This window comes from Lepidochelys kempii, chromosome 6 (genome assembly GCF_965140265.1).
Source record: "Lepidochelys kempii isolate rLepKem1 chromosome 6, rLepKem1.hap2, whole genome shotgun sequence".
Classification (NCBI taxonomy): Eukaryota; Metazoa; Chordata; order Testudines; family Cheloniidae; genus Lepidochelys; species Lepidochelys kempii.
The window spans coordinates 65,665,012-65,893,218 of NC_133261.1; the positions used below are offsets into that span (position 1 = coordinate 65,665,012).

General features: G+C 44.6%; 3 protein-coding genes across 9 annotated transcripts; 2 read left to right on the forward strand and 1 right to left on the reverse strand.

Annotated features, from left to right (window-relative positions):
* The first annotated feature begins 9,824 nt into the window (after window positions 1–9,824).
* GALNT16 (polypeptide N-acetylgalactosaminyltransferase 16) lies at window positions 9,825–135,631 on the forward strand. 2 transcript variants are annotated; one of them, XM_073348460.1, is made up of 16 exons: window positions 9,825–10,217; window positions 80,358–80,533; window positions 87,007–87,105; window positions 94,922–94,989; window positions 98,571–98,636; window positions 99,817–99,938; window positions 102,224–102,311; window positions 104,138–104,222; window positions 105,442–105,545; window positions 111,346–111,472; window positions 112,831–112,923; window positions 115,270–115,353; window positions 116,916–117,057; window positions 119,614–119,730; window positions 131,635–131,774; window positions 131,936–135,631. In XM_073348460.1, exons 1-15 carry the CDS (start codon window positions 10,023–10,025, stop codon window positions 131,770–131,772), a joined length of 1,704 nt encoding a protein of 567 aa, XP_073204561.1. In that variant the 5' UTR covers window positions 9,825–10,022; the 3' UTR covers window positions 131,773–131,774; window positions 131,936–135,631. The 2 variants fall into 2 exon arrangements, with proteins under 2 accessions (XP_073204561.1, XP_073204562.1); XM_073348461.1 differs by having other exon boundaries at window positions 132,025–135,631.
* A 15,120-nt stretch (window positions 135,632–150,751) lies between these two features.
* On the reverse strand, window positions 150,752–160,212 carry ERH (ERH mRNA splicing and mitosis factor). Of its 2 annotated transcripts, XM_073348467.1 has the most exons (5): window positions 159,910–160,212; window positions 157,511–157,598; window positions 155,718–155,838; window positions 152,399–152,544; window positions 150,752–150,842 (listed from the first exon to the last, which is right to left on the reverse strand). In XM_073348467.1, the coding sequence occupies exons 1-4, from the start codon at window positions 160,195–160,197 to the stop codon at window positions 152,442–152,444; spliced, it is 600 nt and encodes a 199-aa protein (XP_073204568.1). In that variant the 5' UTR covers window positions 160,198–160,212; the 3' UTR covers window positions 150,752–150,842; window positions 152,399–152,441. The 2 variants fall into 2 exon arrangements, with proteins under 2 accessions (XP_073204568.1, XP_073204566.1); XM_073348465.1 differs by lacking the exon at window positions 150,752–150,842 and having other exon boundaries at window positions 152,067–152,544.
* Window positions 160,213–160,289: 77 nt separating this feature from the next.
* On the forward strand, window positions 160,290–204,063 carry SLC39A9 (solute carrier family 39 member 9). 5 transcript variants are annotated; one of them, XR_012159428.1, is made up of 8 exons: window positions 160,295–161,136; window positions 173,733–173,841; window positions 183,545–183,736; window positions 186,357–186,425; window positions 188,808–188,893; window positions 194,119–194,253; window positions 198,535–199,055; window positions 203,308–204,063. XR_012159428.1 is itself a non-coding variant. In XM_073348464.1 (7 exons), the coding sequence occupies exons 1-7, from the start codon at window positions 161,041–161,043 to the stop codon at window positions 203,356–203,358; spliced, it is 693 nt and encodes a 230-aa protein (XP_073204565.1). In that variant the 5' UTR covers window positions 160,291–161,040; the 3' UTR covers window positions 203,359–204,063. The 5 variants fall into 5 exon arrangements, 3 of the variants coding, with proteins under 3 accessions (XP_073204564.1, XP_073204565.1, XP_073204563.1); XR_012159429.1 differs by having other exon boundaries at window positions 203,353–204,063; XM_073348464.1 differs by lacking the exon at window positions 198,535–199,055 and having other exon boundaries at window positions 160,291–161,136; window positions 203,353–204,063.
* The last annotated feature ends 24,144 nt before the right edge of the window (window positions 204,064–228,207 follow it).

The following is a 228,207-nucleotide window of genomic DNA, read 5'->3' on the forward strand; positions in this document are numbered from 1 at the left end:
GGAGGAGGGCAGGCGGTTGTAGAGTGGATGCAGTGGCGGTCTGTGCTCTTGTTGCCTTTCCTGCAGCTCCACCAGATGCTTGAGCATGTCCGTTTTCTCCCCCATTAGCCTCAGCACTGCATCCTGCCTCTGCTCTTCACACTCACTTAATGCTTTCCTGGCCTCTGCCACTGAATGCCTCCATGCATTCAGCTGTGCCCTATCACTGCAGGAGGACTGCATGAGCTCGGAAAACATGTCGTCGCGAGTGCGGTTTTTTTCACCTTCTAATCTGCGATAACCTCAGGGACGGAGATAATAGGGGGAGCACAGAAACAGTTGTACCTGTGGGGGGATAAAAAGGGAGAGTAAAATTTAAGATGATACATTTCTGAGAACAAAAGGGAGACTCTTTCACAGTGAATCAAGCAATTCACAGCAGACAGCACACGTGCTTTAGGTACAAGGTCACATTTTGCCTTTTATATTGCGCGCCTACTGGTATGGTGACACATCACACATGGCTGGGCAACAGAATTCAGTTTCCAGACAAGTCAAAAGGTACGCGGGTTTGGCTTCTAACGCCTTCATAACATGTGGGCATGTTTTTAAACTGCAGCGCCCTCCTTTCCCATAGCAAGCAATGCTGATTGGGTTTGCCATTTAAAAGGAGGGGCTGTGGTTTTTGGGTGGATGAGTAGCACAGCCCTCCACCATCCCACCATGTGGCTATTCTCAGGGATAATCCCTTTTAGCCAAGCACAAACAACCCAACATGAACGAGGTCCTTTTACTGTTCCCTTACAAAAATTTGCCTATTTCAAGCAGGTGACCATGAATTATACCACTCTCCTGAGGCTAACACAGAAAGATAAAGACTGAATGTTGCTTGAATGTGACCAAATCCAGGACCATTCGTTGCCATGCTGTGTGCTGCAGTGATTCCAGACTACTTGCTACTGGCTTGGTGTGGTAAAGTGTCCTACCTTGGAGGACGAAATAAGGCAGCCCTCCCCAGAAACCTTCTGCAAAGGCTTTCAGAGTACCTCCAGGAGAGCTTCATGGAGATGTCCCTGGAGGATTCCCGCCCCATCCCCAGACATGTTAACAGATTTTTCCAGAAACTGTACTGGCTGCGAATGCATCCCAGTTCTTCAGGGCAAATCAAACATTAAACACAATTGCTTTTAAACCCTGTACTATAGTTACAAATGTGCACTCACCAAGGTGCCTTCTCCGGCTTCAGGGTCGGGGATCCCGCTTTGGCTCCAGGGTGATGAAAAGGTCCTGGCTGCCAGGGAAAACGGATTCTCCACCTGCCTGCTGCGCATTCTCCTCCTCCTCTTCCTCATCCACAAAATCCTCCTCCCTGTTGCGTGAGGCTCCCCCCTTGCAAGTGTCCACGGACAGTGGTGGGGTAGCGGTAGGATCCCCCCCCCTAGAATGCCATGCAGCTGATCATAAAAGTGGGATGAATGGGGCTCTAACCCAGAGCGACCATTTGCCTCCTTTGTCTTTTGGTAGGCTTGCCTGAGCTCCTTGACTTTCATGTGGCACTGCTGTGTGTCCCTGGTGTAGCCTGTCTGCACCATGCCCTGTGCGATTTTGGCATATATATTAGTATTTCTTTTTTTTGATCGGAGTTCGGCCTGCACAGATTCTTCTCAGCAATCAGATCCAGTGTCTCCTGTTTGCTCCATGCTGGAGCTCGTTTACAATTCTGGGACTGCATGGTCACCTGTGCTGCTGAGCTCGCCATGCTGACCAAACAGGAAATTAAATTCAAAATTTCCCTGGGCTTTTCCTGTGTACCTGGCTAGTGCATCGGAGTTGAAAGTGCTGTCCAGAGCGGTCACATTGGAGCACTCTGGAATAGCTCCCGAAGGCTAATAACATCAAATTATGTCTGCACTATCCCTAATTTGACTCAGCACCGTCGATTTTAGAGCTACTCCCCTTGCCAGGGAGGAGTACAGCAGTCGATTTTAAGAGCGCTTTAGGTCGACGGAATGGGGTTGGTTGCTTATAAAATCTATCTAACCCGGCTAAATTCAACCTAACCTCGTAGTGTAGACCAGGACTTAGGCTCCTACTTCATCCTTAAGAAACAGCCATCAGGGTTTATGGACACTTATTATTTGAGTGCTTAGTGATGTACTAGGTGCTTCACAAACCAGGAAGACACACGGTCCCTCTTGTGTAGTGTTTACAAATTAAACTCACCATGACAGACCAGTGCTCACCATAACTGCACCAAAAAGGAAATAGGAAAAGGACAAAAGTGACAATAAGATCAAATGATTATGCAGCAAGGTTTATATACTTCTTGATCTGATTTTTGTTTTATTATATTCCCTTCCTCTACTTGTTTCTTGCAGGCAGAAGGGAGTTTATAGGAGGGATTTGAATAATAGGAGCCAGTTTGGGATTGTGGGATTAGCTGATGTTTCTAAAATGATTAGTTATCAGTGTCAACAATTGAAATGGCTATTTAGGTTTCGTTAACCTTTAGAGATTAATGGGGCAGTTCACACCTCTCAGAGCTGTTTTTCAGGTTGTCTGCAGATTCAGGATGACACTACTATCTCATTTACACTCCCAAGGATTCTCTTTGCAACTATGAGGCTGGAAACATATGATCTTTAAATGAGAGGTGAGATTCTGGAGCACAGTTCTGCAGCAAGGAGTGAATTGATCGCAAATTCTGTGACCACTGAATCTCAGAATACAAAGGGTCTTGGCTGTAACTCCCATTCAGTGGGAATTATTCAGCTGGTGGTGAGAGCATTATGCCCATGAAGATTAATCACAACTGAGGATATGGTTTCCCAGCTCTATTGTACACAATGAAGCCTGAGACTCTCAACTCGCAATACTGCTATATCCTTCACTGGAGCAGAACTTCATTAAAATACAAGCTCATGGACCCAGATCCTCAAAGGTATTCAGGGTCTAATTCCAATTGATTTCCCTTTGGGCCAGTGAGAGAGGTTGAAAATGACTCTCTAGCCTGGTGATTAGGGCACCCAGGTGGGAGACCCTAGGTCCAATCCTCCTGCTCCATGACTCTATTATTTGTATAGAGTGGAACAGCTTCAAGAGGAGAGACTAAGGACACCCCACAGCAGACTGTCCTATTGCTCGCCTCATCAAGCAGGGGAGAATTGAACCTGGGTTTCCCACAACCTAGGTGAATCTCTAACTATTGGGCTATAAGTTTATAAAAGGAGGGCACCTCCTCTGGCCAGGGTGGGACCTGATTTGGTAGGCAGTTTCTGAGCACACCTGCTGGATCAGGCCCCAGATGAGAGACAGGTGGCCGAATGCCTGTCTCCCCCTGGTTTGTGAATCGCTCTGGGGTTAGGCAGGAGGTAGGTGTCTAGATGCCTAGAGGGAGGCAGCAGTGTGCATGCAGTGCAGAGGGAACTTATATAGAGGGAACTTTCAATAACCTGAAAACTTATTTGCTGAGTGAGTTTAGGCACCTATAGACTTCAGCAGGAGTTTTATGGATCACAGTGGAGCCTAAAGCTGGAAGTGAGGGTCCTAAACTCAGATGTAGGTAGCTGAGTGCCTTTGTGAATCCTAGATTCATTGACTGATAATATCACTCACTGAGCCCTTCAGCGGCTAGCACATCACATCTGCTGCAGGTCCCTGTGCGACAGATATTACAACCCCGTGCAGTATCTTTGGAGAGCACTGTATTAAATCCATGAATGGATTCTGCACAATTGTGTTCTGCTCCATGGGGGACGGTTATCACAGCTCCTCCAGGAACAAAGTGTGTGTGGTGATTACCTGTTGGGATTGTAAATGACTCCAGAGAAGCACCACCCCCCTGGGTGCTTGCATTTGCTGGCTCAGCCTGGGTTTTCCAGAGGCTCAGACAAAGAAAGCATAGGCGGCGAGTTATGTGGGCCCGCGATGTCCGTGCTCCACCAATATTAAGGAAGGTGGGCCTGGCTCCACCAATGTTTGGGCTTATATTTTCAGAGCCGTCCCATCCATAGGACGGACTGGGGCAACTAGGGAACAAAGGTAAGCAGCAGGATACGGACCCTGGACTTCAGGAAAGCAGACTTCGACTCCCTCAGGGAACGGATGGCCAGGATCCCCTGGGGGACTAACTTGAAGGGGAAAGGAGTCCAGGAGAGCTGGCTGTATTTCAAGGAATCCCTGTTGAGGTTACAGGGACAAACCATCCCGATGAGTCGAAAGAATAGTAAATATGGCAGGCGACCAACTTGGCTTAATGGTGAAATCCTAGCGGATCTTAAACATAAAAAAGAAGCTTACAAGAAGTGGAAGGTTGGACATATGACCAGGGAAGAGTATAAAAATATTGCTCGGGCATGTAGGAATGTTATCAGGAGGGCCAAATCGCACCTGGAGCTGCAGCTAGCCAGAGATGTCAAGAGTAACAAGAAGGGTTTCTTCAGGTATGTTGGCAACAAGAAGAAAGCCAAGGAATGTGTGGGCCCCTTACTGAATGAGGGAGGCAACCTAGTGACAGAGGATGTGGAAAAAGCTAATGTACTCAATGCTTTTTTTGCCTCTGTTTTCACTAACAAGGTCAGCTCCCAGACTGCTGCGCTGGGCATCACAAAATGCGGAAGAGATGGCCAGCCCTCTGTGGAGATAGAGGCGGTTAGGGACTATTTAGAAAAGCTGGACGTGCACAAGTCCATGGGGCCGGACGAGTTGCATCCGAGAGTGCTGAAGGAATTGGCGGCTGTGATTGCAGAGCCACTGGCCATTATCTTTGAAAACTCGTGGCGAACGGGGGAAGTCCCGGATGACTGGAAAAAGGCTAATGTAGTGCCAATCTTTAAAAAAGGGAAGAAGGAAGATCCTGGGAACTACAGGCCAGTCAGCCTCACCTCAGTCCCTGGAAAAATCATGGAGCAGGTCCTCAAAGAATCAATCCTGAAGCACTTGCATGAGAGGAAAGTGATCAGGAACAGCCAGCATGGATTCACCAAGGGAAGGTCATGCCTGACTAATCTAATCGCCTTTTATGATGAGATTACTGGTTCTGTGGATGAAGGGAAAGCAGTGGATGTATTGTTTCTTGACTTTAGCAAAGCTTTTGACACGGTCTCCCATAGTATTCTTGTCAGCAAGTTAAGGAAGTATGGGCTGGATGAATGCACCATAAGGTGGGTAGAAAGCTGGCTAAATTGTCGGGCTCAACGGGTAGTGATCAATGGCTCCATGTCTAGTTGGCAGCCGGTATCAAGTGGAGTGCCCCAGGGGTCGGTCCTGGGGCCGGTTTTATTCAATATCTTCATAAATGATCTGGAGGATGGTGTGGATTGCACTCTCAGCAAATTTGCGGATGATACTAAACTGGGAGGAGTGGTAGATACGCTGGAGGGGAGGGATAGGCTACAGAAGGACCTAGACCAATTGGAAGATTGGGCCAAAAGGAATCTGATGAGGTTCAATAAGGATAAGTGCAGGGTCCTGCACTTAGGACGGAAGAACCCAATGCACAGCTACAGACTAGGGACCGAATGGCTAGGCAGCAGTTCTGCAGAAAAGGACCTAGGGGTGACAGTGGACGAGAAGCTGGATATGAGTCAGCAGTGTGCCCTTGTTGCCAAGAAGGCCAATGGCATTTTGGGATGTATAAGTAGGGGCATAGCGAGCAGATCGAGGGACGTGATCGTTCCCCTCTATTCGACATTGGTGAGGCCTCATCTGGAGTACTGTGTCCAGTTTTGGGCCCCACACTTCAAGAAGGATGTGGATAAATTGGAGAGAGTCCAGCGAAGGGCAACAAAAATGATTAGGGGACTGGAACACATGAGTTATGAGGAGAGGCTGAGGGAGCTGGGATTGTTTAGCCTGCAGAAGAGAAGAATGAGGGGGGATTTGATAGCTGCTTTCAACTACCTGAAAGGGGGTTCCAAAGAGGATGGCTCTAGACTGTTCTCAATGGTAGCAGATGACAGAACGAGGAGTAATGGTCTCAAGTTGCAGTGGGGGAGGTTTAGATTGGATATTAGGAAAAACTTTTTCACTAAGAGGGTGGTGAAACACTGGAATGCGTTACCTAGGGAGGTGGTAGAATCTCCTTCCTTAGAGGTTTTTAAGGTCAGGCTTGACAAAGCCCTGGCTGGGATGATTTAACTGGGAATTGGTCCTGCTTTGAGCAGGGGGTTGGACTAGATGACCTTCTGGGGTCCCTTCCAACCCTGATATTCTATGATTCTATGATTCTATGATTCTATGAACTGCCCCAGGCCCTGTGTTTTGGAGGGCCCTGCGCTTCAGGGGGTCCAGGGTGGCCTGGTGCCGGCAGCCCAGCCCACCCCTTCCCCCAAGCCCCTCCCCTGCCCCACCTCTTCTCACCCCTGCTCTGCCCCCTCTCCACCCCCATTCTACCCCTTCCCCCAAACCCTGGCCCTGCCTCTTTCTGGCTTCCACCCCCTCCCCCAAGCCAGCAGAGCGGGGCAGGATGGGCTGGGGCTGGGACCAGGTTGCTCACTGCTGCCAGGGCCAGGTGCCCCGCTACTCCCCCAGGCCACCCTGGACCCCACGTTCCCCAAAGCACAGGGCCCGGGGGAGTTGCCCCGGTCTGTCCTATGGATAGATGGCTCTGCTTGGTCCTGTTCTCAGCACCACCAAAAATTATACAAACCTGGCACCCATGAAAGAAAGAGGTTTTGGTATAAAAAGACTGAATTTGAACGGACTCAGGGCCTCCCTTCTGATTCAGCAAACAGGCAGTGCCTTCTGTCCGGACCCGGGGGAGGGGCAGGTTCTTGGAGAAGGTTTGGAAAGACTTTGGTCTACTAGGGGCCCATAAAACTAGTGAGTGACTATTAGTATGTTTGTTTAAGTCTGTTCTATTTTGGTGGTTTTTTTTCTAGGTTTTTTTTCTGTAATGCTTTTACCTTATGAATAAATGTGCCTATTTAGAAAGAGCTAAGTGGTCACTTGTAACTGCTGGCAATGCACTGGCCATAGTGCATGGAGAGAAAACAACATACAGGCACTGGCCATTAGGTAGACTGACTTGCTGGGGGTATCACAGTGTGAGATAGGGGGCTGTGCAGCCTTTAAACCCCTGGTCAGAAGGGATTGGCACAAGGGTCCCTGCCCAGAGACAGGTGATTGCTTGAGACCTGACTGGGGACTATTGCAGTGGACCACTGAGGGGCAATACACATGTAATTACCCTGAAACTGTGACAGTCCTGGTGGAATCTTCATCTCTTTCGTGTCATTCACTGAAATGATCTATGCTGGAGACTGTCCGGTGAACCTCATGATGTGATCAAGGCAGAGTAATAAATGGGACCTGGGTGTGTTCATTTCAGGTTTTTTATTGCTGCTGCTCTCCTGCCTACAGCTGGAGAGAGTCCCTTTAATAAAAGGAACTCATTAGTAACCAATAATGTGTGCTGGCAACACAATCCGATTTCCAGACTTCGTGCAAAGTGCAGTTGTTTCCAAAGATAACTCTATAGTGATCTCAAACCAGCTGCAGCTTTAGCTGGATGGCCTGAACCCTGCTGTTGGTAATACCATCTCTGGAATGTACAACTCAGTACATTATTGTGCAGTTGTTAATTCTCAATAAAAACAGGTCTAGTTGTCCGTTGTCTTTTCCAGTCTGTAATCACTCACAGCTGTATAAAACAACCAAATTAGAATTCTCTACTCACATACACAGCTGGTAGCATTTTACATTCACTTAGCACAGGTACAGATGGCTATATAAGGCAGTGGAGAGTCAGGCCCAATTTGTGGGATTAAAAAAAAAAACGAATTGGTATTTTAATAACAAGGTACTAGATTTTATTGGCAGATGGCAAATTGACAGATGGCAAACTGCGAGGGCAAACTAGCAAAATATAAGTGATGATACTGGAACTGCATATGGCCTTCATAGATCCTCTCTTGCATATGGAATACAGTTCAGGGTATCTTTCCCAGGCAAAGATTATTGCCATGGAAAGGGTATTAGTGATATTAAGATGATACTGTCAATTCAGGAAGTTGGGTTTATTCTGGGAGGAAAAGAAGAGACATCAGGATGACCTAATGGAAGGTTCTGCGATTATGAAAGAGATGGATAAGGCAGAGAGGTCACCTTATGGAGAGGATCAGAATCAGGAGACGTGAAAGTGATGGATGAGGAGTGTAGATGTACTCTGATGGAGTCATTCAATTTAAGTGATGATCGGCATAAGAAACCAATTACTGGGGATGCTGACTGAAGAATCTAAATTATTTGTTTCTGGGGAGAGGTTAAGCAGTATGCTGGGAAAAAACAGGAAAGTTCAATCAACCTAAATTAAACCAGGGCAGATGTATTGGGTTGGATGGCTTTCTCTGGTTCCAAACATTCCTCCCTGTCAGTGTTGGGGTGGCTGGCCTTTCTCTAGAGATGCTCAAATTCATTAATCCCTCTGAGGAAATAAACATTCCTGTCTCATCTGTGTCTTGAAGAGTTCACTTTACAATCCATAAAGGTTACTCCAGAAGGGCTCAGAGAATGTGGTTATTAATTGGCTGCCAAAGAAGACTATCTAGTACCTTCCACAGAGGCTTAAGAATGTTCTTCCATATTATAAAAACAGTGTGAATAGCACAATCCCTGGTAAGATCCCTTAACTCATTTCTGATCATCAGTCTGCTACCTGAAACTGCAACTGCAGGACCTAGCAATAAGAAAATCTGCCAAAGATGGTCCAGCAATTGATATGCAACAGGGCACAGCAACACCACCCAACGCTTTAGTACACAGACTGAAGAAGAATATTGGATCCAGCTGAAACTGAAAGAGGAATGTAGGAAGGCAGAGTGTAATGGCCCACAGTGGAATCTGACCAGGATGGGAGGACTGAATCCCTACTCTTGCGAAGGGGACAATGGAACTCATAAGACCACAAGTTCTCAAGACCTTGGCTTCACGTCTCACCAGAAAGCCAGCACGTCCAGCCAGCCGTGTAGCATCCCCTATCGTCATGCTGGGCATGTGCTCAGGCAGCTCTGACTCAGAGAGAGGAGTGTGAGTCACTGACAGCACAATTGCTTGCCAAAGGCACGGAGGGCAGAGGCATTCCATCTGTAACCACTGGTCCGCTTCAGGACACTGTAGAAGCCTATTTGACATTAGGTTAGTTCTCTTCTCTTCTTTTCACCTGGACCCACAGGCCACGGGAGACAGAGTCCTCTGCTCCACAGACCCTTCATTTGTGATGGTCCCAGGTAAATGTCTTGATGTATGATTTCAGAGTAACAGCCGTGTTAGTCTGTATTCACAAAAAGAAAAGGAGTACTTGTGGCACCTTAGAGACTAACCAGTTTATCTGAGCATCCGATGAAGTGAGCTGTAGCTCACGAAAGCTCATGCTCAAATAAATTGGTTAGTCTCTAAGGTGCCACAAGTCCTCCTTTTCGTCTTGATGTATGTTTGAAATGGATCCCAGGCACCTTCTCTCCAGCCGATTGTTACCTGTTGTTGTGCAAATCATAGGGTACGCCCTTGTACCCATAAATGCAAAACTACCCCCCCACTCCCACTTCTGCGGTTGATAATTAACCCTTAGCTCTCGTGTCCCCTAAAACACCAGCACTAAAACAAACCCTTATACAGTCCCGCCCACTCCAGGAGCTCCAGAGGGGCCGCTGGGGAGGAGATCATCTGAACTCGGGGTGGAAACGCCCCATTAGCGCGTTGGGTCCATTCCCGCCACGCGAGTCCAGTGCTGGCCTGGCACCGCGCGGGGCTCGGCTCCCGGCGTGCGCCTGATCCCAGCTGTGCGCTGGAGAGTACAGGGCATTAGGACCCTGCGGCTCTCGCTCTCTTTTTCTGCTCCGCAGGACTGAGCCGCGAGAGCAGAGCTAAAACAAACAGCTGTGACGGGGTAAGAGCCGGCCGAACGGGGAGAGGGCGAATCCTGTCACCAGCACCCTCCTCTCCCCCACCTCCCTCACACAGAGCGCGGACCCTTCCCTCGTCTGATCCCTGGGAAACCTCTTCTCCAGGTTATCTGGCTCCCAGGCTCCACTGGGGCTTTCGGGATGAGGCGGATCAGGGCTAATGCCATTGCAATCCTGACGGTAGCCTGGATCCTGGGCACTTTCTATTACTTATGGCAGGACAACAAGCCGCATTCGGCAGCCTCCAGCAGATCCCCTAGCAGCAGCGGCAGGAATGGGCAGAGATCAGCTGCGAGGCTGGAGAGCCACAGGGAAGATGGGACCATCCCCCTCATTGTGAGTGAGACACGCTCGCCGAGCGGGTTACATTTTAATTCTTCAGCAGCGGTTGTTGCGGGGAAATTGCATTGCGCGTCGGTGCTGCTGCCGGGTGAGGTGTTGTGAGGACCATTCATCTAGTTTGTCAGAGATTGGTGGGGGCTGGTGAATGGGGGGGGGCGGGGATACATTAGAGGAGGTGTTAGATGTGCATGGGTTTCTTTCTATTTATTTTAGCATTCTGGCTTGTAACCATGACAGCACTTGCAATTGGGGAGCACTACCCAAAGGCTTGGAGAAATAGGCTAGCGCTGAATGTAAAGTCATGTCCACTGGATGGCCAGGGTCTGTTTCTCTGGCTAGGAGCTGGATTTCCTTTTTGGCTAAGAAAGGGGTAGATGAAACAGCCGTGAAGGCTTGTTGGGTTGTGTTCAAGCTGCGTGTTTTAAATGAGGCCAGAACGATTTGCATTTGCAGAAAACAGTTTCTTAGGTCCTGGGCTCCATGATCCTTGCTCTGGAAGGATTGTGAGGGTCAGGGCCTGGGGGAATAATGTTGCAACACCCACACTGCCATGTGGCCGGTTTGGTGGTCTCAGCTGCATCATCCATTAGTTGTTGTAGGTCCTAATGTGAGAGCACAGCAGAGCGTGCGAGCTTGGAAGTTAAAACTGAATTGAGCCAGAGGAAGCAAGACTCATATTTCGGTTGAGCTCAGAGCGAGACAGGAGGGGTAGGCAGCCCTGGTTTATCCCTGCTTACATCCAAACTGGCTCCCTCCCCCGTTTTATTTCTAATTTGAGGCACTGTATCAAAAAGACCTGTCCTCCACTTTTCCTGGGGATGTCCAGGGGTTTGGCAGGGGGGTCAAATAGAGCTTCTGCTCTCTCTATATTAGGGGAGATGATAACCATTCAGCTCTATCAGGTGGAGAAGGTTTTTCCTCTTTCAGGCTACAAGGTAAAAATAAAAAGCCACTATTTACTGTAAGAAAAATACAAGTAACCAAATAAAAAACTCATTGAGCCCATTCTTACTGGAAACCTGGGCAAGACCACTCAGAAATTGGGAGATGTGTCATTGTTTATGTTTGTCTGCGAATCATCTGGTTGCACAGACATGGAAAGGAACAGAAACAGCCTGGTCTAATAGTTAGAGCAGAAGCCTGGACACCAGGATTCTTGTCTTTTCTTAGTGACTTGCTTTGTAACTTTGGCCAATATCTCAGTTTTTCCATCTGTAAAATAGGGCTGTGTGACCATCACATGGGGGTCATGATGCTTAATTTATTAATGTTTATAAAACACCGTGAGATCCTACAATGAGAGATGCTTTAACAAGTGGGGTGTGTGTGTGTGTGTGTGTGTGTATGAGGGAGAGGGAGAGAGAAAAAAGAGGGGGTGGGGGGAACCCTACAAACACATAAGAACAGCCATACTGGGTCAGACCAAAGATCCATCTAGCCCAGGATCCTGCATTCCGACAGTGGCCAATGCCAGGTGCCTCTGAGGGAATGAACAGAACAGACAATCATCAAGTGATCCATCCCCTGCCACTCACTTCCAGCTTCTGGCAAACAGAGGCTAGGGACACCATCCCTGCCCATCCTGGCTAATAGTTATTGATGGACCTCTCCTCCATGAACTTATCTAGTTCTTTTTTGACCCCTGTTATAGTCCTGGCCTTCACAACATCCTCTGGCAAGGAGTTTCCCTGGTTGACTTCCATGTATTGCCTTACAACCCAGGAACTCTACAGGAAAGGTCATGTGGTGAAGGCATAGGGCTAGGAGTCAGGAGACCTGGGTCTGTTCCTAGCTGGGCCACAGAGATCCCAATTTCTGGTGTGCTCTTGGACAAGTCATTTTGCCTGTTTCATAGTTTCTCCATCTGTAAAATGAGGGAAATCATATGAACTTAGCTACCTCTCTGAGGGGTTGTGTGGCTTCATGCCTTCATGTTTGCAAAGCCCCTTGAAATCCTCAGAGGGAAGATGCTGTAGAAGTGCCAAGTCTTATTATATTACTAATGTGTGGTATGTAAGTGCACATGCTCATACACATACACAAATGGTGTGATGATAAGCTTTAGTCATTTTTGAGTCATTATTATTAAAATATGGCATTACTGGTGGAGTACCATAGACATTGTCATTAAAAAAAAATAGGGATGGGTCAGCCTGACCTGGGCTTCTGTCCCAAGCCCATTAATAGAGCGGGATAATGCCGCTCTCTGCCTCCCCATTCCTCTCTGTAATTGGGGTCAGAGGATTTGCTACCATACTGGTCTATCTACTCCAGATTCTTGTCTCCAGTAATGGCCAATAGGTAATGGGAGAAAGGAAGGTGAAATGTAATGCACTTGACTGACTGTGCAGTGCTGTACATGGAATACTCCTTCCTGACCCCTGCAATGATCAGTTTATACAAGGAAGCAGGAGAATGGAAGCAGTTGGATCTTCTGAGTAACCGCATTTCTCAAATATATTCTATACACAGTGTGCTTTCCAAAATGTTCTGTCTGCTGCTGTGAGAGTCAAGCCAATCAAATGCCGTATTCTTGCTGATGTGACCCCTTGCAGTGGCATTACTGTTGATTTGGCACCACAGTGAGAGAGTAACGGGACTTTACTGTGATGGAATGTGAATAACAAGCAGTCAGCCCCATTTGTAGCAGTCTCATTGGATTGCTAGAGACAGCTCTGGGAGGAGGTGAGGCAGAGAAATAAGCAAGGAGCCAGTCTGGGGTGGGAGGGGGAAGATCTGTGGGCAGAGAAGCTGGAGAGCAGGGTGGTTGACATGCATTCCTGCAGGCTCTGTCCTAGGCACACTTGGCATAGGTTCTGATTTTTCAAGGCATATAAAATGTGCCTTTGTAGTTGCTTTTATGTGGGAACAGAAGCTATTAATATATAGAGAAACAGGTGCTCCTGGGTTTGTAGTGCGGTCAGCTCTGGTCTCCTTAGGAGTTAATTACTTTGCATAATAAACAATGTCAACACTATTTGTTTACTAGGTGTATCTATTGGCTGTTAACTTTTCCAAAGTTCCAGGGTGTTTGGATCTGCAGTTTTGGTTTGGCCCATGATAGAATTGTTAAGGTAAGCCACACAGTTTGGCTCCAGATCCAGATGTATCTCTGGTTTTTGTGGTTGGCATCTGGAGATTTGTTTGGGGCTTGTACTAAGATTCTTTGGAAGCACATTGTTTTGCAGTTTTAAAACCCTCTTTGTACTGATTTTGTCTGCAAATCTCTTCTTTGACCAAGTGAGTCCAGAAGTTCTGCTCTGTGCCATTGCAAATCCCAGGTGAATGACATGTTTAAAAAATGGAAATGCCTTTGGGGGTTTTACAGGACTCTTTTTATCCCCTCTTGAGTTGGAAAATAAAAATCTACAGCTAACTAAATGGAGAATGAGCAGGTAGGAAGGCCACTAAATAACTGCCTGACTTCTGATGGCCAATGTGAGCCTGACTTTCAAACTTGGATGCCTAAAATTTTGAGTCTGCTATGGAAATCTCTATATCAACCCTAATCATTAGCGGGAGGTCAGGTGTTACAGTGATGGGTCTCCAAGAAATACCTGAGATTCGATAATGTTGGACACTCAAATCCCTGTTCTAGGCACAGAAGTTTTAAAAATTTGGCCTCTCTGGGTCAAAAGTCATCCTTGGTTTCATCCCACTGAAATCAACAGATTTAAAAAAATAAATGAAAAGACTGACTAGGTCAGCTTTGGAAATCATCTGCAAAGCTGTGTCCCCTTTTGAAATAAACATGGAGATGAACTAGTAAAAATCTGCTACAGGCCATGTCTACACTACGCAGCTTTTAGCGACACAGCTGTGCGTGCCGCTACACGGTACACAGTGTAGCAGCTGTTTGTCGGTTCTCCGGCCGACAAAAAACTTCCACCCACAACGAGCGGCCAACAGAGCACTGTTCACACAGACGCTTATCATCGACAAAACTTTTCTCTGTCGGGGGGGGGGGGTTAACACCTCTGAACAACAAAAGTTTTCTTTCACTTGCCATTGTAGACCTAGCCATAGTTACAGGCAAAGCTCAACTCCTGTGTGTTTGGCTTTCCAAATTCCCTCTCCAAAGACCACAAAGGATCTGCAAATAGCTGGTGGTTGTTCCTCTAGGATGGGGGAACCAAAATACAGCCCAAGGGCCAAAGGCAAATGCTCAGGGCTGAGTTGCTGTTATTATTTAGTATTAAATACAGCCCACAGAATCCAATGGGGCAAGCTCATTCCCATGCAGTTATCACAAAGCTATGGGCACCACTGTGTAGTGATGAGGCGTGTGTAAACGAAACAGCTGCATGAAGAGGATCATGGCATTCCTAGAGAGGCTGTAGAGGGGGCCCTGCACCAATCCCAAACAGGCTAGCACAGAGTGGTTATTGGGGTAACTGTGGGAATCCATCCTTACCGGATGTCAGTGGTCCAGAAGAGCAGTGGATGATACTGACTCGTAGGCTGAAAGAACAGCAGTGAAAGGAGTGAGGTGCAGCCCTGCTGCCTAGGTACAGGTTGGGGGTAAATTCCAACCCTCCTTGGAGTAACCCACCCACAGCTTGATTAACCCAGACTAGTATGAGGAGGATTAAAAGTTCACCCAAAATATAGTCTCTCTGGCCACTCTTTTTTTAATAAACTGCAGGCTGAGAACAAATCAGAATCTGATGAGCTGAGCCCCAGGACTTGGTTGCTGGTGAATTGAGCCAACAAGCACTCCCTGCTCATCTCTCAAGGAAGGCGCAAATACCACAGTCCTGGGTATTTATTTTTTATGTTTAACAACGTGGTACTTTTTTTAGGAGTAGCCCTGGGGCTCCTGCACGTTGCTCACATGGCTCTCTCTGTTGCAGCGTTTGGGCTTTTCTGAAAAACAGCATTCCAATACATGTGCCCTCCTTTCTCTTTCTCCCCAGTGGGATGTTGTCTTCAGCTCCCCATAGGTCTCCTTTACACAGAAGCTTTAAAATGATCAAAGGGTTCTTGGCAATACTTACACACTGAATTTCAATGGGTTAATCATTCGCCTCTTTTCTTCCATCTCCGTTAGCACAGATGTGATGGACGCTTGCTTCCCTTTCCAAAAGACTGAGAAAGCTGCCCAGTACATTTATTCCATGTAAAATCCGTGGTCCTAAACGTGAGCCCATTGAGGAGAGTAAAGACCCTGTTGTCACGCAGCGAATGCTGCCTGCATGTCAGAAACATGGCTGATGCACAGTTTTGAAAATGGAGCCCCACTGCTGTCTCTCCATGTGGTGGTGGTGATGATGCAAAAGGCATAGTAATAATAGCTCACCTAGACCACTGACTAGAGAATTACTAAAAAGAAAAGGAGGACTTGTGGCACCTTAGAGACTAAATGTGTTAGTCTCTAAGATGCCACAAGTTCTCCTTTTCTTTTTGTGGATACAGACTAACACGGCTGCTACTCTGAAACCAAGAGAATTACTGAAGATTGAGATAGGAAAGACTTGTTGGATGATCTTGTCCAGTGATGCTGGAATGATTTGTATAGGTGCTGAGAGCCTTTGAACCAAATAGTGAACCCTCTATATTATGGAAACCACTTCAAGCCATGGGTGCGGTAGTACCCCTGGTTCCAGCATCTATGATCTTGTCTGTCCTGCAGGGCTGGTAAAGGATTGTTCCCTATGGTTTGTTCTCCCATTCTCTTGTCCTGTCCAGTTTTATACATCCTAAGCAATGTCCCTCACATCCCTTAGGAGACTATTCTACAACTGATAGATCTCACTGTCTAATATTCTGTCTACATTTCCTTCCATAAAATCCCATTACTCTTTGGTGTGGTAGAAAGAGAGCCTGAGACATACGGCTTTGTATCCATTTCCATTTTGTATCAATATCAATTTTGACCAGCCTAAATAATACATCTCCCCTGTTGGTGTTTGTTAACAAAACCTTTATCCTTCTTTCCTTCCATCTGAAGATTTCAAAATACTCTGCAAAGATTAGTGGATTAAGCTTCACCACCCACTGTGAGATAGGGAACAGTATTATCCCCATTTTACAGATGGGGAAAGTGAGGCATAGAGGTTAAGTGACTTGCCTGAGGTCACATAGTGAGTCGGTGGCAGAGTTGGGTAAAGGACACAGATCTTCTTATTCCCAGTCCTGCGTTTTAGCTGTAAGACCATTCTCTCTGCTCTCCCCTTTACTATCCTCTTACACCCTTCAGATCCTGATAGATTTAACTGTAATTTAGCCACGCTACCGATAATCAGTTTTATTTATTTTTAACACATTATTGGGGAAATAGAGTGTGTGTATTTGCATTTTAAAAAGCTCCCTGCTAGATCTGATACTCTCAAACTCATTACACTTCACACATCTGAATCAGCTGTTTCCAGCTCCTGAGCTCCCTGACAGTCCTGTGAAATGGTTATGTCCCCCTCTTCCCACTTGCTGCTGTCAAAACCAGATATGATATTTCACTCACAACTGAGATAAACTGCATCTTTCATGGTTCAATAGCTGATCTCTTTTATTCTGCAGAGGTTTCTATCCCACTGGGCTCCCTAGGGTTGTGTGCCTGCCTGGAGGCAGTTCTTGTCAGTTTCAGTGCTGTAGCTATGGGAATACAGGTGGCTTCCAAATAAATAAATAAAATAACTGCAAGAGAAAGAACTCCCTGTAGTGGCACTTTGCCATACTCATGATATACAGGTTTTATTTCACGTCCTGCTGTGCTGCTAAGGAGGTAGAACCTAATAATTAAAGATATATCACAGCTCATAAAAGCGTCCTCTTGAGCTGGGGGAAATCTGGTTTCTGTAGAATTTTACTCTTCCTAGCTAATTTGTGACTGACCGTCCCATAGTCAATAATTTGCCTTGGTGTTCCAGTTTAAGAATTTAACCAAGTTTCTTCTTCTACCCCTCTGGGTCGATACAAATTGATTTTCATCTGTACATGATCATAAAGTGGCAGTCCCCGCTAGACTGTTTGATCTCTTAAAGGCTGCTCATTGAATTTGTATTTTTGTATAAGATGTGCTCTACAAAGTAGGTGATCAGACTCTGGATTCGGAGAGAGTCCAAAGCAGTTCAGGCTTTTGGGCAAACCTTTGAACGCCTCATAATATTCAGTGTATTGTGAACTATTGATGTTTCTCTTAAAATGACTTTTTCCCCCACAGGAAATGATTTCTCCTCCTGCATCACTAAAGGAAAGAGGAATGTTGCAGAGTTCTTGGGCTCTTCCTCGTGCTAGAATGCAGGACTGTCTTGCAGGAGGAGTTGTTCGGCTAGTACCTGCATACCTTCACAGATTCTGCATTCTAGAACCTGGCCTGCTTTGATGGAGACCTATAGTTCGGATCTCAAATTCTTCCCTTCTTATAGCTGGTTCACCAGAAGGCATAGGACTTTATGAGAACCATCCCTAGAGTCCAAATCCTGGGTGAACGTAAACTGATCTGTCCATACTGTTGCTAACACTGTTGCCCACAGTTCTGCTAGTGTCCTTCACAGAATTCCTGTATCATCTGGATATGAAGAAGGGGATTCTTCCCTGGATACCAGTAGGATCAAAAGAGCATTTTCCCTTTCTTTGGGTTTACTCCGGTAGTATAGCTGAGGATAAGTGTGTGTAAACAGAGTTTACCGACTTCTTGTTTGGGGAATATGGTATTTACCACAGCCAAGTCTGGAGTGCCAAAAAATTTATTAATCTTCACCCACTTTTTTTTTTTTTTAAACCTCTACACTGCTGGTCTATCCTGTTTAATACTTGGTTGGGAGACCCCTCTGGAAAAGCAAAATGCTAATGGGAAACCCTCATGGAAAATCCAGATGCCACATGAAGTTGTGTTGGTGATTAAGTAGGTTTTGCTCTTCCCTTGCATACTGGATGGGGCCAATGTCCCAGCGCGGGAAGAGGTATTGTGCTGCTGATGGAGGTACTGTCACGTTCTGGGGTGCAATCCAGACACGTGAGAGGTTGTATCACCACCTGCCCTATAGCCCTGAATGTCTCCAAATGCTGTGCTGCCAAAGCTCTCTTGTCTGGACGCTTCCAGCTAGCAAACAAGCCTGCACTGAGTGCCGGTGAGTTAAGCAGCCCTGGTTCAGTGCTCTGACCCCAGCAGCCTGCCTACAATACCACAGTCCCACTCTGGTAACACCTGGCAAAATGGACCCCACTGCCCCCCTGTGACAAAGTTCCTCCTCTACCTTGGTGCGTCTTGTGCTTATTGGCGGATTTGCTCGCCTTGGAGCTTCACGGCAGCCCTCAGCTTGGCCGTTTTCGTGAACCCACAGTCCAGTTTGACTCATCCTGCGTCTGACCAAGAGTTGGGAGGTTTGGGGGGAACCCGGGCCCGCCCTCTACTCCGGGTTCCAGCCCAGGGCCCTGTGGAATGCAGCTGTCTACAGTGCCTCCTGGAACAGCTGTGCGACAGCTACAACTCACTGGGCTACTTCCCCATGGCCTCCTCCCAACACCTTTATTCTCACCATAGGACCTTCCTCCTGGTGTCTGATAATGCTTGTACTCCTCAGTCCTCCAACAGTCCACGTTCTCACTCTCAGCTCCTAGCATCTCTTGCTCCCAGCTCCTTCCACATGCACCACAAACTGAAGTGAGCTCCTTTTTAAACCCAGGTGCCCTGATTAGCCTGCCTTAATTGATTCTAGCAGCTTCTTGATTGGCTGCAGGTGTTCTAATCAGCCTGTTTGTCTTAATTGTCTGCAGAAGGTTCCTGATTGTTCTGGAATCTTTCCTCTTACCTTACCCAGGGAAAAGGGACCTACTTAACCTGGGGCTAATATATCTGCCTTCTATTACTCTACTGTAGCCATCTGGCCCGACCCTGTCACACCCCCAATACTAAATTTTCCCAAATCCATGTGCTCTGCAGTGTCCAGCCCTCTCCTAGAACACTCAGAGGAATAATAAGGTCCGTTTGCACCTTTAAAGAGACAAAGTTGGGGATTGGCCCTGCTTTAAGCAGGGTGTTGGACTAGATGAGCTCCTGAGGTCCCTTCCAACTCTGATATTCTATGATTCTAAAAGAACATCACAGCTTATTAAATTAACTGGGGTAAATAAACCCTTCCCTTCAAGTACAGCACTGACTTGGTTTATTGTAAAACAAACAAACAAACAAACAAAAGGACATAGGATAAGTGATACCAAGTAGAAGAACTAAAGTTAGAAAGGATTACAAACAGATAAAATCAAATACACTTTCTAATGGCTAAGACCTGACTTAAACAAGCTATAGTCTTTGTTCAAGGTAGTTTCCTTACCAGTCTTCCATTCCCAGAACTTTGTCTCCCTTGGCTGAAGGACCCATTTTTATAAGCTTGCAGAGCTCAGTCCAGTGATGTTGGTGAGATGTGAAAATGTGTCCCTGAGCAGGGCTAGTCATTAATGTTTTTATGGCATCTTTTGCAAGAGTAGAGGTACTAGAAATTTCTGCAGAACACTAAATCTATCTGTGTAATTAAATTCTCCTTGTGTTTTCAACTGCATAAAATATACTACATTTTCTGTCCTGCAGATCTATAAGTGTTGCATTTCATCCCAAAGGTAGTTGGCTTCTTTTCAGAGGTGGTTGAAAATTGTTTACCTCATGGGAAGGCCCATGAAGTCTGTGGTTTATTGTAGGCAGATATTCACTCCAGGGGACAAGGCCTCTAACACTTAAGGTTTGTTGTATATATTCCTGTTGCGGCAAGGCCCACAATGCTTGTGGTTGCTGCTGTCCTTTGGATGTTTCTCACAAACCACAGGTGAGTGGGCTATGCCAGCTCCGTAGAATAAGAATGGTTGATAAATGCGTCTCTGGGAGTGTTACTGCACAAGAAAGATTCTGTAAGAGTTTGACAGCTTTATATTTTATTTACAGTGCTTACATTTTGGAACTGTGGAAATGCTATTTGCCTAAATGGCAGCAAATGATTTCATATTTAATTTGTTCCAGTGGTATACATGGGGCTTAAAAAATTAAAGTAAAATAAACAAAACAAACCCATCACAAAAATGTAAAAAATCCTGTCAGCTGTGTCTGAGGGCTTCCCTCAGTAACTTAATTCTGAATTCAAGTGGCTAGGTGGTTCTACAAATATTCTGTTCTTGAAAAGCGTGCTGCTCTGCCTGTGGCATGATTTTTTGGTGAGGCCAAAGGTGAGGTGCTTCTTAAATTAATCCCACATTCTACTTATTATTTATATTTTAGCAGTGTCTAGGAGCATGAGCCAAGGACCAGGACCCCTTCATGCTAAGTGCTGTATGAACACAGAACAGAAAGATAATCCCTGCTCTGACCCTTTCCACCTAAGTTGGTGGGAGCATATGGGGTAGGGAACACATCCTTTACTTGCTCCAAAGTTTAGGTAGCTTGTGCTTCAATAATACACAGCCACTTCCCAAGTGAGGCTCTCCCGATGGTCTTTGCCTCAGTCTGCAAAATGGCCCCCATCAGAGATCATAGTACTAAAACCTGGTAATACACCTGCACACATGGAGTCAGGGAGCTTTCCAGTTTGCCTTACAATCCTGATTGGATGGAGCATAGGCGAAGGGGAGGATTCCCAAATCCTTGGCTCTTTTAAAGGAGCCTGCAATAGCGTAGTCATTACATGTAATACTGTAATACCAGATCTGCTTGCAGGCACTGCAAAGTGAAGCCTGGATCCTGTCTCTTGATGCTCACTTGAGGAGAATATGAACTGCCATATGCCTGAAGATGAAGTCAGGACAGGAAAAAAAAATCACTCTTTCCATTTTAACTGAGCTGTATTATGGTTGTCAGTGTTGAGGAGCTTTCCAGCTCTGAAATATGACTTAATTATCCTTGCTGGCAAAACACAGCCCAGCAGAAAGGGAGTAAAAGAAACAGAGTCAATTGTGTTGAGGATGAAAAAATATTCTGGCCATTTGCTTACTGTTCTTATTTTTGTCTGTGTCTTTCTCTATGGAACTGAGCTGCCGTATCAGATAGGAAGTAAATTCAGTGGTTGGAACTAGCATCTACCCTCATAATGGATAAAATAACTTTCTAAAGGAGAGGCTGACTCGGCCTGTTTCTGTTTGTCCTGGGAACTGCTGCAAAACACCTTCACAGCATAGGAGCCTCTCTAGATCCCATCTTCTAAGAAGTTCTACATGTCCCAGGGTCTAGTTGGTTCTAACTTGGTAATCCTTTCCCTCTTCTCTGGCTGGCTTTATTCTCTTGCACTTCCCTTCCTTTCACTGCTTCAAACAAATCTTCCATTGTTTTTCTCCTTCCTCCTCGTTGGCTTTCATGCCATGAAGTGTGATAAGGTGTGAATTGATCATTCTTAACCTGTACCTCAGTTAGGTAGAAATGCAGGATGGTTTTGTGGTTAAGGCACGGGACTGGGAATCAGGAGACCTTGCTTCTGTTCTTGGTTGAAGTGCAGACTCGGACTGTGACAATGGGTAATGCCTCAATTTTCCCATCTGTAAAATGGAGCTGTTGTGAGGCTTAGTTCATGAATGTTTTTTAAGTGCTTTGAGATCTTCAGGTGAAAGGAGCTTTACAGGGCTGGCTAATAGGTGAACCTGTGTTGGATGGCATGAGAGTGGCTCAGCTGTATGTGCTGTCATCTTAGATGCTGTTTGTCTGAGCATTTCCAGTGCATGCTCCAGCAAGGTTAGAGCTGGTCAGCATTTTTCCAGCAGAATGTTTTTGCATTGGAAAATGCTGTTTCATTGAAATCAAAACTTTCCTTGGGAACATGTTTATTTTGACTAAATTTCCTTTTGAAAAACAAGAGCTGGAAAAGTATTTTGATATAACTGAAACATTTCAACCTTCTCAGAATGGAACATTTTGATTTTTTGTTTAGAAATTACTTTTTGTTTCAATATTTATTTTATATGATAAATTGTAATTTAAAAAGAGACAAAGTCAGAAAGCAATGTTTCAGTTTTCTCAAAATGGAACATTGCGATTGACCTGAAATGAATTGTTTTCAAAAAAATTTATTTCATGAGAATTTTTTTTTGTTCTGATTTGAATGAAAACAGATTTTGAAATGCTGGAATTTCCTGTTGAACAGAAATTCCAGATTTCGAGCAGCTCTTATCAGGTTATTGGTGTGTTCGCATCCCAAACTACTACATCATCTAGTATGATTGTTGTAAGCCTGAGCGACCATAATACTGAAAGCGCTGCAAATCAGAATGGAGGTGCACTAGTAAAGCTGGGGGTGGGGGCGGCAGATGGTGTCTCAGCAGCAGAATAGCAGAGGCTGCTGCAGGTCAGGAATGAAGTGCTTTGACAGAGCTGTGTGAAAAGCCAAGGACTGCATTCAAGAGGGCTGACAGTTGAGGATTGACTGGTAAAGCTTACACACTGCCTGCTGGTCTCTACCATTCACTACTATAGATCACACTTTCACTTTTGTGAGCACCTTTTTTGTTTTTGGGTTTGTTTTTTTTTTTTTTAATCCAGAAAAGGAAAAGAGGGATTAGAGCCTGGCCATTCCCCACTGATGCTCACGAGGCCAGATTGTGCTTGTCGTTGTATGCCGTTATTTAGACAGTGAGATGTGTGTGTGTGCTCACGTATGTGTATACATAAAAATGAGAGAGAGAGGTCTTCAGGGCCCCATTCATGCAGAGAAATTGCCCATGGTGTGAAATGTGGTTTCAGAGCATGGGCAATTTTCCAGTGCCGATTGAACCTAGTCGTTTGATAGGCAGCTGTGTGTTCCTTTTGGAATTGCCTTCTCTTGACTGCTTATAGAGGGGTCCTTTCTGCTCTTTTGAATTGGGTAATGCAAATCTGGCAGATGTGTCTGTTTCTTAGCTACGTCCTACTTTCTGACTTGAAAGAAAAGAGGAGAGGGCTCGCTGTCTGCAGAGAAATGGTTCTAGTCAACCTGAAGAGGCAATGTTAGACTTTCCTGGTGTGTTGTGGAGGGGCTCTTGGTTATAAGATTTGACTCTCTGGATACTTGGCCTCCAAAAAGTCTCTGAGCTCTTTGGGTTAAAGCCGTACTTTCTCATTTAATTATATGAGGGCCAATAGTGACCACTCTGTTAGAGCTGCCTGAAATTTTCCATTACCAGCCCCTTGTTTTCAATCTCTTATAACTTCCCAAATTTGTCACCTTTTGAGCTGAACGTTTCCAGTCTTGTCTCTCTGTGCAGGTGACTAAATTTTTTATAATAATAATAATAATAAATAAGTTAATAATAAAACAAACGTTATTTTGGGGCACTGGGAAAATGGGGGAATATATTTTCCTCACTATTAAAGCAATACAAATTAAACCTTTTTTTGAACAGGCCTTTTGTCGAAACAGCTGTGGGTTGAAGCTTGGCCGGGGAAAGAGCTCTTATTGAGGAGAGGTGATATTGAGTGTTCCCATAAAAGTTCTTTTTGATAGACTCAGTTATGAATCATTGAAAATTGCACTTTGTCCATGTGCAGAATGTTCTGAATGGAGTTTTCTCACTCACCTCAAAGTGCCTGGCTAACTTAAGTGAATGGTGAAAAATCTAGTGAATGGCACAATGAATGCAGTAAGGCTTGTGCATTTCGTAAAGAGACGAGTGCATGGCTCCTAAGGCTTAGCTTACAGGAGAGGGGCTCTCTGGAAAGTGAATGGGATGGGGTGTTCCAGCCAACTAATTCCATATAATAGAGTTTCTTTTTTACATCTATTTTTCTTAAGAAATTTCATTAGAGAATTGTAAAGATGGTAAAGCACTCCAATTAGGAACGTTGAAGTTATATGTGTAACCTTGTCTAACCCATGGCATACCTATATAGCACAACAACATGGTAATTAATTACATGATCACATACTATTTCTCAAACAATATAATACAGGCTTTTATATTGTCTTAGAGTACGTCTTTGCTGCAGAGTTAATTCAAGTTATCTGCATTTGAGTTACGTCTCTTACAGTAGCCTAGCTTGCATCAGAGTGGCCACACTGAAATAACACTTGAGTTGCCAGGGCTGCCCTGGTGCTGCACTCACTTGTGTGGCAGGCAGTAGCACTTTGAGGGCCATATCCCATGGTTCTTTGCGCTGCAGTAAACTGATCTGCTTGAGGAATTCTTTCCAAGTGCATTATGGGAGAAGCTGCTTGTCTTTTCTGGGAACATGGGGGGAATTGTGGGAAGGCACTGGTGCATTAGCAGCACTCCCGGGGCGCTAGTCTGTGTCCACCCTGCAGTGCAGTTGTTTTAGCATCTGCTGAGTTGTGTTAACTGAAGCTTTAGGCTATACCCCCCCTGTACAAGCCACCAGACTTGAGTTAAGGGTTTTTGTGTGTGGATGGGACTCAAGTTTGGGGCAACAATCAAATTATAACTTGAGTTAACTTTGCAAAAAACAATCTCCTGGATGCACGTGTGTTGCATCTGACAGTACTGTGTATGCTAGAGATAGTCCATTTAAAGTAATTGTAAATGAAAATAACCAATAAACCATATTTACACTACATACTACAGATTAAACACAACCACATAGAGTAGTAGTGAAAACTTGCTGGTCTACTTAGGTCACCTAAGCTTGTCATTAAACTAGTTTTGTAGCTAACTTCCTCGTGCTCCAAACTGCATCCAAAGAGAGCTGCGCAGTGAGCCGAAAAGGAAACCTGTAGGCTGGAATGAGTGGCTGTGCTTGGGGCGTGCCTGCTGGGAGATAGCTCTGCTGAGACGGCTTCCTCCTTTTCCCCTCCGGTAAAGTCATCAATGCAGCAGGTGTTAAGAGCTCTCCACCATAGAACTTGCTGGGACAACATGCTGAGTGGACATCTTTTGAGGCATAGGATATCCCTGGACTCCTTTCGATGAATCCTCTTACCATTTTGAATCTTTGTGTCTTAGTTAATGGGGATTTAGTCCTCTCAATTTGTCCCAACTCATCTCCGTTTCCTCCTTTTCTTGTTAAAGAGTTATACTGTCATATTAAGCTTTAAAGGGGATTGGATTGTTGTATATCTTTCCTCTCTTCTAAATGTCTGCTAGGAGACCTTATGAATTAGGGGCAGGAATGGATAAAAAGATGACATCACTGTCTCCTGAAGGAAAAGAGGGCAATTAGATTCTCTAACCTTGTCTTCTCCTTTACATTCTCCTTGCAGCTACTGCATTGGATACTCTTTGAGCTGCTAACCAGTGACAACACCATGTCAAATTTCCTATAAGTCATCCTCCGCAATTACATTACACAGAGGGAGGGATTCCTTGCAGTCAGCTGGGGGAGAATTCTTCAGCACAGGCACTGCATGGGGCTACTTTAGGCGGCCCAGTGCAAACCACCTCACCAGCCTCCAGGGTAAAAATGTGCTAGGGACATGACTGTGTGTTGGAATGGCTTTCCCAAACTGCATGCTCTTACAGAGATTCTGGGGTGCAGATCTTCCCATAAGAGTCTGACATAATGTAGAGTAGCCACCCCATGTGTGTCAATCTGACCCCTCACCAGCCCAGACTCCAGAGGGCACAAAGGTAACCTAAACCACCCTTGTGCCTTCCATCTCCCGGGCTTCTCTCATGCGTGCTGCAACTCCTAGAGACACAGCACGCAATCTTACTTAGTGTTTATAGCGCAGTTTCTTCCATTTGGTTCAGTGGAATTTTAACATTGAATCATTTCATTTAAAATGAAGAGATTTTAATTAAAAAGAAAATCTGTGGCAGAATCTTCACCCGCATTGGAAAACAGAATTCCAGGACTGCAGGATGACAGTTAAAAAACTCCCTAAATAGTGTAACAGCAAAATTGAGCTCTTGGTACATAATGCTACCATGTGCAATCTTCATTTATTAGGTGCACCAGCACATCCTGAAACTGCGTCTTGTGACAGATTAAGTGTTTGGAATCCACATTACATCATCATATCTTGCTCTCCTGTAATACCTCAGAATTCCGCCAAATTATGTCTCTCTCTGCTATGCCTAACTCTCCAAAGTGGCGTAGAGCTTTTGTTGTGGCTTTTATAATTCTCTGTAACAAGGACAGAATTATGAAGCGTGGAAGCGGAAGGGTATTTTGAAATATCAGAGCAAAAGATTCACATCTTTCCAGACCTGACGAAGGCAGCTGAGTCTCAGTGGAAAAGATTTTTAAATTTTGGATCAGAATTTTCTTTTATCTAAAGGTATCAATTGTTTAGTATTTTTCTTCCAGGTAAACTCCAGGTCATCATCACTGGAAACGTTAGTAGCATATAAAAAAAGTTTGGATTGATGGTGTGAAAAATAAATCTTAGAAATAAAAATGACAAAATAGGCGATCTGTAAGCAAATGTGTATATATATATATATTCATATTTCCCACATACTTGTGTGGCTTATTTGTGTATAGTCTTCATGTTCAGTTGTGTTTTTTGTGTATCTGGGAATCTCACTTGGATCCCTTTTTAATAGAGATATTTTTAAGCATCGAGACTGGGGACCCCCTTGTACTAGGCGCTGTATGTGCAAAAGAGAGCCTCTGCGCCCCCACCCCCGCCCACCAATTTACAATCTACATGGACAAAGCAGACAAAGAGTAGGGGAAAGGAAGTATTCATCTCCTCACCTTACAGATGAGGAGCTGAGGTTAAGTGGCTTGCCTGGGTTCGCACTGGAATTCAGTGCTGTTGCAGAACCAGCAACAGGACTCAACTTGCCTGAGGCTCAGTCCAGTGCCTGGATTGCAAAGCCATCCTTCCTTTCTAAGGTCATGGTTAGGCTAGGAAAATAGGTCATGCTTCAAAACATGTTATCTAATATGTTTTAATTAACATTTTAAAATACTTCCTGTTCAAGAGGAATCTCCATGGGCCTGCTACCATTGGAATCTGTTCCATTTGTGCTGGAACAGACCAGAAAATCTGTATGCCATTGGCCTACAAGTATTATCTCAGGCATCCGTGGTTGTGGCATGGCTTACTGAAGGAGAATGTGAATGTCAGCTTCTCTACAATGCCAAAGGGAATGTTTTATGCACATTGTTGCATGGACAAATTTCTATCTGAAAGGTCACTTGGCCACTAATCAGAAAGCAATAGTTTATGTGTCAAAAATTTGAAAATAGGGGGCTGTTATCACGTTAGCTGGAACTAATTGGCATTTAACAGAGCATTAAACCAGGAACCTAAGGGTATGTCTACACAGCAAGTAGACACCTGCGGCTGGCCCATGCCAGCTGACTTGAGCTGGAGTTGTGGGACTGTTTCACTGCAGTGTAGACACCTGGCCTTGGGCTGGAGCCTGAGCTCTAGGACCCTCCCACACATCACAGAGTCCTAGAGCCTGGAGCCCAGCCTGAGCCCAGATGACATACAGCAATGGAACAGCCCCGCAGCCCAACCCTGCAAGCCTGAGTCAGCTGGCATGGGCCAGCCGCCGGTGTCTACTTGCTGTGTAGACATACTCTTACTGTCTCAGGATGTATCAGTTGAAGTTCAATCTGTAATTTTATTGTTACCTGATCATGGTAGATTATTATTGGCACTGTGCAGTGGTTAGTGGAGGAATAATTCCAGAAGGCAATAAGTTTTAGGCGCTTCAGTATTTGCTTATTGCTAACATAATGATGCTTTGCACTTACATATTTGCATGAAGATCTCAGAAAATGCTTTACAAAGATGGTAAATATCATTCTATTTTATAGTTGAGAAACCAGGGGCACAGAAAGGTTAAGGACCTGATTTACAAAGGTGACAAGCACTCGCAGATGCCATTGATTTCACTTTGACATCTGTCATGCAAATCATTTGATTGACATCTCTCAGCTGGAATTTAGGCATACTTTTGATTATCCATAGTTCTATGAAAAACTTCTTTAACTTGCTGGCAAGAATACTATGGGAAACTGTGTCAAAAGCTTTGCTAAAGTCAAGGAATAACACATCCACTGCTTTCCCCTCATCCACAGAGCCAGTTATCTCGACATAGAAGGCAAATAGATTAGTCAGGCATGACTGTCCCTTGGTGAATCCATGCTGATTGTTCCTGGTCACTTTCCTCTCCTCTAAGTGTTTCAGAATTGATTCTTTGAGGACCTGCTCTATGATTTTTCCAGGGACTGAGGTGAGGCTGACTGGCCTGTAGTTGCCCGGATCCTCCTCCTTCCCTTTTTTAAAGATGGGCACTACATTAGCCTTTTTCCAGTCATCCGGGACCTCCCCCGATAGCCATGAGTTGGCAGCCGGTATCAAGCGGAGTGCCCCAAGGGTTGGTCCTCAGGCCGGTTTTGTTCAATATCTTCAATAATGATCTGGAGGATGGTGTGGATTGCACCCGCAGCAAGTTTGCAGATGACACTAAACTGGGGGGAGGAGTGGTAGATACACTGGAGGGTAGGGATAGGATACAGAGGGACCTAGACAAATTAGAGGATTGGGCCAAAAGAAATCTGATGAGGTTGAACAAGGACAAGTGCAGAGTCCTGCACTTAGGACGGAAGAATCCAATGCACCGCTACAGACTAGGGACCGAATGGCTAGGCAGCAGTTGTGAAGAAAAGGACCTAGGGGTTACAGTGGACAAGAAGCTGGATATGAGTCAACAGTGTGCCCTTGTTACCAAGAAGGCCAATGGCATTTTGGGCTGTATAAGTAGGGGCATTGCCAGCAGATCGAGGGATGTGATCGTTCCCCTCTATTTGACATTGGTAAGGTCTCATCTGGAGTACTGTGTCCAGTTTTGGGCCCCACACTACAAGAAGAATGTGGAAAAATTGGAAAGCATCCAGCGGAGGACAACAAAAATGATTAGGGGACCCAGAACACATGACTTATGAGGAGAGGCTGAGGGAGCTGGGATTGTTTAGCCTGCAGAAGAGAAGAATGAGGGGGGATTTGATAGCTGCTTTCAACTACCTGAAGGGGGGTTCCAAAGAGGATGGATCTAGACTATTCTCAGTGGTTGAAGATGACAGAACAAGGAGTAATGGTCTCAAGTTGCAGTGTGGGAGGTTTAGGTTGGATATTAGGAAAAACTTTTTCACTAGGAGGGTGGTGAAACACTGGAATGCGTTACCTGGGGAGGTGGTGGAATCTCCTTCCTTTGAAGTTTTTAAGGTCAGGTTTGACAAAGCCCTGGCTGGGATGATTTAGTTGAGGATTGGTCCTGCTTTGAGCAGGGGGTTGGACTAGATGACCTCCTGAGGTCCCTTCCAACCCTGATATTCTATGATTCTATGAGATAATATATCCCACATGCGGCATGAAGGATTTCAGTGTTTCATATAAACCGATGCCATTTTTCCAGATTTGATGGCTTTTGGATCTGGCATTCCAAATCCATTGCCTCTACTGTATGTGTTACAAGGTGAAAGTTCTTCACTCTTGACTGGAACAAGATGAGCAATAGTAAGTCATTTCAGGTATGTTTCACTGGCATCTACATAAAAAGACAAAGGTGTCAATGAGAGGCTTATTTACATAAATGTACGACCGTATTTATCTTTGAGCCAGTTTCCAGATTAGAGTAAAATCCTTCAGGTGAGACATATGCCATTTGCACTGAGTTTTTAATTAGAAAAAATGCAGCATAAACACAGTTCTTTCTCTCTCTCTCTCTTTAATATGGTGTGGGATAGGGATTTTGTATATCAGCAGAAGTGTGTATTTCATCCTGTTGTTGTTGTTATTTATTACTTAGCTGTATAGTGGCAGAGCCTAGGGGCCCCAGTCAGGGATAGGGGCTCCAAGTGATCTCTCTGTGCTGACACACACATAATTTTTCATTATTTAATGAATGTACTCAATAGCTGTCTTTGAGTTGGGACAGTTCCACGAGACTGTTCTTTGTTGAGAAGATTTTTAAAATTTGCACATTGAAAAACTTCTTGATCCCAAAAGTTAAAAATGTAAACTGTGGGGAGAAGTGGGATCTTAACAACAACTCTTTAATAAAACAGATTTGCCCCTTCCCCAAGCCTTGCCCAAGGGGGGGAAAATACACTACCAAAGGAAAATCTTCCTCAAATTTAGTAGTTTAGGTTTGGTGCTAAGGTACCTACCAAATTTAATTGTATTGGACAATGGCTTTCAGTATTATGACACCCTAAACACAGAGCTGTTCACCAGAGTTTAAAAAGTCCAATTTCTTTTAGCACTTTATAGCAAAAGAAGAAGAAGAAGGAAAGAGATTAAATGTAGCTTACTGGACTCATCTAGTTGAAATCTAGTGCACAGCACTGAGCAGTAATTTATTAGACTTCTAATTTGAAAAGTTATTACCATTTTAAAGAGTCATGTAATAATGGCTCACTGACGCCAGGGAACTTAAAACAGGACTCTACATGGCTACAGGAGCTGTCGGGTGAGATTGTCAGAAGCACTCAGCATTGGCCTAACTCTGCTCCCATTGAAGTCAGTGGGAGTGCTATCCCTGACATCAGTGGGAGCAGTTAAACCAAAGGAGAGCACATTTGCAAATCCTACCCTTAAGTGCTTATATTTATTATTTTAGTGGATGTTTTTAGCCCTTTCCCTTGCAGAGACAGACATCAAAGTATAAACCAATTGCTAAGCAGACTTGCCAAGGGTCAAAAGAGAATTTTTCTAACAAAATTGGATCAGACAAGCTGAGTTTATTAAGACATTTTCAAAAATAAAAAGTTACCACATTTAAACACTGCTAAGATTTATTTTTCCCCTGATCTTAGCTGAGAGAGTTTGGGATGTGCCTGGATATGCCTCCCTGCTGTTCAGTGTCCCCTTCACCCCACCCTGCACCCAAGATGACCTGCTAGCCCCAGTGGCCCCATTCTTTGGGCTTCTTAAGGTGTTCACTTTCTAGGTGACTCTTAAGAGATGTATGTGGTGGTAGGACTGGTTAGAACACATAGGCAGGGCCATCCTTATCCATACGCAAAGTATGCAGCTGTGTAGGGCACCAGGAAATTTGGGGCATCAAGTTTCCTGGTGCCCTGCACAGCTGTGAGTTGCTCCAGCCTTTGCTCTGCCTCTTCCCCATGGCCCCCACCCCTTCCCCGCCTCTTCCTGCCCCTGATCCACCCCAGACCCACCCCCACTCCCCTGAGGACTACAGCAGGGCTGGGCCTGCACTCACCGGCGGCGGGAAGTGCAGCGACCTGGCCCCAGCTGCGCTGCCGGTGAGTGCTGGGGGGTGGTTCCCCCTTGTCCCCCAAACCAGCCTCCACCCTGCGGAGGTCTGGGGCCAGCTCCCCCACTCTAGGGGAGGCCTGCCCCCCCCACACCCCATGGGGGGCCTGCATAGGGCCCCAGAATAGCTAGAGACGACCCTGCACATAGGTTAGGAGAGCAGCAGAAAAGAGGAACATGAATGGTGTCAGCAGAACAAAGGGCAATGGAAAAGAGAGGAAGCGGTGTGCACCAGAGCGAGGGGAAATGGAGAAGGGTAGCCTGGGGGACAGCAGAATGGGAGGCATTTCTCCCCTTCTACGGCCCTTAAGAGGCTCATTTGCACCCCAAACAGCTACCGCCTGCAAGCTTTGGAATGCTTGTTGGAGTCTTACAACTATTCTGCAAGCCTTTGTTGGCTTGTCAGGGGCCTTAACCCTGCCCCTGGAGCCTTGTGGACAAACTCAAGATAGGGGTGCTGGATGCAGAAGGGGTGGTATACAAGAAGTACAAAGATCGTTGTGGGAGTAGTGGACAAACGGTGTTTCAATGCTGGCTTTGTTGGTGGAGTGAATATGGGGACAAATCCCTTTGGCCTTGAGTCCTGTGAGCTGGACTGGGGCCATCACCAGAGTTAATTATTATCAACCTGTGCTTGTGTGCTAGGGAATGGATACGTGATACATATTACTAATGGAGAGGGAGAGACGACCTCTCCCTTACAGTGACAGAATGTTTCACCATATGCTTTAATTCAAGTTGAAGTAGTAATTGAAAAGTATATCCTAAGAGGAGTTTTTCCTCTCTTATGTTGGGATTAAAGGCTTGAGAGCAATTTTCTCTTACCTAAGAAAAAAGTTAAGAGAGGGTAAAAGTCCCTTCTCCACCAGTCTTGATATTCAGTAGGTCTTGGCTTTCAGGTCTTGGGAAGATAACTTTGAGCACAAGTTATTCAGCTCCAGTGGATAAGTAATTGTTACCTGTTTGATTTGAGAATATCTCTTCAGCTCTTTATTCCCCAAGAGAGTGGCTCTATTACAACTTATACCACTTGGAGAAATGAAATGGGAATTCCCCATAACTCTTGTTCTCAGAAGATGTGTAGTTATACCAACGCTGCATTCAGCCACCTGCCTTCCCAAGAGAGGAGTGGATTGTCGTGTGGTTTTTACATCGCTTGAAAAGGAACTGCCATTTGGGTTCTGGTGCATTCTCTCTCTGCTCTGGAGTGGCCTACGTGTGGCTTTGGCTGCGGGTTCTAATTTTGTAGCTTACAAGTCAAGGGGCATGGACATAGGATTGTGGTGGATCTAGACATACCTTGTGAGGACAGGAGATACAGGTCAATAATTAGAAGTAAATAGGAACTTATTTATACTGAATAGTCATTTGTTATGAGGCAGGGGGGCACCACAATTTCTTTTTAATTATAGGACATTAAAGGACAAGGCTGTCCTTAGAAAACTGGACAAGCCAAGCCTCTCATATCTTAAAGTTAGAGTGTATCAATTAATTAAAACAAATCTGCATGGGTTTTATATTTGCAGGGTCTCTTGTGCTGAAGGACCCAGGTGAATCTGAAGAGGGATGCTGCACAAAGCTGTATCCTGGCCCTTCCCACAACTGAGAGTGGAATGAGAGTTCTGATTGTTAATCAGCATTGCCTCTCCAGTTAAGGGGAGAGAGCTGCAGCTCTGATGTCAGCCTTGTTCAACGTCCCTGATAATGTTCTCCAAAGTTCTGGTCAAGGTCCTCTAGCTAAGAGAAGAGCGGGAGGACTCTGATATCTGTAACATCAGAAGGAAGAATAGTTTTAAAAAAAGTTAAGGCAACTGTGTGGTGAAAAAGAAGCAAAAAACCAGCACTGTTGTTTTTGCTTCACATTGAGAATTAGCCAGTTCTACAAGGTTGCCTGTGGATACTGGTTGGGGTGGTCATGCTTCTGGAAGACGTGACATGTCAGGACTTACGGGAGAAGCTGGCTTTGACAAGCACCCACTTTGGACACCCCTGCCTGCCTGGTCTGTATGTGGTGTGCCCTGCTTTCCCTGCCACTGGGTACTCCCAGGTGGAGATATCTGATTGGGGACCTATTGCCCCAGATTAATTCCTCTCATTCCAGTCAAATCCAGCCACTATGCTGGCTCCGAGCATTGCCTTGGTTTGTGGAGGGGAAGAGTCTATATCTTGCCCAGCCCCATGAGAGTGCCCGGCAAAGGATGAATTTAAATTGCTAAGAAGTAAAGGGACGAGAAGGGATCTCTTGCCTCTTGGTTTAAAATTTCTTTCCTTGGTATAGGTGAATGCTTTGTTCTGGGAAGAGGTGGAATTGGGGTGTGTAATGTGCACAGGTAGATGGTGGGATGATGTTTCACGGCTTCCCGTGACAGAACATATCAGTCATTTGGGGATTGGTTCTAGTACATTGGTTTTTCCTCGCTGAGGAAAGCTCTTAAAGCCACAGCTCTGGTGGGTGATGAAAGACCCTCATAAGCTTGTTTTTCTAAAAGACATTATCAATTTTAAGATTTGAAACTGCTCTGGAATGGTAATTGTCCTGAGATAGGTTTTCACTCAGTGTCAGGTGGAGCCAATAGGCTGCTTTTCAGCTTCAGGATCTCAGTTCAGTTCCAAATGCTGAATGGATAGCCTTGGATGAAATGACCTTGTTGCTTGAACAGCTACCATGAAGACTCACAGTCCCATACCACAGCCTTCAGTGTGCAGTGGGCAGGGTGCAAATAGAGGAGTGCCATTTATGACAAACAGGGCAATCTCCTGGATGAACCTTATTGAATTAAGTTTAATATCTTTGGAGTCTATTGTATTAAATGAATGGTTTACATAACCTTGTGGGTCAGGAAATTATGTATTTTAGTTTAGTAAATTGGTAAATACAGCTCCTCCAGGAACTGAGAACAGAGTGAGGTGATTAGTCAAAGTCACCCACATTGTAACATCTCCAGGGAAGCACCACCTCATGGAGAAATTCACATAAACTTGTTCAAACTGGATTCTACAGGGACCAACAGACCCAGAAAGCATTTTTGAATCAATAGCCTGGCGGTAAACTGACTGATGGCCTCCTTTCTGATCCAGCAAATAGACAGGACCGTTAGTCCAGGGAGGGCACCAATCTTTAGGGACGGGTTGGAAGGACTTTGGCCTGCTGAGGCCCCATAGGACTATGTGCTTGTTCTTGTTCTGAGCAAAAAGTGTTACAAATTTGAAACCACAAGAAAACCTCTGTGTGGGGTTTGAAGGCCTGCTGACCTGCCAGAGCCCATGGTGGAGTTGGGATGATCTCTGGTAAGCTCATTAGCATGCATGTTCTCTTATAGTTTTTAATATGTTTTCTCTGTATTGCTTTTACCTTAAGATTAAAATGTGCTTGCTTAGAAAGAGTTGTGTGGTAGATTAACTATGATGTTTACACTGTTAACCATCTCTGAAGAGAAGGCAAAAGAAGCCTACTTAGGCAGCCTGTCTTGGCTAGTATATCACAATGAAGGCAGAGATCTGTTCATCCTGGAAATACCCTGCTCAGAAGGGAGAGAGATGCAGGTCTCCATCCTTGAGAGGCAAAGGCTGGGGAGCCGGAAGCCTGAAGTGGGTGCCCTTGCTGGGCCATCGAAAGGGAAATACCCATGTAGTTGCCCTGTAGTGCGACACCAGTCATGAGCATCAGAGATGGAGAAGACTGAATGGCCACAGGTTCTTCTACCCTGACCTCAGTTGCAACTCTACTGTATATGTCTCTACTGCTCACCAAGGAACACAGCCAGGCAGAACTCTGAGTTTAGCTGGTGCTGCAATGCTTAGGAAGGTTGTAGGCAGGGCCTGTCCAGCACTTTCCTACCCTATCTTCACTGTCACTGTTGCATGTGGCACAGTTCTCTCTGGGTGGTGCATGGAGGCTTCAGCTGCAGGGGAAGGGGTGAAGCTCAGAGTACAAAGCAGAGGAACATTATAGCATCACCACCATAGCAGGAGGCTTAATTAGTGGTGTTTCCCTCAGGACAACATTTATACCTCTTTTAACTTAGGTCTGAGTTGGTAGTAGGGTTGCTAGGCGTCTGGTCTTCGACTGGAATGCCCAGTCAGAAAGGGACCCTGGTGGCTCCAGTCAGCACTGTCGTTAAAAGGGAGTGCAGCGGAGCTAAGGCAGACTCCCTGCCTTCCCTGGCTCTGCGAGGCTCCTGGAAGCAGCCAGCATGTCCCTGTGGCCCCTAGGCACAGGGGCGATCGGGGAAGCTCTGCATGCTATCCCTGCCCTGAGCGTCGGTTCTGCAGCTCCCATTGGCTGGGAACCTCAGCCAATGGGATCTGTGGGGGTGGTGCCTGCAGGCGCAGAGTTGCCTGGCTGCCCCTGCGCCTAGGAGCTGGGCTGCACATGCCGGTTGCTTCCAGAAGCCTTAGCACCCCAACCTCCTACCCCAGCCCTGAGCTCCCTCCTGCACCCAAAACCACTCATCTCCTGCCCCACACCCCTAACAGGAGTCCACATCCCCTCCTGCACCCCAACCCTCAGCCCAGAGCCACCTTCTGAACCCTGAACCCCTCATTTCTGGCCCCACCCAGGAGCCCATATTCCCAGCCGGAGCCCTCACCCCCTCTTGCATGTCAACCCCCTGCCCCAGCCCAGTGAAAGTGAATGAGGGTGGGGGAGAGCGAACAATGGAGGGAGGGGGGATGGAGTGAGTGGGGCCTCGGGGAAGGGGCGGGATAGGGGTTGGGGCAAAGGTGTTCGGTTTTGTGCAATTAGAATAAAAGTTTTGTAAATGCGGCCACCAGGGGCTTTTCTTGCAGACACAGCCTTCTTGGTGGTGATTGTGGAGGGGAGGGCAAAGCAGCGTCCCCTCCCCCAGGGCCACCAGCAGGTTGGGCCCTGCCCCCTGTGGAGCTAGCTTGTGTGAGTTCCCCATCTTCCTGGGGGCGATGGGGCTCAGGCTTCCTGCTTCAGCCCTGGGATGGCGGGTGGCATGCTCCCACTGTGCGGTGGCAGGCTCTGAGCTTTGGGCTCCAGTACCGGCCCTGGGTTTACCACCTCCCTCGTCGCCGCTGGCCCCTGCTGCCTCCCTAGCCACTTCCCCATCCAAGGCTTAATTTGTCCCCTGGCTTGCTAGGAATGAGTAAGTCTGCTGAGAAAAGTGACATTTGTATGTTTGCTGTGAAAAGTGATATTAACAAACATACAAATGTCACTTTTCATAGAAGCAGACTTACTAGCTAGCAAGTCTGAAAAGAAAATGCAACCAAAAAAGCAAAAGAAAAAAATAACAAAAAAAGACAAGAACACGCAAAGCACCTGAATTGTGTTTCTATTCTGTTTAGGTCCAGTAAAGAAATAGAGACTGCTGTATGTTATTTTTATTATTGAGTCTGCAAAAAAACCCTACATAAATAAATTACTTTGATGTGGACATATATATGTGCATGTTTATTTGTCTTTCCCAAAGTTAATTAAGTATTTTAGGAAAAATTGTCATACCGGCCACCAGCAAGAGTTCCTGGCTGCACTCTGAGGCCATCAACGGTTTGTTCTTGGTGAGAACCCTGACTAGCCTAACCTCTAAAGAGCAAAGGACTTGCCTACATAAAAGACTTCACCCAGTTCATCTCTTGTGTCTTTTTCTTACCTATCTCGGGGTGGAATCATGCGATACTTCTACTCCTAGACCGGGACATGGCTATGGCACCAGGTGTATACCAGCCGCTTATCACCCTGCAAGTCTAACTGGGTTTCACACACCTGCATTTCTTCCCTTCAGTGGCCTGTGACCAGTGATATACTGACCAACAGCCTTATTCAAACAAATAATGTTTTCATTTAGCAGTTGGAACAAAGCATTGGAGAAAAAAGGATTTTAAAACAATAAACACCCTTCCCCCCCCCCCATTTAGTCTCATCTAAACTTATACTTCACTACAAACAAAGCTAGATGGGCTGTCCTGTTAGGTTACAAGAAGTGCAGAACAGAACCAACTTTTATTTGCAGTGCTCTAGCCATGTTGATCCCAGGATGGTAGAAAGACAAGGTAGGGGAGGTAATATCTTTTATTGGACCAACTTCTGTTGGTGGAAGACACAAACTTTTGAGCCATGGAAAAAGTGAGTGACTCTAGAGCCAGGTGGTTGGGTCTCTCCCCTCAGACATACGAGATTGAAGTCCATGCTCCAGTGACTAGTTTTTTATAAAAAGTGGAATGGCTTCAACAAGAGGGACTGAGAGAGCCTCTTTCCAGGGAATCTCATAGCCCAGTTCTTAGGGCACTCACCTGCACTGTGGAAGACACAAGTTCAGAGCCCTTCTCGACCTGACAGGGGAGGGGGCCGAGGGAGAGTGAAACCCCACTTTCCACATACCAGGTGCATGCTCTAACCACTGGGCTCAAAGATCTAAGCATGGCTGCTTCTCCTCTGCCTGTCCTGTGAAGGGCATGTAAATTCTTTTCCAAAAAATTTGCCCAAAACTATTTGACAAATTTGTGTCAAATCTGCAGATAGTTCTGGGTTGACCAAAACTACATTTTTTAGGGGGAGAAATAAACTCTTTTTCAGAAGGCTGGGAGAACGGTAAGTAGGCCTCATCTACCTCCCCAAGCCCCATGTTGAATGCAGCTCCATGGCATGCAGAGGGGCTGCTCTCAGAGACCTCTGTGTTTGGGGAATCAGGACCAGGATTTGGCCTGGGACGTGCCAAACAGGCACATAGATTTAAAGAAGGGAAGGGTGCTGGGGAAGGAAGAGTGATTGTGCCTGGGGGATGGAGTTCCTGTTTAATACACTTTCTACCTTCAGCTTTGGCTCACCCCCTTCTTGTTTTGGGTCACCTAGTGCATCACGCAGGGCCAACGCAGGGTTGTTCTCTAGTGCTATTTCCAATCTAGAATCCTATGTCTCAGGCAATGGAGCTTCCTTCAAGAGATTATCCCACAGTCCAGTGAATTTCACTGTCAGGAACATTTTCCTGAGCTTTAGCCAAAATCGTCCTTTGCTCCATTTAATGTCATTAATTTGAGAATGCTCTTCTGTGTTGACGAGCAGGAGACTCAACAGGAGCAAACTGAACTGTTTGTTGGTTTGCTAACCTTCCCCAGTGCTGCTGCTTGGATAAATGAGGTGTCTTTGGTTTCCGTCGCTCACACGAGCACGCAGCTGTTGACCAAAACTGGGCTGGGTGTGAGATGTGAGAAGGAAAAGAATTGAATGAAAAGTTGGAATAGCAGTGTATTTAGAGAGAGAGAGAAGTTGGTTAAAATAAAGAGAATAGCAGGAAGATTTGCTATTGAATAAGTTTATACTTTGTTAGTGCTTTCCATCTGAAGATCTCAAAGGGCGCAATTTAAGGAAACCTCTCCTTTCAGGGCGGCATGTGCTGAGGTGTGTTCCGGAATGGGGCCAAAGTGCTGAGCAAACATTAATGATTTAAGCCCTCACACCCTAGCCTCAGGGGCAGGTCAATATTCCTGCTCCTAGAGGTGGAGAAAATTGTCCAAGGTGAAATTAGGAATGCTGTAGCAGAACTGGGAATGCAGCTCAGATCTGCCTTCTAGTTCTGTACCTATGCAACAAGACCATCCTTCCTGTAACAAAGGGCTCCTTTCTGACTGGAATTTGAAGTGCCTTCTTGACTTCTTTGGGTGAACCATGTGGCATCTTCGAGCCTTTTAACCCTCAGCTATGAGGAAAAGGTTTAAGAAGCCCTGTTGGCACCATGTCAGCAGAACGTGTATCTTCTAGGAACCCCGTGGCTATGTTGGTAAAGTTATTAGCTTTAGTGAGGCCTGAAATGTGAAGCTCGTAGTAGAAACAAACTCAGTGGGTTACGCTGGTGAAGCATGCATCTTCCATAAGGCCTCAAATATGGTTTTGCTTACACAGAGTGTGCCCTCAGAACCACAGCTGAGGCTTTAGGGAAGTTACAAATTGTGGTATTTTAACCTGCCCAGCTTGTAATCCACATGACTGCTAGTGATAAAATAAAGACCTCACTGTAATTTATAAGTATAATTAATTTGGCTAACTTTGTTATGTGATCACAACAAATGATTTTTCTTCACTTTAATAAAATCTAAGGAAATTCCCAGACAAAAAACTTGAAGGTAGTTATGTTTAAGAATATATTGCCCTTTACAGCAACAACATATTATGTTTAACACCCTCCACCGCAAAAAGCGTTAGAAACGCAGGAAATTCGTATATAAACTCACACCAACCATACACGCTAAAAAGCTTAGAGGAAACTTAGATTACAGTATATATTGTTATATTACACTGCTGTTTTAACGGCAATCACTTCCTGGATCCTTTCATCTGCTTCCCCATATGTATTTAAATAAAACAAGAAATTTATTTGTAATCTTGTTCTCCAAGTGATGATTCACAGAGACCTGGTTTCACTGCTGGAGTGTTGCTGCTGTACTGAGTGATACATATAACAGATTAAAAACACTGCCGGTCAAAGGGCTGCTTCCTCCTTAGCTACAGAGAGGACATAGCTACTGACATAACTAATGAAATGGGATTGGTTTGAGTGGTGTGGGCTATGTGCCATACAACTTGTTTTCCATTAAAAGCTGCTGTCATTCTGTCTCATCACCTGTTTAAAATAGGTCTTTGGCCAGAATGTTCTTGCTGGGATCTGACAGACAGGGTAATAGGTGTGCTGGTGTGTGCTTTTGTGATAAGGATAATTGTCTACTCGGAACCTGACTGAGCCCAACAACCCCTCCACACTGGCCACTGGATGATGACAGCTTTGGCTCAGTATCACCTTGGAGCCAGTTTTGAACTTGCTGTCTAGTGTGTAAGGCATTATAGCCCATTGTCAGTCCCCTTCCCCCCCTTCTCCTCCCCAGCCTATCTTTTAAATCTATCTGTTTCAGAATCTGTGGAGTGCTGACAGTGTAGAGCGGACTCAGTCCTGAAAAAGGTGACATAGCTGGCAGACCTGCCCTGCAATACTGAACCCCAGAATGTTGCTGCACCTGGCAGAGAAGCCCCCTGTAATTCTGGGAGGGGGAGTCCCTAGAATGTTGATGAACCTGGGAGGGGTAACCTCCCACATCTTCCAAAACATGGGCAGTAGAATAAAGGGCTGTCTGTTCAGTATTTTGGTCTTTAAAAAAAAAAAATTGATAAGGCTTCCAAATGGCTTGACAGGGAACTTGGTGCCCAGGTATGCAGCGATAGCACTGTTTGGGGTCCTATGATCTTTACCTTAGTTTCCAAATATACCTTCCCAAAGATTCGTAGACTTTAAGGCCAGAAGAGACCATAATGATCATCTAGTCTGACTTCCTGCACATCCAGGCCACAGAACCTTACCCACCCACTCCTGTAATAGGCCCATAATCTCTGGCTGAGTTACTGAAGTCCTCACATCCTGATTTAAAGACTTTAAGTTACAGAGAATCCATTATTTACTCTAGTTTAAACCAGTAAGTAACCTGTGCCCCATGCTGCAGAGGAAGGTGAAAACCCCAGGGTCTCTCCCAATGTGACCTGGGGGAGAAATTCCTTCCCAACCCCCAAAATAGTAATCAGTTGGACCCTGAGCATGTCAGCAAGACCCACCAGCCGGACACCTGGGAAAGAATTCTCTGTAGTAACTCAGAGCCCTCCCCATCTAGTGTCATGTCTCTGGCCATTGGGGATATTTACTACAATGCCTACAATGGTACGTGGCCCATCTCATCATACCATCTCTGTGATGGGTTGCCCCCCCTTTTGGGGTGCCACCTGCTGTACTGGGGTACCACTGAGCCTGCCTGTTCCTCCAGCCTGGGCTCTCTCACCCTGTCCTGCTAATCAGGCCCTCAAGCCTCCTCTAGCATACACACAGGTAGGGACACACCCAGCTGCAGAAAGACACAGACACTGAAATCAGTACTGCATGGGAAGGCTTTCCGCTAAGGAATTGCCCAGCACTCAAGTGCACTCCCCCTCTGGAGAGTAAACCCAAAATTGTATTGTCTTGCGCTGCACAGAGAACTGTACAGCATAAGCTAATTGAAATTTGCCCTCTCCCTCAGTGTGGAGAGAGATACGCACAACTTTTTTTGCTGCTCCCAGTTATGAATGACACAAACTGGGTTTAAAACAAAACAAGTTTATTAAGTACAAGAAGTAGCTTTTAAGTGATTATAAGGGATAGCCAACAGATCAAAGCAGATTACCTTAGTAAATAAACAAAAAACGCAAATTGAGCTTAACTGCCCACACTAGATAGGTAGGATATACATTAGCAAATTCTCACCCTGAGTGATAAACAAGCTGGCAGACTCTTAAGGCACAGGTTGCCTTGGCTTTCCCAGGTTTTCATACACAGGCTAAAGACCCTTCTAGCCTGGGACCATCACTTCCCACAGTTCAATCCTTGTCCTTCAGGTGTTTTCAGGTGTGTTGTTGCAGGGAGAGTGAGGTCCCATCATGATGTCATAGTCCCCCTTTTATATCTTCTTCCCACTTGCTGGAAAGTTCTTTTGCTGTGACCTTGGTCAAACAGTTCCCACTGTATAGTGCTATCTCTGAGAGGTTTCTATTGTACACAGTTCCTGGGGTAATCCTGTGTTTGTGTGAATTTCCTCAATAAGCCATTAACATTGTTTGGCCTTTTTACTGTTGTACCTGAAAGGCTGCTTGTGGGTGTTTTCAGCCTCACAACATGTTTCAGTAACACATACACAGCCAAACTTCATAAAGTCACACACAACAATAACACATACTATCCAACGAGATATTAATGTATAGCAGATCAAGACTTTTAGAATGATACTTCACAAGACATACTTTGTACAAAATATATCCTAGTTACATGACAGTGGTGAATACTGGGGTGTCAGGGTGTCACAATCTCCTCTATAAATTTATCAAGCTCAGTCTTAAAACAAGTTAGGTTTTTTGCCCCCACTGCTCCCCTTGGAAGGCTGATCCAGAACTTCACTTCTCTGATGGTCAGAAACCTACATTTAATTTCAAGCCTAAACTTGCTGCTGGTCAGTTTATATCCATTTGTTCTTGTGTCAACATTGGCACTTAACTATAAATAATTCCTCTTTCTCCCTGGCATTTATCCCTCTGATGTATTTATAGAGAGCAATCAGATCTCCCCTCAGCCTTTGTTTGGTTAGGCTAAACAAGCCAACCTCCTTGAGCTGGGTCTGGTAAGGTAGGTTTTCCATTCCTCTGATCAGCCAGTAGCCTGTTCTCTCCGCCTGTTCCAGTTTGAATTCATCTTTCTTAAACGTGGCAGAACAGAACTGTACACAGTACTCCAGATGAAGTGTGACCAGTACTTTTGTATAAGGGTAATAACACTTCCTTATCTCCACTGGAAATACCTCCCCTGATGCAACCTAGGATTGCATTAGCCTTTTTCTCAGCCGCATCACCTTGGCAGATCATAGGCTTTATCTACACTAGAGAGTTTACAGCAGCACAGCTGTATTCATGCAGGTGCAGTGCTGTAAGATATCTACTGTAGCCGCTGTATGCTGATGGGAGAGAGCTCTCCCATCAACATAATTAAGCCACCCCCAACGAGCTTTGTCCACCGACATAGCGCTGTCCACACTGGCACTTATGTCGGTGTAACTTATGTCACTAAGTGTAACTTATGTCACTAAGTGACATACGGTATACCAACGTAAGTGGTAGTGTAGACATATCCTTATTCATCCTGTAACAGACCACAAGCACCATCCCAGTGGAGCCCCTGTAACCTTTCTTCCACAAAATGATTTTGACCCAAATAATTCTGTTTTATCCATTCCATCACTTCTAATTTCTTTGCAGTCTACTTCATCATTAACATGCAATGCTACTCCACCACCTTTACCTTTTATTTCTGTCTTTCCTGAACAGCACATACCATTCAGTACCTGTACTCCAGTCATGACTACTATTTCACTATGTTTCTGCTCTCCCTATAATATCTTGTTTCACTTTCTGCACCAGTTCGTCCTTTTTGTTACCCAGGTTCCTTGTATTGGTGTATAGACATCTTAGTTGTTTCTGTTCGGCTTTGCCCAGATTTCTCACTCAATTAGGTACAATCATTCTACGTCCGGTATCGCCTACCTGACTGTTAATGTCACTGGTATTAGCCTTGTCTTTCCTCTTGATGCCCATTCGCCTACCCTCTGTTGTTCCTTTCTCTATTGCTGTTTCCTCTTACTTGATTTTCCTTCTGCTCAGTGTTAGAATCAGATATGGAGATTACATAAGCATCTCCCAACCATCTCCCCCGAATTCCTAGTTTAAAGCTTTTTAAATCAGTTGTGGCCATCTCCATCCCAGAAGTCTATTTCCCTTCCTACTCAAGTGGAGTCCATCTCATGAGAACAGTCCTCTGTCTGTGAATACCTCCCAGTTGTCAAACATCCCAAAGCTCTCCTTTACCTGAGCCATCTGTTGATAATCATAATCTTGTCTCCCCTTTGTTCTTCTCCTCTAGGGACAGGTAGAATTCCACTGAAGATCACTTGAGCCTCCATTTCTTTATTGGTCTTCTCCAGCCTGGCATAGTCTCCCTTGATGCATTCCAGTGGGAATCTAGCTGTATTATTTGTTCCCACATGAAGGACACTCATTGGATTCTTTCCAGCTTCCATTAGGATCCTGTTCAGCCTTGAGTCCACATCCCGTATCTTAGTTCCCGGTAGACAGCACAGAACCCTTCTGTTCTCTGAATCTGCTCTCGTGACAGGCCTGTCTGTTGTTCTTAGTAGGGAGTCTGCAATCACGCAGACCTGCCTCTTCCTGGTGTTGGTGCGATTCTCCAGCTTTCCCTTTCTGTTCTTTCTGGCTGCAATTCCTCTTGTCTTTTGTTCTCACTGGCAATCTTGCAATTCATCCTCTATCCTCCTGGGGCTCCAAACTCTGGTGATCTCCATTGACACTTTTGCTCTTCTTGTAAGACTAGCTGCTCTTCTCTTCTTCCTTGCCCTCCCACCTTCCATCACTCCTGCCTCTCCCTTTCCTTTTCCAACTCAGCAAACGTTCCTCAGTTCTTTTTCTCCTTTGCTAGTCAGTCTTTTCCTCTGCCTGGTTCTTGTAGTCACATGCTTCCACTGGCCACTTTCCTCACCTGCCAGTCTACCCTCACAATTCTCCAGCCAAGCTTGCATCTGTGAGTCTTGAGTTTTCCCTTCCACCTCCTCTCGCCTTCCCTCCATTATCTGCTCGACTCCCCTTTGAAACTCAACCATAGTTTCTACCCGCGTCTCCAAACCTCGGATCTTCTCTTCCGTCAGCTCTAGCAGGCCTCACGTCATACACACAAAGGACTTTTCAGGACCCACGCCAGGATAATGTTTGTGCCACAGCGTCCACAATCAGTCATCTTCATTGTCTCTTCCATTCCTTGGGTCACTACTGTGGCTGCCTCTGTAGGTGTCCTCGCCTTCCCGCCTAAGCTCCTGTCAAGGAGAGAGAAAAAACACACACACACAAAACAGAAACACAGAACCCCACATAGCCCCTCCTCTAAACTCTCCTTACAAACGCCCACTCAAACTCCCCTGTTCCCATCTCTGTTTACTGGTTCCTTGGGTTGCCAGTTCTGGTCGGATGTATTCCTGGAGGTTTCATCACATGACATAATATTTAATTGAATATTAATCTTTAATTCCTGGAGACCCCAGGACAATCCTGGAGGGTTGGCAACCCTACCAGTGGTTCCTGTGCCACTGCTCCCAGGGACCTTCTTGTCTTGCCCCGAAGGAAGTCCCCAATTTCTCAACCACGCTCTCGCAGTGCCTGTCTGTCTGGTGGTGCAGCAGGTACGCATACAGCAGCTTGACTCTCAGATATTATTGTTCAGGGGTCATTTTCCTTTTGAATGAAGCTCTGTAGACCTTCACAAGAGGCCTGTCTTTTCCCCATAGCCCTGCCTGTGAATGCTATTTCATCTATTGACAAAAAAATAGCTGATGTGGAGGAGGATGTTGACTCATTTCTAACCCCTGGCTGGCAGTCAACACCATCCTGGAAATATTTACCTTACCAGCCATCGGAACTCCCCTGGCTATTCTGAAGAAATAGATCTCTGCATAAAGCTACTGGAAGGAGTGTTTTCTGCTTCCTTCAGTTCACTTGCTGGTGCTGAGAGCATAGGGGGTCCACCACTCTGGGTGAAAGAAGCTGCAGTGCATCATGTTTTTTAGGACCCGCAAAGTGGGGAGAATTTCCCTTGGGTCTGGGGGGTTTGAAGGTGTGGTGTCTGCTGGGGATGGGCAAGGTTACAGCCACATACTCTACACATGTATTTGTCCATGAGGGCCTTGTTGAGTTGTTTGCATTTTCTAATACAGCCACTGGCGTAACAATACTGGGTTATATATGCAGGTCCCAAACTATTCTGAGGCAGTGCTCTGTGCTGACCGTGCTGGCAGGAGTTCGCAATGACTGACCAGGGTCTCCCAACTCATGCAGCTGTTAAATAGCATAAGTGCGCTTTCACTACTAGGTCCCTTGGGAGACTGCACTAGTAGGGACCAAACTGTCATGGCTTCTTTCTTTCTTTCTTTCTTTCTTTCTTTCCTTTTCTTTTCTTTTCTTTTCTTTTCTTTTCTTTTCTTTTCTTTTCTTTTCTTTTTCTCCTGTTAAACTGACCACATGTTACAATCACCTCCTTTTCCAGAACTTGCAAGCCAGACCCCATTTTCAGGCTTCGGTCTAGCATCCTTCCAGTCCAGCTTGCCCAGTAATTATGCATTTTGATGGGTATAAAACATGTTTATCCTGTAGGTTTGTACAAAACTCAATTAACAATACAGCAAATCTAAAATTGGGCCAATGCCAGTTAGAGGGCTCCTAACTAATTTTGGACATTGCCATATGGTGATATGACATCCTAGTGCTGTCTTCCTGATACAAGAGAGAGACTGAGGAAGAGAAGATGTTTTCTAGGGAACAAGGAGTCAGACTCCTGGGTTCTATTCCTAACTTGGCTGCGAATTAACCTTTTGGCCTTTGCAAGTCACTTAGGACCTGATTTTTAAAGGTGCAGAGCCCCTACAGCTCCCATTGACTTCACCTGGAATTGTGGGTGCTCAGCACTTCTGAAAATCAAGCCCTTAACCAATCTGTTTCTCAGTGACCAACTCTGCAAAGTGGGGATAACAACCATGACCTACCTCAGAGAAGGCACCACTGATCAAAACTTGTAAAGCATTTTAAAATGTGGGGATTAAAGGTGGCTACAGATGGGCATATTTTTGGTTGTTATTATTCGTGGACTATGATAGAGGGACAGATGCAGCACCTCAGCATGTGAGATTTTGTTTGTTGTTTCAGCTCTCCAGGGTAATGAGTCTGCTTGAGCTAGCTAGCAATTTGCCCAACATCCGCCATCAAGTTTCAAGGCTTCTTGGGTGGGAACTGTATAAATGAGGTTAATGGTTGTGATATAAAATTGCTATTACATTGCCTTCTCCACAGTGCATGGACTGTGTCCATTCAGGTCACCACACTTTGGGAATCTCAAATGCAGCTGTTTTTATGAGCAGTCCATTGTGCTGTGCAAATACAGTTTTGCTGAGGAAGATCTCTTGTTGCCTCTGAAGAGAAAAATGTGGTCCAAGCACAGCACTGGGAACCAGGAAATTAGGGCTGGGGTTTTAAAAATGTAATTTCCTAGTTTTCTTTTAAAGAAAATACAAATGCTATCATGTGTCAGCTGGGTCATCAGCAAGGTTTGAGCCCTAGGCCTTCAGCACTGCGGTACAAACCTCTACCACTTGCACTTAAAGACTGACTATGTTAGGGAGCAGCAGAAGTAGCTATTATTCTCTGTGAGTGAGGCATGACAGTAGTGGGGGAGAGGTAATGGATGCAGGAGTAGCCCCATTTTACAGAGAGTATATGTAACATTGGCCCATACTAGACAGTTATTTTCTGTTCTATCCTTTGAGTTAGTTGTTAGCTTGTGACTTTGAGAACATCTTGCTGGCATCTTCTTCTGGCCCATTGAATTGAAGGGTGTTTTGGGAAAGAGGTGGGTTTTGGAGTGCAATGAATATGGTAATGGTTTGGCTCTATCTGATCTCTTTTTCAGGGAGACTTCTAGGGCCTTGGTTCGGTTGTTGGGGCAGTTCTACTGAGGGGTCCCTCAAGTCTGAACCTGATCTCTGTTAGCTGTAATGTGCTAGATGCCCATAGCTTACATAGCAGTTCCAGAAGACCTCTGCCTTGAGATAGCATGGATCTGTCCTATTAAGTGCTTTGTAGATCATTCACTATTAGATGCACTTCAAGGTTCTGTAACTGAAGAGCCAGTGAAAGTTGTGGAGACCCATGTGACATGCCTTTTCTGGCTGGTCCTGCTTGGGAGAGAGGCTGCTAATAGGTGTACTAGCTGCAACCTTGTGATCTTCCCCTGTAGTCCTCGGATGAGTGACTTGCAATAGCACAGTGGGGAGGTGATGGACACATGAACCACGGTAGTCAGATACTCGTCAGAGAGTAAGAGGTGGAGTGCTTTTGCTAACTGTAGATGGGAGAAGTGCTTCTGATGAGGGTGAGATAGTGAAGTTTGCCACCTCCTCAAAGCATTCCTCTCTTCCATTTAATATCCCTTCATGCTTTCCCAGATTTAGCATGAGCCAGGAGTTCTTTATCCAGGTGTCAGTTTCCTTCATGCAATGGCATAGCTCTGGCTGCACTGTAAGAGAATCTAGATAACCCCCACCCCAGGTGGTTATCGCTATGGTAACTAAGCACCTAAAAAAGAACACCAAGCTCTGCATCATCTGCAGACTGCTGGCTTTGCAGCCCAGGCCCTAGCAATTGCACATTGATGTGAAATAATATCAGCAACAGGACTGGGTGTGAGGGGAGGAGCTGCTAGCCATCATGACTCTTTGGGATCTCTCTGTAGGAATGAGCGTCACCAGTTTAACCATTACCATTGACTCCTAGAAAGTCTTGTAGGTGGATCAGCAGCTTCTCCTGCTTGATGGTGTCAAAAACAGCTGAAAAATATCAAGCAGTGTGGGAAGTGTTTTCCTTCTGTCAGTCACTGTGGCGAGACCCTATGTTACAGCTAGCAACATCCTTTTAGTGCTCTACTCTGGCCTGAAGCCAGGCCAGGAAGGGTTTTAAGATATTAATAAAAGTTTGCTACCACCGTGTCAGTAATCATGCCCAGGATTGTGAGATTTGAGACTGAATTCTACTTAATAAGATTGCTTGGCCTGAGCAGTTGTGGGTGTGGATGGAGGAGACTGTGGCTTATTGTGTTAATGTTTTAATAGAACGGGGATCACATTTTTAAAGGCAGTTGGTAGAATGCCTACTCGAGGGAGGCACAGTTGATCTTTGTCAGCATTTGCCAAGGCATCTCCTGCTGGTTTTGATTAGCCAGGGAAGGCATGAGTACTGTTTGCATGTGGTGTGTCTTCTTCAGCTTCCAGCACCTCTATCAGTGGGACTGTGCCAAGTTCCAACAAGGTGGGCAGTGTGAGTCCAGTGGGAGAAGAGCTCCTAGCAGCCGGAGGTGAGAGGTGATGAGGTCTGTGGGTGATATTTCAAAGTACTTCAGACTGTCCAAAGGATCACTGCATTCATCACTGAAATGCAGGCATCTCTGGAGTGGAGTAGGGCAGTTGTGTTCAAGAGCCCATGGCAACAGTGCATAACACTGTTGGAGAGGACGTGAAGAATTCCACATCCAATGAAACTGCAGTGGTGTCTGGGAAGCAAAATGTAATTACTGAGGTAGGAATTGAGTTGGGAACCTGACACTACCAGAAAGGAGGGACGCTGTCCTGGAAAGGGCTGCCATTGCAAAAGAGGAAAGAACTAGCGATTATTAACAAAGTTGGTGCCATTTTCAAATGCTATCCTGTGAAAGGATTTATGTTTCTCTGAAACATTTCCTCTTGGGATGATTCTGACAGGAGCACAACTGTGTGTGTGTGTTGTGTAAATGACACTGTCTCTCCTTTGAGTGCCAAGAGTTCTGTGGCCTGATAGATCTGGGATTGCCTCTAGGGACCCAGTGGCAGGGTGATTCTTCCTCATTACAACTTCTGGCATCTAAATAAGTTGAAGATTCCCAGTCAGATGCCACTTGGGGATTTGATTTGGATATATTGGCTCTCCACTGCTTTCTGTTGTATTTTGCAGGAGATAGGAAGAATCCATGATAGGAGAACTCTATAGGGAATACAGTCTCATGGCGGAGGGAACATGTTGGCATGTAACTGCATGTGATCATAACGCATGGACATAAGGGGAATGAATTAAGGTTGCATGGAGGGTCTGAATTCTGGCCTTTCCTTACTTCTGAGTGCTCAACTCTGCAACCTAAATAACATTATTGGGGGGATTGTATGTAATTATACATTGATTGACAAGACCCTCAGCATCCCTACTCTCTGACTGGGAGAGCTCCAAGACTCCTGATTGGGCTACAGCCCCTATTTAATCCAGAGGAGAAAACAAGAAGTTCTTTGTACAACTGGATTTCACCTTGATCTGGTGTTTACCTGGTCCTGCCTTCTGATCCTGACCTCTTGGTATGCTGACTTAGCCTGACTCTTGGTAACTGCTTCCTGGTTTCTGTCCTCTGATTCCTTTGCCTGAACCTGACTTCCTGGTGTCCTGGCTTGCTTGACTCTAGGTAACTGATTCTTGATCCCTGTCCTCTGGTTTATCTCTTGTTTTTGATCTCCTGGCATTCTAACCCGGCCTGATTCCAGGTGATTGGATCCTGGATTCTGGACCCTGGTCTTGTGCCTCATGCAAACTCTTAGGCTAGGCAGCCCATGGTCTGGTCCTGACAGCATTACATGAAATTCACCCCACCACATTGAAAATGTAATCCTGAATGGGGCATTCCAACAGGAACTTAGTATGCCACTCCTTATTAGCTTGTGACATTGGGTGAAACCCACTGCATTGCTTGGGCCTCTGGTTGTTGTTTTTCCTGAAGGATCCTAGAACACTTTACTTTCGGACAGAGACATCCCTTAGTGGAGGATCTACGAATGGAGAGTCTCTATGTCCTAGTAAAGAGGAGAGGATGGAAGATGATAAAATACAGGTAGGATTTGATGAGAAACAGTCAAATGAAAAAAAGTCTCATTCAATTACATCATGTAATGGGAGACAGCTAAAAAGTAACAAGTTTTTAACGTGCTTATATACCAATGCTAGAAGTCTAAATAACAAAATGGGTGAACTAGAGTACCTCGTATTAAATGAGGATATTGATATAATAGGCATCTGTGGAGGGGTTTGGCCAGGGCTCGTCCCTCTCTGGGGCGGCGGGAAACCACACTGCCTCACTACTTCCTTCCAGTTGTTGACGGGGAATTAGCCTGGCTGCGGGAATTTCTTGCTGCAGCAGTAGTAGAGGCAAACACAGACAGTTATTCGTGCCTGGCCTGTGGTCGGCGAGCAATAGTGAGTCAAGGGCTCAGGCCGGGGCTGAGCAAAGAGTTATGTAATTAGCAGGCCCAGGCCCGAGCCCTGGCTCCGTGCAGGGCAGCAGAGGGTCAATGGTTCAGGTCCTCAGGCAGGGGCTGACCAAAGGCAGGTAAACAACAAGCCCAGGCCCTCAGCTCAGAGGGGCCTGGGAGAGCGGGAGACTGCCACCCACAAGCTGGGTGGCAGGGGGGATGCAGGCCCTCCCACTCCACTGCATCCCAGCCCGGGGCCCTAGCAGCGGCAGAAGGCCTACTGCTGAGTCAGTGTGGATACTGGTCGCAACACACTGACATAGGTTCTGGCAGTGCTGCAGCCAGACTAGGGTCAGCTGCCCCTGGGCTACTTCTGAACTCCCCCTCTGGAGGTACCTGGGTCTGGACGGTGCCCTCCGGTGGGGTCAAACACCATGGGGTCCTCTGGGTAACTGGTGAGGGGCAGGCTGGGCAGCTCCTCCAGGTTTTGGTCAGCGTCAGTCATCAGCAGGTCAGGCCAGATCTCGGGTCCACCGTAGGTTGCCAGGGTCTCCCAACTGGGAGCTAGGCCAGAGGCATCTGGCCTCTCCAGCGGCTGCCTCCCGAGTGAACTCTGGGATCGGGCTTTTATATTTCCTGTCCTGTGCCTTGACCTCTGGGGGGTGCGTGAGGGACTTGCTAGCTCCACCCACTTTGGTGTCGGTGGCTTGTCCCTCTCCAGGGCAGTGGGGAACCACACTGCCTCGCTACAGCATCACAGAAACTTTGTGAAATGAGGATAATCAATGGGACACAGTAATACCAGGGTACAAAATATATCAAAAGGACAGAACAGGTTGTGTTTGTGGGGGAGTTGGTGGGGGAGTGGCACTATATGTGAAAGAAAGCGTAGAATCAAATGAAGTAAAAATCTTAAATGAACCAAACTGTACCATAGAATCTCTATGGATAGTAATTCCATACTCGAATAATAAGAATATAGCAGTAGGCATATATTACCAACCACCTGACCAGGAAGGTGATAGTCATTGTGAAATGCTCAGGGAGATTAGAGAAGCTATTAAAATTAAAAAATCAATAATAATGGGGAATTTCAATATCCCCATATTGACTGGGTACATGTCACCACAGGATGGGATGCAGAGATAAAGTTTCTTGACACCTTAAATGACTGCTTCTTGGAACAGCTGGTCCTGGAACCCACAAGAGGAGAGGCAATTCTTGATTTAGTCCTAAGTGGAGCACAGGATCAGATCCAAGAGGGGAATATAGCTGGACCAGGTAATAGTGACCATAATATAATTAAATTTAACATCCCTGTGGCAGCACAGTGGTCCAACACTGTAGCATTTAATTTCAGCAAGGGGAACTACACAAAAGTGAGGAGGCTCGTTAAACAGAAATTAAAAGGTACAGCACCAAAAGTAAAATCCCTGGAAGCTGCATGGAAACTTTTTAAAGACACTGTAATAGAGGTTCAACTTAAATGTATACCCCAAATTAAAAAACATGGTAAGAGAACCAAAAAAACATGGCTAAACAACAAAGTAAGGAAGCTGTGAGAGGCAAAAAAGCATCCTTTAAAAAGTGGAAGTTAAATCCTAGTGAGGAAAATAGAAAGGAGCATAAACTCTGGCAAACGAAGTGTAAAAATATATTTAGGAAGGCCAAAAAATAATTTGAAGAACAGTTAGCCAAAGACTCAAAAAATAATAGCAAATTTTTTTTTAAGTACATCAGAAGCAGGAAGCCTGCTAACAACCAGTGGGCCCTGGCTCATCGAGATGCTAAAAGAGCACTCAAGGACGATAAGGCCATTGCGGAGAAACTAAATGAATTCTTTGCATTGGTCTTCACAGTTGAGGATGTGAGGGAGATTCCCAAATCTGAGCCATTCTTTTAGGTGACAAATCTGAAGAACTGTCCCAGATAAGGTGTCATTAGAGGAGGTTTTGGAACAAATTGATAAACTAAATGGTAATAAGTCACCAGGACCAGATGGTATTCACCCAAGAGTTCTGAAGAAACTCAAATGTGAAATTGCAGGACTACTAACTGTAGTCTGTAACCTATCATTTAAATCAGCTTCACCAATCTACTAGAATTCTTTGAGGGGGTCAACAAGCATGTGGACAAGGGGGATCCAGTGGATATAGTGTACTTAGATTTTCAGAAAGCCTTTGACAAGGTCCTTCACCAAAGGCTCTGAAGCAAACTAAGCAGTCATGGGATAAGAGGGAAGGTCCTCTCATGGATCGGTAACTGGTTAAAAGGTAGGAAAAACAAAGGGTAGGAATAAATTATCAGTTTTCAGAATGGAGAGAGGTAAATTGTGGTGTCCCTCAGGGGGCAGTACTGGGCACAGTCCTATTCAACATATTCATAAATGATTTGGAAAAAGGGGTAAACAGTGAGGTGGCAACATTTGCAGATTATACAAAACTACTCAAGATAGTTAAGAACTATGCAGACTGTGATGAGTTACAAAGGGACGTTATGAAACTGTGGGACTGGGCAACAAAATGGCAGATTAAATTCAGTGTTGATAAATGCAAAGTAATGCACATTGGAAAACATATTCCCAACTATACATATAAAATGATGGGATCTAAATGTTACTACTCAAGAAAGAAATCTTGCAGTCATTGTGGATAGTTCTCTGAAAACATCCACTCAATGTGCAGCGGCAGTCAAAAAAGTGAACAGAATGTTGGGAATCATTAGGAAAGGGATAGATAATAAGACAGAAAATATCATATTGTCTCGAAATAAATCCATGGTACAACCACATCTTGAATACTGTGTGCAGATGTGGTCACTCCATCTCAAAAAAGATATACTGGAATTGGAAAAGGTTCAGGAAAGGGCTACAAAAATGATTAGAGGTATGAAATGTCTGCCATAATCAGGAGAGATTAATAAGACTGGGAATTTTCAGCCTGGAAAAGAGACAACTAAGGGGGAATATGATTGAGGTCTATAAATTCATAATGGGTGTGGAGAAAGTAAATAAGGAAGTGTTATTTACTCTGTCTCATAACACAAGAACTAGGCGTCACCAAATGAAATTAATAGGCAGCAGGTTTAAAACAAACAAAAGGAAGTATTTTTCACACAACGCACAGTCAACCTATGGAACTCCTTGCCAGAGGATGCTGTGAAGGCCAAGACTATAACAGGGTTCAAAAAAGAACTAGATAAGTTCATGGAGGATAGGTCCATCAATGGCTATTAGCCAGGGTGGGCAGCGATGATGTCCCTAGCCTCTGTTTGCCAGAAGCTGCGAATGGCGACAAGGAAGATTACCTGTTCTGTTCATTCCCTCTGGGGCACCTGTCACTGGCCACTGTTGGAAGACAGGATACTGGGCCAGATGGACCTTTGGTCTGACCCAGTATGGTCGTTCTTATGTTCTTACAAACTACTGACTGGATCCTGAGAAGTACACTTAGGCATTGGAGGTGTGCCACATCTTCAGGATCAGGCCTAAAATATACAAGAATCATTGTGGCAGCTATTTTAATGTTATGTTAATGTGGTACAGTAACTCTTTGTTTTGTTTTAGTTTCTTAAGAAAATCCCTTCGGATGCAGTCTTGTCCCATTGACCTCAGTGGGAGTTTTGCCTTTAAGCCAAGACTTCACCCTTAATCTGCAACATAATTCAATTTTACATTGTATTCATGTGAGTAAAAACAAGGTCTGTGTTTTTTGCCCCATTCAACTCCATCTGAGGAGATGGAACAAAAGAATGCAATGAGCCAACTTCATCCTGGAGAGGACCCCACTGAATTCTGTGGAGTTCTAGCCGGGATGAATTTTTCATTTCCTTCTTGGGATTTTCGAGGAGTCATGAAGGCCCCCTATGTTGGATTTAGGCTTCAAACCCCTGCTCTGACCCTCCCAACACCAGTCACTTTCGAGGGCTGGTCAGTCTCCTCAGTGAAATAAGAGTGTTTTAAAAAATATCCTGACAAACTCACCAAAGAAGGAAAAACCCTGTTCATCAGCAGCAGAATTTGCTGGATAATGCAGCCTTCACACACACACACACACCCTTCCCCTTCCCTCTTGGGAGATCAGAATTTGGAGTTGCAGCCTCAAATAACTGGACTAAGTTACCCATCTTGAAACAAGCATTCATGTTGTTTGATTTTAATAAATGAACAATCTTTTATTTGAGGAAGCCACTGCAGAGCAAAATGAATGGAAACGGTCGCTGCTTAGTGGTGTTGTCTGCTGTTTTAGATTGTGGGTCCTGCATTAAATAGTATGGTGACAGGCATGTTAGAAATGCTTCTAGACTATAGTGTTTGTATTGTACTGAAGGCGGCTGCAGTAAAACAGTAAAATTACTGTCCTCCTGGGACCCTTATGAAAATGTGGTTTGTACAGGAATTCATTAGCTACACTAGTAAACAACATTTTAAGTCCATTTCCTTTGATGCCCAAAACTCAGGGCTCCCAAACTTAGCATGATCAAAACCCTCACTGACAGCTAGCCAGGAGCCCAAGGGCTGCCTGCATCTACAGTACTGACGGCCCCAACCTTTCAAACTTCATGATGGGTCAGGCCCTGTCGGGGTGAGGGGGGATGGGGGGGAAGGGGCTGGTTGAGTGCTCTGGGCTGATAGTGCCACCTAATGGTGATGCTCCAGGATATAATGCCTAAGGTGAGAGTCCAAGGACTGTTTTGCCTAGCCGCATATCACAGGGGTAGTGTGTCACCCACTGCTGAAAGAGGGGAGGGGAACCCAGATCCACCCTACTCCACTAGGTTCTGACCCAGGGCCATTCAAAACAGTGGACCCTGACAGAGGGTTCAAGTCCTGATCCCACCAAGCATGTTCCATGGGTCACTTCCTACCCTCGTTCCAGTCCCTCTGGCGTCATGCCAGGGTTGGACGTGGGGTCCCTTTTGTGTTCCCTCTGAGTTGTCTCCAGAGTCTTCTCTGTTGGCAACAGCGAGTCGTTCTTGTGGTCGACTGGCTTCCTACAACGCAGCTAGGAGGCTCAACCCCAGCAGCTTGGAGTCATGGTGGCTTCCCAGCAGGAGGCTGCCGCACACAAGTGCTCTCCTCCTCAGTCCACCCAGACTGAGCTGAGCTGCTCCCTTTTGAATGCTCCCTCCACCAGGAGCATGCCCAGCAGGGGTGAGGGCTGTGTGGCCTCTTGGGCCCAGAGCAGTCCATTAATCCTCACCTCTCCAGTGTGGGATTGGTTCACCCTGGCACAGGCCCCCAAAACCATTGGCTTCAAAATAATGAGATTTTTAAAATAATAAATTTGGGATCTTTATATTTGTCTTCTATTTTTTTTTTAATCTTTAGCTTTCACCTTTCCCAGCTTTATTCTACAACACAGAGGGCTAGAAACTTACTTTTTTAAAAAGAAAGCTGATATTCTCACATAATCTTAAAAAGAAAAGGAGTACTTGTGGTACCTTAGGTTTCAGAGTAGCAGCCGTGTTAGTCTGTATTCGCAAAAAGAAAAGGAGTGCTTGTGGCACCTTAGAGACTAACCAATTTATTTGAGCATGAGCTTTCGTGAGCTACAGCTCACTTCATCGGTTGCAATTTATTTGAGCATAAGCTTTCGTGAGCTACAGCTCACTTCATCGGATGCATCCGATGAAGTAGCTCACGAAAGCTTATGCTCAAATAAATTTGTTAGTCTCTAAAGTGCCACAAGTACTCCTTTTCTTTTTGCGAATACAGACTAACACGGCTGCTACTCTGAAACCTGTCACATAATCTTGTGAAGTTTTAAGAAAGACACCAAATATTGCAAGACTCGCAGTTAAAATTGCAAGAGGTGACAACACTGTGACTTGTGTATACTCAAGTAGATTGCTCAAGTAAAACTCCTCATGTTGAATGGGGGTTAATAAATTAATAGATTTTTAAGACTGAAAGAGGCCATTCTGATCATCTAGGACAGTGGTTCTCAACCTGCAGCCCGTGGGCCGCCTGCAGCCCAATCAGCATACAGCTGCGGCCCATGTGACATCCTCAGGGCCAAATCGGTAGTATATATAATGTGTGGATGTCACCCACATAACACACAGAGAACTGCATATGTGCCCACAGTGGTAAATAGGTTGAGAACCGTTGATCTAGTCTGATCTTCTACATACCACTGACCACAGAATTCCTCCAATGATAGCTTGTGGCTCTACAGTTCTTAACATGCAGTGTTCCCTCTTGAGCTGAGATGATTGTAGAATTCAATTACCCATATTTTGGTCACACCAAAATGTCTCAGAACTCTGCCAAATTCTTGAGTTTGCTGTTAACAGCAACTCAATAGTTCTACCCAGACAATGGGTTTAGGAAAGTACCAACTCTTTCTTAGTTGACAGTGATTAAAATGCGGAACAGGAATGCAGTTATGGGCCTTTGTTAATAGTGCAACTGAAATCTGGTGTGGCAAAGGCCTGAATAGCATAACAGGTTTTGGGTTTTTTTTTTAATCTTTGACAGGCATATATGAGCCCATTGCTCTGCTTCTTATTGGTATGCACCATCCTTGATTAAATTTGCAATGGGGTTGGGTGGATTTAATGCCATTGCAAATGGAGACCCAGGCAAGCACAGAACGCAGCACTGAGGGTCTTGTCAGTTCAAATTGATTGCCTGGAATTGAAGCAGCAGAGTAAGTGAAAAATTCAATCAACTCCATTGAATTTCATTTGGCTTCTAAACAAAATGCCAACGGCCTGATATTCTCAAATCTCTGCTGACAAATGGACAATGAGCTTTTCACCAGTGGGAAAATATGCTGCATGTTACACACCTAAGCGCATGTGAGATAATGCATGTCAGAGCACATATGGAAAGCCTTGCACCAGAGTGTTCATTGTGTAATAAATCCATGGCTGCGTATGCACAGTCACTATGGTCATCAGGATAAATAGCATCTACGCAGCACTGAGGATAAAACCCAGGGCTTTTGGCTCCCAGAATGCAGGCATTTACCACTTGTGTTAAAGGATAGCCAAGGGCTTGTCTTCACTAGAAAATCAGAACACAACTTTGAGGAGTTACAAGGGTTTTTTTCAGTATAGACCAGGACAAGTTGTGTTTACCATTGTCAGCTTCTTGTGCATAAACCTGTGGTCCAAGCAGGATTGACCCATAGCCAGCTGACATGATGTTAAAAATCCCCTTGCTCTGTCTACACTTACTGCCAAAGTTGTGTTTAACATCATGTTAGTTAACATGACTTCTCCAGGTCATGTTCTAACATGACCTAATTTTCTAGTGAAGACAATCCCATTGTTGGCAGTAGTGGCAGATTGGCCTGTGGGCCAGCCTCTAGAGCAGGGGTGGCCAACCTGAGCCTGAGAAGGAGCCAGAATTTACCAATGTACATTTTTGCCAAAGAGTCACAGTAATATGTCAGCAGACCCCCGTCAGCTCCCCACCCCCCTGCTCCCAATGCCTCCTGTCCACCGGCAGCCCCGTCGATCAGCGCCTCCCCTTTCCTCCCCATGCCTCCTGATCAGCTGTTTCATGGCTGCAAGAGGCTGGGGGGGAGAGGGGGGACGGGGCAGGGCAGGGGAGCAAGGGCATGGCAGGCTTGGCAGGGGGCAGGAAGGGGTGGAGTTGGGTCAGAGCGGGGGGTTGAGCAGTGAGCACCCCCTGGCACATTGGAAAGTTGGCACCTATAGCTCCAGCCCCGGAGTCGGTGCCTATACAAGGAGCCGCATATTAACTTCTGAAGAGCCGCACATGGCTCCGGGGCCACAGGTTGGCCACCCCTGTGCTAGAGAAACAACTGTGATCTCTCTCACTGAGCCAGGACATAACAGTGGCTCCTGGAAGTTGGTGGCCACTGTTCCCCATGCTCAGGGCATGTCATATTGCGTGCTGCATAGAGGGGTCAGAGGGATTATCTGTGGTGGGCCAGTATTTCTCTGGTGGCCCCAGCAATTAATTAAAAGGGGTGGGGGAGTAGTCTCTAGCCCTTATGATTTTGAATGTAACCTGATGCTGCTCTCTCTGACTGAATTTATAAGACCCTCAGACAGAAACAAAGCAATAAGAGCCAAATTGTGGTCCCACTGAAATTAGGATTGCCAGGCGTCTGGTTTTCAACCAGAACGCCCAGTCGAAAAGGGACCCTGGCGGCTCCAATCAGCACTGCTGATTGGGACACTAAAAGTCCAGTTGGTGACGCAGCAGGGTTAAGGCAGGCTCCCTGCCTGCCCTGGCTCCGCATGGTTCCCAGAAGCGGCGGCATGCCCCCCTCCGGCTCCTAGGCACAGGGTCAGCTAGGGGGCTCTGTGCGCTGCCCCCGCCCCGAGTGCCGGCTCCACAGCTCCCATTGGCCGAGAACTCTGGTCACTAGAGCTACAGGGGCAATGCCTATAGATGGGGCAGGGCGCGGAGCCAGAGGGACATGCTGGCCACTTCTGGGAACTGCTTGAGGTAAATGCCATCCAGAGCCCACATCCCGTACCTCCTCCCACACCCCAACCCCTTGCCTCAGCCCAGAGCCCCCTCCAACACCCAAACTCCCTCCCAGAGCCTGTACCCTGCACCCCCTGCTGCACCTTAACGCCCTGCCCGAGCCTGAAGCTCCCTCCCGCACTCTGAACCCCTCGGCCCCACCCTCCAGCCCGTAGCCCCCTCCTATGCCCCAAACCCCACATCCCCGTCCTCACCCCAGAGCCCGCACCCCCATCCCAAGCCCTTACCCCCTCCTGCACCCCTGCCCCAGCCTGGTGAAAATGAGTGAGTAAGCGAGGGTGGGGGAGAGCGAGCGACGGAGGGAGGGGGATGAAGTGAGCAGGGGCATGGCCTTGGAGAAGGGGTGAGGCTTCAGGGCAGGCAGAGGGCGGGGCAAGGGTGTTCGATTTTCTGCAGTCAGAAAGTTCACAACCCTAACTAAAATCTATGGCAAAACTCCCTGATTTCAGTGGGAGCAGTCCGGTCCCTAAGGGTATGTCCACACTGCAGTCAGGGGTGTGTAACTGCAGCATGTATCTGAGATAAACATAATCTAGCTAGCTGGTGTGCCAATAGCTGTGAAACAATGTCACAGGCTTCAGTGTGGGCTGTACAAGCCCTCCTGGAACCCTCTGTAGTTCTTCGGGCAGCTTGCCTGCACCGAAGTCCGGGCTGCCATGGTTTTACTGCCATTGCTATGTTAGTTAAAACTGATGAGGCTTGGGTATGCCTACCTGTAATGCAATTGCATGCCCCTTCCCAACTGCAGTGCAGACATATCTGAAGAGAGACATGAGTTGGCCTGCCCTGTCCCCCTGCCAAGCACGTGCACGCATCTCTGAGAGGTGTGATCAACGTTGTGAACTCTTGCTGTGTTACTAAAAAGAAAAGGAGGACTTGTGGCACCTTAGAGACTAACAAATTTATTTGAGCATAAGCTTTCGTGAGCTACAGCTCACTTCATCGTCTTTCAATATTGAGTGTTTTTCTTAAGGCCTCGGCTGCTGGAGACAAGTAATCAAGGGAATATCTCAGCTTACTTTTCTAACATCACAGTTTCTAGCCCTCACAGTTGCAGAGAAAAACTTCAAAATGTGACCCCAGCGCACCCTAAAGGAACAGAAAGAAAGCTCCATACTTATTCATTTTAAATCTCATTTTTGAACACTTGGGGTTGACCTGGCCTGTTCACCTCAACTGGTGTTAACTTAACCCTATGCGGATAATTGTAAATGCCTATATGGTTAACTATTTCACTGCTGATTACGTTAGGATGAAGTATCCAGCTACTCTGGGACTAGAGACAGATAGTTAGCAGAAAAGCAACACAATATTTTTTTTCAATTACTCCCTGGGATTCACAGTCTAGGAGACCTCACCAGAGAGCTTTCGTGGACCTGTAGTATGAAGAATGCTTTGGGACATTTTTTTTTCTGAATTAAAATAAAATCATAAAATATCTTTAAAACATGAACATATGTTTGGTTTTTTACTGCACTTCCACTGCAGTCCTAGGACAACGTGATGTGGCTATTAAATTGCAGCTAGTGCATTTGCAATGCTATAGATATGTTACATTCCCTAACTTGGCCTATTTTATCCATTTGAATTTCAGTGCAAAAAGAAACCAGAGGCTAAGCTTTGTCTCTCTTCTTGACTCAAGGATGCATGCAAAACCTACTCTGATTTCAGTGACTGCGGCCAGGTCTACCCTACAAACTACATCGGTATAACAATGTTGCTCAGGGGTGTGAAAAATCCACACCCCTGAGTGACGCAGCTATACTGACATAACCCCCAGTGTACACAGTGCTAAGTCGATGGGAGGGCGTCTCTCGTCAACATAGCTACTGCCTCTCACAGAGGTGGCACAACTGTGCCGGTGCAACATTTAAATGTAGACCTGCACAGAGGTGTGCTTATTTCCCTCTAGGAGGCTGTCCCCTGCTACACCCGTCTCTAGTCAGTCAGTCATTCAGACTGACTTTTACCCTCGGCTGCCAGAAGAGTACAAGTTACCCTGAATGATCCTGCAGCCTGGCAGGTCTGAAGTAGCTTCCACCTTATCTGTGAACCAATACCTCTGGGGACAGCTGTCACTCTAGACAGTCATGATTCAAGCCATTTGAGTTCAAAGGGACTAGGTTAGTAAAACAGCAAGGGAGATACATACATACACTGTGTCTATGCAGGCAGTGTGGGTGGGGATGTGAACATACATCTTTCATGACTGATACTTTTAACTGTTGTCTGCAGTGTTGTTGCAGCTGGATTGGTCCCAGGATATTAGAGTAACAAGGTGGGTGAGGTAATATCTTTTATTGGACCAACTTCTGTGGGTGAGAGAGACAAGCTTTGAGCTCAAAAGCTTCTCTCTCTCACCCACAGAAGTTGGTCCAATAAAAGATATTACCTCACCCACCTTGTCTTTCTGTCCTAGCCCTCATTCATGGGAGTTGCCTTATTGACTTCAGTGGGACTACAGACATGATCATGCAGTCCTCATTCAGGTGGCAATAGTGGACCAAATCCTACCACCCTTATTTAGCTCCTTACTCAGGCAAAACTCTGGCTTGGATGGGGCTGCAGGATTTTGTCCATGATGTACATTTTGAAATGGGAGCACCCAAATCTGGGTTGAGGAGCTCAGGTCCAGCATATGGGCACTTAATGGCCATTTAAGTGTCAAACATTTGGAAAACCTCTCCCCTGCTTACAAATTCATTTTGAAAGAACCCACCCTGTCTGGTAAAACCATGTGGATGTCTCATATTTAAAAACGAGATGCACATTCTGTGTGTGTATGTAAAACATACAAGATTGATAGATTATCCCAGAAATAACTTCCCTTTCTATGTGGCCTTTTGTTCCAAGGGACCCAACACCACTTTACAGATTTTATATATGGAATACAGATAAACATTAAATAAAACATCTCTATACCATAAAACACATTAGTACGTCACAAGTGCTGGCAGTGTAGTTAGACTTTGATAAAAGGTTCTCCATGTGATGCTTAACAGATGTCTGAACTCAGACAGTTCTCTGGCTAAAACCTTCATCTTTGAAGCTTGTACTCAGTTTGTTCCCACCAAGATCTCATTTTGATGGTGCTGGCAGGGGTCTTGCTGAAAGTTTTGTTCTGTGTCCAGTGTGGATGGTCTAATCCCTTAGTTATTCCATGTGTGCACTTTCACCTCAGTCTTGCCTTGCTGTGGCTAGCTGTCATCAAGGAAATATACAGTCTAGAGAGGTGTCCTCAGACACTGGCTCTGTGGATGAGGGGAAAGCAGTGGACGTGTTGTTCTTTGACTTTAGCAAAGCTTTTGACATGGTCTCCTACAGTATTCTTGCCAGTAAATTAAAGAAGTATGGGCTGGATGAATGGACTATAAGGTGGATAGAAAGTTGGCTAGATTGTCGGGCTCAACGGGTGGTGATCAATGGCTCCATGTCTAGTTGGCAGCCGGTATCAAGTGGAGTGCCCCAAGGGTCGGTCCTCAGGCCGGTTTTGTTCAGTATCTTCATAAATGATCCGGAGGATGGTGTGGATTGCACCCTCAGCAAGTTTGCAGATGACACTAAACTGGGAGGAGAGGTAGATACGTTGGAGGGTAGGGATAGGATACAGAGGGACCTAGACAAATTAGAGGATTGGGCCAAAAGAAATCTGATGAGGTTGAACAAGGACAAGTGCAGAGTCCTGCACTTAGGACGGAAGAATCCCATGCACCGCTACAGACTAGGGACCAAATGGCTAGGCAGCAGTTGTGCAGAAAAGGACCTAGGGGTTACAGTGGACGAGAAGCTGGATATGAGTCAGCGGTGTGTCCTTGTTGCCAAGAAGGCCAATGGCATTTTGAGCTGTATAAGTAGGGGCATTGCCAGCAGATCGAGGGACGTGATCGTTCCCTTCTATTCGACATTGGTGAGGCCTCATCTGGAGTACTGTGTCCAGTTTTGGGCCCCGCACTACAAGAAGGATGTGGAAAAATTGGAAAATGTTCAGCGGAGGGCAACAAAAATGATTAGGGGACTGGAACACATGACTTATGAGGAGAGGCTGAGGGAACTGGGATTGTTTAGTCTGCGGAAGAGAAGAATGAGGGGGAACTTGATAGCTGCTTTCAACTACCTGAAAGGGTGTTCCAAAGAGAATGGATCTAGACTGTTCTCAGTGGTAGCAGATGACAGAACAAGGAGTAATGGTCTCAAGTTGCAGTGCGGGAGGTTTAGGTTGGATATTAGGAAAAACTTTTTCACTAGGAGGGTGGTGAAACACTGGAATGCGTTACCTGGGGAGGTGGTGGAATCTCCTTCCTTTCAAGTTTTTAAGGTCAGGCTTGACAAAGCCCTGGCTGGGATGATTTAGTTGGGTCCTTCTTTGAGCAGGGGGTTGGACTAGATGACCTCCTGAAGTCCCTTCCAATCCTGATATTCTATGATTCTATGACTCTATGAAACAGGAGTGAATTCAGATAAAAACAAAAGAAAAACCATGACACATGCTTCCTTTTCATGTTGTTACTCAGCATTTTTGAAGAATCACCCCCGCTCTGTTTTTCAGTGTCTTTCCATGTTTCTATTTTTTCCCCACTAGATAGTTTTTTTAAAAAAACCTTTAAACTATAAGAAATGAATAGGAATGGCAACCTTTGTATAGGAGCAAGAATTTACCCAAACCAAAAGCGCTTATCCCCATCAGTATGTTCAAAATCAAATATGTATGAACTATATTTGTGTGTGTGTATATATGAAATACACATGCACTTTTTACATAATTAAATTAAAAACTCAAACATTGGAGTATATACAACAACATGTCAATGTGTGCATTGGAGATAGGTGCAAAGACTGAAACAGATCTTAGGCAGTCACTTAACCTCACCTGGCCCCTGAACCTGTGAGGTTCTGAGCATTCTCATTTCCCACAGAAGACATTTGTAGGTAAAGGCACTAAACTATCTTGCAAGTTCTAGCCCTTGCTTACCACCCAGGCCGAGGTGGTGATTAAGCAGCTAATGACATAAGATAGCAATGGGTAATAATGATGTTAATAATGTTAGAGTCTGTATCATTGAGCAGTAAAGCATGGCATAGACAGTACAGTGTGTCTACTGCATGTAAGACTCCCTTCTGATCTTATACAACTTCAGCTGGTGTAACTTACAAACTGAGGAGCTAGAAGAGCAAGGTTGTAACAGGAAAATCAGATAACGGGAGGATGGAAGAGAGCCAGCCCTGTTTTATTTTCTTCTGACTCTTCGGAGTGCAAGCCAAACGATTCTTAAAAGGTGACTTGATCATGGGTGACCTATAGGGTGACCAGACAGCAAGTGTGAAAAATCGGGGGAGGGGGTGGGGGAGACTATATCAGAAAAAGACCCAAAAATCGGGACGGTCCCTATAAAATTGGAACATCTGGCCACCCTAATGGTCTATAAGTATCTAGATGGGGAGAAGTTTTCTGATAGTAGAGACCACTTTAATCAAGCAAAGATATAACAAAATCCAGTGGCTGGGAGTTGAAGCTAGACAAATTTAAACTGGAGATAACAGATTTTTAAGAGTGAGGGTAATTAACCATTGGAACAATTTACCTAGGGACGTGGTGGATAATCAATCACTTAGAATCATAGAATATCAGGGTTGGAAGGGACCTCAGGAGGTCGTTTAGTCCAACCCCCTGCTCAAAGCAGGACCAATCCCCAATTTTTGCCCCAGATCCCTAAATGGCCCCCTTAAGGATTGAACTCACAATCCTGGGTTTAAGCAGGCTAATGCTCAAACCACTGAGCTATCCCTCCACTCTTGAAGTCTTTAAATCAAGACTGGATGTTTTTCTAAAAGATAACTTCCAGTTGAACTAGGACATATGGGCTGCATGCAGGAATCATTGACTGGTGAAAGTCTGTGATCTGTGGGAATCAGACTGGATCATGAGAGTCCCTTCTGTCCTTAAAAATCTGTGAAACTTGTGACTCCCTTGCACCCACTTGTGGGCATAGACTGCCTCACATATCACCTCTCAATCTGGTCCTTTAGTTTTAGTCCTGTGCATGAGGCCTTGGAATTAAGGTTGAATATTAACTGCATTTCCTGATTTTGAGTGCATGCTTTCCCTCTACCTGAATGCTGTATTGACCTTAGGGGTGAAATCCTGGCTCTACTGAAGTCAAGGGGAGTTGTGTCACTGACTGTAGTGGAGCCAGGATTTTACTCTAGACTTGTGCGTGTGCAATTTTCTTGACTTGTTTTTCTTTTCTATATAAAAAAACATGTAACATATTACTGTCACACTGTCGGGATGGCTCAGAACCATGAGTGCCAGCCTCAGGGCAGACTGTCAAAAAAGCAGAGCTGAGACTGCAAACTGGTTGGTTTCAGAGTAACAGCCGTTTTAGTCTGTATTTGCAAAAAGAAAAGGAGGACTTGTGGCACCTTAGAGACTAACCAATTTATTTGAGCATCCGATGAAGTGAGCTGTAGCTCACGAAAGCTTATGCTCAAATAAATTGGTTAGTCTCTAAGGTGCCACGAGTCCTCCTTTTCTTTTTGCAAACTGATTGTGTTCTGTAATTAGATTTAACCAACCTAGTAGCAAGTGTGAACTCTTAAAGCACTATAACAGTCTTACCATGGAGCCACAGACAGTCCCCTTGGGCTCTCCAGTCTATCTTGCCACCCAGGCAAGCTGGACTTAGTGATAGATGGTTGATTTACACCAAAAATCACAATAATAATCAGGGCACTCCCAATCCCAAAGGACTAGTCGTTTACCCCAGGTCAATTTGCACCTTAGATTTTACTGCAAAGACAATGCGTGTAGCCAATCCTATAGTAAACTACCTAAAGATTTATGAACTAAGAAAAGAAATGAGAGAGTTATTACAAGGCTAAAGCGGGCAAGCATATATATACAAATGAGTTACAGTCTGTGGTTTCAAAAGGTGACAGAGTTGTAGTAATCTGTCAGCTGTGAATGTCTTTTAGGGCTAAAAGACAGGTTGACCCTAGGGATCTCTACTTCGGTTTCATAGCTCCGGCCCTGGGAGAGTCCAAACAGTAAAAGAGGTGAAACATTTTCTTATCAGCTATTTTTATTTCCTTCTTCCAGAATTCAAGCTGATGGCATGAGCCCCTTTGCAGCATCCTCTTCATGGGTGTGAGGTGGGCAATTTAAAAAGTCTTTGTATTGTGATGTCCCACAATGGCCCATTTAGTTTTGATGGGCCTTCTTGATGGTAGGAGATATTCTTCCTGACTGGATTTGCAGCTTCAGAGCAAACATTTTTACAGTTACAAAGCAAAACTTAAATATGACCTTATAGCATGTGAGAAAGATATGAGATTAATGCATGCAGCAGCTTACACGCATTTCATAACGTCTAAACACATTGTTATAAGTCCAATACTCATCTTAACCATACTAAGACACAAGTGAAACAGACTGGTTTCCAGTAATGAATTTGTCAGTGCTCAGCAGAGGCCTAAAGCCTTGGCAAGAGCTGGCATCTGGTCTGCTGGCCTCACACCTCTGGCACCAATTTAAGTGACCTGAAGGATGGCCAAAGGGCAATTGCGTCCAGAAGGGACTAGACTCTGGGGTGCCTGTGTCACGTCCTGCATTTTCTTTGCCACATCCTCTACAAATTGGGCTGGGAGAGGGAACGGTGCAGGTGCCAGTCTGACATTCTGCGCCCCAGCAGAATCCGCCAGGGCCCAGCTCTGCCTGTTCTAGCCCTGCTTTGCTGTATTCTCTGTGTAAGGGTGCAAAGAGACGTGTGCACATGCGCCAAAGAGAGAAATGAAAAAGCATAACCCCTCCCCACAATGTGGTGTGCAGTGCTGGCAGTTTGCAAAAATCGAATGCAAGTTTAAACAGCTGGCACTCTTCACAACCATTCTCTGCTCCTATGCCTGCTGCACCATGCAGATAATCATTTACAAGAAACTGCTAGCAGGGAGCCTGTAGCCTTAGCTGAACAGCTGGCTGTCCTCTTGGTCACCATAGCAACATCTGTCTAAGTGAGGTTGGCAAGCTCTCTCGTCTGAGGTAATTTATTAAATCAAGTAGTTTGTCAGGGTTGCAAAGCCGGGGGATGTTTGGAAGGATTATTATTTCTGATTTTGTTTGTGTGTATGTGTTCATTTGTAGGGGAAGGATGTAAGGTAGGCCTGTTCCTTTCTTCCTGGCAAACCGTGTTTATTGGGGCAGACGCAGAGCAAATCCATTTCATGTTCTCTGGTCCAGCAGACCTGCTGCAAGCATGACAATGAGCTTGGGAAGAAAAACCAGCTTTCATTTGTTAGCTTGGACAAATATAGGGTTGATAACTTTCTATTTGCAGAAAACCAAACACCCTTGTGCTGCCCCCTGCCCCGCCCCTTCTCCGAGGATCCACCCCACCCCTTCTCCAAGGCCCCGCCCCCACTCACTCACGCTCCCATCCCTCCATTCCTCGCTCTCCCCCATCCTCGCTCACTTGCTTATTTTCACTGGGCTGAGGCAGGGGGTTGGAGTGCGAGGGGGCTGAGGGCTCCAACTGGGGGTGCGGGCTCTGGGGTGGCACCAGAGATGAGGGGTTGGGAGTGTAAGAGGGGGCTCTGGGCTGGGAGTGTGTGGGAGGGGGTACAGGCTCTGGGCTGGGGTGTGGGCTCCGGAATGGGGCCAGAAATGAGGGGTTCAGAGTGCAGGAGGGGGTATTGTCTATGGGCTGGGGATGCAGGCTCTGGAGGGGGGCCAGGGATAAGGAGTTTGGGGTGCACAAGGGGGCTTAGGGCTGGGGCAGGGGGTTGCGGTGCGGGAGGGGGTGTGGGGTGCAGGCTCAAGGAGGGAGTTTGGGTGCAGGAGGGATCTTAGGGCAGGGGTTTGGGATTGGGATTGGGCTAAGGATTCAGTATCTGGGCGGCACTTACCTTAGGCAGCTCCTGGAAAGCTGTTGGCATTTCCCTCTGTCTCCTAGGCTCAGGGGGAGCCAGGCAGCTCTGCGCGCTGCCCCTGTTTGCAGGCACTGCCCCTGCAGCTCCCATTGGCCAGGAACTACGGCCAATGGGAGCTGCGGAGCCGGCGCTGGGGTGGGGAGCAGCGCTCAGAGCCTCCATCACCACCCCTAAGCCTAGGAGCCAGAGTGAGATGCTGGCAGCTTTCTGGGAGCTGTGCGGAGCCGGGCAGGCTCCCTGTCTGCCATGCTGCAGGTGGCCAACCAAACTTTTTACGGCCCAATCAGCAGTGCTGACCGGAGCCGCCAGGGTCCCTTTTCAACCGGGCATTTCGGTCCAAAACTGGACACCTGGCAACCCTAGACAAATGCCTACCAGGAGGACGGCTAAGAATTCCAAAGGATATATTCTGTCAGAAGTGCTCACTAGAATCAGTGAACTGAACGGAACGGAACTGAAGTGTTCGGGGCGGGGGGGAGCAGGGCATTGGTGTGGGGAGACAAAGCAGCAAGGTGATTAGAACATTGTACACTTAAAGTCCGAAATCTTACCAACTACCAGGACTAGACTATCTATACACCGTTAAAAAAAACGGGGTTCCCAGGTTTCTGGTTGTGCTTGGCACTATTCGTTTCTAACTCTGTATCTGCGATGGTTCAGATAATTGTACCTTACAGTGGCCTCTTGGGTCAAGCAAAAATACGGTCTGTTTTCCATAGAAGCTAGGATGCTTTCAGCAACCTTAACAGCCAGCATCATTCACCGACTGCTCTTCCAGTACTGGCTGGAACCAGGAAGGGGAAAGTCCATGCAAAAATAAGAAATGATGAAGGGGGAAGGGAATATTATACACATTTTTCTAATCTCAAAGTTCAATATTTGAATTCATTTGGAGGTTTGGGTCAGATCTGACTTTATCCAAATTACTTTGCTAATCCCTAGTTTAGACACTCAGATTTCAAGCACCTTGTGATCTGTACTGCTATTCTCTAGCACGTTTCCTTTGTCACAGAGAATGTTCTACCCATCAGTCAGAAGAAGCTGCTCCCCTTCTATTGCCATGCATCCCATTAATGGTTCCAGACTTGTGGCCATGGATACAGGTCTTTGGATAGAGACAGACCTTTAGGGTATTTCACAAGCGTTGGCTGCACGGTCAGTTTGCTAACAAACTTAAATTTGTACATAAGTGCACATATTGTGCCCCTTAAACATCAATATAAATGCACTCAACGCCAATATGTGTTCATACTGACTTCTTCCTTGAGCAACAAATAGAAATTTCTGGTTGCTTGAATTCACAGCTCTCATCAACCAGCTTTACAGGAAGTAGACAGACTGTCACGTAGAGAAGAATGGGGCCTCAAAAAATTGTGAACAGAAAGTGCCCACAGCCTCCCAAGAACAACAAAATAGCAGGGTCTGGGCTATTGCCCTTAATCTTTGTGGATTCATGAATAAAACAGAACAAAATTTGAGGGCAGTTGCAGGCCACATTTTTGGGCCTCAGTGAGCTCTAGTGAACTATCTAATTAATCCTCACATTGTGGCATGCTGGGAGTGGATGTGTCATTACACAAAGTAAAACTATTCCCCCCCTCCCTTCCTCACACATTCTTATCAACTGCAGGAAATGATCCACCTTGATTATCACTACAAAAGGTCCCCCCCCCCCCCCCCAGCTCTCCTGCTGGTAATAGCTTACCTTACCTGATCACTTGTTACAGTGTGTATGGTAACACCCATTGTTTCATGTTCTCTGTGTATATAAATCTCCCCCCTGTATTTTCCACTGCATGCATCTGATGAAGTGAGCTGTAGCTCACAAAAGCTTATGCTCAAATAAATTTGTTAGTCTCTAAGGTGCCACAAGTACTCCTTTTCTTTCTGCAGATACAGACTAACATGGCTACTACTCTGAAATGCTGGATTGGGTTATCCCTAAACCATCCCTAACTGGGTATGTCTACACTGGAGCTGGGGGTGTAAATTCCAGCTAGAGGTGACATACCCGTGCTTATTGAATGAACATGCTACAAATAGAAGTGGGAGGGAGGAGCTGCCATGAGTACAGTCCCCTCAGAGACCATAGGTACGTACTCACAGTGGCTAGCCCCTCCCATGGCTTGCACCACAACAGCTACAATCCTGTTTTTAGCACATTAACGCGATCATAGCTAGTGTGTATGTCTCCTCAAGTTGGAATTTACATCTTCCAGCTCTAGTGTCTTTCTGGCATACCTAGGAAGTCTTGTTTCAGAGTAGCAGCCGTGTTAGTCTGTATTCGCAGAAAGAAAAGGAGTACTTGTGGCACCTTAGAGACTAACCAATTTATTTGAGCATGAGCTTTCGTGAGCTACAGCTCACTTCATTGGAAGTCTTGTCACTTGAATCAATGCAGGTATTGCCTCCGAGCTTGTGTGTCTTTTGAATTCACAACGATACCTGTGGTGATACGTGCTGTAGTAAAACATCTACATTCCAGGGACACTGTTTGACAAATCAGTTTCTCTTCATTTTGGATCGTGCTTTATTCGCTTTGCTGTGCCTGTCTACTGCACTTTGGTCACAGGGTATTCAGGTTTATGAAGATCCTGCAGTCTTGGAGAGTCTCATCCATCATTTTGTAAGCCAGTGCTCTGGGTGTGTTTTGGTAGAGTTTCCCAAGAGAAACATTTCAGGATATATATTAACACCGCCTCAGTTCTGAGGAAGCTTCAGTTGTCAGAGATCAGGAGAACTGGGTAAAATAAGAACCAACCGGAACCTTCACCTAGTGCTGAAATCCAAGCCAAACCCTTAATGAGGGTCTGAAAAGATCAGAGAACTTTTTTTTGACAAAAATGATAAGTTATAGTTTCACCTGCCTGTACACTGCATGGACAGGATCAGAAGTGATGACCCACAGCAAGGGGTGACTGGTCAGGACTCAGGTATGTTGGCAAAGCTGTAATGGATGGCTCAGGACTGGAATAGCACTAGGTGCTGAGAGCAGAACTATTGGTAAAGAGGTTGTGGTAAGTATGTAGTGCACATGCCTGCTTTATTTCTGCTCCAGCACTGTAACAGGGTCAACGGTAAAAAAAAAAAAAAAAAAAAGTTTGCAAACAAGGTATCAGGAAGGAGTAGTCTTATCAAATGCCAACAACTGCATAAGCAATGGGTACTGAGTTTCCTTCCCTGCTGTGGAAGTGACTCTCTTAGGAGAGGATGTTGGTGCAGGAAGCTGGATGGAATGGGGAGTCTTGCAATGTTGCCCATGTTGTAACTGTAATAAATGAGATTTCAAGGTCCAATCCTGCTTCCAATGGAAGCTTTGCCATTGACTTCAGCAGCTGGAGGCTCAGGTGTTTTTGGGTATGTCTATACTGCACACTAAGCTTGGGCTCAGGCTCAGGTTCAAGCCCAAGCCTCCCTTCCAACCACACAGAAATTAGTCCGACTCAGGCCCGTGGACCCTGGTAGGGGGCTGGGTCAGATCCCATGTCTGTGACATGGGTCAGAGTCCAGGCCCTCTGCAGTGTGAAAGCAGCTCAAGTCTGGGTTGTCAGACTTGGGCCTGGAGAGTCCGCCAACACTATCCCACACTCCCCTGGGACTGGGATACCCATTAGATTACAAAGCTTGTCACTTGCTTCCCAGGAACCGGAAGCAATCTCCTGATTAAAAACAGCTGCTCCGCGATTAACCCTTTATTGCCACACAGACTGCTCAATAGAAACAACAAACATAGTCAATGCTAACTATTATCTGTGGCCAGCAACAAGGCGAAGTCCTGCCTCAGGTGCACTGCTAGCTGACCAGGTAACCCAGCTGGATTCTGGTTAACCTCTGGCATGAGGCAAGCAAGGCATTGGACTGCAGCAAGAGCGTGAGAAATGAGCATGCGTATAAAAATGATATCCAAGTGACTGGCAGCGTTGAGGATTGACCAGACAGCCAAACAATGCCAACAGCAGATCACACAGTAGAAGACAGACTACTGGAAAATCAAGGATGCTAATGGCATCTCTGGGAACTCCCTATCTTTCAGCCACTTCTGAGGAATTTGACTGGGCAATGGGAATGGCACCAAGCACTGTGCCCCACATGATGCATGACCCTCTGCTGAGTGACGATGGTGATCTTTTATTCCTCCTATCACTGGCACCACCAGAGGAGAGCTAGGCGCTGGATGAGGCCAGTAACAGAAGAGGCTGTGTGGCTGGAATAGGTACTGCATAGCCTGGATATGTACTGTGAGGACCTTTTTGGGCACGGCCCTGGGGAGCAGCCCACTGCAAAACTGGCATCAGAATCAGCACTGGAGCTGGAGTTGAAGGCTGGTAAGTTTCAACCACTATGCTTGTTTTTATTAATGGATGAATGAGAGAGATTTCCAGTTTATGGACCTATTTAATTTTTAATACAAACCAGGATTTTGGTGCACTTCTGTTCAGGGCAGGACCCATGTCATTCTCCTATCTCCCTTCACCCCCTACTGCCACATGGGATTCAAAACGGACACCACAGAAAGATGAAATTATACAGGCAGTTATCATGACATTTTTACTAGTTACTTGCAGATTGGTTTATGTATGGGTTGGTATGCCACAACTCATTGCCTCACAAACCTCTCCCATGTAATACAGTGCACCGTACCATTCTGCCACACGCTCACTGTTCCCAACTCCCTGTTGAGACAGGCAGCGACAGAGGCTGCACAGCATGAGGGGAGATTGGCAGACAGATTCACGGAGCATGACTGCCAGTTGAGGACGAACAACAGAGCTCAGCAGCAGGAGCTGTTCAAGCACTTACTGCGGGAGGTGGCTACCAGACTGCAGGCTCCAGTGCAACCAGTATCTCCTTCTCCAGATCCATGGCCCAAGTCCCCTTAGCACTATTGCACCCTGCAGAGCGTCCATCTTTTGGGTAATTCAGGGGGTGGATGGGCCATGTCACAGGAAAACAGTGGGTCATGGAACGGACAAGTGCATCCTGTACACTCATCCATTCCCATCCAAGTGTGCCTACACGCACAAAACGTGCCAGAAAGGACAAAGAAATCATGGTCCTTTGACTGTTTTTAAACAAATTTTGTTTCACTATTCCAACCAAACCAGCTGCCATTATGATATGCAGTGCAGCATCCTGTACATACCCATGAGAAATAAAATCTTGGATTTGCACAGAAGGCAACCATAAAAATGCTTATTGTGTGTAATGGTAAAAGTGGCACAAATGTTAATGAAGGTCATCGGATACCCAATGTCAAGTTTCATAATAAAAATTGACAATCTGTGGTCACAGTAATCCACCAACTGTGAATGGCAGTACATTGCTAATATGGACAGAATGCATAACATGGAAGTTTTTATGGAATTCATCATGACACACAATACCTACACATGTATAAGAAATACCACAAACACACACACACCTCAGATACCATTTCATTCCCTCTCATGGATAGGGCCATGCATACCCATTATGTAGGCACACAAAACATCCCCGATTTCCATTGCATGCCAGGAAATCAGGACTGGCACCAGTCTTGACAGGCACACTGTCTGGCTAGGTGTACCAGTTCAGAAATCCAGCAGTGTCCTGAATCCATTCCTGGCAAAAAGAGTCCCCCTTCTCCTCACAAGCAGTGTGTAGGGTGCAGCAAGCCACAATAATGCAGACTGTGTGACACTGGCATCCAAACGGTTTGGAAGGCAGTGCCAACAGGATTTAATCGGCCAAATGCACATTCCACCACCACCCTACAGCTACTGAGTGTGTAGCTGAACCTTCTTTTGCCTGATCTTCTGAACTCAGGGTGTGGTTTCATAATGGTGGGGATAGTGACTCCATTTATAACCAAGTCATTTGGTGGGAATAATGTCCCAGCTTCTCCATGAAGGTAAAATACCCATTTCTGGAACACACTGGCATCATGCACCCTGCCGGTGCCTCCAACGTGAGGGTCCATGAATCTGTCCCTGTGGTCAACCAGGGCCTGCATAATGATGGAGTAGCACCCTTTGTGGTTTATGTGCTCCTTGTAGCGGGCAGACTATGGGCACATGAGTCCCATTAGTGGCCCCAGTGCAGTTTGGAAAGCTCAGTCTCAAAAAGCCAGCAATTATTTCAGGAATGTTTGTAAAACCTGCCCACAATTGGTAAATCTCAGTCCTGATCACCTCACAAATTTCTGCCAACAACAATCCCACAGCTGATTTGCTAGCTCCAAACTTGTTAGCCACAGACCTGTAGCTGTCTGGGACAACCAGCTTCCAGATGGCTCTCATCGACCTGCTTCTGGGTGGACATAGCTTGCCTCATGTGAGTATCCTGACACGGGAGGGTAGTGACAAGCTGATCACAAACCTCCAGGAACATCCGCTTCTTCATGCGAAAGTTCTGACCATGCTATTGGTCATCCCAGGGCCGCATGATGCTGTGATCCCTCCAGTTTGTGCTGGTGGCCCTGCTCTAGAAGTGCTGGTCGACAGAGAGGGAAATCTGCAGCTAAGGCTACAACAGGCATGAGCAGCACCACCTGGTTCACAGCCGGTATGTCAGTATCCCCCTCCAGAGGTGCCTTTGGCAGTTCAAAGACTGCTGCCAAAATGTTCACCAGCATGTTGCAGATGCTCCGCCTGTGTCCTGAAGTAGGACTGAGAGCATGAGGTGGAGCTGTTCTTCCAGCAGGGCGGGATCCATGTTGACTCTGGCTGCAGGGAGTGTGTGACACAAAATGGCTCAGCTGGATGTGATTGTGGTCAAACATCACCCAAACTTCTTTCAACAAGCTCCCGCGGGCAAGTTCTCTGACGACTCACTGTGGAGGGCTTGCAGCAGAGGGCCCCAAGAATCTTGGGATAAGATAGTAAATGCCCACAGATGCTGGAGTTCTGATTCAGGTCTGCAGAGTACAGTATGGACATACCAGCGCAGGTGCAAGGCCTGAGTTTCCACTGCAGTGCGGATGCTCGTAAATACAAGTTCACAAACCTGGGCACCGCAGACTCGGACTGTGTGTGCAGTGCAGACGTACTCTCAGTCTCCAGAGCTGACAATTATCAGCATTAAATTGACTTAAAAATGTTTATAATGAAAACAGAGTAGGCAGAGAGCCTGTCCATTTCCAAGCCAAGATAAGATCTGGGAAGGGGACACCTGAACCTTCCACTTTGCACACCTTCTCTACGTGATAATGTGTGGGTGAACCTTGATAGGTATGATATGAAGGGCATCTGAAACAATGTAAAATATTATGCAAACAATATTGGAACCTCAAGGTTTTGGTTCAGTGTTCAGTTTAAGTTCTGGGTGAAGGACGAAGACAGATTTCATTATATTTCAATAGGTTTTCCTGGCCTTACTAATTTAGGATCTGCTTCTGTTCCTACTGAAATTAATGGGAGATGAGAACTCCTATTTATTTTCCTAGAAGTTTTGGTTGTGCAAAGAAAATATAATCAGACTCTTAATGTTACATATGGGATAAAAAGATACTGACTGAGGATGAAAAACTAGAAACAATTTTGGCTAAAAAACATTCCAAACGTTTTTATTTATACAACAGATTTAAAAAGTAATAATGTGAGACAAACTCTAGATGACTTACTTGTAGCCATTTATCCTTAAATTAAATGGCTCTGAAAGGGTTGTTACCACTGGCAGAACCATGTGCATTGTTCATGCATCTATAACGCTAGAGAATGAAAGCAGTTGTTACTCTGCCAGGGCATGGAAGTGCAAGACTAACTATTGGAGGGACACTGAGTGATTGCAGAACATTTAAAGAGACATGCTCAAATAGCTTGTTCCTGGAATTTAAGCTGTGTTTTTGGGGAGTATGTCAGTTTTACCAAACCTAATAGGAATGGAAATTTAAAAAGAAAAAAGTTTCTAAGTTTTTTATGACTAGTGAAAATTTCCCTTCCAGTGAAAGTGAAATTCAAGAGTAAGAGGTTAGTGTTTGAGAACCAGGAAGTGAAACTGACTGTATACATCTCTAATATTTTTTTGAATCACACTACGCTCTTGGAATCAATTATATCTTTTGGCAATGAGTTCCACCAGTTAACTATGCTTTGTATTGAAAAATATTTCCTTTTATTGATAAGTGTGTTGCCTTTCAATTTTATCAAACATCCCCTTGCTCTTGTAGTATGAGAGAGGGTAAGCTGAGCACCTGACTGATCTTCACTATAGCATTCATTGTTTTCTGGACCTTTATTTTGTTCCCTCTTCTATTCATCTCCTTTCCAAACTAAACAATCTTAATCCTTTTAACTTTTCCTCAACCCTGTAATAATTTTTGTCATCCACCGCTGAAAGTTTTCTGTTGCTGCTATATCCTTTTGGAGATTGGTTTGACAAAACTTACACTCTCACCATGAAAATACTTATATAATGGCATTGCAGTAGTTTCAGTATTCTCTGTCTCTCTCTTCATATATCATAGAATATCAGGGTTGGAAGGGACCTAAGGAGGTCCACCCCCTACTCAAAGCAGGACCAATCCCCAAATAAATCATCCCAGCCAGGGCTTTGTCAAGCCTGACCTAGAAAACCTCTAAGGAAAAAGATTCCACCACCTCCCTAGGTAATCCATTCCAGTGCTTCACCACCCTCCTTGTGAAAAAGTTTTTCCTAACATCCAACTGTAATAGAGCCAGACTCACCCGGCGGCACCTCCTGCTGGTTGTCCTTGGGAATTAGCTTGTCAGCCTCTGGAGCGCCCTCTGCTGTCTGGTGATCTGCTTTACCGCCAGCCCCAGTCCCTCCCAGGACCCAGTGCCTCCTCCCACTTGGGTGCTGCCCCCTGGCAGTAAACCCCAACACTCCCTGAGGGTCTATCGTCCCCAGGGAACCCCCACCAACTACCCCCACCTCGCCTCAGTCTTGGCTACTGCCAGTCATCGCTTAGTCCCGCTCCCCGGGGCAGCCTGCAGTATATCAGCCACTCATCACAGATGAGGGGGTTTGGACCTGCTGCCTCTGTCTGCCCCCTTGCAACACCAGTACCTAATAGGCCCTAATCTAGGCCTTGCAGCCTGGGGTTTTCAGGCCAGAGCTCCCCGGCCTTTCCCCCTCAGCCCTGCTCCAATCTAGGTACTCCCTCAGGTCTCTGCAGCCAGGTCCTTCCCTCTCTGAATGCAGGGAGAGACTGGCTAAGCTTCAGCCTAGCAGCCCCTTTTTGGCCCAGCTGCGGCCTGATTGGGCCATGGCCCAGCTGCGGTCATTTCCCCAATCAGCCTAGCTTTTCTTGCCCTCAGCCCTAGCTCTCTCCCAGGGCGGGTTTTTAAGCCCCACAGGGCAGGAGCGGATAACCACCCCACTACACAACCTAAACCTCCCCCACTGCAATTTGAGACTGTTACTCCTTGTTCTGTCATCTGGTGCCACTGAGAACAGTCTAGATCCATCCTCTTTGGAACCCCCTTCAGGTAGTTGAAAGCAGCTATCAAATCCCCCCTCATTCTTCTCTTCTGCAGACTAAACAATTCCAGTTCCCTCAGCCTCTCCTCATAAGTCATGTGTTCAGGGTCCCCTAATCATTTTTGTTGTCCTCCGCTGGACGCTTTCCAATTTTCCCACATCCTTCTTGTAGTGTGGGGTCCAAAACTGGTCACAGTACTCCAGATGAGGCCTCACCAATGTCGAATAGAGGGGAATGATCACGTCTCTCGATCTGCTGGCAATGCTCCTACTTATACAGCCCAAATTGCCGTTGGCCTTCTTGGCAACAAGGGCACACTGTTGACTCATATCCAGCTTCTCGTCCACTGTAACCCCTAGGTCCTTTTCTGCACAACTGCTGCCTAGCCATTCGGTCCCTAGTCTGTAGCGGTGCATGGGATTCTTCCTCCTAAGTGCAGGACTCTGCACTTGTCCTTGTTCAACCTCATCAGATTTCTTTTGGCTCAATCCTCTAATTTGTCTAGGTCCCTCTGTATCCTATCCCTACCCTCCAGTGTATCTACCACTCCTCCCAGTTTAGTGTCATCTGCAAACTTGCTGAGGGTGCAATCCACGCCATCCTCCAGATCGTTAATGAAGATATTGAACAAAACCGACCCAGGACCGACCCTTGGAGCACTCCACTTGATACCGGCTGCCAACTAGATATGGAGCCATTGATCAGTGGCTGTTGAGCCCGACGATCTAGCCAGCTTTCTATCCACCTTATGTCCATTCATCCAGCCCATACTTCTTTAACTTGCTGGCAAGAATACTGTGGGAGACCGTGTCAAAAGCTTTGCTAAAGTCAAGGAATAACACATCCACTGCTTTCCCCTCATCTACATAGCCATTTATCTCGTCATAGAAGGCTATTAGGTTTGTCAGGCATGACTTGCCCTTGGTGAATCCATGCTGACTGTTCCTGATCACTTTCCTCTCCTCTAAGTGCTTCAGAATTTATTACTAGAGGACCTGCACCATGATTCCTTGACGACCTGCTCCATATATTCCAATACGTTGCTTGCTGTTTTCCCACCTCTGCACATCAAGTGCAGGGTTTCCTTGATCTGTCCATGGGGATGTTCAGGTACTTACTCTGAGTGGTTATAGTCAATTTAGAATCCATTAGTGTTCATGAGTAATTCAGTTCCATTCCAGGGTTTATTACCTTGTACTTGTCCACATTGAATTTCATTTGTCTTCATGTTGCCCAGTTATCTAGCTCTTTTAGGTCTCTCTGAAGTCTTGGGGTTGCCTCCTTTTGGAAATGGCAGGAAATTTGGCACCCTAAATCTTCAGAATCCTCCAGGATCTGCAGAGGTTTTAGGTCTCTGCATTGCTTCCCATCCCACCTGTATGACAGCACAACTCCTGCAATAGCTGTGCTACTAGGGACTACTCCTAGGCCATTGCCCTCAGGCACCCTCTAAAGGGGAGTCCCATTGCAGAAGCAGAAACCTGATCAAGACTAACACTGAGGAAATCAGAATTAATGTAGACAGGGGATCCCAGTATCCCTGGATCGCCCACCTCTGTGGGGTTAGGAGAAGGTGGGAATGATGCCATAGAATCCACCCATGTTTTCCCACAGAGCTGGGATCCTACAGATTTCAATCGCTTCTTCACACGGAAGTAGAGGAAATTATTTGGCCATTATATCCAGCTGTGCATGGCTTGGCTTGTGCCATCAGATTCTGCTGCTGTATATAATTTGTTCTGGTTTTTAAACTCCTAATGTTGCACAGACACCAATAGTCCCTTTGTGTTTTTAAGCAAATAGTTTACCACTGTTTTTTCTCTTCAACCAAAACCTCTGTCTGCTCCAATGTATTTCAGTGGGGGTTGAAGCTGTGTCCTTGTCTTGTTCCACTCCCAGTGTCTGTATTACTAGTTGTCAAATGTCGGCATTACGCTGTGTTGGACATGTAATTGTGTAATCTACATTCTGGGGAAAGCAAGCTAATACCTAAGATTGCTAACTAAGGTAGACAGAGGAGGTGAAATCTGTACCCATTCCATGAACAGAATTCAGGTGCAGGGCTGCCATGCTGGCACCTGAAGCCCAGCATTAAATTCACTCCATGTGAATGTGGGAGCCGTTATTGACAACTGGCTCATCAATGGCTTTTCTCAACCACTTTAACAAATATTTTTCTTTGACCCTATCGCCTGGAACCTGCTGGCAAAACCACATCTCCTCTGAGCTGGGAGAGCGTTCAGGCAAATGGAGTCTAGCCCACTCTGTGTTATAGGTGCTAACCATGATTTGGCCCTGTCTACACTGGCAGCCAAACTATTTTCAGCCCAAGTGGGAAGTGGGATATGATGCTGACATGTCAACTCTGAGTCATAGTGTTGACAGGACTTCTGTTCTGGTTCTTACACGGCCCTCATGACCATTGTATCTGTGCATCTGCCAGAGTGCAGTGGGGGTTTGTGCACTTGGAGATGAGTCCCAGCTCGAGGAGACATACTTGTGTGAGCTCTGATCAAGCCAGCATGCTAAAAACAAAATGTAGCTGCAGCAGTGCGACTGGTGGGAGGCTAGCTGCCCTGAGTATGTACACGTCTGAAATGCTTGGCACATACTCAGGGTGGTTAGCCTCTCCAGCTGGTTGTGCTACGCTCTGCTTTTTTGTGTGCTAGCTGGATGAGAGCCAGCGCAGGTCTGTCTCCTCACGCTGGGAATCACACCACCAGCTCCAAGTATAGAAAAGCCCTCAGTGACGTGGCTGTGTGTGCGATTGTGCATCACGCTGAATTTACTTTTGACATGTTAGTACGCCTCTCTCCCATGTGCTCTGACACTTGTGTCTGTTCTAGGTGACCAGAGTCCCACAAGCAGAGAAGAGCAGCCTGAGGGGTTTGGATGAAAAGGCTTACCTGTCCTCCAAGCTGCTGAAGGCCGGAGAAGACCCATACCGACAACATGCTTTTAACCAGATGGAGAGCGACAAACTCAGCAGTGACCGGCCCATTCGGGACACCAGGCATTACAGGTACCACACTACCCTTGTTCAAAGCCAGGGCCACCTTCTTGTGCTGAGGCCTCTCGGTTCCCGTTACCCCTGCCATCCCTGTGTTGTTATGCCCCCTGTTAGTGAAGAACAGATTGTGTGCATTGGCAGGGTCTCCCTTTCACCTAGCTTTCTGTTTCTCCAACAGGATCTTGTGGGTCTTGAATGAACACACACAGACTCCTGCTATTCCAGCCCTGCACCACCCCCCATTGCCGTGCTGTGCCAATAGCCTTAACCCAGACCTAGAGCTCCGTCTTGTTATTTCAGCCCTGCATAGACCTGCCATGGCGACTCAAACCGCCCAGCCTGCACCTGTCCTTCTTGCCTCCTTCCACAGATTTCCCAGTGAACATCCATCCCGACCTGCAACACACTCTGTTAGTGCAGACCTGCACTTCTTCCCGAACACGCCTCGCCTCTCAGGCCCTAACCGTCTCTGGCCTGTAGTGTTCTGGAGCAGTGAGAGCCAGTGTTTCCACACTGTGTGGTGGGTTTGGGATGTATGCAGATGCGGTTCAGATGAGACCAACACGTTTATTTACTACTCACACCAGACATTTTTTATACATTTTGCAAAACACCCACACTCTTGGCTTTTTTCACGGTGGGGAAATTCATTCTGCTGACTAACACCCTCCTTAAGCCATTAATATCTTCACTGTCTTAAACTGTTATACATTTGGGTGAAAGGTACTACAGAAATAGAAGATCATTGTAACACAGGGCTTTGATGATGTATGTTTGATGATGGCAGGTGTGGTGTAAGGGCCTGAACAGAAACAGACCCACTCTACTCACTTCTGAAATGAACCTTTGGGGTGGAATGCAGACGCTGCCTGACACTGCACAGCAATATAGGGCAAGAAGGGAAACTGCACAGGGAATGTGTGGAGCCAAGGAGTAATTACCTAAACTGGAATCAGCACTCCAGGGTTAACAGCCACAGCCTTACAGTTGGCACGGTTGGACCTATAGTGACTGCAGGTGGTCAGGATCTTGGCTACATACCTCCTCTGAAAGATGGCTCCTCCAGCAGCACAGAGCTCTGCTCCAAGCACCATGCTAGGGACTGGTTCCTTCATGACCCAAAGGCAACAGTGCCACATATGGAATTAACAACACACCACTTCCTGCTGGGTAGAACTGCTGTTCTCTGATAATCAGCTATTGTGCTCTGTCAGAGAAATGGGTGCAGTTCACTGGTGAATTATTATTTATCTATTTTGATTGCTGTAGCACCCAACATGTAGTAAGTGCCTCTAAAACAGAGGAAGACAGTCTTTGGGCTTAACAGCAAAAAGTCTAAGGGCTTGGCTACACTTGCGAGTTACAGCGCAATAAAGGAGCCCCAGGCGCACTAGCTGACTACCCGTCCACACTGGCAAGGCACGTAGAGCGCTCTGACTTCGCGGCTACAGCGCTGCTGGTACTCCACCTCGGTGAGTGGAATAACGTTTGCTGTGTCCCCACTGGTGCGCCGCAGTGCCAGTGTGGATGAGGTGTTGCTTTACTGCGCTCTGATCGGCCTCCGGAAACGTCCCATAATCCCCTTAATACAGTGGCCACTCTTTTCATTGTTGTGAAATTGGCTGCAGGAATGCAGAAATGCCGTTTCAAAGCTCCATTTCGGAGAAGCCGGCTGCTTATCAGCTCCGAGAAAAAGCAAACATTTACTGTTTGCTTTGAGTGAGTGAGAGAGAGGAAGGGGGTCCGAACTTACAAGACAGCACACTGACACATTTTCAGCACCCCAAAAACCCACTGTCTCTCCCTCCACATACACATAACACACTCCCTGTCACACTCCACCCCACCCCACCCCACCCTCATTTGAAAAGCACATTGCAGTCACTTGCATGCTGGGATAGCTGCCCATAATGCACCGCTCCCAATGCCGCTGCAAATGTGGCCATGCCAGTGCGCTGTCAGCTGTCAGTGTGGACAGATTGCAGCGCTTTCCCTACTGCACTCTACGAAGGCTGGTTTAACTCACAGCGCTCTACATCTGCAAGTGTAGCCATGCCCTAAGGAAGAGAATACACAGTGATTTCTGTAAACCTAAGGCCAGATCCAAGGCCCCTTCTTCATCCACTTTGTGCTGCTCTCACGGAGAGCTGCAGGGCAGCTGGGGATTCCTCTTGCAGAGGAGAATCCCTGGGGCTAGGTCCACACTGCAGGTGGGAGCTGCAGCTCAGCTCGAGCTAGTACCTAAATATAGCAGGGTGGATATTGTAGCACAGCTGGCAGCTTGGGCTAGCCACCCGACCGGCCCCCTGGGTCCAAGCTTGGGCGACTAGCCCAAGCTATCACCTGTGTCACCACTTCCACACTGCTATTTTTAGGCACTACCTTGAGTTGAGCTAGTGCAAGTCTGTTTACCTAAGCTGGGAACCGCAACTCCCAGCTGCAATATAGACACATCCCGACTGGCATCAAGTCAGTGTAGGTGGCTGGCCCTCCCCTCCAGTGCAGTGGTTATTCTGGAGGCATGTTGGGGCAGAATGGGGCATGTCAGGTTACACTGTGCTGTGGCACTGCTAGGCTAATGGAACACCCCCTGAAAGTCATTTCAGATTATACAAGTTAGAAAATCCCTGAGGCTGCTCTTGCTTGTGCCAGGAGAGGAACTGGCCCCTGGCTGCCTTAAAGGTCACAGGTCAAAAGGCCACCTATGACTCTCCTCTTTTCTCAGGCACAGAAGTAGAGCTGAGACATGCCTGAACTTGTGGCCCATAGTTAGTTCATACAGTTTTTCAATCACTTTGGGATCCTTTGGATAAAAGAGACTAATATTATTCTACCCTTTCTACCCTACAAAGAGAGGCCGAACCTTTTTATATCAGCTTCTTCCTCCCCTGATGTGACTCTGAAATTTGCTGAGGAGCTGGGAACCCCTTTCCAAATAAGCATAGACAAATCTCTGTACTTGCCCACATCTTGTCACCTTAATAGTCCTTAAAAAAACAACCCACCCAGTTATTTTAAAGCAATAATAAATACAGTATGTCTCCTGCCTGGTCACAAGTCTTCCACTTTGTCTTGATCAGGGCTTCTTTATATGCCTGAAAATTGCAGTAATAAGCCACTGTCCCAGTAGTAACACTCTGTAAGGAACAAAATAGTCAGCACTTAGAATAGTTGTAAACAATGGCAATAAATGTGCGGGGAAAGAATGGCAACAGTTTAAGTAATAGTCATAAAACAATGGTAATAAATGCTGTAATGAACATAGAGCTAATAAGTCATGGGAAGAAGTCAGTTATTTCCCCTAGGTCCTGGGGTGGATTCAGTCTAAATGTGGCCTTGATTAGCCAAAAATGTCAGGCCCCAATCCTAAGGGTGGGAATTTGATCTGAAATGTGAGAGTCTGAACTGGCCGATGTTTGTCATTGCCACAAACTTGGGTGGCGGGGCTATGGAGGAGCAGATCAGCCCAAATCTGTCATTCCCAGAACATGGCAGAGGCTGGAGCTAGAATTCGTGGGCTCATGCTGGATGGGTGGGGTGGATCCCACAGTCTTTGCTCGTGTAGCAAAGAAAATTCAAAGTCTTGGATGGAGGATATAGTGCCCTGACCTAATGGTTTTATGAAATCTTGATACATTACCTCATAGAGGAAGGTCTGGGAGAGTAGCCTATTGCTACTAAATTAGCAGTGGCCGGGAATACTGTGGCTGCAGCATTCTCAGACCCGGAAGGAAGGAGGAGCACCCCATTTCACTTAACAGAGACTCCTCTGGCTTGATGAGCTTTGAAAAAATGGTTGTTGCAAGGGCCTTTATGAAGAGGGAAGTTGCGTGGGGGGAATCCATAAGGCTTTGATAAACCACCCCCTCCAGAAGGGAAGAGCTCATGTAGAGTACATTATTGTTGCTTTGCATTAGCAGTGCTGTTGGTATATAATTCAGATTTTCAGGTTCCCTTCTTTTCTCATCTCAACGTTTTATTTGTAACTACTATAAATAGCCACACATTCCACATCAGAACACCAAACTGGAATTCTGGCACAAACCGAGCTGAGTTCAAAGGTTACAAGCAAAACATACATGGTGAGCTGCAGGAGAAAACAGATTCTTGGAGTCATGGGAATGAATCCTTGTTCTCCTGGGGTGTAAGAAATCCTGGCACAAGTTCACCCTAGGCTAAATCTTGGCTCTTAGTCAGTGAATAGATTTGTGTGCTTGTCATGCAAGTAAAGTAAGACGAGAGAGTGTTTTTCATTCAAAGAAATTTAAACCTCCTCATCCCCTAGCATTTTTTTGTGGTTTCAGATTTTATGCTGGCTTCTAGTGATACAAATTCAAATTTTGATACAACCTTCCATTTGGCAACACTGTAATATCTTGATCCTGATATTTTCCTGGTAGTGTAGGGGAATCATTTTCCATTGCCAAGCAGAGATGTTGGTGGTTGAAAGAGAAGCCATTGCCCATGGGCAGATCTTTAACAAATAATGACAGTGCTTTCCCTTCTCTAGGGCCTGGCATCCAAGGATCTCAAAGTGCTTTACAAACCCCAACCATTGAAACCTCCCAACTATGCTGTATAGATACTGTGACGTACCAGGGTACAATCCAGACTAATGAGTAGCTGTGTCACCCCTACCCTCTAACCTGGGGTGCCCTTTACAATGCTTTGCTGCTGTAGCCTCTAGCCTGGACTGCTCACAAACAACCTCCAGCCTGCAAGTCACTCCCAGCAATGTCTGTGTGTGTGCTGCAGCCAGCCAGCCACATCTTGGCATTTACCAGCCTAGGTTATAGTGCAAGGTGACCCCAACACACTCCAGGTCCTAGATTTTCCCCCAGAAGTGTATGTCCTGTACTACCCAGCCCAGCCCTCTCCTGGACAATACAAATTTATCTATAGTCTGTTATTTCTTTAATAGAAATAATATGCACATAACTTGAAACCCCCAATGGAGTTTCCCAATCACTTCAGTTTAAACACACTGCATTAGATAAAACAATAAAACAAGTTTATTAACTACAAAGAGATACATTTTAAGTGAGTACAAGTAATGAGGTATAAAAATCAGAAATGTTTACAAGAAAATAAAGTTAAAACACTACTGGTGCCTAGCTTAAAAGCTATTTCAGATTCAAGCAGTTTCTCAGCATATGCTTTCAGCAGTCTTACTGATCAAACTTCATAGGTCAGGACCCCTTCTCTCATAGTTCAACGAATGCTTCCTTTGTTGCTTCTGGTGCTGTGAATGTGATGGGCAGGGAAAGAGAGGGAGGGTGCCTTGGGATGTTTGTCCTTTTAGTGTCAGTCCTCCTTTTGAAAAATATTTCCAGCTAGGTACCAGGAGAAAAAAGGTCTATATGGCAGGATGTTCCCTGCTGCTTTTTTCTCACCTGTTTGAGCTTCCTTTATCTCCCCTTCCTGCTTGATGACTGTTTACTGCTTAAATCAAATTACGCAGAGCACACATTCCTTTGTGTGAGACAGATCAATTTTCCAACCAGAGGCTTGGTCTACACTATAGAGTTAGGTCGACGTAAGGCAGCTTACATTGACCTAACTCTGTAAGCGTTTACAGTAAAATGCAGCTCCCACTAGAGTAACTGACCCACTAAACCGCCTTAATAACTCCACCTCCGTGAGAGGCATAGCACTTAGGTCGATGTAGTTAGGTCAAGGCAGTATCAGTGTAGACACTGGATTGCTTCCATCGACCGTTGCGGCCTTTCAGATGCCATTCCACAATGCCCAACCAGACAGTTAAATTGGTGCAAGCATTCCTGGTGAGGACGTGCACTGCTGACACAAGGAGCCTAGTATGGACATGCAAAAGAGATTTAATGACTGCAATGGCTGTACGTCGACATAACTTAGGTCCACTTAATTTTGTAGTGTAGACTGGTCCTCAGTTTGGAACATGTGTTAATAACACCATACAGTGGAATCTTATAACTTCAAAAAAAGTATTGCCACACATATTTTATCAGGACAATAATGAACAGCGAATTATGAGTTTTCAAATGATACCTTACATGACCTATTTTGTACAAAGATGATTACAATAGTGTGTAGCGTGTGGATGCAGGGGTACATTCTGTCACAGATACTTATTGTCCCTGTTCTACACAGGGATAAACAGACTTTATTCAACTCGCTGAATATCACACAGCAAGTTAGTGGCAAATCCAGTAGTCATGAGACCCAGTCCCTTGCTTGAACCACTAGACCTCATTCACTCCTAGTATTGTCGGTCAGACTGCAGTACTGTCAGTGTCTTTTTCTTTTTAGTAGTGACTGAACTTTTATCCTGTTGTCCTTCTTAACCCCATTGAGCTCAGCAGAGGGTCCCATGGTAGGCAGGCAGTGTGGTGGTTGCAACCCCTGCGCCACACTCGGCTGTTTTTCTTTGGGAAATTCCAGGCATCTCTCGCAAAGGGCTGCTGTGTATTGTATCTGGTTTGAATGTTTGCCCTCCCATGTTTCAGATGTGCCTCTGTGCACTATGATGCAGACCTGCCAGCAACCAGCATCATCATCACCTTTCACAACGAGGCTCGCTCCACCCTGCTCCGCACAGTGAAGAGGTAGGTACCGGTGGGAGAAACGGCTCTTAAACCACAGGAAATTGGTTGCTGGTCCTGGATCTGAGATGGCTCCTGGCAGTAAAGAGCAGGGCGGAAAAGTCCCCAAATGCAATGCCCCCCCCCCCAGGTGGTTTTTGATCTGACCATGAGCTCAGCAACCGGCAAGAGGCCAGGAGGTTGGCCAGGTGTACGTGTCTGCAAGGGTCATGCAGGGAACTGTGTGTTTCAGGGGGGCAGTTAGACAGGGAGTTTGAGGGAATTGTTAGCAGCAGGGAGGAGGCTGTTTGGGTTAGGCCCACAAACACTTTCAAGGGGCATCCAGGCAGGGAGTGTGAGGGAAGCTGAAGGGAAAACAGACTATTGGAGGTGCTTTCAGGAGGGAGATAAAGAAGTTGCGGGGGGGGGGCAGTCTCAGAGAAGAATCAGCAGCTAGGTCCTAGCCGGGTCATATATTGTAGTAGTGGTTTACACTGGGATGCAGCAGGAGTCTATTTCATGGGAGGAGGGCGGTGCACAGACGGCATGTCCGAGTGTTTGGAGTGAAAGGTGATGGCATTGAAGTCTGATGGAGACTAGGCCCCTCTCACCTGATACAACACTTGGAATCGCTCACTGATGGAATAGCACTCGAGTCCATGGCAAACCCCTGGCTAGGCTTGTGTGCACAGCCCCTGCCAACCAGAAGCACCCCAGTCCAACAATATATGTGGCTCTCTCCCCTTAGTCACAGTGGTAGCCAAAAACAAACAGGTGCATCAGGTGGGGTGGCTCTGAGTGTGGGAGTAGCCCCAAGCAGGTGGGAGCATGAAAATATCTGCTGCTATTCATACAGCAAAGAAATATTTCCACCAGCTCCTTTCCTTCCCCAAATCCCTTTCTCTGCTGCAGAGCCCAGACAGGTTTTCTGCCTTTATTTTTCCAGAGACTGTGTCCTCTGCCGTCTCTGAGATACCAAATACTCACTCAAAAGCTCCCTGAAGCAGGCAACCAGCCCAGGGAAAAGCCTCCCTCTCCTGTGGAGACTGGCCGAAGAGAAAGAACAGCTCAGCTGGAAGGTTCAGCTAAGGGTACCTGTAGCACGAATGCAGCATTCATTGGCACTCATTCTCTCACTGAGTCCCAAGGGCTTGCAGAAGTTTGCTTTGTGAATAAATAACAGACTCTTTCAAGTGTGCCGGAGCTGGACTCATGGATAGAAGGCTGGCTTTCTAAGTCTCTTCCCAGTTTGGGGCCACCTGCTTTCCAGAGGTCTGAATGTGCCAGGCTGGGCATGAGCTATTGCTGTGTGTATAATTGCTGCTGAGTTCGCCTACCCAGGCAGTGCACCCACCACTGTGTCATTACGGTAAAGCACTTTGGGATATATCAAGTATGAAAGGGACTCTTCTAGTCTATTTATCACTTGTTGTGAGTCTGCAGAGGACCACAGTGATATTAAGCAAGAGGAAGCATAAAATTGTATCAGCTACTTTTTTTTTATGGCATCTGGTCAGGCTTCCAGAACAGCTTTAGATTTAAAATTGCAGCAGGTGTGTGGGGCCCAGGATGACAATTAGAGCTTGATTGGTTAGATAACTAATCAAAATTAACCATGCAAGGAGCACCTGTTGAAAGTTCTATGTAATTACATGGTTATAACAGAGTACTTATTTTTTCCCAAACAGAACTTAAGGGATTTTAGTTGCACTTTGGGGATGATGAATGAGGAATTGGGAATGAAGAAGAATAACTGATGAAAATAAATGACAATAAGGACATTTTTAAAAGCAGCCATTGGGTTGGGTACCAAACTTGCCATTTTGGGCCTGATTTTCAGAGGTGCTGAGAACTTGCACTTACAGTTGACATTCATGGGAGCTGTGGATGCTCAAAACCTCTGAAAATAGGGCCCAGATATATCAAGTTGGGCATCCAAAATGGTGGCTGCTTTTTAAAATTTCAGCTATGCACTAGCTAGTTTTAAGAAGAACTACACAAGGGTGGTACCACTAATTCGGCTGAGCCTGTGTGAGACGGGTGGGAGCTCTCCTGTAGACAAGGTCCCACAGCCAGATGCATTTGTACCACATGGGTTTAAATTGTCTACACAGGGGATCCCATCAGGGCTAACGCAGATTCATGTGAATCGGTGGCACTGTTGGAAGGAATTTTTTCCTAAAGTTCCCTAGCATAGGGAAGACTGTTGTGTGCATGGCCTTGTGATTTGTTTAGCCGGCAAATGCTGCTGGTTCAAGGCATACAACATGTTTAGGCCACAAGGATTTGTTTTTAGCTTAGAGGTAGCTGAGGAGGAAGATACAAAGTCTGATGCTTGGATAAAGAGACCAAACAAGAGACTAAATGAGAGAGGGAATGCAGAAAAGAATTAGAAATAGCCTGGATGCCAGCAGCTATTACAGTGGCATCTTAAACAACTTGCCTGCTGGCATCCTTTGATGTGCAGGAGATATCTGTGCTGGTCTGCTTGACATCTGTTGCTTTGCAGGAGACAGTTGTCACTCATGAACTGTTTTCTCACTTGACATGCCCTACTCTGCAGGAGATGGCTATCATTCATGGACTGCTTGCCTGCTTGGTATCTCTGCCTTGCTTGTCATTAAGTGAAATTACCAGTTTCTGCCATGCTGGCCGCTCTCACTGACACAATGAGGCCTTATATAGAGGGAAGACAACAGCTGTGTTGTCTATATTTTATTTATTGATTTTTAGGGTGTGTGGATACCATTTGTCTGTGAATACAAATGTATGGGTGTACATTTGCTGTGTAAGATAACAGGGCTGTCAGTAGTTCAGTGCCCAATCTAAGTGATTGTGTAAATTCTGGTGGAAACAATGCTGTAGAATACAAACGTATTTTGTGCAGCACCTTTCATACAAGCTGCATCCCAATATGCTTTGGCAAATTCAATAAATAAGGGCAGATAAAGAGAGAAATTCAGAGTAAAAGAAGAAAGGGATGTATTTTCTGGTGAGATTTGAAATGAAATGGAGAGTCTGTGAGCCAGAGAGAGATACAAAGGAGGATTATATAGATGGTCAGATCTGCAGAGGAGAAGACTCTCACGTCAGCATTGCTGATACATCCATGATGAGGCAGCAAGAGGACACTGGTGCTGAATAAACAGAGGGAGCAATGAGAGGAGTAGAGAGACAAGAAATGCATTGGAGGGGGGAGAACAGACTGAAGTTGGTCCATGTTTCGGACACAAGGAAATTTAGAACTGGATTTTGGAATAGTAGTAATGTTTAGCTCTTTTATAGCACCTTAAGAACGTAAGAACGGCCATACTGGGTCAGACCAAAGGTCTGTCAAGCCCAGCATCCCGTCCCCGGCCAGCGGCAGGTGTCCCAAAGGGAATGAACATGGATCAAGTGATCCATGCTCTGTCACCCAATCCCAGCTTCTGGCAAACAGAAGCTAGGGACACCATTCCTGCCCATGCTGGCTAATAGCCATTGATGGACCTATCTTCCATGAATCTATCTAGCCCCCTTTTGAACTTTACATCTGAATTAACATTAACTAATTTTCATGGCACTCTTGTGAGGAAGAGACATATTATTCCCTGTTATCTACACTGGGGAAATATTGGAAGTGTTATAATCCCCATTTTGGAGATGGAGAAAATTATACACAGAGAAGTTAAGTGTCTTGCTGGAGGTCACACAATAGGTTAGTTGCAGAACTAAAATTAGAACTCAGGAATTCCTGACTCCCAGCCCTATTTGCAGGCCACTAGACCATAGTACCTCTAATGAGGAAATCAGTGGAAGTGTTGATGAAAAGGGTGTGATGTGTTTGTTTCCTTTTGCACGTGTTGGAGTCTGGAGATCTGGAACTTGTGGACAAAAGTGTTGTGGAAGTTGTAGTCATATAGGTGAGAGGAGGAGAATGCAAAGACAAGGATTTCAGAAGAGGTGGGATAAGGGAATACGCAGGCAACACTGTAGAGGAGGCAGGAAAATTTAGATGATAGGTGGGGTTAGACCAGTCTTGTTAAATATTTTCTCTAACAAAGTGGTAAACTGCCTGGGGCTGGTTCTCCACTGCCTTTCGGCTTGTGGTCACTGACACCTACGAAGAGAAGGTACAAAATGGAACCGTTTTGATTTGGGTGCATTTTACACTCACTTTACACAGCTGTGAATTACTACACAAAGCACAAGGTAGTCCTGTACATGAAACTTGCAAATGACAGTGATGTGGGAGAAGTTGCAATCATCAGAGAAAACAGAAAAGTAATGCTATGGGACCCAGAGAGGGCTGAGATGTGAACCAGATGTAGCAAATGATATCTGGCTCGCAAAAATGCAGGCTGAGACATCTAGGGAAATACAAGCTGAAACCCAAATATTCATGGGCGGTCATGTGGAAACATAACTCTGAAATAGAGTGGGGTGAGATAGTGAACAGCAAAGCGGTTATGTGTTTGCAGGGTGAGATAGCAGTAAAAAAAACACAGCAACATTAGGCTCTGTTAGCCTAGATGTGGTGGTTTTTAAATAATAATCTCACGCTCCTCTCCTCTTTATGGCCCTGATCCGGCAAGGTACTTGAGAAGGTGCTTAATTTTAAGCACATGAGTAGTCCCATTGAAGACTGGGAGTTTGTTTCCTGCTTAGGGGGCATTATGGAAGAAGGCCTGAGTGGGCAGAGGAAGCAAAGCGGTTGGTGAGGCCCGCATTGTTGACAGAGAAAAGCAGGTAAAGGGAGACATAAGGAACGATGTAGATCCAATTGGAGCTGCGCAGGGGCTTGAAGGTGAGGATGAGAAGTTTGAACTGGCTGTGGGGAGTAACGAGGTGCTAGGGGAGGGATTTGAAGAGGCGAGGGAGATGGTTGGATTGACAGGTGAGGAAGATAATTTTAGCAGTTGCATTTTGGACAGATGGGAGGGACTTGGGAAAGCCAGAGAGTTCTCTACACCTCCCTACCAGAAAGATATTGACAAGTTAGAAAGTGATCAAAGAACTGCAAAAATCATTATTTGCGCTTGAGAGAATGGCTTATGAGGACAGATTAAAAGAACTTTGGTAAATTCGTACATCTGAACTGAACAATGATGACTAACTCTGATCCCCAAGCATGGTAGAGCCCCTCATTCCTCCATCTGCAGAGGGTTGGCGACTCTCCCTAGGACAATGGGGCCTGACTGCCTTGTGCACAGTGCTCATCTAGTGGCTGGATGGGGTCCTGGTCCATGACTGCATCTCCTATGTGCGATGACAATACAAATAATAAATAATAACAACTACCACCCATGGAATATTATAATATATAACAGGACCAACAAAGAAAGATAAACAACACTTTATTTCCAGAAAGGATGGATAAACTAAAAGAAGGGCAAGGGAACAGGCAAAGGAGACAAGGATATCAAATAAACAAGTAACTAATCAATCCTGCAACACTGAAATCCCACAAACTAAGGGAATCTTTGGAGCGAGCTCTCCAAATTCTCCCCACAGCTTTATTTGGGTGCTGGAGTCAGAGCTCAGAGTGAGGGGTTAGTGTCAGTGACATAGCTACAATGGTGCAAGTGGTGCAGTCGCACCAGGGCCCACGAGGTTCTGGAGGCCCAACCAGGCAGACTGTTGCTCCAGCACTGCACCAGGCACGTGGGGTTGCAACGCCACTTGCTTAAATTTGGCCCCACCTTCCCTCCAGCACTGCTCAAGTTTAGTCAGGACAGGGGTTGGCCGGGCCAAATTCAAGTGAGTGATGTTGCCACTCGACAATGGGGTCACAGAGCCACTCAGGTGTGATCCGGCTGCGTCTCTATCATGATACTCCAAACCTGAGTAATGTTATGGCCCCGTGTGCCTGGTCACATCATTACTCATCACTCAACTTTGACCCGCACTGTGTGAATGCTGGGCGGGTGATGGGAGCCAGCATTGCTGCTGAGTGGCCAGGTTTGGGAGGAGCTGCCCTTGCCCAGGATGGGAACAGAGTGCTGAGTCAGCAGGGGTGCCAGTGAGTGGCCAGGAAGATCCTAGGGGTGGTGGGTGAGGGGCAGAGGCAAGTGGTTGAGGGAGTGTTGGGGGTGGGTGAAATTAAGAATGGGAACATTTTGGCTGAATATCAGGAAAAGCTGAGTGACAGTTAAACTTATAGGGCTGTGGAACTGTCTCACCCAAGTGATGTGACGGAAGTCCCGTCATGTGGGAATTTGGATATACAGTACATTGGGCAAAGCACTAGAAAATGTACTGCCGGCCGCAGTCCTGCCCAGGTCACTGTACGACCGAATAACTAACCCTCAGCAGGGCTCTTTACCTCTTATAGGTATGGAAGGAGAGAGGCAGTGCGGGATGCGCAGTATCACAGGTACTGGGCTGATTGCACCTCCAACCCCTCCTAACCTTGTTGAGTGCATCTCTCCCCGTCCCAGACCTCTAGCCATCACCTACCTCTGAGTGGAATCGTGATTCTTGCATTCTCAGACTGGGCCCTGGGTTGCAGCCCCCTGATATCAACTGTGATTACTTCAGCAGGTCTGACTTGTGTCCAGACCCAGCAATTCTCCTCCCTTCTCTGGAGCAATGGCAATGGTAATCAGTGACCAAACAGATTCCTTAAAGCAAAGTATTAGCTGTTTAGAACTAAAGCATTTCAGAGGAAAAGAGATTTTAAAGCAATAAAACTAAGCTTATTTTCCCTAAGGCTTACTGGTCCCTGGATGTGGGGAGCCCTGTGTCAGCCTGTCTCCCTAGACAGCTGTTGACAAGTGACTCCCTCTTCTCTCCCTGAGAAGCGCTACTTATCTCTTGCCCTGTAAAAAGAAAAGGAGTACTTGTGGCACCTTAGAGACTAACCAATTTATTTGAGCATAAGCTTTCGTGAGCTACAGCTCACTTCATGGGATGCATACTGTGGAAAGTACAGAAGATCTTTTTACACACACAAACCATGAAAAAATGGGTGTTTACCACTACAAAAGGTTTTCTCTCCCCCCACTCCACTCTCCTGCCTGGTAATAGCTTGTCTAAAGTGATCACTCTCCTTACAATGTGTATGATAATCAAGGTGGGCCATTTCCATTACAAATCCAGGTTTGTGCTGGAAATGGCCCACCTTGATTATCATACACATTGTAAGGAGAGTGATCACTTTAGATAAGCTATTACCAGCAGGAGAGTGGGGTGGGGGGAGAGAAAACCTTTTGTAGTGGTAAACACCCATTTTTTCATGCTTTGTGTGTATAAAAAGATATTCTATACTTTCCACAGTATGCATCCGATGAAGTGAGCTGTAGCCCACGAAAGCTTATGCTCAAATAAATTGGTTAGTCTCTAAGGTGCCACAAGTACTCCTTTTCTTTTTGCGAATACAGACTAACATGGCTGTTACTCTGAAATCTTGCCCTGTAGTTTTTCAGGTGTATGTTGGGGTGTCTTTATCTAAATCTATTGTGTTTCTTTGTGGTTTGCTGTTCCCACAGCCCCCTGTTAAGTTAGATCAATAAAGTCATACAAGAAATTCTAATAACCCACCATCTTCTACAGTAAGTTTACCTCACTGAACAGGTCATGGACAGTATTCATATCATTATCACATATCAGTATTCCCAAAATAAATAAAAATACAGCTTCTTGTCCATCACACCCAGGTTTAGGGTGACCAGACAGCAAGGGTGAAAAATCAGGATGGAGGTGGTGAGTAATAGCTGCCTATCTAAGACAAAGCCCTGAATACTGGGACTGTCTCTGTAAAATTGGGACATCTGGTCCCCCTACTCCGGTTACAAACAGTCAAGCAAAAGCGTTTGTTTAATAATGATGAGGTCCTTCTTTCCTTCTTGGATTCCTGCAGTGTTATGAACCGCACCCCTGCCAATCTCATTCAGGAGATCATTTTAGTGGATGACTTCAGCTCAGATCGTAAGTATCAATCCTCCCTCTCTTTCTTTTGCTTTTCTCTCTGATTTTCTCCTTCACTCACTCTGTTCTCTTTCCCTCCCTCTCAAAGATTCTCTCTCTTGCTCACTTGCCAGTTGGCGAAAGAAGAAAGAAGAAGGAAAGGAGAGAGGCTTTTCTGCACCTAGTTTAGCTTTCACCCATGGCAAAGAGGCCGTGTTTTCCTCTTTCCTGTTCTCCTTGTGTGAGGTTGGTAGTTCTGGCCAGGTTGCCAGAGTACCCAGTCTGGTCCCATTAACCACCTTTTTATGTGGTGTTTAGCCCAAATATGGTGAGTGGTGTAGGCCAGTAGTGTCTGATTATATGGGTTAAAGCAGTGGTTCTCAACCTGTTTATTATTGTGGGCCGCATATGCCCAGCACCCCAGCCCACACCCAGAGACCCCTCCACAGAGTGGGGCCAGGAGCGTACTCCGCTGCAGGGCTGAGTGGAAGGGCAGCCCCAGACCCCGCCATCGCACAGGGCAGCCTGGCAACCCGGACCCAGCATGCAGGCCCTTCGGCCTTTAGCACACAGCTAGGCCGCAGCTATGTGCTAACTGGGCCACATGCGACCCGCGGGCAGCAGGTTGAGAACCACTGTGTTAGAGAGAGAGACCACAGAGAACTGTTGCAAACTCTCATGTTCTACAGACAGACTGGCTTTTGCCCTAGGCCCGGGCTGGGATCGTCATGTAGCTAGGGCATCCCTGGAAGTAGTTCTGGGTGAGATTTTGCTTCAAGAGGCACCCGACTTCCTCCAGCAACCTGGTGCCAAGCAGGAGTGTATGCTGCATGATCCTGGCTAGCTCCACAGACTAGTGGCTGTGCCGTGACTCCGCCATGCCACCTTTTGGGTAATTCATTCCCCTAAAGGCACTAGGAGATAGTAATCTATGCACTCCCCTGAGCACAGTGCTTGCATTTGTTCCTGGCTGTTGTATAATGGGGTTGGGGTACAAGGGGCTTCCACAATGGCCCAGGACAATCTAGCACCATGTTTATTATAATAATTAATTACATCTTCAGACTATTATTAGTTTTTTACAGCATTTTGTAATGAATGTCTGCAGTGCCCCTGTGAGTTAAGGAAGTGATACTGGCTGCATTTTACATATAAATAGCTTTGCCCAAAATTTTCAAAAAGCGGCCACTGAGTTTGGGTGCCTGAGTTCCTGGGTGCCAGCTTGAGACTCCAAGAGCCTGATTTTGAGAAGTGCTGAGCACCCACAACTCCAGTGGGAGGCAATGGGAGCTGTGGGGCTCAGCACTTCTGAAAAGCAGGTCCTAAGTGTCTCAAGTTGAGCACCTGACAATTCAAACCCAGACTCCGTTGCCACTTTTGCAAATGTTGGCCTTGAGCAGCTTGAGGCCAGTTTTTCAAAAGAGCTCAGCCAGAAACTCCCATTTAGGCCTCTAAATAAATGGCAAGATTATCAAAAGTATCCATCTCCCAGATGTTCCCATTATTCTCAGCGGTAGCTCTAGGGTGTTGAGCACTTCTGCAAATCTGGCCCTTGGCGCCTCGGTTTCCCCAAGGACACACAGAGGTTAGGGTCAGAACTAGGACGTGGATTTCTGGGCCCTCTCTTCTTACATTCCTGGCGGGTGAATAACCTGAAAAGAGATTCTTGCATTCACCTGAAATGGACCTGTCCAGTGCTGGGACACAGTCTTCCCTTGTGACATCCAGCAATATCTCAATAGTTCTTTACTGAAGAGCTTCTGCCACTACATTTGAATGATACAGCAGCTGCCAAGCTGCCCACAGAAAAGCAATATTTCAGATTTGTGTCCTTGAAAATGGAAAAAGAGATGCCAAGAGAAGCACTTTGGCTGGTGGCCTTAGCGTCTCTCTCTAGAGCACTGAGGCTGTGGGAGGATGATGGCAAGCAAAGGGCTCTGCAAGATGTAGAAAAGTGCATGGGATAAAAGAGCTGCTTGTGGGGGGAGGGAGGTGGAGAGGGCTCAAGGAAAATGGGCTTGTGATGGAAACTTTTGCCCCAGTGATATCTGTTAGAGCAGGACTTGCCAAAGTGTGGCCTGTGGTCCAAATGTATCCCACAGAGTTCTAGAGCAGTGGTTCCCTAACTTTAACAACCTGTGAACCCCTTTCAATAAAATGTCAAGTCTCACGTACCCCATCCTAAAAAGGAATATTTCCAGGGATTTTCTCCTTTACCTGAGTATAAATTATAAAAGCAGTGATCTTGGAAATATAAAATTGGTTTTTATGACATGCTTGTACACTCTATTTATTATTAATTATTATTTATGATTACAGTATTTTTATTACATTATGAAAATGGCAACACGCTTCCAAGATCTCACTTTCATAGCTTGTTTCACTTTGAATGAGCCTGTAATAAGCCAAGGTTCCTATGTTTCATCAAGGAGTATCAGATGTGAAACAGCAGGAAGGTATTTAAGAAGTCAACTCAAAGAGTTCCTCCTACACAAGCCTTCAGGTCTTGAGCAGTCCAGGCAAACAACGCACTTTACAACAAAGCTTAAACTTGTTTTTCATAATAATTTTAAAAACAATACTAGCTGCCTATTTAATTTTAAAAACAGCAAAAAATATCCACCTCCATTTCCATTCCTTATAAGGAGTCTTGAAGTTTAAATCTCCTGAGTATGATAGATATGCTTGCTTTGATCTGCTTAGCTCTTGGAAGTCCAGGGCCTCCAGGCTGCTGGCCCTGTGCTGCCCAGGGTCCCTATGGACAGCTCTGTTCGCCATTAGGGAGTTTTTTCCCAAGAACCCCCTGTAACATTTCGCAACCTCCCAGGGGTTCATGAACCCCAGTTTGGGAACCACTGTTCTAGAGGGAGCCCTGTGCCTTATCTCCTCTTTCATGTGGAGATGTGGCCTTCTGAGCCTACATGGCCCAGCATGCATTGCTCCACTGTGAGCTGAGCAGAAGGTCCCTCTTACCAAATGCAGTCTGGGATGGTTCTATAATGTACTTCATTTAATGCAAATTAGGTGTGATGTGGGCTCCCAGCAAGTTACCAGTCAGACATCCCTGCATTAGACAGTGGAAAAGTGTCCCCAAGAAAGATGGTTGAATCACTATGGCTTGGATTAATTAAAACTAAGCTGAAAACTATCCCAGAGAACAGATTGTAGGGAACAACCTTGCATGATCTCGTGGGTGGAGGAAATGCACTAGATCACCTAATAGAATAGGTCTCTTTCCTCCTTAGCTTCTTGGATTCTCTGCACTTGCTCCCTGATGTCCCTCAGTTTCTCCTGCTCTCAATTCTACAACCTACAGCATATGCCCCTTTGTTCTTCTGCAGTGCTGATCTCGAGCTGGCTGCAGCCTCAGCCTTTCAGCGCATCTGGGGAGCTTTGGCTCAGCTGCCAGGGAGGAGGACTGTCAAGTGAGATCTCTTGGGTACACTTTAGACAATGGGATTAAGGTATCAGGTTGATTAAAGTGATATTAAGTGAAAGCAGCACTTTCCCTGCATGGAGACACATGAGAGCAGTTAATTGGAGCGCTCCACGGAAGCCAAATAATTCATGCATTTGTGCCAAATGTTTTCTCCTTTCCTAAGCTGAGGACTGCCAGCTCCTTACCAAGATCCCAAAGATCAAGTGTCTACGCAACAGTCGGCGAGAAGGTGAGTGTGGAAAACTTTGCAGGTACCATCTGCTCACAAAGTCACCCCTTCTGCCCTCCACTCCCCTAGATGGTATTTCTCATGGTTACAATTCATACTTGCAATACAGGTGAAGCTTTTATTTCCCAATCTGGAGGCTTTGGCAGAGCGAACCTGGGTTATCAATCCTCATGCTTCAGGGCATTTGTTGTTATTTTAAATATTTACGTTATAGTAGTGCCCACAGTCCCCAGTCAGGATCAGGACCCCATTGTGCTAGAAACATATAGGTAGACATGGTTCCTGACCTGAGAGAAGAAGACAATCAAATATACATTATATATACACACACACACACAGTTGGGGAAAGCTAATATTTCATATATATAATACACCTACAAAACGAAATGTTGACTTTCCCTAGCTGTCCTAACAGCTGTCCTTCCGCGCAGCCATTTTGTGCTGTCTGATTTCTTATAGCCAGCACAGCACAAGTGGATCTTGAGAAGGGATTTGAAGGAGGTGAGGGTAGCGGCCTTACATGGCATCCCAAGCATCAGGGGGTGGTGTGGAAGATGGAGAAGCATTTGTGGGAGAGACTGGCATCATAAAAGAGAAGAGTGAAAAGCAGTGAGGGGCCCTGAAAGTCAGGACAAGAAGCTGGAGCTCAGTACACTGGAAGGGGTGAGGGAGCTAGGTGAGAGATTGAGAGATGGGGGTGACTGAGCAGAGTGATAGGCAAGGAAAGTGATTGTAGCAGCTGTGTTTTGCAGGGAATTGAGGGCAGTGATGTGAGTGTCAGGGAAGCTGATGAGGAGGAGGTTCCAGTAATCAAGAGTGGAGGTTTAGTGGTGTAGACAGAAAAAAAAGAAAAAAAAAGCCCATGCTCCCTAGCATGTCTCCTACTCCTGTGGTGTCATGGACCTGGCTAGGGCAGCTCTATGCCATCTGGGGAGGCCCCTCTGGTAGGGGTACGTTTATGACCCATTTACACTGTTAGAGCAGTGTAAAGGGTCCAGCTTGCCCTGGAGAATCAGGCTCCCTGCACCAGTATAAATGGCTACACAAGGTGCAAGGTAGTGGAGAATTTTTATTTTTTCTAAGTTGTAGAAGTTCAGGGCTTTCCCTCCCTTATCTCACCTTTCTTTTACTCTCTGGCCTTTCCACTTCCTTCCCCTCCTCTGCCTGTTCCTCCTTTTAGGGCTGATTCGTTCTCGAGTGCGAGGGGCCGAGGTGGCAACGGCTGAGATTCTCACCTTCCTGGACAGTCACTGTGAGGTGAACAGCGAGTGGCTGCAGCCGATGCTTCAGAGAGTGAAAGAGGTGAGACCCCTTCCCCATGTCATCTTTCTCTCTCCACACAACTCCTGCCAGGATTTAGCTTCTTTTTTCCTGGCCCTGCCAGGCAGCTGACAGACAGCACCGTACACACTGTGAGCTTCAGCATCGAGGGCAAGCACCCAAATGCCTCCTTGTCCAACTCAGATGTTTTTAAGAGGAGTACGGAGCCTAAAATATTCCGTGCAACTGGCACCTGCTGTGTATTACCAGGACTCTTACCGTAGGGCCCCAGCACTTTCCTGTTGTGGGGGCGGGGATGTTCATAGATGGCAGGGGAGATGTGTGAAAATCCTTGTGCTGCTGACTGCTACTTTAACCTTCCTGGATACCTCTTCCACGTCCCCTCACATGTAGACAACACACACAACCTCTGCACGGACTACTGCTCCCTTTCCACAACCCCCTTCCATCTGTTGAACCTCTCCCCTTCCCACCCCCCAAACCCTCCTGCCATTAACACCCTCTGCAACAAGCACCGGGCCCACAAAACCACTTCCCAACACAAAGTGCCCCCAGGGACTTTCTTTCTGAGGTTCACTGGAGAAAGGATTAATCCCAGGGCAGATAGAGTGGAATATCAGACAGCAACGTTGGCAGCTCTCGCCCTGAATTCACCATGGGGTCGAAGGGAGGATGTGACAATGCTACAGTGAACCTGCAGGGAAAGAGCAGGGGGGGTGCAGAGGGGGACTGATCTCTCTGCCACCTGCAAGTGCCGCATTCTCCATCTCTGAAGAAAGGAGCCCATGAGGTAATGGGGTCCAGGAGAGGAGTGGGAGGCACTTGCGCTGCTGTACATTTCATATGTCTGCTCAGTTTAGTATCAAGGGGAGGAAGAAGGTGAAACCTTAGAACTTCTTTTTAAGCCTGCTCAATAAATCCTCCATCTCAGTAGCCCGATATAAATGTCTACTTTACTTCTGCTCGTAAAGTCAAGCTTCTGGCAGGAGCTGCAGCAGCAGCTCAGTGATGGTGTCTCTGCAGCTGGGTCTGAGTGGTTGCTAGCAGGGATGGATCTGAGCTGCAAAGTTTTTGGACCCTGATCCAACCTTTTTAGAGTTCTGGGCTGGCCTGAGCTCAGATTTTGGTTCAGCCCATTATAGATATAGGGCTCAGTTGCCACGTTCAGATCTAGGTCCAGGTTCAGATTCCAAACTTGCCCCAAATTTTGTAGTTGTTTCGGTCCGGGGGTTTGGTTCACACCTATCTCTAGCTGTGAGGAGGCTGGAATATCAGGCCACCTGGATAGATGGTAGCAGAGCACAGACCATAGAAGGGATGAACTCTGACACGGCTGTTGACAGCGCTCTTGCACGGGCAGAATTAACTCATGCCTGTCCTGTCGCTGTCGATGAAAAATCAAACAGCACACCCAGGCTCAAGGCCTGAATACAGGCCACAGCAGAAGGAACTTGTTCTGAGAATAAGTGGCTGTGTGATCAGAAGGCAAGAGGTAGTAGTGACAGATGGATGGCTAGGTACCTCTAGCATTACCGACTCTCTCAATTTTATCGTGAGTGTAGAGATAGCAGGTGTTTTTCTTAAAGCCTCTGCTCCTGGAGTCAAGAATCTCAGCTTTTTTTTAATATAAAGTAAATTTCTAGCACCCATTGTTGCAGAGAATAGCTTGAAAATGTGACTGGAGTGCTCCCTGAAGGTTCAAAAACCAGAAGGCAAATAAAAAGCACCCAATATTTCTTTCTTTATTTTAAAAATCTCATGATTTCCAAGCCTGTCTCATTATTCTCAGGGACTAGTCAATCATCATGAGTAAATACTGTCCCCACCTTTGTGGTTTATTAGTTGGCTATGTGGTTGTTTTGGGTTGGTAATGAGCATTTTTTTATTGTATTGGCCTTTTTGTTTAAAAACATCGAAGGAATGCTGGATACTGATTCCTGCCTGTGTGACAGAGATATTAACCTTTGAAACTGGGACCCATGTCATGTGATTGGGGCCAGAAAATAAAGAGCTATCACTTACCAGTGCTCCTGTGTGCTAAACCCATATTACAAGAGGGCCCTTAGTTCCATTCCCCGTGTCATAGATATAAAGTTGAGCTGACAGTTTCCCTATCTGTAGACATGTGCAGCAGCCATGGATTCGTTACCCAGCTGCCACACAGGAGGTAATGAAGGGTTGCAATGTAATATGCTGATTTATTTTTCCCTGTTGCTCTGTACATAGCCTCTTGTCTCTGATATCCTATTCTTTTGCCAGCCCCCCAAGAGAGGCCTGATTGTTCTCCCACTCTTCTGTTCTTACAGGATTATACCCGAGTGGTGAGTCCAATCATCGATGTGATCAGCCTGGATAATTTTGCCTACCTGGCAGCCTCAGCCGATCTGAGGGGAGGTGGGTAAGGCTAATGGCTGGGATAAGTTAGACCTGGGGGGGAGGTAGGCCAGGACCAGATAGTGAGTGGCAGCAGTAACAGTGCTCTGCTCTTTCTGACCTATGTGTTTTACTCCTTGGAATGACCAGCTCCAGTGGAGAAGAGGCCATGGAGCAACTTGGGGGTATCCAGAGAGGCTCTCCCCTCACTCTGTGTAACTAGCCCTGCATGTGGATGCTTCAGACACAAGACAGTAGTTTTTTAGGACTAAAGATGGCTCTCTAGGAAAGATCTGCAGGCAGATTGCAGGCCAGGCAGGTATTCAGGAGATGTGCCAGAGTCTGACCCTTACAATGCTCCAGACCAGAATTCCCAGCTCCCAGTGACACCCACAGGGCACCCAACCCAGCCCCTCCTGCTATTGCTGAGCCCTCCAGTAACCCTGCAGATGAGCGATCAGAATGCACCCTGCTTGTTCTCCAAAACTCACCACACACACACCTGCCCATCCCAAAGCATGCAGGCCAACCCCCCTCGCAACCACTAACATCACCCATCACCTGATGGATAAATGATGCAAACAATCCCTCACCAGCTCATTAGCTCTCCTTCTACTCAGCAGTGCCTAAACCCACCAATAGGTCCCTCAGGTTAGTCCCCTAACCCAACCCCATTCCCTGCTGCACCCTCTGCCTGCCTGCACCCTCTCCATGATTCCCCCAGACAAATGCCACCATCAGCTGTTGAAACCCACTGATATCGCAGATAGACTCCTGACAGCTGCAGAGCCCTCCAGCCAGCGCACTGTGCTAAGCAGACATTAGAGCTTCCTTCTATCTCTTGAAGAGCATCCCAAGGTCACTCCTCCCAGCCGCCAAACCCTCCCACAGTAGCCCCTGAAAAACAGTCTCAACTCTCTTCCTAGCTGCAAAACCCTTCCACTACCATCCCTCCAACGTCATCTGGCTCAACTCTCTCTCCCTTTCAACAGTGAATCCCACCTGCCAACACCTCCTCTCACCACCTTCCCTGCCTTTAGAACCCACCCAATTTGTGGGTGTCGATTACCTGGCAGCATTTTCAGGATTACACTGAGCTCAATTCAGAAACGTGGGGCAACTCAACAAGTGATAGACTTGGGAAAACCAATGACAATGCACTGGGGCCTTTGTTCCCAGAAATACACCGTCATCCCACCAAGAGTGCTGATTAAAACCTCATAACTTTGTCAGCCAAAGAGGCATAAGACACACTGACCAGACTGCACCAGCCTTGATTATCACCTCTACCCTGACAACACACTCAAGAAGCTCTGGAAAGTAGTTGAGCACAGCCAAGTATTGCTAAGGGAGGGGAGAGCCTGGAGGGACTCCAAATGGTACAGCAATATGTTTACATTTTGATGCAATGTAGAAGGCTCTTGCTACTTTGGGGCACGTGTGGGGTCACCTTGGGACTTCTGCTCACTTGGGTCACTGGTGGCCTCATGCATTTGCAGGTCCAGTGTGCCCCGCTGCCTCCTGCTGGTTGATGTGCAGGATAGTACTTGCAAATCTGGTATGGCACCTGCCACAGGTAGATGGGGCTGAGGGGGGCAAAACAGGCACCCTCTCAACACCACCATACAACGAAGGTGTGGGTCTGTTTCCAAGGCTAGTGGAAACCTGTGTATGCAAAACAATCACCAGGACCATCAAAAAAAAAAAAAAAAAAAAGGTGGTTTGCAGCATCCTGATAGTTTAGTTTGTTGTCCCCTAATGCCCTTGCTGCAGATTTCCTGAGTATTCTAGTAGCTGGCATTGTACTCTTACTCTATTGGCATCCCTAGTGTTTCTTTTCTTCTCAGGGTTTGACTGGAGCCTTCACTTTAAGTGGGAGCAGATCCCTATAGAGCAGAAGATGTCCAGAACGGACCCAACCCAGTCCATAAGGTACCAGTCTGTGTTGGGCTTGTGTTGCCCTCTCTTTGAATGCCATTGTTAAGACTTCATCTTTGCATCAGGAGTGCACAAGAACTTTCCTTGTGAGGACAAGATACCATCACCGTTGCTGCAGATGCTGTGCGAGGCATTTGTCCTGTGAGATGTTTGAAGCAGTCATGTGACACGGGTGAAAGCTGTAATTTATCAATTCGCTACTCCCTGAACAATGTAAGAAGTAGTGATTTTAAGTTAAACACATTTACAGACTGTTGCAGTCAGTTCAATCTGTCTACTTATGTGGCCCCTATCACTCTAGTATCTGAGTGCCTCACAAATTCATGAATTTATCCTCTTGACAGCTTGTGAGGTCTGGTTGTGCTATTATCCCCTCTTATGGATACAGAATTATGGCACAGAGGCTGAATGACTTGCCCAAGGTCGCACAGGAAGTCAATGGCAGAGTCGGGAACGAAACCCAGTCCAAGGGCTTAACTACAGAATCATCCTTCTTTCCCAGCTTTGAATGTTCAAGTTTTTGACTGAGATAGGGGTGAGGCACATAATGGCTTCTCTGTTGACCGGTGTAGTCACTAGGTGGTTCATTACTGTGTACAGAGCGTTGAGAAAACTAAAGTGTGAAAAATGCTGACAAAACCCCCAAATTCTTGTCTATTTAGACGGCAAGGTTCTTTAACTATAGCACATAGGAATTGGAAAGCATCCAATAAATAGTTTGTGAGCCCTGTAGTGGTCCTCACTGTCTCTCATGTTTCTGAAACCATCAGAACCCTGACAGAACAGCAGTGGATATATGTAGCTGAGCCTTAGTAACAGTCCAGCAGTTGTTTGGACCCCACTGTGCCCATGTGGTTCCTTCATATTGAGTATGTTGTGCAAAGAGCAAAAGACACAACACAAACCTTCTAGTGATAGAATCTAACATGGGGAGGAAGGCGGGTGAAAGCACAAGACTTGCAGCCAGGAGATTTGTGTTGTATTCCCACCTCTGCTGCAATCTCATCATGTGATTGAGGTGCGGAACTATGTCTGGCCAAATTTTCCCCATCTGTAAAATGGAGATAAGGATAATGGGGGTGGTGCATGTTTACGAGGCTTAATTAATGAATGTTTCTAAAGTGCCTTGTGATCTTCAGATGACAGATCCTGTGCAAGGACAAATTATTATTATTGTTTTGTTATGTATTTGCCCTTTCTTCCTTCTCTCCAGAACACCTGTCATAGCGGGAGGCATCTTTGTGATCGATAAGTCCTGGTTTAACCATTTGGGAAAATATGACACTCAGATGGACATCTGGGGAGGAGAGAATTTTGGTGAGTGGTGAAATTAGTCATTGCCCTCTCTTTCCCCCTACCATCTTCCTCCTCACACAGAAAGTGACGCCAGGAAATCTTTGTCAGACAAAATATGCTTTCCTGTGGGCATTTCATGTAATTAATATAATACTTGCATATAGATGGGACGCATTTCCAATCCACAAAAACACCCCACTCCAAAGATCTGTGTATCAATGTAAGGTTCTAGACATCAGACAACCACAGTGTCAGTCAGATCTATATTACTGGCTCATGTGTATATCAAAGATATAAGCTCTTCAAGGTAGGGACCATCTTTTTGTTGTATATGTGCACAGCACCTAACAAGACAGGTCATGATCTTTGAGTGGGGCCTTCTAGGTGCTACAGAAATACACATAAATAACAATTACATCTGTGGTACTTAACATCAGATCTTCGGGAGAGATTCTCTTTTCTGTCCCACTCCACAAGTCTTCAAGTGGAACATCACCACCATTCAACCTTTCTATATACATCCCTTCTTCCCCTAGTAAAGGTGAGTTCTTATCCCATGACAATTGCTTTGAAATGTAGTGTTCCTAGTATGTCAGGCCTCTTTGGGAGTGAAAGCTGGTACAGATACTCATAATGAAGACTCTTAAACTGGGACCAAGATCTAAAACCCTCTGAGGAATATCTCCCCAGGTACTGTTATTTCACATAGCAAAGCACTGAAATCTGTTTCCCCAATACTACCAAAGGTGACAATTGGAGTCATCTCTTTCTCCCAAACGAGATGATGCCATGTGCTGTAGAATCATCACATGTAGATGTAAGCAGTGTCAGGATGAGCTCCACCCTGACATCTGGTGGTGAGGTGTGGCAAGTTGTGGAAAAGAACTTCAGGGGCCGATCTCATTTGCATAGGCACACCCACCACGCCTAGAATGAGACCATAGCTGCCCAAATGGTCACTTTGGCTGCTGTGGGATCCCCAGTGTCTCTGTTATTGGGGCAGGAAGAATAAATTGTTATTACCCTGATTATGGGAACTGTGCTTGGAACTGTACTTGGCCTTTTGTTACGATGGAGGGATTCACCATCATCTAAGTAGCACTCGCTAGGCAAGGGTCATGGGTTCCAAAACTGTGTGAATGAAGAGAGGCTGGGGACAAGTATTAATACTTGGTGGCATGGGCCCCTTGGTGAGGGCCTTACATGCTGATTGCACTTCCTCCTCTCTCCACTGTGGAATATCAGAGCTAATTTTGATTTCATTAGAAGTCTAGTTATAGGCTGCTGAGCTCACTTTGGGCTGACAGTGCACTAGCACTGGGGCTCCCCTACTACAAGCTGAATTCACCTAAGAGCTGAAATCACTGAGTGTTGTGTTAAGCAGTGGGGGAGCCTGAAGATATATTGTGGAGCAGTTTGCGGGACGGCTGGTGAAGCAGTTCGACATGGAGCAGTGTGTGGATGGCAGGAGCTGCTTGTGGGCCGTGGAGCTGAGTGAAGGAGTTCGTGGGGCGGCTGGCGGAGCGGAGCGCAGCTGAGCGAAGGAGTTCGTGGGGCGGCTGGCGGAGCGGAGTGCAGCTGCGCGAAGGAGTTTTGTGGGGCGGCTGGCGGAGCGGAGCGGAGCGCCGCTATGGAGCTATGGGGCGGTCAGCTTCAGATCACATAAGGTGCCTCTTACCCCCGTCCCATTTCCACCCAGGTTGGGAGGTAAAGCTCCGCCGATAAACTTTCGAACTCTGGGGCTGCCCTGACCAGGGACAGAGACTTTTGGGGCATTGGACTTTTGGGGTTGCTGGACTCAAGAACCAAAGGGAAAAGGGCATGCCCCAATTTGCCTGGGGTGGGGTTGCTTTTGCTCATGGGTTGTGTTATGAATCCGGTTGGTGGTGTTTCCCCAACATAATGCCACATTGTTTCTCTCTGTTATTAAAAGACTTTTGCTACACTCAGACTATGTGCTTGCGAGAGGGGAAGTATTGCCTCTTGGAGGCGCCCAGCGGGGGTGGTATATATTTGTCCCAGGTCACTGGGTGGGGGCTCGAGCCGGTTTGCATTGTGTTATTGGAATGGAACCCCTAGATATTGAACCCGGCCCTTGTTGCTGCCAACTCTGACGGGCAGAAGGGTTACATAAGTGAGGGTTAGAGACAGCAAGAGAACTGAAAAGAGGAGCACAGAGAAATCAAGTATTTGGGACTCGATTAAAATGAATTGCTGGTGAGGGAGAGTGGAATTAAAATAACTAATTTATTTGTCTTTCCTGTTAACTGAAATGAATCTGTATATATCTCTTTCTGTATTTCAATACCTCATGTTGTAATAAAACTACTCCCTCTGGCCTGACTCTCTGGAATTATAAAGTGATTTTGCTCACTATTTGAGCAGTTCCAAACATGGCCTGTCTGCAGTACATATTTCTTGGGATTACCTAAGGAGTTCAGAAGAGTACTTTCCATTAGGCGGAGAGAACCCTCTCTAAGACACATAGGAAATGATGATCTGTCAGAATTCAGACATGTGGCAGTAGGAGGATCATTAAGAATGTGATAAAGCTGCCACAAATTTATTCTGTTTGCATTATTAATTAAATTGCAGATAAATTCCATTCAAAAGAATAATGCATCCCGTGCTTTCGGCTTCTGAAAGGATAAACTAGGAACAGGGAAAACAAAGTTGCGAGGTGGAGTCTTTGTTGTAAAGATCTGATGTCGGGTTACTCAATGTGATATTTCTTCAGATTTCTGTAAACCTCTGTTGGTGCCCATCTCATCAATTAAAATACAATATAAAGCTCATTCCACCTTGACACATAAATTATATATCTATTAGATAATAGGAGGATAATAAAATAGAAAATGGTAATGGATATTTTTCATTTTTGTTTTGTTTATTGAAAACCAGGTTTTTGGTATATGACAAATCTTGATGTTTTTTTATAAAATTTATATTAAAAATGCCACATTTTTTCATGAAAAACAAAATATTTTACGGACCAACCATTTTTTGTGGATTTTTTTTTAAAGGCCATTTTTTGACAAATTTCTTGTTTGAAAATTTCTCCCAGCTCTACTTGTGAGTGAGCAGGGTGAAAAAGGAGGCAGAGTGTGGGAGGCAAATGTATATCCAAAGGGATATGGTAAAAGGATGCTTCACTACACACTCCCCTACAGAATCTTGCTCCAGCTAGGAGACAGGAGTAACTTGGTCCCTAGATGCAAGCACTCCAAGCACGTTTTCATGACAGCGAGATATATTAGGTATGTGGGGTGTGTGATTCCCAGCTTGAGGACACATACCCATGCTAGCTCTGATCAAGCTAATAGAGTGTAGCCATGGCAACATGAGCAGTGGGAGGGATTAGCCATGCTCAGTACATACACATCCAAGACTATAGGCATATACTTGGGGCTGCTAGCCACTCACGCAGTTGCAGCTACATTATTTTTAGCACACTACGTCGATCAAAGTTAGCGTGGGTATGTCTCCCGAAGCTAGGCATCACACTCTCCTCTCTAAGTGTAATTGTACCCTTAGTTGGTAAAAGTCTCTTAGGGGAAGTGGAGAAACTCACAGTGCTTGAGTCATCTAAAACTGCAAAGCACTTGGAAACATCCAGTACATAACAATCCAACATATGCCCCAGGAGATGGGCTAAATCACCTAGTAGATCTTCTCCATCTCCAATTTCTATTCCATATCTGAAGGAAAGAAGTCAGAATAAAATGATGTATTGTTGTGTGAACTGCATCATCTTTTTGTCCTTTTCACCTGCCTTCAAGGATCCTGCTGCTTTACGGATATGGAATAGATACGCTCTCTCTCTCTGGATGTGCATGTGTGTGCGCATGGCCGTTTGTGTCCTTCCACGTCCACCGAAAATCAAGACCTGTCTTGAAACCCATACATCAGGTTAACTGAACAAACTGGCTTCAGGATTTCACAATGGATATATTTGATATAGTTATTAGGATGCAACCTGGCCCAGAATGAGTCAGAACCTAGTTCCAGGAGTGAAAAAGCCAGTTGGACACAATGCCAAAAGAAATGTATAGCTTGGCTTTTTTCAAAGACCTTCCCTGCCTATGAGGTTGGGGAGCTTTCTTCTGCTGTTGTCTCTCAACTGATCCCTGTTGGGCACAGACTGTCTGGGATGTGTGAGAGGAATCAAAAGATAGCAGTGAAAATGTGACTTACTAACATTTTCTCCTTTATTCAGAGGCAGAAGTAGAAGCCATTTTAAAAACAAATAACCCACTCACGTTAAACAATCCTGCCCACTCCTTCCAAAGGAGCTGGACTGGCAACCTGGGGGTGGGAGGCCTGAAGTATGGTAGCCATGGGGCCTGCATGGCAGATTTCAGGCTGAAAGGATTTTTTTTTAACTTAATGTTGTATCTCCTGCCCCATGGCCTGAGGAAGACCCCAGGCGAGTAAAATTTTTGAAGGAGAATCTATATGACCTGAAGTCTGTGGAGGGCCCCATTGTTGTAGGGAATCTTATGCAATTCTTTCCAACTCCTTAGTTGATTTTTTTGCCTACTACCCTTCCTCTTTTGTTGCTTTCACCTCCACATTGAGTGCAAGTGGGGAACCCATCCAGTCTGGCACAGTGATTCAACCTGGGGGGGAGACAGACAACCCATAATCCTTAACAAGGGCCTGTCTCTTCTGTGATGCAATGAGCTTCTGCACATCAAAGTCCCCGTGTTCCTACAATTCTTTAACAAAATGTTGAATTTGACTTCTGGATCGGTTGGGTTTCTGTCAGCAATGTGTGTGTGTGTGTGTTTCTCTCAAATAAACCGGACGGAATTCTGCTCTTGCGAGAGGTAACTGTGAGCTGCGGCCCAGTGTTTTCACTCCTCTACCATTTTTGGCAGAGCCAGGTGGGTTGGGAGCGTTATAATGAGACGGTGTGAGACAACTGAAGCATTAATGTGAGATGTACTGCAACTGCTGGGATTCCAGGGGCCAGGAGAGAGAAGGGAAGGGGAGATACAGTGTTTAGATGGGCAGTGGTGGCCAACTTTGCCATGGCAAGGGGCCACAAGCACCTGAGCTAAGCAGATATATTTAATTGGATATACATAAACCTGATCAGCTGGGTCATTGCCCTGAAATTAGAGGGAGAGAGCAACCCTGGCCCACACTTGGCAGCTGTGTACGATATGCTCTGTTTCGAAACTGTACTTGAGTGATTTCAGTGGGGGCGTGGCAAAGGGAACAGGACTCCAGGCATGGACCGCTTAAGTAAACCAAAGGACCTCCCTGACTCCTCTTCTCTCTGTCATTTCCTATTCTCTCACACCTGTCCACCTTTTTCCTCAATCTGTTCCTTTTCTCCCATGCACCTACTCTTCCCTATAGACTTGGCACCCATTCTGACTTCTTCAGGGGTGTCTATTTTCCTGGGGCAGCCCCATCTCTTGTAGACAGGGCTCGTGGGCCACTGAAGTCCAGTGTCATGTCAGCAATATCTGTTGCCAGAAGCCATTCTAAGTGTCTGACAGCCAAAAGGCCCAGGATAAATGAGTAGGTCTCTTGCTAAAGGGATGGTCTCAGAGAGAGGAGAGGGACGTGAGGAAGGTTGGGAAGTCTAAGAAGGATCAACTCAATTTTAACAAAGAGAGACATGTTTTCTCTCCATCAATTCGTCCCTTCTGGTTTTGCCGGGAACTGTGTCTATGGCATCTATGCAGGGAAAGGAGGCAAAGCCATTCAGGTGCCGGGTATGAGGCGGCTTTTTCTGGCCGGTATTCTTGGAAGTTTTACTTGTATTGCTTGTCTGGCTGTACCTTCTGATGCTTGGGATCTCTTCCAGAGCTCTCCTTCCGCGTGTGGATGTGTGGTGGCAGCTTGGAGATTGTTCCCTGCAGTCGAGTCGGCCATGTGTTCAGGAAACGCCACCCCTATGACTTTCCAGAGGGCAATGCACTGACCTATATCAAGTAGGTGTTGGGATATCGCAATGGCAGGTGGATCATCTTGATATTTAGCATGTCTAAATAATCCTATATCTTTCTTTCCCCCTTTCCCTTTTTTTTTTTTTGCCTGGGGATTCAGGGAGGATGGCACGTGATTGAACATTTAACAAGATTCAACCTGAAGCCTCCTGCCTAGGCAAAGAAATGGTGCAGGTGCCCACTGCATAAAGCATATCCCCTTACTCTGGAATGCTAACCCAGAAGGACATATCCTTTGTGTCCCTTGGAATTCCAGTCCTGGGTATTCCTTGCCCCGTCCATCTCCTTCCTTCCATCTGAACCTGCCACAGGACTCAGGAGTTCTTTGTCACATTTTTTGTTACTGATTAGGAGATAGCACATGAGAGTTGCAGGTCCAGATGTACTACAGAGATGTATCTGCTGTGAAAAGAGCCAAATGGGCAGCTTCCATTGTAGCAGAGAAGGGAAGAGAATAAAAATGAGAGAAGTTGGTAGACCTGTTGGGAGGGAGAAAGAGGTTGTTACAAAAAAGCAAAGGGTGATATTGATCTGTGACTAGTCACAAAGGGCACATCTAGTCAGGGACAAAAGTGAATTAAGCTAAAGTGAACTACAGCCACCTCACTTCTGAATGAGCGTGTCCACATAGGCTTAATGCACTTTAACACTCTTTAACTTCACAACACCTTTAGACTTGGTCTGTGCTTAAAATTTAGGTCAGTATAGCTACATCAGTCAGAGGTGTGAAAAATCCACACCCATGACCAATATAGCTATGCTGACCTAACCTCCAGGGTAGGCACAACTAGAGAAACAGAAGAATGCTTCCGTCAACTTAGCTACCATTGCTTGGGGAGATGGATTACCTACAGTGATGGAAAAACCCCTTCCGTCACTGTAGGTTGCATCTACACTGTGAGTTTATGCTGGCATAGCTGTGGCGATGAGTTAACTTTCCCAAGACCTGGTCTACACTTAAAAGTTAGGTTAATATAGCCATGTTGGTCAGGGATATGAAAAATCCACACCACTGACCGATGCAGCTATACCAACCTAACCCCCAGTGTAGGTGCAGCTGTGTGGACAGAAGCGTTTTTCCATTGACAAAGCTACTGTCATTTGGGAAGGTAGTGTTCCTACACAGCCAGAAAAACCCCTTCCATCATCTTGGGCTGCATCTAGGCTGCACTGGCTGAGCTATGGTGCCATAGCTATGTCAGTATAATCTCCACAGTGTAGACATACCCTGAGTGTCTCCATGAGTACATTCCTAAGTTGCCAATGTTCCTTTATCTCCAGCTCCTGGGGGAGCTGCCACAAGCTACTAGCACTCAGCATAGCTTCTCCTTGCCTACCTGCAGGAACACCAAACGCACAGCAGAGGTATGGATGGATGAGTACAAACAGTACTACTACGAGGCCCGGCCATCTGCCATCGGGAAATCATTTGGAAGGTAAGCAGTCCCTGAGCCTGGCTAGCAGCCTTCCTGCTAATCAGCTTGTTCACTGGAAATGGCTTTCGCACTTTCACTGGGAGAGGGTAGGGAAAGGCTAAGGGCAAAGATGCCCTGCCCAGCGCTATCTCAGAACCACAGTTCATATGGCTGGTTAACGAGATTTACTTTTAATTTACTTTATTTTAAATGGCAGCATATGTCCTTCCTCCCCTGCAGTGCCCTACTTAACTTGCTCTAGAATACAAGGCCAGAGGGACCCTTAATGAAATTAAAAGGCAACACATTAAGTGGATAGAAGAAAATATGGTTTTTTACATAGCAGGTAACCAGTCTATGGAGGTCTGAGTTGAGCAGGTAACTGATCAGACATTCCTGTGCTTACGCTGCATCCAGAGCCAATGGGACTGGCTTTTATTGGTATGAATGGCCATTAGGCATTAGAGTTAGACAGGCTGTCTGCCCCACAAAAAGGTTCACATAGGTGTGGGGTAGAGGGGAAGTTGCATCAAGAACAGTGAACTTCCCAAAGAAATTTAAAAACCTAAAGCATATTTATTAACTAGGAGAGTACCCTGAAACCAAACATACCTCTGTGTATGTATCAGTTTATGGACAGCACATGGATATTACTGCATTGGCTTAAGAGATCCACGTTTGTGGTTGTCTCTCAGACACATGTACGTTCAATACTGATGTATCTCCAATATGCACTGAGCTCTGTAGATGCAATATGATGTAAGTGCCACTCTGTGTTTTACATCATGTTTTATTTCTCATGAATTAATAAATTATCTTTTTGAAATGTCTTTGCCTGCCGAATGTTTATCCATCTCTGGTCTGCCCTGAGTGCAGCCCTTGGGCCAGAGCCCAAAAACAGTTCCAATCCCCGTCCCTCTGCTCCCTGTCTGTTTGTGATGGAGAGCTCTCTGTTACACAGAGTACTTGAGCCCCTCTGAGCCCAAAGCTTACAGCGCCATTCATGCAGATCTCCTTATGGCTTCAGTAGCAGCTTTGTGTGAATAAAAGCTGAGTCAGGGCTGCAGGATTTGGCCCTTGGTAATTACATAATGTATAGTAATGGCTCTGTAAAGCTAACATGAAATGTACTTTTAGAAGGCTTATGTCACTGGTTAAAGGGACACCATCAAGGTTAATTGGGCCCTAAATGTGACCTGCTTCCCCACCAGTTACATCAGTTTATAAGATCTATGTAGTTCTTTATAAGGTATGGGCTGTATTATGGCTGATCCCAGTTGGGTCCCTGAGGATGGCAGGAGAAAGAGGATGCATAAAAACAGACTCTTTCCCTTCCACTCACCACACCCACAGAGGGTGAGTATGCTAATGAGGGGGAACCACTAACTCTGCCAGCAGCATCGCACGCCCCACGGAAGGAATGTTTGACTGGACTGGATGTGGGGCCAAAGCCCCGTTCCCCCTGATTCCTGCACACCAGCTAGAGCCAAGAGAATCGTCTGTGGAGGAGAGTGCACTGAACAGCTTTAATACAGGGCTATGGAGTGCAGCAGCAGAGGACAGTCCCTTGCTTCCCCCCCAGCCATATGGAGACATTATGCCCCCAGTGCTTTGTGCCTTCTCCACTACTCATGCACTATAGCTGCTCATCTACCCCATGCCAATAGCGCACCCTGGTCTGTAACAGCCATCATTTAACCCTTGATGTATTCTTTCCTTTAGAACAAAAGCTTCACGTCTCCTCTTCCAGGGAAAACAAAATCAGTGCCAAATGCCAGCTCCCGAGCTACTGGACGCTGATGAGCCAGTGCGTGCAGCACAGCCATAAGGAGCCCTAGAGTGACAATGCAGTTGTTTTTTTAAGTGACCATTTACATTTAAAGTTTCCAAGGAGTCACTGTGAACACAGGAAAAAATCAATTACAAAAATGATTAAACACACCCTTGATCATTGGGAGTGACCTGTTTAGCTTCCCAAGCCAGTCTGGGAACCAGCCGTTGTCTGCGTCTCTCTTCCAATAGAGCCCGAAAGGGACATACAACAGTGAAGACACCTTCTCAGCTCTCCAGTGGTGCCACTGTACTGTGCTGTTTTTCCCTGAGCTAGAGGAAGTGCAAGAAATTGCCAGAGTGTGTGTTCGTTTCTTCAGTCCCCTCCCACATCAGGAGGCCTCTGCACTCGCCCCTCCTTGTCTCTCACTTACTTCAATGTCCCTGCTCTGCCCCCATCACATTGGCCAGCAGGCCAAGGGCAAGGGGGCAACGTTATACAGCTTCACACATCCCGAAAACTAGTCCTGCCCTCCCTGCTACCCCTCATCATCTCCATTCACTGTAGCATTCTGAACAACATGCTTTTGTTTCCAGTATTGCAGACCGCATGGAGCAACGCAGGAAACTAAACTGTAAATCCTTCCAGTGGTACCTGGAGAATGTCTACCCAGAGCTCAAGTGAGTTAATCCTCAACTCTTAGAAAGCTGGAAACCAACTCTCTGAAAGGATGCAGGATCTAGGCCAGGGAGGAAAGCATTAGCCTCAGAATTGAGGAAGATCTGTGGCAGCTGGGAAGTAGGAAATCAGGACTCTCATGTTCAGAGTAAATCCTGCTCACCCCTCTCTTTTTGGCGAGAAACCCTCCTTGATTTCCTGGCCTGCACTTCCTCTTGACCCACCACCAGTTCCTGCTTGGACATTTGAGCTGGGACCTGGGAACAGGGAGGTGGAAAAGGATCTCTACAAGGGAAGTGGGGAGAGGTGGCAGCCAGGAGGCGGGCAGGTGGAAAGAGTACATTTTTGGGAGAGGGAAGGAGTGGCAAGGGCAGGTGTTTTCTTGGGATAGAGAGCTCTATTAGGAGACCTTCAGGAAGCCAGGTGGGGCAGCACCCATTGTTCATAGGGAGAGAGGACATGCAGTCCAAGGAAATCAGGATGTGTGTTGATGGGAGAAGAGCTGCAGACTAACATGCTCTGGAGCTCTGGAGAAGAGCTCCAGACTCTGGAGATGAGTCTGTTAAGATCTTAACGCTCTGTTGTGTGAATACCTGTTTCTGAATTTCGGGTGCCTCAGGGATCTGAAATAAAGTGGCTTGTTAAGGTATGGTTTGTATACATGCTTATGGCATTGCTGGAAGTGTGGAGTACAGCTCCCTCTAATCTAAGGCTCCAGCATTTTTGCTGCCCACTGTACTGAAGTCCAGGGCCAGATTAACCATTAGACCTAAGACTAGGGCCTCTGACTCTGGAGTCACAGTGACATAATCATATAGAGCCTGGAGCTCCCAAGGAACAAACTACATGGAATTGGGTCTGCCGCAGGACTTAGATGGGAGATTTTCAAGGAAAATCCCAGATTCTGTAGCAACTGGTCTTTGTGAACTGGTAACTGGCACTCTTCCTTCTGAGTCAGTACTGAACCAGTGCCCTAGCCCCGTGTTAGTGAGCAGCCATGTCTACACTAGGGCTGTGTTATTAGAACATGTTAGCTAACACAATCTAAGAACACCCCTTTAAATCCTAGTCTAGACAAAGCCTAAGACTCATTAGGGTTAAATGATGGTGGTTAAAAAGTTGATAGCCGTCTGGAGCCCTGTCCACACTAGCGGAGTGCTAGTTGTTACCACAGTGGAGATGAACTGATGGTAGCAATGGGGAAATTTGGGGCAGGGGAGGCTAGCATAGACATAGCTTTTTGCTGGAGGTGCTGTCTTTCAGAGGAGATGCAACCCTGAAGTCCTAACTCGTTGGGGATATTAAGGATCCCCCAGCACTTTTTGAAAGTAAGGGATACTAATACAGAGTTCTGGCCAAATCCTAACTCACATTCTGCCTCCTCGAATTCCCACAGACATTTCTATTGGGTATAATATTCTTCATTTGCTGGCCCCAACTATTGTGCGGTGTAACTGCATGCTGTATTCCACTCGAGAGGTGGACGCTCGATATAAATGCATACAGTGTATTGAGACATTTCTGGCTATAAGGTGCCATGCAACTGTTGTTATTTTTCTCCCAGGGTTCCTGAAAAGGAGCTGGTTCCTGGGATTATCAGACAAGGAGGACAGTGCCTGGAGTCTTGGGGCCAGGACACAGCAGGAAATTCTGTGGCTGGTGTGGGAGGCTGCAAAGGGACAGTGAGCAATCCCCCTGTCAGCCAGGTGAGGCAGGCTTGAATTTGGCTCTTTACTCCTGCTTGCTGCTTTTTAGCAGCTTTGACACAGTGGTACTGGGAGGATAAATGTTTAGGAAAGGTGTGTGTGTGTGATCTTTGGAATATCTGAGACCCTCGGCAGTGTGTCCTGACAGACAACAGTAGCCACTTCTGCACAGCCTTATAATAAGTTACAGTCTTTCTGCTGTAGGGGGTGGACAACATGCGAGTCAGAGTTTGACAATATGGCCCACAATCAAACCGCTCAGATTAAGCTGAAGCATTGCATGCTGGGACTTGTGTTCTCCACTGGCCACATTTCTGTTTCCAAGCTGGGGTGGCCTCAGGCGTCTCCATTTTATGCAAACTTGATGTGGGCTTTGGGCTTCGTGGCAAATTGTAACCATGGCCTTCAGTTTGACAAAGTTTGGGTGCTCCTGATCTACTGTATTAGATATTGATTCAGTGAGATGGACATTAATGAACATATACAGATTCACAGGCAATGCTCCATTAACCCTTGAGTGCTACAGTGAGCACTCAGGAGTTGAGCTACTTCTCATTCTCTCTGCCTATCTCATCCTTATAGTGTGAATTACCATAGTATCCAGGCACTGAAATACAGTAAAGAAGGGACACATTATTCCTGCTAAAGGTGAGCTGCACTAGGGTTCATGCATTATACTGGAGTATTTGGCCTGAGTCCATGGGAGCATACAGACACCACTTTCTGAGCACAATACAAACATTCACAGGATTTTGAAGTGGTTAATATACTCTTAACTGGCACAGATGCTGGTGGAAATTGAAATCTTTGCTATAATTACTGGAAGAATATATTTAAATACTTATTCAGGAAAGAAAGTCTGCACTTAAATAAAAATGTTGAAAGTACTTTTTAAAACAGTATTTGTAAGGGGCAGTGTCTGGTTAAAAAGCAGTTTTTAAAGAAACCTCATTTCTTTATGTTACTAATAAGACTGAACATAAATAAAACGTAAATAATTTTCCAATGCTAGCAATTGCAGCTCTGCTACCAAGTGGCATGCTACCAGAGCCATCATAGATTCTCCCCCCACTACCCCAGAATCTGTGTGGATCTGCAGGGTGTGCTTTGCAGCCCCACAGCTTATTCCATGGAAGGGGACAAACCAAAAAAAAAAGGACTTTTCCAAAAGCTACATTCTGGATCAAATTTGACCCAACACTGTCCTCTTTAAATAAAATCATACCAAAGTGCAATCCTAATCTGAGAAGTGATTTAGTAAAACAGCATTCTGGGTTATGAGAAAAAGATGTGTGGGTTGTTTCCTAGCTGCCAGCCCTGCAAACTCCACCTGGGGTCTGAAAGTCATGCACGTCACCACATGTAACGGAGATTCTCTAAGCCAGAATCTGTCCTTGATGGATTTGCTCAGGTGTAATTTGAGGGGAGAATTTGGCTCTGCAGTTGGAGTTTAGCTAATAACTCTGTTGATGATGGGTGAGCCAGAATAGAACTCAGGTCCTGCTCCTGAAGTTGTGTTGGCTCCACAGAGCTAACAAAATGTAAGACATAGGGGGAGAGAATACTTGTCACTAAAAGTCAGCAAATAATACTTAGAGGGAAAAGATCTGTTAAGTAAGAAGATGCCATTTTTACAGTGGCTTTTCTGAATAAAGCCACACTTTATGGTAAGCAGCCAGGACCCCAGCTGCTGTAAATTGGCATAGTCCCTGTTACTTCAATGGGGGACTACATTACACCAGCCCAAGATTTTCTCATTTGACAGCCTTGCTACAGCAGGGAAGCAGCCTAAGTGAACAAAGGGTCCCAGTAAGCTATTTCATGCCAGCAAATGCTCATTCACATCTGTTATCTGTTGGGAACAAGTTTGCAGCCAGCATCCAACATGCCATTTAATCAGACTCACTGTGCCATTTCACTATTGTTTAAAGTCACTGAAATGTATTGCATTCGGTCCCTCTGCTGGGCCACTGTCCCAGTGAATAATAACCTTAATACTTGATGGGATGGGTGTCTGTCAAGTGGCATGATGGATCAATGCAATGGCTTATTTTCTATGGATGTGTGTGTGCTGTATGGAAGCGTGTGGGTTTAAATGTATGTGTTTTGCCTAATTTGATAAACTGTCTGTTATCCACATTGGACAATTGCTGTTGACTCCTGGGAGAAGTAGGCAGTGCATTTGCCTATTATGTAAAATAATCAGAAACTGTTGCCCATTACCTCAATTAGGAGACAGGGTCTTAGCTGCTTTGCAGGCCAGTAGAACCCTGGTTACGTAAGGGTGCTGTGCAGGGAGACACTTGGAACCCAAGGATAATCTGACTATTGGAAGCCAGCTGGACAGGTTTTGAAGTTCACATGTCAGGGTTCCCCAAACCTGAACACAGACTTCAAAGCCTGGTGCCAGACCTGCCCAGGACCTGCCAGCTCAGTCCATGGGAGTCTCTTCTCTGGTAAGGACTGAGAGAGGACTACAGGATTTGGCTCATTTTTCTGTTATATCATTGCTACCATAATGATGGAATCTGTATCTTTTTGTTTTCTCCTCCAAAGGAGTGGGTCTTCAGTGACCCTTTAATTAGACAACAAGACAAGTGTCTCTCCATCACCTCCTTCTCCACCGGATCTCAGATCACACTGGAAGCATGCAATCAGAAAGACGGCAGACAGGTACTGTACCGCCTTCATAATGCTGTCACTGTCCTATGTTGGTATTAGTGTTGCCTAAAGACAAAGAATTGGCACTGGCAAGGTGACCATATAAACTAAAAGGTCTCTTCCATCTCTAGATTCTAGGATTCATCCCCCACATGTACATCTCTTGTCTTTCATAAACTCTGATGTGACCCTTCCCGTTACTAGGGATGGGATACAGATCACATTGCTCTGAGATACCCAAGGGAAGTGGTGAATGCGTCGTCATTTACTTATTTAGAAATATGTAAAATGTGCTTATCACTCAAAGCTGACCTCGCCTCTTGGGGTGGGGAGACAGGTGCCTCACACAGCCAGGACCAAATTGGGTTTGAGGCCTGAGTTGTTAACTGGAATGGACAAAGCACAAGAGGGGAACGATCCTGCACTTCTAGAAAATGAATGGGACTTACTAGGGCTCTTCTATTCCTGACTTCTGTGCTTCCCTCAGCAGCAAGGGAGAACAAGCATTGCATCATCCAAGGCTGTGCTGGCATCTTTGCTAAGGTACCTATTGCCTTGGTAGCTCAGAGGCATGAAGCTGCATAGCCTATGACCAGTCCACAGCACCATCTGCTGTAAAGTACTACACGTGTCGAATTTAGCCCTTGCCAAAAGGAAAGTGATTTTAAAAGCATTCAGCCAGGCCCATCTATGGGAAATTCAGCCAGGCCCATCTATGGGAACCAGGAGCATAGATGTCTCCAGAGCGTTGGTTAATGCAGGAGTCTCTCGAAGAGCGGTCACTGTGAATATGCTGGGACAACTCTCACTGTCAAAATTAACCCTGCAAGGATAACCCAAGAGGGCTGTACTTTCCTGGGTCTTTCCCCCTCTGGGCGACCACATGTATCCCGAGCTGCATAATTAGGTCACTCAGCTCTCTGTAAGTGCCTTCCTGAGTCCTCCTCCCAGTCGCAGAGAGGATCCTTGCAGCTGCCAAGATCATCAACTGCCCCCTCCTCCAGGGAGGGGAGAACCGGGGGAGCAGTGGGGCCTAGCACCCTAACAATGGCAATATTGTGGGGGCTGATCTATGTTTCCCTCCCCACAGTATTTCCGCTGTACCTAGGGAGAGTGCAAGACAGGGCAGCCCAGGCCTTGCTCCTCCTCCAGCTCACCCCCCTCTCCTTGGCTCCAGGAAGAGGGGACTGGAGCTGGGCTGGGTGAAGAACAGCAGCAGGGTGGAGCTGCATCATTTCGGGGCGGTGGGGTATGGGGGAAGGCTGTTTCCACACCAGGGTTAAATCTGGGGCAAGGAGCAGGATGTCAGGTGTTCGTGGTGCCCGGGATGAGGCAGCAGGGACCGTTCTGCCACAGCCACCCTAACCACCTGCTTCCTCTGCCACGTGTCTCCGAGGCCAAGATGAGTGCCTGCCCTGCCACCCTCCCCCACCCCTGCAGCTGCCTTTGAACCACTCATCTGCAGCTGCGAAGCCCAGATCCTGAGAAGTCCAAATCTCTTCCTCCCCATTCACCATAGCCCTGTGCTGAGGGCACTAACAGAGAACATGTTCCTTGAGGCTCACCCTCAGACACCTTCAGTGGTGTACATCTCCCTGTTCCTACCATCTTCTCCCAAGACATTATTTGTATTGTCTAGGACCATCCCCATCAACTCTAGAGAGCAACTGAGTTCTCTTGCTTTGCTCCTTCCCCTCTCACAAAGTACCTCAATTCTCTTTCCTCTACTCTGCCCCTCCCACCTCTCCCCACTTACAGGGGGTCAGAGTGCCGCTGCTGAGCCTGGGGCCACAGAGCCCACCCCCAGCTCTCCTCCTTGTTTGGATGGCAGGACACTTGATGCCCAAGTTGCACCCTTCTTGTCCTGGACTTCTGGACAACAGGATTTTTCCCAGCCTTCTGGGAACTATATTTGAACCTAGTGGTGGCCAATATAATGCATACCTTTCAATACAGCCCCCAGCCTTGAGTATGTTAGCGGACATGGGAGTGCAGTAGAGTGACTTTGCTCAGTGCATCTTTCCCATCTCATTCTGCTCTTTAGTGCTTACAGCACTGAAAAGTTATCAGGTAGCTGACAGCTGGAAACTGAGTTAGGAACAGGGTGACCAGATGTCCCGATTTTATAGGGACAGTCCCGACTTTTGGGTCTTTTTCTTATATAGCCTCCTGTTACCCCCCATCCCCTGTCCCGATTTTTCACACTTGCTGTCTGGTCACCCGAGTTAGGAAGGCGTGGAGAGAAGCCCACTCTGCCATATCTCTGTTCCCAGACACTCTCCTTGTTAGCCCAGACTTTCGCTCACACATGAATCACCTGGTAGCTGCCAGCTTCAGTTTCCACTTGATCTGGGAGCTGGGAGAGACAGTTCCAGTCCCCAAAATGAAGTTGAGGCATTGTCTCAAATGGAAAAGGGGGAGCGTGCGGATGGGCAGAGAGGGTGTGGGGAAGGGAGGATCCTGCTAGTTAAAGATCAACATCAATATTAATAGCAGTGGTTGCCAGACCTATGGGTGTGGTTACACAATACCCTTTGTCATCCCAGGACATGCAGCCAGCTTGGACACTGCTAGTAGAGAGAGCTCCAGCTGCAAGAATCCTGATCTGGAATATGAATCCCCAAAAATTCAGAGCTGTTTGGATCTAGGGTTTACCATTAGCCCAATATATAGAGATGGGCCCAGATTCAAAATCTAGATCCAGGGTTGGATTCAGGCCCATGTATCCCATCCCCTCCCCCACAAAATTCAGGAGTGTTTGGAACTCGAGTTTTGGTTCATCCCCATATTTAATTATTTGAAGCATTTAAACAAAATCCTTGTTAACAGACTGTCAGCAAAATCATCTGCTGGGTCAAGCCCTTGATTTGAGTCCAGCTTATCCACATAAGGTAATGGAAAGCAATGACTCACATCCTTAGCAGACTGGCTCCAAAGTTTGTGTTCGCATCTTTGTAATGAGACCACTATAAAACTGTCACATCAACACTCTGTAACTCACTCCAACGGCACAGTGAATCCACGGGTGTTCGTGTGCACTGATTTTTCACTTCTGGGGAGAGGAGCCCATGTGCCTCTCTGCCGCAGAGAGGACGCTTGCCCTGCAGGGCTAGGGAAGCAGGCAGAGGTGGCAGAAGCTCGCTTTGAATGGGGGAGGGGGGGGGGTAGCCTGAAGTTTGGGACAGAGTATGCACTGAGGAGCCTGTGGTCAAGGTGCAGATAGAGCTTGGGCAGTGGCAAGTGCTCTGGCAGCTGCAGAAAGTCAGAACAGAAAGGTGAGCAACTGTTTCATTCAGTAGCCAAGCCAGAGTAGACTGTGTCACAACACTGGGAGCCTTGCTCTGTTACTGAAAGACAGTTTGATTTGACTGGTTTCAGAGTAGCAGCCGTGTTAGTCTGTATCCACAAAAAGAACAGGAGTACTTGTGACACCTTAGAGACTAACAAATGTATTTGAGCATAAGCTTTCGTGGGCTAAAACCCACCTCATCGGATGCATGCAGTGGATTTGATTTGATGTTCAGAAAGAGAATAAAGGCTTGCAAGCTGTGGGCCAGTCGGATCATTCAAAGACTGTTGTTTTTGCCAGAAAGGCAAGCAACAGTTTAACTTGCGAGCCACATCAAAATAGGCTTTGTAAAAACAAATTACTGAGTCAGAATAAGTCCATGTACATATATGCAGGAAAGCACTTGATGGAGAGATCAGAGAATGACCCAAGTCTAAAAGCATTCCAGCCCCATCAGGCTATTCTGTACTGGGCTAAAGGAGACCAGGAACAACATATATTTGGCAAAGCCATGATCACTGAACAGGAACAGCTGGTTGCTGGCAGCACTAATGGAGAGCTAGCCAAGTGCTATTCTTTATGATCAGAACTAGATTTCAAACCAGATGGACATTATCCATAATGATATTTAGATGTTAGCATTTCTACTTGAATGTCAGATAAATTATTACATAGTCTCAGACTGGTGGTGGACGTGGCATTTTAATTTGTAATAAAGTGAGGACAAATATAAGACCAAGTGAGAGTCAGACACTAAAAACAAGAGAATAGAATTGAGAAAACCTGGCATAATATTCCAAGACAGAACAAAGAGAAATCCCATTAGACAAAAGTATTTCATTGTAATTTACCTGAGAGAATGAGACCCCAGCCTGAAAATTAGGACAGTCGCGTTTTTTGAGGGACGACCAAATCTGAAGCCATAGCTGTCTGCCTTTTTCCCCAGCTTGCTGCTCAATGATGCATATTATCTGAGATAAAGACAAATGGAACTATGTGCAGACAATCAAAAAACAGAGTGAAAACCTTACAGTTTTGTAGGTGTCTGAGCCAGCGTCTTGACAGTAATAGCCAAGTAAAATGTTCCTTCAGTATACCACAGCTTGAAAGCAATTTTCAGGAGACATGAGATTTTCTCAGCTCCGATTTCCTTTTCGTTTCAGTTTTGTGAATTTCAGAGCTCACAGGGAGAGTGACAGCACTTGTTAGATTCTGGCCTAGTGCTCCAACTGCCATACAAGCTTTCCTATCAAACACCTCTGTTTACGCACAATCTTCTGTGAAAGATCTCCTCTGATTCCAGTCCTAGGCTCCCTGCAGCTCTGCAAATGCACCTCAGTCATGACCTGCAGTACCCTCTATCTCAGAGCTGGCTCATGGGCAGCCGTGCTTAGAAGTCAGAGCCAGAGCCCACAGTCATAAGATAGGAGTCAAAAGTCAGCCGAGTCAGGACACCGGAAGGTCAGAAGCAGGAGATAAACTAGAAGTCAGGAGCCACAAGTCAGATGCCAGGAAATCCAAGCTAGCGGAGCAGAAGCAGATGGTAGCAGGAGTGGGTAGTACGAGACTCACAGACCAGAGGGGAGCCCAGTTGTTCAGACAGCTTCCTGTTCTTGCTGCGGGCTTAAGTAGGGCCAGCAGGCCAATCTGTCACTCTGGGACTCTGCCAATCGGGCGTCAGGGGTGGACCCTCACACTGGGACTGGGCTTCCGGGGTCTCAGGTAAGCTGCTGCCAGGTAGATGGTTGGAGCATGGCTGCTTCCATGAACCTTGCAGACCCAGGTATGAGGCCTGTGGGTCATAACACCCGGCTATTCCAATTATCAGCTTCACCTACTGTACCTCAGTCCTGTGTCTGGTCTACACCTAAACCCTAAGTTAACCTAGCTTTGCCACTCAGGGATGTGAACAATTCAGTCCCCTAAGAGCTGAAGTCAAGCTGACCTAAGCCCCAGTGTAGACACTACTAGGTCAATACCTGTGCTGCTGTAGTGTTTCTAGTGTAAACATACCCCTAATATATAACACCCTGCTGTTCTACTCTTACTTCTTACCTGACTCGGCTGCTGCCAGTAGCTTCCTAGGTTTACTGAGCTATTTTTAGTCACTTGCAAAAATTCCAGACCCGCTAAGACCCATGATTTGCCTGTAAAATTATTTGGACTGACAGAAGTTAAAAACCAACTTGTGCTCACACTGAAAAATTATAGTACTGTTATACCTTGGGCTATATTTTACACTATCAGAGTGGAAGGACTGAATGACTTTTCCTTCAATATTATAGTAATAATATTTGCAAGACAAGGTGGATGAGGTAATAGCTTTTATTAGACCCACTTCTGTTTGTGAAAGAGACAAGCTTTTGAGCTCTGTGTGGCTCAAAAGCTTGTCTCTCTCAACATCAGAAGTGGGTCTCATAAAAGATACTATCTCACCCACCTTGTGTCTCTAATATCCTGGGGGGACCTATTTAGCTACAACACTGCAAAGAGTAATGATATTTGGCACTTACAGCACCTTCATTCATATATTGCAAAGCACTTTAGTGCACAGTAGGGCTAGTGGGACAGTTTCAAAATTTTGATGAGATTTTGATGGGTAAAAAAAGAGATAAAATATTTGTGAAAATCATGACATGTTGTCCAACCAGTTCTAGGGGGTAATCTGTATTATCTCCTTTTGACAGAAAGAGAGGCAGAGGTACAGAGAGATTCAGACCAAAACTTTTTGAAAGCTTGGCAAGCCCAAAGAGTCATTTCAGAACTGGTAACCCAAAATCTTGAGCTGGCACAAAGTGTATTTTCACTCCATGCATCTGAAGAAGTGGGTTTTTTATGCACGGAAGCTTATGTCCAAATAAATGTTAGTCTTTAAGGTGCCACCGGACTCCTTGTTGTTTTTGTGGATCTACCCCTTGATATTTGAAAGTATGTGTTGTTTCCTCTTAGCCTCAATCTCTCATTACATGTCTCTTTGCTTCAACAGGGAGTTCTTTGGGACGGGCTGCACCTTCCTGTCTGGCTGGAAAGTGCCTAGTACGTTGTGGTTGTACCATAAATAAATAATAGTAATAACATGGGTTTGAGAGCTCCACCAGGATTCTCTGCCATTCATTTACTCAGAGATGGCTGATTTCAGCAGCTACATTGAATGGAGCGCTCCAGACTGTTGGGATTTTCCTGTCTCCCTCTTCTCAGTCAAGCAGATGGCCCAGTTAGGACACAAGGTTTGAGTGCTCAGTAGGCTGACAGCCTGGGGATCTGAAGAGGATGTTTGGCCTGACTGCCTGATTGATGCAAGAAAAGGGGGACAGCCTGTCAGGCTGGCTTGAAAGGTCTGGAGCAATTGCAGACGCACCATATTCAGGGAGCAAATATCCCTAGAGAAGCTGTCAGACTTGCCTCCCCTTTTAGATTAATGTTAGAACTCTATAGGCCTTGGGTCATTCATGGGTAACTGACCCAGTGAACAGTTTTTAGGTTGCCACATATTGCAGGTATTAGGCTCCCAGCCACATTCAGTGAAAATCCAGTGGTTAAAGTTTATATCAACTCGCTAACACAGCATTTCATTACGGCACTATTTATAATTCCTACCGCAACAGTGTCCGGGTGGCTCCTCATTGTCTTCTTGCTTATCTATACACTGATTATTATTCTCGCATGACAGAGCAATTGTGCAATGTAGGGTCTTCTCCGCTCAGTCCAGTTAGACCTGAAACAGCCTGGACGTGATTTTACAAATATTAATCCTCAGCTTGCCACTGTTACCAGCTCTGACTGAGGGGTCTCCTGCTGGGGGACTGGCCTTTGCTTCACTGGGAAGAAGTCAACATGATCAGGGAGGGTGCTAGGAGGGCCAGAAATATGGTGGGGGTGGAATTATAACCCTTCCTGAAGCACAAAATGGAGCTTACAGTGCCATCAACACCTGCTGCCTCCTAGGACCCAAAATCCACGTTCCAGGTTAGGCTGGCTATCACCTGGCAGAGGCCCACTGTGTAGAGAGCCAGGGAGGAAGTAAACCACAGAAAGCAGACACCATCATGAAGGACTGGGAGAAGGGTACACCTGCTCCTGGGAATCCCCAAGAGCACATATTGTGCCTGCCCTCATTTCGGTAATACCTCTGCATGTGAAGGCCTTCTCTCCACCTTGCATCTCCCCTGTGGATGCCTTTCCTCGTATGTGCTATGGCTTCCTGTATTAGCAATTGCTGCTGTGAAGGAGAAGGCTGCAGTTTACCATGCCTTGAATATTAGAGATCTGTGACCATGGCAATTAGCAAGGGACATTTTCCTTCCTCTTCCACCCAGGAGAAACCTGGCCCCATCGGAGATTCTGTGTCATGTGATTTCTCCAGATTAGAGATCCACTGATCTGTGAGCCTCTGTGCGCTGAGCAGATGCCAGCCACTCCGTCTTCAGCAATGGCCTGCAGCAACAGCAGCAGCAGGAGGACACACAGTGAGCGTTCAGCACCACACATTTCTTCCTGCTAATAAACTACACCAAACAAATGAACTTCTCAGTTAATTGCACAACCTGAAAACCCAGCAGTTGTTTCAGAGTCATCCTGAATCTCTCAGTGCAGTAGAAAGTGGTAGGTCAGTTGTGGGGGGAGGAAGTACAGGCGTGGGATTTGGCTGTAGGAATTTTATGCAGGTAGCAGTTTGTGTGTTGACAGTTATAAGCGGAAGTTGTTGGTTCTTTTCCCTAGATGACGTAAAAACAGTGGTTTTGATCTCATTAATTTTGCCCCATACAGGCCTGGAGTTTTTATGCCCCCCTCCTCCCCTCATATTCAGGAGGAAGCAGTAAAGTGGCTAGAGACTCACTAGGCTTCACTTAAAATCTCTTATCTGATCACTCGAGGCCCCACAAGAATTATAAGAACAATCACAGGCTGTGGAGTTTGAGTGGGCTGCCCAGCTGTGGCCTGATCGCTTTTTGGCTGAGCCAAACCTGAATGGCACTGCTGCCCCATGCAACAGGTCACAATGCCACTCACTCAAATTTGGCTTGACCACCCCTCCATCTGATGGACGAGCAGCTGGGCCAAACCTGAGTGGTGCAATGCCACCCATTCAAATTTGGAGGATGTATGTTTAGGGGCTCATGAACCTCAGGGTTTAGGCTGCTGGTAGGGAAAGAGGGCGCCTGAGAGGGGAAGAGGAGGGTCAGGCACAGGGACAAATCTATCCCCCCCACCCCGGCACACTTTAAATGGTGCTCTACAGCCCCTGAGAACAACCTTGTGTTGGGGCAGCGCAGTTGGGCGTGATATCTCGGATAGATAGATGAGTAAAGGTACAGGGAGAGGGTGAAAACTGAGTGTTTGGGGGGAATCTCAAAAACCTTCACAGGAAACTACATGCAGCCTCAGGCTGTGGTCTTCCCAACTCTCATCCACCAAGCACCATTTGGCCTGGTTAGCACTTGGAGGGGAGCCTCCTATGTATACATAGGAACACCTGTGTATTGTGGGAAGCGATGCTGATGACTCAGTAGAAAGCACTCTTCCCTAGGCCCTGTCTATGCTGGGTGAAAATGCAGGTGCAGCCCGTCCCAAAGAACTCACTGTTGAAGCAAAGAGGCAAGTAATGAGAGATTGGGGCTAAGAGGAAACAACACATACTTTCAAGTATCAAGGGGTAGATCCACAAAAACAACAAGGAGTCTGGTGGCACCTTAAAGACTAACATTTATTTGGACATAAGCTTCCATGCGTAAAAAACCTGCTTCTTCAGATGCATGGAGTGAAAATTACAGATGCAGGCATTATTATACTGACACGCGAAGAGAAGGGAGTTACCTCACAAGTGGAGAGCCAGTGCTGACAGGGTCAATGCAATCAGGGTGGATGTAGTTCACTCCCAATAATTGCTGAGGAGGTGTCCATTCCAGGAGAGGCAAAATTGCTTTTGTAGTGAGCCAGCCACTCCCAGTCTCTATTCAAGCCCAAATTAATGGTGTTAAATTTGCAAATGAATTTTAGTTTTGCAGTTTCTCTTTAAAGTCTATTCCTGAAGTTTTTTTGTTCAAGTATGTATGGCTACTTTTAAATCTGTTACAGAATGTCCAGGGAGATTGAAGTGTTCTCCTACTGGCTTTTGTATGTTACCATTCCTGATGTCTGATTTGTGTCCATTTATTCTTTTACATAGAGACTGTCCGGTTTGGCCAATGTACATGGCAGAGGGGCATTGCTGGCACATGATGGCATATATCACATTGGTAGATGTGCAGGTGAATGAGTCCCTGATGGTGTGGCTGATGTGGCTGGGTCCTCTGATGGTGTCGCTAGAGTAGATATGGGGACAGAGTAGGCAATGAGGTTTGTTACAGGGAGGTTCCTGGGTTAGTGTTTCTGTGGTGTGGTGTGTAGTTGCTGGTGAGTATTTGCTTCAGGTTGAGGAGCTGTCTGTAAGCGAGGACTGGCCTGCCTCCCAAGGTCTCTGAGAGTGAGGGATCATTTTCCAGGATAGGTTGATGAGGTGCTATAACAAATTTAAAAGTAGCCATACTTGAACAAAAACCTTCAGAAACAGACTTCAAAGAGAAACTGCAGAACTAAAATTCATTTGCAAATTTAACACCATTAATTTGGGCTTGAATAGAGACTGGGAGTGGCTGGCTCACTACAAAAGCAACTTTGCCTCTCCTGGAATGGACACCTCCTCAGCAATTATTGGGAGTGAACTACATCCTCCCTGATTGCATTGGCCCTGTCAGCACTGGTTCTCCACTTGTGAGGTAACTCCCTTCTCGTCGCGTGTCAGTATAATAATGCCTGCATCTGTAATTTTTACTCCATGCATCTGAAGAAGTGGGTTTTTTACCCACAAAAGCTTATGCCCAAATAAATCTGTTAGCCTTTAAGGTGCCACCGGACTCCTAATACATACTTTGACCTTTCAGTGTAAGCATCACAACCACAGTGGGCCACCAAGAGAATTCTTTGTGGGTGGAGACCTTGCGGATGAGCCCAGGAACGTTGCTCCATGCATGGCAGAAGGCATAGAGGCATTTATTGAGATGCTGACAACGTGGCAGTCAGGGTGGAAATGCTGGCAGAGTGGAGGAATGCTGGGGCAGCATGAAGTGAGATCAGCTTGGATAAGTAGGGAGGGGCAGAGTTATAAAGAGCTTTCTAGGTGGTGATAAAAAGTTTGAATTTGATGTGCTAGCGGGTAAGGAGCCAGTGGTGGGCTTTAAAGAGGGCAGTGACATGATCAGATCAATGGGCAAGCAGATGATGACTTGCTGTGGCATTTTATATGGAGTGGAGAAAGGCAAAGTAGGCTTTGGGGAAGGCAGAGACAGAGATGTTGCTGTAACTAAGATGAGATATAATGAAGGCCTGGATCAGAGATTTAGCTGTGTGAATGGAAAGAAAATGATGGGTCTTGTCGGTACCGAGGAGGAGGAAGCAACATGATTTGGACGTAACCCAGATGCAAGGGAAAGGGAGCAGCCAAAAATACCCCAGGTCATAGGCGGGAGTCAGAGGGAGGGTGGTGATGTTGCAACAGTGACAGAGGAGGTAGAAGTGGACAGAGTTTGGGAAAGAAGATAAGGAATCTGGCTTCTCCCATGTTAAATTCAAGCCGACAAAATCTTCCAGAGGAGATGTGGGATGGGATGGAAGGGGCCTGGCTAGGACTGGAGAGATAGATTTGTGAATTGTCTTCAGAAATTAGACAGAGGAAAGAAAGGTTCTTACTTTGAAGTGACAGTTTGACTTTAAGGCAGCTCCATTGGCTTTTAAAGCCCTTAATGGAAAAGGGACTTGGCTATATCTGAGACTTCTTCCTTGAGCTGCTGCTTCATGGCAATCTGCATTGTTCGGACCCGACTCACCTTTCAGCTTTCCCCATCCTGCATTGGCTCAGCAAGGTGAAGGGCTGTTTGCAGAGGTGGTTCTGAGGGTGTGGAATTCCTGCCCTTGCTGCCTCTGCCTGGGCCTGTCCTTCCCCATGGCACTAAACAGTGATAGAACAAACACTCCCCTGCAAAACAAAGTATTCAAATGTAGGGCCAGGTTGCAGCCAGCCCCCTTTTAATACCACTTTGGCTTTCTAATATCATAGTTGGTTTTATATGGTATGTTTTATGCCATTGTAATTATTATGTGTGCCAGATTCTGCTGTGTTACAGCAGTGTAACCTCAGAGCAGCCCTAGTTTACACTAAGGTAAGCGTGAGCAGGATTTGGCCTGCACCCTGCAGCAGAGGGATTCTCCGTGGGCCAGCAGGTGCCTAGAGATGCAGATAAGGAAATTAGGAACATAACCCGCTTAGGTTCCCTTGAAAATCCCACTAGGTGTCTATGTGCATCGTTAGGCTCCTAAATACCCGTGAAAACCTGTCCCTATAAGTACAGGTGAACTCCTATCAGCCAAACCCTGATTATGGAAAATACAGAGGATCCCAGATTTTGGAAAAGTCACCACAAACCAGAATTCCAATTTCCTGAAGTTCCACTATGTCCCCCCGCCAATTGTTCCAAACCCTGCCTCCTGTTTCAAGCTGGGAGGAGCAGCCTCCATGGTGAAAGTAGGGGGAGCCTTTCATCTCACTACATTGTTTCTTCTTTCTCCTCCCTTCTTCCCACCCCTTCTCTCAGAAATGGAAGATGAAAGGCAGTTTCATTCAGCACTTTGTCAGCGGCCTCTGTCTGGAAAACCAGTCCAGCAGGGTGGTGACCAACCCATGCCAATCGGATAGATCCGGCCAACAGTGGGAGCTGCTACAAGCCACATGATGGTAGCCCGGAAACTTCTCTCTTTCTTTTTGCATGAGACTTGGGGAATGGAAGGGGTTAGGGTGGGGAGTAAAGGTTTATTATTTCTAACGCTAATGTTTCGATTGTGATCATCAGCAAGTCACCATTTCAGCTGAACATTCACTGCTTTTGAACTTTTAAGGAAGAAGTTAGGGGAGGGGGGATAAGAAGTGGCACTGAAATTGATCCATCTGTTTCTTCTTTGCGGTGACTGACATCCTCATACAACAGCAATCAAAGGTAAGAGAGGGCACAACCCAATAGCCGAATAGAGCTCGGAGCAACAAGTACTGAGTAACAGCTCTCTCCTTTCTTTGCATTGAACTTTATGATTTTCAGTCCTGTGGATTCCATGTAACCAGTGGTCTTGACAATGCTTCTACAAACTCTTGGTGGCTCCTGGGCTCCACTGACTTTCCTCTATAACATCTTGTGTTATTTGTGTGTGTTGTCTCGAACTGCTGCAATGAGGTTGCTTTGTGGGAAATGCAACATAACTAATGCATGGGTTGGGAGATGGGCAGTGGATCTGAGGGGCAGGGACTGTGTTGGGACAGGGCCTAGCACACTGGGGCATCATTCTTGGTTGGTCAGTCTGCAGACACTGCCATTGTACACATAATTTGTAGTATGGATGGAGAATGGGCCGAGGAGGGGTAATGGATGCAGGGGGGGAAGGTTTGTATTTGTGCAGTGTTCCACTGGATCATGTCAATGTCATTCCTTCCAGAGTTTCTTTTTACAGCTTCCCATTTCCTATGGGAAATAGCCATGATGGTCAGGAAGGCTTCTGTGGTGAGATCTTAGAGAGGCCAAATACCATTGCTGTAGGTGGTAATCCAAACCCAACTCTCATTAACCAGTCAGATTGGTGTGCTTCATATGACGGAGTCCTAGAATAGGATGCAAGCTTATTATGAAATGCCAGTATCTGTATAACAGCCCCTGCTCTTGTACCCTACACCCAGGGAACCGGAGAAATAGCCAGGCTTTAGTTTGTGCATTTCCTTCCTCCCCCAGTGTTACTCTGCTATGAGTTGACCTGACATTCAGAAAATGACTGGCTAAATTCTGGGATATAGGAGGTTGCTGGAGGTTACTCTGAGACTGATAGATCTGATGCTACAACCGCTAGGAAATGTCCATTAAGCCCCACCCCGAAGGCATTCCACGGCACTGCACTGACAGCGTGTGTTGGTGTATTCGGTGATGACAGGCCAAGCAATGTGGAGGGAGCCAATATCGCTCCCTTCTGCCTTTCCTCAGCTGGGATGCACTAACACAGAGAGAGTGCAATCCCCTGGGTAATTACTGTGTTCTAACTGGGGGTTATGCCAAAGGAGCGCAGTGAAATAGCAAAGAGTGTGTGTGTGTGGGTGCGCGCGCTGTCCATGTGAATACAGCCCGGGGTAGCAGCTCTCCTTTTACTAACCTTCACCCTCTCTCAAAGACAGGCAGCTAAAAGGTTTGAGGATTTTGCTGCTCTTCTTTCATTAGCTCTTCCCAGCCGAGAAGACCAGCTTTTCCCTCCAAAGGGTTAGTACTCACCCACCCACCTTCCCTTTTCTGAACCCACTCCCCATTCCATTAGTGCTCACACTAAGGCATTTCCTTGTGTTCTCTCTCACTTCTAAATGGGGATGCATACAGTCCAAGTGTTTGGTCACTCGCACCCCAACCCTTTTTGTTTTCATCCATGCATAGGTGGAGAGGGAGGGCAAGAATTCACCCTGCTGCTGTTGGCACAAAGGGGCTCTGATCACCAGAATCTGCCATTCCTAACCCTTCACTACCAGACAGACAAGGTGTGCCCGTAAAGGCCTCCAGTTCTTCTTTTACTTAAATGAATATGGTGTGGAAAGGCCTGGTACTGAGAATACTTGTGTATCCCAAGTTGTGAAGGCGTTAGCAGAGCTGAGCCTTTCTCTTTTTCATCCAGGAGACCAAAGGTCTCCTAAAGAAATAGCATCAGGATACAAATCCATACATTAAGAACTATCAGTCTGTGCTACATACCTGAAGTTATAAAAATAGGGGAAACGCTAAAAATCTAGTGAATTTTCCTTACTTATGCTGTTTGCTTTCTGTAAATAGAACAGCCAGTTTCACTTTCTGTTTCTAGTTAGTATCCCTTTTTGTTTTCTGGGAGCCCTCCAGTTGTGTGTCAGGTTTGAGTTTCCAGAGTTGCAGGAGGTGGTTTACATCTGGAAAAAAGCCAAAATTGTTTTAATTGACAAGCCTATTAAACCCTTTGTATTGCTGTTGGATTTTGTAATCCCCACAACCACCACTAGAACAGGGCAAATATAGCAAAACAATGAGCGTATTTCTTTAAATTCTAAACAGCTGTTTGCTTTGACCATATCTGTGTCTTCTTTTTAATTCTCTATTCACAAATGATTTAGTTGCACACTGGAGAATAGTAGCTCTTTGTACCTGTATCTGCATGTGAATAAGATTGCTGATATGAAAACAAGAGGATTCATCATTTGCTATTATTCTTCTGTTTAAAAAAAAAAAGTTTGTCATCCAGACAGGTGGCAGAATCCGTACCTGAGCAGTAGACAAAGCAGCAGGAGTCTGAACGTTTGGGTTCTTTTCTGGCTCTGCCAAAGTGTGTGACTTTGAGCAAGTCACTTAACCTCTCTACACTTCAGTTTCCCTATTTTAAAAATGGGGAAGAAATACAGAACCTATTTCATATGGGTGCCATGTGAATTAATTCATTAGTGTTCATAAAGTGCTTTAAGATTTTCAGATGACAGGTGCTCTAGAGGTGCAAAGTATTTATCCTTTATTAGCTCTTGTTTTGTTTTTCCAGCATATTGAAAACTGGAAGTCCTTGCTGGTTCAGGATAACATTCACTGGCTGATATTTCATTTCAGTGTAGCTAGTCATCTTAGTAATGTCCTTGGATGAATCTGATGAGTGATCTGCGTAGCGAATGAAAACTCAGGCGGCCATTCCCCACTCCCAGTTGGGGCAAGTTCCATTTGGTGCAGCACTACCTGTATGGGAGGAGGGAGTGCTGGGCAGAGTCCAGGGGTACTGCTGCCTTCTCCTCCTGTGTCCTGCAGAGATGCTTCAGTGCCATGCAAGTGCACATCAGAAGGATGAAGAAGAGCAAGGGCAAGGTCTTAGAGACAGAGAAAGAGAGAATGAATACAGGGAAAAAGAGGAAGAGCTAGGCATGTTCTTAGGATTTATGGGGCCCTATGCAGTATTATTAAACTGGTGCCCCTATGCTCCACTGAAGGAGGGCCCCAGCTGGCTCCAGTGTGACCCCAGTGTGTCGAGGGGGCACAGCCACCACCCCCACATATGGACCCCCAGAATCTCCCCCGCCCCTAGCCACTCCTGGCTCACCTTGAGCATTTTGACAGAAAGTACCAAGCAGTAACACCACCAACAATAATACAAGTGTGTGTGTGTGTGTGAGAGAGAGAGAGAGAGAACTAGTGCATGTGAGAGAGACAGAGAACCTGTGTGCGTGTGAGAGCGCGACTGTGTGTGGGGGAGTGCGAGACTGTGTGTGTGTGACAATCTGTATTGGGGGACTGTGACTGGTGAGAGGCAGAGTGCACGTGGGTGTGAGAGCCAGCCTGTGTGTGTGTTAGGGAAGTGTGAGAGACAGTGACCGCACTGTCACTTGAAGCCTCCCCCGCTCTCTCTCTCCCGCTCAGCCACCCGCCGCTGATTCCCGTGGAAGTTTCGCTCCCCGGCCCGGCCCCCACCGGAGAGCGAGCCGCGCAGGCAGGCGGGGTCCAGGGAGGGACTCCGCTCTGGGAGAGCCGGAAGCGGGAGCCCTCAGCCAAGCGGCTGAGAAGCAAGCGAGGGAGGGGGCGGGGAGAAGCCCGCCGGCTCAGCGCGGGGGGGGGGGGGGGGGCGGAGAAGAGAGGATACCAGCCGCGGCCCGCGAGGGGAATGGTGCTGCACGCAGCCGCGTGTGCCTAAGGGCGGCGCTGGGGCGAGGCAGCATCGGGAGAGGGGGCGGAGAGAACAGAGGGAGAGGAAATGAGAGCAAGGGGGAGAGGAAAACTGAAAGAGCGAGCGAACGTGGGACAGCCAGGCCCTCGGGAAAAAAGATAAAGTCCTTCGCATCCCAGCCACAGGCAGGAGGCGCTGCTTCAGGCAGTGGGGAGCAGGGAAGTCACTTACCTGGCTGACAAAACTAAAAGGAAGAAAGATTGAGAGGAAGTGGCTGGTAATTTCTTTGTGTGTTCAAATGCTTGTAGACTGCAGCTTTTTGTCAAAATATTGCCTAAGGAGACCCCCTGCGCTTCCCTATTTTCCCACCCTGCAGGTTAATATTCCTTGCTAGCAACTTATTCGTACCCCTGAGCGACCTAAGTTATGCCAACATAAGTGTTAGTTGCATCCGATGAAGTGAGCTGTAGCTCACGAAAGCTCATGCTCAAATAAATTGGTTAGTCTCTAAGGTGCCACAAGTCCTCCTTTTCTTTTTGCGAGTACAGACTAACACGGCTGCTACTCTGATAAGTGTTAGTGTGTCCATAGCCTTCCGCGTGAGACAGGGAGAGAAGCGCTGTCTTACTTGCGGTTCCCTTTTAAGAATTTGTCTGGTATCTCCACTGGGGGCTAAAGCCAGCTCTAACTCCACCTCCTCAAACAAAACAATTGTGGAGGGTTTCTCTTTGTGAGGAGACCCTCTGAAGAAACGTTGCTGCTGGCTCTGGCTCCTGAGCCCTGTATGTATGGAGTCTCCACGTTCTGAATCTTCCAAGGTTGCTGTTTGACTAAAGGTCAGACCTGGTTCAAGAGCTTCATTCACCAATAAATATTCCATGCAAAATCAACCCCAAGTGATTTCCTCATTGCCTGCGCTGGGTGTCAGGCCCAGAAGTACCTGCAGCACTGCATGCTAACAGAAGGCTGAATTCCAAAACATAACTCCCTCACACATCTTTGGTGATTTACATTACAATCAATCAATAGTTTGCAGATCTCCTGTTTGATTGTCATGATCCTTGATAAGGAACCAGCACAGAGTGCTACTTCTTTCCATTTCAGACAAACCAACCACCTTCCCAAAGCAGTTGAGGACTCGTCTAAATCGGTTATAAATGTATTTCCTCATAGATCTTACGTGAGGGATGTGATCATCACCCTTTCCACACAGGGTGCTGCTTCTGCTAGTCCAATTCCATTAGTGCCATATCTTGAAGCCCTTTCTCAGTCAAAGCTCCCACTGACTTCAGTGGGAGCTTTGGCTGGTAAAAACCTCACGGTTTGCCCCTCACTTTGTAAAAACAAACAATCAGAACAAGTAGTGACTGGTTGTTGTTTTGCCTATTGACTTTGGACATACATCTAGACTATGAGGAAGAGCTTTCAGATTAATAGAAGAGAATGTCCTTAAGAAAGCGCTTATTAAATCAGATCATCCAGTGTAATTTCATGTGCAGTGTGCCAGGTGATTTAGAGTTTATTTAACAGGAGCTAAAACTACAGCTGTACAGAAATCAATTTCAAAGAGTTTATTTTCTTTCACTTGGTTAAAAAGTTTTCTTTGCCAAATGTAGTTTATGTGAAACACAGGTTGTTTTTCCTTTTTTTTCAACAAAGCATGTGCCAGAACTTGTCTATTTAAATGCCTGGAATAAAATCCACTTTGAAAAAAGCGTTCAGACTCTTTATTTTCTTTGCTTTCCGTGAAGCAGGGGTTCCTTCTCTGCTCCCCTTGCCGTTTAGCTACGTTGTGGCACTTGTAACTGCTCCTCCGCAGATGCATCCCAGAATCCTTTGCCCGGAGTCCCAGGGCACTTCAAAAGAAACACTGCGGGAGTTGACTTAGCGATTTATAGGGTGCTCCTGGCAACTAAAGAGAACTAATCACAAATAGCATAGCAAGTCCCTTTTAACAGGCTAGGAAGAAGAGCATCCTTTCTTTCCTGCAGCACAGAAGTAGTTGTGGAGAGCAGTTAACATTAAGCTACTACATCAGCAAAAAATCTTCCATGAACAGTATTTTCACAGAGCCTCTCCTCCTTAGACTGTCTCCCCTTGCCACCCAGATCCTCTCACCTAAAGCTGCGAGCCTGTCCCTTACCAGGCCATCCTTCTGCCCCTGGCTTGGGGGAGAGGAGACATGACTTACCCCTGTGGAGCTGCTTAGAGACATACATTAGGTGCTCAGGCCTTTTCATGCAGTTTGATTCCCCAGTTTCTTCCAGAAGTAATTCTACAGGATTCCTCTTGCCACCACCAGCTTCCCTGAATGGCTCAGCCAGAGCTTCCATTTTGAAATTTTGGGTTTAGAATCAGGGCTTAATCATGGCTGCCTGTTGCTACACCTGGGTGGCTCTGGCCCTGTGCCAATGGTGGCCACTCCAGGAAGTGACTGCCTGAAAGGGGGAACTGGTTTCAAGCTTCCCTGGAACTTAATAGAAGTGAGAAGACTCAGCAGTCCCTCCTCAGGCTGGTAGGTATCATATCTTGTATTTGATGTTACATGGGTGTGCTGAACAGCAAATGAAGGTGTTTTGAAATGCAGTGGGAACTCCAGGTCTTGGCTGGGCTGCAGGATATTAGCCCAACTTCTCTACATGTGTACTGAGATTTGCAAGCTCCTTAGAACCTAGGAAGCTGAGCAAACATTCACTGAGCCTGAAGGCTTTTAAAAGGCCCTATCCAAGGAAACAGGCACGGCTTTCCCAAGGGCCAAACTGGCTGCATCTGACCTGGGGAATGTGGGAGGATGATTCCCTCCTCCTTGTAGAGACGGGTTAGGCATATAGAACAGTGTAGCACAGGCACTGCTTGCAAAGGAGTATTACTCCTGTACCAGCTTCCCTGCCTGGGGGGAGGGCAGGGCTCAGCTCGGCTCTGCTCCATTTCACTGTTGGTCCCTTAGGGATGTTATAGCAGTGACCCCAGTTTGAACAAAGTCATGCTGGGGCTGGGCAGGCTGAGAATCAAGGGGCTGTACCTGGTTCCCTGGCAGCCTCCACCCTACTGCTGCACTAAGTGGAGTCTAGGCACAGGAGAGACTCAAGCTCATTGTCACTTTTCTGACAAATTAATCCATAGGCGTCTGTATCTCACCACTAAGTAAGCAGTGTGGCCAAAACAGCTGAGAAACTTAAGAGTGAGGTAACCTCCTTCATACACTGGAAATCACTCTGGGAAATGATCAAAGTAGCACTTGGTAACCTGCAAAGCTTTGGGTCAGAACTGTCCCTTCTTTGAATGGCATCTGTGATTTCTGGTTGGGATATGCTTGGTACTGTGTAATGCAAAAAGGCAGAATAAACTCAACTCCATCAATATCCTTCTGTTCAGTCACCATAGGAGAAAAGACAACAAAATAATCCACGCGGGGGAGGGGGGAACTATTTTTTAATAATGATTTCAATGGATACCAACTACTATGGTTAACATTTCCATGGAAACCAGCACAAAACACTTACTGCCATCTGACACTGAGCTAAGCCAGTATAAATACAGACTGTATCCACTTGCACATGAGCTGACCTGGGCATAAAGGGATCCTCTCATAAAATTAACAAAAATGAGTGACCAGGGCATAATTTTTCCTCCAATCTAAAATCACATACGCACAAACCCCTCTTACCTTTTTGATGCCTCCAGTCCTATGACTTTGTCTCCACTTGCTCTTCCCCAGGCCTTTTTTCCCCACCACCACTCACAGACTGGTTTCTCCAGCCACCAGGATTCCCTCAGGTCCCCACACCCTTCTCACCAGGCTCCTGAGTCTTTTCGAACCTCAGTTTGGCAGCAGGATCTCAGTGAGGGCTCTCTTTCTAAATGCCCAAGGCTTTCTTCCACCTCACTTTGACTGCTGGCTGGGCCATGATTTCTCTTGTTCTTAGCACTGTTTTGTGCTCTCACAACCTTTGTTCCAACCTCCTGATATTCTCAGTCTTCAGATCAGCTGCTGGCACATTGGTTCATTTGTCCTTGGTGCTGCCTTAGGCTACCACAGGTGTCTCTCCAGCCTCATGAGTCTCTCCTGACTTTTACACAGGATTTCCTTAGTCCTACTTCTCTCTTCTATCTGTCCCACTCATCTGTTCCTTCAATAGCTGGGTTACCATAATTGGTCATCTTATAAACCAACCCTACTTGCAATGAATGATTTACACTGATAGATTTATGCTCACATTTTAATATTGAGGAACCCTCTTAAGTTTCAAGGACATAGGACAATTGCATAAGAAATTCAGAGGACCAGATAACTTGTATCACAGTGCTTGATCTTTTGCAAGATTATTGCTCAAATACAAGATAAAGTGTTTCCTATCTAGTCTTGACTCCAGGTGCACGACAGGCAGTTAGGCACCCTGCTGTATACACAAGCATTTACTGTTGCATTTGGCTGAAATGAAAAAAGGTGGGAAATGTCAACGTGAATAGCTCTGACATTATCCAAATGAAACGTTTTGATTTTTCAGGCTAGATTCATAAGGGGATTAAGGTGCCCTTCACAAAACAGAGGAGGCAGTGATGGTAGTGCACCTCCCTCCCCACCCTTAAGAGAACAGACCAGTGGTTAGACCTCTCACCTGGGGTGTGGAGACTCAAATTCCAATTCGGGAGCAGATACTGGAACCCGGGTCTCCTCCCCTCTCACCTGAGTGCTCGAACCACTTGGCTACTCTGGAGAAGGGGGTCGCCACCATCTCCTCCTCTCTGCCTAGTCATTCTAGCTCTGCTTTTCCTTTGCTTTTGTCAAGAAGGTTTAAAATGCCAAAAATAAAACGTCTCATTTTGCGATGGGAAAAAAATATTTTGGTTTGACCTGAAACAAAAACTTTCTGACTTTTTTGATTAGCCAAAAATTTTAAAAAATCGGTTTTGGCTCCACCTGAACGCTAGGCTAACAGAAAAATCAGTTATTCACCCAGCTGTCGTGTGTATGTACACACACTCATCCATACAAACTCCCATCTACACAGCCTGGGAAAAATTCTACTCACTTGCTTTTGATAATTATAGATTATCATGGAAAAGGGCAGGCATGTAAATCTTATTCCTGGCAATTTTCTTGGCAATTTTGTACAGCTATATAGGTGCACACAGAGTCCACACTGAAAGATCACTGTGCTACGGCAGAATCTGTCATAGAAATGAAACACCACCTAGCATATGGCTTGCATTGTTCAAATAGTAAACAGAGAAGCAGCTTATGCAACCATCACAATGGTGTCTGAGTGCCTTAGAACCAGCAATAAACAGAAGAGGTACCAACCAGCAGAGAGAGATTTACATTTATTATTTGCTGTAGTGGCTGGGACCCCACTGTGCTAGGCGCTGTGCAAACTGAACAAAAAGACAGGCTCTGCCCCAAAGAGCTCACAATCTAAGTATAAGACAAGAGACAACAGATCAAAAATACATTTATTTCTATGGTATGAATCACTTTGTGAGGCTCTGAAACAAAGCAATGGTCAAGTGAGTGCGTCCAAGTCATTTTTATATAGTGCTCAAGACCTTTGTCTTCTCTCACATTGGAAAGACTGCACCTTGACTAGCACGGCACCCCCTAACACCAGGCTGGGACACAAGAGCTTCCCCTACTGAATAGCCAGTACCACTTCTTGGAGCACATGGGGTTTGCCTTGGAAGTCTCCCATCCGAGTACTGGTTTGTGCAATCTGAGAGGATTAGTCCAGAAATATTAATGGCTGAAAAGGATGTTAAAAATTTGACAGCTGTAGCTGTGTACAAAACCATACTGAACTGTTTACCTAATGCATAGAATTACAAAGCGTGAGAATTCAAGTTGGTTCTTTCAGAGCCCCTCTCAAATAACTTAAAGTGTTTAATGCAGGAATTTTTAGCTTGTTTAAACACACTATTCCATGGTTTTGTTTGTTTACTTTAAATGTAGTGGCTGTATGTTATAACACCATTGACAAAGACAACCCAACTATGTCCTTCTAATTATCCCAAGTTAAAGGGTCTTCTCTCTTTTCTGTCTAGGGAGACAAAAGCAATGTTCAAGGAGACCCATTTATTACCAGAGCATTTTTCAAGGCAAGGAGTTGCTGGAAGCTTTTTCCCTCCTAAGCAATCTAAATGCTAAATAGATCTTTAAAATAATTACTTTACATAAGACAAGGAGTCATTTTCCCCTGCAAAACACCTGATGCTCATTAGCAACATTTAATGTATCACACATCACCTCTGTGTAAACGAAACTTTCTTGGCTTGGGTTTGCCAGGCATCTGTGAAATTCTGAACCTTTCTTGAAATGCTAGGAAAGCCACTTAGGCACCAACCATTACTCGTCAAAGAAAGACTGGTTGCAAATGTTCATTTCCTCCAAATTGTCTTGCATTTTGTCTCCCAGCCCTGTTTTTATTCATCAAAGTTAATTATTTTTAGTGAAAGATGCCAGATTGACTTGGAGCCCAGTTCATCATGGTGCCAGAGATGAACTCAATACAAGGGGGTAGATCTCCCCTTTCATAGGCCAGTATAGACATAGGATTGGGCACCGGGGGCTGCCTGTGGCCCCCATGGGCCATTGTGGCTGCCAGGAATAGCCAGAGTGAAGCAATACTTTGATCACGTCTCCTTTCCTCAGGAATGCCTCTAACACACTCCCTGTAGGTGGGACTACTGTGGAATTGAGTAGAGCTGTTATTCTGGCTTGATCCCAGCCAGGCAGCCCCCTATATCAGGGAACATCCCCAGGAGATGGCTCTGCTGGCTGTGCCATGAGATCACAGGGCAATCACGATTCAGGCCCCCTGATGTAATAATGGAATACATTAGTAGGGAAAAGGGCTCTCTGAGGAATTTACGAATCTTGTCCTGTAAAACAGGCATGGCACAAGTGGCACCAATGCAAAGTTCCTCATGCGGCCCTGCAAGTTACCCCAGACCTGATCCAACAGTGGGAGGGTAATTTGATGTCTGTGCTAAGATGACCAAGAATTATGTCAGTTAGCCCTGGTGGCACCTGTTCATTAGGAACAAGGACTAAAACTTCCACCAAACAGGTTATCAGCCTATACCAGATTTGAACTGGATACCTAAAGGTAAAAGAATCTCTGTTCTGTTATCAACCCCTCCAGCTCTGCAGTGCCACTTCCAAATAGGAGGAGAATTCCTTCCACTGTAGGCTCTCTATATAAAACAAAATCTTACTGTCAAACCCCACATCCACACAACCTTTCTGTTTACATGTCAGCAACTCAAAATGCTTCTCTAAACAGAAAGAACTGGTGTGGTGTGAAGAACAGTCTGTGACTGACATTGCAACACCTCATCAAAAATTAGAGCTGCAATTGCCCTAGATCTTCTCCTTGTGCATATTTGTACAGTAGGTGACTAGTCTCATCCTTTTGCAGATTGTAACATTCATCAGCGCTTGTAATCAGTCCTCCTCAGGTGCACTCAGAATCCCTTAAACATGTTCTCTGAGTGTTTCCAGGGACACCACAGAGAATAAATTTGTTGGCTTAAGGAGCACTTCTCAGGAAGACCAGGTTGTAAGTGGCTGAGACAGTTGCTCCAGCAGAAGAGCAGAGACAAGGAATGTGAATGAGAGAGTGAACTTCCAATCACGGCTACTACTGATGACCTACATGGCTGGGGAATATGATCCCAGGTTCAGGACCACAGCTGTACATAAATTATAGTAAGGACCCCTTAGGGACACACTATGTTGCAATAAATAAATACCCACACCCTTTTCAATAATTGGACATAAAACTTAGAGGAAAACATTTACACTGACCTGTGCATTACCCGAATAACCCATACTGGGGTGAATTCACAACTCGTGTAAGATTTTGATGGAGCTTTGCCACTACTCATAACATGGAGGACCAGTTTTTTTCAAAGGGATCACACAATTCTGCCTCCAGTTGTACGAATGCAGCTTTGCACACACAAAGTCTCATGCACACATTTTTAAAGCATAAGTATTTACACACTCAACTGACAGAATTTACATGTGCAAAACCCATCACGTGCATGTACCATCATGCTCAAAGTGCACAGGCAGGTGTTTATGTACAAAATTATCCAATATACAAGCAAAGGGCAGATGATAATGATTTCCAGAAGTTCCATCCCAATATGTATATCTTAAAGCCCCTGCATGCAGCACACTGAAGTTCAGTTGTGGTAGCCTGGAAGTAGAAATCACCAAAACGTCACTAAACTGAAGAGGATTTTCATTCCTTTGTTTACACCTGGGACTAAAACTGCCCTGGGTGGATCAAAAATAGAGTCTTGACTGCTCCTGCTAAAAGGTAATGCTTTGCACTCCTGGACCATCTTGTGTCTAACGATCATGCCTCCCCCCGCCCCCAGTGACATAAAATATTATTTTTATCCCCTCCCATGGATAGGAAAACTGAAAAACAGAGTTTGTGACTTGCCTGAGGTCACATAGCATGTCTGTGGCAGAACTGGGAATAGAACCTAGATCATTTGGCTTCAAGTCATATCACTAGCTATGCTCCCTCCATATATCTTCATGTACAACTCCTCAAAGTTTATTTAGTTGAGTAAAGTGTGCTTGACTATCTGGGTTGGGGGTGTAAAGCATTGAAGGCAAAGTAGTTGTGGTTTTCATCCCAGTCTAGATACTCTGTGAGATGGCTGAAGCTTTTATCTGAATCGAGTTCATGGGACACTTTCGTTATTTTGCATTTACATAACTGTGTTTGTAATGCTATCTGTAACCTTCAAACGAGTTCAGAATCTCCACATAATATTGTCTCAATAATAAAAGTGAGTATAAAACCTGAAAGACCAACGCTGCTCACATGGGGGTGGGTTGGGGCTACTGGAGAAAGATGTAGGAGGATGGAGTTGGTACTGACAAAAACAACCCAAAATGTATTTGTGTGTGGGAGGGGGCATATTCAGGGCTTCTTTCACAGGCCAGGGCCCATGTCAGCTGATCTGTTAAATTGTGTCTTAATCTACCCCTAGTTCTAGCAGTATAAAGAAAGGGAAACAGCAGTAGAGGTGCAATGTGTTTCCTAGCAATGAGCAAATGATCAGAGAGATACAGAAAGCTGGAAATCTTTAAAAGGTTTTAAGATGCAGATCAATTTTCTCTGTGCTTTCACTTCTAAGTGGGCAAGATGCATATCTCTGGGTCTTGCCATTCATTACATGGACCCAGATGATGTTTCCATAACAGAGTTTAAATTCCCTAGACATAGGAGTCAAAATATTCGCAACAAGCAACTGCCAAAGCCTAGCCAATGCCAGCTGGACAGTACCTGAGAGAGTGCAAGTATTAAACTTCAAAGAGCCATGAATTCCTTTTAATTAATTGCCTTTAGTTTTCTGTCCAGCAAACTAAGAGCTGCCACATTAATAGCCCAGACACTTTAAAAACCACTTAATGCCACTTATTTGTGGTACCACTTACAGTACTATTAAAGACTCTTGGAGGGAGGGAGGGATTATTTTTTGTCTTTCTCCGGCCTATTAGTAAATGCTACTTTGATCTCTAACGGCACCTGCTCAATTAGTGATCACATTGGCCCCAATGGTCCCTTCCACCACCTGATGCAGAAAGAAATCAAACCAGTGGAAAAACTATGAGAAAAATGTACAGAGAAAAGGCAGCTACATCATGTGCAATAATTCTGCTTTACTCTCATCAAATCTATCTATGCACTTTATTGCCTCTGTGAAACATCTGTGGAAGCCATCAGTGTAGTGAAAAATGGAGGCAGGTCCAGGGAGCGTTGGGCAGGAAAAGTCACTTTAAGCGCTATGTCCCCACCTCAGTGGCTCATGTGAAGTAACAAGGATTAGTTAATGCTACTCAGGCCTGGTGGTGGCCTGCTAATCAACAGCAATGATGCCATTGTGTGTGTGATAGGAATTGAACCGAACCCAAAGAAAAGTCCTGGGTGCTTAGAGTTTGGGGCAAGGTTTCTTGGCCATCCCTATTTCCTCCCTGCTTGCACTGCAGAGCTCAGTGCACATAGCAGCCACACACACGGGGAAGTGCTGTTTGTTCGTTCTCCAGGTGTTTTTGCTTTGGACAGAAACATAAGGACCATGGCAATAGAATAGCAGGTTTACTTCAGATTATGCGGATAGTGCAGGAGGTGGGATGACAGGACTGACTAGCATATGTACAAAGTTCATATTGCTAGGTAAACTCCCGCTGATGCTCTAGCAATGAGCTGGGCTAAGAAGCAAAGCTTGTTGTATTTGTATGTGTCGGACTCAATCTGAGCACGATTAAAAAGAAGAAAGAGAGCTATAAAGTGAAGCAGTGCCCAAAACTCAGCCCGCTAACCTGGTCACACAAGCATAATTCAGATTACAGTAATAAGAGCACTAATTGCTGATGTCCCATGTTTCCTTGTAACATCTCCAGATGGGCCTTTAATTAACTTCAGTGATTTTCAAATATAGTGCAGGTGAAATGATTAACAGATCATAATAAAAGCTGTCACTCATCATATGCAAAACCAAACATTTCCACTCAGGACAAGTGATGAATCCACTTCTTTGGTGTTCGATCAAACATCAGCTATTGCTATTCATCCAGTGCTAAATAAAATTACAGCAGACAAGACAGTGTGTGAAAAAAACTTTATAGGACTAGTAGCAATGCTTTAAAAGCAGTTTCTATTTCAAGTGATCATTCTTAGGCTAGCTGTAGGAAGTAAAAATATGTATTTTACAAAGATGCACCGAGGTCAATATTTTAATATCTTGCTTAAAGTTAGGCATCTGAATAAGTGGATTTTCCAAGGGGCTAAGCACCCACAGTTCCCACTGCTACTAGTCTCAGCAGAAGTGTACATGCTCTTGCATTAGTTAATGACACCGCAGGAAAAGATCCTGCGAAAACAGCAAGATTGAGAAACCAGATATCTTTATGCTTCCACCATTCTACTGGGTCAGCAAACCCCATGGGCTCCAACAGATACAAGGATGGCTCCATAATGGTTGAGGAAACCGGAACCTGAAATTACATTTGTATCCCAGCAACCACTGCCTTTCATTGTCGATCAGAGTTTTCTTGATGGGCTGTTGGATTGCATTTATTTGTCCAGCAAGGCTCTGAGTGTGATTGCATTGCAGAGATTTGTGCTGGACCTGAAATATTATAATTTAATGTGGATTATAAGAAAGGCCCTTCATTTTTGTTTTGTTTAAAATGTCTAGGGAATTTCAGTGAAAAATGAAATAGATGAAAATTGGTGCAAAAAATTAACCAGAATTTTGGGGTAAATATTGGGGGGAGGATAAAAAAAAGAGGGGGAAAAAAGTTTACTACTGTGGTTTATTTATTTAACTGTATTTAGCTGCCTAATACATATCACCACTAGATGGCAGCCAAACATATTGAGATACTGTAACAAATAATTTAATATAGTTTGCTGTTGAATTTAAATTGAACTCACACACACTGCATGCCCCCTATGAGTTTATGAAACATTATTTCTAAGCCCCCTTACAAATAAAACTTTTCTTTTCTAATATACCAACAGTAATCTGTTGACTTGATATAAGGCGCTTCACTGTTAATTCCGGAAGTCCTAGGTAGCATAGGCCCCAAACTTTGGGTGAAAAGCAGTAACAGCTACTAGCTTGCACAAAACCAAGGAAATTTTTGGTAAAAATCAGTAATATCTGAAAACAAAGGGCCTTGATTATAAATAACTGATATACTTTATTCTAATTCAAAATGGCTGAAGACAGAAGTATTAATTTTTTCTGGTTTCAGTGTAATTTTGCTTGTCAGAAGTTTCCATGTTTAAATGCATGTTCAGTGTCCACACTGCTAGTAGCGTCATAGAAATGGTCTCTGTGTAGGTCTAGTTAATGAGGTGATGCAAGTGCTGTTTATAAAACTGGGTTGTGCTTTTTCTGCTTCCTTGTGATGTATAAAGAAGGTTGGAAAGCTATTTAATTTTTCTGCTTGGTTGGTTTGTTTTTTTTTAAACATTAGAACTGTCAGGTATGGTCCACCATGGGGTTGCTGGAGTTTTCCTTGAGGTGCACGTATTATAAGCTCTCTCCTTTGAAGATGTAATGTTGAATCTTTAACAAAGGCTTCCTTTCTCCAAACGTTAGGCATTGGAGTTACAAGTAAAGCAGACTGGCAACAACTCCCTTCTCCTCAGTTGCTCTGCTTTCAGTCTCTTGATACTTGTGATGGCAATTTCACAACCTCTTCACTTACTATATTCTTCCACGATATTCCAGATTTAAATTTTTTATTTCCATCTTTCTTTATCCCTCATAAAGCACTACAAAGGGGACAAACCCAATTTTGTTTCCTTTGCAGGTCACCTTTACCTCTTCAAAAGACTTGGTATGCTGCCTACCTCTGCACTACTACAATGTGAAGGGGGAAGCTAGGTGGCATTTAACTCTTCAGAATAAGACACTCAAAGCCTGTGGTATATGGTAACTTGAGTTCTATGTTGAATGACCTGGTTTATGGGCAGGCTTAGGGCTTTCTGCAGGCGGCAAAATTTGGAACGATGGCAATGATGTAGCTAAAGTGGCTGACAATATTCTGTCCCCTTCTCAATGGATTGCTGATTAATTAAAGCATCATTAATACAACACAATCTATCACTTCTTGGGCACCCTGTAAAGCATCTGAAGCAGCCATACCAGTACATGCTTATTCTTGGATGTTTACTTTCCTGTTACTGTAATTAACAATATACTGTAGAAAATGTGATTAACATTGATTTGTATTGAAATCAAATGATTTTAAAAGTAGTTTTGTCAAATAAGCAGAAAAATCAATTGCAAGATAGTTGAATTGAATACAAATCAAATTTGTCCCATCTTGATAAAATTTGTGAGATATGCAACAGTGATCTTTAAGGTTATGGTTGCTACAGTCAAACATTAAAGATACTGCCCACTGAAAGCTAATTAATGAAGCAAAATCCAGGACTACGGTACTTATTCCTTTTTGAAGCTTGAGACAGTGAGAGAAACCTTGAGGCAGCACACCTGAATGAGGACATAACATTAGAGGTAACAAGTTGTGCTTTTTCCAGATCTCAGACTAGCAATTCAGGCAAGGCAAAATTACTGGCTGTGCTTTGAAAGGCGCTTGGAAATACAGAAGTTCCTCTGCAACAGTGGCTCTCAAACTTTTTTTTACTGGTGACTCCTTTCACATAGCAACCCTCTGAGTGTGATTCCCCCCCTTATACATTAAAAACACTTTCTTATATATTTAACACCATTATAAATGCTGGAGGCAAAGCGGGATTTGGGGTGGAGGTTGACACCTCGCGACCCCTGAGGGGTTCTGACCCCCAGCTCTACAACTTTAGTTAAGCATGCAGTACTATGACAAAATGAGTTTTTGGAATAATGTAGCTGGAAAAAGCAGACAAGACTAGAGAGCCCATGCGAGGAAGACACTGACAAGGAACAAATATGATTTCTGGAGATCAATCAGGAGAACATGTTAAATTTAGACAAACATGCAAGAGCAACGTTTACTAATTATGGTGACCAATCCTCTCAGTGCACTTTCTTAGTCAGATGATGCTGTAGCCTCTGCAGCAGGACTGATGACAATACTTGTAACAGTTCCTGATCTGCAAAATGTCTACTCGGTTTGATACAAAAACCTGAGCTGAATTTTCCACAAAAACATGATGTAAACTACATGAATCAAGAGGGTATTGCATGGTGGCAGGAGATGGGAGACTGCATCACAGTTTACGTTCTTCACTTAAACAGAGTATGGTAAGAATATTGATATCAGAAGTTAAGGTATTACCTGCTAGAAAGCGTTAATGAATTATTTGATGCATCTCCCTAGAGGATCTTCCCATTAGTAGTACAGATAGGGTGTTAGCTGGCAGTTTAGTCTGCTCTGGGCATTGACACCTCAACCCATGCAGTGTAGCAGTGGAGTTCTTCCACCCCCATCAAGTACACAACTACAGTGGTATGGTCTGAACTGATCCAAAATATTGTTGCTATGGGGAAAAGAACTACGAGCTGCAGAACAACTTCCCAATGATGTTAGGTGTATGGGAGAAAAAACAAAGTGGCTTTTTTGCAAATTGTACTTCGAATACATGAATTTTCTAGAGCTGAAAATTGTCAGAATAAATAAATGAAAGGAGGCTTGGGCTGGAGAGTTCAGCGACCCACTGGAGAGGAGTGGCAGAATACACAGCACCTGAGCTTCCTGCATCTCCAAGAACCTAGAGCCCTTATTTCTCCCATCATAGCCTTGAAGCAGCAATCAGTTTTATGTAGTTGGAAGAAGGCTTTCTCGATAATCCTTTTAGCCATTCATAGCAGAAGATGTAGCAGTAGTTTTTCAACTCCAAAGGTGTTCTCCAGTCAGCTGTACAGCTAAGCAGTTAGTGTTAATAGGCCAAAGATTTAAAATGCTTTGTTTTGTGAACAGCTGATTGTAGGAGGCAGCTCTGAGATTACATGGAGAATACTATTTCGATATCATAATAGTATAAAACTTGCTATTTGGCTTCTCAAGCCAGCAGCCAAAAGTTTGTTTCAGGAGCAAGGGACTCACAAGAGAATCTTAGATCAGTCAGAGAAAGCTGGGACTTGGGGGAGAATTCACGCCTGTTCTGCAGCCACTTTGCTACCTATAGTGGCTCAACGGCCCCCAGGGAATTCTCCTGGCACCAAGGGGTCTCTGGCTCTGCATCCCCCTGTTCCCACAGGAGTCCTTGGCTCAGAGGATGTTCTAGAGTAGAAATGGTCATGGACTTGTTACAGCAGCCGTAGCCAGCATCTGAGCCCAAACCAGCCCCAGCAAACCCAGGATCTGGGAGGCACAAACCACCTCCCATTGTCTGGCTCTGCACCAGCACAGGGATGAATCTAGACTCAAGAGAGCAAGAATGCAGAGAAGAGCAGAGAAGGTATTATTTTATTATTTATTTTTATCTTTGTATCGGACTCCTCATGCTGAAGAAGCCATAGTCTTTGGAAACGATAGGGAAAAAAAAGTTGTGTGCAAATTAACTTTATTTAGTTCCTCTGGTGAGCAATCATTCTTTAGCTACCATAGTTAAGCCCCAATGTGTCTTCTCAAAGTGACCTGCAAAAGGAAAAAGGGCTTTTTTTTTTTTGCACTTATTTATTATGTATAAAGGCCTACAAGGTTTTCCTTCCAACTTTTTCACATTAGAAATTCAAGTCCTGTCTATGCTGGAAGAAATTACTTCAAAACTAGTGCAATGTTGCCCTCATAAGAGCAAAGACTGAAAGCTAAACAAATGAGGGGAAGGGATTTTTAGTCACTATTTAGCAAAAATGCCTTTTCTCTAAAATGTTACAGACCCAACACCTTCACCCCTTCAGCTGAAGTGGTAGAGCTCCCAATGGAGCAACAAGATGAAGGAAGACCAGACTTGACATTCCTGATTATTCTAAGTTTACAGAAAACTGTAGGGAAAAAAAAACCACCTTAAAAAAAGGTTTCAGGCCCTTTACCCATAAAGTAGCAAGAAAGGACAAGCCCTATTTAAAAAAAATCCTCTGCAATCACCTTAAAGAAAGCTACATTCTATGCAGCATCCCTGAAAGACAGTCTTCCAAAACACAATGTGTCGCAGAACTTTTAAAATACATTTTTGGGGCCTCAAAAGGACACTTATCCCTCTAACTAAATTAGTATACTGAGCAGAATGTTCAAGCACTGTTTGTTTCCTCGATAGTTTACTTTGTTTATAAATACATTAAACCTTTCAACAGATAAAGGTGAGCCCCACTCATGGCAATCAGACCCCTCAATATTAAAGAACTGCCAGTTCTAGTATAAATGTAAGAGTGCTTCAGGCAACACCACTATAAACATGATGTTCTTTGTCACCACATGACCCATTAAGTATTTAAGAATTTTAGTTGTCCTTTTAAATTGTGCGTTACTTTAACCAGCATACACTCCTTCCAGACTGTTCAGTCCTACGTGTTTCAAAGATTTTTTTCTTGCATACCACATAGCTTTATACTAACAAACCTTTTCCTTTTATACTCCAAGTGGAAAGATTTTCACCAGCAATAAGTATAAATCCTGGGCGCTCTATCAAAGCCATAAGCACTCAGTCCAAGAGACCCATCAACTTTGTTTACAGACCTTGTTGTTTTGCAGCACTTAGGAAAAAGTTTGCTCATATGAAGCTATACACTATGCAACAGAAAATCTTTCAGAGTTCAGTCCACGTACTCCTTCCAATCCCTGTTATACAGCACACTGACCAGTAGGATTTAAATTACTCTAAAGTGCTTTACAAGTCAGATAAGAAGTCCAGTACACATAAGATTTAACTAAAGAGCATTCATTTTATTTTCCACTAAGTCTTTTGTCTCAATGACATAACTAATAGTTGGACATCCTGCAGAAGGGCACATACAGTGAATCTGGTGAAGCATATGAACAGCCCTAGGGGGTTGAACAAAAGTAGGATTATTAGCTAACCAGAAAGAAAGTTAAATCCCTGCCAAAGATGTTACATTTTCTTCTTCATTTACACTAAAAAGAGGGTTTCAAACTGAACAAAATCCTTGCATCTCTAACAATACATTCAGTCCTGACTAGTTTAACAAGATGACAACAGGATGACTATAATACAAAACTTCTACTACTGTACACACCTGTTGTCCAGCCCTCCCCAAGCCCCATAATGAGGCTGCCCCATTATTTGCTTGCTTGCTGAGCCTGCCTGCGGAGGAGGACGTAGATCTTCTCCTTTATCCAGTCTTTATTGTAGGGTTGGTATGTCTGAGTGTCAGCACGGTAACTAGGGAAAGAAAAAAACGGTTAATGTAACATTGCTTTGTCCTTTGGTTTTACATTTCAGAAGAGGCTTAACAACTGTTTGTAAAGCTCACAAAGTGTGTGAGATAGCAAAGTAATTATCCATGTTTTACAGACAGATAGCTGAAGCCTAATCATGCTTCCATTTGACTGAGTGGGAATTTTAGCTGAAGTAACCTTGATCAAGTTACACAGCAAATCAGTTGAAAAGCATGGAACAGAACCCAGATGTTTCAAGCACCAGTAACTACTAGATCACATTCTCTCTCTTTTACATTAAAATTCAGGAAAATGATTTTCCTCCATCTACAGAAAGTAGAAAGTGAAGAGAGAAAGCCTTTAAAAAGTGTTTAACACCTCAGAATTTGAGAATTGTACACAAGTCATGAAACATTTTTAAAAAATCAAAATGCTGGTCCTCCTTGAATTTAAGAAACAGCAGGCAAGGTATTAATTTTCAAACATTAAATAAGTGAGAAATTTGGAATTTAAGACCACAGATTTTCTACTTGTGCTTATAATCTTTAAAGAAGTTTTTTTTAAACCAAAGATCTTCAAGTCATGTGAGGCTTTATAGAGCTCTTAAGTGTTTTCTTCATTCTCCCTAACAAAAGATCAAAGCCAAGAGAATAAGGAAGCAGCTCCAGCCAGCAACCCATTCACATATCATCTGGCAATGAGAGTCTAGATCCCAGAACAAGCACGCTCCCCAAAAAAGAAGGCTGCGATCTAAGTTCTCACACATTCATTCTCTCTTTACAAGTCAGGGATTACAAATTTATTTGAGCTCATTTACTGTATAAAGTAACACAAAGTTCATCACCAAGCTCTTGACAGACCCAGGAAACATTATATTAAAACACTGCCTCCACTGCTGCCAGTCCTAGCTACTTATAGCAAAAGCAACTCAGCAAGCTGATGCATGAAGGGAGGTATCTGTGTAGATGCAGTACTAAGATTTCTCCCTTCATGCCCAGTTTTAATACTTAAATCTGGGATGTGCCTTTTAAAATATACAGTGCCTGACCTGGATACTCCAAGAAAGTGTGGTGTAACAGGATTAACAGAACATCTCTGAACACAATCCTTTCTACCCACGTGACAAGGACAAGAAAGGGATCATTAGCATTTAGCCGTGGATGAGCCAAAAATTAAGATCTGTAATGCCATTTGATTCAGTCCAAGATACTTTAGAGGTTTTACGGAACAAACAGAAAAAAAAAAATCTCACCAAAGACCTTTAAAAACCCAGCAAGACTGTGACAAGTGTTTCATTATCTCTATGCAATTGTAATAGATACATTCAGGATAAGTTACTAGGTTTTTACTAATTCTCAGAGCACTAAATGTATCTTTAAGAATCAGTAATTAAAGCTGCATTGAAAGATCTGGTATCAAGCAGCATAGGGATTTGTGTAGTCAAACTGTGCACAGTACATTACATGCTAAGTATGCCATCTGGTGGGAAACTATAAGCTAAAACAGAATTTGGCTCAAACACACTTTGGCCTTACTAGGTTTGACTAGGCTCCTGATTTAAAAAACATAACATTGTATTAGAAAACAGAGGCTCCTTTTTAAAAACAAGGATCATATCATTAATCTGTCAGAGGGGAAAACAAAATATAGCATGATTGGTCAACCCTGCACCACCCCAATACTGCTGTAGCTGGGGATCAGGCACAGCAGGGGGAGAACTCAAGGACAAGATAAAACTTCCAAAACTAGTATTAAGTGATCTTTTCATCCTTCTCGTCAATGACTTTGGCTGATGAATCTGAAGGGGTAAGGAATCCAAAGCCTGCAGGCTCTTTTCTGACTTCTCAAAATAATACGTCATAAAAACAAGTAATTGTATGAGAGAGGTAGGCACCTATTAAAAATAGCTTCCCTGTGGCTGGATCAAGTTTTATAGAAGACTTACAGACCTGCACACATACTACACTCCGTAACTTCCTACAGTAGTTATCCAATGCTTTGACAATCCTTTTACAGTTAACTTCTACTCTGATTATGAAGAGCAGTTGCGCCCATGTCAGTTGAATAAACAGAAAAAGGTAGTTTAACTGAATGTTAGACTTCTTGTCTTATTCTACAAAATTTAAGGATGCAAGTCAAAAAGTAGCTGAATATTTATGGTATGAAAACCAGCTGTTAATTGCCAGAAGTGCTGAGATTTAAATTGCATTTTCCAGAGCAGAACAGTAGGGGAAATGGGTCTAGTCACCCACAGGTGAGGAAAGCATGCGGAACTTACAATGCCATCTTGAGCTGCCCTCATCTTTTATATACAGAGGAGAACCCTGGAGACTGCAGGTGAGATTCTCTAGGTGACTTAAGACCACAACTGTTACTGAGAATCAATGGGACTTGTGTTCTTAAGTCCCTTAAGTAATTTTTTTTTAATATCCCACCCCGCATTTCTAACGTGCAATGCTCTGTCTTGATCCAGGTCAATTGACTACAGCGTACTCCACTTTAGGAAAGTTAGGTGCAGCCTGTAGGCTCCCTAGCACATTGCCAATATGGTCCTCAGTAGAGTAAGATTTACCAACACTGTGGCCTCTTCAGAAACAAACCATGCTAGACAAGCTTTAGTAGCATTCGGAACTCCAGTACAAAGTTTTCTTATGAAGTTTTTGTTAAATGAGGGATCAAGCACTAGTTCTGGGCAGTTTATAATGCAATTTGTAATCTTACTGAAATGTGTTCGGGTACAAATACCTGAACTGTTATAAGCATTATTGTGGATAAAATCTGAAATGGAACTGTCAACTTCAAAGCTATGTGTACTTACTCTCAGACAAATGTTATGTCCCAGTGCAACTCTTGCTAAGGGTGATATGGAATGCCAGTCTGTTTTATGGAACACTGCTGCCTCACCAACACAGCTAGTTACACTTCACAGAATATAAAGAGCATTTTAAACGGAAATGACACACATTTCTGGTAAGCAACTGATAGGTACAGGTGAGAATGGAAAATATTATAATATTGTCAAGTATTATATCACTGATTTTGTACACAGGCTTAAGTGATTCCTTGTTACTTTTAAAACCGCTGTTTTCCCAAAATGGGAGGGAAGCCATCCCTTCATCTGCAAAATAGGATGGGTGTTTTGAAGTACTACCTTCCATACAGCAGAATAGTACTTACACAAGACAACTGAGGTCTGCCAGGTCATCAATAAAATCAAACAACTGGCTGATGTCATATGTAATGGATGGGCTGTTGGGATTCATTCTCTTCAGATGTTCTTCATACATTTTACAAACTCCTGCAGAGAGATAAGAATTTTCAGTACCATCAATAATGGCATTAAAAGGCTAGTGGTTTCAGTTTGCCATAAGTTCCTTCTGGTATTAAAGTTATAGGCAACAATAAAGTTTATAGAAGCACATTTGGAATGGGAACATGCAGATGCTATAGAATTGTTTTAAAAGACAATACCACTCAGCTTTAATATTTTTTCAATTTTACAATGTTGACTAGTTCTCCTAATTGTTTGTACAGCACCCAGAACACACTGATGTGGGAAATGGGTCGCTATTATTTACACCTTTTTAAGGTATCACAGTTAAGGAAGTACTGTCAAATAGTTCAAGAACATATCTTATGAAGTAGTGAAAAGTGTCTTCTGGATTTTAATTCTACACTTAGTTCAAGGCATAATTTTACAAAAATGTACAATATACTTGTTTTTTTACTGAGTACACAGGTCAAATATTTAGAATTATCTCATTGCTGGTTCTAAAGCAGCAAAGTTGACAAATCCTAGCAACAGAGCTGTACACTTGCCTGCTGTGCAACAGGATCAGACATCAAACAAGGAAGTAAATATTCTCAAATGGAGCAATGGACTTTCATACATAACAGGCAGAAAGTCACTTTTCCAAATGTAAAGAGATCAGATTACAGCAGGGGTGAAAATATGATTATTGCACTTTCTAAAAAACCCACAAGAGTTCAATATTTTATACATTAATTTAAGATTCCTCTAAGCAGCAAATCAACATTTCCCATCTTGGAAGAAAAAGTCTTTTAGAATTTTTTTTTGGTGAGCAAAGAATTATCTAGCTGAGGAAAACTTTAATGCTGTTGGTACAATAAGATAATTCTTGATGTTAGAGTATAAGAACTAACGTGATATACCAATTTTTTTAAATGTTAACCCAGTCAACTCTTCTTTATATTGTGCTAAAGTGTAATGCTAAATTAAACACCCAAATTGCTTCATGTGTGGTTATGCAGTCTGAACAGTCAGGTTCTATGTCTCACAGAGCCTGGTCCTGAAGTGCTGAACACTCATTCTATTGACTTGAATGAGAGATGAGTGTGCTTAGCACCTCAGATAATGATGCCACCAGTGAATCCATATAAAATCAGCCGAATTTACAAATAAAACATTTTCTTCCATCTAGCCTGCAAACCAGTGTGTGTCTGAAAGTCAAACTGGTTTCTTTCTGGCTCACATACTCCTAGTAGCAGAGTTTGTAATTAGTATTTATTCAGTTGATTATGTGCAAAACAATGGGATCTAGATTACCGCTCATAGCAGTATTTGCTTTGTAGGGATTAGTAGTTAGAAAATTGGGATCTGATCCTGCAATGAGATGCACACAGGCAGACCACTTGCACAGTGCACATCTCATTGCAGTTTCAGGGCCTTAGTCAGTAAAGTCAGAATAGAACACTGAATAAATACAGGAAGAAGATTTGTGAAGCAACGAAGAGTCTTTTTGAAATAACTCTTTCGCCCCTTGCAGGAAACTGTTACACCTATAGGGCACTTTTTGCTAAGTTATTTTTATACCTTTTTAATTTAAGGAAACGTGTTCAGAATGGATTCTCTCAGCAGGTGAAAGTTTGGAAAAAATAATCAAACTAAACTGGCCTTAACAAGAAGAGATTGTCTAAAGCATCTTCATCCCAGAGGCAGCAATGCTTACCTTCCATGCACTCATTCACCGATTCATAGTCAGCATATGTTCTCCCTTCTGGCCTCTTAGTAGGCTGAACAAGCAAAATTGTGTGAGACTGCACAAAAACAAGACAGTGACTCAGACTTAAAAATACTCATTAAATACACAAAGACTAAACTGAAGTTTAGAAGACCAACCCATAAGACACAAATTCAGCTGTATTTCTAGTAATCAGATCTTATATACTTGTAACATATAAATCTTACTGTCTAAAGGAGAATCAGAGTAAGAGTCTTAAAATCACTTTGCATTTCTTTCTAAAAAAATCCTATGAGGCCTATAGTACAGAAAACAAATGTCACATTATACCATGAATTAGAAACTGAAAAGAGGACTGCCTCGTGGCACTGTTTTGGCCAGCAATTTTTTCTTCCAATCACAGTTGAGACTTGTCAATGTACACACGTGCTTCTCTCTGAGATAAGCATCTTGTATTATTTCACACTCAAATGCACTGACTGCATTCAAGAAATAGTATGCAAGGCCCAGGCTGTTCCATTGTAAATACAACACCAGCGTAACAAAAGAAATGAGAATTTAAAAAAACCTACTATATTGGAGATTATATTGATTTGCTTATTCCATTGTAAATGCTGACAGTTACTGGTTTTGTTTTAATACCCTAAATGATGGAAAACCAGGGTGGAATCAAACTTTCATTTCACTAACATTAAAAATCTCACCTCAAGGTGAAAAGCCAGCACATGAAACATGAGACTGAGTATTCACCATCAGTTACAAGTGAACACAAAGTTCCACAATTATAGTCTGCAGTTAGCTATTCAAGGATGAATGCATTTTAATTTCTAGGACCTTCTAGCTCCTTGCACCTTTCTCCAAAGCACCTGATACTGTCCACTCTAAACACGGTACTGGACAAGATGGAACTTTCATCTGATCTGTTATAGCAAGTCCTACTATGTTCCTGTCAGGACTTTTAAAAATGGCTTTAATTACCACCTTTTAATTACCAAGCAAAACATGTTTAACATAGTGCAGAAAGCCAAAGTACTAAGGCTCAGACATCAGCATCTACTCAGTACGCACGCAGAAAGGCTTCTACCAACTATAGATTAGCTCTCAGCACATGACTAAGATGCTGCACCCATAGTGAACAGTGGACATCGGGGAAGCAGGAGATAGAAAGAGGGCAGGGCCAGAGCACTGATATAAGTACAATCAAGTGAATGCAGATGGTATGTAGCAGGCTTTTAAGTTACTCCTACTGCCAGCCAGAAGTAGTAGTTTGCTTGAATTGGCTCAAGAACTTCACTTAAATGAATGTCATAGTAGCATTAGCCCTTACAGAAGTGCTTCAAATATATCCTCCTCCTCCTCCTCACCGGCAGCTGTTAGCTACCAAAGCACTAATCAGTAGGCTTCCTTCAGTGTAGTTCACTTTCACATGAAAGTAACAAAACACTAGGATTATCATCTCTTTTTGCATTTCACTCAGTTTAACCAGTGAAGCAGTACAGATCAATTTCACTTTCTTTTCCTAACATATAAAGAGGGCTCTGGGTTCCAAGTGCTACAAGAAAACATTTGAATAAAAAAAAAAGCTGTTTAATGGCATTATGTTCCACAAAGTCAAGGTAGCGGCTCTTTGAATAAGAGTTTATATTGATTAAAAAGTGACCTGCAAAGGATTTTTTAAAAATTGGACTTGACTCTCCCCACGTGTGATGTATACAAGCCTTTCACTCCCTTTGGGGATTTCATTTACACTAGTTCTCCTGTCATCGCAGACTTTTCCAGCCTACAACAAACCTCGAATTTCTGGTGTATAAACAAACGGAAAACGCATCGTGAGAAAACCCGCCTGGGCCCACGTGTGCAGCACAGAGAGCCAGACAAAGCCACAAGCCCAGCCACGGCGCGTGCAGCTCGGTCACCCTAAGGCTAAAACCCCTGCCCCAGGGGCCAGCTGCCTGGGCAGACACGTGCTGGGGCTGTGGGTGAGGAATCTACCCGCGTGGATAAACACGGGCCTTCGCCCCTCCCTGCGCAAGGAGCAGCCGAGGGCTGGAGATGTCCGCTGGGGAATCAGGGCCCCTCCTCCACCGCGGATGGGAAGAAAACTGCCGCCCCCGGGTGCCGCGTGAGGGTCCCCGTGATCTTGCCCCGCGCGAGCCAGACTCGCCCCCGCCCCTCCCCCCGCGGAGCTCGTGCGGTCGGGAAGAGGCGGGGTCTGTATCCCGCTCGGTCCCCAGCCCTGGAGCGGGGGGCGGGAGGAGACACGCGGCTGGGGACTCCGCCAGGCCGCAGCGCTACGTCGCCCTCAGCAGACCCATTCCCGCCACCACTACGTCGCGGCCCGACCGACCCAGTTCCTCCCCGCACCCCGGGATCCCCCCCCTCCTCACCATGGCGACTCGTTCTCCACAGCCCCGCTGACTGTGACGGTCCCGAACTAACAGTTCCCAACGGTCACCCGCAATCCCCTGCGCTAACCGGAAACACTCCACCAACCGCCAACCAGCCCTTAGTTCCCGACCATAGACATCACGGGGCCAGACCAGAGCGCCTCCAGGGCGAGAGAGGAACTCTCGCGAGAATATCACAAGGCAAAGCGTCACCGGCGTTGCGTATGCCGGAAGGGGCACAATGGCGCCGTTCTTTGAGACTTTAGTAGTCATCTTTGAAAGGGGCATCGTGTCCTATCAGAGGCTTTGTGCCTCTCGCCCCTTCCAAGATGGTCCCTTAGCGATTATTTGTCCGCCATCTTGGAATCAGGCGGGAAGTGGCGGCAGAAAGTGAGTCACGTGAGAAAGCCCCTCCGTTCCAGCCCCCCCCGCTGAGGGGAGGCTCAGGCGGCTAACCCGGAAGCTGCTCGCGGGAAGGGGAAGTGTCTGACTGCGGAGCTGCCACTTGGCCTCCATGGCAGCCGCGGGGGACGCCGGGCGCAGAGGGGAGCCGGAAGCCTGAGGGACTGAGCTCCCCGCGGAACCGCTCCGCGCCCGCCTCCGCCAATCCGCTGAGACCAGGGGCCAGCAGGGGAAGGCGAAGGCGTTGCCGGCGTCTCCCTGCGGCCGGTAGGAAGGGCCGGGCTCCCTCCCCGCTGAGTCTCGGGGCGAGCGGCCTTTCTGTTGCCCCTGGGGCTGGCGTCGTCTGTGAGCGGGGTGGGCCCTTCTCTCACCCGGGCGAAAAGGTGCCCCCTGCCCCCGGGCTGTGGGAGAGAAAGGGCCTTTCCGCTCCCCCAGGGGTGGCCTAATCCCCTGGGGCCCTTGAGAGGGGAGGCGGCGAGAGGGAGAGAATCGTGGGATCCCAGCTGCTGTTGACAGATCCAGGGATCAGGGCCAGGAAAGCCGGGTGTCTCTCTCACACACTTAAGCTCTTGGGGGAGGGAGGGAGTTTGTGGCACCACCGGGGAAGAGGCGCCTCTGACCTTCATGACTCTGCTGGAGCCGCAACACCTGAACAAGTTGAAAAACTACATGTACTAAAAGCTGGAAAAGTTGAATTTCACTTTAAGCGAGTGGACAAAAAGCAACAACATGGATGATTTCATGTCCATCAGTTTGCTGTCTCTGGCTATGCTGGTTGGCTGTTATGTGGCAGGGATTATCCCCTTGGCAGTTAATTTTTCAGAGGTAAGCAGGTTCCACCAGACTGTCCATCCCTTGTCATGCAAGAATCTTGGGAATGAGAGAGACAGACACTTATCAACTCGTCTAGCTCGTCCCCTTGGGGCTACTGCTGGCTTGTTACCAGTGACAGTTTAAATTAGGGAGATTTCAAAAGAAACATTAAGTGAAATATTAAATCTCATTCAACAGTACAGAATCTCTGATGAATGTAAAATGTATTTTAAATTGCTTTAAAATGAATCCTACAATTAATTTGGAACTGCAGATCTGAACCTCTCATTGCCAAAGTAGAACAAAGACTCTGCATGACTAGGAGGGAGGTGGCAGAAGCTTGATGTTTCTTTTTCAAAATGGTTTTAGATTATAAACTCTTGAAGGCAGTGACTGGTTTTTACTATGTCTGCATAGTGTCTGGGTAAGGCTTCTAAAAACACTAGTACAAATAATAAGAGAAATTCTCTACAAAACTCAATGTTTCCCTCTTTAATTTTCCACAATAATATTCCAGAACCTTCATCATGGTTGCTCTCCCTGTGCCAAAAGAAAATTGGGTTTGATTACTTCTAGAGTTCACAAAAATCTTCTGAGCATTATGTAATCTATTTTGATACTTATATGGTCCACATTACTGAAGTATTTGAGGAAGATGGGGTGATTTAATAACCCACTGTTCTCTCACCTCTTATGAGCTGAATCTCATATCTTCACAGTTCTCCATTGTTCAACAGTGACCCCACCTCTCCCAGTCCCCCAAATAGTTTGTTTTTTATATTGGGGTAGCACCCAGAACCCCCAGTTAGGACTGGGGCCCCATTGTCTTAAGTGTTTTACAAACAATAAAAGTTCCTGCCACAAAGAGTTTATGATATAAGTATAATATAGTGTTAGGAGCCTTATCCTTGATAAGGCACATTAAGTACACAACGTTGATTGGGGGGTTTACATGAATGAAGACTGTCATAGAGACATTAAGATGAAGGAGTATCTTCTGGAGGAGAGAGAGAAACTTCTTTTATTAAATAAAACACACGTTAGGCACTAACGGATTTCTTCCCATAATTAAATGTTTAATGCTTGGCTCTGAGTTCCCTTTTTGCTTTAGATATGATGTATATCAGTGGCATTACACTTTTTTTATTTGTGATTGTAATAATGGAATGAGTAAACGAAAGGGGGAGTTTAGAAGTGAATGTGATATTGAAAGTTTGTAGAGAAAATGTCTTAATAGGAATTATGGCCAGCTCATAGTCTCATTAGCAAGGTAGCATCTTATGTATTAGCAGTAATGGTTTAACTAGTAAATCCTTTCCTCATTTTTCTTCCTTTGCTTGTTACAAGAATTTGGCCTTTCTGGAATATTCACTAACCTGGTGTGCAAAAATATTGAGTTTATTTCCCTTTGTTCAAGGTTTAATTCCAAACTGTAATCCTGGGGTTCTAAACTAGATTAGTTTAGGGGTGAAATTACCTTTGCTTAGAATGTTGTGAGATGTGGGTGCAGACAGTCTCAAAAGAAGGTTCCAAAGTCTGTATAACTACAGATTTTTAGTGAAGCAGTTTGTTTAAGGGATGGTTTAGTGAATTGTTGACTGAAAATCTGTTTACCTAATTAATTTTCAAATAAGGACAAGTCAGTTTAGACCCAAATTCTTTTTAACTTGACTGACATGAAGACACTCTTGTGACTGCAAGAAAACTGTGGATTTTATGGTTCTCTTGTTCTGTGCATATTTTACAGTAACTCCTCGCTAAAAGTCGTCCTGGTTAAGGTTGTTATGTTGCTGATCAGTTAGGGAACATGCTCGTTTAAAGTTGCACAATGCTTCCTTATAACATTGTTTGGCAGCCGCCTACTTTGTCCACTGCTTTCAGGAACAACAGCCCGTTGCAGCTAGCTGGTGGGGGCTTGGAACAAGGTTAGATCGGCAGCCCCCCCATCCGCTACCCTAAGTTCCCTGTGCAGCAGCCGCCCAGAAGGCTTCCAATTGCCCGCAGTTCAGCCCTCCCCCCGCTGCCATGTGCTGCTCCTGCCCTCTGCCTTGGAGCTGCTCCTCGGAGCCTCCTGCTTGCTGTGCAGGGGAGGAGGGAAGGGGGGGGGCTAATGTCAGGGTGTCCCCCTCTCCCCTACTCCTGCCCCCTGCTTACCCTTTCTCCATATAGAGCAGGGTGGGGATAGGACAGAGCTCAGGACAGGGAGAGGGAGAGACCAAGACTGCAGTTGCTGTCTCAACTTCCTGATCTTTTTAAAGGCAATGTACTTAGAGTTTGGTCGGCATACTTAAAGGGGCAATGCACATCTCTCTCTCTCTCTCCTACACACAGGGTGTGTGTCTCTCTGTCTGCCACGCTGTCTCCCCTCCCTCCATTTGTGCTGCCTTGTGGAGTGTGAGGCTACATTAACAACGAGTTAACCCCTTGAGGGCTCAGCCAAATGCTAGTTCATCATTTAGCAGTAAGGCATTCCCTGGGAAATATCCCACCCTCTTCCACCCTCTAACTTCACCACCTCAACCAAGCTTCACAATCATCATTGCTGGGTACAGTATTAAATTGTTTATTTAAAACTTATACTTGGTGTGTGTAGGTCAGGTCTCCGCTACTGGTGCTATAGCTCTCCTACTGTAGCACCATAGTGTAGACCCTTCCTACAGCAATGGAAAGGTTTTTTCTGTTGTAGGTAATCCACCACCCTCGGTGGTGGTAGGGTAGGTCCACAGAAGCAGTCTGCTGTCAAACTAGCCATGCATCCACACTAGTGTTTGGGTTGGCATAACTATGTGATTACCCCCTGAGGGAGCGACGTAGCTATGCCTGTCAGAATTTTAAGTGTAGGCTAGGCCTCAGAAACATGTTTAAGCTAAATTATATAAGTTACTCTTAAAATGAAATGTGTGTCCACACGGTGGTTTCCATTAGTTTATCTAAACCGGTGTACATTTGTGTGTGTAGGTAAGACCCTAATGTGGCTAATCTAATGATTCTGATTGCAACATGTTTGCGTTGTGAGGTGTCACTATACATTATTAATTTTCATGAAATTACTTGTTCTCTGGTATTTTTTTTTCACTTTGACCTCTGACTAGCTGATGATTATATTTTAAACAAATAAGTTGTTAGTTTCATCACGAACTAGCACTTGGCCTTGTTATGTATCAAATTAGGATGATGGTGACTGCTTTTTCACTGCAGTTTGCTAATTGTTTAAGAAAAACTAAACTTTTGCAGTGACATCTTTGTAGTTGTGTAGAGAGTAGAATACCTTTTTATAATCCGTTGCAATTTTTATTTAATCCTTCTAGTCAGACTTTCAGATCAGTATAAGGGCCATGGTAAATTTTTTGAAGAAGTGTCATAAAACAGTTGGGGTCATTCTGCATTTATGCATCTCCTGATCACACTTCTTTTTTTTCTTTTTTTTTAAAATCAAGCTGACATAAACTGTGTTCTGGTGCTTTTGAGAGCTCCTTTGTTATTTTTGACTATTACAGTGCCATAATTCAAGCTTTCCTTTAAATAAACCCTTTTAATGATTTTCATGACTTCTCTTTAAACCTACCTTGGGGATTGAATCCCTTCTGTAATGTGAAATTTTAGATGCTTGCAAAACAGGAATTTCACTACTTACTCCAGTTTTAATCCTTTACTAGAATTCATATTCATTTTTTTAATGTGAAAAGTTTAAGCCCTGGCAAGGTTTTAGGTTTTTTTACATGGGTCCATCTATAGTAATTTTCACTTGTGCCATTTTTTTAAAATTAAGTCCATTTGTCTGATGGTATGTTGCTGGAGAGGGGTCTTTAAAGCAGAGTTGTACTCAGGAAAGTGTAGTTAGGACAACTTCTTGCACATAAGAATGGCTATATTGGGGTGGACCAATGGTCCATCTAGTCCTCTAGCCTGTCTTCTGACAGTGGCCAATGCCAGGTGCTTCAGAGGGAATAAACAGAACAGGTAATCATCAAGTGATCCATCCCATCGTCCACTCCCAGCTTCTGACAAACAGAGGTTAGGGGTATGTCTACACTACAAAATTAGGCTGATATTATAGAAGTCGATTCTTAGAAATTGATTTTATACAGTCGATTGTGTATGTCCACACTAAGCCGGCAGAGTGCGTCCTCACTACCGTGGCAAGCATCGACTTATGGAGCAGTGCACTGTGAATAGCTATCCCACAGTTCCCGCAGTCTCCGCTGCCCATTAGAATTCTGGGTTAAACTCCCAATGCCTGATGGGGCAAAAACATTCACGGGTGGTTTTGGGTACATGTCGTCAGTCACCCCTCCCTCTGTGAAAGCAACGGCAGACAATCGTTTCGTGCCTTTTTTCTGTGTGGATGCCATACTGCTTTCAGCAGATGGTGCAGTAGGACTGCTAATCGTCGTCATCCACTGCAAGTCTGCTCTGCTGCTGTTGTCTCAATAGCGAATTTCTCCATGTTGTCTGTCATGGGCTCCCGGGTACGTGTGTTCTTCCTCAGGAAACGTGCGCAGTGCTAACTGTCGTCCTCCACCACTTCTGCTGTAACTCCACCTTGCAGGTCCTCTCGTCGTTCTCTATAAATACCTATTCTCATGTCATCCATTGTCAGGCACTGCTTCCATTGCAACTCTGCTCTCCTGCAGACGCCATACCATGGCAAGCATGGAACCCGCACAGATCACCACGGCAGTTATGAGCAGTGTAAACACCTTGCGCATTATCCTGCAGTATGTGCAGAACCAGAACCTGCAAAAGCGGGCAAGGAGGTGATGGCAGCATGGTGACGAGAGTGATGAGGACATGGACACAGACTTCTCTCAAAGTATGGGCCCCAGCAATTTGGACATCCTGGTGGCAATGGAGCAGGCTCGTGCCATGGAATGCTGATTCTGGGCCTGGGAAACAAGCACAGACTGGTGGGACCGCATAGAGTTGCAGGTCTGGGATGATTCCCAGTGGCTGTGAAACTTTCGCATGTGTAAGGGCATTTTCATGGAACTTTGTGACTTGCTTTCCCCTGCCCTGAAGTGCAAGAATACCAAGATTAGAGCAGTGCTCATAGTGCACAAGCGAGTGGCAATAAAAAAGCCCTGTGGAAGCTTGCAACGCCAGACAGCTACCGGTCAGTCGGGAATCAATTTGGAGTGAGCAAATCTACTGTGGGGGCTGTTATGATCCAAGTAGGCAGCGCAATCACTGAGCTGCTGCTATCAAGGGTAGTGACTCTGGGAAATGTGCAGGTTATAGTGGATGGCTTTGTTGCAATAGGATTCCCTAACTGTTGGGGGGGCGATAGACGGAACACATATCCCTATGTTGGGACTGGAGCACCTTGGCAGCCAATACGTAAACCGCAAGGGGTACTTTTCAGTGGTGCTGCAGGCACTGGTGGATCACCGACATCAACGTGGGATGGCCAGGAAAGGTACATGACGCTTGCATCTTCAGGAACTCTGGTCTGTTTGAACAGCTGCAGGAAGGGACTTACTTTCCAGACCAGAAAATAATTGTTGGGGATGTTGAAATGCCTATAGTTATCCTTGAGGACCCAGCCTGCCCCTTAATGCCCTGGCTCATGAAGCCATACACAGGCAGCCTGGACAGTAGTCAGGAGCTGTTCAACTATAGGCTGAGCAAGTGCAGAATGGTGGTAGAATGTGCATTGGACATTTAAAAGCGCACTGGCACAGTTTACTGACTCGGTTAAACCTCAGTGAAACCAATATTCCCACTGTTGTTATTGCTTGCTGTGCGCTCCACAATATCTGAGAGAGTAAGGGGGAGACGTTTATGGCGGGGTGGGAGGTTGAGGCAAATTGCCTGACCTCTGATTATGTGCAGCCAGACATCAGGGTGATTAGAAGAGCACAGGAGGGCACGCTGTACATCAGAGTAGCTTTGAAAAACCGTTTCATGACTGATCAGGCTACGTGTGACAGTTTTGTTTGTTTTCCTTGATGAAAACTCACCCCCTTGGTTCACTCTACTTCCCTGTAAGCTAACCGCCCTCCCCAGTTCCATCACCACTTGCAGAGGCAATAAAGTCATTGTTGCTTCACATTCATGCATTCTTTATTAATTCATCACACAAATAGGGGGATAACTGCCAAGGTAGCCTGGGAGGGGTGGGGGAGGAGGGAAGCACCGGGTGGGGTGGTGGATGAGGAGAGGAGGGAAGGACAAGGCCAGGGCCACATTGCACTTCAAAACTTATTGAATGTCAGCTTTCTGTTGCTTGGGCAATCCTCTGGGGTGGAGTGGTTGGGGGCCCGGAGCGGGGGGCCCCCCACCGCGTTCTTGAGTGTCTGGGTGAGGAGGCTGTGGAACTTGGGGAGAAGGACGGGCGGTTACACAGGGGTTGCAGCTGTGGTCTGTGCTTTTGCTGCCTTTCCTGCAGCTCTACCAGATGCTGAAGCATATCAGTTTGATCCCCAAGTAGCCTCAGCATTGCATCCTGCCTCCTCTCATCACGCTGCCGCAACCTCTCATCTTGCTCGTCCCTCCTGTCCTCTCATTCATTTTCTGTTTCCTGGACTCTGCCATTGTTTGCCTCCACGCATTCTTTCAGTGCGGGAGGACTGCATGAGCTCAGAGAACATTTCATCGTGAGTGCATTTTTTTTCGCCTTCTTATCTGCACTAGCCTCTGGGACAGAGCGTTGAAATATTTGCAACTGCTGGAGGAAAAAAGGGGAGAGCAGTATTTAAATAGACACAGTTTAGAGAACAATGAGTAGACTCTTTCACGGTGAACCAAGCTGTTAATATTACATAGCACATGTGCTTTTGGTACAAGGTCGCATTTTGCCTCTTACATTGAGGGCCTGCTGGTTTGGTGTGAGAGATCACACACGCAGGGCTGGGCAACAGAATTCGGCTTCCAGGCAGCCATTGTAAACCACAGTCTTTCAGCTTCTTCAACCTCCATAACATGTGGGAATGGTTTCAAACAGCAGCGCCGTCCTTTCCCATACCAAGCACCTCTCCCTACCGCGTGACTAATATCAGGGAAGATCCCTGCCAGCCAAACACAAACAGCTCAGCGTGAACGGGCCCCCCCTCCACCGTTTGGCTAAAAGCAGGGAGGATTTCTTTTCAGCCACAGGCAAACAGCCCAGCAGGAAAGGCCACCTCTGAATGTCCCCTTAATAATGTCCCTGGCGGATTTCCGCTCCATTCCCAGACATGTTAACAGACTTTTCCAGTAGCTGTACTGGCCGCGAATGCATCCCAAGTCTTCAGGGCAAATTAATCATTAAACACGCTTGTTATTAAAACATGTATTATATTTACAAAGGTACACTCACCAGAGGTGCCTTCTCCGGCTTCATGGTCCGGGAGCCCGCCTTGGGAGGGTATTGGCTCCAGGGTGATAAACAGTTCCTGGCTGTCGGGGAGAACGATTTCTCCACTTGCCTGTTGTGTGCTGTCCTCCTCGTCCCGTAAATTCTCATCCCTGTTGCGTGAGACTACCATCTTGGAGATTTTTTTCAAATATATTGGCATTTCGTCTTTTGAAATGGAGTTCTGATAGCGCGGATTCATCTCCCCTTACAGTGATCAGATCCAGTACCTCCCGTTCGGTCCATGCTGGAGCTCTTTTGCGATTCTGGGACTGCATGGTCACCTCTGCTGATGAGCTCGCCACGCTGGGCAAACAGGAAATGAAATTCAAAAGTTCCCAGTGCTTCTCCTGTGTATCTAGCCAGTGCATCTGAGTTGAAAGTGCTGTCCAGAGCGGTCACAATGGAGCACTCTGGGATAGCTCCCGGAGGCCAGTACTGTTGAATTGCTTCCACACTACCCCAAATTTGACCCAGCAATGTCAACTTCAGCGCTAATCCCCTCGTCGGGCAGGAGTACAAAAATCTATTTTAAGAGCCCTTTAAGTCAACAAAAATGGCTTCTTCGTGTGGACAGGTGCAGGGTTAAATCGATCTAACGCTGCTAAATTTGACCTAAACTCATAGTGTAGACCAGGGCTAGGGCACACTCGGAACATACTGTTGCATCCCCGACTATCCTGGCTAATAGCTATTGATGGATCTATGTTCCATGAACTTATCTAGTTCTTTTTTTGAACCCGACTATTGTTTTGGCCTTCACAATATCGTCTGGCAATGAGTTCCACAGGTTGACTGTGCACTGTGTGAAGAAGTACTTCCTTTTGTTTGTTTTTAAACCTGTTGCCTATTAATTTCATTGGATGACCCCTGGTTTTTGTGTTACATGAAGGAGTAAATAACATTTCCTTATTCACTTTCTCCATACCAGTAAAGATTTTATAGACCTCTATATTCCCTCTCAGTCATCTTTTCCAAGATGAAAACTTTATTAATTCCAATCTTATTAATCTCTCTTCATACGGAAGCTGTTCCATACCCCTAATCATTTTTGTTGCCCTTCTCTGTACCTTTTCCATTTCTAAGGTATCTTTTTTTTGAGATGGGGCAATCAGATTTGCACACAGTATTCAAGATATGGGCTTACCATGGATGTATGTAGAGGCATTATGATATTTACTGTCTTCTTATCTATCCCTTTCCTAAAATGGTTCCTAACATTGTTAGCTTTTTTGGCTGCCACTGCACTCCCTACATATCTGAGTTATGTACATTTGTTTTTGTTACTGTTACCACTGCTATTCAGCACCAGTATCATCTATAGGTGAACAAGCTATATTGCATATTGGTTCATTCACCAGCAGCAGTCCTACAACCTAGGTGTCATTTTCATCTCCATCCTCTCTAAACCTGCACATGTAGGCAGCATTCAAATCCTGCCTTATCTCCCTCTATAAAATCTCTAAAATCCTACCCTTTTCTCTCTGCCCATGCTGCTAAAACTTCCATCCAAACCCTCTTCATCTGCTGCCTTGGCTATAGAACCCACCTTCTCTCTGGCTTTCCTGATAACCATTTTGCTCCCCTCAGCTCCATTTAAAATGCAGCTGCTAATCTTCCTGGGTCGTCATTCTGTTCATGTGGCTCCCCTCTCTGAAATCACCTACTGGTTTCCCTCTTTGCTGCCACATCAAATATTGACTTCTGATTCTTAGTCTTACCCTTCACAATTTAACACAGCTGAATTGATCCTCTCTTGATTTGTGTGGTGTCCATTTTACTGTCAGTGTCCGCCTTGGTTATCCTTTTGTCCACTCCTCCCATGAAGACTTTTGGGCTTTTTTTTTTTTTTTTTAAGTATGCTGTCACTCATGCATTGAGTACATTCTGAATTGGTTCGTAAAGACACTATTCTGTCCTCATTCAAATATGTCATCAGGACTTCTCTTTAGCACAGTGTCTGGGGAAGCTGCTAGCTATGTTGCTCATAAGCTAGGTAGATGGTCAGTAGGTACCTCTGAGATGTCTTCTCCCCCACCCCCTTTTTTTAAATATAACTGTCAGCTATTTAGCTGTGTCTGGGTTATCTAATAACTATTTCCCTTGTCTGCTTTCTCCATTCCTTCTGGTTGCCTCACTTGTTGCATCTCTTGTCATTTAGATTGGAAGTTTTTTGGTATTAGGACCATTTTTTTACACTTTGTACTGTGGTTAGCACAAGATGTGAAACGCATTTGGAGATGAGGAGGGCAAATCCCCTTATACAGCTATGATCAATGGGCAGAGAGAAATTCAGGGCTATATATTCCTAATAATTCAGAGCAGAATGCCCACTCTTGTCAATGGGAGGTTTGCACAGGGTTCAAAGGGAGCATGTGGCCTTCATGTAGTAACTCAACATATTATTTATTAGCTGTTTAGTGCCTTGTTACATTAATCACGCATTGAGGCAGTATGCTCCCTTTTAGGCCTGCTGCTATTCCTGATTTGTTTCTTTTCCTTTCTTATCCTCCATCCTCTCTTTCTCTCCCTCTTCCTTGTTTTTGTGAGTCTTCTCTGTTTTTTCCTGTACATTTCCTTGCTGATAGCAACCTTCAGTTGCCTCCAGCATGGGGCTTTCAATCCCAGCTCCTTCCCAGTCCATCTATTAAAATGATCAGCAATTAACAGTTAATGTTGACATTGAAATGTCATGATTGGGGTGTAGAGTTGACACTCTAGATTAATAGAGAACAGAGGATTTCCCCCTACATTGTTGTTTCAAACTGGATTCAGGCAGATATCACTTTCAGTTACACTCTGTTTATGTTTAGAAAGTTATCTCTGCATCCATGAAGTCTAGAAATTTCCTTTGTTTTTTAAATGAAAGCTGAGTTTCTGCACAGTCTGGATATATCCTGCAGGCTTTATAAATACACCTTGCTGGCCAGGTGTATATTTGACACCCTGGTCTATTACAGTTGGGCTCCTGATTCTGATCAGGGTTTTTAGGTGCTACCATAATTCAAAAAATAAGTTATAAAGGGTATTTTTTACTCTGTTTCTATAATCTAGCCTCATTAAAGAGCAATAGTCAACAAGTTGTACACTGTATTAATAGTACATTATTATTTTTTGGTTTTAACATTGCAGAGTAGGTTTTGGCTTCATAGGGCAAAAATTTGGATTTTTACAATGGACAAAAATAAGGAGTATCATTTGTAGGCGGACACCTCAAAAATGGCCTTGCTTGAATGGCTCTGAAAGTATAAACCTGAATCTGTCAAAATTGGGCTGCTGATCCTTCAAATTTGATCCTTCAAAACTCATACATGCATAAACAGTATTCACCTCAGTGGATCTGGCAGCCGAGGTTTAGCGTAATCTTCATTATCAAGTAAAATAGTCCTTTCTACTGCAGGTATTTCCCATTTCATTGCTTGTCAGCTGCCCTTATTTATCAAAGAAGAGGACATCTTTCATTTTCATTTCCTGCTCAAAATTGTCTGAGTTAGAGATGCTGACAGTACACATTGCTATTCCAACTCTTTATTAACCTTTAAGAATGTAAAGTTATGAAATTCAGTTTCTGGAATGAAAATATATATCGTAAAGTTTTGTGGATCATTTTTTCCCTACTCTTTTATAATTTTTTTTATACTGCTTTGGAATCTATCAGGCATACATGAAAAGCAGCTAACTTTTTCTAAATCCATATAAATTAGAAGGGATCGCAATCTATTCATCTGTTACCACTCTCTTGGGGAACTGTACTGTAGACTAATAGACCTCACTTTTGTGGGGGGAAGGGAGGGAATCCTAAATGATTGGCAGATTTTAACGCTTTGTGTTTTTCTGACAGGGTAGATTGATATCAATCACTGCTTTTACTCATGATTTAAATCAGCAAGCAGGAAATTTTGATTTAATCAATAATAATAAATTTTAATCGTGATGTGCATTTGTACTTTTTATGATTTTTCTAAAAAAGGTGATTCTTATTGTTTGGTAACCATTAAAACACATTAGTTTGCAACTAAATATAACCTTTACACTAAATTTGGTCCTCTCTTTTGCTAACCAGGAGGATACAGTATATCTCTGCACATGTATTTAACCAATTATATAGCTGAACATACATTTATTCAGATTTTTAATGTTTATATTTTTATTGCATTAGAAAACAGTGAATGTTACATTTCTTCTTTACTAGATGATTAAATTTTTGCTTCTGATTTGTGTCAATCTGCATTTGGATGGAAATTGGAATTCAGTTAAAATTCACAAACGGCATTTTAATTGTTTTTATTAAATAAAACTACTGTAAATATGATGCATACATAAAGTTTATCAAAATGTTTTGTATTTAAAACTAACTGATTTATTAAACTATATTATCTGTATTTAGTGAATTGAACTTATTATTTCTGGTCATCACATCCTTCAAGATTTTAGAACTAGTAGGTCTCACCCTCTTGCACCTCATTTGTATTCACAAGCTTCCTTGCTTTTCAACTCCCAGTTATGTTCTTAACATTGAATTAATTAGTCATCGAACTGAGCTAGTTGAATAAACTGAAATGAAGAAAATACTCTCTCTGTACCTGCAGAAGAGGATAGTTCTGTCAAAAGTTGGTTTAACACTTCAACAGACTGGTTCCAGGTGCTTAGCCAATGACTTCAACCAGTTCAGTGGTTTTACTTTCTTTAATACTTCAGCAGCAAATGTACTTCTTGAATATTTTTTATTTAATCTAAATTATTTTAATAGATTATGGTAAAATTAGGCCTTTATGTCAGCTATCGTAATTTCAAATAGGTTTAGTTTTAAAGAGAAAAATGTATTTAAATAAAATAATCCAATTATATATTTTTTTAAAAAGCATTGTCTTCTATCCACCCTACTTTGTCATTCAAAGTAACAAATCTTATGAAGCACTGAGTTGTTGAGCAGAACTGCATGAAGTAAGTTTACTCCAGCGTAAAGTAAGTAGTGTGTGTTAAATAGTGTTTGGCAGTGTATGCAGAAAAAGCTCAGAAGTGAGTCTGTGGATGACAAATCTCACTTAACACTGGATTAAAGTAATCTCTAAAACATTGCAAGGGAAACATGCATTGCATCCATCCTACCTTGATCTGTGGATCAGGAGCTATAATTTCTCATGCTACTGGTCTTTTCAACACTCTTGAGCAAAAATATTGATCCCAAATGTTAAAGTTCTTGGTTTTTGTTGGGGAATAGGAGAGGTTTTTTTTCATTACTAAAGAGTGTTACTTGTTTTATGCTTCCTTGCAGGAAAGGTTAAAGCTGGTGACAGTTCTGGGTGCTGGGCTCCTCTGCGGAACTGCCTTGGCGGTAATTGTGCCTGAAGGAGTACATGCACTTTATGAAGACATTTTGGAGGGTGAGAAAAAAACCAGCCTGATATATGTCCTTGTGCAAGACAGTTGATAAGCCAGAAAGGCACAAGTAGAGTTTCTTACTCTGAGAATAATTAAAGTTGATCTCTTGCTTAAACCTCAAACAATGGACATAATGGACAAAAGGAATTGCCTTTGAAAAAGATTTAATTTGTGTTTATAAGCTGCTGCTTTCTGTGGTTTAGGTCCCTTTTGGTTATTGCAGTCACTATCAGTGGTGTTTTATAGATCTCCATATATTTTTATCTTGCAAAAGAGTCTCACTCCCTTGTAGCTGAAGAACTTTCTAAGCTCAGTTGGCCTCAAACAATTTTGCTAATTAGTTTAACAGGCCAAAATTGCTTGAGGCCTACTGATTTTTTTTAAGTGAAAGTACATGTCTTTAGAGAGACATAGGCTTAGGGTATCCTTGAAGCCCAAAAGTCTTGGATAACTGTACCAGTTATACCATCCCTTAGTTATATCAGGTAATGCCCATCATCTCTCATTCGAGTGCATTCTAATCCTCATTGGAGCTTGAGGTGCTTTTACAGTTGTATGACACAGGTTTTGAGTAGATTTAAGATCAGTAATTCAGTCAAAGGTGGGTGGCAGCAGCGCACTGGATCCTAATACAAAGAAATGTCAACATGTGGAAGATGGGACTCTAGAGGACTTTTCAAACATGTTTGAAGTACCAGTTCTGCTACTGCATATCAGTGGGTGAGAACTATATGATACCATAGTAAGGTGTTTTTTTGTTTTTCTTGATATCTCTGTGCTTTCCTCTTACATGTTTTGGAGAAGAATATATTTTTTATTTTTACCATTTGCACTTATTTAACCTACTTTATAGTCTGTGTGTTTTAGGCTTGTCTAGTGCCTTTCATGTAACTTAAAATTATTCGTATTTAATAAACATAGAATCTTGCAATAACATTAACTATTTATTCATGTGTTCATACACTTTCCAATCTGTATGTTTGTTGTAGCATCTCACTATACTGCACTTCAGTTGAGGGTTTGTGATCCATTCCATTTTAATCTTAAGAGGGCAACACATTATTTCTCTTGTTATGATTAGCAGCAGATAACGTTATTGGGAGCACTTATATTTTTCTCATTAAATTTTTGGTCGGTTTATTGCCAAGGCTTGACACCTTCAGTGAGCCGAGCTGACCCATTAAACTATCAAGTAAATCAGAGGCATTTGAAAAATTCTGTCTCTTCCTATTTACACAGCAGTTCATGCATATTGTCCATCCATATTGAAGTAAAATACATAACTGGGAAACTTACAGTATGCATTAATGCTATCTTAAACTAAATTTCTAACATGAAATGCCCTGCACAAAGCCAATCTAGCCATAAAGAAATTATTTAAGTAACATTAAGAGTTATTTTTTTCAGATACAGTGATTTCAGCCCAGAATTTAGGTCCCTTCAGTGTTGCTCAGGTTACAAATCAAATCTTGATCCTTTGTCTCCCTTTTTAGGGCAAATAGAAGAGAACTAGAACTAATAAATCAAGGAAAAATGAGTTAATCCTAATATTACTGCAGAAACTGTGTGTATTACGTGTGAAGATAAAGTTGTAGAGAGCTGCACCCACTTACATAGACTCAGCCATGAAGGTCGTTATAAAAGATAGAGTCCACTTACAAAAGTAAGGCATTCAGAATTAAGCATAAGAATCTGATCTGGCTTGTTTTCCTTCACTCATTAAGTCTGAAAGGTCAGCTAAGAAGATTTTTAGTCTTAGCTCTAAATTTATTTGATTCTACTTTCACATATGCAGCCATGTTTAACTAAGTTTGAATCTGATTTTTGCATGACAGAGACTGCATGTATCTAGAAGGATATTTGTATCTGTCATTGAGACACAGAAATTATTCACTGATGCCTCTTGCTCACTATGCTAACATAACAAATTGATTAATACAGCAATGTTCACTCTAGGCTGTGCAGTGATAGGCTATTAGTACAACCTTGGGTATGTTGTGAGGCACAAGATCAGTGGCCTTGTACCATCAACTGTTGGAGAAGTGCAGTCAGTAGCCTATTAATGCACGCTCTGGAGTGGTCTATGATCGTCTGGCTTATTAGCTTGACCCACCCCCAAAACTGCTTTTATGTAATGTGTACCACCGCTATTTTTTTTTAAAAGTTCCTATTAGAAGAAAAGAATAAAGAAAAGATGTGCTGCTCCAGGTCCCAATGCATCAGGTGTTCTTTCTCCCCTGTGTTTTAAAAGCAGAATTGTTTTTAGACATAATGGTTTATAGGGATTCTCTTTTTAGTGGGGTGGTCCAAACTGTGAGTTGGTATATCACTGGAAAGGCCTGACTGGTGCAATCATAACATGGCTGTAGACCAGGGGTGGGCAAACTTTTTGGCCCAAGAGCCACATCAGATTTGTGAAACTGTATGGAGGGCCGGGTAGGGAAGGCTGTGCCTCCCCAAACAACTTGGCCCCTGCCCCCTATCCCCCGCCTCCCACTTCCCGCCCCCTGAGTGCCCTTCCGCAGAACTCCCCACCCATCCAACCCCCTCTGCTCCTTGTCCCCTGACCACCCCCTCCTGGGACCACTGCCCCAATTGCCCCCTGAGAGACCCCACCCCCATCCAACCCTCCCTGTCCCCTGACTGCCTCAACCCCTATCCACACTCCTGCCCCCAGAGAGGCCCCCCGGGACCACACCCTCCATCCAACCCCCCTTGGACCCTGTCCCCTCACTGCCCCGACCCCTATCCACAGCCCTGCCCCCTTGACAGGCACCCCCCTGGGACTCTCATGCCTATCCAATGCCCCCTGTTTCCTGTCTCCTGACTGCCCCACCCTGAACCTCCACCCCATCCAAATCCCCCCCCCCCCCCAGCCCTGTTACCATGCTGCTCAGAGCAGCAGGAGCTCGCAGCCCCACTAGAGCCAGCTTTGCCACCCCGGAGGAGCAGCGGGCCAGAGCGCTCGCAGCGCGCTGAGGCTGCGGGGGATGGAGGACCGCGCGGGAGCAGGAGCTCAGGGGCTGGGCAGGATGGTCCCGCGGGCCAGATGTGGCCCACGGACCACAGTTCGCCCACCTCTGCTGTAGACAGTCAGTATTCCCAAGCGTACTCTGCTGTAGTGTGTCTGCAGAGTGATTAGGTATTGTGAGCATTCCCCGCCAACCCACGGAACTATTACTCACAAATCTTACAGATTTTATTAAGTAAAGATGAACTATAAAGCTTTTTTCTTCATAAAGTCTGTGATCCCAAGCAAAAAACAGAACATATATTTAAACTTCAAAACTTTTCAAATACATCTTAAAACAAAATTGATTTTCTCTTTAAGAGGTCTGTTTCTGTGGCAATGGAGTTGATTTACTAATCTAAACAGAACAGGGAATGTTTTCTTGAATTGAACATTGTAGCTCACCTTTTTTTGAGAAGGTTCATGCACACAAACTGATCTGGGCTAGATATAAAAAAAACACATGCTGATTGACAGTGTATTTTCCGAATTTTTATTTTTGACTTTAAATAGCAAAGTAAAGTACAAGAAAAACAGCCTATAAAAATCATTTCTGTTTATACAGCTAAAAGGGAAAAAAATGCAGAAAATAAACCTTGATAAAACGAAACATTGGCTTATATTGTTCCCTTGGAATTGTGTGTGATTATATTTTAAAAAAATTAAATGTAGAGGAGGGCTATCAATTGATCGCAGTTAACTCAAGTGATTGATGCAAAACAAATTAACTAGATTTTAAAAAGTTACAATTAATCAGTTTTAGTCAAACTGTAAAACAATAATAGAATACCAATTTAAATTTATTATAAATATTTTTGGATGTTTTTCTACATTTTCAAATATGTTGATTTCATTTACAACACAATATAATATGTACAGTGCTTACTTGTTTATTACAAATATTTACACTGTAAAAAGATAAACAAAAGAAATAGTATTTTTCAGTTCACCTCATACAAGTATTATAGTACAATCTCTTTATCATGAAAGTGCAATTAAAAATGTAGAATTTTTTTTTCTCATAACTGCACTCAAAAACAAAACAATATAAAACTTTAGAGCCTACAAGTCCTTGTTCAGTCAATCGCTAAGACAAACAAGTTTGTTTACATTCACCTGCGATAATGCTGCCCTCTTCTTCTTTACAATGTCACCTGAAAGTGAGAACAGGAGTTCTCATGTCACTATTGTAGCCAGCGTTGCAAGGAATTTACGTGCCAGATATGCAAAACATTTGTATGCCCCTTTTTGCTTTGACTTTTTAAAAAAATTTTTACAGTGCAAATATTTGTAATCAAAAATAATATCAAGTGAGCACTGTACTCTTTGTATTCTGTGTTGTACTTAAAATCAGCATATTTGAAAATGTATAAAAACATCCAAAATATTTTATAATAAAATTAAATTAGTATTCTATTATTGTTTAACAGTGAAATTAAAGCTGCGATTAATCATGATTATTTTTTAAAACTTGCGATTAATTGCGATTATTTTTTTAAAATAATTTGACAGCCCTAATTAAATGGAATATACTCTTTCAGGGAACCTTTTCTAAAATACCACACAAAGAATTAAAGGGGGAGGAGAGGAAGAGTGAGAGGAAAAGAAGGGGCAGAAAAGACTGAAGAGGAGGAGAGGATAGGTGAAAATAAAGTGCATTGTTACAGATTTTGGCATTTGTCTTTGAAAAAAGTCCAAGGAAAATAAGTGATACAAGTCCATTTCTGTAAATTGATCCATTCTAAGATCCGTAGAAGGAGCAAAAAGAAGATTCAAAGCTTTTTCAATGACATTCTTTCAGCCAGTGCAGAGTCCTTTAAAGAAAGATCTGTTAACACTGTTTTCTTAGAGAGGAGGAGAGAGAGTGTGAACACAGCTGACTCATTATTTAAACCAAGTACATACAGCATGAATGCAGGTGCTATACAGAGGAGGTAAGAGAGCCTAGTTCTCTCCAAAATGGAGAAACAGTGGTTCAAATATCATCTGGTGTAAATCAGCATAGTTGTGTCTATTGGTCAGTTATGTCAGTATCAGAAAATTCATGATGTTGCTGTGAAGAGCTGGGATTTCCAATTTTTATTTAAAGTGGCTAGAATGGAGCAGGCAATTGGACTGACTGGGATTAAAAACTGTATAACTAGACAGTATGCATACAAATAAAACAATCTAATAATATCAGTGAATAGTATGGGACAGCGTGGGGCACGGGTCACTTGCTGGAGGATTCTCTGCACCTTGAGGTCTTTAAACCATGATTTGAGGACTTCAGTAGCTCAGACATAGGTAAGAGATTTATTGCAGGAGTGGGTGGGTGAGATTCTGTGGCCTGCGTTCTGCAGGAGATCAGACTAGATGATCATAATGGTCCCTTCTGACCTTAGTCTATGAGGTCAGTGCACAGTTAAAATAGTATGTAACTAACTTTTCGTGTTTGATCTCAAGGGCTGAAAAATGAGCATACAACACATCATGATGTGTCTAGTTTTTATTAATGAATCAATGCACCTGTTTGAACAGCTAGTTTCACTGTATGCTACCCAGAAGTAACCACATTCTGCTTGACTCTTATCTAGTCATCCTTGTCTTTCCACTGAAAAATTAGTGAAACACTTGATAAAGACTTCATTTGTGTCTTGAAGTGTCCTAAAGGGACACTAATTCTTGGCCATGCTGATGGCAGTAATATCATTTGGCCTAAAATTGGTAAATCTAATGAGTTAATCTTTGTGCAACAAATGTATCACATCTGTGTTTATCTAAGCCCCCAAAACTCCTCCAAATGCAGCATTTTCTTTTCATAACAGTCCTTGGGCCATAATTTCAGTATAGAACATTGTGCACTTGGATGCCAAATCGAAGATGACCTTCACAAAATGAGACTTTGTTAGAGTGAGATGGGATTTTGGAGTTAGTTTCCAAGAATTTTGGACAATTTTAAAGGAAAACTCTCAACTTCAATTAACTTAAAGTTTATTAAAAAATAAACCAGAAAACTAAAGGATACTACATCTATCCCTGAGGCCCCCCGGTAAGTGTTGTGGTTTACAGATGCTTTTTTGCTATATATTTTTCTCTCCTCTGTTGCTGTATGTAAAGCCCAGTAAATAGGAAATTGACAAACTGAACATATAGAGGAAACAAACAAATATATTGCTTTCTCAGCTTTTCAGTTAAGTAATGGTGGTAGCAGACCCATTCACCATCTGTAGCCAAAATTTCTTCAACGCTTATTGATTGTGTCAAAGCCAGGTCCGTTTTGCTATTGAGAGAGAAATTCCAATGCTCTGATCAAATAATCCGCTCTGATTAATATCCCTATTGCTGTTAATTTCTATGTGCTGTCTAGCAGGCCTAAAATTTAATTCTTTTGCTTTTGTCTTCTATCTAAAACTTATTGAAGTGCTAAATTAAGAAATGGACTGTGTTCTCTTCTCTTTATTCCAGTTGAATGTTCATACCTTTGACTATTTTTAAAGATACACAGTCAGGTTATATTTGGCCCTAATGAAGCTTTTGTAAAAGCCTGAGAGTCTTACAAAACCAAAGCAAATAAAATGTTTTCCTTACATCTTTTAAAATTCCAGTGGAAAGTTTGCTTAATCAATACACTTTCCACTGCAGTGTTCCAACACAAACTTTGCTGTCTTGTGCTAGTGTATAAGTACCAGAAAGTTAAACATAGTCTGTTTTCCCTTAAAGTTGGTTTGTATTTTGTTTTTGGGTTATTGTTTGAAGGTCTTCCAGAAGCAGTGCTTTTAAGGAAGATTGAAAGAAGAAAAGGAGTTTTAGTGGCATGAAAAATCAAGGAGACAGTTCCAAGCTTAGGGAACAGCATAAGAGAAGACACAAAGACAAGACAGAGATTCATACAAGTGTAATGCCTGAGCAGTGCAAAGGGACCAGATGGAGATATAGGAAGAGTGGAAAAAACAGCAATAAGCTGGACAGTGTCCCTTTAACTGCAAATTAAAGGATCTGTACACAGGGTATAACTGAACATTTGCACATAGTGTCCCACTCCCTCCCCCTGAAGTGATCTGTTGAAAGGTCCATTTAATTCATAGAAAGAGTAGCAGTGAGACATCATTATGTTTTGCTCAGGTTGTCCCAGATGTCTCCAACGGTGGCTGCTGTCCTCAAGAGGCATTAGTATTTAATTAAGCCAGAAGACCTCATAATAGAAAACAATATTCAATATTATTCAATAGTTTGAACCAAAAAAAAACCCACCCAGACTTACCCAATGATTTCATCATCCACAGCTAACTGTTTCTTCAGGAGGCTGTAGAACGTCTTGTGTGCCACAGACACCTCTTTGTTCAAAGTCACCATGCATACATTTTGCAGGGCATTGAAGCGTTGCAAAATGCTTCATTTAAATTCATTTTAAAACAAATCCCCCCTAAGAATTTTCATGAAAATATGGAGTCGCCCTTCTGAATATACATTATGTATTCTGGGGAAAAAAACCTTACAAAATAATTATAATAATGTTAAGAGACAAAGGTTGGATTCAGCACAATATCCTACTTAGCACTTCTGTTGCACCTTTTCCTATGAGGATCTTGAAGTGCTTTACAAATTCTAAGTAAACCTAGCAAACACACTCAGAATTAGTATCCCTGTTTTGTGATGGAGGCATCAAGTTCTATCTAGGGGACTGGGAGTCAGGACTATATCTCAGAGCTTCTGACTCAGTCACTGATTTGGCAAGATAGCAAAACAGGTGCAGCTATCTATAAAGTACTTTTTAGAGATTCAGGTGACCTGTGCTATGGAAGTGTACAGTGTTTTTATAGATGAGTTAGCTGAGGTGCAAAGAGGTTAAATGACATGCCCGAGGTCACGTTGTAGTCAGGAACAAAACCCAAAACTTCTGACCCCCCAGAACTTTGCTCAAACTAATCACCATGCTTCGATTATTGTTTTTTTCCCACCTAAACAACGAAAGGGCAGCTGAGATGACTAGGGTCATATTATCAAGAAACTGAAACAGCTTCATTTTTGTGAATATACTTGGGGATATTAAGTATGGTTAAATGCATGTTTTAGTAAAGTCTGACTTCCATACTTTGGGCTATATTATAACTTCAAATGTTTTGACGGGGTCGTTGGGGTGCAACCTGGATTTTGGGACCACTGTGCCCTTCAAACCCACCAACCTGGGCTGCTTCTCACACTCAAGTTGAGGTCATGCTCTGGTAAGCACTGCACTTATACAGACATCCACAGGCGGGGACACATCCAACTGTGTTACACAAATGATCTCCCAGCCACTCATGAACTATCAATAGGGAGGCTCCAGCCAATTCCCCTGAGCTCCCCAGCTTTGCACCCCAGAACTAAATTGTCTTGCACTGGGGAACAGAGGGAAAATTACTTTTGTAGTGCGAATGAGGCCAATTCAATCATAATTTTCCCTCTGTTGATATTCACCCTTTCTTGTCAACTGTTGGGAATGGGCCACATCCACCCTGATTGAATTGGCCTCGTTAGCAATGACCCCCCACCTGGTAAGGCAACTCCTATCTTTTCATGTGCTGTATATTTATACCTGCCTACTGTATTTTTCACTCCATGCATCTGATGAAGTGGGTCTTAGCCCACGAAAGCTTGTACCCAAATAAATTTGTTAGTCTCTCTGGTGCCCAAAGGACTCCTCGTTGTTTTTGCAGTGAGAGGTGTTTCTCATTATCAATAAGCTATGAAATATTTTAAAATAATGGGTTTTTAACTTAGCTCCTGTATTTCTGCTATTGCATCTGGAGAGCCCAGTGTAAACCCCATTATTTAAAAATATTTCAGAATGAAATGAGACTGGTGAGGTTCTGTTTTAGTTTCCCTTTCTGGTTCTCATGTACCAGCTGAATGTTCTTCTATTATCTCTGTCCCTTTCCTGCTCCTCAGGAAACTGTCTTCATTGAAATTTGCACAAAATAAAGAGAGCTTTTCTATTCATACTAGGCTTTTCTAAAACATTTGTAATCGCAAAACCAAAAACTTATAACCTAACAGGACAGTACCATCAATTTTATCCCGTCTTGGTGTACTCTGTTGTTTGTGCACAAGTATCACTGATGTCAACTCGGTTCTGGGAGTAATTGAGTTAACTCCTGCCTCGGTGGGGACTGATGCTTGGAGTTTGGTTTGGTTAGTCTCATTATAAAGCTTTTTCTTTTTTCAAATTTCATTAAAACTGTTAGTGAACAAATAACATAAATGTGTTTTATGGGATGTTACAAGGACATGTCCTTCACCGTGTGTTGTTCTATTTAAAAGTAGGTCAAATATATGGCCTAAAAGTGCTTGTGTCCCTTTAAACCTTAATAGAGTTGGCAACCTATGATTTTAAAAAGTAATACAGCAATTCTTATAAATATAATGATTGTATTCAAATGTTGCATTTAGGTAACATAGAGCCTCCTTGCTTATTGAGGATTCACTCCTCCCCCTCCTTGCACTAAGATATTAAGGAAGGGGATGAGCAAGTATACGAATTCTGCCAGTGTTGGTCCCCAAAGAGGGATAATCTAGGACATTAAAAACAAAACAAAAAATTCTAAATCTATTTTTCTTTCCCGCTTTATATTATTAAGTTCAGGTATGAAGAAAGCTCTCAGTGAAGGAGTAGAAAATATTAGAACATCACCTTTGGGATCCTCACTTCTAATCAACCTGTTTATCTGCTTTAGGGAAGCACCATCAGGCCAGTGAGACTCAAAATGTGATTGAATCTGAGAAAGCAGCAGAAATAACAGCTGAGCATGAGCATGGTCATGACCATTCAAAATTACATGCGTACATTGGTGTTTCCCTTGTCCTTGGTTTTGTCTTCATGCTTTTGGTGGACCAGATAGGCAGCTCCCACGTGCACTCTACAGATGGTAAGTAAAGCCTCTCCTGCCAGACTGGCACTTGCCTTGGAGCCATTGCAGCAACTAGAATGAATGAACAAAGTGTATTTTCAGAATATGATTATTTATTATGTATTTTTAATACAGTAGTGCCCAGTCAGGATGAGGGCTCTATTTAACTAGTTGTATTCTACAAACATAAAGGTAAGCATGGTCTGTTACGTGAAATAATAAAGCAGTGTTACTGTCAATGCTGGAAGCCAGCGTAATGTGAACATTTGCTTCATAATGCTCAAGTGTGTGCTCATGCTGACAGAGAAAGTCTACTTAGAAATAATAGATGATCAACAGCTTTGTGTGTTAAGGCTTTAAGCAGTGTAGGTTTTAATATATGACAAATAGATTAGTCCACCAACATAGCATAGCAAAACTGAAGAGCCAGAGCCTTAACTTCATTAGCTACTTTATTGTCTTGCTTTGAATTAAACATTTCAGAGAACAAAATATTGGCTTAGTTCAGGCTGTAAATTTTCATGGAAGAAAGGCCTCCCCTGTGATCTGCACAGACTGACTGTTGGAACCACATGGAGTCCTGTTGACCTCAGTAGACTTCACATGGGCCACAAAGCATAAGAGCTATGGTGACTTTCACTGGTAATTTTCCTAGGTAGTTTCCCTGTAAGTGCATGCTGGTTTTCTGTGTACAGCGGAACAAAATGTAGGTAATCTTTCCTGAAAACTAAATCATTAAATATTTGGTTTTTTATGTGAAATTTTATTCCCCAATAAAAACCTTTTGAATAAAATGTGGCTCAAAATACTGTTGAAATGACCGTTCTATCACACTTCACTTACATCCTTATTTCTTGTCAGTGTTCAGCAATGTGCTTATGTTTAGATTTTGTTAATGTAAATATTTTATACTTTTTATCACACTCTCACTTTTCTAGCTTTCCCCTCCTCTACACATAGGCTTCTCACCTTGATTAAAAGTCTTCCCTACAGATGCTCTGTGTACTGACTCTGTTAGCTTATAAGCTTAGCTTCTCAAATGGAGGCTTGGCAAATAGGTTAGCAAGAAACTCAGTTGACCAACTTGTATTGAAATCCTTGTTTTCTATATTTTACAACGCTTTTTTTTCTCTTTCCTGGTTAGGAGAAAATGGGATACCTTGTGTCTTTGACCTATTAAGATGCACAGACTCAAAAACTGAACAATATAGGGAACAATTTTTCTGAGCCTTTGCTTTATCTCCCACATGAAATATAACCGAGTAACTGCAAGTGTTGCCAGAATAGTTAGGGATTTATAAAATGCCTTTTCCTGATTTGAACCAGTGGTATTCATTATCCATTAATGTTATCTCAGTTGACTAGATTTTCTGTTCCCTTAAAATAGGATAGCTATAGAGGTTAGAATGGAGTATAACCTTTAAATGTGATCATCTGTTTGGGTTTGGTGGATAGTCCAGAACTAAGGACATAGGTTTAAATTAAGAGGAATTAAATGATAGAAGAACTTGAAGGGATATTGTAGCTCTGTTGGTCCCAGGGCTTTAGAGAGACAAGATGGGTTAGATAATATCTTCTGGTGAAAGACAAGCTTTAGAAAACGTCTACTTTCACAACAGAAGTTGGTCCAATAAAATATATTACCTCATCCACTTTGTCTCTTGAACTTGAGTGTGAATAGATGGAATAGGCTTCCAGTTGAGGTAGCAGAGTCAAGTAGCAATATAGTTAAAGTTGTCTGACCACTTGAAATTTAAAGGATCAGATATTTTTATATTTTTTCCCAGTGGCCTGTCAACTACTGTTACAATTTTCACTGATTAATTCCCCTTCTGTTGGATTTATAGGAGTGTTGGTTTTTTTTATTTCTCCAGAAAAAGTTAGTTTACAAATAGATGGTGAGGTAAAAGTAGATATCAAACAATTATGGACATGAATGGCCCATCATCTGCCTTCAATCCTAAGCAGTTATGCATGATGTTCACTTTCTACATTAAAGAGTACGGGAGGATTCTGCCATCTGCTTCAGTCTGTATGACCGCATATAGGGTTCATAAACAGCCCACAAGGAGCCAGCAGGGAGTTGTCCATAGTCCAGTCACTGCCATAGGTGGCCCTTCCTATCAGCCCCAGCTCAGGGGGCATAGTGGGAGGGAGCAGGCCTGGATAGCACATAATAATGTGGGCATTCTGTACTGCATCAGACTGTGGAATAGCCCAGAGGCAGTATTTGGGAGGCTGATGTAAACTAGAGCAAATCTTGGCTGCTCTTATTTAGGCTGGGAGATGCACTAGCCCTTGGAGTAGCCCAGAATCCTGAGTACAAAGGTGGCTTAAAGCTACCTTTCTGTGCTGAGTTGGGGAAGGTAAAGAATCTCAAATGATAGTTTCGTTTCAGAAGGATGAGGGAAAATGACTGTTCCATATCCCTGTCAATGTCCCCTTAAATTCTGAAGGATAGTATACAATGTCTTGACTAGTTTGCCTGGGAAACCTATGGTAATTGCTTAACTGTTTAAAAATGGGTCACAGCTGAGAAATTATGCCTTGGTGTTTGTAATGTTTTCTTCCAGCATGATACATACGCTTGTTAATATCTTATATTGACTAATGCTTAATTTCCTGATGATTATTTCAGACCCAGAAGCGGCAAGGTCAGGCAATTCCAAAATCACTACTACACTAGGACTAGTGGTCCATGCTGCAGGTAGGCTGAATAACTATAAGATCTGTAAGCGGCAATCTTCTGTCACTGTCTTTTTTCCTGTCTAGCTTAAATAAAGCTTTTGAATTTTAAATTGCAATAATTACTGTATATTCACCAAAATAGCTAGCTCTGTGGGCATTTTTTTATGTATTTAGAAGCACATTTTCTATCTTTTCCTAAGTAAGCTAACTGAACATGGTTTAAAAATGGTTTGAAAAAAATCCACACAAGGACTGGGATATATGTCTAGATATGAGCCAGATAAGAAGGATTTAGGGAGGTTTTTAGAATTTTTAATCACAGTAAACCTGATTTTTAACTTTGTAGGAGAGAAACTACTCTAGATGCTAAGAAACAACATAGAGAATTTTTTAAATGTATAAATAGTTGGGGTTAAGTGTTAGCAATGCAAAATAACACTTCATCCAAAAATTTTAAGGGGCAGGGGACACCAATTTGTCTATTATAACTGCAGCTGTAACAGTATTATAGTATGTTTAATCAGTCATTTAGGATCTGGTGAGTCCCCATTTGATATATTTAGTAAATTACTTTTACTGTAAAATGAAGGATATTTTGAAAGCTTTGAATTTTTTGCATCTTCTGTTTCATTTTAAAACAAAAGCAGAGTGATTGGCTTGATTAAATCCGAATATGAAAATAGTATTTTGCCTCCCGAAAATGTCCCTGGGCGTCTTAATTAGATACAATATTTTTCTTCATTTCTTTTCCTGAAGACTTGTGGTGCATTGTTAACTATCTGCCGCTCCAACTCCAGTGGTGGCTGCTGATCAGTGATGGATGAAGCAATACATACAAATATTTGTTATGTCATACATATGGAGTTGAAATCTTTTGTAATGAATTATTTATTCATTTATTTGGATTTTAATTGTGCACAATGGGTTAGGCATCGTAAACACATTTAATAAAAAAGATACTTCTTGTTCCAGGGATTTTACCACTTAAATGCAAGTTAGATTTAGCTATTTGTGTATATTGAACCTTTGGCTGCCTCATCTTCAGTCTGCCCACTAATCTGTCTCCGCTGGGACCGCTTCTAAAATTCCAAACCTCTGAGAAACTTTCAAAGAGCAGCCACTTGGCGAGGAGTGGGAAGAAAGGTGTAATTTTATGGGGGGAAAAAAATCCATATTTGGTGGAGAGGAATTACTTGCATGCAGGATGGGCAATATTCAGTGCTGGACCAGTGACTGATTCTAGGTCCAATATTTTGCAGACCACGGGGGTTAGAAAATGGTGCATTTAACCACTGGAAATGTAGGTATGTTCTCCTACAACAAACAATGAAATGGCAACACTTAATTCTACTCCTGGTAGGTTGGAAGATATTGGTCATCATTAGTTTTTCTCTATATAAATGTATATCTTAAGTAACTTCTAGAAGTTTCTAAAATGTATTGGTTAATACTTTTCCCCCTTTCTTTCCAAGATCTTTACAGTTTGGATTCATGGTCATAAGATAAGCCATTTTTACAGATGGGAGTGGGAGATGTTGTGAAAAATAGTATCAATTTTAAAGTTCTCTAAAACTTCTTTAAAGCAGTTTTTCCTTTAAAAATCTGTTCTATAAACAAAATATGTCTGTTTCATATAAGTGTTACGGTTTTGATTCACACTCATTTGGGATGATCTTCCTTTTAACTCCTTCATTACTTTATTATTTATATATAATTTGTTTAGCTTAAATGCTCATGAAGTAATCCTCTACACTTCAGTGTGTGGGTGAGGGGGTGTGGATGTGTGTGAGAGAAGTAAATGCATACATATACACACAATGTTTTCAGATCTACATGATAAAACGCACTGTGTAAATGTACATCATAAAACTGATTTTAACCAAAAAGTGTTGTTTCATTAATGCATGTGTTTTATATAAAAAGAGAGAAGTTTTTTATGAACATCCAGTTAACTGATTTGTATGTTTTTCTTTTGATTTTTACCCAGTAAAAGATTTCAAAATTCCAAAAGTAATTACAGGTTTACAAAGAATTCTAGTTAAGATTAAAACTGATTTTCAGCTTTAAGTTTAGATAGGAAACACATTCCGTAACTTTGGAAATTAGTTACTAAAACTCTGTTCCCTGAATTATTCCAGTTTTATATTAGGACATACCAAAGACTGAGCCGACTCAGTGTGAAATCCTTCTGGTATTGAAGTCAGTGGCAAAACTCCCATTGGCTTCACTAGGACTAGGATTTTGCCCTCAAACCTCAGAGTGGCTTTGTAAGTAAGGGGAATTATTTTTAAAGCAATATACAATTTTATATTGGTAGCCAATGGAAAAATGAGTAAACCCTGTGATGTGTATGAATAATCCATGAACTCTTATGCATTCTTTTGGCTTTCTACCCATTAAGCTGATGGTGTTGCATTGGGGGCAGCAGCTTCTACTTCCCAGACCAGTGTCCAGTTAATAGTGTTTGTTGCAATTATGTTACACAAGGTAAGTCCTGATCATAAAATCATACTTTTTTTTTTTTTTAAATAAAGAAAAGTCCGTTTCTACTGCATATAGGAGGAGTTAATTATTTGGGTCTCTTGCTTGAGTTAACCTCAGTATATGGAGCTGCAGTGAAGTGATCAGGTGGTAATATAAAATAAGGGATTGGAGAACACAAGTATAATATTGGGGTGGCTATGGGTATCAAAGGAAGCTACACCTCCACCCCGATATAACGCTGTCCTCCGGAGCCAAGAAATCTTACTGCTTTATAGGTGAAACCTCATTATATCGAACTTGTTTTGATCCACTGGAGCGCGCAGCCCTCCCACCCCCCGGAGCACTGCTTTACCGCGTTATATCCGAATTTGTGTTATATCGGGTCCCGTCATATCGGGGTAGAGGTGTATATCCAGTCAGTCTGAGTTGAGGAGGATGAATTTCAGCTGTTCATTGACAAACCCAACCCCCTGCTGCCCAAACAACTGACTGTGACCTACAAAAATGGGGCAGAGAGAGAAAGGAGAACAGTATATTTCCTGGAGGAAATGTAGCAGCCACACAGGGCTGTTGAAGGTAGAGAGGGCAAATAAAGGTTTTAGCCTTGGGACTCTAAGGCTAGTCTACCCTACCACGCTACATAGGCCCAGCTGCACTGATGCAGCTGTGCCGCTGCAGCATGTCTGGTGAAGATGCTCTTTGCTGATGATAGAGTGCTCTCCTGTTGGCATAATTACTCCACCTCAACGAGAGGCGAAAGCTATGTCAGCAGGAGAGTGTCTCCCACCAACATAGCGCAGTGTGGACACCGCTTTAATTCGATGTAACTTGCATGGCTTTTTCACACCCCTAAGCAGCTTAAATTACATTGACTTAAGCGGTAGTGTAGACCAGTCCCTAAGGATACTTGAAGTAGCCCTGGGGATATGGCAAGGGGTACTTATGTATGTTATGTTAAAGTATGGAAAACTGTTTCCTCCTGCTAGGATTCATTTCTATTTGTATGTGTGGTTCTCAGCACTGTGGGAACAATATATACATATTACTCCTGGGGAAATGCTGTGCACAATATTTTAAAATTCTGCATATTTTATTTGTCAAAATAACAAATCATGCTATTTTCAATTATATTGGAAATTTATTTCAAAATACCTGTCAGCAAGTGTGTCTGTAACAATACAGACAACAAGAAAGATCCAGAAAATGTTTTTTGACAAATAGATTCCTTATTAGGCGTATTAGCACATCTATATGACTTCACAGAACAGATGGCCATAATATTTCCATGTATGTCAAGCACAAAAGACTTTAATTATATGGCTACACAGCAAACAAAAACCCACGGCTGGCCCAAGCTGGCCAGCTCGGGCTCATGGAGCTCAGGTTGTGGGGCTGTTTAATTGTTGTGCAGACTTCTGGGCTCAGACTAGAGCCGGAGCTCTGGGACCCTTCCATTGGGTTGCCAGGTGTCCAGTTTTCGACCACAACACCCAGAAAAGGGACCCTGGTGACTCCAGTCAGCACCACTGACCAGCCCGTTAAAAGTCTGGTTGGTGGTACAGCAGGGTAGGCAGGCTCCCTGCCTGGCTCCCAGGAAGAGGCTGGCATGTCCTTCCAGCTCCTAGACCAAGGGGCGGCCACGTGGACTCCGCGTGCAGGCCCCGCCCTGAGTGCCAGCTCTGCAGCTCCTATTGGCCAGGAACTGCGGCCAATGGGAGCTGTGGGGGCAGCGCCTAAGGGCAGGGGCGGTGTCTACAGGCAGGTGCAGCACACCTAGGAGCCGGAGGGACATGCTGGCCACTTCCCGGGAGCCGCCTGAGGTCAGTGCCACCCAGAGCCTTCATGCCAAAACCTCTCCCACACTCCGAACCCCTCGGCCCCAGCCCGGAGCCCTGTCCCACACCCAAACTCCCTCTTGGAGCCCAGGGCCCCACCTGCACCCAAACTCTCTCCTGGAGCCCACACCCCACTTTCCTGCCCCAGCCCGGAGCCTCCTCCCTTACACAGAACCCCTCATTTCTGGCCCCACCCTGGAGCCCACACCCCCAGCCCAGAGCACATCTCAACCCCCTGCCCCACCCCAAAGCCCCCTCCCACACTCCAAACCCCTCAGCCCTAGCCTCAAGCCCACTCCTGCACCCCAAATACCTCATCCCTGGCCCCACCCCAGAGCCTGCACCCCTTACCGTCCCAGCCCCCGTCCCAGCCCAGTGAAAATGAGTGAGTGAGTGAGGGTGGGGGAGAGCAAGCAACGGGGGAAGGGGAGATAGAGTGAGGGGCGTGGCCTCAGAAGGGGCCGGGCCTTGGGTCAGGGAGCAGGGCAAGGAGTTGCGTTTTCTGCTATTAGAAAGTTGACAGCTTTACCCTCCCACCCTGCAGGGTCCTAGCACCTGCGCTCTAGGCCCAGCCCAGAAGTCTACACTGCAGTGAAACAGCCCCACCCTGCCCAAGACCCGTGAGCCCAAGTTGGTTGTCTTTGCTCTGTGAACATACCCTAAAGGGCAGTACATCCTTAGGAGTGAGGTTAGGCCATGATTTGGCACAGCACTTAAATATGTCCATAAAGTTCAGCGCCTGAGTATCCCCAGTGAAACTAATGCTTTGCCAGATAGGGGCCTTAGTGAGTGGCATAGTTAAGTAGTACTCAGCATGTCACCATATAGTCACTGGACTAGAATTGAAATTGTTGTAGACACTGTGTTAGACGGGCAGTGGGTGTGAAGGCTCCAGCATGGCAGTGGCGAACGCAGGTCACTGGCTACATGGAGGTGGGGGATCCTGCTGCCCTTGCCCCCTCCCTGGGACACGGATGCAGTGGTGAGGCTGCACCTCACCCTGACACAGCACAAGGGCCAGGCCTGCCACAGAAACACCATGTGGCCCTCCCCCCTCCATGTCAGCACACCATGATAGTGAGCGAGAGGGACAGTCTCTCTCACACACGCTGAGCCCTGGTGTGGGGCAAGCAGGCTCCGTGCAGCAGGATCCAAGTGTGGAAGGGTTTAGTGTGGGAGGATCCAGGTGTGAGGTGTCTGAATGGGACAGTGCAGGTGGGGGTGGGGTCCGGGTACGAGGGAGATCTAGATTCACAGGGACTCCTTTGGGGGGTTCCGGGTGCAGGAGGAATTGGACTCTGCCTGGGGATGGGGGGAGGGGCTCCAGGTGAAAGTGGTTGGGATTCAGTAATGGGAGTCTGGGTGACACAGGGATAGGGCTTGGCCGGGAGGTCTGGGTGTAGGGGGCATGGGGCTTGGTAAGGTGGGGGTCGAGGTGCAGCTGGTTGCGGCTTAGTGGGGTGGGGGTCTGGGTGCTGGGGATTTGGCGGAATGGTTCAGGTGCAGGGGGAGTGGGGCTTGGCAGGATAGGGGGTTGAGTGCAGGGAGCTCAGGGTTGATGTAAGTGCAGGTGTGGGGGTCAGGATGCAGAGGGGTGGGGTTCGGTGGGGCATCTGTACTTGTAGGAGGTCCTGGGCACACCATGATAGCAAGCAAGAGGGACAGAGTCTTGCATGCATGCCCAGCCTTGCCCCCCAAGGCGGTGATTTATGTCTCCCTGGCTGTTCCTAATGCCCAAATCAGACACACCTGCTCGGGACTGCTGCCTGGAAGGGGCACATGAATCAATTATTCTGCAGGGGACATTAATTCTGTGCAGAATTCTCCCAGGAGTAACGTATTAAGAGGTCTGCAGTCATTTTGCGTCATTAAAGGATAACAGGTTGATAGGGTTACAGCATCACAGACATCTGAAGCAAAATTGAATTCAGTTCCTTTGTACTGTAATAAGTGTTTTGATATGTCTTCTGCCAATAAAGAAGACACACCAAACTCCAAAGTTGGGGCAGTAGCCTTTCAATTTCCCATTAATACTAAAGTAAACATGTATTTGTTCAGTCCTTATTTGTACATGGTATGGAAAAGATTTATTGGATCTAGTTTTCAAATACCTCAAGCACACAGTTGCACACCTAATTTGTATGTGCAATTATTGCACCCTACTGCCATTCACAGTAATTAGTCATGCATTTTGTTCAGCTCTTTTGCCTGTGTAGATGCATGCCTAAAGTGTTTGGAAAATCAGGTCTGCTGTGTTTGCACTTTTCACTTGTATAATAACTGATATACATGGTAACCATGTTCTGGGATGATAACGTTGAGGCCAAAGGCCATGGTGTTTTGTAGGTCAGGATCTGGTTATTTCCAAGTAAAGGGGAAGTGCACACTTATTATTCTGACATTTTAAATGATTATTAACAATATTTTAAAAGTGTACAGTAAATATTTTTAAATGAAAGAAGAAAATTTTTTTAAAAGTGGGTTGTCAATGAGATGCTGAAAGAATTTTTAAAGAATTTAATTTTTTTCTCTTCCTTACCCCTTCCACAATTACTGCTACTTTTTCCCCCACCTATCTCCTTTCCCCACCTATATTTCACTTCCTACAGATCAGCAAGCTTCTCCTGTAGGCAGCTGCAATATATTTTAGTTCACATTGTGTTTCAAAACTAAATTGGGATTGTCCCGATGTAACCACAAAACTGATAGTTCTTGTGGCTTGTACAGAAGGGACTGGATTGATGGGAGAAGGGAAGAAATGTCTGGTCTTGCTTCCACTGAAGTCAGTAGCAAAGCTCTCATTGATTTTAGTTGGATCAGAATTAGGCCTGAAGGAGGGAAATAAATCAAAAAGATTGGTAATCTTTTACTGACCGTTTGACAGACCCTTTTTCTTTGCTTTGATGGCATTTCTTCTCTCATGTAAATGCTGGAATTTTTCCTGCCTTAGTTGAAGAAAAGTCACTCAAGAGGCAAATCTGTTTCTTGCAAGTAACCTAAAAATTCTGATTACAAAAGTTGATCAGAACAAATTTTGATCACCAAAGCTTTTAGTCAGAACAAAAGGGTTAAAGTTACCCATGAAATCTGTACAGTAATGAAAATCCTGGCATTCAATAATAATACGTGGATTCATATGCTGTATTGTTACTATGAAATAACCATCCAGTGATTATGCAAATAAGATAGCCAGAACCAAAAAGAATGCAGAGAGTGGCATAACTGTTCTAGGTCAGTAACTGGAGACTTGCACTCTGATTGGGAATATTCCACTTCAGTATAGTTAGTAGGAATAATACATATTTACCACACCTTTTTTTTTGTCTTTGGACATCTTAAATTACAGGGAATCCTAGCCAAGAAAATATTGCACTGACCATTGTTCTTTTGCAGGCACCAGCTGCCTTTGGCCTGGTTTCCTTTCTAATGCATGCTGGGCTGGAACGGAATCGAATCAGAAAGCACTTGCTGGTCTTTGCATTGGCAGCACCTGTTTTGTCAATGGTGACGTACTTAGGGCTAAGCAAGGTAAATGTTTGGGATTTAATTTTGCCGGGAGCTTAGCAATTGGATTTGGGGGGGCATGGAACTCCTTACTGGGTTTGTAGAACACATAGCTCCAAACTGCTTCACCCACCGCCAATACGTTTTTCCATACTATCCGCTGTAGCTGGGACATTCCCGCCTTATGGTTGCAAGTTTATGAACAAAATTCTCAAAAAAGGATGCTTCTGTTTGTTTTAACTAAACAAAAAACACTTTTCCACAATTCTGTGGCAGTTGAATCTGTCATACAATTGTGCTGGGGAATCTAAGCTTTCATTTTAAGAAGCTAAATTGCTTTGTAAGTTTCACTTTAAGAAACTAACCTGACAAATACAAATGGATGCATTGTTGACCTCCTGAGTCTGCAAGCAGATATGCTGAAACAGTAGCTCTGACATGTGGAAATGTGTCTCCATTCATCTTGAAGGGATTTTACTGCTGAAACATGAGAATTTAAATCTTAACGTTAACGGTTACAGTGCTGATAATTTTAGTGGAAACATTTAGTTGTTGTGCGTATCCATCCATACTGGATTCAGTGGAAGATATTGGGACAGTGGTGTGGCTGTCACTGTCAAGGGGTCGGGAGTTCAAGCCCCAGCTCCTTGAGGGACAAACTGTTACCTCTAGGAAGAGGGAAAGAAGAGATGCATCCCCTCCTTGGTGCCCAAAGCCTGAAACAGCTCCTGGGAGCTCAAACTCAAGTCATCTCCCTTTCCGTCTATGATGACAAAGGCCCCAAATGCTGCCCAAAGCTTCCAGCTTTCCCCTTTGACAACTTCTTACATTGTCAATACAAAAATCTGCAGCACATCAAAACTGTAGTTGAAGCATACAATATACAGTATTTAATATTAAAATATAATGTCACAAAGGACACTGTACTTCTAATAAGGTAAAAAAAAATCTCATGTTTTGAACATACACTGTAAATTTTGCAGCATTATCAAGTATCACTTAATTCAGCATTGGCGTGCCATTCAAAGTTGAGGCCTTGCTGCAGAACTTGGGTCCAGATCATGACAGAATCCCTGGGACTTTGCTAATGCTTCACATTTACATGGTGCTTTTCATCCGAGACAATCCATGTCCTTTAAAAACGTACGTCATTAAGTCTTACAACTGTCCTGTAAATCAAGCATAGGAAAACAGAAGCTCGGGCTGAGTTGCTGGTAAAGCCAGGAACAGGAAAACTAGAAATCGCAACTCCCAAGTGTGCTGGTACGACTATTAGACAACTTGCCCACCCATAAGGTTTGGATTCTTGACTATAGCAGTCCAAACATTCAAAGTGATCTGTACCTAAACATTTCTAAAAACATTTAATATTTATTTACATAATGAAGTCCTGATTGTTGAGTTGTGTATATGCAGGATGTACTGTGTGTGTATTGTGGACTCTGATTGAGACAGACCAGGTGTTCCCTTGAAAAATCAAGTTTTTCCAAGGCAAACAGACTTACAGCAATAAATGATGCACTGTTAGTGACCATACATCCTCCCCAAGGAAAACCTCTACATCTGCCTCGAATGAACACCCAATAAGATACTCATTAGGCTAAGCCTCATTTGTTCATCTTAACTAGTTTGTAGTAAATATATTTAAATGTACTAGTGCAGTGGCTCTCAACCTTTCCAGACTACTGTACCCCTTTCAGGAGTCTGATTTGTCTTGTGTACCCCCAAGTTTCATCTCACTTACTTGCTTATAAAATCAGACATAAAAATACAAAACTGTCACAGTGCACTATTACTGAAAAATATCTTACTTTCTTATTTTTACCATATAATTATAAAATAAATCAATTGAAATATAAACTGAAGCTTTCAGTGTATAGTATATAGAGCAGTATAAACAAGTCATTGTATGAAATTTTAGTTTGTACTGACTTTGCTCGTGTTTTTATGTCGCCTGTTGTTTAAACTAGGCAAATATCTAGATGAGTTGATGTACCCCCCTGGAAGACCTCTGTGTACCCCCAGGGGTATGCCTACCCCTGGTTGAGAACCACTGCACTAGTGTACACATGTGTAACGCAGTCTTTATATATGTGCCTGTTAACTTATCTGTAGAACGTAGGATGTGGGAGGCTGATTTGGGTAGTGTATTGTATTGTCTTCAGAGATCTGTCACCGAGCCCAGTCTAAGATATAGCTCAATATGCAGGGCCTAAATGGAGACTCAAAATGCACCAAGTGTAGAAACTTCAGCAAAGTTCTTAGCGCTATAGATATTTCAGAACTTCCATCCTCCAGTTGTTCAGTATAGTTGATATAATGACCTAAGAAACTGGCCTAATACAGAGCCTGACACTTCTTGCAGTGAGTAAAAAGGTAAAGACTATGCAATTTGGATTTGAAGTCTCTGTTGTGATGTGAAGGAAACACTTGGTGATCCAATCTCTGGCTAAAATAGAAGGGTTAGGATGCATAAATCTGTTCCCTAATCCAGTGTTAAAATTGTAACAAGAACTAATCAGAAATCAAGGGATAAAAATGGTAGTGCTATCTGTATGTGAGATGTGAAAAGAAACTGTCCTGTTCTGTGCATACCACAAAGTGACACTCCTATTTAGGATTATATGCTATTTCTCACCAAGATTTTTTTTCTAAGCGTTTGGTATATTTTTCTGTCATGTCATGCCTATTCAGGTCCATTCAGAACACTGTGACATGCCTTCTTGCCTGTATGTGTGCCATCATCTCCAATTCTTAAAGGTCTCCTCTTGTTCCCCTTCCACTACAGTTTGCTCTCCTCAGGTTCAAGAGCTCCTTCTCTTTTCAATCTTTGCTCTTTCAGTTTTGATCATCCCTCCTGTGTCAGGTGCTGAATTTTAGACTCTTTCTCTCTCTCTCTAAAATAGCCTTTTTGCCTTATTGATTTCCCATCTCTTTGTAAAAAGCACAGCTCAAAACCCCCTCATCTAGGCTATCTACAACCAGTGAGCTGTCAATTAGGTCACTGCACATGTGCTTATCACACCTGTCCCAATCTGAATGTTCCTGTCTACTGCCACCGTTCTGTAACAAATCCACTGCTGTAAATTGCATAGATGATGTGCTATGAAATTGTATAAAAGGATTCTAGAATAAAGGACAGGGAGAGACTTTGAGTAAATAGCCTGGGAGACACGCTAGAAAGGAACTATGCTAGCTGCAACACCATTTACACAGTAGATGGTGAGAGGTTTGATGGGTTTGTTAATAAAAAACACAGATGAAGGATCTTTGTTGATGGGTCATTGGTTTTAGGCAGGCTCAGAGCTGAGTTTTGAGCAGCATTTTAGAAGAATGGGGGATTGGGAAGGCAGAAATAATTATGGAGCTAGTGCAGTTGCAGATGCAAAGAATCAACCTCTGCTTGCCAATGTTGGCTTCCTCTCCTATGTCAGAGGGATAGGTTGAGAATATACCAGGAAATAAGATCACAGAGATAAATGGGAGCTTGACCAAAGAAGGACTTTAAAAATGAATGGATAAATTTTGCATTTTATTATCTATGGTGTAGTGTGATCCTAATCCCAGTGTGGCAGAACCTCTTCTATAAATGGAGAGACATACTAAAATAAAATGAACAGAAGGATTCTTGATCCTTCTTAACATGTTAGATACAGCCTATGTATGTAATAATTTTGTATAGAACCACTGGAAAGTGCACAGTGCTCGCTGTGCTTACAATTTAAATACAGCTGGGTGGCATCTATGCCCTGAAATCTGATCTCATTGAAATGAGTAGTGAAACTCCCATTGACACAGTGGGAAAAGAACCAGGCCTTTAAAGACTTGAGGTCATCCTGAAATCTAGTCATTTAAAAAAAAAATTAACTTCAGTGTGTGAGTGCCAAATTTTGCGGTTTTACAATTTAATTTTCCCATTTTAAAAAGTATATTTTGCTCCTCTTTTGCTGTGTGGAAGACTCTCACAAACAGGGGTAACTAACTATACAAGAGAAACAGTTCAGTTTACTATACACACAGTACTGCCAAATGCACAAAGTAAACAAAGTGGGGGGAAAAATATTTAATTCCTCTAATCTTTGTCAATGATTATAATATCAGATGCTACTTGAAAGTATAAGTCGTTAAAACATTTTCAGACGCAAGTGTGGTATCTTTTTTAAAGAAAGATTGTCATTTTGAAAGAATGATTGTTGACTAAATCATAATAAAGCTGGAATGTTAAGGCCTTTTATTTGTTGAATCTGTTGTAGTTTGGATTCATTTTCACACACACCCCCACCCCCGCTTTTTTCTCTTTCACAGAGCAGCAAAGAAGCCCTTTCAGAAGTCAATGCTACTGGAGTTGCCATGCTTTTCTCTGCTGGGACTTTTCTGTATGTTGCCACAGTGCACGTCCTCCCAGAGGTAGGAGGAATGGGGCATAGCCACAAACCTGAATCAACAGGTGGGAAAGGACTCAGCCGCCTGGAGGTGGCAGCCCTGGTCCTAGGCTGCCTTATTCCTCTAGTTTTGTCCATCGGGCACCAGCACTGAAGGTTCAAAGTCACTGTTCTCCTCCTTGATCTGGTGTGAGCAGTAAATGTCAGCTGCTCTTTTCATCGTTGTCTCTCTTACCCCATCATCCACCTCATCTGCGCTGTGGAGTTCAGAGGGAAGCTTGATTCCAACATGAGGAATTCTGGAAAAGCTTTTAGTGTAGCAAAATGTACTTTGGCAGCCGGACATAAATTTTGTGTAATTTTCTTTTCTGAAGACATTTGATATTTTAATTTTGATTTCTGGCCCCTATTCTCAGGGAAGATGGACTTTGAATTTTAAGAAAGGTGAGTGGGGAAGAATTTAATGGCTCGTCATGAAATTGCAATCACCAAAGTATCTGTAACTCAGCATTCACAGCTGAGAATAAAACAATGGATGGATGCCTTTTAATATGTGGAAATCTTCTTACCAGTAGAATAGGGAAATCTCCCCTACAGTTTTTTTATGTTGTCCTGACATGTGTGACTGATCCTTGTAATATCAGTGCCACAAGCCTTGCTGTAAGGATGTAGTACTCAAAATTCTAGGTAATGCACTTGTTGCAAAAGACACTAACTGTTGATTGGAAGAAACATTATTGGACAAAGATTAGAGGAAGTCTAGGATGAGAATTCAGCTAGTTTAGTAAGTGGAGATGACTTTTACATTGCATTCCCTAGATTAACACAAAGGAACCAAGGAAGTCCTAGAAACAAGGAAATATTCTGTTTTTACTTAGTTTATGTAATGGCTTGTTACGTTATTTAACAAAAAACAAAAACAAAGGCAGCACACTTTGGAAGCAAATCTCCCATCATGTCCGTAAAGAGTAGCAACCAAAATTGTAGAGACATTTAGGAATGTAGCACCAGGGCTGCACTGCTACTATCCTTGAGAGAGAAATACACAGTGTCTTTTTAAATCAAACTGTTCAGGGCTTTGACTGGAGATCTGATGGAAATGGATTTTGAGGGACCAGAGAACTGTACTAGCTCATTTACAAAGGGCTGAAACTAGTGGTCTGGTTTTCCTTTCTTTCATTAAATAAAAAATATTAAGGTTAACAAAACAAGATCTCTGGTTAAATACTCATACTCTGTGCATGTTGGTAGGTCCACGGTGTGTCTAAACTAGTTAACTGCTCTGCTAAATCTTCATACCAACAAGTAAGAAGCATTTTGTTTTTTGTCAAAACTTATTAAAATCATACCTTTCTCCTTTGGGAATCTTGCAATCCACCACCTCTTGATTATGGTTGGTTGTACTGATGCTACTCTGGGATTCAGTGCCGTTGCAGCTGGATGATAAAAGATTCTCTCCTTATCAAGACATGCCTTCTCTTGTCAGGCAATGTTTTTGTTTAATTATGCAAGAAATGGTACATTTTAATAACTGTAATGCATACAAATTCAGAATGAAAACACAACTCTTGTTTTACAAAAATTTCTTTTATGCTACATCCATTTTAAGCCGTAGTCTGAATCTATCTGCACTTCTTAAATATAATATTGCCAACATGTTGTTTTTGTTTTTAGTCATTTTCATTGTTTGAAACAAATCTTCAAAGCTTGAAAACACTGCTTTCTTAAGGAACTTATTGTCTCCTTGTGAAAGAGAGAGCCCCTTTCTTCCCTCGCCATCTGTTTCTTATGGTACACAGGCCATCATGGCTCTGACTTCATTACATCCTCATCTTCTAGCTCAGCAGTGGGTATCAGCATGGCTCTTGGAACAGGATTTGTTAGTTTAATTAGCGATCACTCTGTTCAGTGGCTTTGTAGCAGCACAAAAACAGTAATCCACAATCAGATTTTAACAGTGGTGACTGCTTTTTTGTTTTTTACCATTAGAAAGGTGGATTTGAAAATCAGTGCAGAATTATTAGAATGTAGAAGACCTTCCCACAAGACTAATTATTTTAAGGTAGATAAAATATTGACCTAATATTGTCTACATGACACTAGACTTTTAAAAAGCTATTGTGTTCTGAAAAGCAACAGCAAAAATAGCACCACCTAACTAACTAGATCTATTCCCTCTATGTATTTAGTCATGCCTAGTTTCTCAAGAGACAAATACAAATCTATTTTTACTCCCGTTAGCTCTGAAAAGCCAACACAGCTCAGCTAGAGAGCTGGATTCTGTTCTCTGTGTACCACCACAATTGTGTAACTGTTTGCAATTGACAAACCTGTGTAAATCCACTGAAGGCAGTGATGGTGCACAAGTGTCACTGAGGGCATAATTGGGCCTGTAGAACCTTTTTGACAGGTGGTAGTGACAGGCAACGTATAAAGAATCCTGCACTTAGACCTCTTGGTAAATTTGCAGGGCTGGCAGTTATGAAAAAACACCAATTCTGTTTGTAAACTGAGCAAATCTGATCTGTAATCATTGGCAGACAATTAAACTAGACCCTCCCTGGTGACACTTCTGCGGTTACATTTTGGGGTAGAACCACACTTTACGTTTACTTCCATTTTTCCCCAGCACGTTCTTACCGTTATCTTTCAACATCTGTGTTCAGCTTCAGCCATCATTTTATTTCATGTCACGTCACTGTAATGGTCAGAAACCTATATATCCACTGTAGGTAGGAGTATCATTTACCATCTTTTCCTGCCAGTGTGCAATATTCAGCCAGAACCTTTCTCTATGGACCATTTTTTATTGAGGAGGAGACATTTGACCAAATTTCTCTCCCCTGCTGACATAGCTTCTGGCAGGTTTACCATAGTGATAATCATCTTCCTGTTGGCATTGCTAAGAGGGTTTTATCAGACTTCTTGCCACAGACACGTCATAAGATCAAGTCTCCAACTTCTGGGGCAATTGCCAGTGATGATAATGCTCAGTTTAGTATTGTGTAAACTAAGCTTGTGAGGCCAGAGCATTAAGCATTATTGGCCAAGATAGAACAGTGCAAGAGTCTGAAAAGGGTTCACAGGTTAAAATATCTACAAACAAAAGGGGACAGAAGGCCCAGTAATGTGCAATTTTCACTTTGCAGTTTGACTAAGTGGCATAAGTTTTATGTTTTTTCCTGTCCGCTTTGAACGAACTTCTTTGTTTTGGCTGCCTTAATGGTATATATCCGTTGAACTGTTTAAACTTTACGTGGCTGAGACTGCCCCAGTTACCAAGGGAATTGGGGGTTATCAGAGAGATGCATATTGTAGCAGAAGGTAAAGTTTCGTTCTTCGAGTGCTTGTTCATGTCCCTTCCAATCAGGTGTACGATGGCCACGGGGGTTGTAGCGAGCTGCAGGCACTGCTGGCAGCGGCACCACTGACAGACACGCCAGCACTGCTGTTGCCCCCTACAGCTCCGGCACTGACCCTCCTGGCAGCGGCACCGCCGACAGTGACAACTTCGATTCCACTGGTGTCGACCATATCGGCACCACCGGAACCAGCAACTTCAGCACCGCCTGCCTCGGCACCGATATTTCCTCCTTCAGCGGTTCCGGCACCGCGGGCTGTGGAATACCGCATGCCGCAAGACCCACGGGGCGCTGAAGGGAGTGAGCAGGGTCCGCTGCCAGGCTGCTCCTCCTTATCGTCCCTGGATGAGGTGGTCGCAGGACGTCGACGTCCCCAGCTCTGGAAGATAACAGGGCACTCCAGCAGCTCTTACACCATGCTGCCCAGACCTTGGGTACACAGCCAGAAGAGGTGGTGGAGGAATCAGACCCAGTCGTTGAAGCAGGGGTCTGCCACAGCGTTTTGGTCGTCTCTACGATAGTCTTTATTAAAGACAAGGCGACACTAGAGGGACCAGAGGGTGCCAAGGCAGGTGCTGAATGGCTGGTTCCGGCAGTGCCAATATCAACGCCAGTGGAATCGAAGCTGTAGCTGTCAGCAGTGCCGTTGACAGGAGGGTCGGTGCCAGCGCTTCTGTCAGCGGTGCCACTTCCAGTGATGCCAGTGCGGCCTGCAGCTCATTACAACCCCGTGGCCATTGTGTGCCTGATTGGAATGGACATGAATAACCCATCTCAAAGAACAACAGTTACGAGAAGGTAACTGTTTTTTGCCTCAGGTGACCAAATCTATCCTGATCGTAGTTCCTCAGCAAATTATTTTCTTTCAGCATAGGATTTCAGTTAAATATGAGTTGGGGTGAAAACATCTCTGATCATACCTCCATCCTCCCTCTTTATCTGCCACGATAAAATCAATTATCACATGTAGTCTGGGCCATCTCTTGTCCGTTTCCATTCCTAAGGAAAATTAGTTGCAAATCAATTCTTCATTACTCTTCCATTTTTGTCTGTAATGTCCATCTTATATAGGCTTTCAGTTGTGATGGGATGGAAAATAGGTACACCCAGACAACGCTGTAACTGATTGGCTTGCATTTTTCCCTTCTTTTTCCAAATCCCACCCCCAAACCAGAACTCTCCACATCAGCTAATTTATCAGTTCCTGATGGTTAAGTTGATACTAAGAATCAATTAAGATTACATCTGTGTTAGTTCCAATGGGTTCAGCTATTTCACTGACTCTTCTGATATCATTTTTGTTCCTCGTAATAGAAGCAAAATATTTTTTTCAGTACCTGATGACAACTGAGATACAGGAGCCTCATTTATATTTACAGATGTGAGAATGGCAGGGCAGTCACACCAGGATAAGGATGTTTTGATGGCTGCTCCATATATTAGAAGTTGGCCAGGAATTAAGCACGAGAACCTAGTGACTACATCTGAGCTTCAAAGAGCACTCCTGCATGGAATATCTTAAAACCTTAACATTATCCAAGAGACCCAGAAGAACAACAGAATTTGTTCAGGAACTAATGTAGAGGCTGGTGATTGTTTTATAGGATTCCTTGGCAGTGGCTGACTTGTGCCCTTATTGTCAACTATACTCAGAAGAACATGGAGAGGCTATGGAATAACTATGTTGCTGTTGGCCTCTTCTACGTCGTCTCCTTGATCATCCTCAGGAAATCTGGAAGGAGGAGTTTGGTTGCTTTTGTCTGTGGTGTTGTGGGGAACCTGTCCAGTGAATTTCAGATTCAAACTTTTAAAAATATCACCTTTTCTCATTTTCCTTTGGTTACATCTTCCAGCAACTCAGGCTTTCTAGGGAATAAAATTGCCTGGTTACTGTAGTTGAAGTGACTTTGCATACTGAGCTGTAATTTTAATGTCTTTTCAAAACCATTTGTACACATGAAATCATTCCATGAATGGCTGCCTTATAATTTTTTGTTTTTTCCCACTTTAATTGTGAATGGTTTAAAAAAATGTTGTTGGTTTTTTGATTTGTTTTATTATATTAAATTTTTATTAGGTGCAGTGCTTAAGAGTTGGCTTCTCATTTATCATATGAGGTTTTGTTAGCGAGCACGTGAAGAGCAGTGGCACTTCAAGGTAGTGCTGCTGAAGACTAGTGCATTTTATTTTTATGTACAGTAGAACCTCGGAGTTACGAACACCAGCGTTACGAACTGACTAGTCAACCACACACCTCATTTGGAACTGGAAATACACAATTAGGCAGCAGCAGAGACCAAAAAAAAAAAAAAAGCAAATACAGTACAGTGCTGTGGTAAACATAAACTACTAAAAAAATAAAGGGAAAGTTTTTAAAAGAAGATTTGACAAGGTAAGAAAACTGTTTCGGTGTTTTTCATTTAAATTAAGATGGTTAAAAACAGCATTTTTCTTCTGCATAGAAAAGTTTCAAAGCTGTATTGAGTCAATGTTCAGTTGTAAAACCATAACGTTTTGTTCAGTGTTACAGACATTTCAGAGTTACACACAACCTCCATTCCCAGTGTTCATAATTCTGAGGTTCTATTGTATAGGCATTTCTGTGGGCTCGTAGCCATAATGTCAGAGTACCCACAAAAATTAAAGCTACAAGGGAAAGCTGGTGAGAGAGGGACTGTCATGTTATGTTGGTATGAATGATTTTATATAAAGATGTAAGCAAGGGCAGAATTTGACTGACTTAACGGGAGTTTGTTGCCAGTGTCCCCCTCCCTCCCCCTAAACTTTAGGAGCTGGGACATGGGGAAGGGGTGAGTTGTGTTACTGGGGCAGCCCCAGAGAGCGTCTTCACCCAAGATTGCCACTAGCCAGAAAGAAGTTGGGATTACAGTGAGGGGAATGAGAGTGGGTGTCAGGAGCAGTATTGCCAACCACAAGTATTCAATAGTCATGAATTAGACACCTCTGAAACCATGACTGACTTAAATATTCAAGGCACATTGGCTTTTGCCTGTTTCTGATTTTTTGAGCCTTGAGGGGGAAATAGCCAGCCCCCAACTTGCGTGTGAGCATTTCAGATTTAAAAACTCAACAATAAATGCGCAAACAAAATGTGAGCCCCTCTGCTGGATTTTGAACGGGACTGTACTTAGCCTCTCCTCACCTTTGGGCTGTGGAGAAGCTGCAGTTCTAATCTTCTCCATCTCTCTGTGTACACCACACTTGGCTGCAGACTAGTTTTCCATCTATCTTCCACGTGCTCTTACCCCCAGCACGCATGCCTTCACAGCACCTCCGTTTCCCTCTGTGGCTCCTGGCAGCAAAGAAAGGTGCCATCTTCCCTGGCGTCATTCCCACTAGCAACAATGGAAGGCAGTGGCCATCTCTGCTAAGGGCAGCCTAAACGTCCTCTTTTCAATACAGTAGGGAAATGGGGGCCCTCTTAAATGAGGGCAGATTGTGACCTTTTGAAAGAGAGTTCTTCCTGAGTTTCTCTTGAAAAGAATATATTTGCTGACACACATTTTCAGTTATAAAGGCTAATGGAAAATAACCTGTGGACCTACATCCAAGAGGTTGTCAGAAATTTGAGGACGTGTGAGAGAAGTTTTGACATGGTTTTTGAGCAAAAAGGTACAAAAAAGAGGATTTACCAGGACATACTTCTTACAGATTTGCAGATTTAATGGGAGATCATCAGAAAATTCAGTCCTTTCTCAGATTGTATGCCATGAACTTGGGGGAGGAGACACTATATTCGTCATACAAAACAGGTTGAATCGTTGCTTTAAGTGAAAAACTTAGTGCCACCTTAACTGTGTAGTCACAACCAATACCTCCAGGCTAACAACTTGTTTTTACCAGACTTCAGTTTGGGGCCAGATTTGACCTGAGTGACCCTTTGAAAAGGTAATAAAATTAAGATGAAATGTTTGTATGCTGTGTACAACTAATCTGTATGATGTTAATATTTGTTTTACAGTACCCTGAGTGGGTTAGCCTCAAGAGATTTTCCCTGTGCTGAAGAATTTACAATCTGCAGCCTGCAATTTGTAGTGCAGGATCCATACATGAGGACCCTTACATCTGTGCAACATCCCATAGAAGTCTAAGGGACTTTGTGCATAAGGTCAGAAGGTCCACAGGATCCAAATAAAGACATGACTTTCTATTACTGAGGCAACATTTCAGTTTTTTCCAGAGTTGTACATGGATATATATAGATATATATATATATATATAAATTTTTATATAGCATTCATTATAAGCCAGAGAGATCCTTCAGTCCTTATGGCTCTTCCCCACCAGAGGGGTGATATTATATTATTCCTGCTGCCAACAATGTACAGTCCCCCCTTCACAATCTTTGTTCTGCTGCTATTCTCCTCTTGTTGCTCAAGCTGAGACTTGAGATATGTGTGTTGCACAGTAGCTGCTCCAGCGCCCATAGCAAAGAATCTGTCAGCATTTCTTTTTGAAAAGTGAAACCTATCCCTGAAGAGATTTTATGATGTTTGTTCTGCATGTTATTTATTTATTGGTTTTTAGTACATCACCCATTGTGGCAGCTCTGTAACAGTTAAAACCCACAAACATAAGTCTCCATCTTAACAGTCTGCTGTTGTGCTTAAAAGTCCCATGTAAACGAATACACTTTGGATTGTTCCTTAAAGCTCATCGCACTTGGTTCTGATAGTTGGAGAGATAATGGAGTGAGTTCCACCAGCGAGGGATCCTCAACCGAAAATATGCCATTGCTGGCCTCAGACAGTAAAATTCACCATGAAGAACAACCCAGTAGATCTTAACTGCTGTAATGCAACCAAGTTAGGTGCCCTCTTAGGTAGCTGACTCCTAGACTATTAAGGATTAAAAGAGCCTAGTCAGTACCTTGAATTGAACCTAGAAACATCGGAGTCCACGTCTAAGGTAACTGCACTTAACATGCCTTGCAGTGATACAGATTAGGAGTATTGTACGGAGATCAGTGTTAAGAGAGGACAGGGCTGCATTCGCTTGGCCTGATGATAGGAGTCACTGCCAACTTGAATCACATCCTATAGAGTCAAACTTGGTAAGCTTTTTTTAAAAAGTGCTCAAGGGGTGAGTTTTTTTGGCTTACTTCACTGGTTTTACAAGCCCCTTTTCTATTGCATGCACCTAGCCGCCATTGGGATAGGTGTGATATAAATACATATATTTCCAGAAGAACTGGGGGGAAATTAAGCTCTTGTAGGAGGTTCAGGCGTAGCCTCCATTGTGAAAATGCCTTGAAAGCACCTCCCATTATTTGCATTCCCAAAGCAAAGCATCTGCTCTTCAAAATTATTTTCATGGATCGGGTTAAAAAAAAAATTCCTGGGCAGAGACAGTTTAGCAGTAACTAGACAAAAGCGGGATTTCTTTCCTCCCATCTCCCCTTCGGTTCAATCGCTGCACACAGCCTTCTCTGAGATCCTGTAACTTCAAAACTTACCGTACTTATAAAACCATTTTCCGGTCCCCGCTCTCCGCAAGCAATAAACCCATGATGCTCTGAACTAATTGTTTGAGGTGGTTGACTTTTCTGCTAGTTCAGCTTAAAATTTAAAGCTGACTTATTCAGTTAATAAAATAGTATTTCTCCATGCACACTTAAGTAAAATAATGTATGTTAATAATTTATCGCTATTGTATGCTCACCAGTGGGAGATCCAAGGTACATTACTGATTTTTGCAAATTAGCTAGTGAACAAATAGAAAGGGAACTCCAGGCTAAACGCTTGACAAAATGTACTTTATTCTTTTAATTAACAATTGTAGCTCAGCTTTAATTATTTATGATGCTTCATCATATAGTAGTAAATGTACTGTTAGTGTATTTTGTAAAAATGTCTGAGGAATGCAAGACTTAACCACTTGTTGAAATCCTACAGAGAGTTGAGCAAGAAGAGACCACCTTTTGGTTACAATAGTTACCACTCACAAGTTAACATTCACTACCCCATCATAGTTTAACTTACTGCAGTATTTTCTATAAATACAAAGTAAATGTTACATTTGTTTTAGGGGCAATCACTGTACAAGGTGTGTGTATTCATTGACAGTTGTATTTTTATCAACGTTTTTTCAGATGCTGTTAGGGCATGTGCACAACAGGAAGAATGAGCTGAGCTGTTAGTTTGTGTCAAACTAAATCATATTACTGATGTGTGCAAGTCTTAACAAAATATCCCTCCAGCCAGAAGTACAGCATATTCTACCTTCTTTTCAGAGCATTTTCTCTGTTGCCTAAGGTGTCTAGACATTAACTATCAGCTATATTAGAAGGCATAATAAAAAAATGCCTTTTGCCTAAGGCTTGCAGGGGCTACATAAACAATAAAAAGTGAGCTAACAATGGCTAAAATCTAAAATATACAGAATTTAAACCTAAAAAGCCAAACAATGTGAAATAAGGGAGAAGTGTTAAGATATACAGTATGTGTTTTGCACAGTATGTTAATCCAGTGACTCAAGTGATTATATCAGTGTGAACACAGTCTAAATTGGAGTCCAGGGAGCTCCTGTGATTTGCCTACTGGAATCTGGGGACAGTAAAAGGACATACTGTCACAATTAATGTGCTAGCCTACACCATTGCCACTAGTCTGGTTTGGAGTTGACTTGAGAGCACCATTCCCAGGCTGGTGGAAGTGACTGGCGAATAGCTAATGTTGTGTCTGTGTTTAAGAAAGGGGAAGACAGTGATTTGGGCAATTGCAGGCCTGTTAGTCTGACCTCAGGAGTATGTAAGGATTTAAAACAATTTGTGAAGGAAAGAATAATTAAATTCATGGAGGTAAGTGGTAGAGGAATGTAATGCAACATGGATTTACCAAAGGTACATCATGCCAGTGTAACCTGATTTCCTTCTTTAAGAAAATAGCTGATTTTTTTAATCTTAGATAAAAGAAATTCAGTAGATCTAATGTGCTTGGACTTCAGGAAAACAGTTTACACGGTACCCCACATGGTACTAGGGAAATTATTCGTTACCTTAGGGAAGATGGAGATCAGTACAAGAATTGTAAGGTGATTAAGGAACTGGCTAAAGGGGAGAAGGCAATGGGTTGTGCTGAAAGGTGAATTATTAGACTGGAAAGGGGGTTACTAATGGAGTTCCTCAAGGATCAGTCTTGGGACGAATCTCATTCAGTATTTTTATTAATTATATTGGCACACAACATAGGAATGTGCTAATGAAATGTGCTGATGGTACAAAGTTGGGTGGCATCGTCAATGCAGAGGAAGATCAGAATATTACACAGAAAAATCTGGATGCCCCTGAAGACGGGAGTGAGAAATGGGATGAAATTCAGTAGTACACAGTGCAAGGTCATGCACTTAGGCGCTAATAAGAATTTCTGCTACAAGCTGGGGTCTCATCAGTTGGAAGCAACGGAGGAGGGGAGAGACCTGGGTGTGCAGATTTATCACAGGATGACTATAAGCCACCAATGTGAGGTGGCTGTGAAAAAGGCAAATACATCCTACGATTGCATCAGGTGAGGCATTTCCAATAGAGAGAGAGAAGTATTAATGCCATTGGGCAAGGCACTGGTAAGACATCATTTGGAATATTCTGTACAGTTCCAATCACCCACGTTCAAAAAAGATGGATTTAAATTGTAACAGATGCAGGGAAGAGCTACTAAAATGATCAGGGGACTGGAAGGCCTATCTTTTGAGAGGAGACTAAAGGAGCTTGGCTTGTTTAGCCTAGCCAAAAGAAGGCTGAGAAGGGATATGATTGCTCTTTATAAATACATTGGGGGGGGAGGGGTAAATACCAGGGAGGGTGAAGAGCTTTTAAACTAAAGGACAATGTTGGCATAAGAACAAATGGATAAAAATTTGCCATGAACAAATTCAGGCTAGAAATTACAAAATACCTTCTAACCATCAGAGGGGTGAGGTTCTAGAACAGCCTCCTAATAGGAGATGTGGGACCAAACAACTTAATTAGTTTCAAGAGAGAGCTGGACATATTTGAATGCAATTATATGACAGGATTGCTTGTGATGGTAGGGGGCAGGGCTTCCAAGCTCGCCCCGTGTTCATGTCTTATGTTTGTAAAGCTTATGTGTCAAGGTTTCAGCCAGCCAGGGATTTTTCCTCAACCAGTACGTTGTTTGTTTGTTTTTTCTTTAAATCTCCTTCCCCTGAAGCATCAGGGATGGCCACGGCTGGAGTTGGGACAGTGGGTGGGGAGGGCCAATGCTCCAAGGTGACACCGAGTATTCTCTGTCTCTCAGGTACTTGGCTGACTGGTTCTTGCTCACAAGCTCATAGTCTAACATCACCATATGTGGGGTTAGGAAGGAATTCCCCCCAGGTCAGATCAGCAGAGACCTTAGGGAATTTTCGCCTTTCTCTGTAGTGTGCAGGAGCAGGTCACTTGTTGGGATTATCTGGGTATATTACTATCATTTTCCTGCCATTACGGGGGCCGCAACTGCTGGTGCCCCTCAAGCTTTCCTATTCTGTGCCTCTGGTACAGAATAAATGACTCTCCTGTGAGCTATATAACTTTAGTCTAATTTTGGTTGCTGGGTTTGGTGTGTGGGTGGCGCTGGTGTCCTGTGATACACATGAAGACAGACCAGATATAGTGCAGCAGTTCTCAAGTTGTGGGTAGGGACCTCAAAGTGGGTCGCTACCCTCTTTTAATGTGTTAGACTTGCTGGGTCCTGGGGCCGAAGCCTAAAGTCCAAGCCCCACCCAGGTCTGAGCTCAAAGCCTGAGGACTTCAGCCCTGGTGGCAGGACTCAGATTTTAGTTCCCACCCCCCCATGGCTGAAGCTCTCAAGCTTCAGCTTCACACACCCTGCCCCCAGAGGGGCGGGGCTTGGGCTTTCTCCCCCATGCCCGGGATGGAGGGGCTCGGGCTTCGGTCCCCCTTCCAGGGGTCATGTAGTAATTTTTGTTGTCAGAAGCGGGTCGCGGTGCAATGAAGTTTGAGAAACCCTGAGGTAGTGGTCTCTTGACTCACCGACTGACTGTTTCAGTCTCTTCCCATAATGTTTGTTCTGTTTTTAATAGATTTCCCTAACAAAATGCTAACCTTCAGTTGGTGCCTTTTGATTCTGCAACACATAGTGAGGAAAACGTGCAGCGGCTGGCAATTACTCTGTCTGTTTTTTAACTAGAAGCGTTTCAGATGTTTTGGGTATTTTGTGTTTCTAAACGAGGAAGAGTGAGCTGAGGTAGATGTCAGAGGGAAGATAGCCTCACCCTAGGGGCCACTGTCATAGCAAAGACACTAGTGCTGGCTGACCTGAAATGCAGGAATGAAACCCCTAAGAGATGGATGGAACCACAGAATGCAGGTGGAGGTCAGCATGGTGTTCAGGGAATAAGCCTTCAATATAGTCAAGTTCCTAATTGTTAAAGGCGACCAGGCAGCCATATGCTCCCTTTTTTTTTTTTTTGCTTCTTTATGATGTTTAAGGAAGGCTTGAAGTTTTTTTTTTCCTTGATTTAGGAATCTCATTAGGTATATTCCACTCTTGTCCTCCCTCTTTCTAGAGGTCTACTTGAAGGCTCCAGAGATGTGGACTTGAGAGGGTTTTCAGCCTAACTGAAGGGAACGGAGTGTTGAAAATTTAACAAGGAAATCTTTTCTTCCAAGTGCTTGACAGATGTTTGATCTAAATCAGCATTAATAGAGACAAAATATTTGAAACAGTCTGGCTGAAAGTCTCGCTCGCTCGCAATCAGATTTCACTTTGTGTTGTGAAGTCATTAACCGTCTAGTTCTTTAGTCGTCCAGGAAAAACAAGGTAGATGAGAATCAAATTTATGACTATGAAATGTAACCACTTAAATATAGGCCTTTATATTCAATAAAATAGCTTTTGCTTTTTTTATAAAAAAAGCCCAAACTCAAATTTGTTTCTTTGCAGGTCACCCTGAGGAGCTAACATGTCAATGTGGCACTTCACCAAGTTAGATGGAAATAATACAATCCCCATCAGCCACTCAGCTGAGTAAGTGAATTCCTGCATCCTGCTCAGCTGCAAGGGTTCTAGGAGCCCTGTGAAGAGGGGGTTAGGTTAATCCCAAATGACCTTCGTTCTAACACCTCTTTATAAGCTTTCCCTTGCTTGCCTCCCCAGGGTCAGGCTGGGACAAGGGTGCAGCCAACTTCACGACTGCAGCAGGTCTATTTCCCTCTCTGCTTCCCAGCACTTTATAGTTTGCTCATCTATAGAGGAGGTGAGGGGACTAATGGTCTGGGATAAAACATCATACTCTGTTACCTTGCCTCCCGTAAGCATTTAATATGGCAAAGCTCTGGCAAGACGTGGCCGCTAAGCAGTGAGGATTCTACTGAGAATTGCTGCTGTGCACAACAGCAAACCATATTTTTAAACCAGTGGGTTCTGTCAGTGATGGGCCGGTGCCAGGCTACAGTGATGATGAATAAGCCCCATCCCCGATTACCACCTGCAAAGGTTTGCGGCTGTGTGAATAGAGCAGCCAGAAGAGAGGAAATGGATTGGTTGTAGTGGGGTGCATGTGACCAGGTGCCTGTGCTGTGAACCATGTCCTCTATTTTCTGCACAGTCAGACATAGTCTTAGCCTTTCACGTGGCAGAACATTCTTCCTAGGGGGCATGAGCAGTGGTGGATTTCCCTATTGGCCACTGGTAGATAGGGTTTGGTATTGGTGAGGCCTTTGCTTCTACTTAGGCATCTGAGAGCTGAAAAAAGACAAACAGGCTTTGGATGGGAAGTAGCTCTTTCCAGTGCATGAAAAGGAGTTTGGTTTTGTCCTTACCCAATGTATCTATAGCACAAAACCAGTCTATGAGATGGTCAGCAGGGAGGTGCACGCTGATCTGGATAGCGTGGGAGTGGGGAACCAAGACTCAAATAGTAGGGGCTGCTGCAGATCAAGATTGAGGGGTCTGGGAGGAGTGTTGTGTGGGTGGAGTGGAGAGTAGGGGGTGTCCAGGACTTGGAACAGAAGGAGTCACAACACCTCAGTCCTGTTTTTCAAGCCCTTACCTTCAACTAGTCTAAAAGTAAACCTTTTAAATGGATACTGTCAACTCAATAATGTTGTTTATCACATTTCTTTACAGATGTTATTACTAATAAAACCTTAGATAACTAATGATGCTTTTTAAAATTACTTTTCACTACTTTATGCTTTGTTTAACTCTGCCTCCATAATGAAAACCTATGAAGTCACTTGCAATGTTGTTCATTTATTATTTATAGTGTGTCAGATTCTATGATGCAAGGTTTGGGTTGCAAACACTGTAGGGAAATGTTTTAGTAAAAGCCATTATTTATGTTTAAATTGTTCTGGGGGAAAAAAGGAACGATTTCTATGGGGTTTGGATTTTGAAAAAGCATGTTTTAACAAACCCTACTTTCCTGGGCTCCATCTAGTATATTAAAACTCCAAGCATACACCTCTATTCTGTCCATACAATGGAAGACTTTATTGCTCTCAATGTCAGCACAGGAGAGAGAAAATAGAAGGGAATCAGGAATCATGGTCAGCTTCTAAACTAATCAAAGCACTTCTATTGTATAACTGGCCTCCAGATTTGAAATCAGTGATTGACCAAGATTTAGTAATTTAGAAACAGAACTCAGTTCTACTGACTCCACCATAACTACTAAATAAAGTGTTTCCCATCGCAGTTTCACAGGATAGTTGTCATCTGTCCTGTCACAGGTCTATCATTAGCCCTGTCTACCACTAGCAAGTTTCTGCACAGTAAAGCAGCTTTCTGCACTGTGATTCCTGAGGTGTACACACTGCCAAGCCACTTAGTGTGCAAAAACTGTGCAGTTGCAGTGCTGTAAAATAACGACCCTGACGAGAGGCGTACAGCTTTCTGCGCCGGGGCTACTGCACTGCAGTGCCAGTGTAGACACAGTGGTCGATTACAGCGCTGCGATTGGCCTCAATGCCTGTTCTCACCTCTCTGGTTATCGGTTTGAACTCTATTGCCCAACTGTCATTCCCACCACTTAAATTCCTTTGGAATTTTGAAAGTCCCCTTCCTGTTTGCTCCGTGATGTGTGCAGTGGTCTCAGCGCATCTTTCCAGGTGGCCATGCCTGCTCCATGCACCAGGCGATCCCCAACTTGGAGCAATGTTGAGCTGCTGGACCTCATCGGCATTTGGGGAGAGGAGGCTGTCCGGTCCCAGCTGCGCTCCAGACGTAGGAATTATGATACCTACGGACAGATTTCACGATGTGTGACAGAAAGGAGCCATGACCGGGACGCAGTGCTGTGCAGGGTCAAAGTGAAGGAGCTGCGGAACGCCTACCACAAGGCACAGGAGGCAAACCGGCACTCCGGTACTGCGCCCACGAGCTGCCTATTCTACAAAGAGCTGAACGCGATACTTGGCAGCAACCCCACCTCCACTACAAAGAACACTGTGGATACTTTGTTGGCTCGCGTGCCAGCTGAGAGCGGACCAAGCCAGGAGGAGGAAATCTTGGATGAGGATGTGGAGGGGGACTAGGAGGCAGAGGATGACTCAGAGATCAGAGATGCATGCAGTCAGGAGCTCTTTTCTACCCTGGAGGAGCTTAGCCAGTCACAGCTGTCGGATGTTGGTGAAGCACAAACAGGAGAGGAGGCCCCTGGTGAGTGGATTTGATTTTGGGAATCACTGAAGCAAGTTGTTGGGGGCAGGAGGGTTCCAGAAACAGGCTTGTCTCCCACCCCATGCCTAGTCAGAGCGGCGGAACAGGCTGTTGATTGACTCCCTCACTTCACAGGAATCTCCCTCAGAGATCTCTAGGAAACTCTTGTGGAGATACTGGGCAATCCGCTGCCGCAGGTTCTTGGGCAGAGCTGCTTTGTTTCTTGCCCCATTAACGGTAACTTTTCCATGCCACTGTGCTGTCACGGGGTGGGGGGGTGGGGACCATTGCTGCACACAGGCGAGCCTCAGAGGGGTGAGGGCAGAAGCTGCTGCAAGCTTGGAGAAGATCCTCCCTTGATTCCCCACTCACCCTCAGCAGTGAGGTATCTTCCATAATGATCACATCCTCTGGAAAGTATGGGGACAGGAATGATTATCGAAGAGGGGCCAAAAGGAGAACATGGCACACCAGAATGAAGCCACAGAGAGGCTCTTAACGGTTATGGAGCACCAAGCAGACACGGCTCCAGGTGATACTAACTCTGCAAACTGAGCAGCTCTGTGCCTGCCCTCCCTCCCCTACAGCCGCTATCACAAAGCTCATTCCCATTCTCCCCCGAGACGGTGTTATCAACCTCCTGGCTCCAGTCTATACAGGTGGCATTCCACTTCTCCCTCCTTACAGTCCAGCACTGTGGGCTCCCACTGCACTTAACACCCATCCCTCTGCAGTTTGGCCCTGCTGAAATACAGCACCCACTGCATTGTACTCCAAAGGAGAAGGTTGGATATGATCCCTGGACACCCACAAATCTTTAGCCATCCTGGGACTCCACCTCTTCCTGGGACCTTCCCTTCCCCCATCACCCTCACTGCTGATGTTGTTTTTTTTGTTCGACTCTCTTCTCCGGTTGTTGTTTTTTAATAAAAGAATTGTGTGGGTTTGAAAGCAATCTTTATTCTATTAGTGAAAAGCAAACAGAGCCCTGCAAAGCAACAGACAGTTATGTTAAACCTTCATACTGCATCGTCTGCATCAATCACAATCATCTCCTAGCATTATGAGCATTGCTTTCTTGAGCATAGCAACAAATATTAGTAGCTTTCAGCTTCAAATTGCAGGTTAAAGGCATCCTTGATCCTTATGGCCCCGTGCTGTGCCCCTCTAATAGCCCTGGTCTCTGGGTGTTCAAACTCGGTCTCCAGGCACTGAGCCTCTGCAGTCCAGCCCTGAGTGGAGCTTTTACCCTTCCCTTCACAAATATTATGGAGCATACAACATGCAGCTATAATCACAGGAATATTGTCATCGGCCAGGTCCAGCTTCCCATAGAGGCAGCGCCAGCGGGCCTTTAAATGGCCAAAAGCACACTCAACAGTCATTTTGCACTTGCTCAGCCTGTTGTTGAACCACTCCTTGCTGCTGTCAAGTTGCCCCGAGTATGGCTTCGTAAGCCACAGCATTAAGGGGTAGGCAAGGTCTCCCAGGATCACAAAGGGCATTTTGACTTCCCCTATGGTGACCTTCTGGTCCAGGAAGAATGTCCCTGCTTGCAGCTTCCTGAACAGGCCAATGTTCTAAAACATGCGTGCATCATGCACCTTTCCGGATCAGCCTGAGTTAGTGTCTGTGAAACGCCCACGGTAATTCACAAGCACCTGGGGAACTGTTGAGAAATACCCCTTGCGATTAATGTACTTGGTAGCTAGGTGGTCTGGTGCCAGAATTGGAATGTTCATGCCATCTATTGCCCCTCTGCAGTTAGGGAAGCCCATTTGTGCAAAGCCATCCACAATGTCAAGTACATTGCCCAGAGTCATGGTCTTCCAGAGCAGGATGTGATTGATGGCCCTGCACACTTCCATCAACACGAGTCCAACTTTCCCACTCCAAACTGGTTAGCGACCAATTGGTAGCAGTCTGGAGTAGCCAGCTTTCACAGTGCAATCGCCATGTGCTTCTCCAATGACAGGGCAGCTCTCATTCTCGAGTCTTTATGCACCAGGGCTGGGGCAAGCTCATCACACAGTCCCATGAATGTGGCTTTCCTTATCTGGAAGTTCTGCAGCCACTGCTCATCATCCTAGACATGCATCACGATGTGATCCCACCACTCAGTGCTTGTTTCCTGAGCCCAAAAGCGGCTTTCCACTGAGGTCAGCACCTCTGTGAATGCCACAAGCAATCCCGTGTCCTAGCTAGTACGTGTGACAAGATCAATGGTGCACTCTTCTTGCCTTTGTAGTTTAAGGAATAACTCCACTGCCACTCATGATGTGTTGGTCAGAGCAAGCAGCATACTGGTCAACAGTTCAGGATCCATTCCTGAAGCCTGAAGAAGCAGGGTGTGCAGTACACAAACCATTGAAAGATGGTGCCAGATGTGGACGGAAGCACAGGGATTGCTGGGTTGCGAAGCAATGCATCATTGGGCACTGGGTCAGGACCAAGGATGCCCCTGACCCCCATCCACCTTCCCACAAGACTTAGTGGTAGAAGAGGAAGAGATGATCTGTGGGATAGCTGCCCAGAGTGCACTGCTCCGAATACTGCTGCAAGTGCCGCAAATGTGAACACACAACAGCGGTTTCCCTTTAGTACTCTCTGAGCTGCACTGTAACTCCCAGTGCTGTAACTCTGCCATTGTAGACATGCCCTCAGATGCTGCAAGACTAACTTGTCAGATTTTTTTAAAAAATCCCAAATGGAATCTGATGACATACTTGTCACACTGTGATGTCATGTAATTATGTAATGACATTCACTATCAAAAACCGCATGATCTAGCAGTTGTCCTGCAAGGAAACCCTGGAAGGTGGAAGCCCTGACATTTGCAAAACCTGTCTTTAGCAAAACAGTGTCTGAGGTAATCCAACACACTGATGAATTTATTCGCACAGAACTCCTGGGAACTAGGGAAGTATTTTAATTTCCATTGTATAGATGGGGAACTGAGGCACAGAGAGATTAAGTGACTTGCTGTAGGTCACACATACAGTCTCTTTGGTAAAGCTGGGAACTGAACCCAGATTTACTGAGCCCTGAGTTAGTGCCTTCACTGCAAGGCTGTCCATCTTCTTAAAGGAAAGCTGGACTGGAAATGAACAACAGGCTTGAATCAACAGTAGATGCTCCTAATACTCACGCTCTTCCAAATAAATGACTGCTATGAATAGCAAGCTTGCCTTTATGATTTATTCATTAGATCCTGGAGCGTTCTGGTCTCCAAGACAGCATGGGATATGAAAGCCTCTGGAAGCTCATTGCTGGGCTCCAGGTAGCTTTGGGAACATTATGACTTGTGTATTCTTTCTACAGAAAGCTTCCACTGGTGTTCACTTAAGTTATTACCCCTGTTCTGTTTATCCTGTTCAATCAGTTTCCTTTTGTACCTGCCACCGTTCCTGATGCTGCTGTAATTCCTGGAGGAGGGAGGAATAGCATTAACATCAAGCATAGGAAGTTTGGGTAAAATTTATATTTTTCTTTCCTACAGCATTTAATATACATGGTGTGCTTGCTAGGTAGAAAATGTAACAGTCATGATTATCGTTTTAAAGGTTTGTCCTTGGGCTTTTTTTTTTCTTTTGCATGCTGTTGTTCACCACTCATCCCCAAGGTGGAGTGCTTTGATTACTGGAACACATTTCCCACAAATTGAAAAAATCTGCTGACCAGATCATGCCCTCCCGGGCTTGAATTGTGCATGATGGAGCAGACCCTTTGCACAGAGATCTCCTCACTTTCCACAGCACCATCCTCCCCTGTGCCCACTGGAGAGGGCTCTCCACTAGTCCAGCATCCATGCTGAGGGGGAGAGATGAGAAGGGAGAGCCTGGAGCTGGAAATGGGGCTCCAGGCTGTGTTGTCAGTGTTCCTCTGCCTCCACAAAAAGAAAAGGAGTACTTGTGGCACCTTAGAGACTAACCAATTTATTTGAGCATAAGCTTTCGTGAGCTACAGCTCACTTCATTGGATGCATACTGTGAAACTGCAGAAGACATTATATACACAGAGACCATGAAACAATACCTCCTCCCACCCCACTCTCCTGCTGGTAATAGCTTATCTAAAGTGATCACTCTCCTTACAATGTGTATGATAATCAAGTTGGGCCATTTCCAGCACAAATCCAGGTTTTCTCACCCTCCGCCCCCTCCCCACACAAACTCACTCTCCTGCTGGTAATAGCCCATCCAAAGTGACCACTCTCTTTACAATGTTTATGATAATCAAGGTGGGCCATTTCCAGCACAAATCCAGGTTTAACCAGAACGTCTGGGGGGGGGGGGGTAGGAAAAAACAAGGGGAAATAGGCTACCTTGCATAATGACTTAGCCACTCCCAGTCTCTATTTAAGCCTAAATTAATAGTATCCAATTTGCAAATGAATTCCAATTCAGCAGTTTCTCGCTGGAGTCTGGATTTGAAGTTTTTTTGTTTTAAGATATCGACCTTCATGTCTGTTATTGCGTGACCAGAGAGATTGAAGTGTTCTCCGACTGGTTTATGAATGTTATAATTCTTGACATCTGATTTGTGTCCATTTATTCGTTTACGTAGAGACTGTCCAATTTGACCAATGTACATGTCAGAGGGGCATTGCTGGCACATGATGGCATATATCACATTGGTGGATGTGCAGGTGAACGAGCCTCTGATAGTGTGGCTGATGTTATTAGGCCCTGTGATGGTGTCCCCTGAATAGATATGTGGACACAGTTGGCAACAGGCTTTGTTGCAAGAAGTCACCTACTACAAGACAGGCCTAACAAAGAAAATAACAGAACGCCACTAGCCGTCACCTTCAGCCCCCAACTAAAACCCCTCCAACGCATTATTAAGGATCTACAACCTGTCCTGAAGGATGACCCAACACTCTCACAAATCTTGGGAGACAGGACAGTCCTTGCCTACAGACAGCCCCCCAACCTGAAGCAAATACTCACCAACAACCAGATACCACACGACAGAACCACTAACCCAGGAACCTATCCTTGCAACAAAGCCCGTTGCCAACTGTGCCCACGTATCTATTCAGAGGACACCATCACGGGCCTAATAACATCAGCCACACTATCAGAGGCTTGTTCACCTGCACATCCACCAATGTGATATATGCCATCATGTGCCAGCAATGCCCCTCTGCCATTTACATTGGTCAAATTGGACAGTCTCTACGTAAAAGAATAAATGGACACAAATCAGATGTCAAGAATTATAACATTCATAAACCAGTCAGAGAACACTTCAATCTCTCTGGTCACGCAATAACAGACACGAAGGTCGCTATCTTAAAACAAAAAAACTTCAAATCCAGACTCCAGCGAGAAACTGCTGAATTGGAATTCATTTGCAAATTGGATACTATTAATTTAGGCTTAAATAGAGACTGGGAGTGGCTAAGTCATTATGCAAGGTAGCCTATTTCCCCTTGTTTTTTCCTACCCCCCCCCCCGAACCCCCAGACGTTCTGGTTAAACTTGGATTTATGCTGGAAATGGCCCACCTTGATTATCATACACATTGTAAGGAGAGTGGTCAGTTTGGATGAGCTATTACCAGCAGGAGAGTGAGTTTGTGGGGGGGGGTGGGGGGGGTGAGAAAACCTGGATTTGTGCTGGAAATGGCCCAACTTGATTATCATACACATTGTAAGGAGAGTGGTCACTTTAGATAAGCTATTACCAGCAGGAGAGTGGGGTGGGAGTAGGTATTGTTTCATGGTCTCTGTGTATATAATGTCTTCTGCAGTTTCCACAGTATGCATCCGATGAAGTGAGCTGTAGCTCATGAAAGCTTATGCTCAAATAAATTGGTTAGTCTCTAATGTGCCACAAGTACTCCTTTTCTTTTTGCGAATACAGACTAACGTGGCTGTTACTCTGAAATCTGCTTCCACAGTGTTCCTCTGCCTCCCTCCCAGCCTGAGAAAGTTTCAGGGAGTGGCGGGGAAGGCCTTTCTGCAGATGGCCCTAGCCTCCCACAGATCCCAGGGGATCCACCAGGTTTATGGATGTGGACAGAGCCCACAACCTTTTCTTTGGGGGCGGGGGAGAAGGAAGCTTTTTGCTAATCAATAGGGCAAGATTGGAATTCTCGGTGGGGATTTTCACTGAGATTTCCTATCAGAGTCCCCAGCTGAGGATTTTACTGTAGGAGGAGATGACCCAGGCCTATCTGTTTACATGGTGCCTCAATGTTTTGTTTTGTTTTTTTTGTAGGGTGGGATGTCCTTTGGCATCAGGGCCAAAGAGACTGTAAGACAAAGCCGAACAGATGCTATCGTGAATGAGCTGTGAATAAGAGTCCCTGTCATGAGCAAGGGGACTAGTCTCTGGCTATTTGATATGTGTACTCTAAAGAAGCGATTGTCAAGCATTAGTCCTCCAGGCTTCTGTCACTGGTACTCTGGACTCCACTACCATAAAGGTGACATGAAGAGGGAATGATGAGTCGACCAGCTAACATTTTAGTCCTTGTCCACATTAAGGGAAAAACCATGTTTAACAGTGTGCTTGTTAGAAAGCCTGGTGGTCTAGTTACAGTTCATTTTGTGCTGTTTGAAATGTGATGGGGAAAAGCCTCTTATGAGAATTTGGGGGTATCTTCCACAGAGCAATTTTTTTCAATCCTTGACTCTGGGAGCCAGCCCTGCTCTGCTTTGAGAACCCCCACTCTTGGGCTGTTCACGCACAGCCTTGGCATGTAAGCTGCTCCTTGGATTGTGCAACCAAATGACACTAGCCAATATCTCTGGTCCCAGACACAACCCTAAGAATCTCTGTCTTGTAGTGTCCTGTTATGCCCGCTGTGTACGGGGAGATTTGGCAAACCAGTAAAGTGCCTGAAACCACTATTGCTTATTCCTAAAAGCAGCCAAGTCAGCAGACCATAAATTGGCCATGCAGCAGCCTTAGCTTAACCAAGGCGGGAGGGGAGGGGATTTTGGGTGCCACAGAAAGGGCAGCTTGACCCTGAATCCTTCCTGATAAGAATTGTGTTGAAGTTGCTGATACATGCATTTTAGAGGTCGCAAGGCGTGCAAACTCTGAAAAAAATGCACCTGCTTAATAGATGACCAGAAGGAAATCTCTTGGCTTGACCTTGAAACTGCTTGCTTAACAAATTTTCTTTAAGTGACATGTCATTGTATTACTAATGGATAAATAAGGGGAAAAAGTTTGAGGTAGGGGGACTCTCCCTCTGGATACATCTTGTGTTTCCCACCAGCAGATGGAGGATTTGGCCACCAGAAGACTGCCGTTGTGCCACTTGAGAACCACACTCAGCTTCAGTAATTATTGGGAGTTGGGGGTGTTTTACTAACCTGTTGCAGACTTGTGTAAGTGTTTGAGACTAAAGTTTATCTTTAAGTGAAAGCACTCTTGTGTTGCTGAGTTTGTGCCAGCCATCTATCGATCGGAGGGCTGCGTCTCCCTTGATTTATTTCCTGACACCACCTCGCACAGAGTAAAAGTTACCAAGAGCTTTGGTTGAAAGAACCCCGGGTAACAGCTGGACACTGCAAGCTTATATGAGTTCATCAGTTTAACAAAGAAATTGATATGTACCAGGCTTGTTATCCCAAGGGGAGTCTCTGACACACTTCAAACCAAATGCACTGCTGCAGGTAGAATAAACAAACAAAGTTATTAACTACAAAGATAGATTTTAAGTGATTATAAGTCAAGGCATAACAAGTCGGATTTGGTCAAATGAAACAAAAGCAAAACGCATTCTAAGCTGATCTTAACACTCCCAGTGCCCTTACAAACTTAGATGCTTCTCACCACAGGCTGGCTTGTTGCCCTTCAGCCAGGCTCTCCCCTTTGATCAGCACTTCAGTCGCTTGGTGTGGTGTCTGTAGATGTAGGGGGAAGAGAGAGGAAGAGAATGGCAAATGTCTCTCCCTTTTATAATGTCCTTTCTTCCCTCTTGGCTTTGCCCCCACCCTTCAGAGTCAAGTGAGCATTACCTCATCACAGTCCCAAACTGACCAAAGGAAGGGAGGTGACTCACTCAAGAGTCCAACAGATCCTTTGTTGTTTCCTAGGCCAGTGTCCTTTGTTCCTGTGAGGCTGGGCTGGGTTTGTCCCATACCTGCCCTGATAAGATGTGAACTGCCCCTCTGCTCTTGGAGAGTTTTTGTCTGGGTTGTTAAGCCATGAGGACACATTTTCAGCCTCATACTTATATACATGAAATTACAACCTATAACATTACTATGACAACAGTGCTCAGTGCATCATGAGCCTTCCGAAGACACCCAACGTGACAAACTTTGCATTGGATACCACATAATCATTTTATAAGGATGAACGTGGGGTGCAGGGTGTTCCCACAAGGTACAGAACGTCACACAGACCATATGTTCTCACTAGAGAAAGATGTCAGATGGGGCTGTAAATTTACCTATCTGTGTGTGTTGGGTGCAGAATGCATTGCCAAAGGCTTTTTATTTTTATGACTATTTGCTGAATAACCTTCCTCTCTGAGCTCTGCAGGGCAGCTGTTTTTTTCTTCCCATCCGAGGTATTAAAAATTAATAATGGTGTGCAGAACAAACTTCATCTATCCATGTGTCACATGGGAGTGGATGGATTGGCAGCATGCTGCCTTCCCCCCTTTTAAACCTTCCTCTGCACAGAGCTAAGCACTTGGAAGGCTGGAAAATAACTTTCAGAAATAAATATCCAACTTTAGCATCAAATGGGGACTGGGCTGCTGCTGCTTCTGTTTTTTTAAAACTATATTTGTAGCATCAAATATATGGTAAGTATCTCCATTTATTTCATTAAGCTGGTTCAATTGCTAATGGCTCCCTAGTTGGAAACGGCCACAATGTCCAGTTGAAACTAGGAAGACTAATCCAAACTGAAACACCAGCTCTAAACCCTTTTAGACTTTGTGGTGGCTCAGATCCAGATCCAAAGTTTGTGGCACAAGCCCAGAGATCAGTAGAATACAATTTCTTGATTAGGCAATGCACCTTTGCAACACTAGGCAGAACAAAGGTAACACTCTGTCTCCTACAGAGAGTGCTGTGGAATCTTTATTGACTACCGTTAGTGAAAGATTTTAGCTTTATCTTTCAACTGAAAGACAGCTCCTCCAGCAGAGGAGTGGCCCCACCATGACAGGATATTAGACCTGAATCGGTGCAGAATTAATCTGCTCTTAAAAGTTTTGCCAGCATAGCTTTGCCAGTTAGAAATGTGGGGGGAAAAATCATCCTCTAAGCAACTTAACTATGCCAGCAAAAGCCACAGTGTAGACACAGTTATATTGGCAAAAGTGGTGTCCCCAGTAGGAGGATTTGCCAGCATAGCTATACTTTCTAGTGTAGACAAGGCCTCAGATAGATGAGTACCACCTACTAAATCTTGCAATAAGTGTTGTTTCTGAGACTTAAAGTTTGGCTAATGTTTTCTATTTGTCCTTTTCACTAGGCTGTCTCCTCTGCTAGATACAGGGAGCAGAAATGTGGAAGTGTCAGGTGACATGCAGCTCTCATATTACTTCTTGCTCACAAGGGGAATTATTTGTTTCAAACCCAGACATTCATGGGGTCTTATCTGAATCCAGCTCCCAACCTTTCACAGTTCAGTTTTCATGCCTAGTTCACAGGGTTTGCAGTTTCCAGTTGCCATAGATTTCACTCTGATCACCAAGCCAGTGACTTCACCCTATAGCAGACATACTCAGTGCACACAGTTGACTTGAAAAAATACCTATCTGTGACAGCATACAGCCTGCTAGCTTCTCTCAGTATTGGTAGGAGTTAAGAAAGGAAGCAAGGAAGTAGACCTCTCTTCCAGAGAGTTCGCACAGTAAGTTGAAAATGCTGAAGTTCTCAGACCTCAGCTAGTAATACAAGAGAAGAGAGCAATTATGAAGAATATTGTTGTACTTGGGAGCCTGAACCAGTCCTACCCTGTCGAGCCTCATCAATACTAATCACTGTGTGAAGGGAGATCTAGTATCCAAAATCATAGTCACAGTGATTTGGGCCAGCGAAGAACCTAGACAGATAGATTGGACTACTTTTCCCCCATGTCTGCCTGGGGTTTACTTTGCACTTTCAGACACCTGGAGTCTGTGGAATGCATGTGTGGATCATGTTTTGTTTTGTTTTTTGTTTTTTACACGATCTGATTGGTTAGTAATAATCACTGATACACTTTATAGCAGAGGAAAGTGTGTGTTTATTTTCAAGTGCATTTCACCAGCAAGGATGCAATATTCTAATTAACGTAACAGACATGACACGATGTATTGCACCAGTCAAAATGTTGAATAGTTGATGGGTTTGGAGGCTATTACTACTACAGACTGTCAAATATCATAACATCATACAAGCAGGATTGGGGTTGGGCAAAACTTGGATGGGAGAGCTCTAAGGGAAATGCCAGAACTGATGATTTGGTAGGTAATATTCTTCCCTCTGACACAATAGTGAAGTGATGCCCTAGTGTGGTGCTTGGGTAACCTACATGCTTGCATTGCAGCATTTAGTGGTGTAAATAAGGGAAGAAACAGTGGGGAGGATACATAGTTCTTGTGTTTGTCTGCCTATAGACTTGCCAGAGCCAGATGGAGCAGAATCATACAGAAAGCGGGTGTGGTGGGCAGTAGGTGGGCTCATCAGCTGTTTAAAGCTACTTCTGTGATTCCCATTGAGGGAAAGCACCTGACAGGACACACACTGAGTCACTCTGAGGGTATGTCTACACTACGAAATTAGGTTAACTTTATAGAAGTCGTTTTTTTAGAAATCGTTTTTATATATTCGAGTGTGTGTGTCCCCACAGAAAATGCTCTAAGTGCATTAAGTACATTAACTCAGGGGAGTGCTTCCACAGTACCGAGGCAAGCGTCGACTTCTGGAGTGTTGCACTGTGGGTAGCTATCCCACAGTTCCCGCAGTCTCCAGAAATGAGATTCAAAAGTTCGCAGTTCTTTTCCTGTCAACCTGGCCAGTGCATCTGAGTTGAGAGTGCTGTCCAGAGCGGTCACAATGGAGCACTCTGGGATAGCTCCCGGAGGCCAATACCGTCGAATTGTGTCCACAGTACCCCAAATTTGACCCGGCAAGGCCGATTTAAGCGCTAATCCACTTGTCAGGGGTGCAGTAAGGAAATCAATTTTAAGAGCCCTTTAAGTCGAAAAAAAGGGCTTCATTGTGTGGACGGGTGCAGGTTTACATCGATTTAACGTTGCTAAATTCGACCTAAAGTCCTAGTGTAGACCAGGGCCGAGTGTGGAACCAGTGGAAACTCAAGGGGAGGGGTTTATACATAGGAGGAGTTGGAGGCAGTGTTGGAGACTCAGTGGTGGAGCAGCACAAGGCCCGGAAAGGTCTGCTATAGGGGTTGTATTCTAGGGATTTTGCCAATTTGTTGGATTTAAATTATAGGCTCCCTTCACCCCACTGGAGAAGAAGAGGACTGGAACTGCTGCAGACTGCAGATTAAGACTGTCACTGCAGAGCCACATAGGGAGTTTGAAGAGAGACCGTAGCTTGTTTCCTGGACTTTAAGGAGGTTGCAGTCCCCACAGAGGATCAGGACACCATCCCACAGTGACTGAGAAGTGTAAATCCTCTCGGAGAAGAGCCCTAAGGGACTATATTTGAGTGTGTGTGTGTGTGCGTGTGTGCATAATTATATTTGGTATTTGCAATTGTGATAGTAACAAGTACAAAAACTTGGGGAAACCCCCCTCTAAAGTGTTCTCTTTCAAGAGATATTAGTGACCATGTTCATAGTGGTTTCAAGGGGTATAAGTAAACATATGTATTCACAATTGATATTTAGTAAATATTTTCCTTTAGAAATCTTGTGTCACTCTCCTATTGGAGACTTAATTCTGCATAACATATTAAGTCCTGATAAGGCTAAATTTTGGTGTGTACCACAGCAGAAAGGTATGCTGAGGTACTATACATGATGTTAGCGTATTGCTGTCTCCAAATCCATTACATATGCAGTCAGTACTGTTGGATGTGCTATCAGCTGATGCTGAAGTATGAAGCCAAGGTTTTGAGTACTTGTGGTCATTAAATGACCTCAGAAAACTTTTTTTTTTTAAGAATATAGTTTTAATTCCCTTGTGCTGACCACATTCCCAGTTTGAGAAAATGGGTTCTTCTTGTCAAAAATTGCCCATGTTGTTTGAGTTTCACACCATATTCCTTTTCACTTCCTGCCCTAACTCATTGTACAGAGTGCGATGCACTGACCAACAGATTTGACAATCTACCCCAGAGATGGTGAATTGGTTCCAATATTTTTTATTTCAATGTATTTGTGCTCTGAGTTCTTTCTAGATGAAAGACCCTGCCACAATCACTGAGCTAACTGCAGCTCTGACCGCTCTTGGTCTCTTCAAGAGCTCACCCTCTCAGACTTCTAACCGTCACCTCTCTCTTGGGGTGGAATCTTATGATTCTCCCATTTTCAGGCTGAGCTCTGGGCTGCAGTCCCGTGATTACCTCAGGAGATCTGACTTATCTTCAGCACCTGCAATCTGTCTCCTCTGGGAGCAATGACAGTGGTAACCTTAAAGCAACATTTCCTTCAAGCAAAGTATTTAGAACAAAATAATTTCAGATAAAATTCAAGGTAAATTCAGATAAAACAGATCTTAAAAGAATAAATGGTCTACATACTTGCCTGTCTTTCCCAAAGGCCATCTCAGTCTGTTCTACCTAGGAACAGCGGCCAATGGGAGCTGTGCGGGTGGTGCCTGTGAGTAGCGTGCAGAGCCTCCTGGCCACGTCTCCGCCTAGGGGCTGGACATACCAGACACTTCTGGGAGCCATGTGGAGCCAGGGCAGGCAGGGAACCTGCCTTAACTCCACTGTGCCACCAACCAGGAGTTGCCTGAGGTAAGCACTGCTCAGGCAGTGCCTGCATCCCAAACCCACTCCTACACTCCAATCCTCTGCCCCAGGTCAGAACCCCCTCCTGCACCCTAACTTCCACCCAACCCTCCCACCTGCCCCCAACCCTCTGCACCAGCCCTGAGCCCCCTTCCACACCCAAACTCCCCCCAAGAGCCTGCACCCCAAACTTCCTCCCACACCCCAACCCTGAGCCCCCTTCCACACCCCAAACCCCTCAGTCGCAGCCTGGAGCCCCCTCCTCTATCCCAAACCCTTCATTCTGGGCCCCACTCCAATGCCCACACCCCCTCCCACACTCCAACCCTCTTCTCCAGCCCTGAGCCTGCTCCCACACTCCAAACCCCTGGGCCTCTGCCTGGAGCCCCCTCCTACACCACAAACCTCTCATCCCCACCCCAGAGCCTACACCCCCAGCCAGAGCCCTTACCCCTCCCATATCCCAACCCCCTTCCCCAGCCCAGAGTCCCCTCCTGCACCCTGAACCCCTCATTTCTGGCCCAACCCCAGAGCCGGCACCCCCAGCTGGAGCCCTCACCCCCTCCCGCAGTCCACCCCCCTGCCCCAGCCCAGTGAAAGTGGAGTGAGGGTGGGGGACAGCGAGCGACTGAGGGAGGGGGGCTGGAGTGAGTAAGGGGCAGGGTCTTAGAGAAGGGGTGGGGCCTTGGGAAAGGGACAGG

Coding starts and splice junctions, on each gene's coding strand:
- ERH (XM_073348467.1), bottom strand. CDS start 160,197: ATGCCCCTTTCAAAGATGACTACTAAAGTCTCAAAGAACGGCGCCATT. Junction 157,599..159,909: donor GTGGAGAACGAGTCGCCATG/GTGAGGAGGGGG, acceptor GTTTTTGTGCAG/TCTCACACAATTTTGCTTGT. Junction 152,545..155,717: donor GCAGACCTCAGTTGTCTTGT/GTAAGTACTATT, acceptor TTCTTTCCCTAG/TTACCGTGCTGACACTCAGA.
- GALNT16 (XM_073348460.1), top strand. CDS start 10,023: ATGAGGCGGATCAGGGCTAATGCCATTGCAATCCTGACGGTAGCCTGG. Junction 10,218..80,357: donor ATGGGACCATCCCCCTCATT/GTGAGTGAGACA, acceptor TGTCTGTTCTAG/GTGACCAGAGTCCCACAAGC. Junction 117,058..119,613: donor GCAATCCCCCTGTCAGCCAG/GTGAGGCAGGCT, acceptor TCTCCTCCAAAG/GAGTGGGTCTTCAGTGACCC.
- SLC39A9 (XM_073348462.1), top strand. CDS start 161,041: ATGGATGATTTCATGTCCATCAGTTTGCTGTCTCTGGCTATGCTGGTT. Junction 161,137..173,732: donor TGGCAGTTAATTTTTCAGAG/GTAAGCAGGTTC, acceptor GCTTCCTTGCAG/GAAAGGTTAAAGCTGGTGAC. Junction 188,894..194,118: donor TTGCAATTATGTTACACAAG/GTAAGTCCTGAT, acceptor GTTCTTTTGCAG/GCACCAGCTGCCTTTGGCCT.